Source organism: Cyrtonyx montezumae, unplaced genomic scaffold (assembly GCF_038088225.1).
Source record: "Cyrtonyx montezumae isolate F1298 unplaced genomic scaffold, pur_monq_1.0 scaffold_16, whole genome shotgun sequence".
Taxonomy (NCBI): Eukaryota; Metazoa; Chordata; class Aves; order Galliformes; family Odontophoridae; genus Cyrtonyx; species Cyrtonyx montezumae.
In genome coordinates, this window is record NW_027071892.1 from 4,407,077 (window position 1) to 4,664,442 (window position 257,366).

The window sequence follows — 257,366 nt, forward strand, 5'->3', positions numbered from 1 at the left end:
AGTTAAGAATAAATCAATGAGCGTTTACTGTCTGCTATTTTCACCATATAACATGCCACACAGATAGGAAATAAAGGGGTTTTTAGGTGGTGCAAGAAAATGACCTAATTCCTACTGCCACTAGATCTCTCCAAACTGATTTAAGTACATCCAGACAGGAGTCAAGCAGACAGTTAAAGGCTTTCTCTCCTTCAGGATAGTACAGAAACAGAAAGTGTCATTATTAACAGATCTTCCTTCTTCTGAGGCACTGTTCTCTATTCAAAGTGGTTTCTCTTCTACCTTTGTCACAGATACCCTCTGCCAGGTAAAAGAACTGCAGAAATTCATCTCGTTGAAATTCACAAAAAAAAATACATTTTATGCTTACCAGAGAGACTAGCAGACTTGGAAAATGCAGCAGTGGCAGATTTATAATACAGTATTTAGTTTCACAACGCAAAACCAGAGGAAAATATAGAATGCAGTATTACCATTGTCAACCAGTGTCCTTCATTTAATTTATCATAAGCTAAATCTAACACCAAAAAGGTCCAGGAAAACAACTTCTATTGTCTAATGACGATGTTCAAACTTCTGCAAATTCTTTGAATCCTCAGTGAAAGAACACGTTCCTCTGATCTGAGAACTACTATTTCCTGCCAACTGTCACTAGATGGCATCTTGTCATCACACTTCGAACTGAGTTCATCATGACATTCCTTCACGACACAAAACAGTAAACAGAAACCATTCTGAAAATATTTCAATTTGCTGTAACTCTTTAAATACCACTTTTAATATTATACTCAATACTGTTTTACTGTAATACACTTAAAAACTGAAGAAAATCCATATTCACAGGTTGCTTATCAACTCATATATATATATATATATACACACAAAGTTAGCAAATTTATGAGTGTGAATTAAAAGGACTACTTTGTCCTTAACATGCCATCTTAGATTATGAATATGCTGAGCAATTCCCACCTGTATGTCCTCCAAATTCCAGTATGTAGAACTACCAATAATTGAATAACACTATTTAAAGCAAAAGGTATTTTATTTCCTCTGATGCATTTTCTTCAACTCCTATAGGGTGGCTTCCTTGATTTTGCAAGTAGAAGACATGATGTAAGACCACACTTCATTGAGAGCCTTCTCATATCAGCTTGCCTTATCTTCAGAGAGAAGAAACAAAAACTTTGAAGTTCACTTCATAGATGTCTTCATTCCTCGTGTCTTCCCTTTGCATTTTAAGCCTCAGTCCACCCCAGTGGACTTTCACACCAAAACCATACTCATAAACATGAAATGACCTTCTATCAAACTTCACTTGCCATCAGTTCTCTAGATTCACAAAGCTGCTGGGATTTGAATTTCCAGCTAGGTAGTAGTTGATTGCTTACCCATGACTAAAGCACAGAGATCTGGCAGCAAAAAGGTGGCTGCTAAGAAAACAATGCTTAGCTTAGTATCTCTACTACCAACCAAGAAAGAACCACTAATGTTTAAACTAATAAACTGAAAAATTAGAACATTAGCATCTGTCAACGTATCACAGAGAAATTCTTTTCTAAGAGAAAAGAGCTACAACTTGGTACTATTGACAAAATCAAATCATGACTCAGTAAGGTTTGCACCTAGTTTACTAATAATGCACCCAATGGAAAACACGAGGGCTGCTGTGAAATTCACACCTCCTCTCAGAAGCTCTATTGCAATGCTGACAAAGCTGGAGGCTCCAACTCCATATTCTGAATACCGTGTGAATTTACTGTAACTAAAATAATACTCTTACATGATAGAGCTGTAAAGAAAATCCTGCAGCAGTTCTATACATCATGATTTAAAAATAAAATATAAAATATATAAAATATAAATAAATCAATTCTACAATACCACAAGATACCTGCACCATGTGCTGTCTTCTTCTCTCCTGTGCAAAAGACTTTCCAAACAGTTTTGGTTTTCGTTCCATTTTATTTTTGTCTCTAATAGTGAGAAATGTTAATATTTTCTTAAGCTTCCATTTGTTCTTTCTTTCCCTTTTATTTCTGTCTCACTTTTGTTTTCCACATAAACAGCTCTAAGATACATTTAGTTTTCACAAAATCTAAACTTTTAATCAGTCTTTTCTTCCTTTTTGCACACCATTATCCTCAGCTAATAGATAACTTTCCCCACAGAAGAAACAAAGACAAGGTAACTCCAGGTAGCCAGCACATTTCTATTCTGATCACAGGCAGCAATTCTTGCAGCAATTTTATTTCTCAGCAAAAATCATTACTGTCCCTATTGAATTACCCTGAAGAGTCTTGTTTTATGCACAGTATCTTTTCTCAGCATTTTTTTTTTTTTTTTTAGAAACAGTACACAATCTTACCAAATATCAATATATAGGCACAATTTTTAAGAAATGGAGACCAGGGATAAAGCAAAGCCTTCTTAGTAAAAGGCAAACCTTTATATAAGCTGGAGATTTCACAATAGCTTAGAGTATGAAACCAAATATAGAAGAGTAGAGCAGTTAGAGGAAGTGCATAAGGGAGAAAAAGAAAAAAAAAAATCACAGAATCCAAGGCCAAGTACACACCTTTAGAGTCTGGCAGTTAGTAGCTTAATGCTCTCCAAAACCTTCCCAACACTCACATCTCCTCAGCTTCACAGTCGTAACTGATTGCTTGATGAGACTTAAAGGTTTTAAAAAGTACACTATGCTTCAACATACATTAGACTGTTTAACTGTTATCTATACCAATTGAGAAACCCCATATTGGATAGAACTAATTCACCACTGAGTTCCCACAGTAGGGAGTTCTATACCACTAACTCCATTCATTCCACTAAGTCACCATTACATATCACAGAAGTGAACTTATATGCTAAGTTTCAGCTGCATTAGATTCCCATACAGGTTCTGTCATCAAGAGCAGAAAAAGCAGTCAATAATTACAAGGAAAAAATTAAAAATAAAGGATTGGATCTGGAAATAAGCCTTTCAAGCTCTGGAAATGGGGAATTACTCAATAATTCATTCTCAGATCCATCTGAATTCTCATCTGACAACTCTCCTTTTATTACCAGATTGTTCTGTAAATAATCAACTTGCAACACACTTGAAAAATCTCTGTGTTCCCTCTCACACCCATCACAACAAACAATTTTCCAAGCAACGAGAGAGACAGTGAGATTTCAAGAGAAAGAAGCTTAACACTTATTTATTGTGCCATGATTGCGTGGCATCAGAAATATCAAGGAAAATGCAAAGCTCCTTTCTTTTCCCATCACACTCCTTTTCATCAAATCAGAGTGTGGTGCTGAAATCTACCTATAAATCAATAATTAACAGAAAAGCACAACAAAAGGTCTGCAAATCACTGAGGCTCAAGCAAGGCCACTGAAATTCTGTTTTTAAGATCCTTCAAAATCTGAGGATATTTTCTTACAAACAACAGCAAACAAAAATTAAATCATGAAGTAAAAAAAAGCAGATCTTCCAGGTTAAGTATAGCCAACAAAATCTATATAGCCACCCTCCTTTTCTTTCTCTCTTTTAAATGGTAAAAGATGAGAGATTTTCAATTTAAAGTGACAGATGTCTGAAGGGACTTGTTCTATACTGGTAATTAGATGATACTCTTTTAGAAAACACATTCAGATGAAAAACACACCACAAACTACTACTTGTAAAGGTTTGCTTTCAACACATATGAGCCTAATTTCAATGCTAAGATAATAAGCACAGGAGTTAAAAAAAATAAGCCTTAATTTCTCACAATATTTTAGAGCTTGTCAGAAATAAGCTTGTCAGAGAAAGGCTGTAACTTCTCAGTTGCTATTAAAGCTTTCTAAAGCAGTTGCAGTAAGAAGCATCAGATCAGAAAGTCTGAAGTGAGGTATTCTTCCAAACTTAGCATAGGGAGAAAAATAAAAAGATTTGATCAAATTACAATTCAGATAAATGAAAAGCTTTATCCTTACGTTTCAGTCTTTTAAGATAATCCTACATTTATGTTAATGTGAGCTAACATCAGTTTCAGAAGGTTGTCATTTCAAGATGAAAGACAGTGCTCATTTGGAGGAAGTCCAAATACCTCCTTCTTTCAAGATATCTTAAATCTATTTTTTCCCATGCTATTTCCAATACCACAATGTTTAAATTCATTTTTTAATTACATAAATCAAGCCCACACAGAGGAAAAAATAGGCCTGCCAAAAACAACTTTGCACATTTTCTTATTCTAACACAACGTCACATTCCTACAACCTCGAGTCTGAAGCCATAACACACAGACAATCAAGGGGGGAAAAACTGGAAAGCATACAAGTGAGGTCACATCAATAACTAGCGTCATCCAGCCTTTCCACTTCGAAAAGCCTACAACATTTTGTCTCTATAAATTGCTGATGTAATGAGAAAACACAGATTTTTATATTTAAGTGATGATTCTGACTACGTATCTATCAAGACTGGAGAAAGCAAAAGCTATCTAGATACAGTATATAGTGCACTCCTTACAGACTGAACTTGACTGCAATTCTTCATGAGGTCTTACTGATGTCGAGTGGAGTTGCATATCATGCCCCTTTGAGAATCATGCCTATAACTTCCTTACATAAACTTATTTTGTGGTAGAATTTGTAGGAAGTATCCTGCCAACTATTAATTGTCAGCTTTATTACCTTACATTTCATGACTCAAATCAGTGCTGTTCTATTTGGTATAACAGATCTTTGCTATAGCATTAAACAGCATTTAGTCAAATTCAACAGCAAATTCAATCCTCTGCATACCACGCTCTCACCTAAAAAGGATCTGTAAAAATCTACAAACTGTCTCAAATTAAACTCTCATCACCTGCAATAACCAAAGGCACACTGAGCCAAAAAAAAACAAAAGGAAAAATTAACAAGGGCAAAGGTGATTTTTAGGGGGACAGAGCTAAAACTAACCTGAGCCTTCTAGCCAGGGCTTGAGTCCCTTTCCCAGCAGAGTCAGCCACCTGGCCTGGACCCACTAGGGTCTGCCAAATGCCAATCTCCTCCTCTTATGTCAGGAAGGCTGAGATAATTGTTCATTCTCTACAGCTGCATTAATGGCATTCAGGTGCAGATTTCTGATGGCCAAAGAGATTAATTCTCCTCTCAGAACCCGAGGATGATCACAATGGTTTTCATGTACGTGATATTTTTCCTGTACACTACTCAAAACAAAGCAAAAAATCTGTGGATATGCATTCATGTTTTCTCTCATGCCATATGAGATAATACCAGCTCACATGTTCAAGTTATGCTAAGTATTAGGCCACCAACAAATCATTAAGCTATGCACCTGTCTAAGAGTTGACAGCAAATGGAAACACTTCGTATCAGCATTGCAGTAGCCATGACTGCACAATGAAAAAAAAAACCCTCTCCTTCTCATAGAATTACAGTTAATTATCCTTTCAGTGCCTCCTACAGGTACCATACTTCCATGAACATCTGTATATGGGATTATTTCTATTAGGTGCTCAAAGATGGAAATGCATCAGCCTTTCACAGGCTGATATTGAGGCCTGCTGTGTAACAGCAGGCAGCTACACTGCCTACACATCAGTCTTTCAAGAAGTTTTAGACGTCCTTTAGCACTTACAGGAATCATGAAATAACATTAAAACACATGTTCTTTCCCACTCTTCCAAATGAAACCTAAAAGCAAATGTCATCTCGTAGACATTACTATTCATTCTTCTATAAATTGTGGCAGTCTTTCCCCATGTTAAAAATCTTAGCACCTACACAGTGAATGAAAAGAGTCAATGCAGGTAAGATCTTTTTTCTTTTTTTCCCCCTCCTTAGAACACAACTACTTCCAGCAATTCATTTGACAGACTGTGCCTTCCATTACCATGTAAATTGTTTCAGGCTGAAGGAAAAAGAGTATTAATCACCCCTCAGTAAGTCATAAAATAAAGAAATCAATTTCAAGGTCAATTTAGTCTAAATAACACCTGCTGCCCTTTTTGTAACATGCAGACTCCTCTGAAACACTAAGTTACTGTCTAGAAAGGCATCAACATGAGATGTTTCACATAAATCAAGGTAATATACAGGATGGATTATTTGACTGTACATCTGAACCCTAAGAGAGAATCAGAACAGATCAATTGTCATCACAGAACTTCGATGTAAGCATGAAGCTCTCATGAGAATAAGGATCTGATTCCAAAAGATCTTCACACTGGTGGTATCCACGGGTTCACTTGCAAGAAGAGTACAGAAACTCATTTTCATAAAATACAAAAACAAAAAAACCCAAAAACATAAATAGAAATAACAAGAAATGTTCTTCCTTCTACAGGAAAGCTTACGACTTCTCCCAAAACGAACAATTTAAGAAAAGAAAATATTAGACATTTTTTCTTCTGCTTGCACGAAAGAAAACTATTAATTAGAGAAGAAGAGTAGATCTCCCTCAGAAGGAGTTCAATTTTCCCTATAACTCTTAAAATATTTCCACAAATTTACTGTACCTACACACAACCTTTGCTGAAAAAAATGGCCCTGAACTCCTCAAAAGGCCAGTGCATTAATAGAGAAGCTAAAATAAAAACAATAACACTGGTGAACTGGTTAATGTCCTACTCCCAACACGTGAGTTCTGACCCTTCGGCATAAAGACAAAGGGTCTCAACAGAAACAGCACAGCTCGTGAGCCTGAAGGAACCCAATGCAACACCTGCATCAGAGATGCATCAAAATGCTTGTCTCAACTGGAGGCTGTGTTTCCAAGAAGCTACACAACACTCAACAATGAAGACCAAATAGGAATACAGAGGGACACTTCTTGAAGGACAAGAACAAAAGTAACACAAGAAGAAACCCAGAATAATTGTGAACAGGTTTATTGAAGGCAATTTGTATATTCACCTTCACCTTTAAAACAGATACACATAGAGGATGGGAAAGAACCTTAGAGCTCATCCAGCTACAGCCAGTCACCAAAGTCACGGGCTGTGACATCACCGGGCAACGGACTGTGACCTTATGGCCCTCCACTGTATAAACTGGGGCGCGGCAGAGCCTGGCCCAGCCGAGCTTGTATCTGGTCTCTGGCTGAGCACGTTTGCGAGGTCAGAGACCCAGCAAGGCATTCTCAATTGTGCTGTGGGGCTCTGGGATCTGTTTGCAGTGCCCATCCCCACAGCCATGCCGGTGTTTCGGTGGCCACGGGAAGCGCTCTCGAGGCAGCGGAGGTGAGGGGTGGGGGGACACGTCCCAAGGGCTGGGATTCAGTGCTCCCTAACGGTGTACCCTCGTCTCCTAATGCTGGCAGAGTGCAAACCTCAGCACTGACCCTCTGCTCCCCTGGAGGAGCCGCAGTCGCCATGAGGCCGCCCCTCAGCCAGCTCTGAACAAACCCTGCTACAAAGCACTCCCGGGTAGGCCAAGAGCCACACAGGGAAAGAAACGTCGACGTCTCCCAACTGCTGAAGGGGTCCTGTGGCTGCACTGCACTCCGCCATGAAGCAGCCAAGGCCCTAGAAACGCTCTCCTCACAGTGGCCGGCCCTTACATGTGACCTGGAGTGCTTCAACCTGGGCCTGTCCCTTCAGGTCACCTGTCAGCACAGATGCAAAACCATCTTTATTGGTCTCAGTTTTCCAATAGAGACGTGAGTAGGGCACATGAAACTTCTTGCTGTCAGGTTCTTGTTTATTGATATGACAAAATATAGGAGCCCTACAGCAAAATTATCCTGACTTAAAATGATCTCACTCTGTTCTCTATTGATTTTTCTTATATAGCAGTAAATTTTGATTAACTTTAGTAATAGCAGTGACTGCTTCAGAATGTCTTGAATTGATCAGACATAAGGATTTCCTATTAAGCAGAAATTAAGGATATATTTCTTCCAGTATCACAATAAACAAGTGCCTTCTTCTTTGCAAATGTAGAAGTTAAAAAATGCAGTGCTCTACTACTCATTTTGTTGACTTGGAAGGTCATTATGACAAATATACATATTTTCTGGAACAAATAGAGAATGTTAACATCTTAAGTGAAATTCAAAAGGATTATGTACTTTATAGTAAAGAAGAACTACATGAGGTCAAAGATTAAGATGCTAATGAAAACGTGCAGAATCACCAACAAAAAACAAATTGCCTCAGTGAATATAAATCAAAATGTTAAGAATTCTCCTTATAGATAAAAATGTGTGTTTGAGTTCTTCTGATTGGTTTTGTTTTGTTTTTGTCGCTTTGTATCCAGTTAAGCATATTAATGACAGAACAAGAAGTGCCACTTTGAATGATTGTGTTAGCCAGAAATATTTCTGACTGGTCCACATTCCTGCTTTTCCAAACTGATGGCTGCTTATTAGAGCTAGCAACATTTTTTTCTAATTTTTTATTTAATTTTTTAATATATATTTAAAAAGGGCTTTTAGCCAAAGTCATATATCTCTCACTAAAGCCAGATGAGCCATGAGTAGAATACAACTCTTAAAGGAAACGTCTATTTAAAATGAAATTAAAACAGATACTTATTCTTTTAATTAGGCTTCATGGCTGCATTTGTTTCTTTCCGGCCTTTAAAATTTGCTGAAAAAATCTTACGTATTCATAGTGTTTGTGAAACCAGTACAAAGAGATACCAAACAGCTTGCAATATCGAACTTCTTAATGCTGATAATTAAGAGTCTGTTTGTTTAAGCATGGAAGAGATGACAACACAATTTTTTCCTCCCTGTCTCCTAGAATCCTCCTAATAACTTCCACTGTTTTTCTCTGAAGTCAAAGACCAGTGCATACAAAGAACAACTTCAGTACTAACATTGCCTTAGGTTCCAGTTAAAGGCCAGAGCAATAAGATCCCTCTTACACAAGCAATGGTTGTTTCCCATTTTAAGCCTGTATGACTGAAGAAAATGGAATTCATCCTGCCTTGCAACTTCCCAGAACAAGTAACAAAAAAACCCAAACAATTAAAAAAACAAACAAAAAAAAAACCCTTCCTCCTGTTTGTTGTTGTTGTTTTGTAGATTCTCACTGCTCTTATCTATATTCATTTTCAGATTTTTTCTCTATGATGGATAGCAAAATCAGTGGCAAAGGTAATCCTGGAGCAGAACACAACTCTCCTAAAATATATTTTAAAAAAAATTATGCACAACATATGTTGAGATGCATAGCATTACATCTAAGTTCGTTTATAGCACAGGAGATCCTGTAGCTTACAGTTTTTGCTTCACACAAGAAACTTGCTCTTGCTTTCCCCATATTTTACTATGGCAGATTTATCATCACTATTAAAGTTTAATTCCCCCAAAGCAATGCATTGTTTCATAAACTTTAACACCTTCAGCTTTGTGCCCATCTTCACAATATATTTAACACAACTGTTGCATCGCAGTTCCATACTTTTCTGTGGATTTTTTCATAATAAGGAGATTTCAGAAATATTTCAAAAGCACAGTCATTTTTATACACTATATTTTCCCTAATTTTAAATGTCTGTCATGCAGAAAATTGAGTTTTGTGGTTTTAAACATAAAAAGAAAGAATGTAGACTCCTTGCTCTCATAGTTCATTCTTTTCAAACCATTTTTTCGAATCATACTTGGAACTTTTAATATATTTATTATTTACTGCTTTCCCCCGAAGCCTGCTTTCAAGTTCACAAATAATTATTATTTGTTTTTATGCCTTTTCATGATATAAAAGTCATCTCAATGATGGGAGACATTTTCCATTAAAGATCATTCCACTATTGCAAACGCTGTAAATACTTCTAAGAGGCAAATACTTGCTATAAGAATCCCCTGTACTTCTTATTCATGCTAAGGAATTGGGAAGAGGAAATAAGATGTCATATCAAGAAGCTAATTAGCATGATGGCACATAATTAAGGAAAGAGACTTAAAAGAAAAAGGAAAAGGAAATTAATTTACTGAAGATTCTTGAAAGAAAAGAGATTAAGAAAAGAGTAAGACAGAAAGGGGGATAAGGAGCCTGCTTCCACTAGAAAATCAATTCAAGAGCTAATATTGCAGAAGAACTAAATGCAGACCTCATCTGTGACATGGACTCCCAATATATGCAGTATTTAAGTGCTGCACAGTGGGAACATTGATTAAACCTGAAGGCTTTTTCACATTACATCACCATAGGCAGGGAACTGCCCATTCCTTGTGTTTATGTGAATTAAATATCATTATCAACAAAGCAGAACAATGCAAAAGGACGCTTTTTTAGTTTAAAACTACTTAGGTGTCTGGTGGGATTTAGATATTTTGGAGTAAAATTAAAATTAAAACATATTGCCATTGTCAAAATCTGGAGAAGTGAGTCCAGGTCATCATCTCTTTGCAGATCAGTCAGCATATGGTGATGTAGAGAGGTGATGCAATCATCCTGAAGTGTCAGATAAACTTGGTCATAAACAAAAGGCCAATCCATCTAACCACACTTCTGAATGCAAAAGCAAAGCCCCATTGTTGCAAACGTTTAACAAAATGCACAGGGTAACTTAGCAGCAATTATGCACTCAAAAACAGATGTGTGAAATTCAAGCAAGTTCTATTTTTTAAAGAAGTGAGTGGACAGCTCAAAAGTTCAAGGCTCTAACACATGCAATAGCATGTATTGCACATGCCAGTCCTACTACTTATTTAGAAAAAAAAAAAAAAGGGGGGGAATGAATAGCACAACCATTTAGAATTGTGTTTTGCATTACAGGTTAGCTGTCATGAAAGCAAGCAGCAGCATTTATAATTAGGGAGGGGGCTGGAGGGGAGGAGGATGAAACAGATACTCACAAAAGAAAAATCAGCATTAAAAATCATTTGTCGGAGTTACTATTGGTCTTTCCTTGGCACCATGGCTCACACAGAAGCAGGCAGGGGGAAATCAGAGATTACCAGGAGAGCTACCAGATGCACTTTTATCATTTGACAAGGATACATATAGAGACCACAACAACAACAAATAAGAGGCTTTTATAAATAAAGCATTATTTCAGTGTATATTGTATTTAATTTGGCTTCTGTTGCCTAGAACTGTTTCAATCCTCAACAACATCTGGCTGACACCGTGAGAAAAAAACATGATCTGGGATAGCAGTGGAGAGGGGTTGAAGTAATTTTCAAAATCTCTACGTTTTATTTATCTTCTGCTGCCACCTACAGTAACCATCCCTAATCTGCACGATGGGCAGGTACAGCGCTGAGAGGAACAAGATAAACCTTCAGTCCAGTAACAAGCTGAGCTAGAAGGAACTGGAGTACTTCAGCTGATGGTCGCTGGAGGACCTAACGAGCCCCCTTTGTAGATAGCATCCCTCTCTCAGTTAGAGCCCCAAAATTAATTCACAGCTTCTTCTCTGCTCTGCAAATGAGTTAACTCATCTGCATAGCACACAGATAAAAGCACAGACTTCATCAGTCCGTGTCAATCAGCACAGCAGTGGAGCTGCCTATGAAGTGATGAAAGTTTAAATTTCTCTTGGTAAGACTGGAACATGGGTAACCACCAGCTTGATTCAGTTTCCAATGTTTCCATTTGGTCATTTTGTGAAAAGATGAGCACTGTACTGAAAAGATCAGCACTGAGGATTTATTTTGAATCTTCTCCTGAAGAGCCTTTTGTAATCTAAGTATTTTTACTAGCTATCTTAGCAGAAATATTTTACATTTCTGATAACACCATTTACGAAATATTTTCTCATCAGATTATGATATAACCAAGAGGTGAGTAGCATTCCCCTTATTTTTACACCGTATCAGCCTTGAAGACACAGGATCTCAGTGTGCTCTGGCTGAGAGGCCTTGCTTGGCTCAAGCTGAGATGGCGCAGGGTGGGCATTGCAAGACAGGAAAACCTTGGGTTCCCTGCTCCAAGTAACATCTTCCTCAGCACAACCCAATGCAGCTGACTTCAAAATACCACTGGAAGGCAAAGCAGAGAACAGATGTCCTTTCTGCCAACCCAAAGGTTGTGCAAGGCCTACAGCCATGCCTCACTGTGGGAAGCACTGGGAAACTTTTCAGGTGCTTGAAAACACCTGGATTTACCCAGCTTGGAGGCTGAGCATTTACAGCTGTATAAACTACAGAGAAATATCCAGTTAATCCCATCCCCTCCTTACAGTCAGATTTAATGCATGCAATCGCTTAGGTGAGACAGTGCTGTGCTGTCTAGGTGAGCAGTTGCCGGGACCTGTACAGAAATGCTGGCAGCCAATTACCTGCCCCTCCCTTAACTACACCCAAACCACACACGTGTCTTCAGCATGGGCTCGGCAGGCAGAGGAGCAGTGTCTGCGATGCTCCCCAGCGTCTGCAGTTCACCTGCACCATGTCCGGCTCAGGCACGGCTCTCCATCTGGGAAGGAAAAATTCTGAGCTACACACCTGGGTGTGAATGTGGGAAAAGGCAACAGGCATGAGCAAAACGCCACTAGAACTCATCTGCTTCATCCTCTGCACTCTGATTGCACCTCATCTCACAGGTAAACCGCTGAAACTGCTTCAGTCGACAGAAGCCAAATGACCAAGGTGTTGTGAGAACTAAAAATCTTTTGTCCTTCTGTTAAACCTGCCTCTGCCGTGCTGTCAGATGACCCTGAATTTTAATTACTAGAATGAGTAAATGAAAAAGACAGGCCATATATTTCACGTTCTACAAGGCAATTCTATAATCTAAGGGGAAGTTTCAGTCTGAAGGAAATTGACATACTAATAATGTACTTGCCTTTGCTTTTTGCTGTTCTGTGAGAAGCTGTACTTGCAAGTCCTCCTTAACTGCTATTATCTCTGAGCACAGGGGAATGCACTGCCTGTGGAGTGGATACAGGGTCAGGGGGTTAGAAAGTTTTAATTACTGGCTCAATTATGTTCACTGAGAGTCCTTTGCCCTGGAAGATGGTTGTGCATTTTCCAATCTGCTTCTCCAAGTAAATGCTTGACTCCAAGCATATCACCTAGATACTTTTGGTCCCCTAATTACACTTCAGTGCTCTCGCAATGGTCAGTCCTCCAGAAAGGAGACACAGTTTGCAGGTGTGCTCAGATTTTGCTCAGTGCTATCTTCCAAAATTTCCTTCTTTGCTCCTGAATTCAAGTTCTCTGGCAAAAAAAAAAAAAAAGTAATTTTACACCTTGCTTGGCCAGCAGAACACTTTGAATCATTATTTATAATTCTTAATTTCTTGATATGGAAAAAGAAAAAAAAACTACCTCAGCTCCAAGTCGCATGTCCTCTGCAATTTTATTCTGTGGAATAAGGAGGACTGTGACAAATATATATGTATATATATATCTTAAAAGATGACAAAGCTGGGTGAAGCTGGCAAGAAGTCTGTTTTTATTTTCACTGGGTTTTTTTTGCAGTGTCAGCCAGCTATGCCCAGGCTGATACTCATGTGCACATTGTGAGAGGCAGTGAAAGGGAAAGGTGGGATAACTTCACACTATCACAGAAGTGCAGGGGTTGGAAGGGACCTCTAGAGATCATCCAGTCCAACACCCAAATGTCTCCTGTTCCATTGGCTTCAGCATCAAACTTGAAGACTTATGTCTCCTAATGCCGTTTTTGAGCAAATAACACTTTTTCACTAAAAAACAAAACAAAAAACAGAGAAAGAGGAGTATCAAAATCTACAGTAGAGCAAAGGAAATTTGTCAAGACTTATTTAAGGCATTTTAAACTGAACACTGAGAAAGACAAATGTACTGGACTTCAGAGTGAAACTGCTTTTTTTAACTATCGATTCCCTAAGTTGAGCATAAAAGGAGAAAATGTTGAAAAAGAAGTTCAAGAAAATCACTGCCATTGTAAATGGAAATCGATTCTCCATGCAACAGATGGAATGTACTATTTAGGGTCATAGGCACAAATGGTATTTACAGAGTAGTATGGAAATGTCTTGTCCTTTTCATGGCATGACTGGAGATATCTGTCCCAAAGTATCATGGCTTGAAACACCATAGCCTGCTTTTTCCTGTAAGGCTAGTGTATTTGTTATTGCTGTTCTCATCTACTTGCTATTACAGAATCACTGAATGGTAGGGGTTGGAAGGGACCTCTAGAGATCATCAAGTCCAACCCCATTGCTATTGCTACTGTTGGGGATACAAAGTCAAACTGCAGCAGCAAGCAGCCCAAGGTTAACAGGTCCCTGGTAATGCTGGCTGTCTCTGCCCAGTTGTCTCCTGTGCATGGTATGGTTGTTTCTTTTCCCTAAATAATGAAAGATAATGGAATATGTTAGCACTGACACAACATGCTTCAGTGCTCATACTCCGTGCTTTCCCTTTCTGTACAGCCTGCATTCATCTTTCCTCCTACTGTTAGACATTTTTGTTTACAGGCTTCACTGTGCCAGGAGAAGAACAATCATAGCTTTTGTCAACAAAGTAGTAACGCAGTGAGGTAAGCTAAGTGCAGTCAGGCAATGAAGACTGGTCTCAATTAGACAAAAAATAGTTTGGGTGCCATTGAAAGGTAAACATCCCAATTCAGATCTATCCTCTCCTTTTAAAATTCTTTTCTAGACAGTATAGTAAGACACAGTTCCATATGTCTGAATGCAATAGATTGTATATCCCCAGTGCAAACCACCTCCGTTCAGACCTGGAACATCACTGTGTGTGTGAGTCATGTGGAAAAACCGGTGCCTGGTCATGTAATTAAAGTTTGTTATGTAATTCACAGACCTAGATATGCCAGCTCCTGAAATTCACATGGGAACCAAGAGTACAAGGAGAAGTAGTAGCAAACAACCTAAGTGTCAAGAAGCACAGAGAATTGAACAAGAGACCAAATGAGTGTCTCAGCTGTAAAGAAAAAGGCAATAAAGACATTAAAAAGTAACAAAAAAAAATCTGTTTTTGTTGTTGCTGATGATGTTGTTGTTGTAGATGAAAAGTATCTTGACAGTAATACAGAGCTCCAACCAAACAGAAATGACAGAACTGCTGATATAGCAGACAGCCAGTCTTCCACTATCTGAATGGCAAGGAAGAAATCATCTCATCCCAGAGATCTCTGTCATTTAGTTTAAAGAAAGGCCAAACATTATGTCAACAGATTGAAATAACATCTTGCAAAGTATCGCATCATAAGCTATGAACATGGGGAATACTATGAGGGGAAAAATGTATTTTTCCAGTGCTTTAAAAGAATAATCACCATGAAAACACTGCTCATGGACTTGTCAACTTGGTTTTGATCTTAGGTAAAACAACTGACATTAGCTGGTTAGCTTTATAATCACAGCTTTAAAAGGGTACCCTCTTTAGCAAGTTATATTACATTATAAAATGATAAATTAAAAGAAAAAAAGAGAAGGACTTACAAGGGAAACAATTTTCTTGGGACTGGAGAACAGCAGAACAGAGATGTGACTGTTCCTATCATGCTGTGAAGGGTGCACCCATGAGGAATCCTTTCTTTTGTGTTCTTGCCCAAACTCTGCTAAGGATTTCACATCAAGATAAAAGGACAAGTGAAAGGATAAAATATATAAACTGAGTTGCAGGCATCATCCCAATCTTAGGCTTTGCTGGTCTTCAGGAGAAACATTTTAACTTCATTAGTCCTTTCAATAAGTTTATCCAAGAAATTAATGAGGTAATTTGATTATAGCCTACAAGCACTTAACATTATTACAATCCTGAAACATGAAAAAATCTGTTCTAAAGCCAGAATCTTCACACATCCAATCCAGCCAAGCCTGGAAATAAATTGTACATTTCTATCCATGATGGGAATTGTTCATTGGAACAGACTGTGAAGCATAACAGAATATCTGTTATTTGGCTTCATTAAAATAAATTGGATAGCTTTCTAAAAGCTTGGCCTTTCCTCACTATTTTATTTATATATTTAAAATCTCTGAAATAACAAAAAGACATGCTTTGCCTTTCTGTAACCAATGGCAGCTAAGTGCCCTGTCACTGCCTTGGTTCTCATTCTTCTTTGTACAATACCTTCAAACACTTAAACGACAGTGACAATATGCAGAGTATTTCTGATGCAAAACAGTTTTGCACAATTCTGTTAGATTTTTTTCTAATACGTTCGTACATCTTTCTTTTCTTTGTTTCATTTTTGTCATTTTTTGTTTCATTATTGTCATTTTTAGGTGAAGATGCTCCACTGCCAGCTCCTCAGAATATCTCTATTCTTTCTACCAACATGAGACATTTCTTAATGTGGAGTCCTGTGACCGTCCAGGGAGAAACTGTGAGATATTCTGTTGAGTTTCAGGGGTAATTTCTGGTTTCTGTTTTGTTTTAGTTATGTTTCTTTTTCCTTCTTTGCTCTGTGAACACCAATTACAATCCCTCACTGCTTGGATTTCTTGAACATTATTCAGCTCACAAGCATAGGAGAAGTTTGATGCTCCAGCACTGTTGATAGTGAGTAGGAAGAATACTCACGTTTGGTCTGACATCGTTTACAGATGAGGCCTTACCAACTGGTGGTTGTTAGAGATATCTGCACAGTTCAAGGTGTACACTAACCCCACGTATGAAAACTGCTTCTGTAGAGAATTAGGAACATTAACAGAAGCTTATTTAGACAAGAAAAGAGAAAAGGTTTGAATTTTTACAGTGTTATTCCTTTAAACATATTACATACATTTATTTTTCTTCAGGACATATACGAGATTCTGATTGATCTTCAGCTGTGGCCTTTGTCATTGTTTGGCCTTTGAAATCTGATTTACCAGGGACAATCAAGTGGCTGGGCAGCATGTGAGACATCAACTCTGGGTTGCTATTCCCACTTCCCACAATATCACAATGCTTTTGGCAGATGAACAAGCTGACTCCAGGAGAATTTCTCTAGATAAAATCTAAATACTGGTTTTGTAAACTCCCAATGATCCAACCCACTGTATTTCAGTACTCATCCTACCTGGAAAGAACTAGCAATCAGCCTTAGCCCATAGGGGATGTGACAAGGGTATCTCCTATCAGAATTCTGCCTGTCTGCTTTCCTTTCCCCAGGGAGTATGAACGAGAGTATGCTAACGAGAGCTGGATCCCCATCTGTGAGTGCTCCCTCATCACAGTCACTGTATGTAACATCACAGAGGATATCTCAGCCACTGTGGCCTACAACCTCCGTGTGAGGGCAGAGAATGGTGCTCGAAGATCAGAGTGGGGCACTCTGAAAGGTTTCTTCATTCGCAACACAAGTAAGTCCTGACATTTGTGTTAAGCTGCACCAGTTAATCTCCTGAAGTTCGATAATAAGGGTTAGCTCTCATCAATGTCTGTGTACTGTGCATGGGACTTGGAGCCCATAAAAGCACCAAGCACAAGCCCTACTTCTCAACTCTTCTCATGATGAGCTGGAACGTTTCACTCTTAGACAGCCACGTTGTGGTCTTGGATATCAGTTCCTCCATGGGCAGAGCAATATTTACCAGGGCTCAAATTTCAAGGGCTTCAAAGAAAAGTAAGAAGACTCCAGGCATTTCTCTTAGCAGGCTGACCAGTCCTGCTGCTGATTTCAATGGGTACTGATCAATTGAGGCCGTTGTCAATGTTCTGTCTAATAAAGTTAGCCCAGTCATTTTTAGGGCCCAGAACCTAATCCTAGGGAAGGAGATACTCTGGAAAACACCCATGTCACTCTCTGTCTACTTTGTGCAGCCCTGGAAATCCAGCTCCCTTCCAGACATGATTATTTCCAACCCTGCCATCAAATAAAGAAAGAAAAGGAAAGAAAATATAAAGTGTGGCACTAATGCAGTCTAAACAATGTAGGGAATGTTCTCTGTATGCTTACAACTCTTGGAAAGCCCTACCCCACAGATCATATGGCAAACTAAAACTAACATATTATTTCCAGGGTTTCCCTGGAATCATTGCCTCTCATTGCCAACCAACAGCTTCCAGCAATAAAAACTGGGATGAAAAACCTCTCTTGGTGTCATTATTAGAGGACAACTCTCAGTCTGTGATGGGCAGCAGTCACTGGTTTTAGCCTGGCATGAAGCTGCCTATTTGAAACCAGAGTTGACCTTAAATCATGGATCACTGGAAGTTACTGCCTCACGAGGAAGCAGCTCTTGCACACAGAGAGCATTTAATCAAAGGAGCACCCTCACAAATACCACATGAAACAGTGGCTGTTGTCTATTGGTGTGGTAGTGATTTCTAGGTGGTGCTTTGGATGAAAAATCCCTTTTCCAGGAGCACAGAACTGAGTGCAGTCCGTGCTGCCAAGCAGAGACAGAGGAAAGATATTCCTTAGCTTAACCCTCTTTACAGACAAGGATAGCAACTTTCTCACTTTCCTACGTTATCCCTTTTCCGAAGCAGCTCTCAGAACGAGGCCATCTTTTTATCAGGGGATAAATTATGATTTTGACACAGCAGCTACAATTGGCATCAGATCTTTTCTAGTTATTATGAAATACAATACTAATGTGCCAGAGATTGCATTTATCCTGAGACCCGAACTGTTCATGCACTGGTAGTTATACAGCTTCCTTCTTCAGTTCAATCAAAACTCCCCATCAAACATATTTGAAAACTAGCTAATATAATTGGAAAATCTGTTCTTTTCTCATGCCCTGATGGATAGAGTGGATCATCTCACAAGTGTTCAGGAAGGATGATAATCAGGCTTCTGAGGGTTTCTACAGCTTTGAATAAAGATAGTCTGATGGCCTGTGTCAAGGTCAGTTTGCAAGCCCTCCAGAGTGACCACCTGGAATTCCATTCACAGCTTTCCCCAGAGATGAGGCATCACAGAGGCTTCCTGGTACTGTGAAGTAGTTGACAGCTTGGTCCTGTGTCTCAAAGACCTCAGTCCAATCCTCTTGCTAAGCTGCAAAAGTTCAGAGGATGCAGCTTGCAACAGGCAGCACTGTGAATATATGGACAAAGGAGAAAGAAAAGGCACTTTAAGTTCATGTCCCCACACACTTTATTACTCACTTTCTCTCGTCCCTGCTTTGTTGTCTCTTAGGATACCTGGTACTGAGTCTGAGAGGGACTAAGATTCCACGCACAGCCTGCAAGCTGTGTGTGTGATTTATGGACAGATAGGACACCAGCACAGCCCACAGTACTTCTTGACTAAAAAAGCTCCCGTCTCAAAGCCCTAGGTGTAAATACACACGAAGTATGTAGACAGTGCTTTTAACAGATCTTCCTCAAAACTAACAGCATAGTTGATTTTAGTTCGTTTGTCACAGTTCTGATAGTGAGGTGGTATCCAGTCCCCCACCACAAGAAATAAATGCTTAAATACTAATCAAACATGAGCATTATATCTTGCAATATTTGTCTGTTAAAACCCAATATTATTTTTAACCATTGAATCTTTTTGTGGTATTTTTTCTTGAGACAACATCATCTTCAGCACATTATCAGCTTGTAATTTAAAAGTACCAAGTAGTTTTCCAAGCCTCGCTTTTGCAGCACAGTCACCGTAAACATTCCTTGATTTCATATTTTCATATTGTTCAGTATCAACAGCAATTCACTTCGTGCAAGAGCAAATTCTATTAAGAACACCCCTTCCGTATGTTCTGTATGCTCTACTTCTTTTCTTGAAAGCAAGAGGGCTGAAACCAATTTCAGCTACAACAGAGTGGTAAGGAATGGCATAGGCAGGTAGTGCAAATAGGATCTCTGCATTCCCTTGATTCCTAATTCATGAATGTACAGTGTATAGTTTCATCCACGCTTGATTGATTCTGATTGTTCCTCACAGCAGAATCCCAGACCAAACCAAGCTTTGAATATGAAAGTAAGCATTAAGCAAATCACCAACAGATTTACTTGCATACAAGCTACAAAAACATGTCACAGCAGGCAGCAGGTCATCAGCTCACCCAAGTCCCTCTAAAAGCGTGTAGATACTGTAACATAATAAAGATTCACGCAAACAGACTGAATTATCCTAGGATGTGATGGTTGCTTTCTCTTCCACGTTTGAATAACTGCCAAAATTTGCATGAAGGAGCAGTGGTTTCACAGCTCTTGTTCTGTGTGCTAGCACCAAGCTAATACCCAAAATCAGAACTGCCCTGGTGTGGTGTCAACTTTGGTTGCCCAGCTTGTTCTGCTGCTGATCACATGGGACCCTCAGGCCAGATGCTTCATCTGCTGGAGAAAATTCAAAACCTTTCAAGTCTGTGCTAGTCAGCTATTGCCAAATTCCCATTCAGAACGCCGGTCACAGACCTCCTCCTGCTCAAAATCTGCTGCAAAATTCAGACAAGCTGGGAAGTAGGGCAGAGAGGTTTCTCTCCCATCAAAGCAGCCAGCAATTATTCCAGATAATCGTTAGCATGCTTATGATGGCAGCTGGAGGACAGTCACAGCAGGATCCTCTCCCACTGCTAGCTGGGCCCAGGAAGACTTTTTTGAAGATTTGCTTCTGATGTGATAACATTGCCCTCTTTCTTTTGGCAGCCTCCCTAACCCCACCTCTCATGAAGGTCATAGCAGATGGGTATCATTTACTAGTGGAGCTGGAAGACATGGGACCTGCCTTCCAGTTCTGTGTTCTCTACTGGGAAAAGGACCAGGAGAGCAAGGTGAGTTTACCCTTGGATTTTGGCATGAAAAGAGAGTCCACGTGTCTTAGAGCAAAAGCATAAAAACAGTTCCCAGGCACTGTTTTTTCAAGTTGTTTTTTCAAGTTCAAACTGCTGCTGCGAGGCTGGAGCACCTGCCTGATGTCAGTGTGTGCCACACTCCTCTGGTATGGCAGTTCAGGCTGGTGCTTTGTTATTCCACAGCTGTTAGCTTAATGGGTTACTGAAATGGATTGCCTTGCTTTTCAGAAATCCAAGTAGATGAGATAAACCTAGTCCATAGGTTAGAAAGAATCCTACGGGCTTATGTCCAATTTCCTCTTGCAAATGAAGTGCTAACTCTTCAGTATATATGATATTAATGACCTAAACATTAATTCCTAAGTTCATAATAGATTCTACCAACTGAACTGTCACAAACATCAGGTTTACTGTTCAGTACATGTCCTCCAGATCTCTACCAGGATTCTTTTCAGTGCTTGACTGTCACATTTGACATGTCTGACGTGAACCTTTTGCAAGATGTTACAAACCATAGGCAGCCAGTGACCCGATTGTTTCCCTGAAATCTTTTCAAACCAATGGCTCTCAGGGTCATGTTTTCATGGAAAAAAAGTATTCCCATACAGAGGACTGGTCCTGCCAAAAGTCCTGCTGCCTTTTTGGAGGTATCCATATATGCGTGACAGTTGGGGCTCATCAGGCCCACTGTGAGCACAGGCTTTGACTCTGCAGTACAGCAAGATTTATGAACAACTGATTGCTACCTGTCCTCTCATGACTTAACAGACTGGGAATAGGAACTTCATCTTGCTATCAACTCATAAAGTCCTATTTATTACAAAAACAAACAAGCAAAAAACAACAGCAGAAACAGATGTTGGTTCATCTGGTGTTTGACATGTGCTGGAGCATGTTACAGTTGCACACTCCAAGTTCATTTGCTACTGTCTAGTCCAGTCCATCGCTCTCTGTGCTCCGGAGTCATGGCACAGCTCCTGCCCTCCTATCAAAACACGGCTCTGGCACTCCATCATATCATGCTAAAACAGGCTGGACATCAGCATCCGAAAATAACCCTCAGATTCCAGATCAGTCGTCAAGCAGAGAGAGTAGGTCACTGTCTTGTGTTGAGGCTGAACACCATCAATAAGCTCACGGCTCTTCCTTTGTACCCCTCCTACTCTTCCAGGCATACAGGATTTACACTCCCCTGTGCTTTTCCTGTCTCTTCCTATTCACACAACCCTCCCTGACACCACCCGCTCCCGTTATTCTCCTCCCTTGTCTTCCAGCAGAATCTGGGCTAGCATCACATTGGGACTCCTGCTCTCGTTTAGGTCCTTATCCAACATTCTGATGTTCTCTTTAATGGGCCTATGGCAGATGCAACAGAAGATGGTGAAGGAGGTCAGCTCCACAGTTCACCTGGCCACCATGGAGACAGCAGCTGAATACTGTGTGAAAGCCCAGACATACGTTGAGACAATCAACAGAAGCAGCAGCTTCAGCCAAACACAGTGCGTGAGGGCACAAGGTAACAGCCAGCTTTCCTACACCTCCCACTCTATCCTACACCCCAGGAGGATACCCCAGCAGCACTTCTTTGGTTTCCAGCCACTACTACAAGGTCAGGCCAGACTAGGCTCTGAGCAACCTGATCGAGCTGCTGATGTCCCTGTTCAATGCAGGGAGTTGGACCAGATGAGCTTTAAGGGTCTTTTCCAACTCAGACAATTGTGCGATCCATGATTTCCTGTCTTGTTTATAAACATGCCGCCTTCTTGGTCCTCAGTGGAGCCAAACAAGGAAGACTTGGAGTGCAGCCCCCTACAGCAGGGCAGATATCCCTCTATGAAGTATGGTGACAAAAAAAAAACACCTCACCAGAGCTGGTGAAAAAAGCAGCTACAAAGGTCTGAGTCTGACTGCACTGAGTGGTTTGTTCTCACAAGCTGAGAAACTTTGTTCCTTCTCCTGTTTTTAGGTGGCAGATCCACGTGGCTCGTTACCGTCCTTATGTCCTCCACTGGTTTTGCTGTGGCTGCCTTGGCTCTGCCTTTCCTTGTCTGGAAAACAAGGAAAATCTTCCAGTACTCCTGCCGCCCCATTGCTGTCCTGCCAGACACACTGGTAACATTTCAGCTTTGTTTTTAGGGTGTTGGATATTCACAGAACCCTGAGGCAGGAAGAAAAAGCAGACATACACATACAAAGACTTGATTGTAATGGAAGAGCTGGCATTTAGGGGAAAGAACAAGCACATCTTTAAACATGCTTCATAAACAGGCAGCAAAGAGTTCATGCGAGCAGGGAGCTGAGCTGTAGGGTCAGGCAGCCCTCATGAGGTGGCTGCATGGCCTGCACTGCCTTCTGCCTAGAGCCCTGAACCAGGGACAGTGCTACTGCTTCTCATGGGGAAGCAGCTTGGGAAGAAAACAGCATTGGCAACAGAGCTCCATGTCCTCTGGCACCAGCACTGAGCTCTTGTACTTTTGAGGTAGAAGTAAAGAGACCAATTCAACAGTCTTGAGTGGGTTTGAATGAGTGCATTTGTTTTACAGAAAGTACCAGAGCCCCACACCCAGCTAATACTGTGTGGGAGGGAAGGAGCTGAGCAATGTGATCTGATGGTGCACGTGATACCCTCAGAAGAGGTTCTTCACCTGTGGATTCAAGAAACACTTTAGAGCATCCTATAAAAAAACTTGTACAGACCAGGCAGATTGAGCTTCAGTGTCTTCAGAGTGCCAGCAAGGAACTTTGTTCACTTTGTGGCCGCATCCTTTGCAAGGAAGCGTTCTGTATGAAGATGTGAACAACTCTCATCCTCTTCCTAACTTCATCCATCCACAGAAAAGCCAGTAGAGGACCCAGGTGACAGCTGACAGTTTCTGTACTCCTCCTTCATGTTCCCTTCAAAGTCACAAGTCCAAAAGCCCACACTTCAGCCACCAGGATTTCAGAGCAACATACACTGAGCCGAGTCCCAAACAACTTCACTGTCAGTGATCTTGCCTCAAATGTAAATTTTTCTTTTTTAAAAGAAGAAATTAACCTGCTACTAAGAGCTCCTTGCATGGCTAAAACAGCTGAAATGAACAGAGAGAAAATGCTGTCAGGGCTGCAGCATTTTGGACATGAGATGACAATGTGTTCTGTGTGACAAATACCAATATATGATGCTATAGAGGAGAAAGATAATTGAGTTGTCTAAGTGTGAGGTGATTGGAGAGGAAAAAGAGGGGGAAAACCAAACTCGAGAGGGGAAAATATTAAGAGGGATAGAAGGACAAGCAAGTCATAGTCAGGGCCATTTGGGGTGCACGCTGGCCAGCCCCACGGTTCATGACTGCACCATGCACAGCAAACCCACTTTGCAGCCAGGAGGGCTGGAGGATCAACTGGAATGCTTATTTAGAGAGGGAACATCACGAGGGATGTATCAAACATCCAGCATTACCATGTCACTGCCTATTTCAGACCCGATGACACCGTTCTGTTCTAAATAGCTTGTTATCATTTCCAACCTAAGGAAGGGAGTCTAAAAAGAAGAAGAAAACGTCCTGCTCAATAGAAATAGTTATTTTGCATATGCCGCAATGACGGCTGTCGCTGCGAGGATAAGGCATTTCACACCTGCTTATGCTGGGAGGGCATGGGGAGACTTTGATCTACAAGGCTTTTCTTGAAACTACCGGCGGAACTAATGAAACGTGGGAGAGCTTTTCCTAACAGAACGCACCATTTCCATTCCTGCAAGGTCTGCCGGGGCCACCAAGCGGCAGCAAAGCACCGCGGAAACAGCCGAGCTGAGCGCGGAGCCGAGGCAGCATCCCCCGAGCAGCGCGGCTGGCACCTCGCTCCCTTCCTTACTGTCAGCTCCTGTAAGGACAGCGCAACAACCTAGTCACGAGTTCAGCAACCGTGGGGTTGGCACTGATGGGTTTGGAGCAGAACGGAGAGCAAGAAAATCGGTACAAGCCTGAGCACCGGCTCAGGGTCGATGCTCGGGGGTTATCACTAATTGGGAAATGCTGAGTTGCAAGCACACACAGACCAGCAGCTGCAGACAGCCGTTCCAGTAAGTCCCTGCTGCCCGAGCCAGGCTGGAGCTGCATCTGGATGACCTGGGGAGCGATGGCCGAAGAGAGAAGTCAGCACATAGCTGGTATGGGCTCTTCATCAAACAGATCCCTCTTACAGTCAGTGACCTTGGTGGCAAAGCTGGCTTAGTGAGCTCCCCTGCTTCACATCTGTCCTGATTCTATCGGCATGGGTTTGGATGAGTTCAGCATCTTAGTTTCCTCGTGCCCCTACAGGGGTGTTCCCATAAGGGAAATCGCCCTGTTGCTTGTCCAGCCCACAGCTATTACCTGAAAAGCCCCAGCAGTTCTCCCATCTCTTCCCCGTCCAACACTATGCATTACAGCACAGGGAACAGAGAAAAGCAGGAAAAGGCTTTGTTAATTTGAACAGGAATGGCTTTTGAAAATTATTTCAATGTGTACTTTTTAGCAGCATATTAAGCACAGTACATATATTTCTTATCACAGATTTTATCACCTTCCTCACTGCCAGTAAAGTGGTTGAACAATTGCACAAAAACGCCCAAGCAGTTTTAAAAGACACATCTGGAAAAAACAAATCTGACAGCAGAGAGGCAGAAGGGGATTGTTTATGTGTTGCTGCCATCTTAGCAAGACTGTGCTCCATTTACATCAGGATATTCCTGTTTGTGTCTGCAGAGACGTGAAACCAGATCTGAGATGCTGACTGAAAGAGCCTGGAAAGTTTCCAGCTTTGAAGCACACGCAGCATTTTGCTAAGCCGGAAAATTAGGGGACAGAACAATAGCGATTGTTTCGCCTTCCCTGTATGCAGGAACACAGCGGCATCGGGTGAGGGAGCTGCGTCAGTCGCTCCTTCCGTTCATTTCCATGCACTGAAAGAGTTAACCGTGCCTTAGCAGTCATGGCAACGGCTGCCTTTGATAACTGATTTTGCTCCCACGACTGTAATGCCACATTTCAAAGACAGGATCAGACAAGTAACCGCAGCAAAAAGCCGTGATGAACTTTGCTCTGTTCATTTCCACCGGGGCGGTGGTAAGCGACTCCATTTCTTCCCTAAGTACAAATTTCTCTGTTACTTTCCTCACAAAGTGCCACAGGGAAATAAAGTACAAACTCACGTCGCCTTGTCAGTGCACGTGGTTCTCAAGCTGTGTGTAACCTGTGGGATGCAGTCCCTCAGTGCCACCCTGTCCTGCAGGCTTCATAAGAGCAGAAAAGAAATGGCAATCCGACCATTTCTCAGAGAAAAGCCATCCAGTCTGAGGAGCACAGATCAGCATCAAGTGTTGGTTACATGGACTTTTCAAAAGGGTTACGTGATATTACTCAACACGAAGGCAAGAAATTCAATTACCTGTTCCATAACACTGACTGGCTGGAATACAGTCTAATTTTTCCTCTAAGTGCATTTCCTTAGAAGCACATTACTGTTGGCTGTCTTTAAAGGCTGCTGATGTTAATAAACAATTCAGCATCTCACTCTCCAAGACATCTTTAAATTAATAAATTCTCACTTTTAATATCTTCTGCACAACTGCACTGATTTTGTCCGTTTTAAAGTTCTATTTTTTCTTTAAAAACATCAAAGAGAAACCAAGATCACTTTTTCAGAACTAAATTGAAAGAAATTGATTTCAATTTCTTGCAAAGGTGATATACTGCAAATGAAGTGCTACAAAGATCAAAACTACTTAAAACCCTGCACATAAAGATGTTTATTATTTAAAGACTTACATAGAAAAGCCTTTTGTTATCAGCACACAACTGCAGAAACAGAAAATAGCTCAGTTCAGACCTGCTGTGGGCTTCTCAATAAACTGAGCTATAAAAACATTCAGAAATCTCTAAATCAGAGTATAAATGGACTTCCAAGATGGCAAGGTTAAGTGAAATTGTCCAAACAAATACCACACACAGAGCTCTAACTTGGTTTCCTTCATTGTATGGGCATAAATCAGCTCTTTACTCAGAAACGGCCACTCTGGAGAGTTCATGCTCCTGATTCACTGACAATCACAGACCTACACATACAGCCAAGGACGTGCTCCCACACACAGACCAGCAGGCAGGCATCCTGCTCATCCCTACACATGCTAGTCCCAGAGCAAGGTCAGACAGGGAGCTTGCACTGGCTTGACACCTCCTGACCACTGGAATAACGTAGAGGAATTAGGAACCCACCAGCCTGAAGTTTGCAGCAGATCTGTGCTTAACAGTGCTAACGGCCAACTCTGCACCAAGCAGCGAGGTGCTGGGCTCACCCCAGAGCCCCCCCAGTGCCTCCCCCTGCTAACACAACTGTTTTGTGTTTCCTTAGTGTGGAGCCAGAAGGAGAGTGACAGCACTCAGCTCTGCAAAGTGGCTATGGGAAGGGGGGGGACACCTCCCAGCAAGGCACTGACCTCTCTAATCTCTGCAAAGAAAGAGAGGAGTGGGCCCCCATGGCTGGGGCCAGACACATGCAATAATTAATGGCAACAAACAAGACATGAGCTGAAACAATTCCCAGCAGGAGGGAGAACGGTAATAAGCCTCACAGTTCTCTCACAGCAGTCTGATCGCAGGATAGATCAGTGCACCACATCAGAACTGGCCTTGGACATGAGCCCGTGACCTACTGACTCCAGGGGTCCTCAGCCTCCTTTACAAGCAAGGTCAAGTCCTCATTTTCCCTTGGGACATAAACAGCATTTTACTTTTTCTTTCCCCCTAAGCCACACATCCCTACAATATCCTTTGATTTCATTAGAAAATGGAGTAGAGAGAACTGCCCTGACTGACCAGTTGGGGATTAACTCACAGATCGTTCACCAGGGGTTGGCCTCGGGTCTATGACATTGCAACCACCAGACTCTTCTAATGGGATGGCAAGGCATTCTGACCAGGCAAAACCAGTCTCAACATCCATGTTAGAAATAAGACAAAACAAAATATTGTTGACTTCAAGCAATGGTATTGCAGGAAATTTAGGCAGTTTATTTAAAAAAAAAAAGGGAAGGGAAAAACAAAAAGAAAATCTTCATTAAAAAGAGGCCTTTTTAAAGGCACGGAGAGTTGAAGAAAATGTATTCTACCTGTCAGAAAAGAAAACCTCAGTAAGAACAGGGGAAACTTGGTGTGGTGAAATAGGAAGGTGAGGGAAGATGATGCAAGCAACAAGGTGCCCTTCAAAAACCTTAAGTCATGTCCAAGTGAGAAAAAAAGGAGGGATCACAGTTTGTCTGATTAAAAAGTAAATACACAATGAATCAAGACAAAAAGAATTGGAGATTCAGCTTCTTAAAAACATCTGAACTAATAATAAATCCTTTTCCAATTACATTAGAAATGGGATGCTTGCCAAGTAGTCTACAGGGCCAACAGATGGTCGTCTTACCACACAGCTCTCAGAGGAGAGGGAGCAACAGAATCATACAGTATCCCAAGTTGGGAGGGACTTATCAGGATTGTCAAGTCCAACTCCTGGCTGCACACAGGACCATCCTAAAATCAGACAGTATGACTGAGAGCATTGTCTAGGCACTTTTGGATTCCAGCAAGCTCAGTGCCATGGCCAGCTCTCCGGGGAGCCTGTCCCATGCCCAGTCTCTCAGTGAAGACCCTTTCTCCAATAACAATAATTGAGAGAGATCTCACAACAACATCAGCCAGTTCTGGGTACCCTGAAACAAATCCCATCAGGCTCCATGGACTTACACGTACCCATGTGGAGCAGCAAATCCCACACAAGTATAGAGCTGACTGGGAGTTTAGAGTTACTGCAGTCACCATCCTCTAACTCAGAGCACCTAGGGTCCCAGAACCCATCACAGGTAACGAAGACAGAGGCAAAGAAGGAATTAAACATCTCTATTTTGTCTGTGTCTGTTGGTAAGGTGACTATTCTCACCAACAGAAAACATTCTCCTTTGGTCATTAACATATTTAATAGCAGACACTGAGCCTCTAACAACTTTGTGTGCTGTGAAGGATCTTATTAATGTTTCTATGCTGAATCTGTATGCCTGAAAAGACAGAGTTACGTTTCACAAGTGGGTGTGCTTGGATTGTTTGTTTATTAGGAAGAAAATTAATAAATTACACAACCTGGTTAGTATTCAGTCTGGAGTTACAGCATGTGGGTGGGAGATTTGAATATGAGCTGTGGTGCACAGCTCCTCATGTGATCCCAGGAGATTTGAGGCTGTGACAGAACTTAGAAGGTCTTTAATCCAACCTCCTGCTCATAGCAGGGCCAGCTGCCATCACTGCAAGCTGCTCAGGGCTTTATTCATTCTGGACCTGGAAATGTTCAAAAATACAAGCTGCAGAACCTCTCAGCAACACACTCACCTTCATGTCCTCTCAGTGGAAAAGAAAGTGACTCCTTAAATCTGGACAGAAGCTCCCTTGCATATTTTGGCTGTAATATTGAACTTATCAAAGCCCAGTAGTTTTGCTATGGGAAAGCTATATTTAGTAAACTCCACGTAAGCATGGAGCTTAGGGTTGGATTAAGTGACCTCTAGAGATCCATTCCAATTAAAAATATTCTGCAATTCACTTTTGGCAGAGCTAATTTAATTGAACGTTCTTACATCTATATCAAATCATGCAGTCTGTTTTGTTTTATGGGAGTTACATTAACAAATGTGGAATAATAGACTTCTGTGAAACCCAAACAACATGGAGCCTCCGAGTAGAGCACACTGTGGAGAAAGTGGGGATCTCCTCAAAGATGCACGTGGCCTTCGAGGCCAAGCAGACAGGCAGCCTGTACCTTACTTCAGACATCCCAGGAAACAGAATGGAAATGACTTCTCCTGATACAAAACTCAATGTAGGAAGAGGTTAGAAATAACTTATTCGGGATCAACTGTGAGCCTGCAGATACTACCACAGGATCCCAAGCTGTACAGACAGCCCTTCTGCTTCTGCTGAGCTTTTTCCCTCCTGCAAGCTTCATTCCCTTCAGGCTCCCAGAAGATCTATTACATTTTTCTTCTGAACGATTGCTCTTTTGTTTTGCACCCCTGCTGAGGTCAGAGTTCATATAGTCCTGGGAGAGTGGCCTTTGATACAAACCTCCTTAATCTGTATAGTTTTTCCTCATATTGTGGTCTTCAAACCTACCTCCTGCTTTTTAGACAGATAACCCTTATCTGCTGTGCTTTCATTCTTTTAAATAGCATCCTGTTTGTCCTCCAGGTTGCTCATATATCTCATCCCTCCTGCTGCTACCCAGGCAGACGGATGGCTAATGTCCTTCTCTCTCTTTGCCAAGTTCTGGTCCTGACTCTCTCCTGCCACCTGGTACAACTTCATTGTTAATTTCCACATTGTTCTCATCGTATCACTGAGTTTGATGCTATTTCCAATACGGTACCAAACTAAACTATTCCAGCATATGTCTCTCACCATCACTGCGTGTGCTGTTGGAATGGCCTCACCCAAGCCTTCTCAGCTTCTCATGTCTGGGCAATTTGGTATTTTCATAGCCACTACTGCACAGCCATTTGTTTTTCTTCCAAAGCACTGTGAAATATTGTTGTCTGCCAGGCACAAGCTTTCTGTGCATCAGTCTGTCATCCTCCCATTGACCTATTCCCTTCCACTTGGAACAGTTATGCAACTACACATCTCTTCCACAAAGACATACCTTTCTTCCCCTCTGTTCTGCATTTACTACCAATCTCTTGGTTTTTCCTTTCGTTGCTTTACCTTCCTGTGTCTTCCCAGAGGAAAAGGCTTCTGCTCAAATTGAGATTTGGCACTGAAACATTTAAAATCAGCTTGCTGTATGAGTAAATTTGTTATGTTCTACAGCCTCTGTCTCAGTGTAAACTGCATGCAGGATTTTGCAAAAATCAGCTTCAGCTTCTACATCCAGCCTGACTGTCCTGCCTTCCTGCGGCTGCCAAGCTTAGCACTTAGCTTCAGGATGACTACCCAGCTTCCACTTGTCCCTGTGCCAGCACCACTACCTGGGATCATGACCACAGCCTCAGGGCTCTCAATCCATTGGTTTGGAATAGCCCTTCATATTCTGTCTGAATTGTGAGCTGATGGTGACTTTGTGTTCTATCATATGGGCCACAACTAAATCACTTCCAAATCAAAACAAGCATTTGGCTTCAGTCAAAAACACTTTCTGTCATCCATTTTCTTTCACTACAAGAGCTGGTAGAACAAAGTTGGTTTGCACACCTCCATGGATTCATTACTAGTGCACATTCATAAAACCATTCCCCTCATCAGCAGAAGCACAGCAGTACAGTGGAGTAGCTAGGAAGATGCATGTGTTTCAGCATATTCCCTTCCTCACAGGGCACAGTAACCAGCAGCAGCTCACTACTGCTGATGTGTTTCAAACACCAATCTCATTCAAATAAATTGGCCTGATGACCCCTTTTTAAACTTCATTGCTAAATCACATTCTACTACAGCTCCTTACAAGCACTAAAACGGCTTCCAGAAAGTTCTTTGTGATACCAGGCAAAGCATCATCAGAAATATCTATAAACATATACAGAAGAAGTTGGTCCATCCTGGGACTGGTGCTCTTCAACAACTTTATCAATGACATAGAGAGTTTTTGAGTTTTTCTGAGTTTCCCTCAGTAAGTTTGCTGATAACACTAAGCTTAGTGATAGAGTTGCTGCAACAGAAGGAAGGGAAGCCAACCAGAGGGACCCGGAAATACTCAAAAAGTGGGCACAAGAGAATCTTATGAGGTTTAACAAGGCCAAATGCAAGATGCTGCGCTTGGGTCAAGGCCATCCCAGATATGAGTACACACTGGGCTTTACACTAAAAGAGGGGATATTTAGGTGAGATGGTAGGAAGAAATTTTTTACTCAAGACAGATAAGGTACTGGAACAGGTTACTCAGAGAGGTCGTGGATGCCCCATTTCCAGATGCATTCAAGGCCAGGATGGGTAAAATCCTGGGCAGCCTGATCTAGTGGCTGACAACCCTGCCCATGTGTTAGAACTTGATCTTTAAGGTCTTCTCCAATCTAAGCCATTCTATGATTCGATGATCATTGGTGTTTTAGGCACTTCCAAATACACAGAGATATATGAACATACAAACTTTTTACGAATGTAGAAATCAGATGTCTGGGTTTTGAAAGAGCATATTTGAATGAAGATTCTACCCAGTAAGTATGAGAACAAAATAAATATAAATTAATTTAACAAAAGGCACAACACAAGAAACAGAAGGATATAAAATTGCCCAGTTTGATATAGAGCGGGAGTGCATCTTTTCACTGTACTGGTTTGGAGGATTTCACCCTGGTCACAGCTCCAACCCAAACCCAGCCATGTCCAGTCCCTTTTTATGAGTCAACTGTTGGCATCGACTTTCAGTTCTACTCAGCGCCACAACAAAAGCACTTGGAACAGATCATCACTACAGCTGCACCGACACTGCTTTGTTGTAGCTCCTCTTGTGCCACCTGCAAAACCACAACCTGAGGCTGCCCAGCTTGTTTTCTGCCAAATTGCTCAGTAATGTGAAAGCCGCCTGCTCTGGGGAATACAGAAGCTGCAGCCCTCCTATTTTCCAGCATGCTCCTACGTGGTGTCTGGCTGCCCTGACTCTTGCACAGCTGCTGGTAGACCTGTCCTGTTCAACCAAATGCAGCATGGTTTGCATTACTGTGTCATTGTGTGCTGATGTCTCTGTACATAGTCTACCTCTTAAAAACCTGAATCGCAAGCAGAGGCACATTATGAAATGGCAGAGTGTGCTACCGTGTGAACATATCCGCCAATGAAAGAGGATTGGGAGTATCATCTACTCTCTGACCTCAAGGAAATCTCTGGAGAAAACATTGCCAAGACATCCCAAATGACTATGGTCCTCTTCTCACCATTTTTTCAGGAGAAAGAGTGCCTTCAGGTCTAGTCTTTTGGTGACCAAGAAAGGATGAGTTATGGTCAAAACTGGTTAAAATATCCAAAGCAGTCACTCTGAAACTGGTACTTAGGTATGTCTTACCTACTGACCAGTGATACTGGATCAAGGTAATTGTAGTGAGAAAAAAAAAAAACTGTTGATTATGCTGTTTGTTTTTTTTTTTATGAGACCTTTCTGTCAAGACTGCTGAAGGTTTTTGCTACAGTACTGTCAGAAAGGATTTTTTCAGTTGGTCAGGTCAAGAAAGAGTTCCTGAGCAGCCTTGTTGGGCTTGAGTCAATCCCCCAAAGTGCATGAGAGACACATCTTTAGTGAAAAGTCAAAAGTTGAACTAAAAACCGAGATAACACTTTTTACCACATTAAAAGAGCAAGAAAAAGATGAGTTATGCTGATATTGAGGCTGAAGAAAGAAAATCCTGACTAGAAAAGGAGAATTTGACCCTGAGAAAAAGAGAAGATCAGCTACTAGGAGGGCTCCATCCCAAGGTGGAAAGAACAGAAAAACACAGTCCAGTGGCTGCTGAAAAAGACATTTACAAACACATAAGAAAGCTCAGGAGGACGGATCTGTAAGAAATGAGAATTTGATGAAAATCTATAGCTTTTTTAAACTGTTAATTTTAAAATAGCATATAATCCCATGCAGTTGACAGTGCTGGTACAAAGAAATGACTAAAGTAAGCACATCAAGCCCCCGCTTCATTAGGGGCCCAAAAGTCCTCTCATTTTATTGAATGTTTCTTTCGTTTTCAGCTAGTGAAAAACAAACCCTCACTGAAAGATTTCCTGTGCAAACACTATAATTAATTTAAGTTATCCGGGAAATTCTTTCTGTGCTCAAGAAAATACTGAGCAATAACAATTTGCACTGATTCTGTAAGGAATAGTGAAGCAAAAAGAGGATACCTATAACTCACAAAGGTAGATCTTCTCACAACATCTGATAAGAGCTATTGCTGCAAAATGGATTTTTAAAGTTCTTGTTGCCACAGTACGAAAACTACTTCTCCATAGCATTCAAACCCTTCTGCTTTACTATGCAAGATAATACCACATAAATACAATTTAATCCAGGCATCTGAACTGCTTTCTGTAACATATGTATGACCTTTCCATTTTTATACACACCAGATCTGATAAACAGAGATTATATAAAGAGGAATCATTTGAGCTTTACAGCATGACTATAGCAGAGACTGTTTTCCCCTTTTTTAAGTGATGCTGACATCCATAGCCAGTGGAGCCTAACAATTAGCAGGGAACTGACTTCTGACTTCTGCTAGGAAACAGAAAAATCACATGAGAAGATTCCCTGACTTGGAGCATGCTTTACTCTGTGCTGAATACTTTAAGTTCTCAAGGCTTTAAAAGCTCTGTAGCAAAAATCACAAAAGAAACGAAACCTCTTCTTTCTGGAGCACAAGTCTTATGAGGAGCGGCTGAGGGAGCTGGGATTGTTTAGTCTGGAGAAGAGGAGGCTCAGAGGAGACCTTATTGCACTCTACCACTTCCTGAAGGGGGGTTGTGGTGAGGAGGGGGTAGGCCTCTTCTCCCTGACAAGTAATGACAGGACGAGAGGGAATGGCCACAAGTTGCGCCAGGGAAGATTTAGATTAGACCTGAGGAAGCATTTCTTTTCTGAAAGAGTGGTCAGGCACTGGAATGGCCTGCCTAGGGAGGTGGTTGAGGCACCATCCCTAGCGCTGTTCAAGAAGCGTTTAGATGAGGTGCTAAAGGACTTAATTTAGTAGTTGGGTAGAGATAGTGATAGGAGGATGGTTGGACTAGATGATCTTATAGGTCCTTTCCAACCTTATGAACTTATGAACTTATGAACTTTATTTTGCTTTCCTTTTTTTTTCACACTGTCCTTTATGCTTGTTCTCAACAGACCTGTCTGCCCAAAAACAAGAATAAAGAGAAGAACAGGAATAGCTGTTAGGATAAGGAGTAAAAACAAAACCTTGAAAGTATTTAGAACAAAGTTACCACAGTAAATCTAACTATTGGATGCCTAGCACCCTGAGAGAAGAAACAGCATCCGAAAGTTGATGCTGGGATCAGAAAAACACAAGGATAGAGCAGCAGACAGAGGAGATTGGTGAGAAAAGGTCTGTAAAGACCTGTGTTCACACTTGGAAAAGTGTGATGAGTCAGGTGCAGACAACGACTTGAAAAATAATCCTGCAGAGCACTAGCTATCCTATGAAGGCGTGCTGTCGAAGTTTAAAGTACAGTCTTTATTTCTCCAAGCAGCTGGTATGCCTTAGAACATGGGAACATCTAATTCCATTGCTAAATGACATGCCCTGCAATACAAAAATAACTGAAGTAATAATCCTGTGGTCATCTAAATAACCATCACCTGAAATTTCTGACGTGCAATTAAAACAAACAAAAAAAAAAACAACATTGATTATTTGTCTTTGTGATAACAAAGGCCTGGAGGGGCACAGTGCAGTTATCATACAATCATACGGTTGGAGAAGACCACCAAGATCAACCCCACCCCACCATGTCCCTCCGTGCCACGCTTACTCTCTTCTTGAACACCTCCAGGGATGATGACTCCACCACCTCACAGGGCAGCCAGTTCCAAAGCATTACCACTTTTTCTGAGAAGAAATTTTCCTGATATCCAACCTGAACCTCCCCTGGCACAACTTAAGGCCATCACCTCTCATCCTGTCGCAGTTACCCAGGAGCACAGGCTCACCACAGCCTCCTTTCAGGAGCTGGAGGGAGCTTAGGTCTCCCTGAGCCCCCTGCAGATGAAACCATCCCATTCCCTCAACTGTTCCCCATCACACTGTGCTCCAGGACTCTCACAGCTCCACTGCCTCTCTCTGGACTCACTCTAGGGCATCGATGTCTTCCTTGCAGTGGGGGGCCCAGAATTTCTGCTGCACGATAGGGCTGCACAAAAGCACTCCTCCAGCACAGGCCACTGGAAAAAATAATAATAATCTGGTGCTGAGAGGCAGTTGTAGATGAGAGGGTGGCAAGAGAGGGCAAAATGAAGCGCCCTAAGGCAGGGAATTATTTGCTCTACCAAGCACTACCTTTGCAAATTTGACGTCATAACAGTTTCGCAGAGCAGCATCTTTTATGGACTTCCTAAATTATTTTTAAAAGAACAGGGCTAAAGCCAAGGGATTCTGTATTAATGGTGGAAAATCTCACAGATATATGGAAGCCGGCGTGCAGGCCAGACACCAGCAAGGAGCATAACAGAGTCCCAGAGCTGGATGTGAGGGAGGCAGGGCTGGGGCCCTTTATCCTGCTGTGCTCAGGAGGAGCTCCAGCAGCTCTTCCCTTCTTGGAGGAGCTGGAGAAGTACCACCATATTGCACAGCTGTGGGCAGTGAGGCACGGGGTGAGCTTTCGTGTCGGTCAGTGTGCAGGTTTAGCAGAGCACAGGGTGTGAGGTGGCCCCTCTGTTTCTGTGACCCTGTGTGGCTGTTTCCGGGGCTCACTTTGTTCCCTCTGCTCAGACCGCTCTGAGGGGCTGCAGGAGGCCCCAGGGTCCTTGCAGGGTGGAAGGAAGGATCGGGCATTCAGTCCAAAGCCCAACAAGCAAATGCAGCCTCCTTACCACAGAAAATAGTGCTCATCTGATGACAAATGCTGCTGACCTCAGTGCTTGGGTACACGGTCTGTACCCTGTGCACACAGCAGCCTTGCATACAGACCGTGCTGCCAGCACCATCCCCTCACTGCACACAAACCAGCAGTGTCCTACAGACCCACTTCACACTGGTATTGTGACAGATGTCAGTTCTACTTCATACACACTTGCAAATTTGAATTCCTCCGTGGCTTTGCTGACCTCCAGCGCAAACCCTTGCAGACAGAGATTACACTGTGGCACCGATAGCAAAATCAGCCCTTCAGTTTGTTCTTCGTGAGCCCGGAATAGAAAAGCTGAAGCGTTACTCCATCCCTCCTTCTCTCGGTCACATCCCTACACGACCAACGCCTTTCGCAGCCACACTGAGCGATCCCTTAGGGGAGGAAGGTGTGACTCTGCCCCGGCCCGCTCAGCCGTCAGCATGATGCAGTCGTCTCCGAGGGCTGCTCAGGAGCGCGGTGGCACAGCAGCTGTCCCCACCGCCCGGCTCCTGCCGAGCATCCCCTGCCTCTCCGTGCTGGGAGAGATCAGCGAGTCCTGCAGCCTGCAGGTGTCTCCCAGCAGAGGAAGCTGCAGAGCCCCTGGGGATCATGTGTGGTACCCGAGCAGATGTTGACTTGCTCTTGGTGCTCTTGGTGAGACAGACCCTCTCTGATCCTCTCACCGCCTGCCAGAGGACGGCCGCACTCCTGCGCCTGCAGCTGCTCCTTTAACGTACGAAGGCAGGATTTCAAGTGAAGAGAAGAATGGGAGTCTGGCTGCAGCGTTTCCTTCGCTGCTACAACAGCAGATTGGAAGAAGCTGAGAGTTTTGGTGCCTGGAAAACTGGATTCTGAATCGTGAGAGGCTTTGAAACACCACCCCCGCCCCCCCAAATAAAACAAAAACCTTTGACTTCTTCTCTCAGCAGGAGGGGGAGGGAGGGCGGATTTACCATGAAGACAAATCGAAGATGCAGAGCCCTGCTAGCAGTGAGTCTGAATCTGATGGCTCTCCTCTTCTCTACAACAGCTTTTATCACGACCCACTGGTGTGAGGGCACGCAGAGGGTCCCCAAGCCGAGCTGTGGGAAAGAGAAGAAGACAAACTGCCTCAACTACAGTGGGAATGAGACTGCCAATGAGACAAACCAGAACGTGGTTCATTACAGCTGGGAGACGGGAGATGACCGCTTCCTTTTCAGGTATTTCCACACTGGGATCTGGTACTCCTGTGAGGAAAATATCAATGCTGCTGGTAAGTGTAAAACAACTTCCTTCCAGCTTGTGTTGTTTTGTGTTTGGCTCAGTGTAATGAACACACAGGCAAGCTGTTCTGCGCTGTAGCTAACGCAGATCTGCCCTGCAGAGAGAGGCAGAATTCTAACAGTTGTTTGTTGAAACACAACCTGTTCCCAGAAGCAGAAATTTGCTTGTTTACCTGCTGGCGGATGCAGGGTCTGTGCTGTACAGGCAGCGGTGAGCGGTGTGTGCTCCCCCTCAGCGGCACTGCAGCTGGGGACTGCTCAGCGCTTCTCCTCCCAGAGCTGCTCCATGCAGCGCACAAAAGGCAGCGGCTGTGAGTTGTTATGGAGATTCTGACATTGACCCTATCGGATTGCGATCGTCCCCTCCGTAACCCGAAGGGCAGCGGTCTGAATGGCAGGAGAAGCACAAGGCTCCCAGTTTTTATCAGGCTGTAGCCTAGAGTTCCTCTTTTCTAAGTAAATGAGCACTCAAATCGTTTCTGGCGGCTCGATTATACATGGTATATACTGGAGTGGAAAGGTAGTTAAAGGGCAGAACTGGGAACAGGGAAGCTCATTTCTGTTCCCTGTTCAGCCATTTACTTACTGAGAACCACTAGAGAAGACCGCTTCAGTTTAGAAGTGAATTCATTTTCCTTTCTGTACTGTGGAATTTACCAATAAAACACAGGAGGATGTATGGAAGGCAGTCCTGCTTCCAGAGTTGTCTGACAGAGCTCACATCCAAACTCAGATTTGAAAGAGCTGCCTTGCTATTGCCCAAGGAGTGACTCAGGGGCTGGCTCACTGCTGCTGGGAGAGGAGGACAGCTAATCCTCCCATGTGTTGTGTCTCTGAGGACACAACCTCCCTGGTAGTGGGAAGTTGACAGCATCTGGTGAGCTGCTCCATGAGCATGTACTATAAAGTGGGGCAGACTCAGTGAGCAGCTCATAGTCCACTTCATCCCAAGGTGTTGTGCGCACTCACTGGGAATTCTGGGGGATAGTGCTTCATGTTGGTCATTACAACTCAATTCGACGTAATAAAAGAGAAGCTGATGAACTCTAGCCTTGAGAGTGGCAACAAGTGGTCCCATGCTAAAATAAGTGCACCGAAGTAACACTCTTGACATTAGGGGGAAATAACGTAGAAAAAGAAACACTTTTCTTATTGATTTGGAAATAAACTCAGACCACAGCAGACTAAGAGACCCTCCAACATTATGAGCATCTTATTTAAGACTGGCACAAACAAACATGCCTGAATTCCTGGCAGATACTGCAAGGTTTCCAAGCCAAGCTTTATGTTTAGCATAACTTGTAACTGTGTGGCTCTTAATCTGAAACCTGAATTATCTGTGGGCAGAGAGAAATATGAGGATCAGTTCTGTGCTGAGTAAACAAAGCCATGCTGTAGTGAGAGATATTAGGAGGTGGCTGAAAGCCATCTTTAGAAAGTTACGGTGAAAGCAGGAGAGAAGGTTGTTTCTCCTCTCCAGCACACCACCATAGCAGCCTCATGACTGTTTTATCTTACTTGAAACGCTAACTTGGTGACAGGAACTTTTCAATCAGCAGATAAGGAGCAGCCAATTAGAATCCAGCCAGGTATAAGGTTATATTGGCTTAGGCAGACAGCTGCTTTGTTTGGGTTTTACAGTAGATTTTCTGGTAAGGACAGGAATGGTGTAATGGACACAGATCTAAATATGGCCCATGAGAGTGTCAACAGATGAAAGGTCTTCATCCAGACTTCATGGTTTGTGATACCAGACTATCAGGACATTGCCTTGGTCTGTGGTCATTGCTTATACATTCAGCCCCTCTGCTCAATACATCAAGTGAGCAGTTCCATGGGCTTATTGCACTGCTCACAGTACATCTACTGACCACAGTTCTCTAAGTATTGCAAGTATTATGGTCACCATGTCATTAGTGAACACCTTAGGATGCCAGGACAATGCCAAGAATATACCACTCAGCACACAGAAAGTATTACATCCGTCAAAATCAGTACCTAAAATGCACCACATACTTTTGATAACACTTTTCTTAAAGCTTTACAAAAACCATACTAAAAATGACTGTATAGGAAATGTATCAGCCCCTAATCTTCTTTGAGGTCCTCTGCTGGACTCTCTCTGGAAGTTCCCTATCTTTCTTGAACTGAAGAGCCTAAAACTGGACACAGTGCTCCAGATGTGGGCTCACCAGGGCCACAGTAGAGGAGGAGGACCACCTCCCCCGACCTGCTGGCCACACTCCTTTTAATGCATCCCTGGATATCATTGGCCTTCTTGGGCACAAGAGAACACTGTTGACGTATGGTCGACCTGCTGTCCATCATTAAACCCAAGTCCTTCTCTGCAGAACTCTTCTCCAGCACAACTCTCTCAGCCCCTAGCCTATATTAATGCATGTGGCTATTCCTCCGCTGGTGTAGAACTCTGTACTTGCCCGTGTTCATCTCCACCCAACTCTCCAACCTGCCCAGGTCTTTCTGAACAGGAGGATGTCTATGATTCTCACACAATCTGCATACTGAACGCAGAATTACCAGCACATTGCATTTAGCCTAAGTGCTAAGTCTCTTTATCACACTGCTAACTGTTATCCAGTGTCATGGAGACCCCTTGCCCTGGGTGTCTATACATAAGGCACTGTCCTGAGCAACCCATGCAGGACATTCTCACACTGCTTGCTTAACAATCTTCTTTTAGCCCACACCTGATGTCATCAACAGTCTTTATCCAGGCAGAGTCCTTTCAGTAACCGCTCCATAGCTTTATAGCAGTCAGCAGTACATATGGCCACAGACAACAGGAGCACCATTCCTACAGCTCCTGACCTTTCCCTGAATACTCACTGCAGATGTAGGAATGAATCCCTCCTGCAGGGCCAGCAATTGTCTATGTTGTTGCAATGCTGTCAAAACAAAAATGTTTTTAGTTTCTTTCCACTGCTTATCAGAAACATCTGCTTAAATTTCAGATGCAGGGGTGCAAAAACATGCCATACACTGTATGGAGAGTAGCGAAGTGGGCCCTCTTCTTGTTTCTAGGTTTCACTAACATGTTTAACAGATGCTGAACGTTGAGATTATTTCTGAATGTAAAGTTAATTTTTACCCAGCGTGCCTAGGACTGCTAAAGAATCTGGAAAACATTTTGCACCTGAGAAATACAATTTTGAATTCCCTCTGGAAAAAGAGGCACTTGAGCATAAATATTCCTTCTGTAGTTGAATCTTGTAACTATTTAGCACAGCTTCTGACTCAAAAGCATGCTGAATTCTAATCTGCTTGAATGAGGATGGAGGCTCTCCCTTTCCAGAGTGGTTTCAATGCTTTGGACCCCAAACAGGTGAAGGTACCATCCATAAGGGAAATGCATCTAATTTCCCAAAGGACATGAATCTCGAGCGTGCCTTATGAGCTGTGTAGTTCAAGCTGGTCACAAATCCAGTTCTGCACTTACAAACAACACAAAGTGTTTGGTGCCTCCTTCCAGACTGTGAATTCCTTCAGAGCTGAGCTGCCTATCATTTTATTTCTTTTTGAGTATGACCTTGCGTGCATATGCTATTTCACAGCTACTGTTGTAACCTGTGCTTGGGCCACTACTGATGTGTCACAAGAGTCTAAACTTAGTGATAGGATAACAGCAGCAGGGATAGAAAAGATCCAGTGGTAAGCTAATTGAAGAATTTTCTGGCTTGAGAATATATCATTAAAAAAAAATCAACATATGAAGTAGGCAAGGCAGCCTACCTTATTCTTTTGAGAACTGTAAAGCAATAACATCTCAGCCTTTTTTACTTGTTAAAGCATTTATTTGATTTTAATAGAAATAAACCATAACTCAGATCTTGTTTAAGTGGCTAATGAGTGGGCAATCTCAGTAATCACATCCAGCAGCATGAAATCACTTGTGTAGATGCACTGTAAGAGTACTGCCCTTTCCAATAAAAAACGAGCTTTTCAGTGTTGCCCACCACGCTCCACAAAAGCCAGAGAAATAAGTGAAGTGTACATATAGGCTTGCTTTGTATTATTGGAATTCTATTTTGAAAGCAAGATGTCTCTGTACTCTCTGTGCCACCACATACTCACTAGCACTCTTCAAGGAGTAAATTATAGAATGGTTTGGGTTGGAAAGGACCTCAAAGATCACATAGTTTTAATCCCCCACCAAGGGTAGTGTTGCCAACAGCTCTGTAAGATGCGAGGTCATGCTGCCCAGGGCCCTATCCAACCTAGCCTTGAACACCTTCAGGCTGGAGCATGGATGAGTAGAATTTACCTGACACGCAGAGATGCATCAGAGCGGACCACAAATACAGACAATAAAAGCACACTTGCACAAGGAGCCAGAGAACTAGAGAGGTGCATCCCGCGGCAGTGAATAAATCTGTAACATATGAAGACATAAGGCTCGTGTACATTTTCGCAGTATGAAGTACAGAAGCAGTACTGCTTCACCCTTCTCTTCCCAACAACATGATAATAAGCATGTGTGACTCACCATAGGCAGCTGTCCAGGGAGAGGGACAGGGCAGAAACACCTGTGAATATATAATTAAAAAGCAAGAGGAATTGGGAATTCTTATTGCGCTATGAAAAATGTAATATAATTGGCATAACTGAAACCTGGTGGGTTTATTCACAACTGGAATGTAAAAATTGCTAGTTACAAATTGCTTAGGAAGGAAAGAGTGGGTAAAAGAAATTGAGGAGGTTTAGCTTTGTATGAAAGAGATAATTTCCAGAGATAGAAGAACTGAACTCAGGGGACCTGGATAGTTTCCATCTGAGAACGGTGAAATAATTGGCACGTGAAAATGCAGTTTTGGTAGCAATAATCTTTCTTGAATCTGCACATTTCTTTATTCAAAGAGGAAGATGGGAAAGAATAATACGGACCACTTGACCCAGTGACATTAGGACAGGTTTTAGGCAGAGCAGTCAGTATAGGGCAGCAAATGGATTCTATCAAAGGTAGAGTTTTATCAGAGGAAGAACTTTCTACAAGAAGATTAGATTCTTAGACAAGGGTAACACATTAGACAGAGTCTCTGTGGACTTTCACAAAGCATCTGATGGAATGTCCCACTGAAAATTCTTTACAGAGCTACAGACAGCAGAGGGATTGGTAACAGCAGGTTGCTAGGTATCCACACATTTCCACAGTGGAAAACAGCCAGAGCCTCTTCGAACTGAAAGAAAGGCACAAAGCACAGAGAATTATGACACTGATGGGGAATGACAGAGTTCAAACAAGAAATATCATTGACTTCTACAATTTAAGAACAAGAGGCATAACAAATAAATATAAATATTTCCTCCTAAAGAGTTCCCTGCCGTAGAGTGCTCTGAAGGTGAAAACTGAGGACTGCATGCATTCAGGAAGGAAATATTCATCACTGACACAATGACTTGAGAGCAGCCTCTGACCAGGAAGACCCCAGACTAACGATGCAGCACTGATATCACAAGAGGAGTACATGAGCAGAATCACTCTGTACTGCATTCACATACCTTCTCTAAATATCAATTATTTATGATGATACAAAAATTGTGAAGCAGGTAGAAATTTTGCAGGAAAGCGTAGCGCAGATTTTACATTACATTATTTATTATTATGGGGATAAATAAAGAGGCTGTAAGCTGATTAAAGATCAGTCTTCCAATGAGGCTGAAGCAATTAATATAAGAAGAGTAAAGATCACAGTGGAGATCAGTTATATCTAGCAGTCCTTGGGTTTGGTCTTGAGACTGATTTGATTATTAGTGAGATTAACAATCTTCACAGAGAACCAGAGATGCAATTAACATTATCCAGTTTCTTCAAATAAAATTAAAATTAAAAGCAGTGGACATTTACAAAGATATGTATGTGCCTCAACTGATCATCATCATCATTACAGTCACTGGAGAGTAATGAATACTCCTAAGGGAGGTTACAGTCTTTCTGGAATGGGATGAACAAAGCCCTATGATAACCTGTTCTCCTCGTTGGCCAGAAAAGGCATCTGTCCAAGAAGTTGCCATTCTAACACAAGAATCTTAATTCAAAGAGAACAGTCTTACTTTAAATGTGCTGCTAATATATGCTGTGTCACAAAGTCTGGAAATATCGGTATTATAAAGACTTATCTCCATAACTAAAAGTGAGCTGGTCTGACAGAGCAGGAAGAATAGTGTGGAAGTAAACAAATTTAAAAGCATAAATTACACAATTCTGTGAGGTCACAGGTACTCAGTGGTAGGCAAAAGATAAGAAATAAGTTGTGGGACAGCATTTGTCTGTGAGTTGACTGCCAGCTGCCAGGGGGCTGCGATAGAAAGGGAAAGGGACTGCAAAATACATGCACTGTGGGATTTCTAAGGTAGATGAGGAGAAGAGAATCTCCAAGACAAGACAAAAGTGGTCCTCTTTAGTAGAACAAATCAATTATCAAGAGGAGCTATGATGGGACCATGCACACACATACACACACACATTCAAAGAACAATAAAAGAACATTGTTTAAGTTATTTATCATTGAGACAAATGAAGATGCAAGGAGGGGTTCTCAGGAAGCGTGTGTCTGGAACTCACCGCCACAGAGGGCAGTGTGAGCAAAGGAAATCACTGAAATACTGATACTTTTCAAATTCGCAGAAAGAAATGTAAGAGAAAAGAGCAACGTTTCTGGCACGAGGAAGCTTGGAGTGAAGCCTGCATAACTGATTTGTTGGTATCTTGAGGAGGTCTGAAAGAAGCCATCTTGGTTTGACTGCCTTTTGTCACACCATGTTTATACTGTATTAAATTACACTGAATCCATGCTTCAGGGTTTCCACTGGTCATTGATAGAAGCCAAGGAAAAATAGCTGCTGGCTTGATGCATGTCGTATTTTCTGGACAGTTTTATGCCTTCTCTAAAGCATCAGAAATTGGCTACAGATGGAGACTGTGCAAGGGTGCTTTGCTGCTCTCCACATTATTACAGCTTCTCAGAATCTAATTGGTATGTCTGTTCATGCACTGAACATTAAATTGATGATCTAATTTGCGATCAGAAGAGAAACCTCCCTCCAGGTTAGATAACAAGGATGATAATGGATTTTTGCCTTCTTTTAGAACAAGGGGAAAGGTCCATTTCAGGAAAGCACCTGTGATTCTTCTTAACAAATCCTGAGGTGTTGCTTGTAGGGTAGGATAGCCCTGGCCATAGGAATTCAGCCAGTGAAAGGAGTCCTCACATCGGTTCATCTTCCTCACAACAACTCTTGTTCTTTTCCTGGGGTACATGACAGCTGTAGTTCCTGTGGTCACTGCTTTATTACAGACCTTCAGGTTTTCACAGAATAATGGGGATGTTTTGTGTCGGTGATGCACTGTGAATTCTGCATTTGAGGTCCTCCCGGTCCTGCCAGACAGACTAGCTGTATGAACACCTATTGTAAACTGTCAGCATCAGGTCTTCGCATGCTGGAAACAGAGCAAAGGGATGAGGTCAGGCAAAGCACCACTTCTTGCTAAGTTTCTCTATCTCACAAACAAAAACTACATCACTTTCTCTTTGGATGAGTCTCAGCCAGTCTTGAATCCCAGCAGTCTCAAAGAAGCTGTCTGAGGGGCTTTCTTGGTTGCCTGTAGATGGAATAAACTTCAAAGAAGTGGAAGATAAACACATAGGTCCCATCTTTCAAAGAGAGACAAATGATCACCCAGATGGGTAACTGAGACTGCTACCTTAGTTACTGCAGGATACCATCAGATGCATTCAGGACTGCAGACGTAAATACGGGATGGAATATCAATCATCACAGTATCCTCCTGGATTTAAATTACACCAGACTAATTCTTGATTTAAAATTTTTCTTTATGTGGAATTAGCAGAGCTAAAATAGGTAAAATTAAAAATTGACTTACCTGACAGATCTCAAAGTAAGGAATTATCGGGGAGTAGGGTCACTTCTATCATGATCCTCTGTTAATCATGTTTTGCTGTAATGTTATTCAGTATTCTTGTTGGTAATCTAAATGGTAATATAAATCTTCCCTGACCTAACTTGCCACTGATTTAAAGACTACAGACAGCAGTAAATAATGAGAAGCAGATGTTATTTCTATGGAATGACATGGCCTGTACGAATAGTCACAGGCAAACAAAAATTCACTTTAAGCTGTTCCACCTTGCACTCAGCTGCCTCACGGGGCATGGTGGGAGGGAAGGACATAAGCCATGTGTACTGGGAATCCAGCTCACTCTACAATGTTCAGACTCCCTAGATTTGGAGAGACACAAATATCGTATCACACTGCCATTCCAACTGATTTAATTCTGCATTATCTGACCAGACAAAAAGTATTAAATGAGACTTTGTTGCAGAGTTCTTTAGGTAAAAGCTTAGGAATAAGGTTCACAAAAATAAATACATTTTTCCACCCGATTTCAAAAATTGGATATTCTTTTGCAGCATACTCTGTGTTCTACTGTCCTTCTCATACTCTTTGTTAAAACATCTGTGCCTGGAAGGTTAAGGTTGTCTGCTTCCATCCTCTGAGTCAGCTTAGAAACTCAGGATGCCTCAACCCAAAAAATAAGGGTAGGGAAGATAGGACAAGTTTCGGAAGTTCACTTTGAAGCAGGCAGCCTGAATCACAACAGCTTAGAGGATCAGAGCAGACAGATGAGCAAGCCACGGAAGATATACTGTTAAGAGTGTCAACTGTAAAGAAGAAATACAGGCTAAGGTGGTAAAATTCAAGGTTCCCACTCCTCTGGCAATCACTTTTTACCTCTTAACCTACAGGCACTTGCATGTGTTTCAAGCTACAATCTTACACGTGGAAGTATTTTGTTGTTCTTACTGATTATTTATATATCACTACAGCTAAGAATCTAGAGCTTGATTCTTACAGAAAACCATTGAATAAATGTTAGAACCATTGCTTTTGGTGAACCCTTACAGATTAAGTTAATGAATGAAGGTTTTCATGTTTTCATTTTGAAAAACTAAAAGGTCCTTTACTTCGCAGTACTTCAACCTTGAACATTTCTTCATCGATTACAACAGTTTCCACCATGATCCCACCAAATCATCTTAAATTGGTCACTTTCAACTTTTCTGTGAAAAGCTGAGGGCTGAGAAGATACTGGCTTTGCTCTCCTCAGAAGAAAGGTGAGGTAAACATTCGGTTTCCTCTTCGTCAGAAGAAGTTAGTGAATCCTTTTCTTCTTCTATCCATGCTGGAGCAGCATCACAAGCTGTTCCTTGATCTTGTTTTGGAGGATCAGGAGAAGGGGAGCCTGAGGAATCAAGCTGCTTCTCTAGATCAGAAACAGAAGAAAAAATAAAATTGAGCCACCTGGATCAGAAACATCTTCTGTTTCTGTAGATCCACCTAGAAAAGGACACTAAGTCCATTCTGCTGATGGCATAAACAGGAGATGCGTAACCCCTCTTTGGTTCCTATACTTTCATTTGATATTTTAGAAATTTAGAAAGCAAGCTAACCAAAAGAGTGATGTACTATAAGCCTTTTAGATCACACCCCTCTCTACAGGATCAAGTACTTAATCTGTCAAGGAAAGGCTTGATCTGGAGATGGTGTCTGGACGCAAGACTCGTGCACATGCTATGTCTGAGGAGCAGTTGATTCCCTCAGCAGTAGAGACGCCTTGCAGAGAGATCTTGACAAATGCGAGGGCTGGGCAATGACCAAGTGTGGGTCCCTTCCAAATGAGAATATTCTTTGGTTCTTTTTAGTGACTCATGTTCACAGCAACATGCCATGCCATTGTAGTAACACTCCGTTCTGAATTTGTCCTTTCCTCCATTTTTAGCACACATTAGCTTTTGATGTTTTCATTTTCTGGAATAATCCTAACCGTGAAACAGAGTTCCCTTCTTTGCTCTCAGAGACTTTCATCTCTGCTTGCTCTGCTTATGTATTTCTGCAGCTAGGGCACAGATCCAATATGAATACTCTGGTTGGGCGTTATCAGGAGAGAAGTGCTGGCATGGTTGAAAGAGAATCCATGCTGACCCACAGCTACTAATTGGAAAGAGTGGAAGATACTCCTTTGATCTTTGCTAATCACCAGCCTGAAGGGAACTGTTAATGCAGTCATATGAGAAACTGTAGAAGACATCACGCATATATATATATATAGTGAGGTACATATCAGCTGCATATTCTGTCATAAGCATTATTTCTGGTCTTCAACGCTTTCCTGGAAACCTGATAGTCCCACAGATAATGGACTCCCTAAGAACTAACATGTGTTTTGCATATTTGCATTAGCAAGATCATTCTCCTTTTTCGAGCACTTAGACACAAAGGATAGCAAATGGGAAGTGAACAAAATGGTGCCACGAGTTCCCTGTGGAGCCCCTGAGTAGGAAACAACTCTGCTTTTCCATTAGTTTTCTGGAATGGCACCTTGGCACCTGGAAAGAGATGAGTTTTGCAGAGTGAGGCTGCAAGCAAAGTGCAATGTTTTTGACCATAAAGCTGAACACAGAGTAAGCACAGTGGGTCAAAGTTATTACCTCTGCAATGGACAGGTACGGTTCTCATCCTTCCATTCTGTGGTTTGAATCTGAAGAGCTTAATCAAAACCTCGCACAATTTCATGCTTTCCAGATCATAAAGTCAGGTCTAATTTGACATCAGATTCATTGAAAACCTCTCTCAGCACCATTGTTCTCCTGATTCTGTTTTCCATCTCAAGTGTATGCCCATCTATATGTATGTACACAAAGGGCCAGTGAACCCATTGGGCTTCACGAAGATAATCAGAAGAGTCTTGTGACTTCCATGGGTTTCAATTAGACATGACTGTGAAGAAATTTGCTTTCAGCTACTGTGAAAGATTTTCCCATCAGTCAGGGTTTTGGTGCAGAGAACACAGTTGCCATGGCACAGAACCTGACTTAGCACAGCATGCTGCCTGTTCCCTGCTCCTCCTGCACCCAGTGCCCCTGCACAACTATCTGCTGCCCCGAGGAAAAGAAAAGGAAACTTTGCAGTGTACACGTTGCTTCTCTGATAAGATTATTAGCATTTCCTTTTGAATTTGTGAATTAAGAAAAAAATGCGTGACTGAAATGAAGAGTGGAAATAAGCAGTCTTCTGCTAGTAAAGGTAGAAAGGTTTAAGAGTTTGAGTTCGATGAAATAGAAATGAGAATTGGAGCAAATTCTCATGTTATGTGAAAGCAAGAGGAATGCTGACAGGCTATAAATGAAAGCTGTTGGAGTGATAGAGAACTGATGTTTGCATAGCTCAATGCATATTTGAGTGCAACTCTGTAAAAACAGGTTTGTTTTCCAGAAGAAAATATTGTTCCAGCAAAATCAACACTGTCAACAGTTGGTTTTGGAGACCAAAGCTTGATTTCCACCAGGGAAAAAAAAGAAAATCAATTAAGTGCTTTGTCTGGGATAAGTTTAATCAAAAGCGGAATGTTTCACTTGCTAATTAACCTGATAAACTTAGTTTGAGTGAGGTCATTAACCTATATTTTTACTAATGTCGTATTTTAATTCACTGGAGTGGTGATGCAATCCTCATCCTCTCCTTCGGGCCTCTGGAGGGCTGTATCATTTTTTAAGGCACACACAATGATTTTACTCTCTGTAGACGATGTGGAATCTCATTAGAATCACATGTCTCCAGATATAGTTGGAGAGACAAAGACCTGCTAGGGCCTACTGGGAAAAAAGGGACCTTGTCTTTCATAGGCTGGGTGCCAATGTGTTTCTAAAAGGGAATGCTGTTTAAATGAAATTTAATCATTTAACAGAACTGTACTTCTGAACTGAAATTTCATGCAGAGTAAGTGAACACAGACAGCTTTTTCTTTTTCTTTTTTTTTTTCAAGATGAAAAGCAGAGTTATAACAGAGCTCCTCCTTTCACTCAGAACTACCACATTTTTCTTAAAGTCAGATTGTTTAACTTGTTAATGACACATTGAGCACTGGCTTCTAAAGAGAGAAGGAACTCAGGAACACAGGACCAATAAATGTGATCCAGGATATTAACTTCTAGTCCTTGCTACTGCAACAGGTGTGTTACACCCTTAGCATATTGTCCTAAAGCCCGTGCTTTTTTGTGTGATTTCTGCCCTATTCCTTATTTCTAGCCTAAGCCACCAGTTTATATTCTGAGGTGTATTCTGGATCAGTTCAGTCACTGCTGTGCTGTCCTGAAGACAGTGATTGAAACTGTTCCAGGTGAAGGTAGAAATGTGAATCCTCCATCTGTGGAGCGAGAAAGGAATGAACAAGCCACACATTTTAGGAAACTGGTAGAAGAAAAAATATGTCTGTATGCTATAGTTTAGATGCAGTCTATGTGCACAGCTGCATTTCCAGCTGTTTTATATAGCTGTGCACTTGCTCTCTAATGTCTACCACTTCCCATAGAAAGATCTCAATCTGAGCTGTTGCAGTGTGCCAGTGACAAGTGCACAGCATAAAGGGAAAAGCAGCTCAGCCACAAAGCTGATATACTGTGCAGACCTGATGATTCTGTAGGGCCCTGCTTTTCTTAATTTTCCATCAGAATTGAAATTCTGGGATTCAGAATAGCCACTTCCCTTTTTTTTCTAAAATGATTTGATTTTTCATGCCTGAGAACACTTTCATGACAATTATTTGCTAGAAACTCAGGAATTCCCACTGCATTAGGAGAATTAGAAGAAGGCAAAGAAAGATCTTGGGCCTCACCCTGCAATTTAAAAAGAGATCACCTGATGCTGCCACAGCTCTCTCTCATTTACTGAGTCCAACACTTCTTACCATACACCACTTCCTCAGAACACACAGAAGCCCAAAGCCAAGCTTTCTTCAGCAGAAACCACTGAGGAGCTGGCAGTCATTTGACTTGTGTGCTACGGGTACTTGCACAGCTGGAGAGCCGTGAAATGGGAAAAGTTCCGATGAGCTTGTCTGAGAAAATGCTCTGTGTGCTCCTGGGAGGGGAAGTTGAGCCCAGGGGACTGTAAGACCCAGGGGATTTCTCTTCCCTTGCCTGTTGACTGCTTCCCAGTTCAGCCTGAGCAGGTACTCAGGATGCAGGTGCACATGCACGCTCGCACACGCACAGATGCCTGTGTGACACGTGCTGGCCACACAGACCAACGCAGAGAGCTGTGCCTGTAGCAGCACTCACAGAAACACCAGCAGCACTCCACCAGCTCCTCCTCCTCTCCATATGAGCAAGTTTCAAGGTCACCAGTGATAAACTGCTCACCTCTTCTCTCTGTAGATGTACAAGCACATCACACTAACAGTCTCAGATATTATCGTGAGCTCTGGGTCTGTTATCCATACCAAGATCTCAGGATGCTCAGGCAGCCACCAGCTCAGACCCATAGGTATTTCCAGATGTATCTTCTACTCTCTGACTGGTTCAGTCTGAAGATCCCCACTGAATTACAAACACATGCACATCTGCAGGACTAGAAGAAAAACACAACCTCCAGGGTTTCCAGTTGCTGGTACCTAGACCTGTAGGTCACCTTTTAAGGAAGTACAGTGACACAAGTGAGCCTGTGCACAGCCAGTATGCCTAGGACAGAATGCATTTGCCTGGGCTTGCACACAGATGGCATCACAGAGCTCTACCTCACCCTTGGGAAGCCCTAGAAGAAGTTGACATCATGTGGTTTCCTCCTGTTGATATTTAGGTAGCCAGTCCTCTCTCCTCAACCATCAGCAACTCCTCCACTGTGCCCCTCCAGAGAGCTCCACACACTGCAGCAGTGCTGAAGCTCAGTTACACCTCCTCTGTCTATGCGAGAGAGTTATGTACAGGAGAGATCACTCCTTGGCTTTCTCCTCTGTCGGAATCACTGAGATAAGTGGGTGAGGACTGTCAAAGGAAGGACTTTGCAGTTCTCGCAGCAGTGCTAAGTGACAGTCTTTTCTGTATTCTCTAAAGACTCTGCAGGACCTAGTTATTAGGTGACGATGCATCTGGAAAAGGGCGGCACAGCAGGATAAACTCTGCAAAGTCTAAAATTAAACTTAAGAGGGCTTAAGAGATCGGTTATACAAGATATCCAAAAATAACTTAGAATAAATCCTAAGAGGAGCAGCGAAAACATTGCTGACATCTTCAGTTCTCAGAGAGATGCATGTCTGCATGTCCAAGTACAAACACAGTCTATAAATGCTACCACTGGTTACCTCTAAAATGGAGGAGGGAACTCCTGTGTCCAGGGACAGCAACAACAGAGGGAAGAGTCCTTCATCAAGAACTTCTTGTGTAGTTCTCCACACAACCTTTAGCACTAAGAACATCACAATCTGGAAATCAGCAGCTGGAAGTAGAGCGTTCTCACCCTCCATGCTTTTTCTTTTTCTCTGTCCCCAGTCTGCAGTCAGTCTTTGTGTCATGGCTCCAAAAGGCCTTTTTTCTGGTCACTCCATCATTTTACGTCTGTGTTATTTAAGCTGGAGGCCTTAGTCACAGAGAGCTTTCCTGGGAGAGATGACACTGGGGAAGCTGATTTAAGGGAGGGTATGGATGCACATTCCTCCAGGCAGCATGTGATCACCGTCTCCTCTCTACGTTTCTCCTGTAGACAAGGCACTAGAGCCAAACACAATGGCATCACTAGTTTTGTCAGGACCCAGATGAACTGGAATGACTTTGTCAGTACTTTACAACGTATCTGAAAGGCACTATGCATCTCCAGCTCTCAGAATGGCAGATGTCATTTCTCTAGTAGCAAATGCCATTCATCATCGGCTTTCTTGGGATAACATGCGGGAGAGTCAGGTATTTGTTAAAGGTTTCCCGTAATATGGCTTCAGGTTCACTGCAGCTAGGGGGGAGACATGACTCAGAGAAGTCAGGTTAAAATAAAACTGAGATAAAATTAATAGATTATGTCTGAAAACAAACCAAAAAATGGAGATCCATATGGCTAGAATGAAAAATCCAGCTTAATCTGCTTATATCAAATTCAAATCTAAAGGTCATTCTCCCTATATTAACTTGATGTCAGTGCATTCCTGACAGACGTCATGGTTTATAATGCAGTCTCTGGCTGGGAATGATTCCCACTTACAGCTCAGTGTATTTTATAGCCCACCTACTTGTGCCTAAGAACACCAGGCATGAAAAAATGTTGAGGGAGCTGGACTTGCTCATGTCCCTACAAAAGAATGGCTACAAAGAGCAGCTAGAGAACCTCCATTAGGAAACACATCTCCTCCAAATCAGTGGTGCAGCCCCAGGAGACATTACAGAAGGTATATCACCATTCATTGAGTATCTCAGGATTTAGTAGGGTAAAGTCACAGGTGATCCAGTCAGGCCCCACCAGTAGTCCTACTCTGAGCACAAGGCTGAAAAGAGACCAGCAAGGTCCTGTCGACACAGAGTTTCTGAGATGCTGTGGTTTTTGCAATCCACCAAGTATCTTTCAGACTGTCTGTTTCATAACAAAACGGTTTCTTCACCTGACATTCCCTCTGCTCAGATACAGACCTCTTTGGAAATAGAGACGTTGCTTTGATAAGTCGTTTTCTTTTCTAGGCCGTCCTCTTAACGCCTGGATTCACAGAGGACAAGTCCTTCTCTCAGCCATCGGGTTACTGAAATGTTCATTTCAATATCAAGTGAAACTTCTACAGCAACTTATACATAGATGATATACACAGCCCTTGATAGCACATGTAGCAAAGTACAGAAAAAGAAATAATAGCAATTTGTTATTATAATGCTACTTCTTCACAGATACCACCAGATATCACAGATACCACTTTTCATTTCTTTTCTGAAAGAGTGGTCAGGCACTGGAATGGCCTGCCTAGGGAGGTGGTTGAGGCACCATCCCTAGCGCTGTTCAAGAAGCGTTTAGATGAGGTGCTAAAGGACTTAATTTAGTAGTTGGGTAGAGATAGTGGTAGGAGGATGGTTGGACTAGATGATCTTATAGGTCCTTTCCAACCTTATGAACTTATGAACTTATGAATGTTTTCTTTTATCTCAGTTCTGCCAACAAAGATGTCAGAAGGATTAACATTATATAGTGATCATGGAATCCTTAAAATTGAAAGGGACCTCTGAGGGCCATCTAGTCCAACTCCCCTGTAACGAACAGGGATTCATACACATAATTAATTGCTTTAAAAAAAAAAAAAAAAAGAATGCACAGATTTCAACATCTCTACTGCATTTCACCATGTGTTCTTTTGGCTCACATATTCTAGATCAGTCTTTTGACTGTGCAACAGTAACTGAAGAAAACTAATACAAACTTTAGCTGCCCTTCCGTAACTTAAAGTCATAATGGGCAAAACAGATTCTTCTCCATTACCTGTAGCAAGTGTCCCACGCTCTGATTACCCAGGGCAGAGCAGGCAAGCTTTTGGCCACTTATGTTATGTAACTTATTGAAAAAGTCACATGTATTCATCGGGCAGGTACACCTAAGCACGGGAATTATTTTACATTTTCTTCAATTGCTTGAAAAAGTGAAAAAGTCAAAGCATCCATCTTTTAGATACATTTGCTGCTTAGGTTACATTTGCTGAGGTAGAGTCCTAAACAGAGAAGCTTTAATTTGCAGTGATAAATGAAGCAGCCACAAGGCAGAGAGAGCGACACAGGGATGTGTGACGGTCACAGCAACACAGCAGCCTGCTTTCTAACAATAGGTTTTAGAAGACTTGAAGATACTATGCAAATTTTTTAGCTTGCTTTGTGCTACAGCTTTTGCCTTTCTTAGCCTCGTTTCATGTCTACATCAGGGCCTGACAATATCCCAGCTGGAAAGCAGGGGTGAGTGAGGCTTAGACGTCTGCACCCGAGTAGACAGAGACGGACAAATCCCATTGTTCAGTCCTTCCAGAAAGATGAAGTTCTCCATCTCTCCAGTGAATGGTTCTAAATGTCAGATACTTGTAGAAAATGACTGCTTCTTTGCTTTCTGCTGTAATATCAAATGCTCGACTGGAATTCCGAGTTGATTCTCAAAGTGTTTAATGACATTTGCTGACAATGTGAGTCTAGTAATGTCTACAAGTAGAATCAGTCTGTTCCCTGAGAACGTGCTTTCATGGTATGGTTTATAAAGTGAACTCAGCCATTCTCCTCACTCACATTTCTGCCTTCAGAGAATAATATTTTGCTTGGGGCACTGAGGAGGTGCAGCTACAGCTTGAATGTTGGGCCCCATACAAGTGAGTGCCCCATCAAGGGCCCTCAAGTTGGTCGGAATCAAATCTATTAACATCCTTCAAAGTGAAGTACAGAAAAGTTATTCAAATGAATTCTAATTTTGAATAACTTCCTTTATCCTTGAGTAATTATATGGGATTCTAGCTGTTTGGCTGGAGTCTTAGTTAAAATACTATGAATGGGACTCAAAACCTGCTGTTGATGGTTCTTTTTTTTATTTTTATTTTATTTTTTGATAGCTTTAGATAAGCATTACAAAACTGATTATTTTTACATAACAGATACCTATCATAAGCAGATTCTGTGGAGTTCTGCTCATCCATGCTTGTAAACGACAGTCCAGTGTTGGTGAGCTGTGAATGATGTGGCTCCTTCTCTGCTACCAGGTTGTTTTCTCCTGATAACTGGCATAGGAATGTCCTTTTTTCAGAACCAGAACATAGATGGGCTTTTTCATACTCTTGATTAAAGGTGACTCCTGCCTTGTGAGATAATTTGTCTAGGAAGAAGGCCCAGTAAACGTCTGCTCTGTGGCTGAGAATATGTGGTGGTCCCAGAGTCTCAGGTGGGTGCGATGGCAGGAGCACCAGTCAGAAAGAGGAGGCAGAGCACAACCAAACACCTTCTGTCTCCTAAAATAATCCTTTTCTTTTAAAGGTGAAAAATGTCGAAGTTTTATTGACCTTGCTCCGGCTTCAGAAAAAGGTAAGACAATACAGTTAAGGCTTCTTCCCTTTTCACAAATTGCACCAGTACTGTTTCTTGTCATACTTCAGTGCCAGGGGAAACATTACTTCCTAAGCACACAAGAACTTACATGTCATCCAGATTACTTTCAGCCGAGGGGTTAAGACAGCTGTTTACTTAGCTCCTGCAGACCTGTCATTTCTCTGATGCATTTTTCTCATTCATCTGTTTGTTTGGTGTTTTTGTTTTTTTTTCCCAAGTAAATTAAGATTTATATTGTAATACAGACATTTCCTTGCTTCCTCTAGTAAGGAAGGACACTCTACATAGTTTCCTCAGGCCATGGAGACATTTATAGTCAGAAAATTGCAGTGACACTTACTTTCAGGTCCCAAATGTCTCTTTGTGAGGAGGGATCACGTAGCTGCCTGTTTGACCAAACATCAAGAAAAGAAGAGGGGAAAAATAATCAGGTGCAGAGAAAGGGCAGGCTGTAAAGCTTTCCCTTACCCTTGTACTAGAGGTGCACAACCTCCACAGCAATTTGATCCATATTTCCTAGTAGTATTCATCATCAGAAATATAAAATAAAAAAAGTAGAATTCAATTAACTAACAAATTGGGCAGCTGAGCACATCCTGCTTCCAGCTCCAGACAGAGCACTCTGCCTGCAATCAATGACAAGAGCTTCTTCCATATATAGAATACAGAGGGGCATTTTTTTCCCTTCTAGTGCAGTTCACAGAATGGCAGAAAGAGTACGCAGAGTTCTAGAAGGTTCGGTACAAGAAAGACTAAGATTCTTTATCCCGAAGGAGAGAAATGTGAAAGGAGGTATAAAGGACATTGATAAAGATGTGAGAGGAGCTGAAAAGGCAACAAGTACAAGGCCTAGCAGACACTGCATGATACTGGCAGGAGATGGACTCAAGACAAGCACAGCCTGTCTGTTACAAAGGCAATAGGATGCTTTTGTGCTTTATCCATTTTCTGTGCAAGTTCATTACAGTTCATAATGCATCACCCACGCTCACTCCAAAACAGCTCTTAGTACTTTAAGGGTTTTTTTTTGTTGTTGTGTTTTGGTTTTTTTTTGGTGGTGCTAAACGTTGTCAGTAATTTTTTTCTACAGCACTTTTAGAGTTGCTGCATGGAGTCTATGTATGTTTCTAGACTATTGTATTTTTCATTTTTGAAGAAGTCAAACTCTTTGAGTGTAGTGTTAGTGAAGAAAATTTCTATTTCTGAAGCTTTTCCATGCAGTTGTATGACATTCACAGAAAGTGAGGGGAATGCTCAGCTGGAGACAGAAAACACTGACTACTTGACTTACAAAGAAAAACAGAAAAAATTCTGCAACTGTAGATCAACTGAAACTGGAATCACAGCCAACCTGATTTCTTCATCACCAGCCTCGAACTGTGCAGAGATACTTTCAACACATGTGAAAAGAAAGCTGGGTCAGAGATGCCCGACTTACTTTCACTGCAGAATTATCTAACTTACAGACCTATTCTGTTCTTTTGTATATAGAAAGAACTTCCAACTCCTTTAATTTCTTCATCCACTCACTCAGCATTGATTTTACTAAGCCACCCTCGTGCTGTAATACCATTCCAAAAGAAATCAGAGAAATCAGCAGTTGAACGTGTATTTCTCAAGCAGAGCAATGAAGGTATTCAGAGCAGATGATTCCAGAGGGTCAGCCAAATTCCAAAGTGAAAACCTATTTAGAAAAGTTATGTAGCTGGATAACTGGTAACTGGATAGCTGCTGGCAAGGGGCACAAGACAGATTTCCCCACTTCTGTAGCACTGAGAAACCTGCATGCACCTTCAGATTCTCATGCATGCACAGTGGTCAGAAGCTTACAGCTGTTCAGTAGCACCTGGTGGTGGGACAGATACTTGATTCCTCTTCCAAGTAAATGAGACATGATAACATAGCTTCTATGCAGCAAATGTATAAAAATGGAGGGTGTTTTTCTGAGCTCAGTCATACAGACATGTTTGGTTTTTCACAGATCATGTAACTGAGAAGTCAACTTATCTTTACAATGAGACTTCTGCTTATTCATTTTCTGTACCCATCCTTAGCATCAATTACCACTAAAAAGTGGTTGTTCAAAGTTTATTATCTCAAATGACTCTAGGTGTGCAACTCATTATTCCAGAGTTTTCTTTCAAGTTGGTTTTCCCTGCTCCAAATCAGGCATGCATCTCACCAACTTCTCTGCTAAACTCAGGTTGTTGGAGACTGTCAAAATACTTCCAAGCACATCATCTCTCACTTTGAAGGTATGCTAGAAGGAAGCCTAAGAGCAGACTTGGTGTGGTTGTGTAAGCAGTTTTTCTTCAGTCCATCACCAATTAGTGACAAGTCAGAGTAAAACTGCTTCAGAATATTTAAAGCCTTTTTAACTGAGAAAAGTTGATCATGGAAACATTTACAGTAAAATAACTTCAAGAATACATGGTGAGGCCTACCACAGATCATACATTCATAAAAGAAAACCTGTTTCTTATTTTTACTGTTAAAACATACAATTTTGAGCTCCCTATCTTTAGTTCACTTATGCTGATCTGGATATTGTATTTCTGTTCATCTGTTACAGCTTTTGTACACATTGCACCAATGCCACCTACTAAAAGGAGGCAGATCTGAGCAGCAAAATTTGGGGCAAACAGACCCACAGTGTGGTATAAATAAATGCTTCCAACCTACACTAGGAGAGCCCTTCCATGCTCATAAGTCAGCTGCCAACATTCTGTCAGAACCCTGTAAGCCTAACGTTGAATTTATTAGCTATTGCTGGTTGTTAGTGCTAAATCTGCTTAACAAAATCAGCTTTGTGATGGTAGATAATGAGGAAAAAAACCATTTTCTATGCCCATATTTATTAGGACATTTTTAATGAACAAATGGTGAAGAATAGTAGGGTACTAGGTTACTAAATAAGTTACTTTGGCCAGGACCCTGAGAGGACTCTCACTGAGCAGCTGGTTTTGGATCCCATGAAGCCTTCTATTTTCTAATTTTCATTACAGAAGTGAGTAATAAGGTAGCAAGCATTTCCAAAAGGAGCTGGAAGAAAACTGCCACCCGATCATTAAGTCCTGAATTGTTCCTGGGATTTTCTCAACAAAGCAAATGAAAGTTTTGTTCTTGCTGAGTAGTTCGACATCAAAAAAGGGCAGCTGGATTAGTATGGGGCTCTGATCTGTTTAGCTGAAAAAGCGCATCCAGTTTTTAACTACTTGAACCATCTTTATATGCACCTCTCAGACTTTTCCCTGCCTCTGGGATGTTCAAGACCTTGCCTGTTCATGCTCCATAATCCTCCATCTCTCGTCAGCCCTCCTGGGCTCACCTTCTAGCTCCCCTCTCCCATTCCAGCAGATCTGTGCCCGAGAGGACTTCCACAGGGCCATGGAGGATCCATTCACTTGGAAGAAACAAAGGCCAAATATTATGTGTGGAAACTGTGGCACCACAGTGTAAAGCAAAAGGTGGCAGTAAGTCCCTTCAAGTGACCTGATGAATGACACCACAATTACAGACAAATACAGGACTGTTCCTCTCCCTTCACAGAACGGTGTGGAGGTTTGAAATCCCTCATCCTCTACATTACATAAGTGTTAGCTGTAAAGCAATGACACAATGGCACAATGACAGTGAGGGCAGAAGGAGAACGAGGTGCTACAACCTGAGGAATCTTGTTAGGGATTTGCTTCAGGAGAAAGATAAAAGATCATTGGCTCAAAACTGAGATTGTTGCCCCAACATAGGGCAAGATTTGCATATAGGATTCACAGGACAATCTCTCTGCAAGGATGGTAGTGTTCTGTATGACCTCACTTGCTTCAACTGTCAAATCCATGGAACAATACCCACAAAAAATAACAAAACAGCAGGTCATCACCACCTGCCTGTACAGCACTGCTTTTTACTAATTCATGGGGAAATTCACATGCATAAAATAAACAAGACCTTGTACACACCATGAAATTTGAGGCAGCATAAAAAATCTTACAGAAGGAAAATGTTTATTGCTAGTGAGTATTTAATGCTCAAAAATGTTACAGGGGACTTTTTAAATTATAGACTGTACTGGCAGAGACAGAAAATGACTCCTATACGTCCTCTACACAGCACAGGATGATGCATCCTGTAGAGATGAAAAATAAAAATTCTGTGCTGTCTGAAAAGTAGCTGGCAAAACTAGAATGACAAACAACAAGTAAATAAAACCTCACCTAAACAAAGTGCAGAAAAAAGGGAAAGCTGAGCCAAATCTGAATGTGCTTTTAAGCCAGTGCTACAATAGCTAAGAGAAGGAAAACGAGATGCCAGATTTTAATGGGAACTGACATAACTGGTGTATCAGAGATTTGACAAAAGAAAGATAACCAGGAGGACAACAAAGTCACGGCACTGATTGCACTGAAAGTCAAAGCAGATGTCATGTACAAAAGTTGTTTTTATTCAACAAGGTAACATCATTAACAACCAGCACAATCTCTGTAGATGATTTGTACATGCTCAGACAAAAAGTGCAGAATTAAAGTGGTGATCACCCACTGGGTTGGCTACCAACAGCAAGAGTCAAACTTAGTAGCAGGGATGGTATGAAGACACGAAAGAATATTGTAGGAGAAAACTTCAAAACTGCACACAGGCTGAGAAAACTTCGTTCCAGATAGGATGCAGAGGGTAAAATCTGAAGAAACTTAATGAACATGGAGAAATTAGTTGAGAAACTTGTAACTCCGCTTTTTCCTGAGTGGACAGCTTGGTTCAAAGTGTTACCAGGAGATGCTTAACATCTGTGACTAACAAGCACACACACAGCATCCTTGCAAAAGCAGTAAGTAAAAAAAAAACTTGGGAAGGAGGGGATGTAACAAAAACAAGAGCTGATGAAAAGAAACCAATGGTTCAACTAAAACCTCTCCATGGGCAACAGCACAGGGGCCAGTGCTCTCCCACATAGTCAAAACTGCTTGAGAAAATGGACAAACAGTTTATTGCTGGATAGTGTGCTGCTCGTAGCACTGAAAAAATAAAAAGGAATTGCAGGAAAATGCAATTGCAATTAATGAGAGAGAAATCAGCAGATAATATTCAAGGCTGATAAATGCAAATAACCCTACCTTTACATATATACTGATGGGTTCTGAATTAGCTCTAACCACTCAGGATGGAGTCCTTGGGGTGATGACAGACATTTCTATGAGAACATTAATTCACTACTCTGCAGAGATCAAGGAAAAATGAAAAGAAATATTAGGATCATTGCAGGAAATGAAGAACAAAACCAAAAGTGTCACCATGATACCACATGTATTCATGATGCACCCACCCACAGCACCCTGTGCACACTTCTCATCCCTCCCTTGCCACCTCCAGCTCAAAAAGCATACAACGACATTTAAAGAGACAGAGAGGAGGAATGACAGTTACACCCAGAGACAGGGAAAGTTCTTTTGAATGGGAAGGACAACACAAAGCCAACTTCAGGCTGGAAAACAGATAAATGAAATATAAAATAGTCAAGATATAATTAATAAAAAAATGTTGGTTGTGTATTGTATAACTAAAAGGGCTTCATCTGCCTAGATATCTCCATCCAGTGAAAAGAAATGATTGGTTCCCCTTAAGGAATTGTACACTTTTCCAAACAGTTCCAAGAATCTTCTGATAAATGCAAACAAAATGTGAAATAATTTCTAATATAACTGTAACAGAGTGTATATATATATATTCATGCAAACAAGTACCTGTGCATTTGTATTGAGAGTTAAGTACACAGGAGAAAAAGCATATGTTACTTACCTTGTTACTTACCTTTTATCTGTGGGTTTTTTTAATTTTGGTTTGTTTTCTTGGTGTTTTTTTTTTTTTTTTATATTTTGTGTGTGTGTGTGTGTAGTTTTTATTATGAATCATAAGTTGTTTTAAAAGCCAAGCAAATGTACAAAGAAGAAACCATGCTTAAGAGCAGAATTCCAGCTAAATTTGCATTAGGAAGCAGTAAGCTTGCTTTGCATGCTGATAATGCAAAAGGTCTGGAGAATACTGCTTCTCTGCTGTGGGGAAAGCTAGCCACAAAGTCTGAGTATAATTCATCCCTCAGCCCAGTACTGAGGATGTACAAGACCAGGCCTGAACTGCAGCTCCACAGAAGGAACATTTAGCCAAAATATACTCATTAATGCTTATGGGATTGTCCCAACTTAGAGTGTTTTTCATGATCTTCCACATTATGCTACTCGACTAAATGCACAGTAGGAAAAAAAGAATATAGAACCAAGATATTCCTCTGTCTGTTCAGTGTCATGTACAGGATTAAATTCAGAACCAAGTACAAAGTCAAAACTGCAAAAAGACACAGAAAGCACATCACGCCAACTAGAATCTCTTTGTTTAGCTCAGGGCTCCACCTCGCCTTTCAAAATACAGAAAGCCATGAAGGACTACAGCTGAACAAAACAGCTGGCATTTCTTCTAACAGCTACACAGTTTCTGATGATTATATTAGTCAAATAGTCTTTCATGTTCTGACACTACAGTCTCTCTCCAGGTGCTTTTCTGAGTGCCTAAGTTGTTTTACAATAGCAGATACTTTTAGATATTTCCAATGGTTCTTAGGATTATGGAGCTTTCTTTGCTTTGGAGGGAAGTTTTACTTAGTTTTGTGGTCTGCTTCTCTCATTCCACTTTTTCTACACTGCAGCTCAAAAGGAGCAGGCAGATGGTCTGATATTATGAGACTGCATTAACCAACAGATGGACTGACTGCTCAGAGCTGAGTCCCTGTGCCAGCCACAACAGCATGCTCAAGGTTTATTTCTTTCACCGTTTTTTATTGATCATTCCAACATTTCTGGCTTTTAATTCCAGTCTTGAAGCTGCAGACATGAGCAAACAAGCAATCAGAAAGAACTGGAATAGGAAGTATGAGATTGACATGACCAATTTAAGATTACGTTAATGCTTTTCCCAAACAAGATGTACAACATTTCACAGTGTGTACCTGTTTGTATGTTTTTTCCTCTCTTCTCTCTTGCAATGAATGTGAAGTGGAGCAATTAATGTGAGATCCAGATGTCAGTTCAAACACAGAAGACAAGTCTGGAAAAGCAGAGCAACGACAGTGTTTAGATAGGGGGAGGAAAACTCAGAACAGAAGAAATAAAGGAGAGAAGACCAGAGAAAATGTCACTTTTCATCTTAAAAATCTGTACAGCAAGAAAAACATACATCCACTAAGTCTATGGAGCACTCGTCAGAAAAGCAGCATCTACTCTATGAATGTTGAAGGAGCTGTCAGTGCACTAGTAGCATCGTGCTACTAGTTCTGGAATTGAATAGTACAGGAAGAAATTGAAAGAAATAACTACACTTCCACTGATGTGGCAGACACATTGCTCCGTCCCCTGTTTCTACTGTACCAAGGCTTTTTGTTGTATGAAATATGATGTAGAAAAAATACTGCTTGTATCAGAAACTTCCAGACAGATCAAGTTTGAGTTGACAGAGGAGCGATCTGAGGTGATGCCTCATCACAGCTCAGAAGAATTCCTTCTGGCTGTCAGAGCAGATGTTTAGCACTGAATTGGGAGGAACCTGGCAAGTAAAAAGTTTGTCAAGATCTCTTCAGCTGTCCTCACATCAGCCCAGGATTATAACTTGCACAAGGACAGCATGGCACAGTGTCACATATCAGATGAGGCTGTTTTGGTCAGATCCTTGAAGCCATCAGCCAGGAGGGCACTTCTACCATTAGAAGATCTGGTGAGCAGTACCCACACGCACCCTTCAGCAGGAAGCACAGACAGAGTAGGAGCTGTTTCCAAGGAGGATAAAATCCCACTGCAATATTCTGAATATAAGATTACTATAATTAGGAACTGTGTTTCTGTTGGAAAGGGCCCACAGGAATCGATACAGATTCTGGGACACAGTTCCTCACGCATCGCTCGTGGAATACCTGGGCGTTGAGGCAGCGGTGGCACTGGCTTGGCAGGTAGCACATTTCCAAGCCACCAGCCAAAACACACGACTAACATCTCATCTCCACGCACACAATCCCTGCCTGCACGGCGTATAACACAGTTAACATGACTCAGCAGTCTCCTTCAGGAATAGCGGTGCGATTTTCCCAGAAGAGATTCTTTACCAGCAAACAGCTCATGTTTATGGATTAAAAATGCTTTGAACTCTTAACAGCAATTCCACTGTCAGCCGCCTCTTCAGGGTTGCCTTGAGAACAAGCACTAATATTGGATCTTTGACAGTCAATTTCATGATCTGACCACCTGGAGAAACAGGCCACAGAGGGATTCAAATATCGTTATTTCATCTGGAGACGGGACTTCTGGCATCAATGCTGGCATCCATGTTGGCACAAGGAGCTGGCATCACAAATCAACTTTCAGAATTTCCAACAAATATATAATAGTACACACTGGACATAGGACTTCATGGTTGTATGGCACTTGATAGGAGGCATAGAGGTGCTTTTATACTCTCTAGAACTGGTTTGTCAACTGTGTCATTCTCAAAAGCACAAGAGTAGATGAAGTTATGGAGTTTTGTGGTTCTGTAATTAGAGGCAAAGACTTCTTTATCAGCACAATCTCATTCCAACAGCACTGAATTCTGGATATTTCACCCCAGTTGTGAACGACTCAGGGATCGGCTTTATTAACACAAGACAGTCGGGAATCATCTTTGCATACTGTGGGGAAAAAGCACAGAAGTACATACCAGTAACATTCTTGAGGTCAATTTAACCAGACCTCACTCTCACATATGGGCTGCAGTCACAACTGCTGCTTATTTTTTAGGACAGGAAATTGCAGAGGATTTGAACAAAATCTTGAACAAAAAGTACTTGATGCTTTGATTTGTATTTCTGCACAGTGTACTCTAAACAACCCTTAGTTTTCCTTACTCCAAATGAAAAAGGCCAGATGCAAGCCACCAGAATACCCTATAAAGACAGCAGCAGTTACTGCCTTTTCATATTTATACTTCTCCCATTGGATACTACACAGTCTGCACCTGCTCAAAACTTCTCGAAGTCATTAAGCACGCTGCTCTTTGGACTGCTTAATGAGGAATTCATTGAAATGTGGTATGATGCCCGGAGTTGTTCTAAGTATGATTTCTGTGACATTTTTCAGGATTCTTTTTTCAAAGGAAACTCAGCATTGAAAACTTCTGATTCAGGATGCTCCTTGCTGAGAGATAATAGTGTGTTCATTTACAGCGCCTTACCTGATGCTCAAGGTTGACATACTTGAATAAATTCAAGTGTTGTGAAGAATTTTTCATCCTTGAGACTCATTACAGGCTGAGGTAAAACCTCTTTATCTCATTGTCAAAAATAAATTCTGCTTGCCTCATTTTTCTGTTCCAGAATTGCCTGCAGCCTTCTTTTGTTAACATGTTGTCACTGTGCAGCAGTCGCACTCAACATGATCACCACTTTTGAAGATATGCACTTAGTATCTGTGAATCTACTTGATGCTGCCCTCCGCTATCTGACAGAAGAACAAGGGACTGATCTTGTCAGATGGTTATGATGTACTTGAGCTCATCAAGTTTCAGCAATCTTGCGAATAACAATTATCTTTTCAGTCATAATGAACAGTATGTTCACTTTGTTAATGGTTGCAGGAAAACACATTTCCTTGGCATTCAGTACTGTGGATTCAGAGGCTGAGTCCTTTTCTGGGTGATCTCAAAGGTGGAATTCAGTTCTGTGAGGAGGCAGCACTGGTGATTTTCACCAGGAACTCCACAAAGAAGATGTATTGTTAAGGAAGCAATAGTAGTGCAATGCACAGGGATGCAAAGAAATTCACTAACGTCCTGGCTAACTTGTTTAGACATTCTTAGAAGATCAACAACAGAAGAGGACAAAAAATATGCTTTCAGTCTATTTCATCTTAGGCAGAGGTTATTATCAGAGGGCATTTTGCCTTGAAATCAGGTAATAAAAAGGGCCTTCTGAAGGAAGAATCCTACGATGTAAGTCAGCACACATGGACTTCTTCAGTGTGTGCCCCAGCTCCACTCTCTCAGGTTCCAGGAGAGCAACTCATCCCAGGTCACATACTTACAGTGCTTTAGCTTCCAAAGGGTTGTCCTGAAGACTGCGATTCCTTATGTCCAGGAGCAGCTCCATAATCTGGTGTTCAGCTTCAGAATAATCCTACTTGCAACATATCCCCACACAACAGTCACAGAACAGGAGCAAAGTGGCCCACAGTACTTGGATTTCTATCACTGTCTGCAAGACTGTCGAGGATGCGATAGGTTGGTTAGTGTAGAGAAACCTAGGGGAGAAATGGCAAGATAAGGCATATCAGAACAGCAGAGATTGATGGTAATGAGATTAGCAAGTCATCAAAATCCTCCTGCCTGTCTGCATGTGACTTCTCAGGACACCATGCTGGGAAACACAGGACAGCATGTAAATTGCAATGTGTAATAGAAACATGACACAACAGCTAGACAGACTGCTGTCAGCTCCTGTCTGAGGCAAGAACATAGCACATCAGTGATAACCTGCTAAAAGCCAAGGAGGTGTGAGGTGGACTTGACAGGCAGCACCCCTCTTCCCCAGCATCATTTCAGGAAATACTGGAAAGACTGAGTGAACATATTTTGTTTGTGAGAATGTGCATATGGGAGTGTAAAGTGAAATCAGTTTTGCTTTATTTTTTTTTTTAAAGTACAAGACCATCCTTTGTTAGGAGGCCTCACATTGCTGCCACAGCACTGCAAGGCAAGCAGGGATGACACACTGCCTGACTAATGCTGCACGTTGTGAGGAAGGTGCAGTCAGGAGCTGGAACCTTTCCACATTTACAAGGAATGTCCTTGTCTTAACACACACATCTTCCCTGAGCTCTGTATGTGAGCTCAAGGTAACACTCTGTTCTCACATAACAGTTTGGTGAAGAAGCAAGCCAAACGCATACTCAGGACAAAGACCAAACGGTGAGAGAGAGAATACATACCCCTAGTTGAAGGCCATCCAGGTAGGAGACTCCTAACAAACCAAATGCTGACTACTCTGAAGAAAATATTTTTACAAAGCCTGAGTTGAGCCAGACAAACCACAGTGGCAGAGGACAATGGGTACTGAGATACAAAAGGTGACAAGAGGTGACAGAGAAAAGAGAAAAATCCTCAGGAGACCTTCTTGCCTGTCACAAGAGGTCTCTAGAGATGGAGCTCTTTGCTTTGCAGGAAGGAGGCCTCCGAGGCTGGGACTGGGGGTCAGCCCTGGCATGAGAATGCCTGATGAATCCCAGGAGGGGAGCAGAGCATTGGAAGATCATTTCAGCATAAGCATAAAGTTACATTCTCTCAAGAATTAGGAACTGTTCTGCTTCTGATCATCTTCTACATGAAGATGTAAAATGCAGATACAGCTTGCATTTGCAGGATGCCACTCTTTCAGAGGAAATTCAAAATCAAAACAGACAGGAAAGGACATACAACTATGTAAATTCCATGCGTGTGACTTAGCTGCCCCTGTATTAAAGATATTTTTTAAAGGGCACAAAGCAGTCCCTAGCATGCAGCAAACCACCCAAGGCAGCAAGTCAGACTGACAGAAAAGCATCTCCATCCGCCCTGATAACCACCACTCTCATTTTTGCTCTGTCACAGTCACTGAAGTGCTCCATGGTCATCAACATGCAGTGCCAAGCAGTACCATGCTGTCCTGAGCAGAATTGCTGCTCCTCTTTGTGCCTCTGTGGATCCTAGTGCTGTGCCAAATGCCCTGCCCCTGTGTGCTGGGCCCTTCTATGGATAGTCTGTGAATCTCTGTAGTTTCCCAGCATTTCTCAAACTCACTTGTGTTTATGGCATTCAGCTTCAAGCACCTTTTCCTAGGTGGGCAATAGATAGTTTATATAACAAAATACAGGAATTCTGATACAGTTGGTGAAACCACACTGGCTCCCCTAACTTCTTGAAGCAATTGCCTGTGATGACTTCTTGATGACATTTATGTTGAAGCTTGCCTTTCTCTCTTACTCCTTGTAAAATGCATCATACCACTTATTAATACTGTGACATGGAAGATGGTGATGGCGTACAAATATTAAACGAATTGCCTGTGCTTCTGGTAGACATTCTGGAAGCTTAGAAAATCTCCAAGCTCTTGATCATTTTAGGCAGCATGAAATTCACAGGCTGGAAGGTGAATGAGTGACAACTACAATTCATCATTTGGGACAGAGTTTTGAGGTTGATAAGCTTTGCACTGGAAGCTGGGGAGAAAGGAATAGCAATCAGACTGCAGAGAGAGAGAGAGAGCAGAAAGAATCACCAGAACTTTGAAGGTGAACTTCGTATTTTTGGTTGCATATAACTGAACAAAACAGACAATGATTTATTTACCAAATAAATCTCTCAGGTGAAAATAACTTTTTCATCTGCTCAGAAAATGAATCATGATTACTTTATAAGCCTACATCAAACAACATTCAGCATCAGGACTTAGTACTGAGGCCTCTTCAATTCCCAGAACACCAAATCTCAAATCTACATTTAATTTGGGAGCAAGCCAGAGATTGTTATAGTGCATGCAAGGCAGATTGAAGCACTTTTCTTAGAAATGCCTATGCTACCAATACTAGTAAGCTCTAATATTACAGTGGTGCTGGGAGATGCTGTGCACTGCAGTGCTGTGCTCAGCACTGTTCTGCTGAGCCCAAGTGTATTTTACCATTAATGCCCTGGAAAGATGCTGGGGATGATCAGTGGAAATGCATGTGTATGATTATTCAAGAGATTTGAGTCTGTGCAGAGTGAGGGTAGGGGTCACGTGCCTAAGTTAGATAGACAAAAAAGAAATCTTGCAAGAAGAGGAGTTGGAACAAGGGGGGAGATTACATATCCAATGAAGCAGAGGACAGAGTCATACCACAGCCTTGAACTTCAGTCTCTGCTACAGCATTACCTTGATCTGTATGTACCAGCAGTGATTACCCTCAAGAGTTAAAATAGGGAATAAATAAACACTGGGGCAGATATGCTTGGTGTTATTCTGTCAAGGTTGGGTGGATGAATTTATGAATTTGAACTAGTTAGTGCTTTCTGCGGCCTCAGGTTACGATCAGGTTTACATAATCTGATTCATTTTGACTCAAAGCATTTCATCATTTTCTTGTTCTAGAAACTTATGGCTTTAAGAAAATGAGGTAAAATCCCTCCTTAATCCTGCTGTATCTCAGAACAATACCTTGGCTGTCTCTCTCTGCTCTTTCTTTTCAGAGAAGTGTTGCCTGTTGCCTTGATACCAAATTGACTAACAGACATGAGAAAAGCAGCTGTTTGCTGTTGATAGATTCAGTAACACACAAAGTCAGTGTAAGAAATCAAAAGGTTTGCTTACAGCTATCTCTGTAGCACTATTTAAGAACTCAAAAGGTCAGATATGGTGACAACAACTAATCACACATATTAGTCAGATGCAGTTTCTCAGACAAAATGTGAGCTGGGATCATCCTGGTCACTGATAAGACACTCAAATATTTGATAAAAGTGAGACTGAGTATCTGATTTACTAAGCTCAAGTACGTACATTATCATACATGTTCTCACAGTGAGGAGAGAACATATAAATCTAAGTGAAATCTGTATTAGTCTCTATGGTTACAACTAGCATTTTTCTAATACACACCATTGTCTTCAAATGCTTAATTTTCCATGTTTCAATTGCTTAGGCTGAAAATTTCCATCACTGCTCATTGCTTCCAGGTGAATTCCCTAGCAATTACACTAGCAAATGTACAGAAGAATTCTAGTAGGTCCGTAATGCTGAAACAGCGATTGGGAATCTGGCAGGGATTTACCATTACTCTCTGTTACCATACTTTCAAATTTACCCCATGGCTTGCTGACTTTGAAAGACTCAGCAGATTCTGTTTAGAAGCTTTGTGCTGAAATCTCAACATGTAACATCTATAAAAAATGCATCAGCTTCACAAGGCCACTACCAAAATGCAGCCAGAACCACCTACCTGTGGCCAACCCTAAAGAGCTACAAAACTGGAGGTTCATACGGGGTCCAGCAACTCCCCCCTTCACCTGAGGGATTGCACCAGGGGGCTGAGGACACAGAAGGCTGCACAATTATTATTATTTTACCTGCAACTCTTCAACTGAATATATTATAAATACTTGGCTCCACCCCACCAGTATTCTGACAGCTTTCACATTCATCCCAGCAGCAGATAGATGGGTGGATCTCCAAAAAACCCACAATCATTCTGCAACACACTGTGAAAGGGAATGTCTAAGAATAAAGCCCAAGACAAGTCTGCCACATGTATTTTGAAACCTGGACAGGATATGTTTTCTTTGAACTGCCTTGCCAAACAAAGGTACCCAAGACAGGACATCTCCCACCAAACACACTCTAAAACAATGTGTACTATTGCCAACATTCTGCTCATTTAAACCATGACACAGCAGGGGAAAAATAGACTCCGCATCCTATGCTTTGTGTCACAGGAATCAAGGTGCTCTAGGTATACACAAAGTGGTTCTCTAGCCAAGCTGGGACCCTAAGCAACAGCTTGCTCTTTCTCTGATATCTTTATCACCCTTCTACTCCTCAGATTTTCCTCACCTTTTCTATTTCTCAGAGTTTGGGTGGTTGTTTGCTAAATTTAAGCTTTTTGAATACTCAGTAACTGCTGTTCCTGATTGCCTAATCAATTTTTATTAACTTTAACCTCATGGAAGCATTTAGCAAATAAGTGACCAGTTGCTGCTCTTGTGCATTGCAGGTGTCCTGTGGTTGTCAGTAGTATCTGAGGTGTTATACATCATGCTGTTAGTCGTCGGATTCAGCCTTATGTGCCTCGAGCTCTTTCATTCAAGCAGTGTAATAGATGGGCTCAAGTTAAATGCCTTTGCTGCTGTCTTCACTGTGCTTTCAGGTATGAGTGTTCCTTTCCCTTTTTGCCATAGGAATGGGACAAATCAAAATGCAAAAACTTTGAAGGAATAAAAACTGGGGACTACAAGACTCTTTTATCCCCCACTGAACTATCACATGTTCACTGCAAGCTGGGAGCAGGAGCAACATAATGAAGTTGCCTCTTGCCAGGGAGAAGCAAAAAAGCACAGTCCTGATTTCACAATGGCAAAGCGGTACTTAGCCCCTCCCATACCCTGCACAGCCCCTACCAGAGTGAGTCTCAGCCTCCATTTTCAGCAACATCACTTTGATAACGCAATAGAGGAAATGAGAAATATATTGTGTTGAAAATTCTTTCTTCCACGTTAATCCCAAGAGCATGTGAGGGCTTGATACTCCTGACCAAAGAAAGATGTTTATCTTGTTCTTTAGCAAAACTGAGAACAAAAAGGTTTCTAGTAATCACACTTAGGAGAAATCCCAAGTTTGTATACCCTCTAGAAGAACTGGTTCGGGCCGTTTTCATGCTCTGACTGTACTTGGAGCCTTTCAATGCATGAACTTAAAGAATTCACTTGTCTAAAGAAGCTATCAAATCTGACCACGTAATGAAGGACCACTTCACCTCTACACTGGCTCAGAGCTCCCCTTCCCAGTATTTATGGAAGCAGCCAGCCACAGCTGGCTTCTGAGAGCATACCTGGATGGGCTTCTCCAACAGAAGGAACTTCTGTAACAACAGAGGATTTTGTTCTGCTGCATTTCAAGCTGAAGGGCATTATAACATGCAGTGCACATTTCTGTGAAGGAGCGTCAATCTTCAGGGACTGCTTCAAACTGAAACACAGTTAGTGGTATAAGACTTTGATCAGAAGTGGATCTGAGAGGACAAAAAAAAAAAAAAAGTCTGCTAAAAACTGCCAAAGTATAATTTTCTGATTTGGATGTCACTCCCAACCCTCTTCCCATTAGGCAGAAGAAGTAATAAGTGCCAGCTTCAATTTTGTCCCTGTTTTCCAGCAGCCCTTGTTCACGACCTCCTACTCACCTGAGTCAGTGGACTGTCATCTTGGCCTCCCACTCAGCAAACGGGCTGAACATTGCTGAAACATCCATCTTAGTTTTGTAGGAAAGAAAAGAACAGAACAGCCTTGCTGAAGTGAGTCCCAGCTGTGTCAAACCACCTGATGACTCTGAGTGACAATGACATGCCTCAGGGTAACCTGTAATATTTTATCAAGGCTGAAAAGTTACTGGCAGAAGGCATACAAACAGCAAAGAACAAGTTTTTACATCAATGCCATAACCATCAGCTGGAGAAAAATCCATTTACTTAAGTAGTATAGCAAGCTCCCAGTTAATTCTGGAAATCAAATGCTGCCAGAGACAAGAAAGGTGTGTAGCAGAGTGCTGTGCTCCTGCTAGGCCACCCACCTGAGATCTCAGTTCTGCCTGTGGGGAGCTGCTCTTTCCTCCTGACTGCCCAGTGTGTCACACTGACACAAAGCAGCTGAGCAATTCCCTGCAATACAATATCTTCGTTCAGACTGGGCAGCAGTTTGTAGTAAATATAAAGTTTGGCTTGCTGAAGGTCTTGCTTAACATACCTGCAACAGAAACACATCATTTCCCTGACTTCCTCCCCCAGAATTGCCCTGAATCATCCACATAGAAGATGTGAGACTAATTAAGTCCTCTAGATTCTGGAAGTAAGCAGGAGTCAAGAAGAGCCAAAATTTGGTTCTAGGGGAGAGAAAATTGGGATCTGCAACATAGAAGAAAGGCAGCAGTGAAAAAATGTGGATTGTCTGAGACAACAGGTGATTTCATTTATGGGGCAAAGCGTAACGCACCCTGCTGGGGCAGAACATTCGTATTTCAAAGGGCCTGGAGCTGTTGTTGCAGCACTGGGGGCTTTTAACACCTGTAGGAAAATGATTACCCTCAACTAACTGCCTGACCTCACACTTTTGGCGAGCTCAGCTGCACCACTCAGTACTAAAGCAGACATCTCTCTAGCTATTGCAGCTAGAAAGTTCTCCAAGCACCAGAGCTGCTTCTTGCCACCACTTCTTGAGGTTAGCTCTTCCTCAGCAGGATGTCTAGATGTAAAAACACTGGCAGATTTTTCTGCTGAAGCTGAAGAGTCATGCTGGTGGTAATGTACCCTGTGACCTAACTGCAGCTCAGCTCTTCAGCATCACAGGGAGTACAGTGACTAATGCACTGCCTGATCTTCCAGTTGCACTTCACTTAGTGAAATTCAGTTGTGTCACAAAGCAAGCATTATCGGAAGTATTCCCGTGATCATGTCTCATCACACATTACTAGGAATGCTTTTATTAACTTACCTTTCTCGTGTAACTTCCAAGTGCACAAATTTACATATCTTATCAATTATTCAGCTAAAATATTGGTCTGTTTAGAACTCACACATCACACCCCAGCACTGCCTACAAAAGCCACTCTTCTTGTTCTCTTACCTGAGGCCTGTCTGAGGCGGGCTGTGAGATGTCTTGTGGGTGGCATGCCCTTGTTTTGCAGCAGCAAGGTTGGTGGTGATGCTAATTGTGCCGTATTTGCTTCTTACTTTAATTTTTCTCTTAACTCAGGGCTCAGTACAACGTAAAATAGCAAGCTCTCAGTCATACCTTTCCTCTGCACATACTTCCTCAGTAGAGCAGGAGGTATGAAAGCACAGCAAAGCTTTCAGCAGAGCTTTCAGAGCACTTCCAGCAGTAGCTGTCTCAAGAACTGTAAAAATATTTCAGCTGTTCTGATCTCTCCTTCTCAGGTCTCTTGGGGATGGTGGCACACATGATGTATACACAAGTGTTCCAAGTGACAGTCAGCCTCGGGCCAGAGGACTGGAGGCCACATTCATGGGACTATGGATGGTCCTTCTGGTAAGCGTCACCACCGGTTAATCTCTTTTCATTTCTGAGTTGTTCCATCAGTCTGTTGGGAAATAGTACATATCATCTCAAATTGCCAGGAACATGCATGTGAATTTCCAGCTGCCTAAAGACTACGAGCAAAAATCCAGCATGGCCATCCTATCACTGTTAGAGGACAGTTATCAGTAACTGTGCAGCAGCAGCTGTGCATATCAGCAGGTACATAGCATTCCTAAATAAATAGCAGCCACAATTACCAACGCAGATTGAGCACTCTCATTAAAGTTCAATTTAGGTACATAATTACCATGGCATTTCAAAGAGTTTTAGGGGGGTTTTGTTGTTGTTGTTGTGGTTTATAATTAATGTCTCCATTGAACCTTACCAGTGCAGTTTTTAACACTGCTGCAGAGGAATGCATTGTGCTCCTTAGCACCACGGTCATTCCCCGTGAGTCATGGGGAGGTTTGGGACATTTTGGAGAATGTATTTATTTTAAACTTTCCCATTATCTTTGAAAGTTACATAGAAATAGTTGGTTCAAGATGCATCAACTGCATTACATCATTTCCAAGTTTATAAGAAGCTTAATGGGAGAACGCGGAGAATAAACCGACAAGCACTGCAAACGTTCACAGCCTCCTTGTATGGCTGATGGGGAAAACACTTCAGGTTTTTTATTATTATTATTTCTGAATATATTGCATTATTTTATTTCCATCTCAGACAACAATCTTTGCAAAGACCAATAAACAAATACAAATACATCTTACGCACAGCACTGCAGGGAGTTGTTAGTCTCTCCTTCTCTCCTCACTAGACTAGGTTTCATGAGAGAAGCTATTAACATTTTAGTAACATTAAATATAAACAACATTGTTTTAAAAATGCACCTTATTATCTGTGTTAATGGTAAATATTCATTACTGCGTACAACGATGAGCTTATAAATATAACGATATATTTTTATAAACGTTTATAACATGTAATAATAATAATTGTATATTTATTGATATAATTAAAGAGTAATGCTTGCTAGCTGTTTTTAGTAATCTATTCTATGATTTACTGCAAAACTAGGAATTCACAGTGTTGCTCATGCCTTGCACAACAAATCAGTCATCAGAGTATTCTCTTTCCTCTTGTGCAAGACAAGAGACACCATGCCATCACAGGCTTATGGGTTCTGTATGGCATCCTGCTAGACCACCTGCTAGAGCACAGAGAATTGCAGCAGTGCTGGAAGGAGTGCCAGGGATCAGCCCCATGGCCAAGAGCTGAAGGGCATGAACGGAGATCCGGGCTGTCATTCATTTTCCATGGAACCATGGGAAAACTATTTTTCCTGTAACTCTATTTCTGCTCTACCAAATAGGAATTATAATTATACTTTCTCCTCAAAATGAGGAAGTTGCTTGCGATCTGCTCAGGTGGCACGGGGTTTGCAGTGTTACCTTACCCCATTCCCAAGCCTTTGGCAAAGCCTGGCATAAGTGAGGAGTGGGGCAGGGGGTCCCCTCCAGGCAGTGAAGTTCAGCAGGCCAGAGGATTGTTGGGTGTCCAAGCTTGGCCCCTCCAGAAAGAAAACAAATGCACGAGTCAGAGCTGTTTGAGCCACAACCTGAGCACAGCCCTTAGCTGAGCCACCAGAGGCAGTGCAGATGCAGTCCCAACACAGCAGGTCCACAGCTGGGATGGAGGGCATTGCTGCTAGAAAGGTCTCCACTAAGGTAGGATGCAAATCAGCACTCTTTACACTCAAAAATTAAATCAAATTTAACCAGGGTCCATAAAAAATAAAACATATCAGTCATAATTGTCTTATGATGATGATTTGTTAAACGCCAGACCTGAGGTCACAACCAGAGTCTTCATTTCACATTTCCTTCTCTGAACCTTTCAGCATTTCTGAGTTAATAATCAGAAATTATCACAAGCCTTCAAGAAAAAAATGCCTCCATATATTATTCACCAGGCACTAAGCAGGCACAGTGAAGCATGTGGTTTCAGCTGGCTTCTTCCTTGGTATCAATTAGGAGACCAGCTGGAAGCGTTTGGGGATGTTGGAGCTTCTCCACACATTGTATGAAGCCACTTGCAAGACTCCCCTGTGCCCGGATGCATGCAGCACAAGTTTCCTTCCCACTTCTCAATCCAACCACAGGAAACCTAAGGGAGCTTTGTCTCCCCGGGGTTCCCTGTACTTCCTTCTCATTTGGTTGCATCTGGCAGACAGGTTCAAAAATGCTGAGGAAAGGGTTGCCTCTACACACTTCATTGCCACAGCAGTCCCTAAAGGACTGCTGTTACGCACTGAATTTTGAAGTCACTGAAATGAGCCATTTCTGTTTACTTGAACCACTTTTCCCTTGGATTTATCAGTTCATGAATATGTGTTCTTTGCTTAATTTTCAACGAAGAACTGTTTCCTTGTCTGCAGAACATTTGCAGAATGGGAAAACAGTTCATGCTGAGGGCTCTGTTTATAATGTTTATTTATGAGGTAATGCTATTGTGCTGTTTTTCTGTCCTGCATAATTTATAACAGTGTTCAAATCAGTTATAGAAAAGATGAAAGAAAGGAGCAGGTTAAGTATGTAGCTGACGGATGATTAAGTTAATCTAAGTTGGTTAAGAAATCAACTTGACTGACACATACCTGGAGCTGAAGGGCTGAATGCAATGTCCAAGGGAGCCTGAACATGGATAAGTTCTGCAAACAAAAGGAGTTCTTCATGCTGGGAGCCCCAGGCTAACACTGCTGCTCCACCCTGGCACTGCCACAGTCACTTTATTTCTGCTTCTTTCTCCTGGTTGTCACTTGCATGTGCACTGCCACAGGCTGCCCTAGGTTGGTTGGGCTCTTGGAGACTGGATGTAAGCCAGGGATGCTAGAAGTGACCTTGAACCAGAAAAAGTGTAAAAATATTAATCTGATGAAAGTAAAACGGAGTAGAAACCACCCATGAAGTTGTGTTGGCAGTCCCACGGATGCTTTGAGAAATTACAGTTTTCTGCACAGCTCCTTCCAGGAGCTCCATACTGCATTTAGCACTTGCCTGCTGGATCTGAAACACTGCACAGGGAAATCGAGACGTGCTGATCTTTTCTGTTGGAGTGCCCAGAGTGTTAAGATTAGCACTCTTCCATATGGTTCCCCATGGGATTGAAGCAGTGCCCAGCCCTTAGCTCGGCATCCTGCCTGCATGCCTGAGCATGTGCCAGAGGTCGCTGGAGGTAAGATGAGGAGAATGGGTTTGTCACTGCTGACTTACCTGCCCGGTCACATCCTGTGTATGTGTGTCTCTTGGCTTCAGAAATATAACATGAGCTACTGTCTTAACCCAGCTGTCTGCTGGTTTCTCTCTCCACAGTCTGGCGTGGGGTTCTTTCACCTGCTGCATGGCGGCCTCCGTTACTACCTTGAACTCTTACACTAAGACTGTCATTGAGTTCAGACACAAGCGCAAAATCTTTGAGCAGGGCTTTCGAGAAGAACAGAACTTCCTAGACCAGGAAGCCATCAAGTACTTCAGAGAAAGGTCAGTGCAGACAGTCTCTCGGTCAGTGGAGGTTCTCATGGACTCTGCTAGTCTCAGAAAATCCAGGCATGTGGGTGAAGTCCCTGAGATACGTGTGAAGATGTGTGGTAAAGAGACAAGAGATCCCACATGGTCTGTTTTTTCCTTAAATTTTGTGATGTCCCAGTGCCTGCTTGTTCTTGTCTACTCATTGAGACACAAGACTGACCAGTCCTCACAGTATGCTTCTGATTCATAGAAATTCATAAGCTATATCGCAAATGCAAGCAGATATTCCTTCCCAGAAAGAGGTAAAACTGTGGGGGCATAGCAAATATTACAGCCATCCTTTCTCAGAGTACATAATGGGCAATGCCTTAAAATCCCTAATAGCTGCTAAGGTATATTCCAGTTGCCACTGGAGTTACCATCTTCCATACTCACATGCTACAGCTCATCCTGAACTCCTCCTCACAAAATCATGCATCTGTCACATTGCGCTGCTAGCTCCTCTGCAGAAACACCCGCATTCCCACCCACACTGCTGCCAGGGTCCTGGATTCACTCCAAATCCTGGCTGGGCTCTGAAAGCCCACAGCTCTCCTTTGCTCTGCCTCTGAGCGCAGCCTGTCCCTGCGTACTACCCACCCCACACTGCTGTCCCTGCACGCTGAGCCCATCACCGTGCACAGCCCATGAGCGCACACCGCACACGGTTGCAGACCCTGGGTGGCACTTCAGAGCCAACTGCTCAGTAACCTACTACAGAGATCTAAGTTCCACATTCAGCTCTTTTCTAGACCAGCAGCACTACTAGCAACACCTCTCGCAGGCATTTTCCAGCTCTTAGAAATTATTTCCAGGCCTTCAGAGAAGAGCTGTCACTCTGCTCTGCATTTCCCCCCTGTGTATTCCTGCTGCACACCCCAGGAGTCCCCTGTACTGAGAGGAACAAACACTGTCTACTCTGTCTTAGCATATGCACTGCTCTTTCCCTTCACATACATGACTCGCCTCTCACACACTCTTTGACCTATGTAATTCCATGTTTGGTCTGTGACACTAATCATGCCTTCCCTACCACTTCCTCTGCACTTCTATGTATACAAAGACTTTCCCCATACACACCTATCAGCAACAACCTTCGCCTCACTGCTCGCTCATCGCAACCATCTGTGGCATACGTCATTCTCCTTTCCCAAGAACACTCTGGTCAGTTCACTGCCAGCCAAGCCCTGTGCCCTGACCATTGTTACCCAGCTTGCTTTTACCAATGCAGTCAGTCACACCTTGTGCTTGTCACTGGTGGGCTTGTCCCTGAGAACACAGCCCACGTGAGCCTCTGAAACAATTCCACTTACTGGAAGCAGACTGGCCACTCTGGAGTGTGCTGATATATCATATTACATAACTTAGCTTATTGTCTGTAGAATAATTATTCAATAAAATGCATAGAAAAAACCTCAGACTTTGTAGGATCCCTCTGAAGGGGAGTTGTGACTAGGACAAAGTATGCCATGTTAGAAAATAGGCTAATTTATTCTGAGTTCTGTAACTTCTATGTTAGCTCAAGTGGCTGCACTGAGGTACTTGCTGTCCTCCTCCTTCAGCAAGAAGCTTAAGGCTTTGCTTGAAACTACAGAATGTGAAGAACACAAAAACACTGACCTCAGACAACAGGAAAGGTGGGAGAGGCTCCTTAGAGGGTCTTCATGGAACAAGGAGCTGATAAATTCAGAGCATCCTCACCAAATGCCTGTTGCTGGAAGCAACATAACAATATTTTGGGTAAAGCATACCCAAGGAGCCTTTATTTTTTTCTTCTGACCGAAGCAGCAGGTTCTCAGAGGTGGAAGACCACGGCTGGGAAGGTTTGAGGAAACAGGAAAGCTGGCAGGATCAGACATCTCAGTAGCAAATGGAGGAGTTCTCCTGAGCAGGAAGAAAGAGAGACCTTATTGCTTATAATGTTGCTTTGGTTAGTTAACCTGTAATAATATTCTGTGCTGATACAATTTTTCCTGTGTCAGATTTCAAGTTTTCACTCTACCTTTCAAACCATCTTGGAAGGATCATAGAAATGACCCAACCAACCGTGACTTTCTTAATTTTGCATTTAGAGATGGCAATTAACTTTAAAAAACAGTTTGCGTGAAGTGAATACACACGGGGAAGGAGAAGTGGTCACCACGTGCCTCAGGAGAACATTAAGAGAGGGGAAAACATTCAGCAGAATTATTGAACTGATAATTACAGATGTGAGAGCAGCAGGATCATAAGCAACAGAGTGTGTTTTGTCATATTGAGAAACGCTAAGGAAACTTGATAAAACATTATTACTGCCATTTCTGGAACAGTAACAAAAGACATTAACTGCACAGAGGACTGTAACCCTCTTCATCCCACATCTGCCTTGTGTGGCTTGACTTTGATTCTTCCTGCATCCACACCAACACATCTTATGAACAGGTCTTAGTCCACAGTAGCAGCAAGCTACTGCAGCAGCACTGGTTTGTTTCAGTTCTCTCAGGAGCAAGGTTTCATTTTTACCTATGCAACTAGCAGGGTATTTAACACATGTCCAAGAAAAAAAAGAGAGGTGCTGCCTTGGCCAGTATAAATCCCCATGTTTGTTAACTCTCCTTTTATATGCGTCACTCCAAACAAGCTCTGTAGTAGGCAACACACATAGGAACAGTCTGTTCTTTGTGGTTCTCGGTACCGGTCAGGGATGCCCTGCATTTCATGTTTTTGTCTCTACCACTCGCTCTATGGCAGGACTGTATATTTTGTTCACTCCTTCCAGCTTCCTTGCTCATTTTGAATTTGTGAGAACAGTTCACTTGTTGGTCATCTCCACTCTCCTTCCCACACATGGCAAACACAGCCCAAGCACAGCGTGTTTCCAAAGTGAAGTCACACCACGTGCATGCGAAAGCTGCTGCAGACACCAACGGTCTCTTAATAGACCCCCAAATAAAGCTGCTCCTTTTCATAAAACTAGCTAAACACACATTTGCATGGCATCTATCCTCTTCCCATCCACGGCAGGGAGACATACAAACCCAGAGCACGCATGTAGCCCTTGGCCTAGCTGCCACATCTCCCCTGCAGAATGACCATCTCTGCCATGTCCCTGCTCACGCTGCACAAACCCATCTCAGCTACCACTGCCTTACATTTCTGAACTGGTAATTACAGCATTCTTGCAGTGTTTTTAATTAGCAAGCTGTTGCTACTTGAGCTCAGATTCCCTGTCAACTAATGCGATTATGATTTTTTCTTTTTGCGTTATTTTAACTGTTGTATCTGAATATGTAACAAGAAGTCCAGAGACAGCATTACCATGGAACCATCTCAGAGATCGAGGGCTGGGCAGCAATACAGGCATGTGTTTGTTTGCTTTTTTAAACGTTAGAGCACTGTTGGTTAGCAGCAGCACTGTGACCGGGGTGTACCATGAATGCAGCAGTGCTGCAGCACCAATTAGCAGCACAGTGTTTCTGGATTCTTTGTGTCACCAGGGAAGTGCCAGCGGCTCCAGCAAGGACGTGACTTCCTCTAGCTTTGATCTTCCTTTGCACAAACAGAAATTAACTTAGATTCTCCTTCCTTCCTGGGCATATATCCAGGCATATTTTTCTTTCCCCTCCTACTACTGCACCTCCATGTTCCTTTTCAAACCTTATAAATAAAGCCCTCCAGCCCTTCTCCCTTCCATTTGTGCACATCACTTCCCTCTCCCTCGCATGTTTCTCTGCCTCGGTTCACATTCAGCACCCACTGTATACATGCACTTCACCTCTGCGTTGAAAAGACTCAGTGTAATGGGCAGTTTTCTAAGAGGAAAATTTTTGTGTGTGAAAATTTAAGTCTTAACATTATTTTCCACAGCTGCAATTCATTATTTGGGAGACAGGGAAAAAGAAAGTTATTCTCATTTAGGCTGAAGTAAGTTAACATAAACATATGTTTATAGGCCCTCACTCCCAGATACAAAGAAGTTTGTATTACAGAAGATAACTGACAGTAAAACAGCACTGATCTTACAAGTGCTCTGTCAGTCACAGCATCACTGTATTGCATTTGATTTTTACCATAAGTAACTGCAATACCTTCTCAAGAGGACTCCATAAAACACCACCAGAAGAATTACAAGCGACACATTAGATGAAAGGGCTGCAGTGTTCCCTTGAGAGCCCCTAACTCCAGAAGTGTGCACGCATTCTCCCCATGCAGGGGATGTGACATCAGCTCATGGCCCTGACACTTGATCCACCTCAGCTGTGATGAACACAGTGCAACATGAGGAAGATTGGAGGCATGGGCACAATGGAGGCTTTGGGTGACAGAGTGGGAGGACTGGAGCCTAGAATCAGGGATAGGAGGAGCTGAACGGGTGGAAACCCAATTCAGGTGGACTCTTTGTGGAGCAGGACTAGCACTACCCAAGCAAGGAATAAGAAGTTATTGAAATGATATGAATAAATGTGAATGAGCCACTGACTTCTTCTACTGTTGACATGAGGAGCAGCTTTTGAAACACACCCAGGCCCAGTCAGGCTGCAGGAGGGGTTGTTAAGTCCCACTGGCACTGCAGCCACCATAGAGGGGTCAGTCAGCCATCCTGGCACCGTAGCAAAAAGGTCCCAGTCTGACCTCCAGCCTTTTGCTCCTGTGAAGCACTGTAAATCTCACTTACTAGTGACCTGAGCCAACATACCAATTTATCGATTAAATCTGGACAGTTCAGCCTTCCACAGTGAATTTATCCTTAGCACTGTATTTGCCAACTTGCAGCTGTCCATCAAAACCCTCTGTGGCACTGAGCTGGTCTCACAGCATTTTTCTTGCTATCTGAGCCCTCACTCTGATCTGCAAAACCAGTGAAACATTGGGCAGATGCTGCTGGTGACATTCTAACTTGAGCTGAGCACAAACAGACCCTGATACCAGTGCAGAAATCTCATTCTGCAGAGGTAGAAAATGTCGTTTTGAAATACCAGAAGTAGTTTGAAACAGACGTCAGGACCAAAACCACTACTGCTCAAGTAATAAATCAAAAAATAAATTCCTAACTCTGAGAATGAGAACTTGTCCAGTCATCACTCATAGGCACTATTTTTTTTCTTTTTGCTCATTTCTTTCACATACCTTAATCAGACCTTTCTTTCTCTAACCTCATCGTACTCACATAAAAATGCCGTGCAGATCACGTTGTCCAAAGATAGGCTCACCTCTTGCTCTGATTTCTAACTGGGTCACCCATGTATCTGAACAAGTTTTACTGACCTGTAGCACCTCCCCTTTATGGATTCAGTATCTTTTTTCCTATGGACATCAATAAGAATTTCAAATTTAACTACTCAACTTTGATTAGCACACAAGGATAAGTGTAACATTCTGCCTTAAATTTACATTGTACCTTATTCTGCAGCACAGAAGGGTTTATCTGCAGAGCTGTTCCCTCTGGAAAATTACCCAGACTGGCATTTAAATGGTGTAGCTCTAGCAGCCTATCCACTTCCAACACAAATGTTGTGTACGACATTGTTAGTCCCCAACACGTAGACGCATCCTAAAAAGTGAAAGAAAGAGAGAGATGCAGCCCTGAGCCCCTCATTTCTATTCCCCATGGCCTCTTTAATAAGCTTTCCCCAGAGAGGGGCAAAGCCGATGGAACTGAGCCCTTCCTGAGACCATTACAATCTCCATAGTGGGCCTGGCTGGCTATAGAAGGAGGAGCCCAGGTATGTTGCCCCCTTATTTATTTTGACCCTTCTTATTCCTTCCATTTCTGTACATTTGGGAGCAGCTTTTGTTTCTGTTAAAGGTGCTACTTCTATATTCTCTTTTCCAGGACTGAGGAGGAGAGGGCTGAGGCTGGGGACCTGAGGTTACAGTGCCTCCATAGCTGCTCCCCAAATAGTAAGTGATCATGGCTCTGGATACACCTGATGCACAATGGCTTGTACTGTCCCCACAACTGGTTTCTTGGGGTTGAGAACAAGGTTTGGAGTAGGAAGCTCTGTAAACAGAGGTTCGTAACTTTGCCAGACAGTGCTGCCCAAACGATAATCAACTACTATGTGAACAGTACAAAATTCTCAAGGATTCAATTTAAGATGTATCTACACCCTATAATTTTATGCTGTCTCAAGAAGCTGTGATTTCATAGTAGTTTAAAAATATGCTATAATTTACACCTGTATAGCTTTCATTATCACTACCCTTTTTCATCTATATTTATCACAAATTCATGATGATGCATGCTATTGAATATAAAAATGATTGAAAGCAGCTTTGATAGACAATAACACTAGTATAATAAATGCTTTTTTTTTCAATTCTACTAATCTTTATTCCAAAAACTGTTACACTTTTATCCAGCATTTGCAAAAGTAATCTTACTTAAAGCTACAGGAATCAGTGGTTCAATGCATGGGGTAATATTAGAGGATGCTTCCTGTCCTACTCTGAATATTATATTTTGCCTTTACTCTCCAGGAAAGTGCTGTGTCTCCATCAATTTCCTTGCAAAGAAAGCAAGTGATTCTTCAAGCAGAAGGAGGGAGAACTGGGAAAGTAACTTGCTTAGCAGAGTTCTAAGATTAACTCTGCACCAGTAAAAACTGGAAGCCTCGTGGCTTCTTGTTGCTCTTGACTTTCTGAGGTGCACATCTCAGCTGTATACTCACCGAAGCTAGGTGTTCACAACCCTAGTAAGGGATGGTGCTGCTTTGGATCAGGCCTGGTGGAACAGCTCTCCAGGTGGCCTCCACACAGGCACACTCTTGTTAGCACTGCCCTCAAGCTTGTTTTGCCATCAGCTCAGCTGGTAACTCTCGCTCTTTAAGATACTATGGCAGTTGTAAACCTTTCCATAGGCAGATCCACATCCTTCATTTTCACAGGCCTGAAAAATTCCATTGATACAGAATTGATGAGTCATTTTTCTTAAGAAAATTAACTGCCTACCAAGCTACCAACTAGCATGCTTATTTCATTATGAAGACTGTACAAAGATGGGTTGGTTTTGTTTTGTTTTATAATGAATAAATAACAACCCTTGACCTCATGAGGTGTTCCGAAGAATAGAACTAACTGGTCTAAGAAGTCAGGTACTCCAATCATCTGGAGCACTTCACTCAGTGTGATCATGCCAGTGTCCTGACTACAGCCAATTGCTACTGAAAGCAAACATGAAAAATTACATTTACTTCTACTACTGTTGCTTAATACCTCAGTGGTAGCAATATACAAAGTGTGCTCTCTTGGCTAACCAGACAATGCTGTGCTCTTATTTGTAGAGACTATTACAGTATTTCAGATAAAAGAGACACAGAGTAGAGCAAGATCTGGATAGAAAAGTTAATATATCTGAAATCCAGTCAAGTTCTCTCTGTTTTTTTTCTTTTTGCCTATCACAGTCTGCTAGTATAGGAGCAGTTGCAAATTATCATTTTGCAGAATGATCCAACATCACACCCACATCACTAAGAGTTCCCTTTCTTTCCTCCTGCCATCTTATCCTCAAGTACTTCCCCAGAATATCCCAGTTCCCTGTTTCTGAGTGATACCTCAGGACGAACTTCAGACTCATTCCTTCCTTTGAATGGCAGAAGTGCTTTTTTTTTTTCCCCTCTTCAAAGTGCATCTTTCTGGTTACTAATGAGTTGCAAATATCCAGTCAAGCTCATTATATTAGCTGCATAAGAAGTACCATGCAGCACTGCAGCAAAGGCATCAGGCTTGCAACCCCCTGAGATTGACAAGCATCATAATTACAGCCAATAGATAGGCAGCAATGAGAAATGGAATCTCCAGCATCACAAACAGGAGATACCCCAGCATTGTGCCTACATTTCTAGGTGCTTTTCTTTAGTCTTGGGAAGCGGACCATCATTGAGTTTAAGTTTCTGAACCACAGTCTGGGGACAGGTTCTGCACTTGGAGAAAATCAACCTTTGTATGTACTTTGTGAACAAGGAGGCACTAAATCCAAAGTTCAAGCCACAAAATACAGAGAGAAAACAGGAGAATGAGTTTTTGTTGCTAACATTACTTACTAATGTTAGTACTGATCCTAATGTATTTTGTCTTGTAGCAGTGGCAGGGGCTCCAGGCCTGTTGTTTTGAGCACAGCTCAAGAAGTGCCTTGCTAAAGTCACACTGGCCACAGAGGCCTGCCTATATTTAAGAAGAGGACATTTCACTTTGGCCAAGTCTTCTTGCACAGGGCAGCCTGCATCGCACCGGCAGAGGAAATGCCAGCAACGCCTGATATTCAGACTCTTCACACAGAGGTTGTCCTGTCCTAGCAGAACTAGGAGCTATCTCCTGCTGTTCCCATCAAGGGGCACTCCCTGGAGGACCTGCCAGCTGGCCTCACTTAGAAGTGCTCCAAGACCGTTCTAATTTGGACCAAACAGCATATTTGCACATCCTCAGATCCCATCCTTTTTCCCATCCTTCCATGATGACAAAATAGAACATCTAGTCCTTCTTCAGACAGAAGGGCTTTTACTAAGAGCCACTTTGGGCAAAATACTAAAGCATATACATGAAAAATTGAAAGGACAAGGCTGAGCAGTCACAGAAGACGAACACCCACCAGACAGGAGACTTCAGAAGAGGGTATTAAGGGCTGAGAGCAGCCCAGGAGCAGTGCAGTAGCACAGAGGGCTCTGGCAGGAGCTCAGGCTGCCCTGCTGGTAGGGCTGGAAGTTTGGGGAAGCTGTTTGCCTCTCAGAAGACTCAATCAGGGCACTGCAACAGTCAGTCTTGAAAAATCACACATTAAACCATGAGATGTCCAGCACCTACATGATAAATTTAAGGTTAATAAGAGGCTTAAGCTTTCTAGAGCTGGGCTAAGAACAGCACTGGGGAGTTCAGCTGTAAACTGGCATCCTCTGTTCTTCCCAGAGCTGCTTCCTCTGCAAACATTTGGTGCTGGCACTCACACATCTAAGCGTCTCCAGTCATATCTTATTCATAAGAAACTTACTCTTTCTACTGCAAATGTCTGTACTCTCTTAGTTTGCCCATTTGCTGTCTGTTTTGACCTTGCAAGTGTCAACTCTTTCTATCGGATGCACAGTCACTATACAAAAAGGACAGAAGTTCCACATCAGAATATTCTGTTGTTGTTCTGCAGTTGTTACCAAAAAATGCTCGCTATTATTACACTCCAGACAGTGTTTATACCTGATTTCCAACATCTCCACGCTCACTCCTTCACTCCACTTCCACTCTCTTCCTTGGCCTTCCCCCGCATCCCTGGGCATTAAAAAAACAAGCCTGCTGCTCAGAGTGTGCAAGGCAGGTGGAAGAAGTACATAGAGCAGAGGTAGGACAAGGAACAGGAAGAGAGGCAGGAGAAGTAGCAATAGGGACAAGAAGGGGATGGTGCACTGGCAGAGCTGGCGAGAAGTCAGCTAGCTCAGAAAGGCCACGAGCTCAGCAGGAGGGAGAGTCTTTTCCATTTTACTGTTCATTTTCTGCAATTGAAAGCTTTGGTTGTTATTTGAGGCTGATTGATCCAGTGTCCAGTACACCACCTTTTCTTGTAAAAAACTGAAAGCCTGTTCAGAATGAAATTGGCATTAAAAAATATATATGTTCTAGTCACTGTTTTGGCAGCGTAGATGTTTTAAGAGGGTCACCTGACTGTTAGAAGGCCTTGGAAAAAAAAAAAGCCATTTCTTCTCCTATCCTCACCCTGCAGTTTTGTCCCCAGGCTTCGTCCCACAGCTCTTCCCCCACCCTACCACCCCTGGCTGTCTATCCACACACAACCAGCTTCAACATACAGCAAACTGACATTTCTTTTCTACTCATATAAGACCACCAGAACTCTAAATTGAAAATATGGTGGAAACGATTCACAAAAATCTGTTGCTTTTTCCTGGTTGCAAGAGCCACAGTAGGAAGATAGTGCTGGGTCTGCAGGAATCTCCAGTACATCTCCAAATTCAGTGCTGCAAAAAGTACATCGCACAAGCTCAGCTGGAGAGGGCAAGGCACAGACGGCAGGCAAGGTCACTCTCACAACAGGGAACATGCTTGATATGCTGAGCAGCACAGGGCTGGGAGAAGGCAGACAACAAGGGCTTGATGCGTTTGAAATGTTGCTCAAAGTTGAGTCAAGGATTATCCTTGTGGAGGCACATGACAGCTGCAATCACCCTCCTATTTCATGTCAGCATTGATTTCAGCTCTGAGTCCTGCGATTGTTCCTGTAATTTATTCAGTTCATAGTGATTCACTACATGAAAAAAACAAAAAAAACCCTCTGATAAAGCGGTGTGCAGTTACAGATCTGTAATCAGGGCTTGCTATACTGAAAGCAAAGGGAATTTCATTCCTGTCTCTCCCATGAGAGACAAACCCACGTCCACTAGGAAGCTCCCAGGTTAAAGGTCCCAGTTCTGCCCTTACTCACCTCTGCTAAAATCCAGACTGACATTTTCCAACAGCAAGCTTCAGATTTCTTCCCAGGCCACAACTCTGTCTCCATGATAAGCACAATGGTAAATGCAAATTCAGTCTCATGTTCAACAATGGGGCCAGGGGAAATTGAAGGATGCCAAAGTAAAATTAAGTGATACTTCGTAATGCTTATTCTTTCCTGCAGTGCTGCAGTGAAAGGAGCTAGTTTCTTGTAGAAATTTCAATGAAATTAGTTACAAAACTTATTTTATGTCACTCTTTTAAGCATTCTTTCCATAAACGTGTCATCTCCTACAGATAATCCTGGACTTAAAAAAAAAACAAAGCAAGAAAGAAAGAAAAACCAATCATAAAATCATGGGATATCCCAAGTTGGAAGGTACTCATAAGGTCCAACCAGCCCTGTCCAGCACTGCTAAAGATGAAGCATTTCCAATCGTATATGTACCCAAACAGCATTTCAACTACACTGCGCATTGTATTTCTCATAACGTGTAGGCAAAGGTTATTGTTCATTTAATGTTCAGAAAGTTTTACACTACATTTGAGGACAAATATACCAATAACAACAGAACAGTTGCAGCATGTATCTGTTGGCTTAAAACAACTTCTGCTGTTTTCAGAATAAGTTTCTGTCACTTTTCCACAGCAAAACATATTTTCTGATCATGGGGTTTTGTAGTGAAAAAAGTAAAGTATCAGTGACCTGAATCAAAGCCATGAGTCGACACATTTGAAAAAGCTGCCCTGGAGTTTATTTCGCATGATGACTGGAATTATCCTTTGAACCCACAGCATCGTCAGAGTTGCTGTGTATCATATCACATTTCAGCTGCAGATATCTTTCCAGCTGAATAAAGCATTAAAGTATTAACCCCAAAGTGAGGAGATTTTAAGAGGTGTCTTTCTCAGCACCCTCAGAAAATGAGTAGTGGAGCAGCACAGAAAAATTCAGTCTTCTTTGAAAGCACCTGATAAGGTCTCACTTTCCTAAGACATTTCAGATCTTCAGGTAGTTGTGTAAGGACAGAGCTTTCTGTTTTTCAGAACTTGAAGGCCAAAATTAATATGTTCTCTGTAACACTGCCCTGTAGAGAATTTGTTCAAGCAAGTCCGACTACTAAAAGTGCTTCAACTTAGATTGCAAATAAATCCCAACTTCAGTGTTGGTAAAAGGCAGTGACTTGTAGGAATAATCTATTACAGCACTTGTAAAACGTTTTTGCAGACTAGTATGGAACCTAGAGTGACACGCTGAGCCATCTCAGAAAAGACACAGAAGTAGAAATGAGGAAATAAGAGTTGGAACCCTCCTGTGAAGCTGGAAAGTCTTCTTCTTCTCAAATACGATTTGGAGAAGACAGTTCTAAAGCTGTTGGAAGTTTCTGCCCATTTATGATAGCACATCAATCACAAGAACAGGAAAAGCTGGTTTCTCCATTTTACCTAAGTCATAATTTGTTCGAGAAAAGAAATGATGTTGTTAATGATGCCTAAGTAATGGCAAGACCCCAGGACTGATTTCAGACCTCAACCCCTGGGCTGAGCCACTTCTGATGAGGATTCCAGCCCTTTTATGCTATACATAGCTTGTGAGCAGGAACTAGCTCCAGAAAAATGCTGCATTAACCAACCAGAGAACATTTTGCACGAGGAAAGGGGTCAAGGGGTATACATAGAGGGGTAGGACAGTGGTGGGTGGGGAGCAGTAAGCCCACAGATGCATCCGTGTTCCCCCAAATTTGCCTTTCCTCCAGCTACGACAAGGCTTTGTTTTTTCTGACAACCTGTGGCTCATTCAGAGCTTTGCCAGTTCACCTCCAGCACTTTGTTCTGAACATGCCATTTCTCCACTGACATCTGCATGGGCACTGACATGCAGCAGGAGTTCCCACCACCCTCTCCACTCTGCTGCACTGGATGAGGGCTGGCCCCAGGCAGGAGGGAGCCTGCTGCACCACCCAGCTGCTGCCATTTTGGGTCTCCAGCATCTTTCATTACCCCATTGGGAACATCTTCCCAACCCTGCTCAGCCAGTTTTTGAAAGCAAAGACTTCTTGGGAAGGATGCTCCCCCTGATGTGAGCTGTCTAGTTTTCTCTCATACCTTTTATATAAGTCATATTATGCCACTTTTTTTTTCTTTTTGCCCTGTTTTTACTCAGTTATCCTGTTATCCTTTGCTGTCCCAATTATAAAAACTCTAAATTTCATTTAAAATTGTGATTATGCTGTGATCTATGAAATGTCCTAATTGTTTCTACTGAAGCCAATAGGCATGAAATATACTCTTTAGGGTCATAAAAACATTAGGGTTTAATTGCATCCAACTGCTGTAGGCAGAAGAAGTGAACACACAGTTCAGGCCACTGGTACTAACAGAAAAAGTCTTGATGCAGTGGATCCCCTGTAACACACCCAGACCAGGATTTTCACCATCTTTCACCATGATAAGAATGTCAGTGTACAGACTCACAAGGTCTGAGTTGGTCACTGGTATTATTACAAAGGTTTATGTCCTTTGGTTGTCAGAAATTAGGAATCATGATTTTCTCAGTGAGTATGCTCACGTTTCTCTTCAAGGTGAAGGCATTTGCAGCTGCATTTGCCATCCATGAGAACATTTCCAGTTACTGCAGTACATCCTCCTTGCTGGCCATCCGTCTTTTCAAGCCAAGCAACATTTAGTCATAGAACAAAAAACACTGGGATCTCTCCTCCTTAGCAGCAGCCAGTAGAGAAGTGCAGGATTCAGTGTTTGGGAGAGGAGGTCTGGCATCCAATGCCATTGGCATTTCCAGCACCTGAAGGAGCTGCTCAGCCCTGCACACAGCTTACAGTTCCCAGCACTCCAAGCTCTATAAAAGAAGTGACCTATAATGTCACTACAGGAACAATGATGTCACTGTGCAGTTCCTCTATTTTTATCCTCTGTTTATTCATCCTGTAATTCACTGGGCAACCATGCAGAGCTACCAGGAGGGCAAAGCACGTGCAACCAAGGTGAAAGCCTCTCTTCAGTCTTTGTAGGGATGATCAAGGGCAGATGCTGTGGCATCCTGCAAGCCACGCTTTATCCCCTTGCATTCTTACTGGAATTTGTCACAGTCAGAATGCTAGCAACATTCTGCATTCCTCGTCCTTTCCCAAAAAACAAATGCTTGCTTCTCACAGATGTACAGCTTTGGAAAGGAGATCACTGATGTGCCAGTGATTACTCTGATGATAGCTGACGGTAGCTTAGCTGGCACCCGGGAGGAACTGGTCCTGAATTTACACGCCTTATTCTCAGATATTCTCAAAACTCTTGGTTAGCAGAAACAAAGGGCTTTAGACTGAGATGAGAAGCAAATCAGGCTACGGGAAAATGTGGTTATGGGAAATAGACCTAAGATTGTCTCAAAATAGAACTAAAATTGCTCTATGAGCGATTAGACCAGTCCAGATGAAAAAGCGTGTTTTTGTCTTTCCTCAGGGCTTCACAACACCCAGCTATAAATGTCACTAGCACACAGAGGAACAGGAGTGACCATAATCCTCAGAAAATACCCCCATTTGCTACGTCAAGCTCTTCTAGCAACATATCAAGCAGCTCTTCACTTTCATCAGAACCAACCTGCCAGATCTCCATGGTTCAGGATCAAACCCAGCTGGACATTGTTTCCATCTCTAGGTTGGCCCCAGGAGAACCACCAAGCCTTCAACCATTTGAACAAAGAAATAAAAATTTAGCAATATCATGTTCCAGCCAACTTGGTACAAGGACTCCTCCCGCATCTTGCCCAGCCAGCCCCAGGCTCAGTCTAACACCCAGCTCAGCCAAGCCTCAGCAATACTCGGACTCCTCTCTAGCCAGTCCAGGGACCAATGCTGCTTCCTTCTATGCCTTCTGTCCTCAAACAGCACACAGCTTGGAAGCTTCAGCATCAGATTACACATTGACCCCAACCAGGAAAAGCACAAGGCCTCCAACAACAACTCCTGAAGACAGTTCCCAATCTCCTGGCTCTTCTAAAACGGGATTAAGAACTATAGGAAAGGGGTTTCAATCACATCTGGAAGATCCTGATCATGAAAGGTATGTATCCAGACAACACACGTTTAAGTCCTGAAATGATTATCAAACAATTTAAATATCTTTTATATTGACATGTTTCCAGTGTTTGTTTTCCTGTAATTACCCTGTACCTTCATTATATCCAGTAAAAAGACCGTATTTTCCATTCATTTATTTAGCTAACTGAATGTGGATGCAGATCATGCCCAGGCCAGGTTGTCACCCACAGCTATTTGCACAGAGCAGTTTAAATGTGGCCTCATTTCCTTTCAGATGAAATCGTCTCGCCCCACACTATCCACAGCCACCTGGGAAGCAAAACCATCATGTTACAGCTCAGTGCTGGTGGCCTCATTACAGTAGAGCCATAGAATCATTAAGGCAGGAAAAGACTTCTCAGCTCACCAAATCCAACCCAGCTCACCCCACCCCACCACGTCCACTGATCAACATCCCTCAGTGCCACATCCCCACATTTCTGGAACATCTCCAGGGATGGTGACTTCCCCACCTCCCCTGGCAGCAGTGCAACTGCATCACTACTGTTTCCTAGAAGAAACTGACCCTAATATCCAACCTGAACCTCCACTAGCACAACTTGAGGCCATTACCTCTCAATCTAAATTGCACGATTAGGCTCCCAATCCCTCTGCAGCATCAGAAAAAATATGCTATTCCTAGGAAGTCTGAGAAATAAAGGTTGGAGATGGCATTCAGTGACACAGCAGGTGCCTCCCTTCCCAAACCTCAGGTCCCATACTCTGACCCCATGCAAGACTGATTTCACCTCACTGAGCCACTGAGTCCCACAGTGTCCACCACTTCTCTTGGCAGGAGATTTGTAACCACAGAGGAATTCCAAGCCATGGAGAAAGAACTAGAAGATGTAAAAGATGAACTGAAATGCTTGAAGTGGAAAGTGAGACACATTGGTGAGACTGTGCAGCCCCTGGCAGAAGACAGCAAGCGCTACAACGGCTACACCCTGACAGAGCTCAAGGCAATGGTGCAGTCCGAGGAGGATCCTTACAAAGCTGCACACAAAATCCTGACTGCACTCTTCAGCGATGTGTATTTGCTGCAGCACTCGGTCACCGAACAGGCAAGCAACACCAGATCCCTGCCCAAGCCCAAAATAGACCCAGAGTTGTACACAGTGTATTGTGACATTCTGAAAAGCATATTCCCTGGAATTAGCAGCCAGACCTTGAGGGAACAGACACAACACATGCAGAAAAGCACCCAGAAAGAAGTGCAATAACATCAGAGTCCACCAAACCTTCAGTGAAGTGAGAAGTCCTTCGTGACTTTTGAGCACTGGACTGTGGTGTGCACCGCTGGTTGAGTCTTTCCCTTCTAGGAACGAATCATCTGGAACACCTTGGTGAGCTCTGAGCCCTCCACGTCACCTGATGAGACAGGGTGGGAAGACGTTCTGCATACTTACCACATTTTAGAGAAAAACGCCCCCTTGGTGTCTCTTTCTATACATGGATGTTTCCTTGTTTCCAGCAACTACAAATGCTGCCAAAAGAATTGAAACAAGGCATCATGTGCTCAAGCAAGGGCCTCCCCAACCCCAAACAGACCTACCAACCAACCAGCATCTGGGTAGTTTCTATTTTCTAGACTGTATCATTCATTAAATGACATTACTTGTTAGAAAACTGTGTTTGTCCTTTTTTTTTTGTCTAAAAATATTTCGTGCATCAACAATCACAATTTGAATACACACTGGGATGGAACACGAGCATGTAGCAAGCCACCTCCCATGTGCAGCAGCATCCTGGGTTACAAGGGAAGAAAACTGGGGCACACCACCCTGGTCCCCAGTGTACATAAGCTGTGAGCTAAGATATAAAAGTGTGCAGAAAGTCCCTATGCCAGCTAAGGCACGATGGAAGAAACAGTTCACCAGCTAAGCAGGTGAAGGTAGGTGTCTGAGACCTCCATTTTCTCACCCTCTGTGCTGACAGAATAGTTCACAATTCTGATTTACCTTCACATGGCAGTGATGCATCTCTGGTGTGTGTCTTCCCCACTCCATGCTGACCACCCGTGCCATTTGCCATACAGCAATCCAGCACCTGTGACACGAGCCCACGGCCTTATGTTTTATGGAGGATAGTACACATAGAATCATAGGGGTTGGAAGGGACCTCAAGAGATCGAGTCCAACCCCCCTGCCAAAGCAGGTTCCCTACACCAGGTCGCACAGGCTATGTGCCTGATGACCTCACATCTATGTGATATCAGGGGCAGTGACACTTGGGACAAGGGTTGCTTGACTGTAGTCAAGTTTTGTTTTCATACTTCGGAATATGCAGCATAACAACACTGCCTCTCACTGCCTTGTATGAACAACAAACTGCGTATTGAAAAAGCTGTTTCAAACCTGAGTTGCTCAGCTGTGATTGAACTAGATAGAGCACACGTACTGCACAAACCCTCGCTATAACAAACAAGGGAAACAAGGGTTGGGGCTTTACAATTCCTTCTAATATTTTTCTGTTCTTGCAAACCTTAAAGCTGTGGCTTCACAGGATGAGCCCCATCTCACAACTAAATATTGCACACAAAGGAAATTATGTGGCTCCGGGCTGGCTCACTGAGATGGACCCCTGACATCATACTGCTTTTCATTCCTTCTTCACAGCCCACACTCTTCAACACCTTCCATTCAGAATCTCACAAACACCACGAGCACACCGTGAGCCCGCTTCCAACGCTGCCCCAGCTGTTGAAGGTAGGCAAATGTAACTGGGCAGCATCTACCTACTACACAAGCTCTCCCTCTTCTGCCCTTCTTTACGTGTGGCTTCACTTTTCTGCTTTGCTGTATTTGGCTACAGGGTCTCCACACATCCCCCAGGACCATAAACTAAGTCTGGAGTTGTTGCTTACCTGTAAACAAATCCTATTTATCCTATTTCTACATGTTCTACTTCAACATGCCAAGTCACCTGTAGCAGATGTACCAGCAGCACTGCTTGGGCCACAGAGCACCACCTCTCACTCACATCCCACAGGGATGGGGGAAGAGAAATAGAAAGGGAAAAGTGCAAGAACCTGTGGGTTGGAATAAAGCAGACAACACCTGGAAGTCAGATTGGGTGAGCCACGGGAAAAGGCAGAGAACTGGCTTTAGGACAGCTACCAGCATTGACTCTTCGACTTCCCAGATGAAAGAACCCATCTGAAGGAGGAGAGCTGCCCCTGGCTGAGCTGTGGGGAGCGGGAACCTCCGGAGAGGGAATGCTGTTGTGAAGCTTCGGACAGGCCACACTCACAAGGCCCACATCTCATAGAACAGAGATGATCCAGGGCTCAGAAGGGGCGGTGGTTGTGTGCCAGGGGCATCGTTTTCTTTGGCCATCACAGAGTGCTGCCCAGACCCCACACTATGACAACATGCCTCAAGGCACAGCGGCCACTAATTACCAAGAGCACAGGGGATAACAGCCCTGAAACCCTCCTTCCCCACCTGGGAGCCAGCAAAGAGCAATGGATGAATAGCAGTTGGACCACTGAGTTCTGCTCCCAGAGCAGAGGTCTGCATGGCCGCAGGCTGCCTGCGCCGGCTGCTGCTGGGGCGGGAGCTGCAGCCATGTTGGTGAGGTGCTGCTGAGGGAGGAGGGCACCCTCGCTCCATTTCACTCAGCACTGATGGAGGGTGCTGCCTCCCTGCCCTAGTGGCCCAACACCTCTTTCTGAGAGTCATGGGCACTGTTTCTAAGTCATTTCTCTGATGAAAACGTGACAAACAGATCAAAAGGACAAACTCATCTTCCTGCACATTTCTGCTGGTGTCATGCACTTGGGGGGATGAGCAGAAGGTGACCTGTCAGCTCTACAGGTCTGTGCTGGGCCCCAGGAGAGAATCTTCCTCAACATTATTCCAGAAATGACAGGAAAATGGAGGATACACACACACACGTACATACTCAAGAAAAAGCTGCTCATTCTCAGTGGCACCACAGCTGCAGGCATCTTTGCAGGACATGCCTGGGCAGTACACCCTGGGGACACACACTGTACCATCAAGGCTGTTCTACATGAGGACTCCAGGGTTTCTTTGGCCCTGTGGACTGTCCCAGTACAGTCAATGAGCTTTTCTTGCAATGTGTGCATGCCTGTGCTTTGCTGGAGAGAGGCACATTTACTGGCTGTGCTTACCTGGCTTCTCTGGGGAGAGAAACACAGCTCTCCTCCCACACTTTTGGAGAAATTTTCAGCATCTCATTTATTTTCCCTCCAGCCACCCACTCCTAACACAACAGAAGGGTGAGGGCTGAGTGCCTACACCTGCAGAAAGAGCCCTGCTCCTTAGAGGGTAACAAAACTGAGTCAGCACCATAAAAATAAGATAGCAGTATCTTAAGCACACGGGCCTGAAAGCAGTTGGCTTTCACTCCTAGCATCCTACCCTGTCCAGAAAATTGTCCAGCCACAGGCATACTCTGCCTTAAGACTTCATGTCTTGCTGCCTTGTATTCAGAAAAGCAATTACACAGTCCTATTACTCTGACAGTTAAAAAAAAATCATCTATTGTTCTTGGACAACTAATCCTGATCTGCACTGTGCCTACCTTGGTCCTTAGTCTGAATAAGCCTTCTCTCCAAAACTTTGTTACCTCCACCTGCATAGAGATAAAGAAGGCAATCATACACACGGGGAGAAATCAGTCTATAAATCCATACCGTGCTTCATTCACTTCTCCATTAACTGTGTTACTTTTTTTTTCATTTAGTACATATTTTCTAGTCCGAAGAGCCAATACCAATCAGAAAATTTTTCTTTCCTAATTCTAGACATTACGTTTGCTGTTCTCCAGCTGTACCCAGACCCAGAGATTCATCAGTATTGCCCTTACCCAAGCAACACACTGTTATGAATTCATCCCTGTGTGCAACCTCAGGACCTGAGAGTGCTGCACGCACAGCTTAGACCAGAAGTCTGCCTTGCCCTGTGTCCTTCCTAGGAGCTTGGTCAGAACTGTGAGGATGTGAATACCGTTCTCAGCCTTAGGCAATCTTTTATTAGCACTGATTGATTGAGTTAATTAAGCTATCTATTAATATTCACCATGCTATGGCTCAGTAGGGTTCAGTTGGCAGAACAGATCCTACAGCACATAAGTTATGCTACACAGAAGCTCCAGATCCATGCTGCTCATAGAATCAGAGAATAAATTAGGCCTGTGGTCGACCGCAGGAGGTCAGCAGGTCCAACTGCTCTATCAGACAGTATTCCATAAACAAAACTAAGTTATAAAAGTTGTGCTGCAAAAAGTAAGCCCTTGCAATACAGTAAACATCATTTAAACAATTATACAACCAACCTATACTGGAGCCACTGGTATATCCCAAGGAGTTTCATTCTTCCAGAAGCACTGCACTGGGAGATCACCAAGGTGTAGAAAGCTAATTCACATCTGCATCAATGAATAAAAGAAGAATAATGGCGAAGTTCCTGCGACACTGTTTTGGAGGGCTGCTTACCATGGTTAGATCACACGTTGACAATTCAATTCTTAGACTTCCCATGAATATTTTTAATGCATAATTACAATCAAATTCAGTCATTAATTCATACTTTTTATGAGCTCATGCTTACCCCTTTGTTCTGTTAATATTAATATCTCTGCATAATGTGAACACTTTCTGCAAAGTCCAACAGCCCTTCTGGTTTATGGCTTAAAATACAGCAGAATAGTTCTAGGGGATGCCAGCTTCTTTAATATTCATTATCAGCATCATTTTTACTGAAATACGAGTCACAGTTCTTGGGCAGTACTATTCATTACCATTAATCCCTCCTCCACTCCACTGTCCTTACACGATCTCTAAGCATTTACACGCCTGCCTCCTTTTACACACTCCAGTTCAACCTGACTTCAGTAACTTAGGCATTAAGCCTACAACCTCTGCCTCCCAAGGTGAAACTGTCTCTGGAGATCTCTTACCATTTCTCGTACTCATACTTTTCTACAGGGGGTTATTTTTCACCATGAGATGCATCTCTCCCCCATTGGGGTCCAACAGACACATCCAACCAGTAACAGAGCCACAGGAAGGAAATGAGGTCTGGAAATCCTGAAGAACCTCAGACACAAGGACAGAATACTCAATGATGTACTCAAGTACCCCACTGAGAAACGCAGAAGATCTTGGTTTCCTGCAGATTAATCATGAAGAGTACATTTTTTTCAGTGTCCCAAAGAGAGTGATTAAAATACATATCAGTGTCTTGCTGGGTCAGTGGGTTTTGATCAGATTCCCATTTTTGTATTAATATTCAGATACATTACCATCCCAGAGAGATGAATAATAGAAGCTATTCCATTTCTCTGACAATATTAAACATAATGAATAGTCTTACAACTATCCCGCATCCTTCTCCATGAATTCTGACCACAGATAGATCTCCTGTTGGTAATGGAAATGTCACTTTGATTCATCTGTTCGCCAACCAATCCTTACCAAATAATTTCCAGCATATAGCAAGCGATCCAAAAATGCTCTTCTGGAAACAAGCCAGAAGTGACATTCATTGTAGATTAGATTTAACCATTGTTTAGGATTAAAACATTTCAGGGAGCTTTGCTGCTTACTTTCTTTTTAGCAGCGACTCCAGTAGAGCTAGAGAGAGATAGATCATAAGACTTCTGCTAATTTGCAAATCTAAAATTATCACTGGGAGACTGAATTTATTATTGTACAGCTAGATGATGACAGAAGAGATGACCTTTCTGCAGTGCCAGATGTCTGATCCATGCTGACCAAGGCCTTTAATCAGTGGGAGAAAGTATAAATTACCATGTGTCACAGGAAAAAAAAAAAGTGTACTATTCATAGTCAAGCATTAAAGCAGGCTGCCCAGAGAGGCTGCCCAGCCTCCATTCCTAGAAGCTTTGAGGGCTGAATGGGATGCAGCCCCGTGTGACCTGCCTGATCTCCCAGCTGTCCCTGCTCTGAGCAATACATTGGACTGGGGACATCTGAAGGTCCATTCCTGCCCCAATTACTCTGATTTTGGGACACTGTCACATCTGAATTCAGCTTTGGATTGCTTTTGCTAAAAGGCTGGGTTCTGCATCAACGTTCAAGACTGTCTGTAGATTTTTTAAGAATGTAAATGTTGAATTAATTCACATATTTGGAGTATTCTTTTTGAGCAAATTCTTTACATCCTCAAAAAAAAAAAAATCTCTGAAAGAATTTTGGTAACAAATACTCTGTCGCTACCGTGCAATGAAAGGACTTACATTCTACATTAACTGGATTAAAACTAAATACATAGCAAATTTAATGACGTATATGTATTTGTGACTCCCACAAAGATGAGATTCCACCTGTTCTATACAGACAGCTTTGCACCAATAAACAGAAAACATCAGTACGACTGCATGTAGGAAAATATTCTAATAGCCTAAGATGCAGGATGGAAACAGGGACCTATAGCCTGGAGCTAGAACGGTTCTGAGAAAGCTTGAATGATGGCAGCTGACTAAACACAAGTACCCTGCAGACTGTTGTCTTGTTTCAGCCTTCCATGCATAAATGGGAAATTCTGCTGGAACCTTCCACTACACAGCAGTAGTGCCCACAACAGATCCTGCTCAGTTTTAAAGTCAAGAAACCAAAAGAGAAGGACCAAGGAAGAGGCACGTAAGTCACTGAAGCATTGCAAGGGCACACTACAGCTCAGTCTATGCTCCGCGGTACAACCCGATCCCTGAATGCTGGTCAAATCTGGAGCAGTGTCACAAGATCAGCTTTTTTTAGGAATATTTTGGGGGAGAGAATCACACAATGTGTCTTCCCCTCATTAATAATAAATGCTACTAAAGCAAGACAATTAAAAATTACATCAGAGCTCCTGAACCCTCTCCCATACAATTACCAACTCTAAGAACAAAGCTCCCCTCCACCACTTTAAGTGTGCAAAGCACAGCTCTGTGCTCCTTCACCAACAGCTTTCCTCTGGGACACACACAGCAACTCCTAAACAGCACGCTGATGGTATCAACATGTTACACTTGGTCAGACAGATTCCACATTCCCCAATATCGTATCTCTGAGCCAGATGGTTAGAAGAAAACAACTGTTAAGAAGCACATAGGATATTTTTAACTAAGGATCTTCCTACATTCAAACATTTTTAAACACAGAAACTATTTAAGACAGCATCCTTGATGCATTTATGATTCCAACAGATTTCTGTTTGCTGGGTGTCCCCACGAAGCTGTTAACTTTCAGCAACATTGAGCATCTGCTGGTAAAGGCATCTTCAACCACCTGCTATATAAGGACCCAACTCTTCCATGTTCCAAACCTCATTCCTACTCCACACTGGAGAACAAATAACCCATCTCTCTGCCCATCCCCAGGCCAGCCATTTGCAGACTGCCACATTACCCTCCTCTTCCCACGGATGGTTGATAATCAACATCTTAAAAGCTATGTAAGGCCCAGCCTGGCAAAGATCTCAAAAGAGGGGAACTAATTGCCTTTCATAATATGTAAAATTGTGCCACTGTAGAAAGAGGCCAGAAAAAAAAAATTCTGTGATGAATAGGAGTACAGAGCCATGAATAACAGGCAGCAACAGTGTTCTCTGCTTGCTAATCCAAACTTGTGTGCAGGCAGGAATGGCAGTCATCAGTATCTGACCTCAGCTCAGCGTGCTGGCTGACTCCTGCCAACCCTCTGTAAAGCTGTCCTGATGCTGCCTCAGCCCTCGTCCTCTCTGAACCCTCTTCTTGCTCAAAGATGAAAGTTCTTTCCTCAGTTACAGACAGCAACATCTGTCCCAGCTGCCCCCGACGCAGCTATCAGGCAGAAGAGAAATCTTAGTGAAGAAGATGAAAGGGCTCAACTGCTCACATTTCATTACCTTTATGGCAGGGACCATCTCTTCTCCCAAATACAATGCTCCTCTTGGGTGAAAAGTCATGGAGAAACCTTCACAGCCAAGGCAGCAACTTCTGCTTTTTCCCCTGTTCTTATGCCTTACCACTTGTGCTTTCCATGCGAGCCTTCTCTACAACCTGGAGATCCACTCAGCCTCTAACACTCAGTAGGGTTCACGCTCTCAGGAGGCAGCAGCTGAGCCCCAGTGGCTTACAATGGCTCTGAAACAGTGACTAGATATAAAACCTGAAATAAAGCATTTCTATTTAGCATTGCAGATACTGCTCCTTCCAGGGCCAGAATTCTTACAGGTAGGAGCTGGTTTCTTTGATGAAAAGGCTGATGTTTGGCTATGCCTGAGTTCTCTGACACTCACCTCCTGAGCATGCCTAGTCCATCATGCAGAACTTTCAAAAAAAAATTAGAAAATGTTATTTTCCAGCTAGAACTGGGTGAGCTGAGGGATGCTCTGAAACAACAGTTCACGTATGAACAAAGAGGAAAAAGCAGAAAAAGGACTGTGTATCTCTATCTCTCCCTAGGATTAAGGTTCCCCAGAATCTCTGTTCTCTTGAGATAGCTACACAAAATTTACATGTGCTGATAATTACTTCATTGGGCTTGTAAAAGTAACAGACAAACTGATTTTAGTCACACCAAACAGACTTTGAGGGGGCAGAACCTAAAGGCAAGACTTGACTGTACAATTGGGACCTTCCAGGAAAAAATAACAAGCAGCATACCTGGAGAAAGCTGCTAGCAGATCATAAGATTTTTTTCTCCTAATCTGTCAAAGCAGTGAGCTCAAAGTGCAGAACCAATCACTTCTGGAAGCAGTAATCCTACCATGCTGCTGGTTATTGGGATGGTCAGTCCTTCCCTTCAGCTGGGAGCTATGAAAAGGATCACTACAGCACCATGAGGTACATGGCTTATAGCCTTCTTCCCCTCATTTCCAGTTATTTCTAGGTCAGTAAGAAGGAAGTTGCAGTTTGCAAATGTTTCCTTTTATGCCTGGGTCTGAACACTGCAGCGCTTTCTAGGGTCCTGAGCCAGGGTGAATGGAGCTGATGCTGTTAGACAGGGGTGGAAAATTGATCTCTTCTCAGCAAGATTTAGAGGCCAGTCAGACAGGAAATTACTCCAGATGGGCACTCTGTCCCCATCTCTCAGCTCTTCCTGCAGCTAGGAGATTCACTCTATAATTGCTTTTTTAGTCCACATTTTATCCTCAGCTGACAGAATTCCATTAGGGTGATACAAGCTGTGTGATAAAGGGATGTTTGTGTCTCACATGGGCTGTAAGTCTTTTCTCAGCAAACAAGCAAACAGTCACAGAAATGGGTAAAGAGACCACTGAGCCAGGAGTCCTTTTGCTTCGAATACGAAGACCACAGCATTCAAATGGAAGCAAATACACTCCCGTGGTATGTTCCATTCCCCACTGCTTCCCTCTCTTCAGAGGAGACACAGTGTCTGACCACACCAGTACTGGTTTAGAGACTCACTAGCACACCAGGACCCAGCAAAATCTTAGCAGGACCAGGAAATCTTGCAGAAAAAAGAACCAACTGAGCAGAATGCGGCAGCATAACTTCACGACCAACTTCTCATGGAGCTCCCTTGGTTTCATCCTTCAAGATGAGGATGACTCTCCTGACTCAGTAGTACCAGAGCTTCCATGTATCACACGTGGTCTCCTACATGGCCTCCATCACTGCTTACTTTCCTGCTCACAGATGGGTGCTTTTCACCAGCAGAAATTAATTTCTACTGTGGACTGCACCATAAAAAGAAAGGCAGAAATTGGAAAACTGAAGTTGCAAGCCTTCCAAGGCATCCTTTGTTTCAGATTTCATTTCAGACTGCTTAAAATTCTGCTTTGAAGACCAAATATTATGCAGCATGACATTCATTTCCTCACAGATTATTCCTTTATCTTCTTCCCCTATGGGACAAACTCATTATTTCGATCTAACCCCTGGAAAGCAAGTAGGTAAAAAGTCAGCAGCTGTGGCTCAAATGTTTTTGAGTGGCCCAGAAATTGATGTGGGCTTAAAGTTTCATAATTCCTATTAAAGAATTCAACCAAGGCTCATGTTAACTGTCCTGTTTCTTTTGTCATGCTTTTGAAAATGTCAGAAGATGTGTTAATGCTGCTTGACAATTACTTTTGCTGGAATTCTGACAAGCCTTGACACTGGCTAACGTGCTTTGTGAGGATTTTCTTAATTGCATGCTTACTCCTCTTCCCTCCTTAGATGCTTCTCTGACAAAAATGTGCCTGGAACAAGATAAAATAAGTGAAAAATTGTCATTTTTTCCCTATTCACTATGAAAATGATTCTAGTAGTTGGAATACATAGGGTTGATTAGGACACCAAATATATTTGTTACAAAAAGTGCCATCACATCCCAGCCCAAGGGGAAGGCAAACACTGACATCTCCTACACTTCAGGGATGAATGAAGTACTTCTTAAACATTACACTACTTTCTACATATGACTTCCCAGGACCAAGGACTTCATCAGGCCTTGCCTTAGTTCTGTACATCAGCCCAGAGCAAACCCTTCTTTCAGCCACGGGCATTGCAGAGAACATTCCATAGCTTTTTTTTTTTTTTAATATTTCAAAGCAATTACAGGGAAGGAAGCACCAGTATTAGAAGATATCCACAAGTTTAATAACTACTAAAAATGCCATTATGGCCAAAAGGCACTTACATGCAGCCAGCTATTTATTGAAAACAAAGCTCTTAAGCAAGCTTTGTGAAAATGTTTTTTTATTCGTTTTTTTTTTAGCATGAGCACTTGTCATGCTAATAACAATACCAATTACTAAATTCTATAACAAATTGTATTTATATTATAAAGAAATCAACACCTATTTTACATACAGAAGTGTTTTGCATTTAGTATAAAATAAATTTTGTTGCTCCATCAGTACAGAGAAATTTAGGAAATGCGTTGCTATCTGGGGTCTTTACAGCTTAGCCACCAACAGCTAAGTGTTTTGTAAACAAATACACAAACTACTGCAGCTCCTGAGTAACTACAGCAAGTAGAGCAGCACATTTTGAATCTGTGTCAGGAGTTGCACTAGTATGTATCTTTCCTTCATGCATAAAAGTGTTTCAGAATGCTATCTGAAAATAATGAGTAAGGTCTAAATGTGAAAGGAAGAACATTCTATGAGACTTTATAGGAGATTTACAGTGTGTCACCAGGTACTTTCCAATGAAAATTCATCAATTTGCATAGCTACAAAGCCTGATGCACAATTATTTGGTTAGGACTTCTGGTTAAATATCCAGATATCCAGGGTACTCCATGTTTTAAAAATGCCATTCACTCCTTACCATCTGCTTGTTAAAATGCCTTTGTCATTTCTCAAAAGGGAAGGTACGTTGCTGGCAGCAGATCTGCTTGATGCAGCCCATGGGGTGGCCTCCTTGTTTGCAGAACCAAAGTTTACTCACTAAACCTCAGTAAACCGACTTTCTGATCTGTCATTGCAGATAATGGCAATAAAGAAACAGAAAACCAAATAATTCACACTTTAAATTTCATTATTGTAGGAAGTTTTCCCATAGCAAAGACAACTTCTCATAAGACAGGAGGTGGTTCAGCAGCAAGCATGGAGTAAACTCCATTTGGATGATACACATCTTGGAGAGCTAGATGACAAGTATCCAGGGCTGGATGTATTCAGGACTTTGCAGCCACAATCCCTTGTTATCTTTTCCTCCTCTGCAGCCCTTTTTCACACAGACAGGTTTTTGGACGCAAAGCTGTTAAGGAAAATTGAATGCTGTTTTAAAAATGTTCCGACATTAACAACAAAGTCACACACTAAAGCAAGGAAGAAACATTCTCATTTCTATTTCCATCCCAGAAAGGTTACACTTCTCAGTACCTACACTGACAGCAAGCAAGCAATGCCAAGTACTTCCTTGTGGAAGAAAAGATCTCAGAGTGCCAGACTGTGGGACAGCAAACAACTGAATCAGTGCGAGGAACTCTATGATCTCTTACTCCATCTTTCAGCATACACAGAGGAGAATTTACATGACATACACAAGTTTCTGTCCACAGCACAAGGGTTCAGAAAGATGGCAGAAGCTGAACCAGGTCACACAGGAGCCACTGATTGCTGCTCCATTTCAGACTAGAGCACTAACAATAGCTGTTTCTTGTGGTCCATCTTCTCCCCAACGTTTTATTATTTTACATGAACAGTCTGGCTTCAGAGACTGGGTGTATCATCACGGGTTTGGGATTACATTTAGGGACGGTATGAATACATAAAAAATAATGGATAATGAAGGATGAGGCAACGAGGGGAGGTATTAAAGCAAAATCTGAAAGCAGTGATGGCATAATTAATAACACCTTTCAACAGAGAGGATGGACTGACTCCAAAGAGACACAAAAAGATTTTTCCCCATGAAGACAACTCTGTGGAATCACTTTGCTGTGAGATCTCATCTGAACTCAATGTTGACTCTCCTCCTGATAGGAGTTTGGGCTAGAGACCTCCTGAGATCCACCTTCCAATTCCCAATCATTCTATCAGCCTGAGCTATTAGCCACTGCAGCTGACAGCAGTAAGTATTTGTTTGGGAGGTAATACTGGGTGAATATTAAAAAAAAAAAAAAAAAAAACAATCCTCAGCTGCAAACCTCACATTAAGAAGGGAGAGCTGACCCATCTTTGAGTGCCAAATGAAAGCTTTCTTTCCTAGATACAGGGCATGTCTGCACTGCAACTCGAGATGTCATTACAACAGGCATGGAAATGTGTAGGATACTTTTGATACAGCTAGTGCTAATGTATTAATATTCAAGCTATATTTGCACAGGTAATGGCATTTGAAATCCTTCTCCTACAGAAGTGTTATTAAAAGCCATCAAATAATTTCTGTAGCACTTTCCAGAGAAATTGTCATGCTTGGGGAAGAAAAACAATCATGAATATACCAGCTTGGCTGAGAATATGTAATGCAGTTAGGGAGCTATCCTGAGAAATTTACAGTGAATGACTGGGACATTTCAGACTATAAATATAGTCTATTATTTCTCCTTGGGAAAAAAATAAATAAATAGGCTGTCTTGTTAATTATCACTTGTAAGAGAAAAGACCAACAAGGCAGACAATAGGAGGAATAAAGTCCACAATATTTCATCCTAGTTCCATAAATTGTGATTTTGGATTTGCTCGAGGAGCAAGAAGCAGGTAATTCTGAGACACACACACACCCTCTCTAAAGCTGCTTAAAAGGCCAGTGGGGATGCAACAAGCCTATTACTCCAAAAGCTATCTTTGGACCTGTACAATCACACTAGCTGTCAATTGGTCTGAAGTCAGTTTCTTTACTCAGGACCTCTCTGTATGTCATGGCATAAGCTACAATGATAGGCCACATAAATCTTTGGTTTATATGATTCAGATTTAGATTCAGAATAATAATTCATCAGAGTACGATATTCCATGTTTGGAAGAACTAAGTTAAAAGAGAGGTTCAAATCTCCCTTCTTTTCCCACCTAGGTCTATAACAACGTTTATTATTCACTCTGCTTTTGTGGAACATGAGCAGAAGAAAACTGTAAAAGACAGAACTAACCTGGATCAGCCACAACCTGCTTCTTTTTGCTGTTGGTGACAATCTGATTTTCGTTCATCATTCGTACATCCTGATCTCCCACGTGATTGCTGAAAAGATTAAAATCAGCACAATAACCAAAATAATCATTTAGAAAAGTTACAAGAGTTATGGAAAAGGTTACCAAATAAGCTAGTCAGGTCAGGAGGCTAAATACATACTTACACATACACACACACACCCCTATGAGGCATATATATATATATATATATATATATATAGTTATGTAATGCTCCTATATGTTCAGCATTGGAACATAATATGAGACTATCTAAAAAGGAAAGGCATTCTGCATCTACCTGAAGTATTTTTGCCTGTCTAATGAGTGGTGTAGGTTGCAGCAGGCACATGTTCAAATATCAACATCATATTCACACTACAATTTCCTTGCCTGCCTACACAGTTTGAACCACATTAACCAAAGTGAGATTTTACAGTAGCTCTGTGCAAAGAGTCTAAAAGCCCTACCTGGAACCTCAAACTATTCTGCAATGTCGATACAGCAATTATTCATGAAAAATTTATGAACTAAACAAAATCTATTCACTGTGATGAGTTTTGTTTGCAGGACACAATTTTAATCATTTCTTTCTCAAAGAAATAATAAACTCAAAGTTAGACCAATTACAGAAGAGACTGTGAGCTGCACTGAAAGTTAAAGAAAATACTAATCAGATAAAACAAAAAGTTGTCTTATTTTTGCTTTTCTTTACAAATACTGCATGCAATAGGCTTCTGTGCTTGTAGAAAAATGCAACACCTCTCCAACTGACAGAGTGCAACAGAACCAGTACTGAAGCAAATCAGTACTAACATCACTGATGATAATACAAGAAGGTTCATGAAACGTTGAACAGTGATCCATGATAGAGAATAGGTCCGAGATAGAGGTACCAACATGCAAAAGTTCAAGAATATATTTTAAAAGTAGGGGGTTATCCAGCAGGTAGTAAGAGACGTGAATTCTACTGCCACAAAAACCCTGTCCTTCAGTGGGTTACAATGACACAGAAAGGGAATAGAAGACAGACTAAGACAGAACATTCCTGCACAGGAATTCTAGAAGAGAAATTTTTACAGATGCTGCAACACGTATGAATAAAAAAAAGATAGCTCCCAAACTAAACAAACAGATACATGCTGTATATGAGTATGTGCAAAGGAAGTCACAATACACAGAACTACAATTACAGCTGAGTTTCTCTGCTTCCAATAAAATAACTTCTCTTACAAAGACGTTACACTGAATAAAGTAGATGTTCATTCCTCCTTCTCCTTTCCGTCCCCCTGAAAATTTTCTCAAAGCTTGCATTTTCATTGCCATGAACTTTTTCCTCCAAATTTCACCATGACAACTCTTGTAAGAAATGTAAGTCTAACACAGTACTTCCAAACAGTAATAATCTACTTCAACATCTGACAGAACCAGTGGCCAACAGCCAATGCTTTGGAAAAGCATAGAAAAACCCTGTAAGCAACTGTGAATTTCTATTCTGAGTCAGGATAGCTTACATCCCTTCCATTTCTTTCTAAACTTTCTACTATTCATCTGAAGTAATTGTTTTGCATTTTTGAATGCAAAACTGCCACCTTTCTATCAAGTGCAGAATATGCAAGACATTCTATTTGTAACTGTGCAACATACAAAAGCAAGTGCTTATTTCAAGACTTCCATTCTTCAGTTTTTCCATCTCATTTAAAATATATTTGTCTTTCAATCTTTATTTTCCATGCTATGGACTATTTCTTAGGACCTATCAATCCTGATCTTCGGAACATATCTTTTAGACCATTTCCATCGTATTTTCTGAGACTGCCAACTTGGTGGCTTCAGTGGGTTAGTCCTAAGAACCAGACTCATTTTTCATTTAAAGGACTTTCTTTTCTTTTACATTTGATGCTTTATCATTAATTTTGGGGTTTTCCCCTCCCCCATATAATACTGAAATTTGTCAATGCTTCTCTAAGGAAAACTATCTTTCCTTTGTGTTTATTATTACAGTTTGACAAGAAAATACCTGAATATAAATATATTTATATATAAATATGAATCAATAATCTTAACAGTGTTAAAAAAATAGTTACAAATAAAGCTAGTACTTTTGTCCTAGCATTTAAAAAGCTGTCTGCCATTAAGTGAGGTTGAGTATACTTTAGAGGGGAATGCTTCATAGCAACATGCACGTTCCTGACATTGGTCACATGAAAATATTTTCCAAAAACACTTCCAGTCAAGATCTACTCACATACCTAATTACAGTTCTCTTCTGATGGCAAATCTTATCATCATCCGTAAAGAGAATAGTATGATAAGGAACCACTGGATCACAGGTGGGCAGGATGCCTGATGCTACATGGTTCACTATATCCAGAATCCCATTGTAGACGAGCAAGTCATCCACCAGAAGCTACAGATATTAAAGAAACAAAAAATAATTTAAAAAATCTAGGAATCAGGCACTAACAGTCCTCTCAGTCAAATAACTACAAATCATTTTGGACCGTTTCTTTCACAAGTCCCATCCTCACTTTAGCTTTTGTCCCCTAAAATTTCCATTTCTCTCCTCCGAGTTTGTCTTCTCACTGATGTTGCTAATGAAGTTTTCAAGTAGGTAATTACAAATGTATTCCATGCTTTAAGTAATTACCCTTCTATCAACTGAAGTGAGTCACTCAAATTCAGGAATTAGTGAATCTCACCTTACTTCAGCTGTCTAAAACTTAGGTTTTTAGTTTAAACTGGTGTTACAGACCTGCTCCACAGCCAGTGGAGAAAGGAAAGCATTATTCTATTTTAAGTCTAATATCCAATTAAAAAAAAAAATCTGAAAAACTGTTCTTCTCTAGGGCAAGAAACAAAGGAGTATAAAGGACTATGATTACTATGATTAGCACAGGTTAAACACTTTAACATTAAATGCAGGGTTAATGAAATGAATAGTACCCATTCAGATTATATAAAATCACACTTCAGTAGAGTGTGGAAGAAGGAGAGAAATCAGTGAGTCAATTCACCAAAAGATACAAAATGCATACAAAAATTACTTACACCAAATTCCTTCACACCTCTCTGAGGTGTTTTGGCATAATTCCACAACTTGATCATTGACACAGTAGTAGGCACATCAAAAATAACATACACTCTATTCACCTGTAAAAGAGAATTCATTTATATCTTAGAGGGTAAATCCCCCCAAGAAAGAAAAGAATCTCATATACATCTCATCACATTGGTCTGTGTTTGAAGAGACAGAGCTACAGGGCAAGTAACTAATGGTAAGGATTTCAGTTCAGCTATCGTTTCTGCTGATAATTCACAGATGTTGCTCTTCTCCAGAGCTGCCCTCTCAAACATATGTAGAAGTCAGCAGAGGATGATATCTGCATCTAAGCTTGTCATCTTGGACTGCTAACCAGTTAGGGGAGTAGAACAACACTCTTAATGAGTATTACACCAACAAAACACTTCAGCATGAGACAAGCTGGCACATAAATGGAATCTACCTTTTTATTTGCAACACTAACACTCCTCCTATATCCCCTGACAAAGCTCTACCAGAAATCCTGCAACTTCTGTGTGAGGCACACAAGCAGGCATGCAAAGACACTTGCCAAACAACTATTGCTTGAGATATTGCTGCTTCTATTTTTTTGTACTGAAGAAAGAGTGGCAGATGTGATCAATGGAACTGCTTGTATCTCTTCCTTCCCAGAAGAAAATCTGGGCTACGATGTCCCCATGACAATTGTCATAAATAATGAAAAATGTGATGGAAAAATCTATTCAAGCAAATAAATAAAATGACAATCAGTGACAGGGTGACAAAGAATCCTAACCACACTTACATTAGTAATAAATCTGCAAAAGACAAAAATACTTCAATACTTCAAGGAAAAGAAAGTCCATTATATACAACTTTCTTAAAGCCTTCAAAATTTTCTAGTGCAGCAGAGTTCACACAGCTTTCTAAGCACCTGGGGCATCTCAAAGCAGCCTGGCTTTGCAATGACACCATGGAAGATGGCAGAACTATGCTGATCTTGAAAAGTTATCACTTGTTACAGCTTCAGGACAGAAAGGGCCATGGGTCACTCATCCCTCCTACATATCACATACATTTGCCCTTTTAATGCTAATATCTTATCTACACTATATTGATGTCAGACTTGTCATGAAACAGTGCAGCAATTATTTTCTTTTTATTAAAATAACCTCTCTGAGAATGTTCTCATATAGACATTTAACATGCACTGAACATGAGAACTCAGCTGTCAAATCACCCATTCCTGATGTTTCAATGGATATCTCTGCATCCAGCCAACGTGCAGGATTCAAGAGGCTGAATGCAGACCACGGGAACCTCAAGCATTACATAGACCTTCCATTTTCTTACAAAACACAAATGGTCAGTAATCAAGTACAACTGAAATTTTAATCTTCACTATATCCAATGCATTGCAACATGAATTATTTTCAAAATTTACTTCCTTGCTCTTAGTAGTCTAATTAAGAGCTGTAACGTACACAGCAAGGATTTTCCCAACACAGTAAGCTGTAGAATATCACACCTCAGCTTTACATTTTGTCACTTTCAGAAATCAGTCTTCTAGGAAATGAAGACATCTTAATGATACCCAAAACACATTCATGAAAAATGCCCTCTCCAAAAATGAAGTCGAAACTCAGATGAGAGTTTATCTATTCATCCTGTTCAGATATTTGGTACCCAATATTTTAAATATGCTGCTTCTAAAAGGGCTCAATTATTTGGAGCCTTAGCTTACAAAATAATAAGTAGTCTCATCTAATTTATGAATTCAAATTCAAGAAAGGATAAAAAAAACTAACTAATGTTAAAAAGCATATTACCTTTTGTAAAAATCAAATTAAGATCTCAGTTCATTCCCACTCGACAGGTCTTTATCGCTCAACACACATATTAAACTTCTTTGTCAATAACTTTTTCATAAAAGTTCTTCTCCTATTGCACCATGGAGATATAAGGTTACAAAGCTGGGAAATCCACACCTATACTGCTGTGAGCTGTGCAGTGCAGTATAGAAAAAGCAGAATAAAGAGAACATCTTCCGACAGACAGTTTAGCACAGCTTGCTAAACTGACCTCACAATTATGTATTCTTTCCCTTTCCTTTACACTTCTAGCCATATCTGTACACGTCAGTAGAATGGGATGATAAGGGACAACATACCAAACCAGGAAGAAGTGGTGCAAGCCACATATGTCTGCCATCAGTTGTGTTATTTACTCTGTCAATGAGTTTGTCTGGAGTTCGGATATCTCCAGATACATCTTCTAAAATGTTGACACTATCTGGAAAAGCAGCAATATCTGAAAAAAGCTCAGTTTAAATAACTAAAAAGGACATTTCCAAAATACCATATGTAGAAGTTCCCACTTCTCTCAGATTCCATAAGTGTTCTCCAGTACACCAGTAAAAATTCTCCAAGTACTTTACTTAAGATAGCTGCTGAACTTGAGGGCACACTTTTAACTATCAGCATTTCATTTATTTTAAAGTCCACATTTATAACTTCATCAGTAAAATTCCTTTATCAGAAAGGAGCACCATCCAGAGAATTTTTTTTGTGCACTTGTGGAACTCTTGTGAAACATGTCTTAAGAAAAGCATCCCTGTAGACAGCAGTCCCCCTGCCTGACTAGGCTTTCCTCAAGTTCCAAAATGCTTGTGATAAAAGTTAACAGTCTAATAAGGCCTTCTATCATTTCTTCAAAAGGGGAAGATTAAGCCTTCTATTGAAAAGGCTTTCTAGATAACTAGATTTTTTCCATAAGGGAGCATTCCTTTAAAAATATACGTATGTCAAAGGCACGCATATAAATATGGATGAATGATATTGCCTTCAGAATTTTAAGTCCCTAGCAACACAGTTTGAGGGACAATAACTATCCCTTGTTTTGCTTTCTTAAAGGCTAAAGTCTGTAAGTACTTACAAAGAATTTAAGGAATGGCACAGAGATGATTCAGCAGCTTAAGAAAAGCTTGCTTCAGACTTGGTAGCTGAATTATCATGTTTAGTACTGCACTTAGACAGATGCGTGCTTTCTGGGATCCTGATATATCCAAGAGACACTGCTGTACAAGCAGAAACAGATGTCTATTCCAAACTTAGTGAATTATCTTTACCTGGCATATAAGCTAAGTTAATGATCCCCTGCTCCTAAAAACAAGGATCCGTTTCCAAATGTTTCTTTTCTTCATTACGCTCTCATCATGCACCACAAAACATACAAATAAAAATGTAACTCAGAAAAAAAGTCTTCTCTTTTTTTCATTGCAATCTCTATTAATTACACGAGGATCCCTTGAGACATACAGTTCACACAGCATCCATGCTTTTTATACTTAGTTTAGCTGATACAGAGGACTGAACTGGAATTCAATAACTGACTACTGTGAATCTTTCAAATGTGTCCCTCATTCCCTCTATTGGTTACCCATGAACACAATCAAATTCGAAGGATACTGTTTTCAGTTAGTAAGATCTGGTCTCCATGTTCATCGAACAGCTCCAAACCAGTCAAACCAATGTAGTATGGATCACCCCAACTTGTCAGAAGCTGAAACTGGAAAACAACTGAAAAGGAAGGAGCTATTAAGGAAAATTTGATACTGATATTCTATGAACAAATTACATTAGACAATTCTGTCATTTCTGTTACTGAGAGTACAAATGCAAAAATGAAGCTCTGCAGTTAAAACTAGACAGAACTCTCTGCACGTTGTTCATGTGTATTATGGTAATATAGCATCTTCAGTTGCCAACCTACCTCCCCATTATGCTACTGATTGATACCACAGCTCCTATCCAGAGCCTTTATTGCCTTCCTACATTTTCTGAATATTCCTTTGCTTGGTTTTGAATTACAAGAACAATATCTGGACAGAAAACATGTCCCTTAACTGAATGGCAGAAAAAATAAGAAGTATGCTGTTCATTTTTCTAGTAGAGCACCTATTTTTATCTCTTTTCCCCTACCCAGACACTGATTTTCATGAAACTGTCAGGAACTTATTAATGCTGAGATCTCATTGACTCCAAACGCGGTTAGGACAGCCTAATGGATTTGAGAGGGCTGACAGGCAGATGGATGGCATGACTAAGTACTATCGCAGAAGGCTGTGCTTATTTGGGGAAACACAAGATTAAAGAGCCAGAAACATTAAGAAAAATGGCAAAAATACTACACGATTCTAGTCAATACAATCTTAATAAACATGCAAAACGAGACAAGTTTCAAAGAACAGCACTGAGAACGTTCAAAGACGTGCAAAAATACAGATTATTACTAGCTTTGACAGGCTGGCAAGATACTGCACTAATGGGCTTCTAGCTCCAGCTTTCATGGACTCTAAAAGGCAGGAAAAAGTGCTACCTGAGACACTGACTACAGGTCACACCTTCATATATTTTCTTTTATTAATTTATTCTTAAACCATACTTACAAATGCCTTTCTCATCATATTCTTCAAATCTCATTAAGTTCTTACAGCACCAGAAGTTGTTGGATTCAGAGCTATTGGGACTCATAACTACATTATACAGAATACCTCAGTTATAAACTAAGCAAAAAAATGACAGAGCAGGATACAACCACATGGCATGAGTGGTGCTTCATAGTCCATGCTTGCTTGTTCCATTCTCTTTGAACCAGTCCTGCCAAAATAACCAGGACAAAATAGTTTACTCACAAACACACACCTTTCCCCTCCAGATCATGCAGCAGATTGCCCTCTGATCTCAATAAAACATTCTGTTTCATCCAGGTGTCTCATACAGATTTGGTTCAAAAGAGAGTACACACATTGAACAAATAAGAGTGGTTCAGACTGTAAAAATATCTTACTTTACCTCCTTTGTATCCTGTTAATCAGCTGAGGCTGCAGATAGTCAAGGAAGAGAATTTCTTGGGCAAAGTCGAAGTGGCAGTTGCCTGGCCCCTTGCGGATAAGAAAGCCCTCTGGAGGGGAGATGCTGTGACCATCCAGCATTACGTGGACTACCTTTGCCTTGTGTAAAACAAACAAATAAAAAGAAACCAACAACATGAATCCAATGCGACTGCATTCACTTCAGAGGCTGAAATAATTGTTCCAGTAATTTTGCTGTATTCAATTTCTATATAGCATAACACCCTTTGGCAAAAGGAAGCCTAAACCAGCAGAACCCAGTCTGCAACTCAGTGCAATGCATCACAGCTGACACTAGCTAATGGGATCGAGTGGCAGAGATTAGGATTTTGGGGGAAAAGTAAAAAAAAAATACAAAAAACGAAACAAGATTGGAAGAGCTCCTTCAATTACTGTACCCCCAGAGCTCTCAGTGAACTGAAGATTTGTGAGCTGCAGGAAAACACGTATCAAGAGACTAGAGACTCAGCTTTTAAGTCAGTGCATGTTGCAAAGGTGGTGTGAGGAGATGGTTAGCCACTCATCATCCACCTGAATGCAATGCTAGATCAGGCCTGACTGCTCAACCCTGGCTGAGGAGAGCACATAGCCTGGTAACCTCTAAAACAGGCCCTTTTTGTCTCTACAGCACTCATAGAAAGCCACTGTATTTCACCATTCTACTCATGTGTGTGGCAGGTGGCATTTGGACTTTTCCAGGATCATGCTAACTCATCTATCAAGCAGTGCTATATATAACCTAGGGGCATATGAATAAAGGAAAGGTACATCTACCATGGAAAAAGGATCCGCAGCCATGTCACAGAGGTGTGCACATCTGACAGAAACTCTGAAGATTAAACCAAATAATTCAGGCGTATGGGAACAGAAGATGAGGGAGTTCAGGCCCCTTCACCCTCCCCCATTAACATCATCTGGGGCTGTATGCATGATCACAGTCACATAATTCAATCATGCAGCAACAATTATCACTGCATCTTGCCCTAAGGTATGTGAAATACCATCTCACGTTAATCACAAGTATTGCACTGAGTATGTCACTAATTACTGCTTAAGAAGGAATAATACCTGGAAAATAGAACAGGATAGCCTTATAACTGGCTCTATGATTGCAGCCTGCTGATTAATGGACTGAATGAGAATGGATTCATTTAGCTAGCAAAGACAACTTAATTTAGTCTAAAGATAATGTGAGCCAGTTCTGCCATCTTTGGATTCTATACTTACTGATACATATTTGAGATTAGTCTTATATGGAAATATGTAGTTCTCATGACGTGTTATTAGTATTTTTATTAAAACATAAGCAATATTAACTTTCAGATGTCAATCTGAAAAGAACACTTCAGGTTTCCTATAAAGCCTGGTATTCACAACAGCTTTCATATTTCTGCAATTGACTATTGATTTTTTAATCAATTATCATATCAGTGAGTTGCATATGCAATAACCCAGCAGAAAATCTTACTGAAAAAGTTTGGTTGCTTTGAGTTTTTTGGGGGTCTTTTCTTTTTTTGTTTGTTTAGAAAAGCATTTCTCAACTTGAAAACTTCAGGTACTGAACTGTACGAGGTGCTCGCTTCACTTCCAGAGAGCATGAAGATAGAGTAGGAGTGCAAGCAGAAGGAAATAACTATTGCAGGTTTCATCCTTGATAAGCTTGGGAGCAAATAAAGGAAATACACTTTCTGTATAAGAAATTCTTCTGTGTGGTACTTTCCAGCCAAATCAAGCTGCCAGACTTGGGAGAGCCAGTGAAAAATCCATTGAAATATAGTTTAGTTTAGAGAACACGTATTGAATGGGAAGTCTGGAGACTTAGAGATGAAATCTTACCTATTACACCACAGCTGCTTATATTTATGTGCCCTTTACAGCCCTCATCTCTAAGTAATTTTCATCATCTGAGAAGGCACTCAACCATCACACATAGCATTTTACAAATCACATAACAAAGCTTTCATAAGGTAATTTTTCACAGCACTGGAAATAGCATACAAGCCTTCATTTTGACAGTTTACTGCCATTACCCTTTCATACTAAAGCTGTGAATAGAATCCACCAGTCTACAGCTGCCTAGCAAATCATTATATCTCATGTCCAGAGACCGTTCCTCAGAAGAACAGCAATACTTCAAAAACCAGATGCCATGATACCCTAGGTCTATGGTCTTAAGCCTCTTAACTGTGGCAAGCAGATATCCTGCATCCTCACTTTTTCAAGCGCTGTAATTTTATTCATTCTCTCACAGGATTGGAGCCATGAACTCCTTGTTTAAACTGTACCTACTAACTGCTGGGGGTTTGCTATCCGCACTTACAATTTATCAGACTCACCTCCTTTGCTATCTAGCAAAATAAACTGTAAAAATACACCTTTCTTGTCTTGCTTTGGCTCCAAAGATCAGATTCCACATTAAATAGCAAAATCCTTGAAATCTCTTAGCTCATTTAATAGCTGAGACACAAACACAATCAGAAACTTGATTTGGTTTGTAAATCCACATACAAACATTTCTCCCCTGTTCTGCCTTGGAAAAATTTGTTCTGATACTGGGAGAGCAAAATATTCCCCACCACTATTTGGTAGTTCTTCGTATAGCATTATGCACACAAACACAGAAAGGTTTAAATCAGAAGGAACTTCTGCATATCTCCAGTCGCAACTCCTGCTCAGAGCAGAGAAACCTGCAAAGTTAAATCAGGTTTTTCTGGGTCTCTCAAATTGAATCATCCCATCACTGCATGCTGCCCCAGTGCCCTATCATTCTCAAGGGGAAGAGCCCTTCCTTTATGCCCAATCATACAAACTAATAAAGTGATTTTACTAACAAAAACAAAAAAAAGACAATTATCCAGAGGTATGTTTATGTAGTAAACAACATGCTCCTGAACCCTCCCATGGGTCAAACACATTGGGTTACTACACTGTATTACAGAAATCAGCTGGTGTTGAAATGTCTAGAGGAGCTGTGGCTAAAATGAAAGAAGTCACACTCTGAACTTCTGTGAGTCTTTGGCCACTCTTTAGCATCCTGCAACACCCCGTGCTTCTGCTAAAAGAGGTCAAAGCTGAACTTCAGAGGGAACATCCATTTGCAGAATGTTCATACAAAAGCAATTTGTGGAAGGTAAATTCACACAGAAAAGTAGTTCCCTAATATTTGCTACTATCTTAGAATCACAGAACCCTTAGGGTTGGAAGGGGACCCTGAAGGCCATCTAGTCCAACTCCCCTGCAATGTACAGGTTGCCCAGGACCTGAACCAGCCTTGCCTTGAAAGTCTCCAGGGATGGGGCAACTGCATCACTGGGCAATCTGCTGCAGTGGCTTACCAACAGCACTGTAATTTTTTTTCCTTATACCCAACATAAATCTTCCCCCTCCCTTTGTGCTTGAAACCATTTTCCCTTGCTCAATCACCAAGGACCCTGCTAAAGAATCTGTCCTTTCCTGTAGATGCTGAAAGGCCGCTGTCAGCTCACCTCAGAGCCTTCTCTTCTCCAGGCTGAACAGCCCCTTGCAAAGTCTTAAGAATGTTCACACATAGGAACAATTTTCTTATCTACTAACAAAATTGAAGGAAACAATTTGGAAAAAAAAAGAGCAAGGAGGTATACTATGCAATTTTAGCTAAACTACATCAGACAAACAGTTTGAAGATATCAGCTTTCCAAAACAAACGTTAAGAGCCCCAGAGACTCTTGCTTCTTGCTAATTGATTAATGAGTTTAATAAAATTCATCCATGACAGCCAGCTATAACACTGCCATCATCAAATGCTTTCCATTCAATTGCCTGAGAAGCACGTAGATTTAAGGTATCAAACTCTAAAACAGTACAAACTTGAAAACTGAAAGCAGATTTGAAAATTGCACTGCATGCCCGCAGAGATAGAGGCTGTAGGCTGCACAGTACTCATTTAAAGAAGTCTCATTTCATTCCTTGTTTTATAAAGACTTACCACATCTCTATTAATCATATTACCAAATGTTACTAGTTAAGTGAATAGCTTGGTAGCATTTATAGTCAGTGTATTAAATATTTCAAGTGGGAGCCTTGAGAAAAGCAAGATGCTCAAAAATGAAAGGATCCCCACAGTCAGAGAAAACACAAGTTTACACACAGGCACTGCTTCCTTCAACTTATCTACAACAGATTGCTGTTGAAGTGCCCCCTGGTATATCACTCCTTGTGCTGCAGGAAATAAAGAATCATATGGGAGGCTTAAATACTGGATAGTGAGAGGATACCACTTTGGAATCATATATCTTGAAAATAATATGTGCTACTATGTGTCTCTTAGAAAAATCATCTGTGAAGTTTTCTTTAAACTGTCTCTGGCTTTTTTTCAATATTTGCTGTTTGCAGAGACAGAAATGCATTATACCTGCCACAAAACTCAGACTCAGACAATCTAGAAAGATTTATGGTGTTCCATTAAGGCAGCTATATTCATTTATCACAGTACCAATTTTCCAATGCACCGCTGTATATTTCTGCTGGCAGTGCTCCTTTTCTTTTACTTACCCCTCTATAGGTATCCTCTGGAGATTTATTATAGTTCCAGAAACGAAGCCCTGCAATACTTTCAGTTTTATCAAAATGGATTGTGAGTAGATGATTTTCTCCAAAAGAGAAAGGAATGAGCCACATATGGTCATCCTCAGCTGTAATATTTGTCCCATCTATTAACCTACAAGGAGAAAAATCCATTAGCGACAGAAAGGAAAAGCCTGCTTTTCTCATAAAAAAAAAAACTGGTGTTTTACTGGGCGTCAATTTTCTTCTTATTTCCACTTACCAATTCCATTATTAGATCTATGCGCATGCAGCTAAAAAACATATTAAACAAAAAGTAATACAGAACTGTTGAATTAAAGATGGGGTGGCTGGGGGGAACAACATTTCCTTTAGTTGGCTCTGTTGGAAGAAAAACAGAAAAATCCTCAGGTTTTCCCTGAGCAAACGAGCACCAAAAAGCTCATTTGGTATCTCTGTACCAAAATTACTAAAGGCAAAATTCTCAGTCCCAGACATTTTTAACTTATTAATATAGACCCATGCCTAAACTAGTTTTATCTGCCAGCTTGCAGCATGTTACTGTATTAATGCAGCTACATGGAGTCTGACAGAGATGGTGGCCAGATAGCACAGAGATGGAGCAGAGTTTGTTCACATCCTTCATCATGCTCTCTGTCAGGAACAACCCTTTTTTCCACCATTCTACAATATGATAATGTCTTCTAATAACAGTGCAGACTGCAGACTGACTGCATAAACTAGATCATAGGATCACCAAGGTTGGAAAAGGACCACCCAGTCCAACCATCCACCCATCACCAATAGTTCTCACTAAACCATGTCCCTCAGCACAACGTTCCTTGAACATGTCCAGGGTCAGTGACTCCACCACCTCCCCAGGCAGCTCATTCCAGTGCCTGACCACTCTTTCAGAGAGGTAGCATTTCCTAACGTCCAGCCTGAAATTCAGATAAATTCAATTCTATTATTTCCCCATTTTGGAATTCTGACTTTTACTACAAACTATGGTATACAAAAAATGAAGGGGAAGATGATCAAATTGCCCCACTGAATTACTTTTCCTACACTGCCCTGTATGTTTATTGTTTATTTCAAAGTGTAATAGAAGAATGAGCAGCAGATTTGGCAGTTTCTTAAAGAAATAGATATGAACAATGAGTCACAGAGGAATTGATTAGGGAGCCCATAAGAAAAAGACAAAAAGCTTGACTTAGATCTAAATGGTCAATAGTACACAGGACCCCATCCAAATGCCACAATCAAAGAGCACTGATGAGCTCGGCATGCTTACAGAAATATCAAGAGCCAAAAAAGAAAATAAGCCACTATGTCTTAGCCTCAAAAAGGCTCTTAAGTAAAAATGAAGTCTGTCAAAAAAAAAAAAAAAAAAAGAAAGCAAGCAGCAAAATAAAATCATTACATATAGCAGATAGAACATCAAGGATGTCATACTGAAAACAAATCTATCTCACTAAGGAATACATAAGAAAGAGCAAGGACTTAAAAATAAATAAAAAATAAAAAAGGAAGCCAGCCTGGCTTAGTGGCAGGATAAAGAAAGTTATTACAAGTCGTCTTTCACCAAAAGTCATGATCAAACAAACTACATCAATAGGATCATAAACTCTGGAAGGCTAAATGTATATGCACATGCCAAGAAAGAATATGTAGGCTTGCAAGCAAAAGGATCCATAAATAAAATCCAATAAACATATCAGGACCAGAAAGTCTGCCAGAAATTCTGTAGGATCAACAGATGACTTGGCTGCCAAAGGAGCACCAGAGAAGACTCACAAAGAAAAGCTAAATGAATTCTCTGCATCTGGATCCATCAAAGCTTCTCCAGACTCCACCACCACAGCCTTTTCATCATGGGGATCTCAGGAGTAGAGTTCTTTGATCTTGATCCCTACAGAAGAGATTTCCTGTACATTTCATAATTTGAGGAAGCGTATTTGCCAATGCACAAGACTTCATTAAAGCTATAAAAACAAAAGCTGCAGAACTAGAGAGAGCAGCACCTATACTCGCAATTCCCTATTACATTCTCACCCTTTGCTAACTTGAAATCTTTCCTTGCAATTACCCAAAAATGTTGCATAAACATCACTGCATATGCATAGACAGATGCTACAGAACACACATACACAAAAAACCATCTGCAGAAATGACTTGTAATTCTACTTATTCTACCTCTTTCACTACTTACTTTTCTAGTGTTCTAGAATCTCCGGTATACTCTGGAAGATCATTTAAGTCTCGAGGTGAAGCAGAAATCTGTTCGCTACTTATTTTTAATGCTTGACCATCCTTTCCTATAACTTCCAGTCCAGTCAGTCCAAGGTAATGAGGATCTCCCCACGTCATGGTAAAATTCAGCTGCAGGCCTATGTAAAAGAATATACATTCAATATACATATATACATATGTGCATGCTAGCTTAAAGTATGGGGCCAAGCCTCCAACACTGAGTAATCAGCATCAACTAGAAGACACTTCCACTGGTACAGAGCAGACAAACAAAGAAACAAAAAGTAGAACAACAATGCGAGACTGCTACTTAACAAATCCATATCTCATCAAACACTTTAAAAGCTGCTCTTCATGCCATGGGTTAATACAGCATACCTCACGAGGACATGGATAAAAGCACAGTGAAATGCTGTAGTGTTTACCTATATTGTCAGGAGGCAGAATGCTTCTCTTATCACTCCTAAGTAGCCAGTAACCTAGCAATTTGCTCTGAGTGGGGTCTGTCACTGCCATTAGCAGTGCTATTGGATCTACTTACTCTTCACTCTGTGACCTAGTAACGAACTAAGTCCAACTGCTCATACTCTGGCACAAACAACATCTCATAGTCTGTATCTGAACTCACTTCATTCAAGGATCAGACTCTATTAGCATTGGCCAGCCACATGACCTCACTGCCCTAAATAAAGCAAACAGAGTGAGGTAGATAATGCATTCATTCAACAGTTTCCTAGTGATCAGCTATTACACATTCATGGCTGCCTACTTGCTAGTTTGAATCTAAGCCAAAACTCCTTCCATTCTGTACTATGCATTGCCCAATCAATTACTATTTTCTATTACACAACTTTTAAATGAGCTAAATATTTGTTCTATACACTCTATGTATTCTATATACGTGCAGTTTCCAAGAATGAGCACCACATATATTCTGTTTAAATAACTGTGTATGCTGCATTTGGATAGTTCCAGGTCTGCTTGCCCACCTCCACATAACAGTGCAGTACCTGTCATAAATCTGTGTTAGACTTCCAGCAGGCTACTGACATCTTGTTCACTTGTAACTACACTGCTCCCAGTCAACCATGTTATCAAGTGTCACATTACTCAGATCACAGAGTGACAGTAATTCAATAACACATTTAAGCAGTGACATAACAGATTTTGAGATTATGCAGAAACAGAGAAAGACCTGCAAGCCTGAAGGCTGTTATCTTTTGCCATCTAGGTGTCTGTGTGGACTTATCTAAATTCAGTCTCTCATAAATCCCATGAGTAGATTCCTTAGAGAACACCAATTCATAGCTAAACTGAAAAAAAGAGATGTGGTTTACTATTGTATTTAATGCACTAACTTTGTGTCCAAACTGTACACATAAAAGCATTGTAATGGCACAGCACCACTGAAAAACTGTATTGTTGATTTCCTTGCATTTCCAGAAATAGAAAAGAAATACTGCTCTAACACAAAATTTTATCTTCAGGTCCACCTGTTTCACACTTTCCAAAAAATATAAAGAGCATACACAGATATGACAAGCAATAATCCAGTCTGATCAGGTTCCATAAAAACTCGGCACTGTAAATTTAAAATGTTTCATTTAATACATTAAATGTAGCCCAGTAAGAATCAAGTTGGACAATGTCTAATGAAGCACTGATAGCCATGATGCACTGTAAAACAAACAGCATTAGAGCTGTTAAGCCATCCAGCCCAATTACCTATAAATAGCAGTAGCAATTTACATGAGACTAAGTACACATAAATTCACTTGGGTGTTGAGATCTCTCTATATTTGCAAGGACACTAAGAAATAAATAGTTCTATTAACTGACAAACTTGGAACTATGGCTACATTGATATTAGCTACCGTTTCCAGGGCCATTTCTTACAGAAATGCACAAGAGTTCTCAGGTAAATATATGTAGATACATTTATTTTTTTTCCCCTTCCCCTCAAACAGACAGGGAAAAGATAGGATCAAGCAGCTATCCATACAGGGATAGCATTCACATTCTGAATTGCACATAGGCAAATTCTACATAGGCCAGTGAAGAGTGGAAGGGACCTCTGTAGGTCTAACTCCTGTCCATTACATAGGTCTCTCAGGAGCTCATCCAGCTGAGGCGTGAACGTCTCCAGGCCAGCACACATCAAAAACTCCATCAATCCCTTTGTCAGACTGCCCTCAGGGTGAAAAGGAAGCCTCCATCAGCCACAGATAGGTTCTTTCTCAAGAACTCAGTGGGAATTTAGGACCTTTTTGGTAGAGACAAGTCAGCCCAATCAGCTAACAGTTAACAATATCTTGTTAGTATGAGAGCGTGCATCTGCTGAGCTCTGAATTGCATCCTCACTACCTTCTTCACCCACTCAGAGAAATGGGAGGAGGAAAAGGCATCTAAAGTTCACTAATATAAACTGATGATAGACACATCCACAACATTTATAGATGGATATACTTCATAGACTATAGGAATAGTCCATACGTAGCTTGAATAACAGTATTGTGCTTTATATGCTGTGCCCAAGAAGCCAATTCCTCCCCCGCTGGATCAAAAGACCAGGAACTGGTACTTCTGGGCCACTCAGAGGTCCTCTGGAAAATAATCTGAAGTCCCAGAATGTTGGTTTTTTTGCACAGTATAAACAAACCAGGTCCTTTCAGTACACATGCAACAGTCTGGTTTAGTTTTACTCTGGGGTTTCTATTGTCAATCTGATCTGATAAAATCAGTCCTTCTAAATAAATATGTAAAATTGGAAGAGCATTACTTGGTAACGGACACAATCACAAATCTCATTCAAGGACTAGGCAAATGGCTGGTGTTATCTTCTAGAGTCAACTCCATCTGTTACAATATAGTGTTCTACATTCCACAGTTGAAAAACCCTTCTGCCTTAAATACTCAATTACTCTTCTTTATTCCAGATCTGACATCTGCCACAAAGATCAGTGCAGCTGATAAATCAGATCCTCCCTGATAACATTAGTGGGGGTAGGGAGCAGCGTATGCAAAAAGTGGAAAAGAACAAACTTACACTTTCCAGTAAATATTCCTGGCTCCTTTGGTGTACAAGCAGAGTGAGAATCTAGCAGAACTTCCTGCTTTTGAACCTAAAAAAAAAAAGAGGTGCAATGAACATGCAGATCATATACATTTTATAGACATATTGTCTATAAAATATTTTTTTGTTTGTTCCAGTGAGATTTTTTGTTAGTGGAGATAGGAATGTTAAATAGGAGCCTCCTTAATGTGGGCTGATTTTTCTTGGAGAGACCGAACTTTTTAAGTCACTGATCCCTACCTGCAGACTGCCATTAGCAAATGATGACATGTGGTGTTTTTAATATGCTGCAATTATGTCACAGAGACAAGAACTGCAGATAGAAGTTAAGCCCTCACAGTGTCGTCACAATTTCATTCTCTCAAAGAAAAACACATACTGCAACACACAAGCCACAAAAGATGGAAAGACAAAACAACTCTAGTGCTGAGGGTACCTTCTCACAAAACATCAAGTCCATCTTTGATGTCTCATGCCTTTTTCTCAGAAAAACTTTCAAAAGACCTAACTGAGAATTAGAATTTCAAACTCCACTGAATATCAAAATCCATGGACTCAGAAAAGTTACTGGTTTCCTTGAGTCTTCTCTTGTGGTCCATAAAAGGTGGCTTACCACATATTTTCTCCCCATTCCTTGTTTCTTGGCCACTCAGCTCCTTCCATTCCGTTAGTATCAACTATCTTTTCTGTCAGGTTTGGTCTAATTTTCTACTGTTTCAACACTCCTTGTGAACACTGACTTACCTATGTACTTAGACCCTTACAGTGGGGGAGTTACTGGATAAGAAATAAAAAGTAGAAATCATTACCAAGCTCCTACACCTGACCATTCTGAAATCATTCCCTTGGATGAAATCACAGGTAAGAAGAAGAAAGACAGATGACCACGGATAATACCGACAACAACGTAAGATGCTTTACTAAGAGCTGAAGTCAGTATTGTAAAACACTTTCTCGCCCATTGGTGGGGAAGGCAAATCATCTAGTAGATTCATATCATTTTGATAGCATACATATCCAGCTACAAGATCTTGATGGTCCTAGCATATACTGAATGACAGAGAGATCAGTGGTTCATTTGCAATAGGTATTGCCACTGCACTGCTGACACAGCACGCTTCGGAGTTAGAAAAGGAGTAAGAAAAGCATCACAGATGGACAACAACAACAACAGAGGCAGAGGCTCTAAGTAAGGGTCAGGGAGTCCAGGCCTAAGCTTCTGTAGTGAAAGAGGTCCTGGGTAAATGCTAACGATGCAATCAATAAAAGAAAGGTGAACCTCAATTTGTGTTCATGAAATCCTGCATTAATTACACCGAGTGTCCAAACAGTTGTTGCAAGTGAAGATGGAAATGGATTTGTTGGTGCCACTGGAGGAGTCAAAGAGAGTCACTGACTGGTGACAGCAAGATCAAATTCTAGTGTCAGAGCATTCCCCTATGTCATGTAAGCCACCAGAATAGGTCAAGATAGAACACGCAGGCCTGAAAACATCACAAGGCTCATTAGGAACCATGTTAGCAGTACTTTAGCTGAGCCAACTACAACTGTGATTCAGTTTTCAATCTCCTCACCATTGTACAAGGGTGCCCCACTGATAAAGATGTCCTCATTGAAGAAAAAACAGTGCTTATCAGCATTCTAAGATGATAGAAAGCAGTTCAAAGACTATGCCATACCATTTAGGCAGAAAATCAAGCGATGAGCCTGTTGCTCAGTCACTGGGCCATTGAGCTGAAGCGAAGCCAGACCACAGCACATGAAAAATACAACCCACCTCCAGCAGTAAAATACCTACTCTATAGAATAGCAGGGAACACCTTTATGCTGCAAAAGGGATAGATTTGTGAAGATGCTAGTTAGAAAAGAACAGAGGAAAAAATAAAGAACAACTTGAGAAGACATTAAATGACATTATGCTAGATCCTATCCACCCCAGGTGTTTTATTTGAGAAGAAAGAAATAAGCAAGTACATACTCTATGTGGAAAGAGGGAAAAAAATATTTGGAATGATGGGGAACAGAGCTACTCATTACATGAATAAAGGTAAATCCCTGTACTCTCTGCTCAAGAAGAAAATAAATACAGTCCTGTAGAGCCTCCCCAGTAGTCTCATTAACCAGAGAGAGCAAACAGCAGAAGAACTTCTAGGCTTAAAAAAATCCCATGAATTACTGAGCTTATGAAAAAAAATCTTCAAAATACAGATTGCTTTATTAATTCTTCTACAGAGTTTTACAACATCACAAAAATCAGCTACTCCTATTTCCATGCCATATTTCAGAAAGATATATTTATAAGAGTCTGAATGTAGATATCCCTACCTGTTGATCCTCTGTTCTTAACCCTGCTTGTGTAAAAGGTCTTTCATCTCCGTCCCCATCCGCAGTTGCTGGCCTCTTTAGCTCTTCTTCATATCTCAGAGAGCCAGTACTATCCATTTCTCCATCATATGTCTCATCATAGTAGTATACAGCTTCAAGAATATCATCATCAGTACTGAACAGTATAGTATCCCCAAAGTGCTCTGGAGCTAAAGGCAACATATAGAATTAAGTTGAAAAGCCGTACAAAAGAATATTTAGAGTGTTAAAAATGTTATTCAGTCCTTTTTTAATCTACAGCACTGTTTAAAGATAACATATGGGAATAGGTACTGACTACTGATACAATTATGTTCAATTTCAATCTTAATTGCCTAGCAGACCCCGAAGACCCAAGTCACATTTCAAGTACGTATAAAAGATGAGATAAAAGCTTCCTTGTCACCTTTTCTAAAATAACATATTCGTGAAGATTAAAAACCTACAACTTATAAATATCTAGTGACTATCAGAGGCTACTGAAATAATGATGTCTTATAGACAAGACTGTAAGAATAAAAATTAGCTCTATACACTACTTAAATTCACAGTATCATTAGAAAATGCTTTAGGTGGTTTTGCACAACATTTTGAAATTAAAAGTATTTAGTACTATATACAAGTCCCAGTCTGGTTTGAAGAGGATAACAAAAAGATAAATGTATTTGTTTATATTGTACTGCTCTTTCCACAAAGTAAGGAAGAAATGATAGCATACCTCCAGACAAGGTTCCTGAAGCTTTTGCAATTTCTCCTTTAAAGATGCATTGTTCATCTAACATCATTATAATGTCTTTCACACCCCTAAAAGAGTGTATGCGAGATTTATTATAATTCCAAATCCTAATCATAGCTACTTGACAGGGATTCACAAAGTCAATAAAGATAAAGTGAGGTTTTCCAGGGGTAAATGGTGCTAGCCAGAGATGCATATCATCCTGCGTCAGATTTACCCCATCAATTAGATTGGTTATTACTCTGGGATCTTTGCCATAAGCTGGTAGAATATTTATATCAGGTGGTTCAGCTGTTATTTTTGAAATCTGAACAGGCTCTCCTTTAGAGCTGAAAACTTCAATTCCATTAAGACCAACATAATGCCTGTCTCCCCACGTTGTTTGAATGTCTATTACTAAGTGCTGCCCATAAGGCAAAACAGGTATTTTAAAATCGTTTCCATCATGTGGCTCCACAGAACTCTCTTCTTCTCGCCTTTTTGGTAGCGTTTGTGCTCCTCCTTTTCTCATGAGATGATATTCTGCAGGCCGGCTGATTTTCTGCTGATGAAGAAACTCATCAAAAATATCCCCTTGAAAATCCACGTTAGAGATTCGGCCACGATGGGAGTAATTAAACTTTACCAAGGAGTTCCAGGACTCCTGTAGAGTGTGTTCTTGTTCGTTGTGCCACTTTGCTCTGGAGGTGCCAACGTCCTTGGCAGATAAGTCCTCATCTGAAAATAACATTACATATGCATTTAACATATTGACGTGACTGGAAACAAACCACTGCAATAGACGTTCCAGAACTATGCAGATCACATTCATGTTTCCCTGACTATGAAATTCTGTTATATTAGCACTTTTATATTGCCTTCCTGTTACAAAAGCTATATGTCACAACTTCCCTTTCCATTTAGACGTAATGAAAATAATCAATTCAATATTAAAGAGCAGCAGAGAGCAATAAACAAAACTGCAATTAAGTTTTAGATGGGCAATTCTCGACTCAATGCTTAAAGAAATTTATTATTATGCAAATCTCAATTTAAGATCTAGGGCAAAATCCCTGGAAAAAAAATCCCAGTGATACTCAATGGGGAGGGGGGGGGGAGGCATCAAAACGTACCATGTCTGCATTTCTGCACGAGGTCTGTCAAGCAGTTGGACAGAACTCAACTGTTTACGTTTCTAAAGCATTACACAGAAATACCAGTGCTTGCATTTTCAGCAAAAGAGGAAGAAATAAGAAGGTCCATTCCATGGAGGGGATGGACCACCAGGAAAAGACTGAAGAAACACAATGAAAAACAGAAACAGAATTATTCCTACAACTACTGGAGAAAGACAACTTCTCCGCTGCAGATGCAAACTCATATGTGAATTGAAATCAGAAATCTTACATGTGTAACACTTCAATATAACTTGAACTCAATCCAGCACCTTAGATACGATGGGTTCCATAGCAGCCTTAATATTCAAAGCTAAAATCACATTTGAGAAACCCTCAGAACAATGGCTAGAGAGATACTAACCCAAAGCATGCCCCTCAGCAGGCCTGATGAAAGAAAACATAAACGCTGCTTGAACTTGACATGGTTACTTCTATTAATTTAGCATCAGATCTATACAGCTGCAGGTCTTCTCCTCTTCAGCTGTTGCCACCATCTTCTGTAGTCTACCTTTAACTGCAGTTCCTGCTGCCACCATGCTCCCGGACACGAGATGTCTTCCACGCAGGTTTCCTCCATATCTAAGCTGCCCAAGCCACTACACCTGTATTAGCAATCCTCATTGCTGAGCACTATTTAAATACAAGAGGATGATGAGGAAGGAAGGAGCTTGATGAAGGAAAGGTAAGGTCAGGAATTAGGAAGAGGAGAAATGAGAAATAACCATATAAGAGAAATGGATGAGAAATAGAGAAGAGACCACAGAACAACCGAACAGCATTTGCTCTACTTCTGCCACAAATGTAAAATACTCTAACTCTATTCTGAACACAGAAGAGACAATGAGATAGATGGGACAGTTCGGTCCAATTCTCCCATCTGATAAAAGGAAAACACAGTGCTAAGCCTTAGGTGGTGTAAAGACAACTGTTGAACTAACAGCACACAAAGCAACTACATGTAATTAATCAGCAAAAGGGAAAGAATCCTCAGCCACTTGCACAAGAAGAAAGGTGGTAAGAAGTAGCTTCAGCATTCAATGAAGATGAGGTGAGCATTGCAGTCCACACAAAGAAGACCCAAACGCTTTTCTCACTTCAACAACAGCAAGACACAGATGCGGGATAACCATGGATCTCATGGGAATGCAGTGGGGGCAGCACAGAGAAGCTAAGTAGAAGCAGTGCTCTCCTTGTGACCCCCATGGGGAACAGCTTAATTTCCATCTCAGCACAATTAAGAACAGATAATAATGATTTTCAATAAAGTTGTCATTTTTCTATTTTTTCTTCAAATAAATGAAGGAAAGTAAGTGTAGTACTGAACAATTACAGGCCCATGGGATAAATTTTCATTCAGTACAATGTCCTTGAGTGTATAGTAAAACAAATGGTTTTCAAGAATAAATGCCAATTGCAATAAAACGCAAAATAATGTTTTCCCAGAAGTCTTTTTAAGACTAATTTTTAACTTTGTTTTTGGAATCACTGGGAAAGAGGCAATGTTCCTAATCTGTCTATAGCCAATGATTGTTTACACAGGGGACAACTGAGATAAAAATAAAAATTATAAAGCAGATGGGAAACTACCTGAAAGAGCATTGTGTTCCATATGCATAAGCATGAAAGCCTGGAGATCAACCTGGACACACTCCCCCATCCCACAAGTGAAATAGAAATAGGAAGCACATTTCAGAGAGCTATTTCAGAGAACAGTAGTCATCTGCAAATCACTGTTGTTGAAGTGTATGCCTGCACACATACTCATGGGGTGGGCAATCACAAACAGTACTTCCCAGATTCTCAGAAGATACCATATATTTCTTTACTACTTGAAAATACCAAAGCTTAAGAATTCTGGGATAGGGAAATACAGAAGTGTATTTGATACCCATTGGCTTTCCCTGCTTTTGATTTCTTCCCTTTTTTTCCCCATTAACATTAAGTACTCCAAGCAGTGCAGAGTTTACAGCATTGAAGTATTACTACAGGAGTTCAATAGAAGTGATTTTCAATGGGAAGTTATTAAGTTTGTTAGCTACAAAAGAGCAACGCCAGGAAAAGTGGAGCTCTGAAAAGAAAGCAGAGGCCAAAGGCTGAAGATTTCATAAAATTGCTCAGGTTGGAAAAGAACTTCACGATCATCGAGTCCAACTACAACCTAACCATGCTGTCCTAAGTCTAACAACCCATTGCTAAATCAAGTCCCCAAGCACAATGTCCAGATGGCTTTTAAACACATTCAGGGATGGCAACTCAAGCATGCCCCCTAGAGAGCTTATTTCAGTACTTAACAACCCCTTGTGTAAAGAAGTTTTTCCTTATAACCAACTCGAACCTCCCCTGGCGCAACTTGAGGCCATGTCCCCTCGTACTGTCACTGTCACCCGTGAGAAGAGACCAACCCTGCTTTCATTGCAATTACCTTTCAGATATTTGAAGAGAAGTTTCTCCTCAGCCTCCTCTTTATTTATAGAGTTTGGCATTCCTTTTAGCATCTAAAATACATTGCTCTCATTGGAGCCTCGTGAACAAGTCATGGTATTCCTTCATCAACTCTGATAAAGAATATCCAGTTGCAGATGTTACAGATATCCCTAATCTTCTGCATGCCTGATTGTGTGACGGATGTTATCCCAATGAGTCCAGAAATGATGATCCCTCCAACATGCATCTTCCCTGTGGGCTTAGGAAGAGTGTCCTTCAATCAATTAATCTCATGTCCTACTTCTGCCAGCAACACACACCATGCAATTCCTCTCAGAACTTGAGTAAACTTCATTTTGGGGGCAATACAAGCTTGAAAACAACATCTTTCCTCTTCTTTCCTCCGTTGTATTAATCTCAAGCCTATTCCCTGCAGCTAAAAATAGCAATCATATTTCCATGCTGCAATCACACGCTTCATTTCCCAAATCATTTTAAATGCTCTCTTCTGTTCCACTTTGCAATCAACTTCCCTGAAAACGGATGATCAGAACAGCAGTTTTCCAACTGAAGTCTCACAAGTGCCTGTATCGAGATATTAACATTTCCCTAACTAACAGAAAAGCCTCTGCTGATACATCCTTCGAGTGCCTTGCTATAATCATGCCTGCGTCACACCAGCACTTCACAGTCAATCTGTGATCAGCTACTCAGCCAGGATCCTTCTCTTCCTCAGTCATTTGCAATCGATGACTACTCAGCTTACAACTTAATTCTCTGTTATTAGTCCCCAAATGACCTTGCAAGCAGAACTACTGCAATGCATTCCACTCCTATTACTCCAGTCCTCAAGTTCATCTTTTTGAGCAGTTCTCCAGTCCTCTCATAACATCCCAAATTATGTTATTCACATATTTTATCAACATACTTTTATCATTTGCTTTGCACACTGAAGCAGTTACTGAAGATAAAAATGTACACTTTTATAGCAACAGTAACTCAAGCCAAGTATGCCTGCATGTGCTGTTGCTAATTTCCGTTTTTCTCATCATTCCTCATTTAATCACCAAAGATGAGCTGTGATGTTGCATATGAGCACGTGTAACATTCCCCTGGTCACATACTTCCATACTTAAGCCCTGTAAGAGTGCTGAATTTAAACTTTTAAGGAAACATGTACAGCCATTTCACTATTGTTAATGCCCTTTGAAAATGACTTAGTAGTATTGTGTGGAGAACAAAAGTCACAAGATGCAATTTTCACCAGGGACAACCACATATTGGAAGCTTTATTGTCATTTTTCCCCAGGTAGGAGTTTTAAGTACCAGATAACTAAAGCTGTTATGGGCAAAATTAGATGACACAGTAACAGCAATCATGATAGTTGACATTATAACTCCTAAATTGTTACCATTTTATAACTGAGCAGAAATTACTAGGGTGAGATTTATTTACAATTTCTGTAATGAAGGAAAGTATTTCAATTCAAACTCTCTCTAGTTAAAAGTCAAAATGATTTTCTTCTGGCAGAGATTTCAAGCTTACTGATACACTGTTTGTCTGTAAGCATTCAAAATGCAGGGCCACTTCCTCATCAGGGTTAAAAGAGAGCATGACACAGTGAGCTTTCTGTACTATTGTGTGATAGTGACAAATCTTGTTTCTTACGCAGAGAAATCCCTCATTCTACATCATTACAGATCCCCTTAAATTATATATTTTAAGTGCTTCCATTACAAGTGGGTTTTAACTCTAATTTAATGTGAGATATGGTTTAAACAATACACAAAAGATAGAAAATATTCTAGAATTAGATGAATAGCACAGTACTAAAGAAATGAGAGATTTAGGCCTATCAGGTCTACCAAATACAGAGCTGCATTGCAAGGTTCATGGGTTAGTCTGTATATAGTATACTTCCTCAGACCTGTCCATGCCATTTTTGGCACAGAGAGGAAACTGAAAATCCAGGAACGTAAGCTTGGTTAAAACAGCCAGACTGATAACAACAAAAGTCAGTGTTGTTTTTTTTTTTTATCCCCTTCTTTAAATATACACCAAAACAAAATTGCAAACACAGAAAGCTACAGCTCTTTCTTTTTAAAGCCATTTAAAATAAAAGCAACCTGTTTCATAACATTTTCCTAGCCAAGTTTTACTTCTTTTTCAATACGATTTGTCCAGACATTCTGCTTCTAGAGTCCCAAGAATAAGTATGATGTTGAGCATATGATACTCAACACCGATACATTTTTGTACTACTGGATCCAAACTTTCAGACAAAAGAATCTGTATGGATTCTTGGTTCTCTCTGTATCTTATTTCTGTACTGCATACACAAAAAGGAGAAAGATGTATGGAGAAATGAGGAGAAAGGATAGCAGTAGTAGGAATTACTGTAGACAGCATATATTCTCACTGAGAAAGACAGAAACCTGACTACACAAAACTCTAAGCTCACTCGTTACCTTGAGGTCACGCTCTTCATCACTGCAGATTTTCATTTATATCAGTGAATATTTGCAAGTCTGCAAGACTGCCAATTTTCAAACATGAAAGACAAAATGTACAGTCTTCCATGTTCTCCAAATAGCTTTTAAAACACTAACCCAAAGTGTGAATTTTTCAGAAAAAGCGTGTTTCCTGTTCAACATATAACATAGGTGAAGACTGAGAATTGCTGCAGTACCAATGAGAAAAACTGAATACTGCGAATAGCTCAGCTAAAATCCCACTGCTTATACACCCAGAAATTGCCAGTGGGTAAAAGAGGTGATTTTTCTTTTTCACACAGTACTCGTGATGCCAAAGTGGGAGTACTGCATGCAGTTTCAAGTAATCTGAATGGAACAAGTCCACACCAGGGCCACAAAGCTGATTAAGGGACCAAAGCACCTTTCTTACAAGGATAGGCAGAGAGAGCTAGGAATCTTCAGCCCAGAGAAGAAAAAGATCAGTGGCATTTATTGATGTGTATAAACACCTGGTGGGAGTGAATGAATATGATGGAGACAGGTTCTTTTCAGTGACAGAACACGAGGCAATGGACGCAAATTTACAACCACAAAATTCAGTGTCAACACAGGAAAGCGTTCTTTCAAACACTGGACCACCTTAACTAAACACAGTTCTGGATAACCTGTTTTAGCTGACTTCTTGAGCAAGGGGGTTGACAAGATGATGTCAAGAGGTCTCTTACAACCAAAGTGATTCTGTACTTCTGCAAAATGAAAATAAATATCAGCCCTTACACTAAGGTTGCTATTAGGAGCTCTTACCTTTGAGTGCTGAATCATCACCTCTAAGATTTACGGTGTTTAATCCCTGCTTTCTTACACTTCTCCTTCCACTTGTTGGGTACTCCAAACTACAGCCATGCTTGTTAGAAAGTTGCTCTGAGACATTTAAGCCAACATCTTTGTCCCTTCCAGTCAGAATTTGGGATCTTGCATCTCCATTTGCATTTCTGCTACTCAATCTTCCCAGTTCATTTCTGTGACTTTTGACATTTTCCTTAGTCAGATCAGGGAACTTCATGATTGCATCTGAGTCTGTTTGAAGTTTCAAGTCTAAACCACATCCCGTAGCAAGCCAGGGAGGTTTCTGCTTACCAGAACTATCTTGATGATTCTCTCTTCCCTGGGAAGAGGAGTGTAACCAAGAAGGAATCGCAGCTGTAGAATCAGACAATTTTCTTCCTGTTAGCTTTTCCATTTGCCCACTCAAAGGAAGTTCATCATCAGACAGATCATGATTGATAACTTCTACTGCTGCACCTTCCTTTGTATCTTTTATACAAACATGAGATGGTAACACTTTTAGATCATCCTCCAACTCAACAAAGTTTCCCTTAGTCAAGCTGGCTGAGTTCACATTATCCTCAAAATGATTTTCCTCTGGCAGAGATTTCAAGCTTACTGATGCACTGTTTGTCTGTAAGCATTCAAAATGCAGGTCCACTTCCCCATCTGTAACAGCAGTTGCATCTACTTCTTTATTTCCATTTGAAGAACAGGTTATACCCTGCCTGCACTCTGCAAGGTCAATGGTAGTGCTATGGTCAGCAGAGAGATCTCCACAGGCTCTTTCCAATTCACCATCAAATACCAGATTCTCATCAACATATAACTTCACCTTCTTTGCTCCAATATCAAGGTCCTGGAAAAATAAAGGTATGGAGACTTTAAGAATCACCACCAATTTCACATGTACACTACAGAGTGAACAGTTACACAAATCAAAGCCACTACAATTAAAGACATATAGAAATACAGGGCCAGTAAGGATATTAAAATTCTCATCCACCTATTACACTTGAGGAAGTGAAATAATCAAAATCTTAGCAGATAAATCTGTTTTTAATAGTTTCAAATAAGACAACTTTCTGCTTTGATAGCCTATTTAAACACTTAACTAGCCGTATAAATAAAAGGCTTTTGTCAGACACAGCTCTGCCACTCACTAAATCTCCCTGCAATTGTTTTCTGGAGCACCCACTAATAACCTGATTTTATTACTCTCTTGAAGTTGGAATTAATATTCTGTTACCCCTTTCTGAGCTTCCAGTTGCTTAGCGATCAGGTGGGATGGGAAAGGTCAACAGAATGCTTAGGTTTTCCCAGTACCAGTGCAAAAGTCTCTTCCAGCACAAGGAGATTACAGAAATCCATTTCTCATAAGATGTTTAATCAAAAAGCCACCCTTCAAACACTTAAGACTTCATCTGAGGAAGTTTTTTTTTTTCTTCCAGTGTTACTAGAATGACAACATCTAACCAGCAAGAAGATATCATCAGAGGAAAAAAAGATTTTGTCAAAATAGCTCTAAGATTCCTCTTAACATTCCTTCCCAGCTTACATCTTCAGCCCTCACAGGGTGCCCACTGGGGTAGTGCTTTCCAGTGGAAAGCAACAGGGAGGGTATTCCTGGACAAACCAGTAATATTTGTGCAGGAAGGAAAAAGCTTAAAACTTAAGGGACCTTCCTGTGAATGACACCCAGACAAAGAATGTTGCCTCTGCCCTCAAAGAAAAATGAAAAAGAAGGAGCAATAGGAAGAAAGTCCAAAACTATAAACTTAACTCTGCCAGAAAAAAGCTCCAGATTAGCCAAGAACTGTGAAATGGCACAGAAAGCACAACCCAGTCCAAGGACTTGGATGAAAAAGATCTCCAACACAGGAGAGTGGATATGAAATACAAACAAGGAGGAATAAACACTTGAAAGGTAGAATTATCCAGCTGAAGAGCAACTAAGATATTCATGCATTTAAGTATTAATTTCATGCATTTAAGTATTAATTTCACTGACAGATTATAAAGTCATACATACCACAGTCACTACAGCAGATCTTAGGAAAAGGGGTTTAAAAGCATAAGGTAAATTTAATTTCAAGGCCAGAGCAAGCATTTACATAACACCACAATATTCCAGATAAGCTTGGAAAAAAATGCCAGAAACAAACAATTGGAGTGCCCTTGCTTTTGTTCTGCTCTTGCAGACCAAAACTGACCTCATTTTCCACACACCTCAACAGAAGTAAATGAAGGAAGCAAGGTGAAGCATTGTCTGAGACTTTGGAACATCATCTGGCTTTTACAGCTTCCTTCAGACATTCTTTTAGATTTTGAATCAAAAAGTAGAAAACTCAAATATTTTCAATACCACACCAGAACTGGCCTGAATTACTCTTTCAGCTGTTGTTTGAAGAAGTACATGGGCATTCCTGGCTTATGTGGTTTTTCAGGGAAGGGTGATTTTAATGGTTACCTCCAAAAAAGTACAAATACAACTCTAGATTTACACCAGCAGGAAGAAAACATATCTAATTACATTGCAGCCTTTATTACTTCTCAGACAAAATTTCCTCATGGAAAATTATAGAGTTAGGCAGAACTGCTTTGTATTATTCTTTCACATAAGAATGAGATATATCTTTAGTCCATGTATATTGCAGGACTGCCTCTGGAGTCTGTGGGGTATGCTCCTAATAGATTTTACAGTTTGCTTTATAGAGGTTTATTAAAAAAATCATTGCCTTACAGCATGCAAATATGTTTATGTGTATTTCCCATATTACAATCAATAGGCTTAGTAATAAATTCATATCATTACCTCTAAAAACAGCAGTCCCTTTCACAGCCTCTAACTGTGATAGAACATTCTGTAGCCTACATTTTAATAGTAAAAAGCTGTTACAATTCCAGAAAATGAATGTACATCGTGTTATAGTAGACTTCTTCAAGCTGTTTAGTCCACAGTCATTTCCATATGGATAAGTTACCATATATGCTTATATAAGAACATAGATGAGAAGAAAACCAGAGAGAGAAAGCCTCTTATTGATAATCCAGAAGAGCAAATCCTCTTTGATCCAGTACCTGGGATTTTTTTCCTTCAACACTGCAGTGTACAAACAAGAATAATTTCCATGGGAACATTCAAACACACGAACAGGATACCATCTGCCATCAGATGTCTCTCTAGTAACATTAGAATACTAGTTATTTTATGTACGTGTAGTTAGTACACTTTTTAATTAAAAAAATAAAATCAGAATTGATCAACATTCAGCCTGCTTATACCTATATACATAAGAAATTAAGCAATTTTTTTTTTTATATAATGATAAAACAACTCTGAATGCTGAATACTAAAATATACTTACCCTTGTATCACTATTGCTCACCACAGCAAAGGACTACCTCACAGGAAATGCAGACCTTTTTGTTAAGCTTGTGTTAGCATTTATGTATGTATTATAAAAGCGACAGCATTTACACTTCTACCTCTTGCAATCAACAACAGAAACAAAAATATACAGTACCCATGGGCCACTCCTAGCTCTGTATTTTATCAGAGAGAACATCACCTACTTTTATTTCATACTTGAGAATGAAGATCAAAATAAGGCTTGTATAGAAAAAGGAGAGCACGCGCACAGAGGAGGTGAGAAAAGACTACTTACACTAGTTGTTGTGCTGTAATTCCAAATCTTGATCTTGGATACACCAAAGTCACGTGATCGGGTGGGATTGCGGATAACAAAGTAAAGTTGGACAGGAGGATGGAAAGGGCACATCCAAAGGACACTCTCCTTTGTCGTCTAGAAACACACACAAGCAGACTGTTACTAATACTCTCTTCTTCTGAAGCAGGATATTTTGATTAATTTACCACCCCACAGGAAAAAAAAAAATCAATTAGGAAAATAATCATATAATAAAATCTGCTATATTAAAAGCAAAACCTTAACCTCATTTCCAAACATAAATCCGACTCTCCTGCCTGTAACACAGCTGACAACCTGACAATTAGATAAAGGTCAGCTGCCTGCCATCCCAGAGAGACATCTGCATGCTCACAAATGACAGGCAGTCTGCCATGCTTTGTAACTGCAGGGTCAATGCAAGCCCAGTTTATTTTAATCAAATTAATCAGCTTTGCAGGCGCTAAAGGGGATCAGTGAGCAGAATGGACACCGTCTAATCATTTTACAATTTCTTAAGAGTGCTTATGCTTCTATCTTGCCATCTAACAAGGGAAATCTTATCAATTTTATTTCACCGCCTCTATCTTCAGAAGTCTTTACAGGCAACTAATTTCACTTGCAGATCTAGTCCTCAGAGCTGCGTTTAGAATTTAAGATAAAATAGAAGCTTTGAACACAGATTTTACAGACAATTGGTTATGGCTGTTGTAGACAGTTTTAAGTGCCAAGTAAGCAGAGTTCTGGACATTCCTAAAAAGTGCTGTCTATTCATGTTTAGAAGAGAAAAAAATAAAAGTACGTGGCAGCTCACTAAGAGACAAGAGCTTCAGAATCAAAATGTTGAATGTTAGTATACTTGACGTCAAACAGTACCCAACAACAGAAATAAACGAGGGCAAAACATAAATATGCATGCAAAACATTGTGTTCTCAGATTAGTAGATACAGGACTGCTTTTTGTATTTTTCAGGATCCATAGTACATACGTACACAGTATATACACAGTCACTATTTTTCCCACATCCTTTCACTTAGTGGGTCAGATTTTCCCAGTGACAGGAAATAAAAATAAACACTTCCCTACAAAGTAATTCAGATGTGTACCCTGATGATGGTAAAAAGATCTCTGCCAGTCTACTCCAAGCTATCATGAACAGAACCACTCCTCAGAGTGGATTTCTACCCATTCCAAGTTCTGATGGTTGATTATGTGTCTGCTCCAGTAGTCACTCAAAAAGTTTTAGGAGATTATTGCTTTGAATGTCAGTTCGGGGCATAATTTGCTGTAACAAGCACCAGGAAGATTTATTCCCTTTTACTTAAAAAAAAAAAAAAGAATTCTCTTAACATTGAAGAAGTTAAAGATATCCCTCAAATCAGTGTGAAACCAATTCCAGGACCTATTTCAAAGCTAGATCACGTTAGTCAAGGCATACTATGAACCTGGATAATTAAAAAAATCATAATAATTTCCAAGTGGCAGACAACACATGATGAGGGATTCATCTCCACACCTGATGCCCAAAACAAAACAAAAAAACAAATAAGAGTTCTCTGGGTTACTGATACAGTGCCAGAGGTGCCTTCACACCAAACTCAGAGCAAACGGACACTGAGTAGACCTGTTTGTGCTTCTGTCCAGAAGCTCTGTAAAGTCATCTTCCAACTAATAGGAGACATATCAGAGCCAGACTTGTCATTCAGACTTCAGCAAAAAGCAACTGTGGAAATCAGTGAAAGTGCTCAGGAGTGAACATACTCATGTCTAAGATCTGACACCAGAAGTTCAAAATACCTTGAGAAACCCATGCCAAAATTCATCAGTCTGGGGAGGACCCTCATGTGTTATCACATCATTATACATGAAGTATCCCTGCTCTGAAGTTGCCGTCATTGCAACTGAAAAATATCTGCCCCCGAAGTCCTATGACTCAACAGGGGGAATATGATATGCAGTAAGTACTCACTACATTTGCACTGGTTCTAATAATTAAAAAAAAAAAAAACCACAGCAGGAACCTTTGATTTCTGGTTTTCTGGGAGATTGCCCTCTGAGACACTGCTTTGTATCAGCACTGGAGGTATGCCCGATTCACAGGGAAGGAAGGGTTGAGCGTTGAAAAGAAATGACATGGGTTCACCAGTGTGAAGAAACATCATTAGTACATACAGATATTTCTATTGCAGTCATTTGTTCTCGAGATCCTGAGGTTTGAAAAACCTATACACACAAATCAGAAGCCATACTACCTTTTATTAGAATCCTACCTCTGAAGTCCTGGGGAGATTTTTGAACACTCTGTACTGAGCAGTCAAAGGACAAAGAATTTGCAGCACAATTGAAATTATGACCATATAAAAGGCTCTGCAAATTGTCTAATCTCTTCAGGGATTTCATTTGTTATTTGAAGTCTATTGTCTCCAGTATGTAAGACCACCTCATCTTACAGTCTGACACACTATGAAGTTTTCTTCCACCATACCACACATTTTTCCTTATGTCTTGTTGAAATCAACCTACCTACCCATTCTTCATGGTCCTTCCCTAGGTAAAAGCATAACAAGGGAACAGGAGAAAATAAGCACATTTCAGTTTTGAGTTTACTGAAACTCACATTAAGCATATAAAACAAGAAGCTAGAAGTGAAGCTCCTACACCTTCAGATCACAAGAACCAATTACATTAAACAGCAGACACATTGTAAAAATGTGAAATTCCCTACCCTTAAGCTTTAGTGATACTTTTTCCCCTATAGATACCATGATCACAATAGTTTAAAAAATGTGATCCTCCACCCAAGCCAATATCATAGTATTAATACAGAAGAAACACATTTAAGTGCAGCCTGCCTCCAGATGCTCAGTTAACTAAGTCAAACAAGTTAATCAAATTATGTTATAATGTTTTATAACTGAATAGCAACATCTTGGACATGAAAACTGGATTTGTTAGTTCAAAAATCATGCAACCAATCACGAAACTCTGTGATGGAACATTAAATATTAAAACGAGAAGTTGTCACATCCAGTACTGAGCTGTCTTACATTTAAGTTCTTATTGACCAAGCAGCACAAATCCCCTGAGTAGTCAGCATTTCGAATGTCCACATCGTGAGGAGACACGAATATCTTTTCATTGTATAAATCAAAGAATTCCACCTCTCTCAAGCCAATGTTTACTGGATTTCCCCAGTTAGAAAGAAGTTCCAGAGTCACATAAATGGCGTCGTGTACTTCCACATCTGTCATCATCTGGACTCAAAGGAAACACAGCATACATATAAGTGACAAAACAAAATCTGCAGCAATACAAAGACTTAAGACTAAAATGCTGTCAATTCAGAAACAAAAGGCCTGTAAGTTCAGAGCTGTCTGGATATTTAATTATTCTGCATTCCAGCAATTCCACCCCCCAACATCTAAAAAACCTAAAAGCAGGGTAAGAGAAGAGAACTCACCACCCCTTTAGATCTCATCCACTCCTTAGACTAAGGAGAAAACAGCTTTGCCTTATTCACTTGTAATTCTGATGATCAGAGGAAACAATTTGCTGCTCACAAAATAATGTGTAAACTGTGATTACAAACTGTATTATAAAACTTAGGAATAAGAATCAAAATATAGATGTGAGACAACACAATTCTACTGTTTTTACAGCTTCTACATTTTTTTTTTCCCCAAACATTGTTCATTAAGCACATCTGGGGCAATTCATGTATTTGGTAAAATTAAAAACATTATCATTTGCATTACAGAGACTGTAAATATCAAGATACACTCAAACTGTTTCCATCTTAAATTTAAAAAATTTAAACAACTGTGTAGGTTTTTGTAAACCAGCAGAAGTTTATATTTGATGTTTTGGCTGCCACAGCACATGAAAGCACAAAGGCCAGAAGCAGCCAAACAGCTTTTACATCTCTTTGCCAATAAGCAGTCCAAGAGAACCAAACCACTAAAAAACAATTGGGAAAGGGAATTTATTTACAAGATCTATCAGAGATCAACTTTCAATGAAACACGTGGTCTTTCTCACACATTACATCATTTCACATTGATCATTAACTAAGGATCTTTATCCTTACTAGCAAATAAGTATCTGTTTTAATAAAAAATTTTTAGATCTATTAAAAGCATGAATTAGCAAAGACCACTACACTAGAACAGGACTTCAACCAAGACTGCACCCAGTGCTGACAGATGTTGGGGAGAGGTGCATCAGATTGCTATGGTTACGTTCTCATGGAGAGTGAGACATTTCTGAGAGTACTAGCTGCTTTGATATTCTTGACTAAGAAAATAAATAGCTTGTGATAACTCCTATGCCAAATAAACTGCTTCCTTGACTGTCAAGAACAAAAGCTAGCAAGTGAATTAAGTGATTTAGATAAAAATCAAACAAACTGGTCACATTTTTTGCAACAGCTTTATAAAATGGATCCTCTTACAAATTCACATACCTAAACCTTCTGTATGGATCCGAATGTTTTATTAATTCCACCATTTACCAGAGAAACACAAAAATTACACTGCAAAATCATACCCCTCCAGTAACATGTCCAGCACTGACATGCAGTTCTCGAGCGGAAATGGCAGAGTAAGAGGTACATTCCTAACAATCTACTACTGCAGAGAAGGTAACAACTACTGATTGTGTAGAAAAGCATGTAATATAGAAACAGCCGTAGCAGTGATTGTGGACTAAAGAGGTCCCTTTATGTTCCCCTTCTTCTTCAAAGACCTCGAGAATTAAATAGTCCAAAGAACCTACCAATAAGATAGAGATCTGCTTTCTTACACTTTCAAGCAGGCTGTAATCTACGAAGGAGATAGATCTCTTACCCTGCCTCAGAGTAATAATGACTATTCAATACCTTTGTATTTCAGTAGTACTTGGAAACATCAATTATGGTGCACGTTATACAGACCTTCTCTGTTAAAACACAATATGCTTCAGATTTTTCATCAGATAGGAGCACGTCATCATCACAGGTAGGATTGCTCTCAGTCTCCTGAAGAACTTTCAGAAGTTTCTCTTGCTGTCTGAAACACATGTTCTTTTGTTTATTATTTCCTTCTAATTCTTGCATTTTTAAGAAATGTTTTGTTGGCGTGAAGGTAAACAGATGACAAAATGAATTTATACACCCTAAAGAACTTCGGTACCCCATGTTGAATGACACTTGTCACAGCATCCCACCCCCCAGATAAATGCAGTCTGGTTAAAAGACCATGCTCCAGTTCTCTGTTAAATATGAGGCAGACTGATAAAGTAAGACAAAAATAATATGAACAGAGATAATACATAACTAATATAAAACATCAGCTACTATTAGAGTCTTCTCCAATTTTTTGCTAATACTTGCACTTGGGCATCTAAAGGCCATCAGATGAAGTGGCACTCAGTATGGATAAATATCCTCTTAGAAAGGAAGCCTGTTTTAAAGGAAATACATCTACCTGTTTCCAAAAGGACACGTGCTCTCCACACCTTTTGTGACCATGGTCTTGGTCTGGTTTCCTTCTGAAGGTTCAGCCATTGCAGAGAGAACAGATGAAAGAGAAAACTTCTTCTATGTAAGAAAAAGGTAAACATGTTTCATTCATGCTGTTCTCTATGGTACCAGTGAATATCAGTGTGCAGCTCCAGAAGAGATAAACTCGGGCTAACTTCTAGTCTCTGCAACCTTAATTAATCCATAACTATACACAGAGTTGAAGCATGTTCAGCAGAACTGGTCTTAATAAAGAGCCGAGGGAAATAAAGGTATCAAGTCATTATAGAATGCTTTTGTTATGTACACAGAATATAACTTTATATTGTATTATATATATATAAATGTATATATATATATGCACACACAAACAAATGTGTGTGAGTACTTACATATGTCTATAATCTTATTACATATGTATTTGGTAGAACTCTGCTAAAGCTTTGGCACAGTTCTATCCAGACTTTCACATTCCTTTCCTTCAAATAAAAAGCACAAAGGCTTTTAACCCCCCCCAAAAAAATATCAGTTTTATTATAATAAAATGCAGATACTCTTCATTTTTCCAAAATACAGAATGTCATAGCAACTACCTGAAGAAAAAAAAAAATCAACCAGAGGAAAAAGTCCTGTAGTTTTTATGACAAAACAGGTTCTTTCTCTGCTCGTGTCCCACTTTAAGCATGTCCTCCTTCCTGCTTTTCCTAGAAATCTACTGGCAGCTTCTGCTCACAGTACTGAGTACTCTATTTCTAACAAGTAGGCAAATGAGGAATGACAGACCTTCCATACTTTGGTCACTTCAGTCTTCAAAAATCATCGAGATAAAGAGAACTTTAAAATGCTTATAAGTGCATTACTTCTCCAACATACAAAATTCTGAATTACTATACATTTAAACACCAAAGGCAAAAGCCCCTTAGTTAAGTACATAAAATTAAGTTACTTCTGGCAGATAATTTAAATCAGTTTCAAGACTGAGAACTCTCAGCAGGCTTCTGAAACTTCTCCAAAATCAAGGTAAAATTACATCTGTTTTAAATATTTTATTTATGTTTTTAAAGCAGCATGATATTAAAATTAGTCAACATCAGCATGAAGATGCATTACACAAGAATACCCAACCAAAAGCATTCTATCATCAAGCTGTATTTCAAAAAGAAAAAGGAGTAAGATTGAAGAGCTGACCTAGGAGTAAGATTGAAGAGCTGACCTAGATGGTGGAAACACTGTATAAATTTATCTACAGTACATAGCATTTTATTCTCGACTCCTGAGCAAAATTGCCCAAAAACTTAACATTGGCTCAGAGACAGCAGTGGCTACATATTCAAAACAGCAATTTCTCACAATCCCAGGGAGCATCATTTTAGATTAAAACCATCAGCTGTCTTGGAAACTCTCAGAATTCAAATATTAGCTCAAAGAATATATAGAATCACAGAATACCCCAAGATGGAATAGACCAATAAGGATCATCAAGCCTTAGTTAAAAAAAACTAAAAAAAAAAATACCCATTATGTATATGTACCTCTTTTTCTTTTCTATAGAAGTGATGATGAAGCATACTTTGAATCTATGAATACTGTCCCAGACAGACAGTTCTGCGAGCTTAAAAATTTATGACTAGATTTCTTTCTGCTTCTATATACTTATTAAGAGGACAGAACTGTTGCATTCAATGTTTAGCCACATCTGCCTGCACAAGTCTTCTGACTCTTTGGCTTAAGAGGCAGTAATGGCCTGACCTGTACCTGAAGGGGAATAGATTTTTGGTGTTGCCTTTTTTATTAAGTAAGTTTTTAATTGCTTTAAACATGGTTATTGGAGATGAGAGATATACATACACATTGCACGCTGCACAAGGTGACCATGTATTATTAACAGGAAGCTGTGCTCACATTAATGAGTTCAGTAAGACAGTAGGAAATACCAGCAAGGAAATCACATATTTTGTTTAGAAAGCTTCTAGACTGAAAACAACTCAAACAGGCCTGCAGCTGTGCACTTGACTCTGAAGGCATTCTCACACAAGTGAGCTATCAGTTGCTCAGTGATCCCCAAAATCAAGAAAAAGCTGTGGGATGACAGCCTGAGGAACCAGATTTAAAACACAAATGAACAGACACACACACACACCCCTGCTATGGAAGTAAAACAAATCCAAATCCAATAGAGATATCACTGTTTATTTTTGCACGATTGTAAAACTGTGTGAGAATCAACTATTTTAAGTTGTGTTTACGTCTTTTCTCCTTCTCAAACAGCTTTTTTTTTTTTTTTGGCCATACCTTTTGAGGGCTCATGGAAACTGACTGCTTTTGCAAATTTCTCTGTAAGGCCTCATTTTCAATTTGCATAGCTTTAACCACAGCTGAAACAGAGAGTTCAGAATCCTTTTCACACTCATTCTTTCGAGTTGCTGAAAGCGGTCTTTCTTGTCGACTTAATGGTCCTGCCATGAACAGAAGAAAGGAATATCCATTTGTACAAACTAGTACAGAATATTACAACAGTATACATTTGAAATATCCAATTCTGTTACTGGCACAAGGTTGCATTAAATCTGTAACCAAAGCAAGGCTGAATTGCTCCAATTTGTTTTTACATTAGGATTCCAGGTCACATCTACTCTAGACAACAGCTAAAACTTTATTGCAAGAGAAGAAACACTGAAAAATGAGAAATAGGCTTTTTATGGTTTAAAAAGGTTGTTGATTTGTTCAGATATTTAATGGAAATGCCTGGCAACAATTAATTGAAATAAAAGTAATATGATTTCAGCACACCAGAATTTTTCAATGCAACTTCAGTATTCACCTACTCTGGAAGAACCCCAAGATTCTTCTGGTAAAATCAAGAGTCAGAAATTGCTACTTTGCAACAAATGACTTTATAAACTTGTGCCCATCTTCCCAAACAGGACAAACATAGAAACATCACAGCCAGGAAGAAAATTTAAGAGAGGAAACTTAAAGCCTAGAAACATCAAGAGAGCTAATTGTTCTTTGCTGTGGCAAAATTCTGTTTTTTTCTTGCTATAAATGCATTCTGTTAGGAACTTTCAACAAAGCATGAATCCCCGATTTTAAGACCCCCTTCTGTTAATTCCATAGATAATAGATACCTATCAGAGAAGTGGAAAATAGAGCAAACACGAGGACCAAAAAGAGAGGACAACGTATTATGGTATAGAAGCAAAAAGAGAAGGAAGTTAACAGAAAAATGACAGATGACTCAAGTGTGCAAGTGCTGAATTCTTCTCACAATTCTACTCAAGTTAAAACTCTTGAAGTGCTTAAAAAAAATTAAAGAAAGGTCAGAAAGTCTCATAACAGATGAAGTTACACCTGAATCAGAGTGGGGGAAAAAAAAACAATGAACCCCTTCTTTATTGATCAAAGTTTGTATTTCTTACTACAGCAAACTCTTTCCTGCCCCTCTGGCTGCAAGGACTCAGCAGAGAACGGTCGACTGCTTTTATTTTTTACCACAACTGGTCGGACAGGAATGTACATTTCAGCATTTTCTTTCCTTTTGGCTGAGAGAACTCGCACTGGCTTCAATTCTGTAAGATAAGGAAACAGAAAATCAGCTTCAGAGATCTTCAGAAGTAGAGGCAGGAAGAATTACTGAACCTTAAATGCTAAAGTTCTGCCACTTTAATTATGCTGGCATAGGTAAAGCGATCACCTTCATCCTCCCTCCTTTTCAGTGATGCAGTTCTACATTCTGTTCATGCAGAAGTACACATGCGTAGTTTCAACCAACTTATTGATGAAATACATCACTATAAGGTAGGTCATTAGACCAATATATCTTGACTGGGGCAGGTATTTTCAAGCATTACTGACAAAAAGAGCAAAAATAAGCAAGAAACCCCGAGTCACTCATTAATACAGTTTTACCAGAATAATTGTTGTAGACTAAAAGAAAAGGGTCATTTAGTTCATAAGAGTACTTATTTTCTATTACTTCTGGGGGTGAGGGGATAATAAGCCATGTACTCATGTTCCCACAGCCACTGCACCTCTTGTTCTTCTGCCTCTCCCCATTCACACCTGCTTATTTCTACAATAATAGGAACACACCTTTACTCAATCGATTAAGATTGTTCAACTTAAAAGGAATAATCAAGTATGGATGAAGGGGAAAAGAAAAAGAACAAAATATACCTGAAATGAGTAGAGAGATAATTTTGTGAATTACTGAACATAGGTAAAGAGAAGATCATAATTTAGTACCTTAAAAAAAACTACACTTACCTGGAACAACAGAATCATCCAAAGACAGTGCAAGCACCTGATGACTGGTTACCACTAACAGGACAGACAGAGAGAAGCAGCTGTGGTAACCCTAACCTTGCTGTGATACAACTCCAGAAAAAAAAAATAGAAGCTTTGCCTGATGCTGTTTCTCTGAGATAACCCAAAGTAGTCTCAGAAGGAAAGCCAAACTGAGAAAAAAAATGTCAGATATGAAGCGATATTGCAAAGAAAATGAGTGAGGACAGGACTTAGTCACCAGTACAAGTTTTAGGTGGCATTGCGAAAGAGCAATTTTCTTGCTGCAGAAGAAAACAAATAGTTGTGCTAACAAAAATAAAGGCCTGTCAAGTGAAACAATGGGAGCTAATGCGGATGCAATAGAAGAAACGAATTTCTGAGTGGGAAATCATGATTTATAATCAGTGGAAAAGGTAGCTAAGAACTAAAATATCACTGGGTAAAGCTCATACCTACAGTGTCCTGCAAGTAGCACAAGGAAAAGCAAAACACAAACTTGTCATTACAGATATTACTAACCCAGAAACACAATCTTTGGAGTAGCAACCTGCATATAACCATACTGTTGTATGCACTATTAGCACTTGAAAACAGAAGCTTTCCCAAATAATACCCAAAATTCATTTGTAGAAGTGCTAGTTCTGGTGCTGTACAGGTTGAGACTGGGTGATTGAGTTATTCACTCTGGTTTATGTGATTACATCGAAGCTGGACCTAAAGCCTGGCTACCAGGCAGTCAGCACCGTTGTGTTCTTCCCTTCCGTATCAGAAGCAAAACCATTAAAACCAGTCTTCCTGTGTATTACTTTCAACACAATGTAACACAAATACTAGTGTGATGGTGGTTATTTTTCCCCCCATTTTGGACCTGAAACCTGCATTCCTGGGGCCTGTCTCAGAGAGGTTGAAACTTGTTACTAAAATCTTGAGGAAAAAGCTAGCCCAGGAAGCTGAAGGCTGACGTAGCTGTCAACATTGAGAGGCTGTATATGCCTACAACCTCAATTGCTTTTTCCTCTAGCAAACAGCATAGCAAACCCCAGTGTGTACAGCTCCCTTGGGTACAACAGCATCCCTACTGGATCAGAACAAATAACCAGCTATGGTGAGATCTTGTATCTGACAGCAATGAGCAGCAGAGGCACAAGGAAAAATATGAAATATACAGTGCATTCTTCACAAGCCTGAAGTTTGCATCTAAGTCGCATGAACTTGTTAGCTAGTAATTTGTTATATCTACTATTGAAGCCCCTAATGTATGTGACCTTCTAAATATCCCATGGCAATAATTTTCATACTTATTTATACACAGAAAAGACAAATTATATAATGCCTGTCCATACATACGAACTGAATGCTGTACCTGTGATTTTAATTAAATTCTGGCCTAACATAGACCCTGAAACTACAAAAAGCAGGTTGTTCCTTTTAACTTATTAATATATACCTCCAGAAGAATTATTTCAATCAGGGCATACAGTAAAAGGACTGCCCCAATCAGAAGCGTACCCAAAGACATAACATGAACTTGGTTTGTTCCTCACATTACCCAAGTAGGCAATGATTAGGATGCACAGTTATTAAAAAGAAGCAAGGACATTACCCTGGTATGACACCTTTCCAGCACACGATTACTGTCATCGGTATCACAAATTATAGCACAGATCTTTAGTGATTCTCTTAGAAGCAAAGCTCCCAAAGAAGTATTACAGTGCTTTAATAACGTATAACAGAGACTTACTACTTTGATCCTGCTTGTACTCCATTGCAGTAAGGGTAACAGAATCCAGGCTAGAACATCTTCCAGCATCGTGACATTCAGAAGCTTCTTCCTGCAATGATGTACTGCTCTGCAAATGAAGGCTTCCAAAGCTTGTAATTATTTCTTCAGTAGGAGATGGTTCTGAAAACACTTCCTCTTCAACAAAGTCACAATCCTCACTAGAAGAACCTTCTTCCTTCTTATCCTCTTCAACACTGAGTTGCAAGCTGCTTTTTGTATTCTGACAATTCAGACAAATGAATCTGTCAGGAAAACTCAAATATTTACTTTAAAATGAACCAGTGAGGCTGCCTTTTCCTCTAAGAGATCAGATGGAGCTAAAAATACTCAGATTCACATATCATGTCTTCACTTCCCTGGTGAGGACATTTAAAGCAAAAACATCCTACATCTCTCCTGTGTTCTTCTCCATTAGAGTCCTTGCAGGAAAATTCTATAGGCCAAGGAATTTAGGAGCAGGTTATAAACACAAGGTAAGTAATTGAGAGGGCAAGGGCATACATTTTCCCAGTTTTACTCTAAATAAAACTTCTGGCTTAATATTTGAAGACTAGCAGAAATCCAGATTTTTCAGATGTCTTCCTCAGATTGAGAAGCTAATGCAATGTTTCAGCAGCATGCCTCTGCCACTAAGGCTAATGGCATTCCTGGCTGCATCAGGCTAAATATCACCAGCAGGTCAAGAGAGGGGATCCTTCCCCTCTACTCACTGTTGGTGAAGCTACACCTGGAGTTCTGTGCCTACTTCTGGGCCTCCCAGTACAAGATAGTCCTGGACATACTCAAGAGAATCCAAGCATGGAGATGAAAGGACTAAGTATCTCACCCATGAAGAGAGGTTGAGAGTTGGGACCATTAAGAGAAGATAAGGTGCAAGGGTATTTTATCAGTATCTATAAATACCTAAGAGGAAGGTACAAAGAAGACAGCGCCAGGCAATAAAACAAAATGAAACATAGAAGGTTCATCTGTTAACATCAGAATACACCTCCTTATTGTGGAGGTGATGGAGCCCCAGCTATGGGGTCCCCTCCTTGGAGATCTTCCAGAGCTGCCTGATTTGCATTCCCTGCTGGGTCAGGGGTTGGAGCAGAGGGACCCTGAGATCCCATCCACCATCAACTGTTCTGTGATACTGCAACAGTAACTTCTTTGTAAGTAATTTAATATATGATAATACTCTTGTAGACATCTGTACTTGAAGAACAAAAAAAAAAAAAGGCAGAAAAGATTTATAGTCCAATGAACTAAGCTTCCAGTTTGCAAAGAAATTTAATTGGACCCACTGCAACAGGATTTTATGCAAAAATTCAACTATTCATTCACTACGGAAAAAACTGCCCAGCATCACTCTGCAAATGCCACGAAAAGCATAAAAGATGCTGGAGTGCCTTTCGTTCTTATGACTGTTAAAGGAGAAGATCTTGTCTAGCCTAAAAGCATTTATCCTGCCTTTGCTGACACCACTTTGAGAGAAGTGAGCAAACCGCATGAGTAAAACAAAAACTCAAAGCTATCTGAGATACAAATGAACAGTGACAGCATACATTTAGTTTGTAATCAGAGCTGCAAGCTACAGATTAGACTCGTTAGGAAAACCATGTTGATGGAAACATACTACAAAGAAAAGGCAAACTCAGGTTCAAGAAAGGGTCTATAAACAACCTGAAGCTTGATACTGAGCATGTCTTAATGACAGGCAAGATTAATATTTCTATTTGACAGGGAATTTTATGAGATTTCTTTCAAGTTTAAAACATCACAGCATCGGCATTGTAAGACAGTCATGAGAACAAACCTCAGCTTCAGGAAAACCAAACCACCCAACCTAGCTGGGATACAAAAAAAAGTGGGGTTTTGTCTCAAAATTAAATGTAAAAGCTTATTACTTACACATAAATGATTATAAAAGTCCATCACTGTAAGCAAGTTACCACTTTGCAGAGCGGACAATAAAATCATAAGCTCAAAAGCAATACAGGAAACATGGAAATGCAGAATAACAAAGGTAGTCTGCTTTTCTATCATTCCACTGGAACACAAAGACATGGAATGTATATATACTCTCCACTAACGCATTAAGACTAGATGTACAAGTCTAACTTAAAGATACAGATTGAAAAACACTGAGAAAAGCCTTTTATCTACTGAGAAACTCATAAGCTTTCACAGTGTGAACTGCTCTACTCGAATCTTCTGTTACCAGAGCTTTAAGTCACAGTTCATAATGTTAACTCTCACTGCTTAAACACTATATTACCTCCCATTCCAAATATAGCCAGTCTAGCAATTTCTGTACTGAAAACAGCTGCTCGTCTTTCCATAACAGCATGTGCTGGACAAGAGCACGAGGAGAAGAAAAGCAAAGGGGCAGTGAAAGGAGAAGTGGGCCACACGTGGAGAGAAGAGAGGCCTACACGTGGTAGAACAAAAATCAGTAGCCAAATAGAAGGCTGAACTGACAAACAAGGTAGTAAACACAGTAACAAACCTTGATGGAAAAAACGAATATTGATTATTCCAGAACTTTACTCTGACTTATGCAAGGTAAAGTCATGACGTGCAACAGTTTCACCTTGACTATTCAAAAACTAAGTTACAAAAAAGAAACAACAGATCATTTAAGCTTTCTCTACTCTGACAATCAAGAGTGAAGCCCATGCAAACACCGAGTAAAACTGTAAGACTTGACTGCATCAACATGCTTTGGTTTTGTTCAACAGAAACAATAATCTGCCTCTACAAATCAGATCTTAGCATGTTAATGTTGTCGACAGAGGAGATTTTCAAAGCAGTTTTACTTTCTTTTTCATTTTCTCCTTCATGTCATATCTCCAACATAGAAAAAAACGTAATGAAGTGTTATAAAAATGCTCCAATCAATACTGATACTTGGCTCCACTCACATTTTAATTGACATAAGCATGAACAATAGAGAGCAACTGCTAATCGTACCTGGGAGTAACGGAGAGGATCATCATTATTTCCCTCCATGCTCAAGCTTTCATAAGGTTCAAAATCTTCAGAGTATTCAAGAGGAGGTTTAATGCAGAGTTTGGTCCCCCTTTCTGTTTTAATCTCCACAGCTTTCTGTTAAAAGAAACACGCAAAGTAATATTTCTCTATCAGCAGTACAATAATCATCTTTACATCAGTACAACAATATCATTACATAATATCTAGATCAAGTACTCTTTTCCCCAGCTGTTCCGTAGGATGTTTCTGTCTTCTCACAGCTCACCTTCAGGCCCTTGTTGTGCCCCAGGCAAACTCCACGTCTGCTGAAGTCCGTGGAGGTCATACCTAGCACACATCATATGTTCAACACCAAACAGTGAAAAAAAATGATAGGAAGGACAAAGCAATCAACAAAGCAGCTACAGTGAAATCCCTTACAGCCCAGGAATATAAAGAAGAGTTTCCAGAAGAGCCTCAAGGACAAGGCTCTAAAGTTTGCTCTGGACACTGGTACACTTGGGTGCCTCTCTGAAATACCTCTAGACTAATGGAGAACAAACAAGAAGTTGCAAGTTTGTGTCACGAGAAATAGTTCAGAGATGCATTGCTTCAAACTGTCTCTTACCTGAAGCCATCCTTTGCGTTGCGTTTTGCTTGGTGTGGTCTGTGTACTGCACATGTGCAAGTCACTTGATTTTATCTGGGATGCTGTTCCAAAATAGAGGCAAGAATATGAAGACAGAGAAGAGAAATACAACATTTAAGTCCCACATTCACTGAAAAGAAAGTATAGAAGTAAGCTCTAGCATAGATATGCATATCCTTTTGACTCCTATCTGGGTAGATAACATGGTGTCTTGAGAAGCAGAAGGCAAACTTAGAAAGACAAGGTCCTGGTGAACCAATAGATGCTATACTGAGTTTAAGGAATTTTGAGTATTTACTCTCAAACTAAGGAAACATACTGCCACTGACAGATTAAGTAGAACATACCGCACATTTAACACATTGTGCAGAGAAGCATTCTTCATGTACGTGTCAGACATAGGGAAAATAATTTTCTGAAGGCAACAAAGAGTGTCATAACTTCAGAGAAAATTCTGTGCGTGGTCAAAAAGAATAAGAGGTCCTTACACTGGAAACAATCCCAATGAAGCAATGGATTTTTCAGAAGATGCTTTGTCTAAGACACAGAGACCTGCATCTTGCAGGTCACATCAACATCCTCAACAGAGCAAGGACATAATCAACACCCTCAATACCATCCTAAATAAAGGCATCTCATTTCCTATGTCCAAGACAGATTTACAGCTTCCATTTCTTTTCAGTGAAGAAAAATAGCTGATGCAAAACCTTTCTTCTTTAAGCCATAATTTAATGGTCATCTTAAGCCAGCAGGAACTTGTACAACCAATAAAAGAAGCAGTCTTCCTACCAAGGTCATAGAACCAAAGAAAGATTTACGTCAGAAGGGACCTCTGGAGGTCACTTAGTCCAACCCTCAATTCAAAGCAGGCCTTACTTCAAAATTACATCAGCTGGCTCATTCCAGTCCTCAATGGCACATTTTCTTTGAGATGCTGGACAACCCCTACATCCATCTATGAACTGTTCAAAAAACTTGCTAACAGCAAATTTTAACTGAGGAAAAATACAGACATAATTACTTTTAATTGCAGTCTTTTGTGCTTTCTGGTCCCACACAGAGAAAATCCCACACACTTGAGAAAGCAGCCAGTGGATAGGGCCATTCTCAGGGCAACAGTGCAGGCATCCATCAACTTAGGGCAATCATAAAACTAGAGTGAAAGAATGCACTTCTTCTACTGCCTCAGTACAAAGTACCTTTGTCATTCCCAGAGGCATGAAATAGGAAAAACAACATTGGGAAAGGCAATGGACCATTCTAGGGAGGAAACAAGACACCTGATACTTTGGCAAAATATCCGTTTCAACTACAGCTCCCCTTACTCCATTGGGCTACTCCTAAGTAACTCCAAGAATACCTTGCAGCCATCAGCATTGGTGATGATTGCTATGGGGCTCCTCAGGCATCAAGAGTGACTGGTCCTGGACGTACCATACTAAGAGCATGGTCTGATTCAGTCACTGCTTTGGGACAAAACTGGAAACATTTAACTTTCAGTTCCTAAGCAATTCATCTTTTCTCAGCAACTGCCCAGGAGGTCAATCATGTATGATACAAGTGTATGTAAGAAAAGGGGCGTGGTAAGACTCACACCATGTCAGAATTAGGTAATTTTAATATTTGGTGATGAATTCCTGTGACTACATTTCTTTCAGTCATTAAAAAACAGTAGTTCAAATCCCAAGCTGATCCCAAGATGATGCAACTGAGCTACCTGCCTCTGTGGCAAACATTCATTCTGCACAAAAACATTCTCCCCAAGAGATGGATGGCACGTGAACACCATTACCTATTTCAGCACACAAAACAGGTCCAATGTTGTCACTCTCTAACAGGAATATGTTTGGAAATAAAAGCCAACTGTGTGTTCTAGTAGCCAAGAACTGAATAACATGTCATTAAAACATTAGGAAAAGATCCCAGACTGCCTTTAAGCCACTTCATTTTTACTATACTGACATTCACAGGAAGCAAATACTTGGATGTGAAAGTATAACTGGGATATACGTCCAAATAAATGACAGTGTGTGAAGACCACCTTTGCTATCGTACACATTGCAAGTCCATTACCTATTTCAATTCACCTACTAAGCCTAAGCTTAAAAAGTGTCTCAGTAACTATTACCATTAATTATTTTGAAGGAACACAAAGATAAATAACAGTTTCAGGAAGCACAAAGCACCCATTCTGTACTATTAGGCATCACACATTCTTAATTTTAGAGAAGACTAATCGTTTAGATGGATGCTTTAGAAGTAATAAACGATGCAATAACTCTCACAGGAGATAGATAGGGTAGAAAATTCAGTGCTGTACCTCTGCCAAAAATCATTTTGGTGAATAAAATAATATTTAATCATTGAGAAGAAATGCTTAAAAATGAAACAGACTACAGAACTGCTAAGATACTACCCTCAAGCAAGGACTCTATGTAGATCACCACAGATACCTATTCTGAACTGTAGTGGTAAAACGAAATGGAAGAAGGAAAAATGACAGAATGATGATTTAGTTGGTGTCTTTCACAGGCACTACACACATATAAGGTAAGAACACCTGATGACTATTAAATAGCAAAACACAGTCATTTTAGAGAGATAAAGCCACTGTATCTAAGTTGGCAGAGTTGAGGAAGGGAACAGAGGGTGCTGTGATGCCTTTAAAAAAAATAAAAACCACAGTACCTCAGGTCTTAATCACTAGATCAGTATTCTACCTGAACTGAATTGAGGGGCAACAAGCCAACACCAAAAAAAAGCTTTAGTTTAGCTTAGAAAAGAGATACATTCCTCCTGACAGAGTTCTGTTACAATTGCTAGTACAATGTTTGGACCAAAAAGTCCAAGATATATATACTTTTGCTAAACACATATGTTGGCTTTCTAAAAGCATATCTTCCCTATTTTGAAGGAAAAAAGCAGTTTCCTTCTCCTGTATTCAGGAACATGGAATATTTGCACTGTTACACACAACTGAGGGAGGACACAGGTGAACAGCTCATTCCCCATCTCCATGCAGTATGACTTGCAGAAAATCATGTAACAGACAGCTAAGTCTGAACCCATTTAAGCCTGAAAACAAATAGCACCCAGTGTAAAAGGAAAAGCAGAAAAACAAACAAACAAGAGATTGGAACATGGTTACTGAATGTAAAGTTAACTTCCAGAATTGCTGAACTTAGTAAGCTTTCAATTGTAAATTATCACATTATTTTTAAGTCTGCCTTCATTGTTAAGCAAAAATAAAGCTTAATCAGACATTATCTACATAGCAACAAATCAGAAAGACATACTCCATAAGACAGGTTATATTAATGTGAGGATAAACTGCTTTACATTGGGATTTACTGAAATCATTTCTTTTCATTAAACTAAATGGATTAGAAGTCCAGTAAGCTCACTCTATAATTTTATACATGCAGAATTCTGCCTTCTGCTACATTGCTCTTTGACAGAAAGACTTTAACTAGAACTAAAATACACGTTTCAAGTAAAGCCAGCTAATCACTTGTAGAAGATGACAAATTTTCCTTACTTCAAGTATATTTAAATAAAGATTACCTGACTTTTTAAGAAGACTATGATAGTTTAAACAAAATTTAAGTCTGTAATTTGATTATAGTCTATTTAATCATGTCAATTGTCTGAAGGACAGTAGACAACATGGGAATTCATCAGCTCTTAAATTCTGAGAGAAGTGCTACATATCAAAAGCTTTACAATGGCAATTTCTAATTTTCTAGTTAAAAGCAGAAAGTTGAAGAAATCAAGCACTGGAATTGGACAGGAATCAACTGGACAATTGATAGGATGTTGCAGAGACTGTTTTGTAACACACAACCAGCTTAATAAGTATTCTGCCACGCAGCCTGAGATGTAATTTCAATGATCAAATTACAGCTCTGATGAGAAAATATTTTAACTATTTCTAGACTGCTGTCTCTGTGTAACTCACCATTGGTCGTGAGGGTCTGTGTCTCATTTTTGAAGCAGCCAAATGAATGGATTTTTTTGCGGTAGTTTCTCAGCTCTGAATTAGCTCCATTTGTATACAGAGAAAACCCTTTCTCTAACTGCTCCAATTTGATTTGTGTAGGATCCTTTCTTTTCAAACATCTCAGTAGCCTAAAGTAGAAAGAATAATAACTCATCCATCTCCAGCATAAACACAGATGAAATTAGCAATAAAGACAGTATCACAGAGCTAAAAGAAAAATATTTCATAGCTCAAGTAACAATTCAGAATAACTTCCAGGATCTGTTTGTGTTCTATAGTGTCTGTATAAGTTCTGACACTCTGTGACTAAAACTCAATCGTTTCCCTTCTAAAACTTTCACTATATTATTTATCATTTTACACATTTTTTCTCCCATCTGGTATTCCATATGTTTAAACTTCCTCCTTGAGAATTTTTGAGTTTTGGTTAGAAATTCAGAAGTCTTCAAATAGTTGAGCTCCTCTCAAAACATCAACAACAGAAAAAACCTAGGGCAGGAGTTTGAATCACAAGTTCTAGCTCTCACCTGCTTATGTACTGTTTGCAGCTCCATCCCAGTGCAAAACTGCCACCCCTGATACCACAACACAATATACTGACACCTGAACCAAGGCCCCTTCTGAGGTCTCAAGGTTACTTCAACTATTTCAAACAAGTCACACCAGGTCAGGTAATGCAACACAGCAATCCAAATTTCACATCACAGCCAAGTTTTTAAACTAATATTCACAACTGCTCATACTTGATACTACATAACATACTCCGTGGGAGTGGGAACAGTGCTTACCGGTTTCTCTGCTGAAGTGCTATTAAATATTCATCATGTTTTTCATCAAAGTTAGTCACCATGTCCTTAATACAAAGCTGAAATAAATATAGAATTGTCACAGTGAAGTATATAAACTATAGAATATTATTAGCTCAGCACCCTCCGTAGCCAAAGAAGCCCCTCTTTCAACAGAATATAAAGCAAATTGTGTAACAAGTTTCCTGATAACAGAGGATACGTTGGTTGCTTTTCTCAAAAATACCAGAACTGGGAGGCAGATGCTACAGTGAGTTTTTAATCCAGAAACTGACATTCAGCTGAAAGAGCCACGCCATTCATCCTGCTCACAGAGAAGCAAGTTTCCTTCTGATAGGTTCTCAGTAACACGAGGTAAAGTGCCCACAAGTAGGCCAAAAGCCATATGCAAAAAGAAGAGCTGAACTCACCCAGCTGGAGAAGAGCTCTCTGGTTACACAATACTCCTTCGCAGAAAGCAACCGGGGTCCAAGAGAAGCTCTCCTTTCAGTGGCTGAGCCTTATACGAGCCCAGGTGGGTCCAGCAGTTTTGGTCACAGGTGCAAACCATCTGCCTGTGCTCCCTGGGCCAGCCACACCCCTTCACCAGGTGCTCAATCACCAGTTCAAGCTGGGACCTCACAGTTCTCCTACGCCATTCCTGCACAGGGTCAGTTAAATCTTTTTCACTTTAGAACCCGTGTACATTTAAAAATGAATAAATTTAAGATTTTACCTTGCTTGCCTTTCAGGAAACGAAAACTTTTGCTACTGAGAATTCCAGAGTTGCTGCTACAAGCTGTGGCAGAGCACACTCATATACTCAGAAGTTTAAACGTGGAGCTAAGACGTTTGCTTCTTTTTAATGTATGTGTATTATATATATATATATATATATATATATATATATATGAAGCTTCATAATTTGTCCCTTACCAACAGCACCGTACCTCCGCCACAAAACCGCTCCCGCACCCTCAGCGAGACAGCACAACGTCGGAGCTACGCGGCGGAACAGAGCCCGTGCCCAGCCGCCCACGGGCTCAGTTCGGGCCCCGCAAAACCAGGGGGCAGAGCCCCCGGACCCGCGCCGCGCCGCCGCCGTCCTGTTTCCGCGTTGCCTTGGTTACCGTCGCAGCGAGTGACCTCATTTCCGGTGCGCCGCCGCCCGATGCCGGAAGTGAACGGCGCGGAGCATGGAGGCGTTGTGGGCGCTGCTGGACGAGGTGGCCCTGGAGGGTCTGGATGGTATCACCTTGGGAGCGCTGTGGCAGCGCCTGGCCGCCCGCACGCCGCCCTTCCCGCTGCCGCTGGAGCCCGCCACGAGACAGCTGCTGTGGGCCGCGCTCAGCTCCCAACCCGACCTCCGCTTCTACCTGCTGCCGCGGGCGCGGCCGCCGCTTCGCCTGCTCGACCGGTGAGGGGACCCTGCCCCGCCCCGCTTTCCGCAGCCCCCCAGAGCTGCCCGGTGACGTGGTGGCTGCTCTCGTTGTAGGTATGAAGAGATCGACCTCGAGACGGGGATAGTGGAAACCAAGAGGGATCCCCTGCCGTTGGATGACATCTATCCCGTCCACATGATTTTGGATGATAAAGATGGCCTGCAGGGTTCCTGCCAGTACTTTAAAGAGAGAGTGGACATCACCGATGAGATAAGGAGGAAGGACTTGCAGCCTTGTTGCACCTATGCAGAAGCTGTTGAAAAGTGAGTGAAATCTTGACACTTGGCATTCAAGGATATTAAACTTAATTTTTAAACTTTAGTCCTTTAACTCCATTTTTGAAACATTCTATGAAGAACGTGTTCTTAGGGGGAATGTGACTGATCTCTCTGTTTTTATGGATCTAAGTTCTGTATGAATATGAGGAAGAATGTTGTTACTGTGAGGGTGGCAGAGCACTAGAACAAGCTGCCCAGGAAGGTGGGGGAGTCTCTTTCTCTTTTTCCTGTGTGACCTACTGTAGGAAGCCTGCTTTAGCAGGTCCTTTCCAACCTCTATGATTTGGTGATAATGTAATAATCTTTTAATTCTTTCCCTTCTGCTAGATGGGGAGATAAGCTGGTCATCGTGGCTTCCCAGGACCAACGCTACAGAGCCCTGATAGGCTGGGAGGGGGATCCTGACTTAAAGCTTCCTGACTTCTCCTACTGTATCTTGGAGCGCCTAGGACGTGCCAGGTGGCAAGGAGAGCTTCAGAGAGACCTCCACAGTGGAGCTTTCAAGTAATTTTATATTTTTCTATATCAATTAAATGGAAATGAGTGAATTTCTACTGGCTGCTTAGAAAAAATCTGTATCCCTGTGTATTGATTAAGCCCATATCTATACTGGTAGCACCTCATCCTTACTAACAGGAGTGTTTGGTTCTTGGAACCTCTTTTGCAATCTTGATACCTTCGCTACAAGAAAGATGTTGGGGCTCTGAGGTGTGTCCAAAGAAGAGTAACAGAGCTGTGAGGTGTCTGGAGCATAAATCTTGTAGAGAGCAGCTAAGGGAATAGGGATTGTTCTGACTGGAGAAGAGGAAGCACAAGGAAGACCTTATCACTCTCTACTTCCCTGACAGGAAGATTTAGTGAGGTGGAAGTAAGCCTGTTCTCCCAGGTAACTGTGACAGGATGAGAGATGATGTCTTAAATTGTGCCAGGTGAGGTTCAGGTTGGATATTAAGAAAAATTTCTTCTCAGAAGGAGTGGTGGGGCATTGGCACAGGCCACACAAGCAGGTGGTGGCACTGAGGGACATGGTTAGTGAGCATGGCAGGGTGGTTGGGGTTGGACTTAGTCATTTTAGTGATCTTTTCCAACCAGAATGATTCTTCGATTCTAGGTACTGATCTCTTCCTTGAGTTTGTTATCCTTCCTGATACTTTCTCATGAAATCAGAGATTCTCTGATCAATAGACAGAATTTGAAGGATTCCAGTTCTCAGAGCACTGAAGACAACATAAAGAACAGGAAAAATTAAGCTAGTACTAAAGCCTGATGTTTCTGCAGCAGGAAAGTTTTAAGAAAAAACACCAAGATCATCAGGCAGTGACCCAGCTTTTTTGCTTTGGTGAAAAGATGATAGAATAGCTAGATGATATTATAAGTTCTCTGTAGGGAATATCAGAAATTCATTCCTTTCTGTGAGTTGAGTATCTACAAACAGGGGTCAAGTCATTGCTGAGCGTTCCATATGACACCAGGAATACATTGTTTTTCATGTATTGCAAAAAAATGAGCTTTGGAATATATGTAGCTCAGAGGAAGGTTACAAAAGTCATCTCCATGTAGTATTTTGCAAGGTACTACATTCTACTTGTGTTTTATTTGTAATTTTACAAATACTGTACATACAGGGGTCTTGCTTTGGCACAAATCTAGGTCATGATGCATTAATCTGTATACCTAGAATTCTCTTCTAGCTCCTCATTACGAGCTATTCTAAATAGCTTGGGTTTAGGTGGCTTGTTGATTGTGACACAGAATTTACAACAACATGTTCAGTTCTCTTTCCTGGGGCAAAGCATATCGTTCTCCTTTAATTCTCATTCATCAATCTGAAACAAAAAAGAAAAAAAGAGCCTGAATCCCCAAATGGTCTCCTATTATGTGGCCACTCATTTTTCCTGGTCACTGAACAAAAAGCTTTTAGAGCGGAAGTGATACAGATGCTTTGTTCAGTCCATCAATTTCACAGGTTAAGTTTTGGTACTTCTTAATTCTGTGATTGTCAGACTTAAAATTAGCACTACGGACATAACTAAGACCATGGGTAATCTAGTGAAGGGCACTGGCATACTGGATAATTATAATTCATTTGTAAAAGTTCCTTTGCTCCTAGATAACTTGCATTCTTTTCTTTAGAGTGGATGCTGGAAAAATTCATTATCACCGAAGAGTGTTGGACAAAAATGGTCTCATAACAATGCAGTCTCATGTGATAAAACTACCAAGTGGAGCACAGCAACACTCGATTCTTCTGCTTCTGACTCGCTTTCATGTTGATAGGTATGTGCTGCTGAGATGTTTAAAACATGTCCTGGGTAGACTGTCACCTTTTACTATAATGAATGTTTGTGCTGTGGTCACCAAACCACTGCAGTTTCCCAGTAATAAAGAAAATGAGAACACTTATTAACTGCTCTTCAAGATGCTGGACTTTGCTTTGAACTGCAAAAAACAGTATTCTTAATGCCTCTTGATTGCCCACTGTCTCTTTCTTCTTACTGCAGCTCTAACCCATCTGTTAATTTCAAATGTTCTCAAAAACTACAGGACACATCAGTGTACCTTTTCTCATCACTAATTATAACATTCTAAAATGTTAGTTCTTATAGTGTTATTTGTAATATGTGATGTGTCGATTCTCTTTTCTCGGTTAGGAGGAGTAAATATGATATTCTGATGGAGAAGCTCTCCAGTATCCTAAGTGCTCGTTCAAACCAGATGGAAACATTAGGAAACTTGAGGGAAGAGTTGGTGAGATTTCATTATTCTGTATGAGAGAGAATTAGAAAAATATAGTTGATTCTTATCAAAGGCAGTCTGCTTTTAAAGCTTCATAATATTTGGGGTAAGATATCAAAAGTAGGATCTTAAAGATAATTTAATTAAAATAAAATCTCTTCACTGCTGTATTGCTCTGGGTCAAGATACTGTCACTGCTTGCTGTGAGGAAAAATTTCTATTCAGTCCACAGCATCAGAAAAGTTTTGTTAAAGTAAAAAACTTTGCACAATTCTATGCATTGATTGTATACAGTTCTTTATAGTTGGTTTCTTCTGCTTGAGCATAGGGAAAGAGGGACTGAACAGACTGCAGAATCCTTTCAAGCTCTGCCTGGCATACATGCTAATAGACTTTTAAGACCTTTTCTTGCTAGCCTAACACAAAGCACTGTTTCAAAACAGGCAATATGTTGAATGTCTTTGATACCAATCACCAACATGATGGAGGCTTTTGATAGTAAAGGCTATAAAGTTAGAGAACTCCTTGGCCCTGTGATGTGCTTTTTTTTTTTTCATTGTGAAGATCAACAGGTATTTCTGTGAACTTTCTGAAATTCAGAGTTTTGTCCTGTACTGCTTGATGTCATTTCTCTTTGCATTAGGGTCTCTGTGAGAGAACTTTCAAACGTCTCTATCAATATATGATGAATGCTGGCCTAGCCAAAGTAATATCCATCCCACTGCAAGAAATACACCCCAATGGAGGGCCCTACAAGACAAAGAAAGGTAACTACCATATTTTGCTTTCTTGCTGTGTAATTATATTGATGCCAGTATCTATAGGGTTCTAACCTTTAAGTACATTTAAGTACTTAATTGCAAAGGAATATTTCAGATGAATGTGTTAATAAAGCACTCTACAACCCACTTTAATTAAATATTTGTTACAACCTTGTAAAAAATGGGTACATCTTGAATGAAGGCAGGTTTGTTTTATATGAGAGTAAGTAATTTCAGTGGATCACATCTCCTAGTAAGACTGTTCAAGCCAATAAGGAGTAAAGTTGCAGACAGCAGACTGCTTACCTTCAAGATGGAAGTTGAACAAGTCAATAAAATTGACAAATATTTTAAAAGGATATATAAAACAAATAAGGACATTACTAAATACCAAACTGCAGACACAGGTCAACTCAGTTATGGCTTTTCCTGAAGTTACAGTTTGATGAAAGCCATCAGAATGCAGCTTCGTTGGAAAGTTTGATTTCAAACTATGAAAGTAAGCTTTGGAAGCATTACCTAGGAATTCTTTAAGTAAGCAAGCTATGTTATGACTGCTATTTAAAACAAAGCAAAGCCATTTAACTCAAGAGTGTAATGTATAAACTGCTTTGAATTCAGAGTTCATAGGTTTGAAAGAACTTGATAGTTTTCAAACATTTAACAGAAAGACAAAAAGAAGTGCTGCATGAGAAAGGGAACAAATGAGAGCAGATCCTCTCAGGAAAAGATGCAGATAAAGCTTGTTAACTGTAAGAAGCAATAGTACAATATGAAGAAAAGTATTACATAATATGAAGAAGTATGGTATCACCAATAGAATTAACATAATTGCTGAAGGAAATAAACAAATCTTCTTTAATCACAGAAAATCCTAAGAGGCAGATTTGCCAGGGTAAAAGAAAATAGTTCTAAAAGATTAACAGTTTTTTCTCCAGAGACACAATGAACTGTTTTGAGTGCAGGGGAATAGGATAGTTAGAATATGAAACTAAACAACACAAATGAAATGATCCTTGTGAATAGGAGGTGATCATAAAGGAAGAGGGAGAAAAAACAATTTAAAAAAATGTGAACACAGAGGACAAATGGGAGTGTCAGTTACATGGTGGTGGATTAAGGCTCTTGATAACATAAATTCCTGCAAATCTTCTAAGTCTAGGGAAAGGAATGCTCTGTGTAGGGAAACTGAGTTATAAACAAAGAGAAGCAATAGCCAGAAGTAGATGCAGCATCCAGCAAAGGTCAGAGAGAAATCTCCCATACCGGGCTGAATAAATAAGAAAACATTTGAAGGAGTTCTGGTAGGGTCATTTTTGGTCTGAGAAGATCATTTGTCATGAAATACATAGGTCCGTCTTCATGGTGTAAGAATATCACAGATCTTCACCAGAATACCAGAATTCACTGAAGTTCTGGGTTTCAGAAACACAATGGAGATCCTCAAAGATGCTCAATAAAATACATGGAAAAATTGTCATCATAATTTGTCCAATTAGTTAATGTATTTCTGGCTTAAACAAGCATCTCAGCACAGGTGGTTTGTATGACATGATACTTTTGGTTACACAGTTTAATATTAGCACTGTCAAAAAAATAGATTCTCTCTTACACTATCTTGGAGTGTATTATACCATGTTGTGTTTGTGTATATGCTCTCGTATTAAATTGTGTCAGAGGTGCTCTACTGAGCTCAATACATCTGCAAAGAAAACTTGGGAGACCTGAGTCACTCTAAAGAGAGTGACTTCATAACTGGTAATTAAACATCTAACGTCCAAAGTATTTACTTAAAAGGAAAGAAGATACATATCCATTTATAAATGTGGCAGCACGCAAAGCAGCTGACATTTTGTGTTGTCACAGATTGGCACAACAGCAGCTGCGTTTACTTCTTAACATTTCACCATTAAAAATGCCACCTGGTGAATCTTTAACTTGAACGATTATTCCATCTTATAGATATAAAAGCTGAAAATCCTCCAAAAATGCCTTCAAAAACACTAGGTATTAAACTCGGATTAATTAATAATACCTGATCTTCGTAAGAGTTCAAGATATTTTAATCTCTGGAGTTATACAGGAAAGCAGATAGAAATGAAGCCACAGCATCTGCTGTGGGAAGCACATTATGGAGCAGCAGGAGCTAAAGTAAAAGAAAAAAAAATTGGGAGTTTTTTTAAAGTTGTTTTTGTTTTCAAATACTGCTTCATGTGGAAATTAATGGACTGTAGAAACAGAGGATGAGATAACAGTGCCTATGGCCCAACCAAAATGTCAGAGCTTTATTTCTGTCCTAAGCAGTTTCTGGCAGGGAAAGAATTCAGATGAGGAAAAATAACAGGATCAATGGGATCATCTGGCCTGGAGTTCTGTCACATGTTTAAGTTACTGTGGATTAACTTGATGTCAGCTAGGCTTCAGTAAGTCGTCATATATAAACATAAGATAAAATTCATTAACTGTAACCTCAACAATTTCAGCTACAGCTTTTCACCTTACATTTATAACAGCAGGACTCTGCCAGAGGAGTCAAGATGGTTGTAGGTAATTCCCACCCACTGCTGCAGGATGAACTGGCTACTTCTGCCATAGTTGCTGAAGCACTGCACCTAATAAGCTGGCATTGTACAGTGACATAATTCTAGTTTACCTTAGACACTATAAACAGCAACAGGACCAATGCAATGAGAAGATGCTACAAAAAAAAAGAAGAAAAATTGAATGCTCATCTGGTCTGCAAGGATTGAGGTTTGCAGGGAAAACTCCACAAAGGAGGAATCTCTAACAAGAGATCTTTTCTCAGTGGCAGTCAGCCCTTAAATGAGGTCTTCACCTGTGCTCCCAGTGCTGACCAGGTCTTTTCTCCAGGTGCTTCAGTGGTTCAGGCTGTGACTCAGCAGTTGCCATACAAACACTGTTCTCTTGAATGCTTCAGCAGCAGCTAAATGACTCTGGTGATAGTGGATCATCTTTGTATCAGGGAACAGCACTGCTAACGCTGTGCTGAAGTCACGTTCCCACTCTTGTGATATCTCAGAAGGGTAAAGCAGATGGAGAGTTACCTGAACATGTTAAGGGTAAAGCAGATGAAGAGGGATACCTAAACATCTTAATTGAATCATGTATGAGCAACTTCTGGCTCATGGCTAGTAGTGTGTCCTGTCCTTGAGTACCACAGCCTTAGATTTTGTGTCTCTGTTTTCACTGTGTGTACCTGCAGTACACCATGAGTGTTTATTCTTCTCATAGTGATGTTGGAACTGTACAAAATAGCTGTACATTTCAGTTATGCTCTAAGATCCTACTGAGGAGGTAGGACTGTTCTATTTGGTCCTTTTCTTTAGCGTGCTTGGTAAATTCTTCCTTCTATAATGCATGCATGCATATTTGTCATTATGTAGTTTGCATCTATAGAAGGTATAAGGTGCTTTGAATCTCTTGGGAAGGAGGAAAGGAGAGGACTTCCAGTGAGGGATCTCACAGTCAGATTTGTGTTCTGAAGATGTTATTCTGTGGCTCAGCACATCCAGAAACACATTTCACTTGTTTTTACTGTTCTATCTTTTCCCATTATTGAAGTGTTTTCCATTGCACCCACAAGTCACTGCACCAGGGAGTCCTAATGTTAACATAGCTATGAATTATGGAGCACATCAGGAATGCTGCTAGTCAGTGTTTTGATGGATTCATATACAGGGAAAAGCTGCTGCAAACATTTCCTAGAAATAAGCAGTTGTCTTTGATCTTTTCTTCCCCATTACACTATGTTTTCATGCTGCCTGAGGAAATGACATGGCTCAAACATGTGCACGTGCAACCTGCATTTTGTTCAGAATTGTTACTTGTGTTCATGTTCACAGGTACTGTTGTCATGGTCCGCTGCCTTAAATTACTGAAAGAATTTCGGAAGAAAATGGAAGATTATCATGATGATGATGAAGAAGAGATCACAAAAGCTGTTCTGCCTGTGGATATTGTTTGTGAAAGGGATATGCTTACCCAGGCTTATGAGCTAAGTAGGTGATGTAGTAGAATATTTGTGTGTACAGAATGGTTTATCTGTTACTTTTACAGAGGCTAACAGAACTGTTTCCTTGATTTGCTTAATTTTGGAGTACAAAAGGCTTCTTCATATTTAGCTAAACTACAGTACTGTGTGCTAAGGGTCTTAGGGTATCACTGGTACAGTGTGCTGAAGATTTTTCCCATTGCCTTTATACTCCTTATAATTATAAAAGAAAGCCATAGTGGACTTAATTTTAATTTGAATGTCTATTTTTTATGGAAAAGAACATTATGTTCTGATCAGACAGGAGCTGCAGCTCCCTGTAGGTGGTGGGAAAGTCTCTTTTTGTATCTCAGTTGTCTACGTATCAGAGTACGTATCACATAACTTTCCTCCTACATTTTGTGTTGGCCACATGGTTTGTCAGTCTTTGAAGTAAAGCATGTCAGGATTGGTCAGAGCTGGGGTTTCCTTGTCACTGTCCTTTGTGACAGTCCCTACCTGCTGGAGGAAACAATCTTTAGCAGGGGGGTTGGACTCGATGGTCTCTAGCAGTCCCTTCCAACCCCTGCAACTCTATGAGACTGCCTGATATAAATTAGGAGCATTGAGTCTTGATTGTTAGCCTTCATCTCTGACAAGAACATAATGCTGAATATTTAATGAGTCCCTTGATCTTGAAATCTCAAGTTAATGATTAAGAAAACCTGAAAATGTTGAAGAACTTTTAGTTTGATGTATTTTCCTACTAGTTCTCCTTTTCTTGACTTGCTGTATTTTAAATACTTTGCAAGGATGTTTGCCTTTAAGGAGAATAGAATACGGTTTATGGTTGTTGTTTTGTACATGTGGTGTTTTTTTTTTTAAGTGAACCTTACGTGCTTTTCATAACTAAAACAGCTATTCAGAATTTGTTCCCCTGTAATTGTATTTCAGGAAGTCCTGTTGGTGTTTTTTCCTCCTTTATAACAGCAGTAATTACTGCCACCAGTTACCCAATTCCTGTAAGCATATCAGCTATTCAGTGCCACCAAGATAAAACAGCATGCTAGAAACAGAAGGGTGGTGTGGTAGGATGAGGAAAGGTGGTAAGGAAAACAATGTTCATACCCTTTTTCCTTTCATTACGGAGCATAATGGAGAAAGAAGTATCATCAGGAGCAAAATTATCTTGTTTTTAGTATGAAACTTCAGTTCTGAACCTCATTCTGCTGGGATGCTGCGCTGTATTTTATGACAGTATTTGACTGTATTTTGTGTATGCCTTTGAAAATTACATAGTTGCTAGCAGTGGCTGTACAGGTTTATGTTCTGATATATGTTTCAAAATCAGGTAGCTCTTAAGACAAATTTGACTTGGTTGTTGAGAACAAATATGAGCATATATACAGATGTATGTGTATGCAATTGGGCCAGAATATTTCTGTGAAATATTTTTGTTGTTTTTTCTTTTGTTTGAAACAGTTGAAAGTAGAGGAACTAAAGGTATTTCTCAGGCAGAACTTCGGTTGGCTATGAACGTGGGGAAGCTGGAGTCAAGGATGCTCTGTCGTCTTCTGGAGAGGTACAAAGTTGTCAAAGTAAGGTTAAAATAAAATAATTTCAATACTTATCGAAACTGAACATTTAATTGTGGTCACTGTGGTGATACATTACAATATATTACATCTCAAACAGATGTAATAGGAGCAGCTGGGATGTAAGAGCTGGCAGGGAAATAATTCTGATAAGATTGAGAAGATCACGAGTTCAGCTGAGGAAAAGATATATAACAGAAGTGTTCAGAAAGCTTTCAGTTGAAATTTGAACTTGAAAAACAGGAAAGAAATGTGTAGTGCATCCTGTTTGCTCCCTATACTGAGGGCACATCCTGATGATCTACACTAACGGATGGGACTGTACCAGATGCAGTACTCCAGAGTGATGCTGTTTCCAGCACCATGAGAGAGGTATACCCTGCAGAAAGAGGGTGAGCAGACAAATGGACCAAAACCACTAAAGCATGCTTACTATTACTGGTAACCTGGCATTTGGGTTGCTTTTTGGAGATGAACATTCTTGTCTCAATTCTAAATAGCCATTTTGGTTCATCTTTGACGATAAGATATCTTCTGTTTTGCAAGATTGGCTGCTCTCCTTGCCTTTACTGTAGGATTCTTTTAGAGATACTCTGTACATTTAAAATAATCTACTTATGTATTAAAACAGCATTAATTCTGAAGAAAAAAAGAATGGAAAAAAACATTCCTCTATCGAGATTGTGGTAATTAAACTCCTTATTTCCAAATATTTCAATATTTTCTCATTTCATCAGGCTTGTGACTTACAGATGAACAAATTCCTGCATGCAACCACCCACTCCTTTCCACAAAGACAGGATAATTGCCATCTTCCTTCAGCAGAAAATTGTTTGCTAGGATCTTAGCACTTACTGAAAATGTAGAATTAAAGACAAATGAGCAGTGTAAATCCTAAGAATGTGTGAGCACCTTTCTAAACAAACTGCAAATAAATCTTCCCTTATTGATGGCTCATTCAGGTTTCCAGATGCTTTAAAGCACCTTGTGTGGTAGAGCAGCAGCAGTTCTATCTAAAAATGATTCATTCTTAACTTCTACATTGCAGAAAGGCTTTCTGGAAAGAAAAAAAAAAAAGATTTCTGTGCTAACTACATGAAGTATATTCTTCCCAACAATTTTATACATCCCACGTGTTTTAGAGACTTCATTCTAATTCACAGATAATGGAAATGTATTTTTTGAACAGAGCATTTCTTTTGGTTTCTATATGCTCAGGTTAGTCAACAACAGAATTAAAAAAAAATAGGCCAATAATATGATATTTTTTATATGATGGGAGAACAGTTAGAAAAGTTCTCCATTGCTGATACTGGAGAAGAGACTGCAAGAATGGGAAAGGTAGTAAGGTAATGTTTCAACTCTTTCCATAGGGTTTTATGGAGGATGAAGGTCGGCAAAGGACTACAAAGTATATTTCATACATTTTTGCAGAGGAGAGTGATTTAAACCGTCAGTTTGAGAGAGAGAAGGCTAGGAGTGAGCAGTTAGCTACTGTCACTTTAGCTCTAGTGCCAGAAGATTCCCCACCCCTGGAAGATACATTCCCTGGAGAAGAGGACACTTTGGTCTCAGAGTCTGACAATGAGGAAGAAGGGAAATATGGCAAGAAGAGAGGAAAAGGTCAGAAAGCCAATTCAAGTTCTCAGTTGAAAATAAGTTCCCAAGATGCTTCTCATCAGTCAACACCAGATAAAGGTAGGTTGTGATTTTGAAATCTGCAAAGAACCCTGCATTTTTCTTAAGGATCCTTCTATTACAGAAGGAAAAACAACCATGCTATTAGCTTCCATTAAGGTTTGTGGCCATATATTTATTCTTATTTGAGTTTTTCTGTGCTTTTTTGTGAGCTTTGTTTCCCCTCTGTATGGGAACTGTTGAATCACGGCCTGAACCACTGATTGGTCACCTGGGGTGAGCACCGAGTCAGCCATGGGGGCACAGGTGAAGGTGATATACCTGTGTGAGTGGAAGGGGTGGAGCCTGGTTCCACCTCTCCCAAACCCCATTTAAGGGCTGACCGCCACCAGGGAAGGGTCTCTTCTTGGAGATCCCTCCCATGTGGAGTCCCCTGTGAGCCTTGTCATCCTGAAGGTGAGCCATCTTCTCTTTTATATCATTTGTATACTGTTTATATAGATCTAAAAATATACCATCCCCTATACTATCTCTTTGCAGAGTACCATCCTTGGGAGTTATTTACCTCACACCCTCAAACTGATAATGTTTTGTGATACCTGTTGATGTGGTGATCTCTGGAGATTCTCAGAGTTTAAGTGTCCTCTGGTGTCTGTGTGTCAGACATTTCTGGTTATCACCAATGACTGGGAAATCAAATCTCCTTATCCTTTTGATATTTCTCCCTGCAAATGAAACGAGCTCACAGCCCTCACTCCTTGGATACTCAGTTATTTTTCAGGTGGTGTAAGAGCTGAAATAATTCTGAAGAAGATCAGACAGTTTCCCAAACAATTGCAAGAAAGGATACATAACTGTGTAGCTAAGAACAAGCATACTGGAGAGACCATGCTTACTAGCAGTCAGGTTGGCTTAGGCTGCTCACAGAAACATCATCCATGGGTGAATTTTAGATTTGCCTTGGATGTTCTGTGATGAATTGACAGGGTACCTGTCAGGGACTCTGTTTTTCAGAGTACCTTACACTAGCACAACCTTTACCCATCAGAGGACTGTCTTGTTGTAGCTTTAGCTTTTGAAATCTCTGAAGACTTTAGAAGGGATTTAAACAGATCTTGTATTTCTTGAAATGCTTCATTTCCTCCTCAGAAATAATTGTTTCTCATTAAAATGTATCATTTCTTTCCATTGGATATGCAGCTGTCATAGGCCCAGGAAATAGAACAGGAGCTGGCAGACCAGCAAATTCACTTCTTTAGTCAAACATTAAAAAAAAAACCTCCTTCCCCTTTAGCAGGGTTTTGTTTGTTTTTCAGTTAGAAATATATGGAATAGAGTTCTAGAGTCTGCATCACTATGTGGACTAATGCATTTGACAGAAGCCTTCAAGTGAAATGACTTTACATGGGCTAATACTGACCTCTTTATCTGAGGTCTTATCTTGGGATGACTTGACCCACAACCTTCCTCACCTAAGTTTATTCTAAAAAGAAGATGTCTTCCTAACCTAATTGCTTCATCTTTTTCTTGAGTTATTTGAAACGTCATAATGAGAAACTGCCAGATCTTTGGGGTCATATTTTAAAGTGGATGTGGTGGTTTCTTTTAACTATTTGCATGTTCCTACCTCTTCTCTGGTGAATTTCATGGAAAGAGAGGAGAACAGATCTCCATATATTAAGTAAGTTGTCATGGGAGCAATACTAAATCTGCTTTGGGTCAGCAGAGTTCCCCTCAGGTTTCTGGCAGAGCTTGAGAATCTCTGTGGCTCTTTCTTCAGACAGTGCTTTCTGGGTAAGCTCATTTGGCCGCTTGTTGGTCTCTGCTGCTTGGAGATAATTATTTGAAGACCACACTTTTAGAGTTCACATTTAAAAACTTTGCTTTCAGACGCTGCGTGCAGTCATTCACAATGAAACCACTGCTTTCAGCAGAATATAATAGCATATGAAAAACGTAGCAGAATGTTTTAAAGTATAGTTACCTGTTCGAGTGGGAGAAGGCCTTCTATAGATAGCTGAACATTTAGAGAAAACCGAGAGCGTAACAAGATTGCTTGCTTTTAAACCAGGCTCAAAGCCAACAGCTGTGAAGTCCCTGAGGAAGAAGCTGCCTTCCCCTCCAATTCTAGAAGAACCTGATGAGCTCCCAGACAGCTTTTCAGGGGAGAATTCTACTTTGGAAACTGTAAAGCAGGAGTCCAGTCTTTCCACCTGTCCTGTCACTGATGAGGATGGAGATGTGGCTGTGGTTGAGGAGGTCAGACTTAAAGATCCTAAGGTAAGATCATAGGTCTTAGTGTTCTCCTTTTAGCGTGGCTGTTTGAGCAAGTCCTGCACATCTACAAGACTACCAGCTACTGAGGTTTTTTTAATTGTTAATTTATAGGATTTGTTATTATTTTTTCAACATCTCATTTCAAAGCATATTTGTATCTTCCCCGTGTTGCAGTTAATTACAAGAGAAAATTACTTCGACAGGAAGGGAGATATCCAAAATGCATTCTGAGTTAGTTCCCTGGAGTTCAAATTCCCCAGTTGTCTTAATGCGTCTTACTGCATCTGGTGGTGCATACAAGCAGTACATATTATCTGGTTTGTCTCCTCTAAAGGAAGAACACATGAGTTTCAGCATAAAAGTTGTGTAGCCTTGCTGTTGCAGGACTGAGCATAAAGACAAGAAACCTTTCTGAGAGACAGGATACACTGGCTTGGACTCAGCACTATGTCAGTGCATTTACCAGCTCTATAGGCCAAAACATTCAAATTAACTTGGCTCAGAATACCGAACGGGCAGACGCAGTGCATCTAACTACATGGAAGTCTTAGTTTCTGCTTTAGTTCCATAGCTGTGAAGGGGAGATAAAAGATAATCCCCAGCTGACTAGTTCTGTGTTTCCTTCTGAATAAATCCATCGAAACTCTGGCTGAGATGCTACTATATGATGAAGCAGCACAAGGCTAAAGACATTTAATGGCTTATGTAAAATATCCTTGTGTCCATACTGTGCACTAGAAGATGGGTACCCAAAAGAAGGAAAAGCGTTCCAGAGCTGCAGCAGTTGAGCGATCTCGTGAAACATACAGACTGCTGAAGCGCCGAAATCTCATCGTGGAAGCTGTCCGAAACCTCCGGCTGATTGAAAGCTTGTTCACGTGAGTCTGCTGGAAAGCACTGTGGTTGGGGCCTGATGCACTGTGCTTGCATAAGCAGTCCTGTGTGCCTTTTCTCATCCCCCGTAGCAGTCTGCACAGTAAGGACGCAGACATGGCGAGAGGGAAGGGGGCAGATCAGAACTAAACTGAATCCTAAAAATGAGTAAGCTGTTTAGAAGCAATAATAGTGCTTTGCAGATCATTGAACGAGCACAATTTTAAACGGTGTATGCCACATAAATAGATAAGGAATCTCTGCTGATATTGATTAGAGGTACTTAGAGATCAACATTTTTTCCACTGCCTGGGGTCACATAAGAATAGCATTGTTCATCTAAAAGGATAAGCTTGATAACAGAGAAAATACAGGTGACATCTAAGACTGAGTTCTAGCAAACCACCTAGACAGTCTGTAGTACTTCTGAGCTTAAAATGCCACGATTTTTGCATCTTGTAGGCTTCAGAAAATGGTCATGGATCAAGAGAAGCAAGAAGGCGTCTCCACTAAATGCTGCAAAAAATCCATCATCCGATTGGTACAGAAGCTTTCACAAGAAGGACTCCTCCGAATCTATCGCACGACGGTCATTCAGGATGGCATTAGTAAAAAGGTGACTGCTCAAATGCTGGTGACAGAAGCAGCTTTTCTCACAGCCTTTTAATTTACCAAAGTATTTTGGGCCTTTTTACTGAAATATGAGGAGAGCTTTATGTAGAAGTACCCACAAGTGAGCTGCCCAAAAGCTAAGTTTCCCAAACAAAGCTACTGTGAAAAACAGACGACTGCTTACTTTTGGTTACTGTACTGCAGTTAATCATGATAAGGGAACAGTCTCAAGGTCAGTGTCTCTGCCTCTCTCTTCTGAGAGGTTCTGTTGCTTGTCTCTCCCTACGCTGTCAGGCTACAGCACAGTTCTATTTAATCTCATTTTGATAGCAAAGAGTATATGAGAAACTGTAAGTCACCTTCAGAATTGAAATATAGAAGAGCTAATATCTTCATAAACATCTTTTACTGGTTTTCTTCTGCTTTGAACAGGTTGAGTTTGTTGTTCATCCTTCAGTGAGTCCCAGTGATCCACTTGTAAAAAGTGCCATTGAGCAGGTGCGTTTCCGGATCTCCAATTCAAGCACAGCAAGCAGGCAAGTTCCATTGATGGTTTGTATGGTTTCTGGGGAAACTGGCTTAATATGGCTAGTGTTTCTAAAAACAGGAAGAGGAAATAAATACAAATCAAGCAGAACTATCAGCCTTCTCTTTAACAGTAGAAGAAATCAGAGCGCAAACATGAAGCAAGGTGCCCAAAGACAGGAAAGAAGAGGCACTGAACATAAACCCCTTGTCTTAGCTTCAAGTTCTTGGCTTCCCCATTCTCCTTTTGTTTCACATTTCAGAGAGACTTGTCCTGCATGGTATCATGCACTCAGAGTTTTGCCCTTCACAGAGAATGAAGCTTTCCTACAGGCAGCAGTAAGATTCTTAATATTACACCTTGAGGTTAGCAGTGGATTTGGGGCCTAAGTTAGGCCTGTAATCTTGGTGAGTATTTAGAGAGCATAAGATTCATGACACAAAGCAAACAGGAAAAAAATAACAGGAATATGACTGTTGCAGTGCTATAACGTGATGAAAAGCACAGCAATAATGGTAGAGTGGCAAAGCCCCAGGCTGCAACAAGTAAGAACTAAGCCCCAGTACAGCAGCTGCAGACACAGAAACAAAAGAAGAAATACTGCTTGCCTTTAGAAGGCCTCAGGTATGTAGGAATCCCCAGTATAAAGCCCTCAATTCCACTGCCAACCCTGAAATGAGGGCTGAGAAAGGGTGGATCCTGGCTCCAGCCCTTCTGGTCACTCAGGTTCATTGCATGCACCTGAGCTCCCCTGGGCTGGCCCTGCCTTCCCACCAGGTGCTCCATCACTGCTTCAGGCCACGACGTAGCATTTCCACTACAACTGTGTAGCTGCATAAGGAGTCTGATCCTCTAGGATGATATTCCAGTCTGTTATTTAGGAACTGTTGATGCGTTCTCAAATGAAAATCACCTGTACCTTACGTCTGAAAAGATTAATATAAATAAATTTTATATCAAGATAGAATAGTGTTGTTCAAGTTAAATTACACCACCCAGCTTATCTTTTCAGATAAGCCCATAAAAGGACCTCTTTTTCTATCACAGTAATCTTACTGAGTATTGTGTAGTGGGAGCAAGTGTTCAATACAGTCTTCCTTTTGCAAAGAAACTTGCATTTCTCTTAATTACCAGCTGCAGTGATGCCACCTCTTTTCAACTGAAGCAGAAAATCATATCTGATCTTATGTTTTAACCAAGCACTGTACAATTTTGAAACAGGGTTAAAGTTCCCCAGACACCATCATCCCAGGACTGTGGTGAGGAAGAAAACCTGGAGCAGGAGGCATTTCCTGAGTCAGGAGATACACAAGAAAGCTCATGTAAAGATGAAAATAACAGTCGAGCAGAGAAAACTGATGAAAAAATGGGCATAACACAACTGAAAAACTATCACCCTGTTACAGGTACTTTTTTTTTTTGTTTGCTCCCATCTTTCACTTTTTATTATTAATGATCCAATTCAGACATTGGGCTCTCCTAAGATAGAAGTGGTTGGGTGTTTTTCTTCTTTTATAGAGATGCCTTCTGTTTCCCACCTTGCCTTCCAGTTTTCATCACATCAGTTTTGCAGGGATAGCTATTTCTCCTGTTTTAATTCGCTTTTTAATTCTCTTTGGTACTTTCCTCTCAGTTCCAGGACTCGGGCGTTCTCTTGGCTTTCTTCCCAAAATGCCCCGTTTAAGAATAGTCCACATGTTCCTCTGGTACTTAATCTATGGACACCCTTTAAATGGAACAGACCAAAAAAGAAGTGATGCTAAGAAAAAAGGCAGCAAACAAAGGCTGAGTGTAAGTGAAGCTCAGACAGATGGAACTGTACAAATCACAGAAACTGTGACAAATCCTGAAGCTGCTGCACAGGACTCAGAAGTAGAACTGTCTAATCAAACAGGTAAGAAGTGGCCTTCCTTGACTTTACTACAGGCTTTGTCAAGGTTCAGTGTAGTAATTCCATAACCATTTGGCAATATGATTTCAATGAAAACACATTAAGGTAGGAACAGAATTGCTTAGGGAAAGTACTGAGAGATTATTAATGACTTTTTTTCTCAAGTTGAAAATGATATCATATAGGAGCTTTACTTTATTTCTTAATGACTTAGATAACAAAATAAAATAGGCTTAAATTATGGATGATAACAGCTGGAAGGTTTCTAATCCAAACTTGCAGGCTTTGAATTCCAAATTATCTTAAGTAAATTTGGAGAAATGGTTTAGATTAAATCCTATTAGGTCTACATTGAGGCCATAGTTGCATAATTAGTGCTTAAACTAATGTACAAAATGTTGCCACCTTCTGTTTCTTGTACAAAAAGAAATTGTCTTATGTAGACAGGCTACGTGTCTTCCAAAATGAAGACAGGTATTGGAGATGGTTGATAAACTGTTCTCCATCCTACTGAGTGTAGAAAAAGAATTGGGTTGGATAACTAGGTTTTGAATATGCTCAAAGGATAGTTAAGTGCTGGAACAGATTATCTTGGTGAAAAATGAGGTCTTATGGGGGTAATGCTTCAGAACCTGAGAATTCATTGTATTAACATCTTTCAGGCATCCTGTAAAGTGTCTGTATAAGCAGAGAAAAAAGAGCAGACTTAATAGGGTTAAATATGATTTTTAGGAGTCCTTACCAACACTGAAAAATATAAAAATCCACTTCAAAAAAGGATTGCAAATCCATGAGATAGGTAATGTTCAGGTAACCAAACAATGAACTACCAGAATTTTTCTACTTGAACACTCACAATAAGATTACTGATGTGAGAATTGTGTTCATACTATCTGAATCTAAGCCAGCTGTCTCGTTCCTAGTGTACGTGGATGACACGTCATGGATGCGCTATGTCCCTCCTCTGCCAGTTCACAGAGAGTTTGGTTTTGGATGGGCTCTTGTTAGCGACATTCTTCTCTGCTTGCCTCTCTCACTCTTTATTCAGATAGTGCAAGTGAGCTACAAGGTACAGTGCTTCATTTTTTTTGTTATTTCAGAATTGGTTTAAATTAAAGTCTGATAAGTGAGCTGTACCTAAGAGCAGTAACAAGGATCATCTTAGGCTATTTTAACACAACTATCCATTAGAAAGTAGAAATCTTAATTCCTGATAGTTTCTTTTCCAAAAAAGCTAGTTGTTTGAATAGCCATGTGAGAAGTGTGATTCTGTGATTCTATGAAATATGTGTAGTTGTATAATACTGCACATTCTGAAACTTGTATTTTGTGAAGAGCTTTCTGTAGTCCAACTGATTAGAATGGATAATGTTAAACCATTTTACAAAAGCAGTAACCTTTGCTTAAAAATATTTGAATAGACAGCTCTGATATCAAAGCTTGATACATTGTCTTGAACAAGACAGTTGTATTTGATATTTTGATTAACTAATGAATAATTCTAGGTGGATGGTCTGGAAGATTTTTTAAATGATCCAGTAAAAAAGCACACGCTGATCAGATTTCTCCCAAGGTCAATCCGTCAGCAGCTTCTCTACAAAAGGTAAGAGGAGGAGTCAAAGAAAATTGGCTCTAGAGAGGATACTAGGGGTTGGCTGTTTTCTTGGGTATTTCCTGTTTGTGTCAAAGAGAACTTTGTTACTCAAGACAAGGATCATCAATCTTCTAAGGGTAGTGTGCCAAACTATTTTTCTCTCCCAAATAGAAGGTAATAAGAAACTAATAAATGGCATTCATGCATGCTGTCAGGCAGTGTTTGAGAACTGGGAGGCACTGTCCTTCATAACTCATCAGCAGGATGTTATTTCTGTTCAAAACACACTCCTCACTGCTGTGAAATTCAAAATTTAATAGAGTCTAAATGATGCTGTCCTTCATAAATCTTTTAAAAGGTGCCACATTACTCAGCTCATGCCTCTCATACATAGCACTCAGTTTCTGCTTATGTTCTTTCACTGGCATGTCTGCCATTGTTTGCCATTCCTCATCTAGGTGGTTTAGAAATAGAGGTTGGATTGCAGATGTAAAGGGGAAGCAGCATGAAAGGAAACTGATTTGAGTACGTGGAATTAATAGCACTGTTAGTTTCTATGCATATTTGCTAATACAGACTCTGAATCATTAAGGCTGGAAACATCCGTTTCCCAAGGAAATTGTGGCCAAAGGCATGGATTTGGATGGTTGGAGGCTTGTACATTTCCTGAATCTGCAAGCATGTCATCTATGAGTGACTAGTGCTGGACATTATCAATTGTCAAGACTTGTCTCCAGCTGAGACCTGTAACAGCTAACCTTTCTACTTTCCAAGTTTCCTGTGAACTGACAATTCAGAGAAAGTACAATTTCAGAAACTCAAAAACCTGGAATTCCAGAAAAGCAGCTGGTTTCCTGAAACTTCAGGTTGCTGTATGAAAACTGAATGTTTTCTGGTATTGTTTCTGTTTTCATGAATGCTAATGGTAATGCTTCTAACATTGCTGCAGGAGGTACATCTTTTCAGTGGTAGAGAACCTTCAAAAATTGTGTTATATGGGACTGATACAGTTTGGCCCAACAGAGAAGTTTCAAGAGAAAGATCAGGTAATCTGCAAATCTAACCATTATTCTTCATGATATCGGCTCTGCGAAACATATGAAAGATTGGGGGGATTGCAAATGCCCACTGACATTTCAGACATATATGCAAACCTTCAGTTTCATGTGACCTACTGTGAGTTGCTTTTTCTCTGCAAATCTTTCTTTGGAATTTTGCCTTTGGAAAGATACTGTTCAGATGCTTAATGCTGAAAGTTGCATAAAATAGAACTTGGGAGTTTGCAGATGGGCAGCACTTCATTAGAAATGAGTGTGCCACATTCTTGTTCATTACGGTGTTGGGTGTCTAACTGACAGAATAAAGTCACATAATAAAATAAAAACATTCATAAGCATTTTTTTTGTAAATATATATAAAGAGCACATGCGAAGGAGGAGGCAGTCCTATGTACGTTTTATAATAGGCCCAAATGAGAGGTTGTAGGAAGTAGTCACTCTCTGTGGAAACTTGGAATAGTCTCATGCACAGGAGGGAAAAGGAATCATTCTAAATCTATAGGAGAAATCCCTGGATTGCTGGTAAAGGGAGTTTGGAAATGCAGTGAAACGTGGTGGATGTTGGTGTCTTTAAACAGCATTGGAGTATTGGCTCGAAACAGCAAAGACTGAGAAAATTCTGATCACTCCTAAACTATATTAAATTTCGTGTTCTGTAAGTTATGTGATTACCTTCATCTCTTTCTGTCAGCCTGAAGCACACTGTATTTGACAGGTGTTTGTGTATATGAAGAGAAACACTGTGATAGTTGACACCACCATCTGTGATCCCCACTATAACTTGGCTCAAAGCAGCCGCCCGTTTGAGAGGCGCACGTACGTCCTGAGCACCATGCAGGACGTGGAGAACTTCTGGTTTGACCTGCAGTGTGTCTGCCTTAACACACCACTGGGTATGGTAGAACCGTACGTCTTATCACCTTTACTGTTTACTCTGTTCATACCACAATTCCTCTGTTTTTCCTTAATGCAAACTGTGTTTTGCAGTTTCCAGTGTTTTTTCTCTTGGCTGCTCCCCTGCTGCACCAAAAAAAAAAAAAAGCCCTAGAGCTTGGACTTTTGTCCTTTTAATTATGAAACTTTACACTTAAAATTCTGAGAGCAGCATTAGAGGAAAAATTATTGCTGTTACATTACAAGTATCAAATTTGATAACAGCCCCATTAGATTTCAGTCCAGCTATGAAGAAACCTCGTTGAAAATAGTTAGTAGTCATAATCCCCCACAAGTTTAAACAGAGCTTTCTCTTGCTTGTTAACAGGTTGCTAAACCTTTAGCAAACAGCACGAGTTAGCTGAGAAGTGAAGGGAGTTTTGCACCTCCCTTTTTCAGAGTTGATTTTCACGTTTTTCAGTAGGATATACAGCTGCAGCAGATGTACCTTGAACATAATGGAGGGAAGAGGTTCTGTTCCTGATGACACCAGTTTAGTCTTTGCACTCAGAGTTAGCTGAGTCTCTGCAGGAAGGTGTACTTAGAAGCAGAACAAATATGAGTGCTGTTAGGTCCATCACTCAGAGCAGTGCTTTACCATGGCAGAGTGGATTAAAGATGGATTGAAGTCTTAACTCCTCATCCTGATAGTCAAACCCATTTGTGTGTCTAGGAGTCATCCGCTGCCCACGTTCAAAGAGAAGTAACCCTCAGGAGGAGGAGGCTGTGCTCGCCATGGAGCAGCAGTCAGCAGTGGATAAGCACAACCTGGAACGGAAGTGTGCAATGTTGGAATATACCACGTACGTCTGCTTCATGCTTCTTACAGTGCATGAATAGAGCAACAAGACCTGCTCTGGTTTTGGGACTGCTAATAGCAAACGCAGTTACTGTGAGCATTTGGGGACGTTTTTGTTTGTTTGGGGTTTTTCTTTGTTGTTTTTGTGTGGATTTCTTTCACAACTCAGAGCCCCTGTGATTAAATGGAGGAGTAGCTGTGTGTCATTTTTAACAAGGAACTCGTCCATCAAGTGGGTTTTTGTTACCAGCCTACTTTTCAGCTTTTGCATTACTATACGGTAACAATCTCCTGCAGTGAGATCTCTTGGTTTTGACTGGAAATGACTGCAACACTAGATCTTGGATTCAAGTAATGGTGTAATGTTTTCAGAAAAGTATTGTTTTAACTTCAAACTTGACTGAAACCATATTTTCATTGTAGCCTTTTGTGCCCTGAGAAAGTTTCTCATCTGAAGAGATATTTTCAGTAGTTCTGTGGTAAGAATGATAATGATTACAATGTCTAACACAACCACTGCAACTTAGTTAACAATAACAAAAGCGATTTAGGTATAACTTTTAAACTGGAAGCTCACTCATTAAATACCAGGCACAAGTTCTTAACAAAAGCCTTGCTGTTACTCTCCTGGAAGACAATTAAAGGAGGAAGTTTCTTGATCTCTTTCCTATCCTGAGGGAGGGCAAGAGGAGAGCTCTGCACATTGCACACACGTGACTTAAGGAATACTTTCTCAGCTGCTTTTACTGTTGTGGAGTCTCTGGAAACATTCAAGACCCACCTGGATGCCTACCTGTGCAACCTGGACTAGGGAGCTGCTTTGGCAGGGGGCTGGACTAGTTGATCTCTAGAGGTCCCTTCCAACCCCTACAGTTCTGTGAAATGATCAGTATATGTTTTACTACTCTTTCTCTTAGAGGCAGCCGAGAAGTGGTTGATGATGGAAGTATCCCTGGGGATGGGCTAGGAGCTGCAGGACTGGATTCCAGCTTTTATGGGCATTTAAAACGAAATTGGATCTGGACAAGCTACATCATCAATAAGACTAGAAAGGTGAATAATTATATACTTCAATGTCTGTTCGAGATTTTTGTTAAGAACTGAGACACCGATTGCAAAATGTTGTTTTGTGGGCCACAAGCACACATTATCAGTTCATGTTGTGTTTTCATCCACCAGCACTCACAAGTCCCCCACAGGATTGTTCTCAGTCCATAATAAAATAGTACTGGAAAGCTCAGCACAGGCAAATTAAAACAGCCATCCCAACTCTGTCCTTTCTCTGGTGGTTGCCAATAAAAGAATGGTTGGGAAGGTCATAAAAGAAAGGGAGATCTATAGTGTGATCTCCCTAAATTAATCTTCTGACTAGACAGTGCTGGCCTACTGTGAGTGTGGCTGTTCTCATCGTGTAAAATGGAATCACATGGTGTATTCAGGCTGTGGCCATCCTTGTACTTTTATAGCTACACTGTATTGCTCTCCTTTGCTAAGGATTCCTAATGTTTTATTTGCTTTTTGTCCATTACCAAGCATTGAACAGATACTCTCACAGCACTGTCTGTAATTTACCATACCCTAAACAGCGGTTGAATTAGAGCCTATCACTGTATGTATAAGATAGAAGTGGCTTGTTTCTACCCTCAGGCAGGATAAATTCACTATGAATTTCATTTACTGTCCTCACCTAGTTTTGTAGCATTAATAGGACCTCCTGGGAGTCTTTAGTTTTGCTCTACTGTAGCAAACTTCTATCACTGTTGAAATCCACACAAGATAAATTTTTCTAAGAATGAAAAAACTCACGATATGTAACAGTAAGTTGGGGTTCAGATTTAAGACAGATAGAAAATAGCATAGGAGGCATTTACTCACATCTGTATTTGTGTTTTGGTTTTGTGCTTTTAGAAATTCCCTTGGAATGTAATATATTTCCACACAGCCTGCTAGCAAAGGAAGAAGCAAGCATTTCTTTTCCTACAATGATTTCTTTTAAACTTGAAGCGATTTGCTGAAATTCAACTCTTTGTAATCAAGCGTTCATTTTAGAATGATTTAAGAAAGACTCTAAAGCTGATCAGACGTGGTAGTAAGACAAATGAATTCTTCATTGTAGCCATGGATCTCCGTGGTTTATACTGAAAACTTATTATTTACACTGCTCAAAGGACTTATTTATTGTGATAACACTGCTGCACTCCTTTTGCATATCACCTTTTTAAAAGATGTCTTGTTCTAGGAAAATACAGTTTCTGAGAACAGTCTGACAGTGAGACTCCAAACGTTCCTGACAAAACACCCTCTTCCACTCAGCACTGGAGGTAAGGTGGTGATACTGGTGGGGCTGTAACTGGACTGTAGCTGGTACTGACTTTGTCACACCCCTGTATCAATTACATGAGTTGTTTTAATCTCTTTACAATAACCTAGGATGCTCCTGGGGCATTATAATCGATAAGGAAATAATTTCTGCTCAGGAGAAATATTTTTATCCTTTGTAATTTCTGATGTGCAGTTTGCAGATCGCCCAGAGGGACTAAAAAAAATGTGCTGTTAAAATTGCATAGCCTTACATCTAAGTTAAGTCGGAGGAAATGCTTCAGGTTGAATATAAAAGCTCAGTTCAGTACCCTTGTGCTTTCACACTGTACTCCAGACTTAATTATTACTTGATAATTCCATATTTATCTGGGATTTTGTTCTGTGTAAGCTGCTGAGTAGCATGAAATACCATGCTGACTGAAAAGGGCAAGTAGGAGAGAGCTTCTGTCTTTAGCAAGTACTGTCTTTAGCAAGTAGCAGCTTTTGTGTATTTACATTCTCCAGTACTAAGGTATAAATAACTGCTATGAAAATCCATTATCTTAATCATACATCATCTTAGGTAATAAAGTTAACATTCTGGAAGAAGCAAAGGTAGTACCCGAGTCTGTTGCCCAGAAGGAGGAATGTATTGAACTAAGTCAAGAAGCCACCCAGGATCGAAACAAACGAGTGAGAGGTGGAAAGAACCAAAAGAGGAAGAGACTGAAGAAAGACACTGGAAAGACAGTGAAGAAGAAGAAGAAAGGTAAGTAACCAGCACATACCATGAAAAGGAAGCATTCCTTTCAATGCCTCTGCCTAACGTGGTTTCCTTCAGTAAAGCTGATGTGACAGTGCAGGAAATGGAAGCTGTCTGGGCAGCCCTTTAGTTTGCCACTTCTGTTAAAGAGGTTCAGTTGTGCAGCAGCTTGTTGTAACTGTTCCCTGTGTGAATCCTGACTGTACTACTGTTAATTTTAAAGAAATACTAATTGTGCCTCAGACAGATGAACATACTGCAATTCAACAGTACCCTCAGACAGCTGGCTTAGAGCATCATACCATTAATCATCTTTAGGTGATCAGATTGCTACCTATAGTGTTTGTTTTCTCATTTCTGGGCAAAGTATTCATGCACTTACTTCCTCAACTGCTACTCTGTAGTTCTTACTTGTTTTGTGTTTTCATTCCTACAAGTTCAACTTTGGAATCGTTCCTAGCCCTATAATCCTCATCGTCCTCTTAGGAATTCACATCCAGACAGATAAACTTTATTTAATCCACTGCATGTCTGTGCATATCTAGACTGTTCCTTTTTGTGTCTGAGGTTGTATCTAACAATAAGCTTCCCTGATACAATCGGTCTGTGACTACTGAATGACAGAACCAAGGCTGACAAAGCAGCATAAAAGGAAAGAAACAAAACAAAGACTGCAGTTAGAATTTCTTCCTATCAGACATTATCTTACTTTAATCTTAATGAGGTTGAGATTAAAAAAAAAATTAGCAACAGTAGAGAAAGGTCTGTTATCATCTGAGTTGGCTGGGAAGCTGTTGGTGAGAACTAAAAGCCTAGCTGTTGCTTTTCCATTCTCACCCTCATCATGGTGAGTGCCCTTTCCTTCTGTAACTTGAACATTTGTGCTGTATTGTGCTTATAGCGACAGGAACCATTGTTCCTGACCTTCAGTATATAAAGCACAGTCGTAATGTTTCAGGTTACTCCTCAAGTATCTTTTGAAGGCAAGTTATTCTGTGTCCTACTCTCAAACATCACCTAGTCCTAAGAAAAATTCAGTGTAAATTAAAATGAGATCTGGGGAAAGAAGACAGTCATTGTTCTGCTGAAAGCAGCTGCTTGTTGTACAAGCTGCACATTATGGCCACTCACCACGCACACACAGTCAGGTTCTGTGCAATTCTTTAACTCCTTTTTTCCATAATTTAAGCTGATTTTCAAAGCAGTCAGGGTGTATTTAGCCCAGTAATTCTCTAGCTTTGGCTTTTGCTCTTGGAGTTGCGCATAAGCCCTTATGTTGCCTATGACAAAAGTTTGAATTCATTGGAATATGTAGTGGTGCTGAGCTAATTATCTTTATCTGGATTTGTCAGAAGAAAAATCTGTAGAGAAAAGCAAGAGGCTGCGCTACCACGATGAGACTGACCAGAGTGCCCTGCAGAGAATGACACGTCTGCGTGTCACCTGGACAGTGCAAGAGGACGTCCTGCTCATGCTGTGCCGGATCGCCAGCCACGTGCTAAATGCAAAGGTGTTCACCAGGGTCTGCTTAACGTGTCCCAAGCACGTTTCTGTGGTGCTTGGAGATCTTCTGGTTCTAACCATCACTTGTGTACACAAAAGCTGAAGTTTAACTCGGACTGTTTTTGCTTTTCATAGGTTAAAGGGCCCTTTGTTCCGTGGCAAGTCGTCCGGGATATCATGCATGCCAGTTTTGAGGAGTCCCTTGATAAAACTTCCCATTCTGTTGGACGAAGAGCTCGTTACATCGTCAGGAATCCCCAGACCTACCTGAACTACAAGTAAGGAGGTTTCTGTGCTCTACATATAACCTAAATTCTCCTGAAATTAAGGGCTGCATTCCTCCCACGTTATGTCTTGTTTCACAGGAATATAAATGCCTAGTTTTCTGCATGCAGACTGCTCAGATCCATCTTCTCATTGAGAAAGGTTTATCAAAGCCTTAAAAAGTAGCACAAGGAATATCACATGGCTATATAAATCTATACTGCACTTGCATCTTCAGAGTTCAGCACAATCTCTGTCTTAGCTGGTGTTCTGTCTACTTACTCTTCCTGTCTAATAACTTACAAAAACATGCAGTAAAATTGAACAATTAGAAGTGAAAGGCACAATTGGATAGAAATGGATTATTTAAAAAGATTGGCTGAATAGACTTATGTGTGTGGCTGGAAAAGAGAACTGAGGGAAGATACTGAAAAAAATAAATAGCATGAGTGTTATTAAGGAGGAACAATTACTTAACCACATCAGAACTGTGTACATTGCACAAAGGTCATGGCCAGCAGTCTCCAAGCAGTGGTGGTTCTTAATGCAACACAGCTGAGGTTAGAACCTCTTGACACAGGCATCAAGGTATTACTCTGCACAGCCTCCTCTTTCATCTTTTCAGTCTGCGTCCTCTTGTAACAGACACCAACAGGACACTGATTGAAATGAAGATTTGGCTTGATCCATTAAGATCAAGTACCTTTGTACTTAAGGTAGAAATTCTGCAAAGCCATGAAAGGAAATCCCAGATTAAGTGTGTCTTGATAGATCCTTAGAAATGTTTATAATTGCTTTTTGTTTTTTCAAGCTAGGAAAAAAGTGCTAACACATCAAACAGCAACTAGTTCTACTACCTGCTGATCTTCAGCTAGACAGATGTGTGCAGAACAAGCTGAGTCTGATTTGGGTTATTTGACTGTCAGGTAGTTCTTGCTAGAGGCATAGGGGTATGGAGGACCAGTGACAAGTGGCTCTCTCACACTTATGTGTAAGTAATGAAGTAGCAAAATGATGAGCAGTTGGCTTGATTGCACTGATGCTGATGGGATCTTGACAAGTTAGGCAGAATATTTCCATTCATTCTGTTTTTCAACTGAAGTTATTTTCTCTGAGCAGCATCAAATTGAGAAAGCTTCAGCCAGTGACACCTTCAATTTTATCTTCTGCAGAGTTTGCCTTGCTGAGGTTTACCAAGATAAAGCCCTCATTGATGAATTCATGAATAGAGAAAATAACTATGAGGAACCACAGGTAGGAGGGAAATAACCTGAAAGGTCACAGAGTGCTGATGTAGCTTGTGTTCCTGTGTACTTGCAGTACTTCAATTACTGTGATTTGCTTTCTTATCTCTCTCCCTTGTACTCTTTACTATGCTTTAAAATAGCATCACTGTAGAAGTGCAGCATCACTGCTGCTTTTGCAGTGAGATGGACACGGGCAGCCTTCCAAAAGCACATAAACAGGGCAACAAAAATCCCTTTTTTTTTCCAGTTTCTTCCTAAATACCCATGACTGAGCATCCATGTGCACAGATTATTTTTTTAATCCTCTCTGCCTCCTTATTACCTCAGCAAGAGAATACTTCTGCTAGTAACTTAATATTTTTAATACAATTGCATGTTGAAATATTGTCTCTGCACATGTGCAATGCAGGATTGTAGGTACATTTTATGAGATTTGATTGGTCAAAAGTCTGGGGCTTCTTATGGCTTAATTCAACCACAGCTTCAAATTGAAAAGCTGTTACATTCCCAGTTCCTTTTGGAATTTCAAAACCTATCCAGAACTGTGACAATGTCACAGCAAAATCTTCTTTGTTTTTATCCAGAAATGGCAACTCACCTTATTGTGAGGTCCCAGTGAGTTCTCTCATTGTTAGATTCATGTTTGTTTCAATAAATAGATGCTCACTGGTGAGACTTTACTGACATATCCACATGTCCCTACGGTGCCTTGCAGCCTTACTACTCCATTTCTCAATGCTAATTATTGTAAAGCCTTGCATCATTAGTGATTAGCAGTTGAAGTTTTTACTCTCTGACCACTATAAACTGTGTGAAAATGCAGCAGGAATCCCAAGGAGACTGAGTGAGGTGGCAGTTATTGCTCCAGTGATTTGTCATGCTTAATTTTAAGGTACTGAGCATGTATGGAGTGCAGGCAGTATTGTCCTTGGTGTTGTTCATGTCTCTTTGGAAGCAAGGTACAGTAGATACAATTTCCAAAGGTCTAATAAGAAAGCTTATGCTCTTATTTTTTAAATACCCTGCTGGTGGATCACTTATAGCTGCGTGCCTGATACAAACAAAACTTGCAACTGCTGAGAACAGCAGCAAATACAGCTTTCACTGCACTTTTTTGAGGCACTGTTGGACTGTTTCTCTGATCTGATAATTCAGTACTTGTTGTTTCTACTCCATTTTTCCATGAGCACTTCATACTTTCCCCACGCTAAGAAATGGGCATCAGTAACATTCTTCTCTTGCATTTAAAGGTTTGTGCAGCAGAGTTCAAGCAGTTTGTGGAAAGGCTGAAAGCAAAATTCAGTTCAACTCTGAGGAACCCCAAACTGGAGATTCCTGATACTTTGCAGGAACTCTTTGCCAGGTATTTTAGGGATGGTGGCTTTGACTCTGTGCATGGGCAGGCACTGTGGGCAGTTCAGAGCAGATCTGTGCACGATTTATACTCTCTCATGCTCTCATACAGTACAGAAGTACTGTATATTGTAACTGGAAGTCCAGAATTTCAGTAAAACACGCCAAGTTTGTATGCATTGTTTTGCACTGTCTCCTGGACATGTTTTTTCTCTGACACTTAGAGCTGCAGGAGCAGCATTGTTTCAGTACTTCCCTTACTGGCAGTTGCAGTGATCAACCTCTGCATTTCACAGAGAATATAAAACAAAGATATTGATCTGTGTTATACAGAGATAAGGCACATTGCTCCACGTTACTTGTGTTAAAGTGTTTTCTTTTCCCTTCCCCTGATTAGATTTAGAGTTTTGGCAATTGGAGAAGACACAACCCAAACCACAAAAGAGGACAGTCTCAGTAGGTAAGGAACAGTAACACCATTTTTTCCATTACTGCTCCGAGGTCATGTCAGCCCTCAGATCTGTGAAACACTGCAGTGCTATAACGTGACGGAAAGCACAGCAATAACGGTAGAGTGGCAAAGCCCCAGGCTGCAACAAGTGAGAAGCCCCAGTACAGCAGCTGTAGACATAGAAACAAAAGAAGAAATACTGCTTACCTTTAGAAGGCCTTAGGTATGCAGGAATCCCCAGAAAGAAACCTTTACCTCCCGTGCCAACCCTTAAATGAGGGCTGGGAAGGGGTGGATCCTGGCTCCAGCCCTTCTGGTCACTCAGGTACGTTTTGCATGCACCTGAGCTCCCCTGGCCTGGCCCTGCCTTCCCACCACATGCTCCTTCACTGCTTCAGGCCATGTCTTAGCATTTCTACTACAAAGACATAGGTACAGTCCTCTAGTTCAGTTTCCCTTTAATCTATCTGGGGTTGGTTTGCTTTTTCCAGTGCTAAACTTTTGAGTCAAAAAGTACACTTGAAAGCTGTAGGGATCTCTGGATCAAGGATTTGATGAATTAATTCACAGCAGGAATGACCTCCTCAGAATTTTCCCATTAGGAAAATAAGGTTTTCAGCATTTATGTGATTTTTATCTCCAATTTTTAAAATCTTCCTTGCCACTCCAAAGAAACGTATTTCACTTCCTGTCCTCACCAGAACTTAGGAACGCAGTACGAACACTGCAGAGAGCTTCAGGAATTATCTGCAATGCTCAGAACTCTCTCTGTGAAGAGGTGCAGAAGAGATGTCTGCAAACTGCAGAACATGAGGGAAGCACTTTTCAGTAGAGATAAATATTTCTGTTTTCTCTCTCAAAGCCAAATGGAGATTGTCTGTTAAAAAACAGCATCTGATCCTGAATTAGAGGTATTCGGCGTGGAGGAAGGAAGAATAAGGGTGGAACATTTAAATATTTAGACCTGCCCACAACAATTGGAATTTTATATCCAAAAGACTCTCTGTACCTGAGCAGTCTGGTTGTCTGACCTCTCAGGTGATGTTTGCTACTTGGGTTGGCAAGAAAGAGTTTTATCAGTCAGAGAATTGCATAATTTCTTGGAAGCTTAATACATGACATAAGTGCTGGTATCTGTAATAAGAGCTTTCCCATTTGAATATTCTCAACTAAAACTAGACAATCTATAATTCTGGTGGGTTGTTACCATTTTTGACAGCAGATTTCTATACCTTAAGAGATGTTATCAAAGATAACTTTGTTTGCTGTCAGATTATCTGCATTGATGCAGAAATTCATGGTGGAGGGTCAAGGAAAATATAACAGGCTCCTTTACATTCATGGTTCTCAGTTGAAGGGATCTCAGACCTTTAAGACATCTATTCCAAAGAAGCAAGTGATTGAATCACAGAATTGTAGGGGTTGGAAGGGATCTCCAGAGATCATCAAGTCCAACCCCCCTGCCAGAGCAGCTCCCTGGAGCAGGCTGCACAGGCAGGCATCCAGGAGGGTGTTGAGTTTACCTCTTTCTGTGCTAATCTCATAGTCATGTGCTTCACACACAAAAATCATCATGATATTCATGATGCCTTGATCTTTTTCTTGCTTTTTTCTTTCAGTGTCTATGATATTCACTTCCTGGTGCTACAGAATCTTATACAAAGCACTTTGGCACTCTCAGATAACCAGATGAAATCTTGCCAGTCATTTCAGGTACAAAATCCAGACCAGTCTTTACTGGTCATACAATCCTAAGGAGCTTCTCCTTACCTTGACATATACCTTTTTCAAATAGGAGGCAAGAAACCCAGAAACTTAGATTTGTATCCTTTTTGTGAGGATTATCCTCTTCTGCTTTTAAGAAATAGTATAGTCTGTGCAGCTTTTCAGTATGTTGCTTTCTGTCAGAGGATAAGATTGCAAGATGTGAGGTTGGAAATGGTATGAAATGAACTCCATATGCATTCAGTGCCCACCTGAGCAGCTGGAGGAGGTAGCACAAAGACAGTCCCAGTGTCCAGCTGACAGCTGTTGGTCAGCCCCTCTGTCAGCACCGAGGACCACCAGAATGTGCCATCTATCTCTGAAGCACTTCAAAAAATAAAGTTGGAAGTTCAGAAGGAGTTTGGTATCTTATCAGCAGACAAGAGGGGAGCCTGAGAAGTCAAGTTCATGGAAGCATGTGAGCCTGGTAAAATGGTGGGAAGAATCTATCCAGACATGGTGCCAATGAGTAATTTTCCTCTCTCCAGTGGGAGACTGATCCCATTTTGAATTGCAGGTGTTTGTGAGCATTTAGTTATTTTAATTGGCATCAGCTGCAGAAAGCCTGGGAGCCAATAGAAGTAATAAATAATGAGTTAAAGAATTTGTATGTTTCATTTACCTTCTGGCTCGTAGCTCCATGTTCATTTAGTTGAAATAAACCTCAAGTAAGGGGACCCGACAGTGGATTCAGAGCTAACACTGCCTTTTACGTTGGTGTTTTCACAGACGTTTCGTTTGTACCGCGAGTACCGTGACGACATTCTTGTGAAGGCTTTCCTGGAGTGCCAGAAGAGAAGCTTGGTCAATCGTCGTCGTGTGAACCACACCCTGGGCCCAAAGAAAAGCCGGGCTCTGCCTTTCGTAGCCATGTCCTATCAGCTGTCCCAGAGTTACTACAGGTGGGGGTCAGAAAGGTCACTTTGCGTGAGCAAATAGTAGAACTGGCATGGGAGTGTGTAGAGCAGAGAACCTGACCGACACCACTGAAGCTGAAGAGCTGACACATTGGTGCTCTGGTTTTTATTGGTTTGGTTGTGTGTTTTTCCCCCCCCAGAGTTTTTACCTGGCGGTTTCCCAGCACAATTTGTACAGAGTCCTTTCAGTTCCTCGAGAAGCTCAAGGAAATAGAAAAATCAGACCAGCCAGATAACTTCTCGTTTAAAGATCAAGAAAGCAAAGCATCAGAAGGCATGATTGCATTTCCCATGGATGGACCTGGTGGTCACTGCGTGGCAATGCTTTCCCTGTTCTCCCTGGGACTTGTGTCTGTGAACGTGAGAATCCCAGAGCAGATAGTTGTGGTGGACAGCACTATGGTGGAAAACGAAGTGATCAAAAGGTAAATGCTGTTGTTTTTATGAGCAGTTAAGGTTTGGGGACAGCTTGAAAGAAATTTGATGAGCGTTAACACTTTTTGCATTGTGTCGTGGCATATTTTACTGTTGAGATTTCTATTTCTGAGGAACCTTTCTGAAGACTTCATGGTGCTGTAGTTGGTGCCCGCCATTACAGCCCTGGATGCCATCTGCTTTCACCTGTGTGACATTTAAATTGCCAGGCACTTCCCTGCCATCAGAGCAGCAGTGTGTGCTATTTTAGTTCTTTTGTCAACACCGGAGCTTCCCATTTCAAGGACTGGCAGAGCCTTAGCAGCCCCAAGGTTTTGCCTTTATCACTGAAACCTGGCTCCACCAGATTTGTTCTGTATGGTGTTCCTTCTTTGATTTACTTATTGATATATTTTTTAAAGCCTGCATTAATTGAATACCACTGAAAACAAACTTTCCTATAGGAGTTCTAGTCCTGTGAAAAGTTATCCTGACAACCAGGTTTTGTCAGAGTGCAACTAAAATCTTTGTGTTGAATCTGTTGCTTCCTTTAATACTGCCAGTATACACAGGAGATATTTGTTCCCTTTCTCTTCAGAGCAGCTTTTCACCTATTTGAAATGGTTATGGTAGTCCTCCTCCCATAAACCATGGTCTTTAAAATGAGCAGCCTCAGTTCCATTAGCAGGACTGTGGTTTTCTTATTCTCTTCTGCACTGAACTATGGCATCAAGAAACCAATGCCATGCTCTGGCTGCCAGCTCTGTCCCATTAGGTCGTGGTGTGCAGGTGATGTGCCTGCTCATGCATCCCAAGATGATCAGTGCTTATATTCTTGCCCCAGAATGTGTTTCAAGAGAAGATACTGCAGTTCTAATTCATCTCAGTAAAGGTTGGAAGGACCCTTTTGCTGTCTCTGGCACAACCTGCTGAAACCAGTGACAACCTCAGAGTTACATCAGGTTGTTCAGAGCCTTACCTGCTTCACCTGCATCCAGAGCAGCTCCTGTCCTGTCCTGGAAGGTGGTAGTGCTGATGTGACTAAATCCATTGGGAAATCTATCATGGCTGCTGTTATTACTATTCCTTATGTACTTTGAGGTTATCTACAGTTAATCTGGGGAGTTTTTAAGTACCTGAAGTGTTTTGTCTGCAGTGTTTTGTCTGCAGTGCTTTCTCCTTTTCTCCCTTAACAATAAATCCTGCCGTGTGTGACAGACACACCTCAGCTCTGTCCTGTGTGAGACCTTTGTGCTCTGACAGGGGTTCCCTCGTGGTGAGGCCTCTGCTGGAGCAGAGATTCAGCACTGTAAGTTATTCTGGGTCCCTCTGAAGATGTTTAAGAGAGCATTTCCTTTCCTGCACTGTGCTGTCTGTGGCTGCTTGCTCTCAGTGCTGTCAGTCAGCCCGCTGCGGGCACACTGCAGCTGCTGGGGACTAACTGCTGGGCTGCAGGACAGCACATTCTGCCTCTGCTCAGTGCAATGAGTCACTTTCTTATTTTGAGGGGGGAGAAAAAAAAAAGCACCAAACAAAATGCCTCTGTTTGCCATAGTTTGGGAAAAGACGGACTTGAGGAGGAGGAAGAGGAGGAGGATGACTTAGATGACAGCTCTGGAGGCAAACGGAGAATAGAAGTAAAAGCTCGTCAAGCATCTCATACCAATTACTTACTGATGAGAGGCTACTGTGCCCCTGGAATTGTCAGCACACGCAATCTGAGTCCCAGTGACAACATCGTGGTCAATTCCTGCCAGGTGAAGGTTAAGCTGCGCTGTACACCACTGCCAGGAAGACTCAGCTCTCCAGGTTGGTTTCTGTTTGGCCTGACGTGCACAGCTGTGTGTTGGAGCAGGACAGATGGTTCCTCAGCTCACGAGTTTTCTGATCTGAAGAATACCCCTTTTGTCCTCTGCTCCATTCTTCTTCCTCCAGGATGCTTTCCAGTCCCTACCATAACTTAAAATACTATCCCATGTTACACCCAGGCTTTCACCTGTGTGAAGAGAAAAAAAAAAAAAACCTTCCAGAGCTCCTTGAACAGAAATTCACATTCGTTTATCTCTCAGAAGTGCCTGAAGTAGTGGTGTTCAATCTCTGGCCTATTACCATAGTAATTAAACACTTTGATAATATTTAAAGCTTGAACGTTTGCAATGTATCAGCACTCTTCCTTCTTGAAGATCATCTTCCTTTGTGCTGTAATGCAAATACATCCAGGAAAGCCTTTAGTTGTTGAGCCTCTGTAATGGGATAGTGCTGTCCCTGCCCATTTCTCATCTCTCTGCTCCCATGCATGGCTCCCAGGTCTGCTGAGCTAACAGCTCATTACTGTTGTTCTCATTTTCCCTTGGCTGTCAGAGAAGTGCAGCTGTCATGTAAATGTCTGCCAGTGCATGATGTAAGGGCAGCCTGCAGATAAAAGGGCAGAGAGCAGATAAGAGCACTGCCAAAACTGACCTCTAATTACCCAGGACAGGAAAAAAAAAAAAACAATCTTAGGCTGTTTCAGCTTCTGAGTACTCTGTATAGGACTGAGTATGGGGTGAGTTTTGATGCAGTGCTGAACTCCTGTGCCCAGAGTCTCCTAAGGCACTGTGAATTTGTAGTCTGTCCCACGTTTGGCCAACAGCTTTGCCACAGATCAACTGCCTCAGATGTTTCAATGAATAGGGTCCTCCACAGCCTTTCCTTTCCCTAGGCCGTTCACACAACCTTCATCAAGAAAAAAAAGAGATGATTCCCTCATCAATTTAAAGCTCAGCTGGCTTGCTGTTAGGGAATACCAGCAAGTTACAGTGCCCTTCAGTGATACTTCACTCTGATAAGAGAGTGAGCCCCTATAAACCAGGAGCTCCTGCAGGCCTTGTCAGACACAGATACGTGAGGAGGAAGGAAGCTGCAGTAATGAACACGGAAAGCTGAGCTCTGTTTTTAATCAGAATGGTCCAGAGCAGCAGTGTGTGCTATTTATCTAACCTGTCTGTCTGTCTCCGAATATTTATCTTTCCATAGATGCACAGTAACAGTGCATCACCATTTAACCACTTGTTTTTTTTTTTTAATTTGATTTTCAGTTTCTTCTCCGCTTGATAACATGGCTGTGGGAATCTCCTCCCTCCCCCAAACTTTTACCAGACTGATAAAAATCCAAGAAGAAAATTACAACGTTGATCAGTTTGTTCACGAGTGTACAGAACGCTGTGGATATAACCCCAGGGACGTGGCTGCTGTTCTGGAGATCCGAAATGCCATAGAGGCCACTTCCCACTTTGGGGTTTGCAAAGCTGAGCTGGGCAAACAGTTCTGCAGCTATGAAGAGCTGGAACCCGCACGCACCAGGAACCTGCAGCAGTACATTCAGGTGGTTTAACACAGCAACTTGACACGTGTTAATGTCTGCATGTCTGGGGTTCCCCGTGGACACAGCAGTCTCGTAGGCTGTGTGAAGCAGATGTAAATTGAGCGAAGCTATTCCTGTCAGGCAAGAGTTAACACAGCAGTAGTCTGATAGCTGTCTTACCTCACAGCCAGGAAGGCCAAAAATTAAAGCAGAGATAGGGATGAACTTGTTCAGAAACCCAGAGGAACCAGCATCCACCTGTGCAGGGGAAGTGTGCTTTCCCAGTTTCATTTTAAATTAATTTAAGCTGAACAAAAATGTTTTGGGCTGTAACTTCAGAAAAGTTTAAGGGACACAACGGGGCAGGAAACCAAATATCCCACTAAGCTCCTCCTCTAAACTCTTCCTCTTTCTTTCTGCTAGTTAAGGATGGCAGTTCCGTGGTGCTTGGTTATACTGACATTCTTCCAGTGTAACTTCCTGTGATAATTCTTGTTTTGTTTTCCACAGGACCTGATTGAAATGCAGCAGGTTTTAGAAGTAGGAGGCAATAGTGTAAGACTGGTTGCAATTGTGTTTGCTAAGCCATGGCTATTGCATTCAGTGTGTCCTGTGAATAAACCAGATGATTGTGGTCAGCAGCGTGCAGACGCAGCCCTCTCAGAGGTACAACAGGACTGCCTGCTGTCAGCACCAAAGAAGGGAGAGGGGCGTTCAGGAGAGGAGGAACAGCTGGGAGAGGACACAAACTGTCCCAGTGATGGAGAACCCCCAAGGAAGAGATGCAGGACTCAAAGTGATGGCCTTCAGGATGCTGACCAACTCTGCCGGGGTCTGCAGAGCGGTTCGCAAAGTGCAAATGGAAGTAACTTGGATACAGATGTTACTGACCCTGCTACAATGAAGGAACCTTTAATCCCAGAAGGGGAAACAGGCTCTGTGGGAGGGCAGACAGAACATACAGCTGAAGCTTCAGACACTGTCAATGTGGACATGCCCAAGGATCAAGATAAGCCTTGTTCTGAGGACAACCAGCTTCAAGTAGGGAATGATGACCTCAGCACTGAGCACAGCAAGCACATCCCTAGCCCTGAACGCTCTGCCTCACAGCAGGATGATGATGTTTCCAATTTACAGGAGAACCCAGAGGTCTCTAAAGGTATGTAGGAATGCTCTACATCCAAGGAATAGCACCTAGCTCATCATCATCATCACCCGACAAGTTCTCTATTTGATAAGCACGTACTAGATCCCTCATGAAGCTGTGCCACTGAGAGAGGTTTTCATTTCTCACAGACAACACAGTATTACACTAATTGGTTTGGAAGGTATTGAAGTTCCAGATACATCAAAGATTCCTTCCCGTGCACATCCCTGGAATGTTTATGACTAGTCCAGAAATGTGCTTTCCTTAAAAACTCATTTCTGTGTCTTTTGATTTTCTCCAGAGACATATTTGGATACGAATTTTCTCATCTCTGGCCTCAGTCCAAAGGCTTGACTTCTTTAAATCAAAACACAGCGCTGCTTGTGCTTTAACTAGAATGCCCATGACTAAAAGCTGTAAAGTCATTAAACCATCCACCAGAATGCAGCACATGCCAGCGAGATTAATATCCTCTTTAGTGACCCAATCTGACTTCATTTTCCCATCCTTTTTGCTGCCAGTTTTCATTTTTAACCACTAACATTCATTGCCATGATTCACATGGGGTAGATTGCTGGGGATTTTCTTCTAGTTTCACACCTTGAATCACAAGGTGTGACGTTTGGCCACAGACTGCTTCATCTACAGTTGCAGACTGAGCCGTGTGGTCCTGGAGTTGGGTGCTGGGAAGAGCCTTCCTGCACAACACAGTCCCAGGGCTGTCTAAATGGCATAGACTTGAACAGTTTCACGTTAAGAACTCCTAAAGTACTCCTATGGATTCAACTTCTACCTGTTTGTAACATAGGAGGGATAAAACTGTAGCCATTACCAAGCACAGAGCTCTTTCCAGCCAGGTGGTTTTACATGTGCTTAAGCCAAAGCTGTTTGCCTCTGGGTGCAGCAGAGGAACCTACATTAACTAATCGTGTACTTACAACCCATCGTGGGTTTTAATCATGGACGTTGCAAGGGCAGCCTTCATTTTGAAACCAAACCCCACTGAAATCTCAAGTTTGCATTCTCAAGGCCTAAATGTGCAGTCACTCAGACATCCCCTCAGCTTCGCTGTGACTGCTGCTGGGTTCAGTGAGCGACCCCTGTGAGAGCAGCAGGCACAGCCCCTGCATTGTGCCCGGGGTGACACCAGCACACACAGCTGGTTCAGCCACATCACGAGACCTCCAGGAATAAAACTCCTTGCTTTGATTGGGGAACAGAACCACCAGAAGTGGCTGGAGCAGACAGATGTGGCTCTGGGAACAGTGTGGGAAGAAAAGCTGTGCGGGATGTGGGTAAAGGCGGAGCGAATCTTGGAGCTCCCCATGCAACCCAGAACAACGTAGCTTGAATCTGTTATTTTCTAGCACAAGCTGTTGCCTTTTACAGTTCAGCCACCTCTTGCTTTCCTTCCACTAATGAATTTGGGCTAATTAACTTCAAAACTGCATATTCTTTTTTTTTTCCAGGCAGTTCTGTGCCAGGTCTGGCCCAGGCAGCTAAGGACAGGTGAGTAACAGCCATGCCTGCAGTGACTGAGCAGCTACAGTTACAGAGCACTGCCACAGTAACTTCTGAAGCAAACGCTTTGGAGACCTCAGTGTTAGGTTCCCATGGGCACAGCAGAGTGCACAGAGGGTGAACCCCATTTGTCCTCCAGTGCTCTCGTTATCATTGCTCATGTGTTCTCATGCACTCTCCCATACCGTGCTCCACTATGAGAGGAACAACACTGACTGTACTTCACGAGTGCAGTGTCAGTAGATGCCATCTTCCACCTGCCCAGGAAAGGCCTACAGAAACTCTGCAGTACGAGAAGTGTGAACTGCCACGCAGGGTCTGTCCTTTCCCTCCAGAATAAGGAATTCAGTTTCTTGTCAGAGCACCATTGCTGCATATTGCAGTAAGTCTAAGGATATTGGAGCTACCAAAGCCCGGGGCAGTGGTGGTGCCTCCAGACCTGGTGGTATTTAAGAGACAGGGGGAACTAAAGGACACGGGGCACACGGTACATCAGCTTGGACTTGGGGGCTGGTCCAATCCAGCAGCTGGCAGAGCTGAATTTAAACTGGCTTTTGCAGGGCGTGCGAGAATGTCTGCTTCATTGGGAGACCGTGGAGGATTGTGGACGGGACCCTGAACAAACCCGTGTGTAAGGGGATGATGGAAGCTGTGCTGTACCACATCATGACGAAGCCAGGCATTACAGAGGGCAGGCTGCTGCAGCACTACGCGGGGACGCTGCAGCCCGTCGCTGTCCTGGAGATCCTGCAGGTACGTGAGTAACCAGCACTGTCACCTCAGCCTGCTTTTCAATCCCCAAGTTTAAGATCTCTTTCAAAAACCCCCATGAAGGCATACGTTCTTAGCGCAACACACGGTGAGAAGTTTGGGGGTTCTGGTTTGTTTTTTTTCCTACATCTGGAAGCTCACCCCCGCTGCTACTTTGCACTGAAACCCCTGGTGGGTAGAATTCAAGATCACCAAGTGTAGGTCTGCGTTTCCTGAGAACACGAAGAGGATTACGTGCAGGGGGTTGGTCTGTTTGCCAGATGCTTAAGCTGAAATGCAGTTTCCCTGCAGGGGCTGGAGGCTCTGGGTTGCATCAGAAGGTTCCCCATGGAGGAGGCGCCCGCGGCGTCGCTCTTCTCTCGGCCACTCATCGAACAGCGTCCGCACGGTCCCAGAGTGAGCCAAGCCTCAGCAGCGTACTACGAGCCCACCATAGACTGCACCCTGAGGCTGGGGAGGGTGTTCCCCAGTGAAGTGAACTGGAACAAATGGGTGCAGATCATCCACGTGTAGAAGAGGTGAACGTGAGCCTTGTTACGTTGCTTTACCCCGTAAAGGGGAACGTGGATTAAACGCTGTCATCCGTCGCTCTGTGGTGCTGTGTTTTTGTGTTGGGTTTTTTTTTTTTTTTTGGGGGGGGGGGGGGTTAACTTCTGAATCCGTTTAAGGGGACAGCAAAGATCCACCACAGAGAGAGAACCGCCGCTGCAGCACTGCCTTTATTATTGACACCGGGGAGGACACGGGGGGGTCCCGGGGGCCCTCACCGCGGGGTTTGGTGGTTGGGGGGGGGGGGGGGTTCAGTCGCGCCAGCGGTGGCCGCACTGCGCGTTGCAGCACTTGTAGAAGGTGGTCATGGGTTCGTCGGCCGAACGCGTCTGGATCTGCATGAAGTAGGCGCGGGGATGCTCGCACTTGGGGCACGGCTCTGCGGGGAGATGCGCTGAGCTGAGGGCCGTCCCCCCCCACCCCCCCCCCCCCTCCCGCAGCCGCCCCATCCCGTCCCTACCCGCGGTGGAGTCCACGTTCTCCCACGCCGCCGCCCCGCCCAGCACATCGTCCACCTCCTTCAGCCGCGGGTATTTCCTGCTGCTCACCTGCGGGCACAGCGCTCAGCCCCGCTCCCCGCCGGCATCCTTCCCCACCCCCTCCCCCCCCGCGCACCTTCCTCGTGACGTTCCGCACGTACGGACACGTCGTGCAGGCGAAGCGGTGGCAGCGCGGCCCCTCCTCGGCCACCAGCACGTTCCCGCACGCCGGGCAGAACAGCAGCATCGCCGCATCCGCGCGGAGCGGCCGCCCCTTCCGGCGGCGATGGCGGACGCGGAGGAGCAGCTGGCGCACGCCGACGTGCTCGAGCTGTTCCAGGCGGCGCTGGCGCGGCTCGTGCAGGACCCGCTGCTGTGCGACCTGCCGCCGCAGGTGGGGGAGGGGACGGCGCTGAGGGACGGCGGGCGCTGCCGGGCGCGGCTCAGCCCCGCGGTGCCGCCCGCAGGTGACGGCGGAGGAGATCGGCTCTCAGGTGGCGCTGGAGTACGGGCAGGCCGTGACGGTGCGCGTGTGCAGGGCGGACGGCGAGAGCATGCGTGAGCGCGGCGGGGAGCGGGGGAGCGGGGCCGCGCGGGGGTGCGGGCGCTGAGAAGCGGGGCCGTGCCCGCAGCTGTGGTGGTGGTGCAGAACGCGACGGTGCTGGACCTGAAGAAGGCGCTGCGGCGGCACGTGCAGCTCCGGCAGGCGCGGCGCGGCGGTGCGCAGCACCTCAGCTGGTGAGCGTGGCTATCCCCGGCCGCCGCCATCCGCAGCCCCGCGCCCCGCGCCGCCACCGCTGTTCTCCCGCAGGAGGTACATCTGGAGGACGTACCACCTCACGTACGGCGGGGAGAAGCTGGCGGACGACAGAAAGAAGCTGAGAGAGTGAGCGGGATCTCCCGGCTGTGCGGGAGCGGAGGGATGGGGTGCGGGAGGAGCGTCGCGTGTGTGCCGGGCAGCCGCGGCCGCGCATCCCCGCGGCCGTTCTCGGTGCCGGCGGCGCTGGGCCGGTGGAGCTCGTCTGAAGCGTTACGGCTCGGGACGCGGTGCCGGCGGAGGCACGGCGGCACACCGCGCCGTTAGGAGCACATCCGCCCCCGGGAGCGGGAGCTGCGGGATTTCAGCTTGTGGTTACAGGAGAACTGGGACGCGACAGCGCAACTCTCTGTGCAGGTACGGCATCAGAAACAGGGACGAGGTCAGCTTCGTCAAGAAACTCCGAAAGTGACCTGTCACGTGAGTCCCGAGTGCCCGTCCTTCAGGCTTAGAGCGTTGCTGTGTGCCCATGCCTGCTCGGGGCTCACAGCCTGGCTCTGGCCCCCCATCCTGGCTGCGTTGCTTGTGCAGGGAAGGGGTGGGTCAAAGCACATCAGGAGCAGCAGCAGCAATACCTCAGAGCTAGCAGTGGTGCGTCTCTAACTCTGCTGTGCATTCCTGACTCTGAACTTGCTCCCACAGTGCCCTGAGATTCATTAAATGCAGTGCCCCTGTTTGCCCTCGTGATTGCTTCTAGGCTTTGTGAAACTGGAAATCTGATGGGCCAGGAAGACGAGCTCTCTGTGCTGCTGCTGATGGATTGCCACCACGCAGCTCCCTGCATCCTCCTCTATGTGTGTTCATTACACCCAACTGTCATGAGCACACAGAGCTCTCCCTCTGTGCTCTTAACGCTCCGGTCCCACTCAGAGCACCTGCAGCATCCCGTCACTGCACACAAGCAAATGCAGTCAGCAAAGGCTCCTCATTAAGTGCATTCTGAGCCATCTTCCTCAGTTACTGCAAGCTGTAAGGAGCTACCAAAGGCACCTCTGCCTCTGTACCCTGCCGTTTTTGTTTACAGATTTTTTTCTGGCTTACACTGCTCTCGTAAGGGATAACAGAAGTAGGCAGCTTTTGGTCATGGTGCCTTTGTGCAGCATGTTAGAAACCGTCCCCCTGTGACCACAGAGGCTTTCATCTTTCAGTGCTGCCCATATTTGCAGAGCTCTGCTTTACCCCACGGGCCCGGCCCAGCCGTCAGCTCTGGCCCTGCAGGGATGAGAGAGCCCAGCGTGCAGTTAGCAATGCTATTCCCATTTACTTCTGTTCTTTAACAGAGTCTCCATCCCTGCCAGGACCAGACAACGGGTTCAGCACTCTCCAAGAGGAAGGGGTTGGAGGATTGCACAGAGAAGCAGACTCCAGCTGAATGGATGTTCTCCCATGTTTCTGCAGTTGCTGCCTGCCTCTCTGAGCTGTATGCTTTTTGTAATTAAAGAGTCTCCATTTTCTGAGGCTTCTAAAGCTCTTACTTCCAGCTGCAGATGTGTGCCAGGTTACTTTGGGTGCTTGGAACAGCATCGGTGGGGTAAAGTAACAAACGTAGCCACAGACTGTGCAAAACAATTAGCAGTAGCTAAAACGCTACCTTTCCATTTAATCACCACCTTAGCAGTAGTAAATAACTCTGGTTAAAAATGTAGTATTGAAACTAGTGTAATAAAAATAATGGCAGCAGAAGAGGTTCAATACAATTGAACAAGGCACAAACATTCTGTTCAGAGTCTTCTGAGAAGGCAAACCATGCCTGCTGAGTGCTAGAGACTGTTTAAATTAACCACGGCCCTGGTTAGAAGTGTCACTGGATTAGAAGCTTTGTCCACGTGGAACTAGCACAGCAAATGCAAAGACAGTCCATCTCCAGTGCCTGCTCGAGAAGCCAGTCTTTGCCTTTCAGTGGAGCTGTGCATCCAGGTCGTATTTCTCACAGAATTTGTCTGTGAATGGTATACAAGTGAGGAACTCACACCACTCACACTTGATGGGGTAGAAATAGAATAGAATCACAAGTCCTGAGAAGAGTGCAATGAAGATGAGCTGGAAGACAATAATTTGGCATCGCTTCCTATACAAATCAAACTTCCCGAAGCTAATGTAGGGCAGGAAGGCAAAGGAGAGGAAGAAACCACTGATGAATCCTGAAATGTGAGCAAAATTATCAATCCAAGGCAGGAGGCCAAAGGCAAAAAGAAAGAGCACCACGGCCAGCAGCTTGAAGAAAGCCCTCCACGGCCGTGCCAGGATTTGCCAACTCTGGAAGAGCTCCACAAAGAGACAGGCCAGAATCCCAAACTGGGATCCTGCAGGGCCAACCTGCAGAAGAAGAACATTACAGGTAACATCACGCACGTCCCACCTGCCTGGCTTCTGCAACCAGCTCCAGGCATGAGGGTTATTTCAACTCCCCGTTGGGTGTTAGTTCAGAAAGAGATGCTGCAGTCTGAGACTTTATCCTGATAATGAGGTTCAGGGCAGCCCTCGTGCTGCAGTTGGAATGGGTCAGTCACCTGGGAAGCCTAGCGTGCTCTGGGGTATGTCACTGCTGAGCAGCTAGAGGACAGTGTGGTGTTGGCTTCTAACTACAAATCTGCACAGTATGCGTGCTGCAAAGATAAGTGCAGCTCTGACTTCCAGGGAGGCACAGCACGTAGGGGCTTGTATTGAAGCTGCCGGAACCCCAGTGTGTAGGACACCCACCTCTGCTCTGTAGGGTAGAAATATTGCACTGGCAAGGTTCCCAGTGATGCCACTGAGCAGGTAGATGATAGAGATGCGATGCCATCCTGCCAGCTTCTCCAGGTCCCGCAGGATTGTCATTTGGAAACAGACTGAAACCAGACAGTGCAGGATCCTGCCAAGTTCAGAGCAGAGGAGCTGAAGCAGCAGCCACCAAATTCCCCACAGCGTGCTTGTCTGTCTTCTTTGCTGTGGTTTTTGAGCCCTGTTGAAGCACCTGGCACAGCCTGTGCCTCTGATATCCCTCCCAGCAAGTCCAGCCTGGTAAGCCTCAGCAGGGACAACAGCTCAACCCCACAGTGGTGTCCCTGAGGGCAGAAACTGCTAGAACAACCCTCACGCAACCCCCAGACACTGGAAGTTTGCACCTACACTTACCCAGCATGGAGGAAAAGTGAGAGCCAGAGACGGTAGAACTGGTCAGGGACTTCTGGATTTAGAAAAGGGAGGAGCCCACAAACATCATCCATGCAGTGAACCTAGGGCAGCAAAAGGGGACTGTGAGGTGTGCCAGCCAACACCACTGGGCATGGCCAGTTATGGCCAGAGCAGAGGCTGCAGCTAGCTCTGAAAATGGGGTTCTCCACTCATTTCTCTGCTATCCCAAGTCCCAGCCTTCGCCTCCAGCACCATTTCATGTGTCCCCACCCAACTTGTGGCAGCATTATGCCCTTATTCATCACCCCAACACACGTACAACATGTGTTCACCCATGCAGCAGGAAGGTTGCAGTCACCTGCTGCTTCTACAGTGGAGCCGTGCTGGGCTTCTGTGGTTGTCAGCCCCAATTTCTAAACTGCTCTCCCAAGGACAGGTGCAGTTTCATCACTACATCCTGGCTCAGCAGCTTCCCTTGGGCTCAGGGTAGGACTCAGCCTAGAGGCAGGACACAGCTTTGCCACTCACACTGCTGCAGATGCTCCCAGATGTTGCCAAGCAGATAGGGGGGAACAGAAGAAGCAAGGGCGGCCATACAAACCCCTGCTCTGCACTTACCTGAGAGCAAAGTGTTGCCTCCTCATGGAAATAGCCCCGCATAAATTCACAATACTCCCGGGAAGTTATTTCACACCTGGAAGAGGCACAGTAATCAAAAGAAGGAACAAGTCACACATGGAAGGGTTATCCTGTGCTCTCCATGGCCACTAACTCCTCCTCATCCCAAATCTGTCTACAAGGACTGATTCCTTCAGCAGTCCTTATGCTATGCAGCACCTCTGCAACCAAGGTTCCAAAACAAGTGCTAAAACTGAGCTAGTTACAGCTGAGAGCATGCACAGAGAAGTCAGACTGGGGTCGGTGTAGTCTGTTAGGAACAAGCTGGCCATCCCAGGGAAAAGCACCGCATTCCTCAAGAGATACATTAATCCCCAGGGCTCCAAGTCCCTTTAAACTGTAGAATCAGTTGAGTGAGATACCCAGCCACACCAAACTCAGAAAGGCTGTTACCCCATACTTGTTCCAGAGCCCTGCTCTGCCTGGAAAACCCATCAAGGCTCCCAGCCAAATTCCTTTCCCCAGCATGGCTCTGAGCTGCAAGCAGGAAGGACAAGGAAGACAAATGGGTGTGCCTACAACCTTAAAACAGCCCTCTGTTTCTCAACCCAATGCCCAGCCCCTCTCCACACAGATAAAACTCATTACCTTCCTTTGGTCCCAATGCAGCAGGGCCTGCCTGTAATCACACAGTCCATGTGAAGGTGGTTCGTATAATTCCCAGCACTGTTTTTTGTGCAGATCTGGAAAACGACAACAGGCTGCAGTCAGAGATGCATGATTTGGCTTGCTGCCTGGGTAAGGTCAGAAGAGCCTCTTGAGAGGAAGCCAGTCCCACAGACACCAGCCTCCGAGGGCTCTGACGGTAAGAGGGTACCTCACACCCCACCTGCCTGGGCTGTTGGAGCCCAAACCAATGCCTCCTCCCTGCCGAGCAACTGAACAGCCCCTAGATGGAGTGAGTATCCATCATCCTATTACCCTGGCAGGGCTTGGAGCTTTAGCAGATGCAGTGGGAACTTTTGTTGTTGGAGGGTTTCAAGCCTTGGCTAGGCAAAGCAATTGCCACCCTCATCTGGTGTTTGTGATGAGCAGGAGGCTGCACCAAGGACCCCTCCCACTAACAGTGCTGCAGCTCTGCACAGAGGGTTGGAAATGCCATTTTCCAGCACAGGCCCTGTGCCACCAGCAATGCTCACCGGCCATTTGGTGATGTCGTCTGGCCACTCATGTGGCTCCATCGAGGCTGGCTGCTCACACACCCTGCAGCAACAGGAAGTAAAGATCACCCTGAGAAATGACTTTCCCTAACACATCGTGCTGTCCCTGCCCCCAGGCTACACTCCCATAGGTCCCCTGTGTCCCTGGCACACTGGTGACACACTACTTCAGGTCAGCCAAGGCCGTGCTGATCAAAGATGCAGCTTGCTTCCCATGACCAGAGAGCACAGCCTCAGTAAGAAGGCAGCTGGCAGAGCACACAGCTGTCCAACAACATAACGAAACCCCAAACGTGGACCTTCAGCTGGTTTCAGCCCTCCATCAGCCCGTGGTGACCAAGGGCAAAAGTGGCTGCCAGGGCTTGGCAGGAGAGCCGAGCTGGGAACACAGCTGCTATCCCCTGGGGTGGCAGCCCATGCGGGCAGAAAAGGGAGCAGGTGAGGAGAGGGACAGGCAAAGAACCCACAGCTGAGAACAAACCACTGCGTGCGTGAGCAGCTAACAGCAGAGACTGCAAGGAGCACAAATATGTGCACACTCTGGGAAGCTTCCAGAAGGAGTTGCTATGCACTCTGCAATGAACTGGCCTGGACCCCATGCCTCTGACTTGGCTGTCACAGCATCCCTGGTGTCCCCGGGATGATGGCAGGTGGGACAGGCAGGACCCACCTGGGGTCCTGATGACAAACAGAGCCAAACTGCCTCTTGCTTCCCGCCAACAATGGTGTGCTGGAGTGGTGGGGCCACTTCACCCACACAGCCAGGGTGGACTGCAAGAGAATGGAGAGGAGAGGTGTCACTGTGAATCCTGGGGTGGGAGAAAGCATCAACAGAAGTGGCCCCGTGCCTGCAGTAACAGCAGGAAAGCGGCCACCACACTCACTGAGCACTCCTCCTCCGAAGTCTGCACGCAGCCGGACTTGTCATTTCGTACACAGCATGCTGAGTGCTTCTCCTTCTCACGCTTGGCCTTAATGAAGCTGTGCACTTGCTGGTCCTGCCTCATGCATGGCGAGAACTTGGCCCCCAGGTGGATCAGGGCCTCCTGGGAGAGAGATGGAAAAGCTCATTTCAGTCAAGGTGTAGACAAGGACTGCCCAGGGCAGAGCAGGTTGGGGAGAACAGCAAGGGCTACCCCCCACAGGGCCGGAGAAGTCCTGCACGATGATGTTCAAAACACATCAGGTGTATTCTCAGTATTTGCCTCAAATAAATGAGCACAAAATGAGAATCCAGAATTTGCTTGCCTGTGGCCCCAGAAAGGCCTGTTCTGTGGCCAGGAAGGAAGCTTTGGGACATTACAACCACAGCCCCCTGCCAGCCCCAGATAACACTCACTGAACTGGGGCCGATCCAGAAGTTTTCCTGCTGAACATATTTGACATTTTCATAAACCCCTCTGTTTCGCAAAACCTGCAAGGAGAAGAAGTGAGAGTGCCATGAGCAAGTGGCAGGACTGGTGAAAACAGATCCCAGAAGGAGCAGAAATCCCCATGTTAGATGACTGGGTACATAGCTCTCTCAAACCAGCCTTTTGCAGGAGGGCAGGTCTAGGCACCTTCACTTAAAGATTTCACTGAAAATGCTTATCTGGCTACTTCACATTCTCCCACAGTAGCTGAGATCCTGTACAAAGCTTCACACAGCTCAGCAACACAAGCAGCAGCTGTCAGCAACGCAGGTCCAGAAGCTGGTGACAGTGCTGTGAAAGCTGTCTGACCTGTAGGTGAGAAGTAACCCTGAGCATCCTCTGCTTGGAGCAGGAATGTGGTGCTATACAGATGTACACCTCAGAGAGAACCTCTGTCGACGCATGGGAAGGCTACAAGTAGTGAGCTGATCCTGGAGCTAAGTCAGACAGGTCTGTTCTGCTCCTAGCAGAAGCAAAACCTTGTGGCTATTACAGAAACTTAACTGGGGTTTGAAATATTTCCCTACCATGAGCAACCTCCAGGTCCCCACCAGGAGGGGCACAAGTTGTTCAGAAGGGCTCCCAGCACAGATTCAACCAGAACCTGCCACGAGCCCACCATGCTCTGTGCCAAAAGCCCACTTGACACAGCTCGATGTCAAGAGCAGCGTGACTGCAGGAGGGAAAGCAGGCAGCACGTAGGTTCACAGATGCTTTGCTCTCCTGTGTCCAGCCAAAAAAGCCCTCAGGCAGGTGGCCACTGTGCTGGGGGCTGTGACACAATGACACTCCAAGTCAGGGTGATTTACTTACTGAATCAACAGTTTCATGTTGTGAGAACCCCACAGGGGCAATGCCATAGATGCACACAGCAAGGATGGTGATGAGCGAATGCACAAAGGTGACCCAGTATGTGAAGAAGGGCCTGGATGGAGGGAAAGGGAAAAGATCAGAGGCAGAAATCCAGGCACGTTACATCTGCTCACAGAGCAAGGAAGAAAGCTGTTTTCTTTCCAAGGAACCCTGGCAGACTATGGGGACTGAACCCAGATCACCTAGGGTATACAAGACTGGGAGCAATCATCTTGCTAGCAGGCAGCCTCTGTGTACTGACTCCCCCAGACACTGGGCAAGCCACTTTTTGCCACGAATACAAAAGCCTAATGCCAAACTGCGTCACGCATCTGAACACCAACTTTCTGGAAAGCACCAGAGGCAGGGATCCCTGAGCCTTCGCATTCACCACAGCAGCAGTGGGGAAGAGATGCAGACACCCAAAGCCACAGGAGGAGCAGGGTGCGTTCCTGTTGCCCGGCTGGACCTCCTACGGCTGCAGCTCTCACCTGTGATCATCCATGTCCTCGATCTGCCGCTTCACGTAGCTGTCGATGCGCTTGCGGTACGTACGGTTTGTCAGCTTCCCCACCATCCCCAGCCCGTACGGCCGCTTCTCCTTGGCGAAGAGCTTCCTGACCGGGACGGCGATGCGCTGGCCGCGCTTCTGTGGGCTCACGCTCACCACCTCCTGCCGCAAGCGCACTCTGGGCTGTGCCAGGCCCCCGTCCTTCTGCTTCCTCCAGCCTCGTTCCAGCGGGCTGGAATAGAAAGTGCGACAGCGATGGTTTCCTTCTCCGTGGCACGGCAATAGGGAGCAGCCTTGTGCCTGTCCCACCACAGCCGAGCGGAGCAGCAGCCCGTGGCACACAAGGTGCTCTGATGCACAAGTTGCCTTTCCAAGAGCTACAAAGCCCCGGCAAACAAAAGCACTGGACTATGTGCAGAAGGTGGCACAAGGCACCAAACTCAGCTGCCAAACTGAATCCCACTGTTGAGAAGGTCTCGCAGCTTTAGAGTTTTTTCTCAGCAATGGGAGACTGTAGCTAGGTGTCACTGAGCTTCCAGCCTCCCAGCACTGACACTGCAGCAGGGAGCAAGAACAGCATCCTGTGATTGTGACCATCTCTTACAACTTCACCTGAGAAGTCTTTTCTCTGATTCAAAACAGATGGAGAGAAATGGAAGCCATGTGCTACAGCCTCAGCATCTCCAGGGCCAGCTGCCCGAACACGCTGCTTTAACACTTGTACATCTACTTCTTCCTCTACTTCAATCCTCTCCCTCTGTTCTTTCCTATGAAATGGAAGTGCAGTGGAAATCCCAACCCTTGAAGCACTTCACTCTGATTAGATTGGCAAGGCAAATCCTCATGCCCATTAAACCACAAAGAAAAGAAGAGCAGGAACCAAAACCAAGCCAGTTACCTCTCACAACTTGTCTTCCACTCATCCCTTTATTTGCACTGATGCACACATTTCTCAGGGGAAAAACAAAACCAAGCTTCAACAACGCAATAAAAATCCCAGTCTAGTAGAATGCTTTCTTACCAAAATAGAGTATGAAATCAATGAACACTGCATAAGCTACTGATGAATACTACCTGCTCTGGGAGTCTTCTGATGCTTTTTGTATTTCATTGCTCTTAATGAACAGTCTGGAGGTGAGGTACACAGCACTGAGAACTGCATGCTATTTCCCCCTTTCCCACTGCCCAGCACTGTGTCCCTGCCAGGTGCTCCAGTCTCTAGATAACAGATAGCTCCTGTGGCTTCCTAAGTGACCACCTCTGCACAAAGACAGTGGTTGTCAACAGTGGTCACAGAAACCGTATCTTTTTCTGAAAGATAAGCAGAGTGTCTTGGAGAAGTTAAGAGAGCTCTGCAGTATGGACAAGCAATAGGATGAGGTTTCTGTGAAACAGACATGCTATTTCCCGGTACTTTCATGCTGGACTATCTGCCTATGCCAAAACAAACACTAGAAGGACAATTGACTGCAATTCTGATAGCAGCTCTCTAAGTGGGAAAGGAATGTAGACTCAAGAAAATCCAAGTGGAGCCAAAAAGAGTGAGACCATCTCAGAGGAGAGACAACAAGCACCCATCATTTGCTGCTTCTACTTCTGCTAAAGACTGCGTCAAGTTCTTGGAAACACTTGAAGGGAAAACTCCTGCACAGCAAGATGGGCTGCGAGCAGCAGAACCACAACAAGGACCTCCCTGTCTGCTACATGTTCACACCCAGCACTGCTCTCTGCTGGGGTGAGCTGCCAGCTAAGTCAGAGCTAACTCGGAAACGACAGGGAGCAATTACTCAGGTGGAAAAAATCTAGGCATACAGTATAGTACCACCCACATATTTGTAGGGCTCTCAGCATCAGTGCCACACCTTTCTCTGGTTTCAGGTGAGGAATGTAGCTCAGCTTGACACTCAGCAATGCTTCACTCCTCTCTACAGTTCCTGGTGACTGTGGCAATGGCAACAGCCTTCTTACCTTCGCTGCATTCTTCATAGCTGAAGGCTGGGCCTTCAGCATCTTCACTGCTGATTTAAAGCATCTTTTGTTTCCCCAAGCCATGGTACAGCCTCAAATACACATCACATCAGGAAGCTGCTGGAGAGGTGACCTCAGAGTCACCTCACAGAGGCTGCTGGGGCAGGAGGACTCTCATCCAGAACATCAAGAGAAGCATGCAGGGCTTAAAGAAACCCCATCACTGCTCTGCCCTTTGACCTCTGCTCCAAATACCCTCGGCACTTCCCTCATGAAGGAGCAATGGTCTTGCCCCAGCAGCTGCCCCGCACCAAAGATTCCACTCTTGAATGGGCAGATCACCATCCCATTTTAGGCTTTGGCACCTTGCAGGAAAATACTTACAGTAGCAAGTGGCTTCTTTCGAGCTCATTTTTGTCCAAGGCACCTCCCGTGAGATCTGTCTGATCTAAAGGTTTCACTTCAGTATCTTTGACTGCAGCTTCTGATGGCGACTCAAACACCTCATCCGGGTAAGTAGAGAGCTCCTCATGAAGGACTCCTTCCTGGGCAAAGACACGGAAGTCCCATCAGAAGGAAGAGGCATCACATTTGAGACACCAGCATCACACTGCAGCACACAGCCCTGCCAGAGCAAGTCTTGAGAAGTCTCCGGCGTCAGTACCATACCACTGCCATGCCCCTCACCCGAGCAAAGAAAGAAGTGTCAAGCTCATCTGGAAAATCCACTGTATCCTCCTCCATGAAACTTGCTGGGGTGAAGCTGCGTCGCTGAGCCCTCCTCAGAGTACTGTCCTTCACAGAGCGACCCTGCAGAGAGACAGAGCAGCATCAAGTCACTGCCAGACACCCCAACCCCAGGCCCACGCGGGGTCACCCTGGCCTGCATGCAAGGAGCCCAAGCACTGACCATGTCACACTGATCCATCAAGCACAACAGTCCTGCCAATGTGCAGCACCTTCCAGGCGACACCTCCCAGTGCTACCCCACTTCTTGATCCACATCTCCCATAAAGGCCTGCAACGTGCTCCCCTACCACATAACGTACAATGACATCTGACTGAACAGCAGCCACAGGGGTCACCCATACAACGATCCTTAGGAGACTCAGAAAAGAGCCTTGCATGCCAAGAGGCTCAGGCACTTCTGCTCTGCAACAAGCAGGTGCAGACAGACCACCCAGAGGTCCCAGCAGGCCGGAACACTCTAAGGCCACTGACTGTGAGAATCAACAGCCAGCAAGACCTATACCACAAACCAGCCAGCATCCTAGCCTCTAGTACATCCTGCCTGCTAGACTGCTGAAATAAGAGAGGACATGCCCTGGTTCCTTCTCCTCCACCACTGCTCTCCTCCATCCTCTCTACTCACAGAAAGCACCTTTTCCTACTGAAAAAATAGCTCCTTCCCCCTCCCTGCTCTTCCAGGGCAGGGCCGCATCCTGCTGCCAGCCTGGCCCCTGCCCTCGCACAGACAGTACCTTCACCAGAGCTGCAGCTGCTCGGAAGCTCATTTTGGCCACAGATTCCCGTTTCCTCCGGCGCGGGAGGCGATTGAAGCCCGAGCGCGAGCTGGTGAAGGAGCAGAGCGACGTGGCACCGGGCGTGATGGGCGTGTGGGGGATGCTGTAGCCATCGTTGTCATCAGCCATCCGGAAAGCTCGGCCGCGGGCCAAAGGGTCTATGATCTGCCAGAGAAGAAGCCCATCAGTACGTACAGCCACCCCCAACATTCGCCTACCAAGCCCCTTCCAAGCCTCCATCATCTCCCTCTTAAGACCAGGACAGTGGCCAACCAAGAACCAGGCCGGAAGAAACACCAACCAATTCCACATTATGGAGATAGGGAATAACTTGTAAGCTAAGATTCCAAGTCCTCGAACCCCTCATTTATTTTGTTTGTCATTGGGTTGTGTTTTTGTTGTTGTTGATATTGATTACTTTCATCCAGAACGTTTCTGATGTTCACAGACAGCTTCAAACCTCCTTCAGCCCTTTCTAAGCCCTTGGATTCATTCATCTTCTGTGCCACAGAACTCTGCAGTCAGAGAATGTGATGTCTGATCAGGGCTTTGAGAAATCCCCAAATAGAGCCATGCCCTTTCAAGAGCTAGTTTCCTTTCTGTTGGTGTACAGCTCTGGATTTAAACAGTATCCTGGTGAGGCTTAACTGTATATTTACATCTGTTTCCGTTAATCCTAACAGCTGGATAAAGCAGGCAAGCTTCCAGGAGCTCCAAGCCCTTCTCTGGGACTCTTCAGACCAAAGCTGCCAAACACAAATCAACCTAATGAAAACACTGCCTTCAGCTACAAACCTTCCCCCTGTCCTTACATCATCACAGCTGTGGTTTCTTTATGACTTCTGTGCTTTATCCTAATGTTTTATGAGCCTTTTTTAATCCACAGTTGCACACTCAATAGGAAGCTTTATGGAGTTACACCTACAGAAACCAAGTTCTGTCTGAATGTAGTCCACATAGAGCCCAACAATATTTCTCAGTATCCTGTGACCAAAGCATTCAGCAAGGTGACCCTGGGTTGAAAGACACGATATTCTCCTGTTTCAGCAATGCAGCCAGGATTTGGATCACAGGTCAACCTGCTTTGGAAGGAATTCATTTCACACTTGCCCACACTGCAGTGGTGTTCACTGATGCCAAAATACCATATAGATTAAGGTGCTGAGTGGAGCAAGGAGTCTTCCCTTTGCTAGAATATTATGGGTTACTTCTCAAGAGCTGGTAACTGAATTCAAATGACAGGATCCTGGTCCCCTAGGACCACACTTGAAGGGCTACCAGATGCCCTTTTTGCAGGCACCCAAACCAATTTCTGAGGACTCATGAGCAGAGCTGTAGTACAGCTGATGCAAGATATGGTTTTCCCAAGTCCTACAACATAATCAAGTTTTCAGTTTGTAACCACTGCTCCTTGTTCTGTCAGTACAAATCCTGCGTCACTACAGACTCCAGTAATGTCTTTCTCTGTCTTTCCTATAAGCCCCCCCTAAGTGTTGAAAAGCACCAATAAGATCTACCTGGAGCCTTTTCTTCTCCAGGCCAAACAACTCCAACTCTCTCAGCCTGTTTTGTGTGAGAGCTGTTTTTGTGGCCTCCTCTGGATCCCCTCTATCAAGTCCCCATCTGTCTTGTGAACTGGTTGCAGTACTCCAGGTGAGTATCAGAAGACTGGAGCGGAGGAAGAAAATCGCCTCTCTTGCTCTGCAGGCTACATTTGTTTTGATGCCCAAGATACAGCTGGCCTTCTGGGCTGCAAGCTGCTGGCTTACATGAGTTTTTCATTCACCAGTACCACCAAGTCCTTCTCTGTAGGGCTGCTCTCATCCCACTCATCACCCATCTGCACTGACATTGGGGAGTGCCCCAACTCATGTACAGCACCTCGTATTTGGCCTTGTTGAACCTCACGAGGTCATGGGACCTCAGTCATGGGACTACTCCTCAGGACTGTCCAGGTCCCTCTGGATGGCCTCTAACATATCAACTTCACTGCTCTGCTTGGTGTCATCTGCAAACTTGCTGATGTTGCACTCTAACTAACCCCATTATCTATGTCATTGATTAAGATATTAAGTAGTAACACTCCCATTACAGACACAACAGGCACCACACTGAGCCACAGACTGCAACTCTTTGGACAAGACATGTTCAGACAGAACTAAGCCCACAGATGGGTTAAAGATGATGAAGACACTGTGCAGGAAGCTCACAATGGCCTTGACTGTCCCAAGCTACTCACCTTCTGCATGCCCAGCTGGCAGGGCCCAACATATAGTGGAGGGGGGGTTTCTGTGCTTGTTAGAGAAATATTGTCCTGACTGGGCAAGTCCATTTCCCGGATGACCTGAGGTTTCAGCTTCCCATACCGCAGGCTGCAGTGGCGAAGGCTCTTTCTCTGCCATTTCTGTGTAGCATCACTGTCTTTGCTTACTCCAAACCAGTCAGCTGTGCCTCTGAAAAATGCCAGCATACAAGTAAACAGGAGCATCATGTTTGCTCGGATTATGCAATTGAAAAGATAAAACCCACAGTGGTCACTTCCAGCCAACCCCAATCCAAACACAGGCAGAACTGTCCCCCCCATGAGCATCTCAGAGCCTGTCCTCAGCCAGTGTTAGCAACCTGACAGGTCCTGGGCAGAAATGTTTAACCATCAATAGCACACTTTTCCCTTTAAGACAACAATGACAACAAGAAATTAAATGTGTGTAAAGAACAGTCAGCTCTGACATTTTCTAAAAAGAAAGAAGAGGAGATGGAACAGAAATTCAGAGAAGAACTTGGTGAAATGTTGTTTTTTCTCTAGAAGGCACTCTCAAAAAACACTTACCATCTTCAGGCCAGCTCTAGGTCCCCATCGTGGGGCTGTAGCTTTTCCTCTGTAGCTTCTCCCAGCGGCCATCAGAATTAATTGTTCTCTCCCAGCCTCCCACCACACTCATAGAATATCCCCAACTTCTCCATCTCATGCTGCAGGATTCCCATCCTGCTCAGAAGTAACATTAATGGCAAATGCTTGCTGTGGTCCTGCCCTCTCCTGAAGCAGGCACACGCAGCTCAGAGTTGCTGGTGGCCGAAGCAGGAGCACAAGGCTGCAGCCACAAAGCAGGTTTGCTGCTGTTGTGGAAGAGCATTGAGTCAGAAGCACTAAGACAGGCAGAGAGACAGGTGCATGTTAGGATAACAGATTTCAAATACTGCAGGAGAAGCTACAAAGATCATCACAGCCCTGCCAGCCCTTTCCCACAGTGGCTAATTCTGTGTCAGAAGATGGCAAGTTGCATCAGCCTACAGCTGGCCCAGGTGTTGAAACCTGAAAACCCTTCTGAGCCAAACCCAAAAACCTCACCTCAGGCCACTGCTCACGGGTAGGATTTCCAGCTGCTAAGAAGGAAGACCTCACAAATCACAAAAGGAGCATGAAAGCACACACAAAAGTAAGAAGTGGGTTACATCTAGAAGTGGGTCATACTGGTGAAGAGAGTGAAAGCACCAGAGACAATGGTTTTGCTTATTGCATTCTGCAGAACAAAGATACGTATCATCAACCAGCAACTAAGATGTCCTGCCACTACATAAAAAGATGTGAATTCAAAACGCAAATTCAAAACTCACACCTGCAGATGCAAACCACCAACCATTGCCAAAAGCACTGTTTATTCTCCCAGCATCCCAGAACAGTGGGCACAAAGTCTCACTGGGACTTTAAGGCTAGCCTTACCTGCCCTCACAGCAAAGCTTGTCCAAAAGCTTGTTCAGCTCCTCCCTAGGTGCCAGCCCTCAGAGAAGGGGCTACGCAGGTCTCAGAGCACTGCTCTGTTATCACTGAACCACAGCAATCTTTGCCTCAGCTCAGAGTGGATGGGCCTGGGGTCAGAGCCTGACCTGCAACACCTGAACCAAGCCCACAGACAGGGGCAGTGTGCCAGCTGTGCAGATATGCAGGCACAATACACACCACAAAACATTCTTATAACACAACTCCCAACTTTCACAACCAATAGTTAGACATCAAGGTGACCGTGGGTGCCTATTAGCCTACTGAGGAACACTCTGCAAAGGGCTGTGCCTCAGAGCTCTCTGGAACTACATTCCTGGAAGTACAAGCACTACCAAAGCTGCTCTGCACAGCAAGTATCACTCCCAAGCTGCCAAGGACCACTGCTGGCCCAGGACTGGGATAGGGATCTGCCCCACTCACTGATCATACTCAAGACAGTCCAGGAGAACCTCATAAACTGTTTTGAGCATCTGGAGCACTCTGCAGAAACAATGAGAGCTCTGTCCAGCCAGGGAGCCCCATCATCTGATACAGATCCTGCAGCATTAATCAGCAATGAACCAATATCAAGGACTGGCTCTTCTATCAACTTAAGGGCCCTGAAAGCTTGAGCCCAAACACCAACAATTGTAAATGCTAACAGCATCAAAGTGGCACCTGGCAGCGGCACAGCGAAGAAGGCAGGATGGGAAGGGACACGTGGGCACTGGGTCCAGACCTTGACATGCACAAAGTCACCATGTCTGACTCATTCAGAAGTTCATTGAGCTCTAGTCTGGGGATGGTGGCTGATGGGCTGCTGAGCTACTCCAGGAGCCCAGGGCACATCTCTTTGGTGCTACATAAAGATCTCCACTTCAAAGCCAGTCACATTGGGATTAGAGACAAGAAAAGGATGGATGCTCTACTGAATTCACCAGCTTTCAGCTTCATCCAAACCACATCTGTCTGGTGCAACTTTCTCTCTTTCCACTTGTGCTCTGAGAAGGCTTTGGGACCAAGATACACATATTCCACACGCTGCATTAAAGCTGGCAAGGACAGGCTGCATGGTGGCTGTCCCAGAGTGATACTGCAGTTATGGTGAACACCAGGAGGTTGTCAGCTTGTTAAGAAAAACAGAAGGAAGTGAGGCTGGAGAGTGGGCAGTTAGTTAGTCCCATGCTACTTACTGACAGCTGCCTACATATTTAGTAGGAGTGACCACTGTTTTCTGTTAGATGCACACAGGAACTCACTCCCATCCATTTGCAGGGCTCCTTGTCAGGCCTTGGAAGGCAACGTGATCTCAGCAACAGCCAGAATTGGTGCAGTTCACAATGTGCACACACATGCAGGGGTGGGTTGCACACTCAGTTCTACCAGTACCTGAAAAACGATCGGGGCAGGGACTGCCGCTTTCTCAGGGAACTCCTGCCCACCCGGTTCCCCTGAACAGGCAGGGTCTGACTTCTTTGAAACCGTACCTGTCTGCTGCAAAGAAAAGAAAGCTGAACGGAAAGAGCCCTCTGGGCCGTGGGGGCAGGCAGCAACCTATGTCTAACATCTCCCCATTTCTTCATTTAACCCCATCAGCAGTGACTGTGCCACACTGCACGTGACAGCAGGATCCAGGAGGTTGCTGAATCCCATTGGTGCATCTGTATCTCTGATGATCCCTTTGGTCTTGATGACATCACGGATGCTTCAATCCCCTTCCATCCCCAGACCTCTTTGATCTGCCTTCTTTAGCCCAGACATTCAACTTCAGATCACACAAGATGGCTTTGGACAACACCGAGTGAAACATAAGAGGTGTCAGCAAGCTAAGATATAATCTCCTTGGATACAGGATACAAGTGTCTGATGCCACTGGAAGTACCCTGGAGTCATTCCGGTTGACCCTGGTGGGGTCTCACCTCAGGCACAAGGCTATCTGTGCCACGTACACTGCCTTGTGTGGACATCTTGGATGCTGTAGGAGACTGGAAACAGTGTTAGATGCCAACACCCAGGCACCTACGGCATGTTCTGGACCACATACAGTTGACCTTAGGCTCATATTTGATCTGTGTCCTCCAAGCCATGTGAACAGGAACACATGGAGTCCTGCTGCCAGAGCAGTTTCATATTCTGTGTTTAACTGGGGCTGCATTAAACAACAAACCTGGAAGTCAGTCTCCCTAGACTCACAAAACAAATCCCAAAGACCCTTTACGGATATATGGTCTACAATTCTTTACTGCATACCTACCTCTGTTGTTCACAGCACTGTTTTTTAGGCTATTTTCAGTACTTTCCGATTCCCTGCCTCTGTTTCTGATCCTTTTATTTCATGCTTTTATTGCTAGTTTCACATCTCGCACATTTCCTGCAGTTCTGCCTCTTGCAAAGTCCTTTCCACTGCTTCACCTGCCTTCCTACCCTCATTCCACAGTGCTCTGCAAAAAACCACCTACAAGCTGTGATTCCTCCTGGACAGAGCCTTGGACAGCTTTCATATTGTACAACAACCTGCATGAGATAATTCTGCACTGCAGAATGGCATCAACTCCCTGCACTCAGGTTTACAAAACCACTACCCAGACCATTATAGGCACAGACTTGGATGCTGCCACTATGCAGTCCCCAACATTGCCATTACAGTCTGTGCAAGCATGGGAGGACACGAGAGGTCTGTCAGTGCACCAGCCACATGTGCCTACCCATGGCCTTGATGCTAAGTAGGACATTGGCATCTTCCTCGGTATGCAGAAGCTTCACCATCACTGTCCAGCACTCCTTTGCTCACTGTAGCTCCACGTGCCCTGTCTGTAAGGACTTACAGGGGACGAGGCTGCCCTGCCCCTTCCACACAATACTTCCTATCGGGGTTCCTGCAGCACTCTCCCAGGATATCTCCTCAACCTTGACATGCTCTTGTCTAAATGCCCAGGCACAAAGAGTTGCAGAGGCCTGATTTCAGGCCATGTTGAAGACTGGTCAGGCAATGAGGTGGATAAGTAAATGCTTGAATAGTTGGGCACAGACTGTGGTGAGCAATGGCACTAAGTCTGACTGGAGGCCAGTGTCAAGCAGTGTATCCCAAGGGTTAGTCCTGGACCCAGTCCTATTTAATATCTTCATTAATGATCTGGACAATAGGACAGTGTACCCTCAGCACGTCTGCAGATGACACTAAACTGTGAAGTGTGGATACTCCCCAGGGTTGTGCTCCTGCCTGGAGAGACTCTGACAAGAAGAAATGGGCTGGGAGGAAACTCATGAAGGACAACAATGAGAAGTGCAAAGCCCTGCGCCTGGGGAAGAACATCCCCAGACACAGGTACATGCTGGAGGCACCCAGCTGGAAAGGAGCTTGGGAGAAAAGCCCTGGGGGTCCCAGAGGACACAGCATCATATGTGGCTAGCTACAGCAGGGCCTGAAACAGCCAGCTTCTTCTGGCACAAGGGCAATCAAAACTTCTCTCTAATTGACAAGGACCATTCACTGACTGTGATCAGCACCTATTTTCCTCTCAGGACCTTGCTCCTCGCTTATTAAGGCAAGCTATACAGCACCAACAGGCTCATATATTGGGCACCCAACCTCTGCTTCGACCTCATGATAGGTAACAAGAGAGACAACTCAATCCTACTTTGACAGCATGCCATTAAGTGCCGGGCAATGGGAGAATGAGAAGAACAGAAAAAAGGATGGCAACGGATGGCAGAATCCACTAAACCAGGCTCCAGGAACTCAGCAGCTCACCTCTTGATGGTCTGGGTGATTGAGGTCTGTCGTTGTAGCACCGGTCTCCTCACCTCATTAGGCAAAGAGGGCACACGGCTGTTGTCAGCAGGCATGCTCACGCTTCGTAGAAAGGCCTGGCGTCTTGTTGGCTGCAAAGGAAAGCAGAGGGGGAGTCAGCATTCTCAGAACTATGATCTACAGGGCCAGACAGGATGTGAACAACTTAGTCAGCAGCACAACAATCCCCTTCTGCCCTCAGCCCAAGCCACAAGCTGGGTACATGCAGCTGAGTGGCAAAACCATCTTAACAAGGACTGAGTTCATGACTGGCTACCGTGAAGAAACAGGACTGAATCTGTAGAACCAAGCAGTCAGCACTTGGACTTGGCATCCGCAGAGGTGTTTTTTTCTTAGTTTCAGTGCAGACTGGCTCTAGCTTAGCCCACAGACCGATGTCCATCTGTAGATGGGTGTGTTACAGAAGCTCCTGCATCCTGGCTTTTTTTCTAGCCAGAAGGAAAAGATCACAAGCTTCTAGGCCACTGCACAAAGTAAAGTGAAGCACACCAAGCAGGGCCAAGTGAAATTAGCTTTATAAATAGCTCTGCATCTGCACTAAAAGGCTATGAGAGCCGTGGGTGGGCCTGAGCTGCAGCTGCTGCCTGGCACAGGATAAGCAAGCTGGGAAAGCCACATCAGCTTTGTTCATAATGTAATTGTCTGGATGCACTCAGGTCTGAAAGCTTCTAGCACCTCCTGGCTGAATGTCACCTGCCAAACCTGACACAAATCACCAGACTGCTCCCAGCCCATTTTGCTAACCGCCCAGGGCTGTTCTGCATTAATTTTTCATTACCTTAGCAGATACCATCCCATTTCTAAAACACAGACTGAGCAGACTGCCTCTCTGCTTCACTCGAACCGACTGCTTCTCTGGTCAGACACTATCTCAAATTGCTTGAAACTCTAGTCCTTCTAGACAGAGAGTTAATAACTTTCAGTAATCTTAATTTTTAGTCTAGTTTTATGTCAAAACAATGCCTAGACACTCAGGATATAAGCCACGGGAGCCTGTATGCACTTGTATGCACCAGACTTTCAAAGAACATCACCTATGCCAACTTCCACTGTAAGTACAGAGAGGCTTCTTCTGGAGAGGCAATCTGGATTTAGAGATTTCAGGTAAGAGAACATCCATCTATACCTTAAGCAATTCAGAAGGCTTCAACCTACAGTTAAACCCCACGTTGTCTTCTAATCTTTACAGAAAGATCCCCAATCTCTTTCTTTCCATGAGAGGACTAAGACCAAGGTGTATCTGCCAGAAGCTGTCACACAGCTGAAGTCCATTTCTGTCCTTGGATTAAGGAACAGCAGAGGCCAGTCCATGCTCTTCCAAGAACAATATGAATGCCATCTGAAGACAAACATGTTCTTGACACCCCTGTTATGGTTTTATGATTTTTGATCAGCACTCAGCTAAATAACCCCTCCAGGGAAGATGCAAAACCTTTGCTTTCTCTGAACCTGGACACCACACTCCACTCGTGAACCTGCTCTGGAGCAGGCAGTCTCTCATCCTGCAGCGAGGTCATGAGCAGCCAGCAATCACCTCACCCACGTGTCAGAGTTTTTGCCACTCTGAAGCAGAGACTATATGTTATTTCTCCTATTCGCAGCAGAAACATGGGTGCTTTACTCACTCTTTGCAGAGTCCCAAATAAACTGTCACTTCATCTCTACTCTGCCTCTCTTCAATAATGCTTATTTCTCTTCACATACAAATTTCTTGTGCTCATGCTATTAACAACTTTGTGTTGCCAGTAACTGTTCTTTCTGTGCTGTTACTGATGACAGCCTGTCATTATCTTGGCTACTCATAAGTAGGATTAATTCCCTGATCATTTCAGCAGGAACTCCATCACTTTCAGGTTGGTGTTTCTCTAGGACCCCTTCACTTCTCCAGTTCCTTTAAGGAATTCTTGCTTGGATCCCTCATTCCTACATCCACCCCCTACACAGGGCCACTTTCACAATCCTGGCACCCAAACGGTCACATCCACTGAGCTAGAGAGAAACACCCATCCTCACTTCAGACCCTCCTTCCATATTCCCTTCGAGGGGGAGCCTGTTACTGATCCCAACCACCCTCACACACTGCCTTTCCCTTGGCCAGGACTGCCTGAACCACAGCAGAGGCATGCTGCCAGCACAGCAGGGCTCTGCACACCCCCCATGTGACCTGTCCCCATACCTGCACCGGCTCTTCGGGCACCGGCACGGGCACGGGCACCGGGATGTCCAATTTTAACCATGGTGGCTTCTTCCGCTGTAAACTGCTCGTGCTGTCATGTCGTGCCTCCGACATTGTCCCACGCCTGTCTTCAGGCCTAGGAGAAGGGAGAGATCACATCAGGTGTCAGATCACAGTGACAAGTTTGAGAGTTACTCCCCATTAAGATTTTCTGAGACTACGGTGAAATCCAGATTCCTTAAGAAACAGTCGTCATTAAATCTTAATTAGATCTGGATCCAGTCCAACCAGCTAAATAATTGCAGTGCTAAAAGCCACTGACCTCCCTCTAAAAGCAGCCTGCGACTCATGCAAGCTCCCTCGCCCACCCAAAGCCAAGCAGCACCAATTCCCTACTAACTGCTACTTGGGAATTAGCAAGTGGCCACTTAGAACTGCTTCTTCTCATCTCCTTTAAATGTAATCGTTTTCCAGAAATACAGCATAGCTCACAGAGCAATGCAAGCGCAGCACGAACATTAGCTCAGCATTAATGCCAGTTCTCTGAGAGTGGTTTTCATACATAAATAATGATGATACAGTGTTTAAATAAAAACCGCTGAGTAACAGAAACACCAAAGCAACCAGAGGAACTCCTTGCCCACTCTGCAACCTCTCTGCCTTCTCCAGCTGTTCAGGCTGCATGCAGTGAGACAGAGACTGCACAACTTCTCCAGGCTGTGCAAGTAATGACTTTGCAGCATATGCTAAAAGACAAGGTTAGGAAAGCTGATATCACTGGAGGAATGAGATCACAGAGCTCCACAAGTGCCTAAGCTGCTCCACAAGCCTGTATTTCTTTCTTCCTTCCCTAGCTCGTGCACAATAGCAGGCTCACAGTGGGAAGCACATGTGCTGAGTGGGCCAACAGATCCAATTCCTTTCCAGTTCCCTTGTGTTGTCCCAGACCACAGATACCACAGGAGACAAAAACCAGTGGGGCGTCAGCCTTATCCTCTCCCCAAGGCGAACAGATGGAACAAGCATCCCGTTAACTTTGCAGGTATGCATGATTTGAAAAGGAGCAGAAGGAAGCTCTCATTGGATTAAAGCTCAGCACTGTTACAACATTCACACGATTTATTCTGAATGCAGGACAAATCTAAAACACAAGGTGGGAATTCTTCCTCAAGCATGAGCAGGACCAGAGAGGCAACGAGAGCTCTGTCTGTCCTCAGAGGCACCCAGCACTCAGCTAAACAAGGCCCTGGGCAGCACAGCACACAAAGCAGCCAGCATACGAGGGTCCTTCCAAGCTAAATTAGGCTCCAGTAATCTGGAACCTCCTGCCTTCCGTGGCACTTCCACCGACTGCTCTGGAAAGGGAGCCACACAAACAGCTTACCAGTGCAAAAGGTACGTGGTAGAGGGGGGGAGCAGGTCAACAAAAGAGAGAGGAGGGTGACCTGGACTGGGTTAGGAGAGGAGAATCTCATCTAAAAAGGGGTGAAGACCAGCTGCTAGCACAGAAACACAGGCTGGGCTGGCTGCCAGGAGCACAGGGCTCAGCTGAGCTGGAACCAGGGGAAGGGACGACTCAGCTGTAGGTGGATGAAGGTTGGGTTTCAGCAAATACCACAGGCCCCCAAAAGTCTGGGAATTCACAGCGTGGCCTGTACAGACATACCGTTTGTACACACACCACCATCCTGCGTGCACAGGTGCAGCACCACTCAACAAAAGGTCACAATTCCTCACTTTGCTCCGTTTATAGCTGCAGAGGTGCCTAAAAGCATCTGTTCTAACTTCCTATGAGATGCAGATAGCGAGGGTATTAGGAGGGCTCCTGCCTGCTCCTGTGCACTTCTGGAGGGGATTTGCTGGTGCCCACGCTTGCCCCTCGCCAGAGCATCACCCAAAAGAGTAACAAAGAAGGCAGTTAATACCTCTGTACCACCAGGCAACAAACCACCCAGTTTCACACTAACCCCTTCACTATTTTCAAGAGGTGTTTCCGGATACAGTCTCCATGCACTTCTTCAAATCAGTAGGCTTTGTTTCAAAGCTGATTGCGTTGACACAGACTTCATCTGAATGGTTACATACCCTCAAACAATCCCCATTTCTCAGTACTGCCCTAATCAGTATTTTCAAGAGATCACTGACAGCAGCAGGACAGGATCATACACAGTACAGCCATGCAAGGTCAGGCCAAGCGTCTGCCTCACTCCAGTATCTGGTTACCAGAGGATGCCTGGCAATCAGTACAGAGCACAGGATCACTTGACAGTCGTATCTCCCAGGACAGTCATTGCATGTGCTAAGAATAACTCAGGGACTTCTTGTGCCAGAGACGTCTGTGCATTTAACCATTCTCTGTTTTCATCTTTATGCCAATGCAATCTCTGATCGCAGACTTTTAGTACTCAGAACTGCCTGTGGCAAAGAGCAGAAACACATGCTGTGCGACAAGCTGTCCTCCTCCGTTTGTCTTTAAACCCGATACTTCCTGCGTTCACTTGATGCCTCAGAGTTCTTGGGCCAGATGAGTGAATGGCTTTTCCCTGTCCCACTTCTCCACTCCAATCCTGGCTGTACAGATCTGCTCCGTGCCCTTCTGACCATCCTCTCTGCACACACAGCAGGATACCCCACTGGGTAAGGAGAAAAGCACGGGGGCTGTGAGAAGTAGCTGGGGGGAGGCCATGTAAAGGTGATTAACAAGGCCAACCAAATCTCCATGGTGCACATACTCTGAGAAAGCAGACTTCAAAAGCTCCATGTGAAAGCAAGGCCACAGTGCCTGAGTTAAAGCACAACTCAACGTGTGAGGATGGGAAATCAGGGAAAACTGGGGAAAGAGGGAGAGCACACTAAACTCTGAAGTTGGTGTGTGATCAAGAAAAGCTGCTTAGTGAATTCCACTGTCCCAGAGGGTGGAGAGCCTCGTGCAGAGTCCAAGCATGCTCCTAGGGCTGACGGACATCTCGCACAGTCTGGGATCTGCGCGGCCGTTTCAAAGCCAGGCACTCCTTCCACTTCCCACAGACCACCGGAGCTGTTCCCAGAAACGCCTGCTGCTTCTCTTCTTCCAAAATTTCCATTTTTAACAGCATTTCCATTTAAAAATAAAGCTGCTGTTTTCCCTAAAACGTTCCAACTGACAAAAAAATAAGAACAAATAAATAAATAACGCCCTTCATCCAACCCTCCCACACAAACCCCCACTGGGAGCTTTCTCCAGCACAGCGCGCACGTGTTCTTGCAGACATTCCCAGCAGGTAACAGACACTGTCCCACTGCAGTCCCTTCGTTGTGTCCCACATTCAGCCCCCACCAAGCTTCTGGTGGGTCTCCGCTCTTTACACCCCCAGCACTGCAACAGCTGTGTGTGCAGTGCCGGATGTGCTGAGCCCCCAGAGAGCCTGCAGACCTGAAAGGTGTTTGCTGCGCAGCTCCTCTGGCTGAGGCTGGAAGCAGTCTTCTGAGCAGAAAGGCAGCAAAGCAGCCAGGGTCCTCATATGCTCTCCAGACAGCAGCCAGGAAGGCAGCAGGATTGCTGCTGGCCCAGCTAGCAGGGGGAAGGCAGGGAGTCCGAGAAGACGAGCAGCAGGGTTTCAGCCTCATTACTGCCAATAGCATCATCTAGCATGGATCAGACCCAACCAGTTACAAGGACTATCTCAAACACCAGGCGCAAGCCAGACCTTTAAAACAAGCCAGATAGAGGGGCTGAGGGCAGGCAGGGATGGGGAAGGCAGAGCAGGATCGTGACCCTGTTGCTGGAGGAAAGCTGTCAAGGGACCAGCACTACCCAGGCTTTGGCTGAGAGCTGCATTACATCCCACACTAAGAAACTCCATTGGAAATAAAGCAAGAGCATCAGCCCTGCCCTAGTGGGGATCTCTCCTGCTTTCCTCACCACTGAGCTCAGAGGAGAGGCCATGAGGCTTTGCAGAGCTGCTACCCAAGGGGCAGATTTACCCCAGTGAGCCACCTTGATGTGTTCCACCAGCACTAAACAAACCCTATCCAAACGTAAATTACTTCTTGTTGATCTGACATCCCCAGGAGGCTCAGAATTGCAGACAAGCTGAGCAACCTGAGACAGGAAGGGTAGGACCTGCCTATTCAGTGATGGCTCACCGTGGTATCAGCTTAGCTGAAACATCAAACCAGGTGTGAGCCTTTGTCACCTGCCTCCCAAAACACCTCTCCTCTAGATCAGCTTTCACACAGGCTCCAACAGAGCCGCACACCATCTCCTTCCCAGAAACATATGTTGTCACCATGCACTGACCCACTGGTAGCAATTATGAATGCCCTCAGGGGATCAGAAAACCAGGTGAATTCATCCTGAGACACCGTGGGGACAAGCAAACAACACAGTCTACAGAATGGGGACCAGGAAGCACTGTAATCATGGCACAAGTGCTACTACTGAGACACTGCAGCAAGACTCAGCAAGGCAGGCTGAATGCAGAAGCCACGGGGAAATTCTTTAACTTCTGTGGCTATACAAGCAACCAAGCCAGCACTGAGGGACCTCACTTTGAACCACTTAATGTAATTAGCTGAGAAATACCAGTGGAAACTTCCTGTCTTGGAAGGCATCAGGGAGACCCATAGACTGGAAGAATGAAGCTGCATTAGAAACAAAAAGAAGGAAAAAAAAAAAAGGTTTTGGATTTCATGTAAAGCCCTGTAGGCTGACAGCAGTATGCAAGAGGCACAAGGAATGCAAAGCCTCACCTGGGAACCAAGGATCCTGGACAAGGTCCAGCTACACAAAGCCAGAGGTTTTTAAACACAGGCCGTAAGAACATCTATCAGTGAGGTGCAAATGGATGTGAGTCAATCACACGACCACAAAAGCAGATCCGAGGTCCCCTGGAGCAACTCATTTCCTTGATTTTCAGAAGACATGGATCACAATGGAAACAAACTAAAAATGAGCTCCTATGGGCTTTCAAAGCAAGCTCTGCTAAGGAACTGAGGGGCATGCAGGCCTGGTGCCCTCATATGGAAGAGGTGAAAAACAGAGAGCTCCAAAAACTCTCCTGATTTCTGCTAGTGCCTGCTGGATCTGTAGCTGCACTTCTCCATAAACTGGTTAGAAGAAGACTCCAGCTGCAATCTGCAAACACTCCCACAGGCAGCAAGCTCTGATCTTCCAGGTCCTTCAGTTCTAGCAGACAAAAGGCAGAGGAGTCAGCACACAGAAGTAAACACTAAAATTCCAGCTCTGAAGACATCACAGCCACTTGCAGGAAAAGCAAGCCAACAGCAGCAGCAGTGTCCCCAGCCACTGGCACAGCCACCCCCACAGCTGCTGGGTGCAGGAAACAACACACATCACCCAGCAAAGAAATTGCTTTGCTCCAGCCCAGGTTCCCCTCCTCCTCCAAGTCGCCGCATGGCTCCATTTGTGGCAGCACAAGAAGGGAAGCAGCAGGAGCAGCTGGAGCCAGATGAGGGAATCGCTTCTCCAGGCAGCACGGTTTGAAGTGATCATGAAAACATGGCCCAAAACTCACACTTATAGCACTGTGGGAAGCTAGCAGTTATCACAAGGGGGAGGTGGTAGGTTCTGCATCTCCTGAGGCTTAAATTATTTTCTCAGTGCAGGTGCTGAGTGCGGCAGGAATGAAGTACTATTGTTTCACCAGAGGCAGAGTGAGTTTTTGCTGGAGTAGTTGGACAGGAAAACATCTCCACAGACTCCTCCAGAGCTGACAGCCAAGCCTCACACATGGAGAACTTCCACAGAAGGGCTTCCAAGCTTCCCCTGCTAACCTAAGGCCGGCAGCACCAGCAAAAGCAGCCAAGTACAGCAGACTGGGCAGAGGCACCGCCTTTCCCGTTCTCCTACACCATGTGTGTCCCAGGTGACAGAAGGACACTCACAGCACTGTGCAGTCAGTGCCCCAGAGCCCAGACACGGCCCACACAGTGAGTGACAGGCACCCAGCTCTACCCCTGACAACACAGAGCTATCCACAACCTACCCTGAAACCAGCAAGGGGAAGAGCGAGCACAAAACACAACCAACAAAGAGGAGAGAGCAGCAGGAAGCTTTCTGAAGCACTCTGGTGTCTTCATCCTGTTTGTGTTTCCCCATGAACACACCCTGCAGCTTTGCATAGGGAATCCTAGCCTGGCACAGCATGTGATAGCCATGTTCCTGCTGCCACATCCTCATGCCTTGCTCAGAGCATGCTGCTTATGGGTTGCACATGGGCATGGGCTGACAGCACAACCATCTAACAGCTCCAGCAACAGCACACCAGGCACCACAGCTGAGCAGCACCTCCCTCCCCTGGTGAATGACCACTGCCTGCTCCTCCAAACACAGCTGGCTTTTACTCAGATCCACCACCAGCCCTCACACAGCTGACACATCTCTGTATGCTTAGGCAGGATCTTGCTGCTGGTCCAGTGCCACACTGCGTGCAGCCAGACTGGATAACAGTGTAATCATATTAACAATCCAAGTATTAACAAATCCAATTATAAATAACCGACTGCCCACACTGGAAGTTTACGCACAGGAAAGACCATCTATACAAACCTTCCTCTTGCAGCCTTCCCAAAGGTGCCTAGCTGAGGCAGCAGAGCGCTGGGCTCCCCAGCAGCAGCACAGCAGGCTCCTGGGACTGTGTTCTTCAGCATCACTGGAGCTCACCGCTAACAAAGAAGCAAGAAAGAGTGAGCATAGAAACTGTTTTAGAACACAGCTCACTGCAAAAGCTCACTGGGGCTCCAGAAGGCACCGTACTGGCTTGCTTTAGTAGCACAAGGGATGTGCAGTGAGGGGCTGGCTCACCCACAGGTACCATGGGCACAGTCACTGCCTCAATTACACAGTCAGGTAAGGTTCAATAAAAGTTTTGTCAGAACAGCCATAATCCCAGATTAGAAAATAAAAGACAACAACAAAATCCTACCTACGGTATTTTAACAAAGGCATCCTTTTTTACTGAAATTCTGCATTTGTAACTTTGCTTTCCTAGCAGCTTGCACATTCATCACAAGTACTGCAGTTCGGGACACAAGGAAAGCTAAGAGCAAGGCACCAGGATGGGTTTCAAGGCAGAGAGACTGCTGGCTCTGGCTGCCTTTGGAATAGCTGCTGTCCATGCACTCAGTATTAAAAACAGCTAAGAATCTCTATTTCTTGCACTAAATAAAAGTATCTCACTGGCAAATGAGATCAAAACTGCCACAGATGACAACATTTCCTATGGAAAGTTACATAGATGCACTGTGAATGGCAATCTAAAAAAAAATTCTTAAGAGGAAATAACAAACCGTTGCTAGAAGACATTGTACATTCAGGAGGGATGGAAGCAGCAGCACCTGAGCCATTGGGCCGTTTCTTTACATGCTCCTTTGAAATGCAGTGCATCCTTACTCAGCATCATGCATTTGCTTTCTCCAACGTGACAGTTCTGTTCCCCTGAATGCAATTAAAAACTATGCCCACACGCAACAGCAACGCCCACAGCAACGAGGACTGCTCTTCTTACAAAAGGAGATGCTCCTGATGCCCCGATTTCTACTCTTGCTGGGGCTCGACAGCTGGCCATCCGTCTTCTCTTTCACTCTCTAATGGGAAAGCAGTTGTGGGAAGAGTTTTTCTTGCTCTGCAGGTGTGTGCTTGCGTAAATTCATGTGATGCTCCAATTCAGTGCAAAGAAAAACATCAACACTCTAACTTTGTTTCAGGAAGAAAAAAAAAAGTGAAATGTTTTTACAATCTAATGTCCTACCTGAGCCAACGGCACTTTGTGCCTCACTGCTCTCCCTGACCTTCCAGTCCCAAGGCAGCCAGTGAAAGGAAAGGCACACACACACCTTTTGGCAAAGCAATTCGGAGCCAGCTGCCTTCTGCAGCTCACTTTAAAGCACTGATCTTTCTGTTCAAGTGATGGAGAAACACATCTCCCATCTGCTGAATGCTGCGGGGCAATAACACCTGAAACACGGAAGCTGTATTCACCAATCCGAGCCCTTGAGATTTTACAAATCAAGCTGCTGTAAGCAGCAGACCTGCAGAACTGTAAAAGCAGCATCTTGTGCAGCTTTGGGATGATCTCATCCAGACTGTTCCTTCTGAAAGGAAAACCTTCCAAGCAGAGACTGCTGCTGCTGACCAGCAGAGCAAGGGGCTGCCTCGCAGCGAAGTGGAAACAGGAAGGGGAGGAGGCAGCTAGGTAGGCTACCCAGAAAAGGCATGATCAGGCATGCCTCCAGATCTCTTCTCCCCTGGGAAGACTTTTGCAACACACTTCTTAGAAGATCACTGAGAAGTTAAATTTCCTTTAAAAATCGCTGTTTTAGAGATGCTGATTACTAAGTCCCAGAACCTCTGGGAATGTGCCCTCAGGTTCTGCTCACATCTATACTGCAACAGGGGGGCAACATTTCTGCAGCAATTTCTGAAACAAGGGCTGCACCTACATAGTAGAAGAACAAGCCCAAAGGAAACCGTAGCACACGAAGCCTCATGTCAATTTGGCATTTACTGTCCCTACAGCAAACAGAGCACACAACCAATAAACTTGCACTACATAACATCTGGGGACTCAACAGCTAAGGTTGATATGAAGAATAAACTCTGCTTTCACCAAGCAGCAAGCTGCCACTATTTGTTATTCATAAGGATTTGGCCAGAGTTTGGGTGAAAAAAAAAAAACCCTCTTCTGCTGACTTGTTCTTTGTGGTATCACCTCAACACTTGTTCAAAAATAAAAAAAGGGAAAACCCACTTTCTCATTCCTACAGCAGCATGGATTGCTGCAAGTATCAGAGCATCATGGACATGATCTTAAGCAGGCTCCCACTAGCCCTGGTGAGCAGCCAAATGAGGAGGACCAAAAAGCCCCTGAAGTTCAGCTAGCAAGGACACAGCAATATGCAACCTCAACACAAACACGCTGTACTGAAAGCTACTGTCTTGCTTTCAGAGCTGCCCCAGCCCTTCCCAATGGCACTGCCTGCAACCAGAGGGAGAGCCCTGCCCTGCCCCCCCTGAGCTGAGTGAGGGGCTCTGTTTCTCCATGCAACTGGTGATCCACACACTGAATCTGTTCAGGGATCTTCAGGGACATGGGAACATGACCACAGGGAATGATACCTAATTGATCCACTCACTTACAAGGTGAAATCTTGCCTGTTGCCTCCCTCATCTCCAGGGTCTGACTGCTGTGGGAACACCTTTCCTAAATATTCTTCTGTCACTTGCATAGTGGGTGTTGACCTGAGAGAAGAGCTACTGGACACTAACAGACTGAGCAAACAAGTCCTAACATCCATTCTGTTCAATTGATTCAATCTGCTAGTTCCACTTTCCAGGAGCACTGAGACATTTTACCCATGAGCCAGACACAGTAATTGCCACTAAATCCAGGTTGCAGCTCCCACAACACAAGTTGTAGCTAGAGAGGATGCAACACAGCTCTGTGAGCTGGCAGGCAATGCACACATTCCATGGGTTACCTAAAACAACAAGTATATACCCAGCAGCAGGGAGGCAACCTTACGGTAACAGTGCCAGATCTGCACAGTTCCTGTCTGCTTCATTCCAACCAGATGATGACAAAGTTACACAAAGGGTCTGGCACCTCCTCAGCTGAAAAGAAACTAATCCTCATCTGAGCTCAGAGAAAAAAAAAGAAGAAATCCATCCTCAAGTTTTAAGTACTTCTACTGAAATGGGTCATACGACAGTGACAGGCAGGTGGTGCAGGCATTAAAAAGCATTGCGTTTGGGCACGAGGGTGGAACCTCTGCAAAGGGTGTACAGTTCCCACATGATGCCAAAGCGTCCATAGGTAACTGAGGAAGAAAGGTAAGAGATATGAGGATTATGGAAGACTGTTCTGCCAGGCAGAAGTTCTGGAGATGAAGACAGAGACGTGCTGTACCCCAGCCCGTCTCACACACAGGCAGCACGCTGGGTGCTCTGCCAGCCCTGTCACTGGGTGCACTGAATAGGAAAGGAAAACAGCCCAGGACTCTCGCTCATGTTGCCCATCTCAGACGTTCAGCACTAACTGGGCTATGTGCTCACACTGCAAAAAAGATCCAATACAGTGAATGGAATCAAATCTTTACTATTTATATCTAAGCATGTGGGCTCAGTGCCTGAAATAAACTGTCCTATCATGCTACACTCAGCAGACCCTGCCTGGCTCAGGGCAACATGCTGGGACTTGCTGGCTACTCTCCGGGGCTGGATTCCAGAGGAACAGGACTGATGATCCCAAAAGGAATTCCTATTCCTGCCTAGCGCTCACTCTCAGCTGCAGCACTTACAGTCCCCACTGCAGAAGTGAAATGTGCCACCGGCCAAACCCAGTGACAGAGGCTGTTCCCCTCCACAGGCTGTCACCCCAGGGACTGACCTGCCCCGGGAAGAGGTGCAGGCTGCACTCCGAGCCCTGCAGCCTGGCTGAGGCCCACCCTGCAAACAGCAAGGTGTTGCTCAGCCCTGGGCCACGGCTTTCCCCAGAACCTGAAAAGCCAGTTTGGAGGCAGATCTCCTCCGAGTGTATTGCTTAAAAAAAAATTAAAAAAAAAAAAAAGCTTCATGGGAAGTCCCAGAGCAGAACGAGTTTCGTGGGAGTTGCTTCTGCATGGGAACGCACTGAAGCGGGCACTGCTGACACACGGCCACGCGAGAGCCGCTCCTTCCAGGGGACTCGGGACCAGTGAGCTCAGGGACAGCAGCAGAGCTCATTCCCCTCTTCCCAGCCCAAACCAGGTCGCCCAAACCCGGCACAGGGATGGCAGAGCCCTCTTGGCCATGGAAGACCTCAGCAGCCATGAGGACCTGTGTGTAGAGCAGCAGGAGGGGGAGATTCTGTGAGAGGATAACTGTGACCTCACCAACAAGCAGACAAGCCTTCAGGCCCACGGGGCCTTTCCTGAAGTCCTTCCATCAGCACTCTAAGGAAGGAAGCACCAAAAAGCTCACCTCTTCTTTCCAACTACATCAACATACCTAACACAACTTATCAGCTCCTCTTGCAAACACTGCATCACAGAGATATGTTGCTTTCCAGCTCTTCTATTTCCACACACAGAGCCAAAACCCAATTCTCCTTCCCAGGGTCCGCTCCCTAGCTAGCCCCAGGTGGGCCCTTCTACCCCTGCATTTATTGTCTCTGTATCAGCATTACCACGGCAAAAACACGGTTTCCCTCCTCAGCCCATGCTTTGTTTCAATGCGTGTTCAGATCCCTTCCTCCAGCTTTTGCTGCCTCGTCCCTTCCCATTACGTGTTGCTTTTTTTCCTTTACTGCAGAATGCACAGCTTTCTTCCCAGAGGAAATCAGCAGCCAAGGGGACAAAAACAGGAAGAAAAGAACCAACTTCCTGCTTGTTGGAGACCCAGGCTGGAGACATCCCCAACCAACACTGCCACAAACCCAAGCTGCGACAGCAGGGGCAGCCAGCACCACAGGGAACGCTCCACTGGGCACTTCCTCTGTGCCGCTGCCACCACTCGAGCTACACGAAAGGAAAGCACAAGTCAGAAAGTGCTCGGGGGACCCTTTGGTGCACCATTACGAGGGCATGCTACAAGAGGGAAAGAGGGTGGGTGGCTTACTGAGAAGCCACCAAAGGGCTTGGCTCTGAGGGTGCAATCTTGCAAGAGCTTCAGCCAGCACCACGCTGTGATTCCCTCACCTCGCTGCAAAAAGTCAGCGTGGGACTGAATGCGGAGGAAAACCCTCACGTACAGAAGCCACGATCCCCGCTCAGCTCCCAAGGCAGCTGCCCAACGACCAGTGCCAGCGGGCAGGGCAGCAGCGGGTGGGAACACGGGGCTGGGAGGGATTTTCAGCATGGACACGGCTCAGCTGAAACGAGCTGTGAACAAGCTCTGCCGCCAGCAGCCAAACGCGCCGGGGTCACCAGGTCCCCCACACCACCGCCGCGGACCCTGTCACTCCCGATCCTAGAGGCTGAACGGGTCCCGCGCTGCTGCTCCTGCCCTCGGTCGGATGCCGAGAGCTGACGGGACCGGGCTTCCCCCGCCGCACCGGGACGAGCCGAGGCTCCGCAGCAGTCCGAGGCGGCCGCAGGGGCACAGCTGCACCCGAGGGCGCACCGGCGCCCGTCTGAGAGACCTCGGGCCGCGGGCTGAGGTCGAGGCGCCCGGCCCCAGCGCTCGGGACAACGATGGCAGCCGGCACCTGCGCGCGGCACCGCGGAGCCTTCTCCCGCCGGCGTTCCTCCGCGGGGCGGCCAACGCTCGGGGCGCGCGGAGCCCGGGGGCTGCCCGCGGGGCCAGGCCGGGCGGTGCCGCCAGCAGGGGGCTGCCGAGCCGCGGCGGAGGCGGCGGAGCCGCGGAGCGGGACGGAGCCCGCGACTCACGTGCGCGGCAGAGCCGGGGCAGCTCCCCTCGCCCGCCGCCCCCCTGCCCCCCTGCCCCCCTGCCCCGCACTCACCGGGAAGGCGGGGAAGCGTCTCGGCGAGCCGCCGGACTCGGGCCGCCCCAGTGCGGCTAAGGGGCCGCCGCCGCGGAGCACGGCCCGAGCAGGGCGCGGAGACTCCTCCCCCGTGCCAGGGGCCGGCCGGCCGGGCACGCCATTCACAGCCGCGGCATGCAAATGGCCGCTGGGCGCCGCGCCGGGCTCGGCTCCGCGCGCCCCGCCGAGGAGCTGCGAGCGCCCGGGGCCGCGGGGCGCATCCCGCCGCGCCGCCGCCTGACTCACGGCGCTGGAATGCGCCGCGCCGGGCGGAAGCGGCCCGTCCTCGGCCCCCGCCCGCGGCCCCCGGAGCGCGGAGGCCGTCCCCCTCCCGCTCCTCCGTCTCGCACCGCCGATCCCGGTCGCGGGTCGGGCCCGCGGGCTGCGGCTCGGAGCCCCTCCTGGAATCCGCCGGCGCAGAGCTCAGCCGCGCGGTGCCGTCAGAAAAGCTTGTCCCGTTACCTCCGAGCCTCCGGCCGCTCCGGAGCTGCTTTCCCGGAGCGTCCAGCTCCTGAGCAGCCGTGCCCGGGGGCTGTGCAGGTGACACCTGACGGGCGCTCGCAGAGCCCGACGCCAGGAGCTGGGCAGTTTGCGTTGCCGGCAGCGTGCTGGCCGAAGGGAGCGGCATTGCTCAGACCTCAGCCGGCCCTGGGGTCCCACCGCTACGCCTGGGAGCTCCGGAGGCTCTCCCAGCACAGGTGTATACTGCCGGCACCTGGCACCGGCTGTACTGCTCTCAGCCGCCTCGCTCTTTCTTGCCCCCTTCTGCCCCTCCGTTATTCCTGCTTTTCCCATTAAGTCCTTCACACCTTCTCCCGCAGCCATGTGATTAGTTTATCATCCCTTCCCTGAGCTGTTTCTTTCCACCCGGCCCAACCATTCTCCCTCCTGCATGGCAGGCTCCAGCTCATTGCTCAGCCTTTGTCCTGGGACTGCTGCTGACAATTCCACCATCTGGCGTCTGTGGAGCATTGCTCAGCACACATTGCTCACACCGAGGTTTGCTAGAGACAGACGCTCCCGTAAGGCCAGCAGCACGTCCATCTCCATCCAGTCCCAAAACAACAGCTCCATATGGTTTTTATATCAGAAATCACTGTTGGGAGCATACTTTGTTATACTGCCATCTCCATCACGCGAGGGTGATGGAGACGAGTGGGAGAGCTGCACGTGCTGGGAGCTCAGCAGTGCTATGCTCAGCAGCCCCCAGGGATACACGCTGACCGCTGATCAACCAGCACAGAGCAGCCCCGGCGAGCTTTTGACGAGGTGGAAACCAAACTGCATGCAGAACCCCAATTGTCCACAAAGCTTAACAGACCCAAATTATTTCCACATGTTTCTACGACATAAACAAGGAGAAGGAGCGCCCAGTAACATAAGAGAGATGAACTTGCAGGCCCCTCGGAAGGAACGCTTGGGAGGCAGAGCTGCTCTGACCCACCCCTGCTCTCAGCCTCCTGCCAACTGCGGCTGTGTTTTGCGAGGAAAACAAAGGTCTTGCAGTGAAACATGATTTCTCTCGCTCCCATACGACACCACTGCAGACAGCACTCCTCACACTACTCCAAGCTAAGGTGTTTCTCCTTCAGTACACTGTATCTTATAAGCCTAATAAGGAATGTAAGGAATGAGGTGACTTAAGGCCTGATTCTGCCAGCAACAGTCAGCCTGTGGTCATGACAGGAGGCATGTCTGTCAGATGTGTGGGCACAGAACAGGTCCCACAGGGTAGTGGTCACAGACAGTGCTCTCAAACATAAGGTTTGGGTGGTCCTGTGCCGGTCCAGGAGTTGATGAATGTACTTCCATCTCTGCTCACTGAGCATTGCTCCCCAGGGAGGCCTAAGAAGGTTCCCTTCCAAACCTGGTACAGGGTGGGGTGGGTTGGCCCCAAGATGCAGGGCTGCTCTCTATCCTTCTCCCGCAACTCTTAGAGTGGTTCCCTTTGCACTGAGATGGGATATGAGGTGTTTGCCTCCAGCAGTGTTTCACGCAGATGTCAATCAGAGACAATGCAAGCCCAAGGGTGATCATACCAACCCTGACCAGAAGAGCTTCCCAGATGCACTTCTCAGGACAAAAAACACCTCCTGTGTTTGCTGTTTGGGTCTTTGGTTTCCTTATCTCAAAGAAAAAGAGATCTCCTGAAAATAAAGAGGAGTATTTGGTCTTTTTCTGAAAAAGGAAATGCCCGACCTAGGTCTCAGCTAGCAAAGGGGAGATGATTAACTAACTCTGCGTCCAAAGGGCTGCCACGGGGAAGAATGTTTTCAGGAGGGATTGCAGGGAGTGCTTCTGTTTCAAATGGGGCTTCTGAGGACCAACTGAAGGACAGCCATCTTCTGGTGCTTGTTATGTCAACGTGAACATGTGATTACATGATTTCGCCTCATCCTTCTCTGCTGGAAACTAGCATTTCCTCCCTGCTGCTTAAAATCCATGAGAAACTGTGCTCCTGCCACAAGATGTGGTTGAGACCACTCAACAGCCACAGCTCTCTGTCTGGTAAATTGCAGAGCCACATAGCACTCGGAGCCAGCACAGCCCCTTCTCCATCACCCTTCCATATCCTGTGTGCACTGCCCAGCAGCTCCGCGAGGACAGCTGGGACACATCAGGAGCATGTAGGTCTATTTTTATCTGTATCACTTGCTATCTAGACAGATGGTTTGATTTTGACCTGCATTATTCAGTGTTTGGGCCAAAAAAAGTATCCCAGTATACGGCAAGCACAGCTGAGAGCACTGGGTTGCAGCCTTCAAGGGGAAAACAAGGCTCCCCTGGCCCTCTGGAAGCACACCAGCTTCACAGTGCCTCCTGTGCTGACACGAAGCAGCAGCACAGCCCTGGCAGCTGGCCTAGCACAGAGGGAAGAGGTCCAGAACAGCCTAGGTTTTCTCACGGGGAGGATTAATAACACAGAAACCCAAGCGAAGTCCCGTGGACTTTCAAGCACAGGTGGCCTGGTCAGGAGCCAGAGAGGGAACTACCAGGAGCTCGACGATGGGGATTCCCCTTGGGGAACGCTTTGCCATGGTGGCTCCAAGGTTACCTGCAGCCTCTTGTCAGGGAACAGAGGGGGTTCCTGGGCACACTCATCAGTTCGGGTTTTCAACTCGAGCCAGGAAGGGTTCTGTGCTCTTATACCCCATGCACTGGGAAAATCCCATGGCCTACAAAAGCAGGACTAGTACTGTGGGATCTGCTCACCAGAGCTGCTACAGAAATTGTCCCCTGCTCATCCTTGCTACAGGTGTATGCAGCTGGCACTGTTTTCTGCCACAGCCTCATGCTGGAAGCACACTCAGCCTTTCCTCCTTCACCATAACTAAGGGTTTAGCAGGTGGTTGGACTAGAGGTGAGAACATAATTTAGGCGCTGGTGATGTGATGGCCAGGGCAAGCTAGGCACTAAAAGGCTGAAGAGAAGATATTAATGGGTGATGGCCGACCCAAGTGCCTGCAGCACCCTCCTGCCCCAGTACAGGCAGATGTGCAACAGTGGGGGCTCTGACAAGAAAACAATAATACTGTCACTCTTCAGAATGCAAAATAATTTAATTTTTCCTTAAAAAAAAAATAAATAAAAGGCTACTAACACATAGCTGTGTCACAACTCAAATTTCTTACAATCCACTCAATTTACATTAAGTTCAAAAAACGAATGTCGGGCTGAAAGGCTTTTGGAGCCTCTGTCACCCTCAGGCACAAGCAAACATTGCCAACACCATTATCTTTGATCACGATGTGGCAAGGAGGGGCACGGAAGTGGATCCAGCTTGGCAATTTCATGCAGCTCACAGAGCAATGGGTGTGCTCGGGGCTGAGCTAGGGGCAGTCCTGCAGGGCTGCACATAGCAGGGACTGGAGCTGAGCCAGGCATTAAGGCCCAGAGAGCAGCCCGCAAAATAAAGCCAAGCCCCATTGTCCCAGACCAGGACAACTAATTCACATCTGAGGCACGTTCAGTGTGTCCGTGTGGGATGTGGGGACCAAAACCAGAGTTCTCCCTGAAGACAAAGTGAGTGAGGAGGCAAAACATTGAGAATGAGGGAAGCTGGTGGTCTCCCTGACCACATGCAGCCACAGAGGCTGCTGCCCGGCAGGAGCATGAGGAAATCACATCAAAACTCAACCCAGGCATTTCCTGCCCCAATTAATTGCAATTGATGATTCCTAGTTCTGGCTGAAGGAAATGTGTGTGTTTTCAGTGGTAGAAGGAGGTGGAGGAGTGGAAATAACAAACCTATGATTTCAGTGCCAGCCCTTACAGAAATATTTATTTTGAACTACATTTCACCCAGAAAAGCCATTCAGATCAAAAGGGCAATTTTCATTTTGGTCAGCCATTGGGGGAACTGGCACAAATAATATATTAAAAAAAAAAAAAACGTGTGAGGAAGGACATTATATCCAAAATATTTAGGAAATACCACTTAGCAAAATAACTCCCTTCTCCCCAGTTTACCTTACAACATCAGAGGAGTTTTTAACATATATATATATACAAATAAGAGAACATACATATGTAGATATGTTTCACAACAAGGGAAGAAAAATGTCATGGGGAAAGCAAGATGAAACCCCCCAAATATCTGCTACATAGCATGAAAGATTCTTATCATTTCCCAATCCACTGTTGGCAAGAGATTAAATCATACTGCTCCAGAATTTCCAAACTAGACCGATTTATTCCAGAGGCACACAAGGGCTCTTACAAAGCAGTCAAATACGGAGCATACTCACTGAGTATGTGACCAAACCTTGCAATGCAAGAGCGTAAGAAGCCAAATTCAAATTGCACAAATTACCCTTGAGTTAATGATTTGTAAATCTAGAGTGCCTCCATTTGAAATGGTGACCTTCATGTCCAGCTTCTGCTGAAGACTTGTGAAGAACCCATTCAGCAAAAGTAACAGAGCTTTGTACAAATCCAGTAAATCCTTCGAGAAATCTTGACAAATACTTCTGGCATAGGCAAGTAGGAGATAAAGTAAGAGGCTGAAATTTCAAAGTAAAATCCTTTTCCCCTATTTCTGTAACATAGCTTAGATCCACCCTTCAGCAACAAACCATGTAACCATATCAAGTTTTGCAAGATGTACTGTAGTGAGTTAGACTTAAAGAGCAGTATTTATCATCATATCACAGAATCATAGAATGGCCTGGGCTGAAAAGGACCTCAAAGATCATCTAGCTTCAGCCCCCTGCCATGGGCAGGGTCGCCAACCTCTAGAGCAGGCTGCCCAGAGCCTCATCCAGCCTTGCCTTGTAAATTCTACTTCAAACAATCCAAGTTCACGGATTCTGGCCTAAATTGATGGATCCTTGTGCTTCTCAAGCATTAGGAAGAGATACGACTGGAAAGGACCTTTGCCTGGTCCTTTATTAGTTTAGCCTTTCTGTACTAGTCCTCAGATTATCAAGTTGCAATGGCAACCAAAGAAAAAGGAGAGGGCTTGCTAACCAGGGAAGGCAAGCAAAGAAAGAGAATTCTTAAGCTGAAGAAGAAAACAACAGAAGTGAGTAGAAATCTTGACTCCTACCCAAGAGTTCTGCATATATTACATTTTATTATAAACATTTATTTCAAGAAGTTTTCACTCGGAGCAGATGAGCCCAGTGGAGCACTCCCAGTGGAGTGGTGTAGCACTAGCCAGCCTGCAATTATCCATGCTGCTTGTTTATCCTCCCCTAACATTCTGGCACACAAAGCATTTTGAAATCATACAGAGTTTCCTACTGCTCTAGGACTTGTCAAGTCCCAAAGCCAGTCACTCCTTAACGTCCCAAGTTGCTGTTTGGAATACTTTTGGGTTTATGTGTGACCAGGAAGTCCTCTCAGAGCCTTGGCTAATGCAGACCATCTGCTCCAGAGACTTCTTTAACTGGGCATGACAACTGTACCAGTAAATACGGTCAACAAGTCAGTTAGGCAGAAAAAAAATTAGGCCAATCTCCTGCAGGATTTGGAAAAAAAAAAAAGAGGATGTGTCTTGATTCCAGATTGCTACAAAGCCCCTGGATTTCAAGCTGTCCACAGAAAGTCTGTACAAAATGTCTGTGTCTTTCACAAAATAAACCCCAAAACACCAATGTGTTGACACAGCCCATTCTTAATGTAACCTACAGAAACATCTGAAAAACTGGGTGGGGAATTGTTTCAGAAAAGGGCAAAGCCTTCCAAGCTGCTCCCTTCCAAGATCTCCCAGTCCCGTGGACGAGATGGATAGATGTTTTACTGGCATCCGAGCACAGCCCCCACAGGGCACACTCGATTCTCTGGGGAAGGACAAGTTTGCAACTTTGCTGCCCCAGTCCATTCCTGCAGCAGATGGGTTGTGCCCTCTGTGCATCTTTCCAGTAGTGGGGCCTTTCCTGGGTTCTGATGCCTATTTGGATTGCAGCCTTTGGTGCTAGCAAGTGAAAGAAGCTGCTCACTGTCTCAATCCTATTCTCCCCTGAATACAGCCTTGCAGGAAAGGGAAGGGATCATTCCATTTCTTAAAGGGCAGCTGACTCCCCTCTAAATGGCCACATTCTTGTCCCACTTGCAGAGTGCAGCTAGTGCCAAACTTGGTCACAAAGACGTATTCACGGCTTTTTCCTTCCTACACATTCAGGAGTTGAAAGCCAGTTTGGTACAAACTCTCCAAAATGACTTATTCAGCAGCTGCTCGCCAGCTTCCTGTTTGCAGAGCAGTGGAGCTAGAGCCAGGGCACGAGCCCATACACTCTGCAGGCTGCCAGAGGGAGACCCTGCTCCTCGGGCAGTCCTCAGACCAGGGAGCCTGCCAACCATCACTGGTGGGGCTTGGTTTGGGCAAAGGCTGCATCACCACCCTGGATTTTTCACCTCTACTTTTGGTTTCATCACCAAATTTGCTCTTTCTTGAGGTTGCTGCTCCCTGGGACACGTTCCAGCTGTAATGAAGATCTTTTCGGCAGTAATTCCTGCTGTCTCCAAGGGAATGAAGCAAATACTCAGCCTCAAGCTACTGAGCACTGAGGGCAGCCAGCTCCTACCCTTGCCAACAGCCGTGGAAGCTATTATCCTCCCTGGGATCAAGAGACTGAATGTCTTGTCTGAAAACCTACAGGAAGACACTGGGGGAACAAGGACAAAGCTCAGCACTTAGGCTCATTTATAGCAAGGAGACTGGGCAAAATGGACAAGCTTTGCACAAAGCCTCTGCGTAACACAATGCCATCTTTGCTCTGGCAGCTCATCAGCTCCATCACACTTTGGGAAGTGCGGAGATGCCAGGCTCTCAGACTGTCCAGGTGCTTTTCAATGGTGGGCTGGCTGCTCCCAGGAGTGGCTTGGGATGGCAGGGTGTCCTTGTTTTGAGAACACCATTGGTTAACCAAGGAGAAAAACCCCTCAGTCTGTGTGAGGAAGGTGAACAGCTCACGGGAAAACCAAGTGTTTGTTGCAAGTGTTGGTGGCTCCTGTTTGCAGGGGATGGTGACCAGGAGGTTTTCTCAAGGGCAGACTTAGGTTATGTGGGTTCTTCACTGCCAGCAATATGGGTTCTCCTCTCAGCTTCCTACATGGCCTTCTGCCAGAAATGCCTGCATGGGTCTGAAACTCCCACAGCCACACTCACTGTTTAGGTTACAAGGGGGAGCTGAGAGCACCTGTAAGTGCACAGACAAGCACAAACACTGCTCCATTGCTCCCAAGAAATACAGACACCTTTGAAGATCAAGCACTTCCTTGATATTTTGGTGGAGAGAGCTGAGAGTTCAGCACATTTCTGAATTTAGGATAAAGATCTGGAAGGTTTTCCTCAGAACCGAGGTGTGCAGTTACCACAGTACCAAGAAAAGAGATGACACAGAGGAATGGCCATGGAAAGGTCCCAGAGATATTGGCCATGAAACAAGCAAGTCTGCAATGAACTTGAAGCTTTCATAAGTGTATTCATATGTGCACATGTATGCAATTACATATGGTCAGAGAGCCAGCAGCAGAGCAGTGAAAAGAAAACTCAGTCCTTGATCTAAAAGCCAGAGAAATCATGAGATCTTCATAGCATTAAGTCAGACTGAGGAGTCAAATGATCTCTTCTGGATTTGAAATATATGGTTGTATCACACACACTCTAGGCCAGCCCTTATTCATGCAAAATTAGCTGCTAAGAGTTATATTGGAAGGACAGTGTCTGGGGAAACAGTTCCAGGAAATGCAAGGCCCCACAATCTTTTTAGGGTATCTTTGCATACACATTAACAGCAGTGCTCCTCATCCCTGCACAGTCCCTGCTCACACCTTTCCTTAAAGAGCTCCTGTAAGGTGAATAACCCAAAAAAATAGCATCCACAGAAAATAATGAGGTAGCTGGTATATTTTGTATGGTACTGGTATATTTATCTGGGTGGTATATAGACAGCCAGTGAATAAAGAAAGGCTCACCTGTCACTGATAGTCAAGGCTCACCCAGGACTCCACAGGGTCCAGATCTCCAACAGGAGATCTTTCTCCAGTGGTGGTCAGCCCTTAAATGGGGCCTGGGAGAGGTGGAGCTAGACCACTCCTTCCAGTCACACAGATGAGTTCCCTTCACCTGTGCTCCTGTGGCTGACTCAGTGCTTGCCTCAGGTGATCAATCAGGCCATGATTCAACAGTTCCCATACAGCTCCCAACCTGGGAACTTGTTCCCAGGGCAGCTCCCTGCCCACAGACCTGTCTACACAGCCTCCATAGCAGTGATGGTGTTGGAGGATCCCAAAGCTGCTGTCACCTGCACTTGGCTGCATGCCCTGCCCATGGGAATACACAGCACCATGCCCTGCCATGGTGCACTCCTGAGATGAGGATCAAAAATACCTCTGGAAGGAGCAACAGTCACTGCCAAGGGTGGATTAGAGCAGGAACAAGGAGAGATTTGGCAGCCCAGACACCAGAAATGAACGATATGGGCATTGCAGACATGGAGCTGAGGCACATCTGTGCTCACGTCCCTTAGGCACAGTGCATAGATGGTACCAGTGGGACCTGAGCTCTCCTGGCCAGCCTTCATCCAGTATCTCCCCCTCTTCTTCCTGAGCTGTTCGTGCTCTCCCTTCTGCTCAGCTCTCTCTAGACCCTGTAGCTGTCTGGCTCTGAGCCACCCAAGCCTGGGCATCCTCTAGTTTGGACCTCCTAGCCTGGGATATGGGAGCTATTACATTCCTCTTAGGTTGCAAGGTGTGGATCTCTACTTTCTGGAAAAGGGCCCATCCACGTCAGCATCCTTTGCATGTGATTGCCATGGAGAACACAACAGAAATGTTTTTGTGCCATTACACACAGCTTAAGCCTGAATCTAGCTGCAGCTGGAGTTGTTGATTAGCAAAAGTAACTTGATGTCTTGTTCAGCTGACCCACAGGGTAAGGCTCTGGGTGCCAGGCTGAGCTATGTGCAGGGACTGCTGGTGCTGATTCTAAATGGATATTTCCAAGGAAAAACACCACTGTTTCCAAAAGGAACAATATAAAATCCCAGTGGTCCTTGGGTTTGAAACAAACATTTAAATTTCTCCATAAGTAATGTTTGAAGGACAGGAGGATGCAGCACAGCACTGAACCCAGGAGTCCCTCTGTACTGGGGAGCCAGTAAGGTGGACAGAACGAGACATCTGGTGCTGCAGAACCAGGCTCAACAATCACAAGTCACAATATCTCATATATTTTTGTTGCACATAATCACACCAAAGCAGTCAGCTCCTTTGGCACACTGTAGGTGAGTGCTGTTGTATGTGAGGCCAGTTTTCCATGGTATGTTATATATTCTTGCAGCCATTGATTCAGCTGAAAGGATGTTCCACCCTGGGGCTGGGCAATTACAAATTTAGCAGCTAGAATTGTATGTCCATAAATGTTTTTGTGGTAACCCTTCTCATTGCATCTGGGAAAAGCCCAAACAGGAAATCTCAGGTAGATATGGGAAATGAAACCTCATAACTTGAGTCATCAGCCATAAGGTAAAGTTAGGAAAGGAGCTAGCCTTAGCACAGAGCAGCTTGTCTCTGGCAGGACTTCTAGAAATAGAAGCAGTCATTTCTTCTAGTTTCCTGGAAATCTTGCATTTGAGCTTGTTTTTAATTATCCTGCTGGAAAGTGAATAAAATCTGACCTACTTTTGCACAAGAGAGCCACTGGAATCAGACTCCCGAAGTAGGCTTTAGCATAGATGCTTCCTTGGTGCCCACTGAAGATGGATGTTTGATGCAATGATAATAAAAATGCCTCTGTGGAAGAATTTCAACGAAGCAGTTCCTGTAAGCGGAGCTTGAAATAAAATTATCTGCCTTGTTCGGGGCTGAAGAGTCCATATTAATATTGAAAAGCAGTTGTGTTTTCTGTCTAGAGCTGGAGCTTGTCATAAACAATAAAAAAATCATAACCCTGGTAACCAAACTGATGAGAAGCCACTGTGAAGTCAGACCCTGAAGTCAGCCCTCACAAACAGTTGCTTTGCTGGCCTTTCAAAAACAGCTCCTTACAAATGTGTGATTGGGCATTTGCCAGGCTGCTCCAGATACTTCCCCAGAGGCCCAGATGGTATCAGCAGACATGGAAAACAAAATATGTCATTCTTAAGTAAGATAACTGACGTTCTGCCTTGCTGTAAAATACTGTCATTGTGTTAGTGTTGCTTGGGTGCATGACCCAAAGGATTTGCAAATAGAGGGTGTTGTGCTAAGCGGGAGGGATGTGTGCAGGGCTGCATGTGTCCGTGGTGTCAAACCACAGCGCAAAGCACCAGGGTACCCAAGCAGTCCAGTCCAGCTGGAGGAGGTGAGAAGCACTGTCCAAGCCATCACCATGACTTCCTTTAGCTTTAACAGCCAACCGAGCAGCCACATAGCAAAGGGTGAGCCCTGGGGAGCCCCTCAGAGCCCCTGCCCCAATCCCTCAGCAGGGTGATGCTGAGAGCTGTCCTCCATACACCAGTGTCTGAAATTTGCTGCTTGCTTTGGGCGAGGAATTCCAGAGAAGGGAGTTTGGGAAAAGTTGCCATTCAGTTTCACAATGAGGACCAGATTGTCAGTAATTCCTACTGAAAGGAAATTCCACCGCATTTGGAAACTAATTTTGGAAAACAGAAATATTTCCATCTGTTTGGGGGTGGGAGGCAGTGCATGCCCCGCACAGCCCACTATCCCCGGCACAGCTCTGAGCACCAGGAGTTCACCTGTAGGATGAGGGCTCCTGGCCAGCTGAGGACCTCTCCCAGGGCCCTGGGAAATATGTGGAACACACAACCCAACAGCCCCAGGACAAGCTGTCGGTTGATTTGGGTGCATCTGCTTCACATTTTTGTTTGTATATCTCCTTTCACAGGCCACTGCTGGTCGTCACCCTCGTGCCCTGCTGCAGGCCCCAGGAATGCTTCAGGGGACAATGACAGTGCCATGGGATCTTGCTGCCCACCGGACTGCTGCACACTGCTGCTTGCAGAATGCTATTTCTGGCACCATCGCCAGCCTAAAACCCAAACCAGAGAGCTACAGCTGGAGTCTGCCCAGTTCCCAGAAATTCCAGTGACTGATGAGACAGGGGATTTTTCTCACACACCCACACAGGAACTCAGAACACAAAAAGCTAAATACACATGTAAAGCTATTGGTAGGGTTACTTAGGCCTGGATGCCTGGTGAAGCTGCTTCGACCTGAGATGAGAAATGCTCTCTGGGTTCTTCTCGGGAGTTTGCTCATGGCCTCACCCCAGCTGCTGGGGTATAGTTTGACCCACCTTGGGGAGAATGGTCCATCCCTGAGCTAAAACGTGTCTGCCATGTTGAGAGGAGAACAACTTGTGGGGAAGGTGAGAAATCTGAGTTTCTCCACGGATTATTCTAATAAGACATTAGCTATTTTTAGCCCATATCGTATGTTGGAAACACAACTAAAATCACTCACAGTAGCCAAGTTAAATACTGTAATAACCTTGAAAATAGGGTTAGTGAATTTAATGGCTAACAATAACATTACTAGCAATAACACTAAACCAGAGGCAATAACTGCCATGCTTCTTGGCACTAGCTGAAGACCAGGAGAGTCAGGAAATAATCTGCAGCACCTGATGGAAGCCCACACCTGTCTTGTTCTGTTCAGCAGAAGCACTGTCATTAGCCACTGTGAGTGATAGCTGTCCAAGGCGCTTGAATACACACTGTCAAATTGTAGAAACAAATTATATTTACAGCCGCTTCTATATTTATGAATATCACTGCAGTAAGTCTCATAAATTATCCAGCAAACCAGTGATTATGGCTAATGGGAAGGAGGCCAGTGGCTTAGTGCCCAGAGTAGCACAGGAACCCTGGGCGCCGTCTCAGCTTGCTCTGGGACCAGGAAGGAGCAGCAGCGAGTCCTCCGAGTCCTCCACAGTCCCTCTGTGCCTCAGCTGAGAGCTGTGGACCTGTAACCATAACATACTGGTGAGCTCGCTAGCAAATACTCTGGGGGGAAATAATCCCTTCTTGTAGCACACCTCTGCTATAGCAGCCTAATCTGGCAGTCCTTCAATTACTTGAGGGTAGGTTTGAAAAGATTTGAGTCAAACAGCTCCAAAGCTACAAGTTTGATCCTATTTTATAGCCACAGAACTCCTGCCTGCTTTAAAACCTTCACGCTGTACCCTGAGGAACAGCATCAAGTATTGTCCCCAAGTGCCCCCTGGCACTGGGGAGCCTTACTCCAGGCTCCCAGCACAGCCTGGGCAGGGAGCTCTGTCCCCAGGTTGGGTGCATGCAGAGGTTGCTGGAGTGGCTTCTCTCTGGTTCGCTATCTCCCACAGCCAGAGCCAGTTCAAGTCCCAGTTCCCTGCAGGTATCCCTGCAGATCTGTGCAGTACTTGTCATCCTCGGTTATTTTGTCTTTGCCCTCCCTTATCCACATGTATTTCACTCTGCAACTCTTCATCTGTCTTCTCAGAGGGTAACAACTGGACCTCGTTCAAGCCACCAGCTGGAGATTCAGCTCCCAAACCAGCTGTGGGAGCAGCTTTATGTTGATAAATTCTCTAATTCTGCCCGGACCAAAGCAACATAGTGCACTTCTTTTCTGCACCTGTCCTTCCCAAGGGCTCCGTTGTTGGGGATGCAGAAAGCCCCTTGGGATGCACAGTTGGAAATGTCCACAGCAGTCAGATTTCAGGTTCCCATGCATCTGACTGGGGGAAAGACTGTCAGTTTGCATCATCTTCAGCACAGCTGTCTGCAGAAAACTGAGATTTCAGTTTTGGAGGTTTTTTGGTTTGCTTTACTTTTTTTGTCCATGCAAGTCACCCTCACTTATGCAGGGTAGCAATCTCTTTCAGGGAGTACGAAAGTTTTGGTTTCAGGGCTGTATGAGAGATGCCTGCACAGCCAGCTGGCCTGCACTGCACGTTTTCCATACATCCTTAAAAATATCTGCTAGCTAATCCAAGCAGCACAGCTGGAACGTGCCCCTCCCCATCCACGGCCTTTGTGTGCAGAGCTCACAGGGGTCTCTGACATGAAGGGATTTTCCCCACACACATCACCACGAGGACCAAGCAATTATGACAGCACTGGGAGAGTTAAAGACAAAATGTGTTTTGCTCATTCGGATGTGGTCTGCCAGTGCAGTGTCATTTCAGCATCTGCCCTGAGCACTGGAAGCAGGGATCCTGGGGACACCACCTCTGCCCTACACACAACCAGGGACAATGTCACTCAGCAACCAATATCTTTAACCCCTTATGATTCTGGCTACTGTCGCCCATTACGCCAACGTCAATTTCTCTCTTGCTGTGGAACACCTCCACAGCCCAGGTCTGCGGCTGCAATCCCACATCTGCTGGTGTCCCCTCCTTCCCACACAGTTCTGAAATCATCCTGACTTTCCTTCCAGTGGTCCTAAAAATAGTTTGCATTCTTTGCACATCTAGAGACCACCCACTGCCAGTGCAGATTCAGAGACACAGGTGCCAAAGCTAAGGAGGGTGAAGCTGGACCGTGGGAGCCGTCAGAAATCACCCCCCTTGAATGAGACCATGGGAGTGTGCTGATGTGGAAGCTCAGCTTCTCCTGTTCCTCAATGCACCAAGCATCTACATTATCCCAAAATAGTAGCTCCAACCATGTGCATGGCCTTCTCCTGGGAAAGGGCAGGCATGCAGCACGCTGCGGGCTGACAGGGCAGGACAGAGGAGGCACTCGCTGCAGCATTTCCTTTCTCGTGATCACTCAGTTTATCTTTGATTACAAGAGACTTTTTTTTTTCTCCTTTACTTTAACCAGTCAGTGTGAGAAAAACAGTGTGGCAGCACTTCAAACTGTCCAGCTAACTGTTCTCCTGAAAGCAATTGCTCCAGAGAAACAGCGCTGACTCTGAAAACGGACTCCACAACATGCAAATTCCAGCCCTTTTAGCTGGAAAATGAATTTGATTCCAACAGAAACCGACTTGTAAGTGAAGTTAGTGATGCCCGTGTGAGCTGTGTAAATATCACGTGTAAATAACACCTTAGCTATTTGGATGTCGGTGACTGCAGCGAACACACTGAGCAATTCTGCCTCCCCTGTAAACACAAGCTGGCTGCTTTAAGGCACTTTTCAAAATCATTTTCTTGCTGTACACATGAAGAGAAATCCTACATCCACCTCAAAGCCCAATTTTATTGACACAAGGAGGAATTCTGGAAGTCTGAGCGAACTCTTTGGTTATCTTCGGTTACCCTGCATCGCTATACATTTGTTATGACTACAAGAGGCCGACCCACAGTCCCAGTGAAGACACAATGGAAAGTTTTATGTGAAGGTTTAACTAGCACAGCCCACAACGAGTAGCAAGGCACAGCTCCTGCTGCACTTGCAGAGAGAAAACAGATAAGTAGGAAAAAGCCATGAGCTAAGTAAATGTGATAAATTTTCAGGAAGTAGGAACAAATAAATTGGGAGCTTAGCTATTTTGAAAGTAATTCCTATTTTTTCAGTGCGTATTTATATTGGCTCCGTGTCCCTAACTTTCCAGTAAAAATTCTGTTTCTCACCATGTGACAACGTATTTTAACACACAGCCAAAAGCAATCCATATTCCAACTAAAGCAACATGGACGTGCACATTGTGAGTACAGAAAACCCCTGTGATGGCTGCCTGGAGAACGGGGAAACGTTTCAGATCACCACATCCAGGTGTGATTCGTACCTTAACCAGCTCTGGGACTAGGCCTGAAGGGAGCACCTATGCTCTACGACAAGGGCACAAAATGCTCCCGATAGCAGCTCTTGCATGTCTTTCTTTGGCCAACCACAATCACAGAAGGGTGAGCAGACGGGGAAGAATCAGACCCACCAAGGCCTCTAGTTAGGGAAGATGCTCTCTAGAGGATTGCTGACTTCAGTATAATCACCCCAGACTGTTGTATGGGAACTGCTGAATCACGGCCTGAACCACTGATTGATCACCTGGGGTGAGCACCAAGTCAGCCATGGGGGCACAGGTGAAGGTGATATACCTGTGTGAGTGGAAGGGGTGGAGCCTGGCTCCACCTCTCCCAAACCCCATTTAAGGGCTGACCACCACCAGGGAAGGGTCTCTTGGAGATCCCTCCTATGTGGAGTCCCCTGCAAGCCTTGATATCTTGAAGGTGAGCTATCTTCTCTTTTGTATTATTTGTATCCTATCTGTATAGAACTACCCAAAATATACCATCATCTATACTATTTTGTTGTGAAGTACCATCCTTGGGAGTTATTTACCTCACAACTGTACAGAGGTGATGGGAGGATGTGGCACTGGTTATTTGATCTTGGTTACCCACACAAGGCCATTTGAATGCTGGAAGTCCTGAAGAGCAGGAGCCCCTCCACCACCTTTGCCATGTTTCAGGAGTAAAGCTGATCCCTTCACTCTTTGATTAACCTTCAAAACCTGTTAAAAAGCCTTACAGTGGGCTTTTGTCTTATTCTGCCCAAAGGTTTTCCTTCTTAGTACAGAGGAATTACCACCTCAGACAGGGTAAGATCCCTTAGCAATAGGACTTTTTTTCATTAATAATTAAACTACACTGGGATTTTCCCAACAGAATCTGATTGGTCAGAGTATGAATTTGCTTTTCTTGGTCAGAGTATGATTTTTCTTCTCTTTTTTCTTTTCTTTTTTTCTTTTTACATTCCTTAAGTAAAAGCCACAGCGTAGCTGCAGCACAGACCTGTCCTGACTGAAGCAGATGTTAAAAATGAGAGAGCGCTGCAGAAAGCTTTAATGATTTACATTCAAAAGCAGACTTCACCTATCTTGCAGTTATGCCCCAGGACTGCTTTTTTTTTTTCCCTGGGAATATCCAAGTTCCCATCTCTTCAAAAAAAAAAGGCATTTGTTTTCAGTGACAGTACTTGGAACTGGAACACTATGTCCAATGCCAACTGAAAAATTGATATGCAGAGGGTGCACCCCACTGCTCTCCAGTTCCTTGAATTCTCACCCCAGAGCCTGCACACTTCTGCAGGAAATAATTGCATCAAACCTAGTGAATTTCTTTCAGATCTGACAGTGTAAGGGGGACCTCAGAGAGAAGCTGGAGATCTCTCCTATTTTAGTTGCTGTCTGAGCAGTGGAACAAAGCAAATTTAATATGCTTCCATGTCTGATTTCCCTGTTTTTCCACAAAAGCCTCCACCTGCTCCTGTCCTCCTGAGGACCTCACCATGCTACCAGCTCCACTGTCCACCCATCCCTACCTCTCCCTCCCCGTATGCTACCTACCCCAGTGCCCCATAAGCAGCATGGACAGGAGGGTGGCCAGTACCCCTGTACTGGCTGCCTGGAGCACTTTGAGCAGTGTAGGGAACTGCTGAGCACTTTCTTCTTTTTTAATGTGGCAGGGAGGGCAATGTCATTCTAGATCTGTATCCACTACCTACAAACTGGATTTCATAAGATCTATGGGAAATTGGTCTGTAGATTTCAAAAGGGAAGGACATGGATATTTAGGCAATGTGAGAGCATTAGGATTTCTTACCATGGAAAAGGTTTAAAGGGGAATGAAAGAACAATTTTAGTTACAATTACTAAATTTAAAATGAAAAAACCATGAGAGGGAGGGGATCTCTGGCTCTTGTTTGTCTTATGAGCCTGGAGATGAGCCTCTCTTATTGCAGCATTTAGGATGTTTTCTCTTTCTATCTATCAGGACACACCGCTGGAGTCACCAAGCACTAGGAATATCATTAACTCATATGTAAGTCGGAGCTGATCTTTTTGCTGCGAGCACTGTTACACAGGCAGTACACCCTTTCTCAGATCAAGGCCCACATACAAACAGCTCTGGTCAATGATTATCCCTTGCAAAAAGCCTGTGACATCGTCCCTCCGGTCACCTGTTTACATCCCAAATGTTCTCAAGTTCTGCTATTTCAAGCTTAACTCTTCTGACCTTAGTCAATGATATTCAATCCAAGCCCTCCTTCCTATATCCTGCAAGGCAAACAACTTCAGGTCAGTTTTAGCAACCCACACTATGTCATGCCTGTGGTCAATGACTAAATATGCCCACGCCCACATCTCCTAAATCTGGATGTCTGTGATAGCAAACAACAGGGTCTGGCTGGGCAGCTCTGTTTCACTGAAGATGATTTGAGGCATTTTTGCTCTTGAACATTTTCTTTCACCTTCAGACCATTGTCTAAATGAATTCTGACTGATTAGAAGGAATCTACAAAGCAGGATAAGCAAAACCATCGTGACTCCTACAGAATGCCTCTACAAGCAGACGAGTCTGATAACAACTCCACGAAACAGAAGGTATCTGTCTCCAACAGAGCAAAGTACAAAAGCTTACGGACAGTACAAAACCAGGTCAGATTGTCATATTTCTTTTAAGTACTGCACAGACTCAGCAGTTTCAGGCTCAGAGACCTCCTGGGCTGGAGATGCTGTGTCTGGGTTTAATATCCCTGAACGACCCTTCCTACCAAGTATTTACTCAAACAGTTCTTGAACCCCTACATATCCATAATGCCTTACAGAAATAAGCTCCTCAGCTTACATGTGAACTCTTTCTTTTTGATCCTGCTCTTTCCATTTCAGCCTTTGTTCACTCTCTCCATGACAAGTTTTGTGATGAGTCCCCAGGACAGCGAGTGACTGAGTGCCATTCAGGACGTGAGCACCTGGTCTTGTTCGGAAAACGCTCTTGAATCCCCAGGAGAGCCACTCAGTAGGTGACCAGTCTTTATTCCTGTACACTCATACAATACAAACATCACCTTTGCAAAGTTCCCTTTGGTGGATACCAATGTATGTAACAAAATGATTCCCTGCAGCTTTTCTGTATTTACAAGGGTAAATTTTACAGGATTGCTCCTGTAAAATGTTCAGAATGTTCAGATGTTCAGAAATGTTCAGAAGCAGCTCAGCTGCATCTTAATTCATCTACTTTTCATCTCTTCTGAGACAGTGGTACAAAGCTTATCTGAGCTACTCCTCGCCACTGCATGCTGACATTTGCACAGGTTGCAGAAAAAGGGTTATTCCTCAGCTTATTACCCTGCCCTCAGCTCAGGTGGTGCATCTCATCCGTGCCTGCTTCTCCTCTTGGTGCTCTGCCTATGCATGCCAAAGGTGATCTGCTGCTGCTCCAGGGATTAGACACACTTGTGTGCTTTGGGTATGTAGCTCTGCACCACCACACCACTCTCACTCTTCCCCTGCTTGGAAGAACCAGTCCAAGGAGCTGGTTTAAGCACAAGACTGCAAGTTATTGTACTGGCACAGAGGAAGGGAAACTGCCCCGAGGCAAAGAGCATTGCAAGAGGCATTTCCCTGCACCAGGAGCATTCTGAGCACTCTCAGCAGAGGGGCAGTGCTGGGGGTGGCTGGTAGCTCTCAGGCTTTCAAAGCTCTGATTTTATATACTTTCATACATACATAATGCATACATACGTTCACAGTTCCTTTCCACTATACACTTCTTCTGTTTCAACTGTTTTTAAGTCATGCTAGCAGTATGACTTCTCTTGATTTAAACAACACTGAATAAACCATCTTTAACGCCTTCAGAAAAGAAAATACAGTTTTTAGGAAAGCCTGGCTGCTGGCAGCTCCACCTCGTGCCTCCCAACATCCAACCAGTTCAGCTGACCCTTTGGTCTCTGTTTCTAACTTCCCACTGGCCCTGCCCCATGCAGCTGGGAGAGACCCCAGGCACAGCTGCTCTTAGGACACCACCACAACCCAGCAGAGTGCTCTGCTTGCTTGGTTTTTTTTTTCTATTTGTCACTCTGCATTGAGTGGTCCCATGAAGCAAAACATTTCTGTCATCTCAGAGAATCAAAATGTCCAGCGTCCAGAACAAAAATAGAGACCCAACAGAATCCATTAATATGTTACTAAATAAGACTTGCCTGCCCTCTCTGGCCTGGAGCTGAGGTTCCCAGGAGGTCTGGTAATATTCTGTTTTCCCATTACATGCAATGCACTTGCTAGGATTCTTTGCGCTCTGAGTACAAAGAGGGTAGAATGATATCCATCATGGATGTCACCAAATTTAGAATAAAACATACACATTTACTTACATAACAAGTTGAATGGGCTTGGTTCACAGATATATTTGATCCATGGCTCAGCTTGGGTGTGGGAGATACCAAAGTTGCTATGAGCCCTTCTCCCATCCAGTAGCTGGATAGCTCTGATACTAATCTGAGGGCCAAGTGTACATACCTCTAACAGACACTGGCTGGGAATAGCTCTGAACAAGACACACTGGCAATCGAAGAAGCAAAGGAGACAGCAGCAGCCAAGACTGGGTGTCACGGGAGGCCAGGAATGGATGCCACAAAATCCCTGTGCTGTTTGGAACTTTTTCATCCACAGGGATTCTTCAATAGTTGGCCCATTAAATTTTGCAGCTGTCTTGCAAATCCTGGTGAGAGTCCTGTGGCCATGGCAAGTGACCACTCAGCAGCCACGACTTCACGTGACCTTCTAACTGAACACAAAATCCATTCTTCCACAAATACCATGGAAGTTTTGGTATCTTATGCAGAGAAAACGTGGGCAACTGTCCCTGGTGCTTTCTTCTGCTTTCATGCTGATCTGCTGTCCTCGCTGTAAAAGGAAGGTAGGTCAGCAGTCTGCACATCCTGGAAGCTGTGGGGAACCACTTTGCAAGCACTGTGCACATGCAGTATGCCACAGAGCCCAGGACTCCACTAGACAGATTTTCTAACAATGGACTCCAAGTAATTTCTTTCAAGGAAAACGTAAACAATACTTTTGTCCAATGGAGGGGGAAACTTTAATCTTCCCAAACTGATCAGCTTTTACGGGAGGCTGTTTAAGGTGCTGATTCTGTAATAGCTAAGTTACTGGACAAACGAAGAACGTGGCATACACTGTAGCTTTGAGTGATTTGCATTCCTCAGGTGCTAAAAGCTTGAAATACTACCTCTGGGCATGAAATAGATCTGCCATCAAAGCCAGCATTCCTGACACTGCCTGTCCCACAGACTCCCACGGGAGTAAGTCTGCAGAGCTGAACCGGTCTGACCCCAGGAAGTCTTTTCCATATCTCTCATTCTTGCCTTGTTTTGTCTTGAATTTTCAGGATTTGAGGAAAGGCCAATTTGATGACTGGCTGTCTCTATTTCCATACACATCCTTGGCCTGCCTTCTTTCAAGTAACACCAGATTAAAGCTGGGATGTTAACCATGTGAGTGAGGGGGTGCAAGATGCTAACAAAGCTCTTCTGGAGACATTCACTCAGTCAACATTGCTTACACTTTTTTTTCTTAAGAGTTCCCGATTTCTTTGCTAATAACACAGGAAACTGACTTTAGATTGAAGCCAAGTGCAGACAGACAGTAGTATCCCTCCAAGGAATCCTAACTGTTGTAAACTAATCTGCATCTACTTTAGCAAAACAAAGTGCTGTAGAGATCTCCAATTAAAATCTTCATAACTTTGTGTGTCTGTTTTCTTCCTTTTCTTGGGCCACTGACAGGAAAAGCGTGAAGAAAATAAATCAAGCACAAAGAGCTGCATGGAGAGCTTTGGGTGTAGCAGTCTCAAGCATCAGAGGTGAACCAAGGAAGAACCAACCCAGCAACTCCATCCTTCCTTTACTGCGGGATAACTACATTCTCTCTCCCTGCATGTTGATGAATTGGATAACACGAAATGCTCCTTCTCCACACCGCTGCCTCCTGTACACCCCGCACGACTGCTACTGTCCTAGATGTGGTCAGGACATTTTATTGGAGGAATTATTTATGAATTGACAGCCCAAACTGCGTGTCAGCAGAATGTGGTGAGGAAGGCTGCATTCTGACTGCGCTCTGACCCTGTGTTCCACCTGGGTAAGAGCCGAAGCTGAGAGCCAGGCACTTGTGCAGGGAACTGAGGGATCAATTAATGCAGCCCTCCAGAGTGCTGGCTTGTGGCCATTCGCGTCCATCGGGATGTACATTCACTCCTTGCTTTTACGGTTCTGAGCGTTATTAATATGAAAGCGCAGCGTGCTGGAGAGGTGATGCTGAAAATCAGGAGTTCAAAGCCTACAAGACCCCGGGCGCCCAGAGGAAAAAGCGTGCAAATCAATTTGTGGCGGGCAACCAAGAAGAGCCATTTTTCACCCGGCGTACACGACTAGAAGCAGGCTTCCTCCGTCTGGACGTAGGTGACCGCGAGGCAACGCCAAAAACCCACACACACCGCCAAGAGCCAGGCCCGCTCCGAGGCTGCCGCGGCCTAGCCGGGCGCCGGGAGGCGGTACCCGCTGCTGCCCGCCCCGCCCCGCCCCGCCCGGCACAGCTGCGCCGAGAGGCGGCGGTGCGGAGCCGGTAGGTGCGTGCGCGGCCGGGCCGCCTGCAGGCCGCGGTGGGGCCCGGAGCGGGGCGGCACGGGGCGCCCCTGTCCGCAGCGGCCCCGGGTGGGGGTCAGCGGGTGTCGGTGGGTCGGGCGTCGGAGCATCGCCGGCGGTGTGCAGGCAGATGTGTACGTGCCACAGAAGTGGGAGGGTTGGGACCCGATCAGGAGGGGAAATACCCAATCTGCAGGAAAGCCCTCCGGTTGGAAAACGGTTGCTCTTCTGAACAATTGCCGTGTTACAGTCGAGGCTACTGTGCAGAGGGAAAGTGTTTGTGGTCTGCTGGTTCGTATCTATGTTTGACTCAGATTTTCATAGCCTTTACAGTAAGCAGTGATTTCATAGCTTCCAGGAAGCGTCTTGTTATAGGAGAGGCTTTAGCTTTTGTTCCTGCGTTATATCATCCAGAGTCTTTCATCTCTCTCGCCAGGAGCAGGCTCCTTTTGTCACACAGCGTATGATCCGAAGCTGTGTGGGAAATTGTCCCCACTCCCGAGATCCTTTGTTGATATAGAGCCTGAAGGCTTTGTTCTGGAGTCTTAAAAGTGCTCACTATCATGGTGGACATTACATCAGCTATTTATCTAAACCTGCTTTTACAGTTGTACCTCTGCAGATCGTCATCCATTAAGGCCTCAAATCAGTGTTTTGTTTTCTTTCTTTAATTATTTGACTGTGTCTGGTACTCCAATACAAAGCACAGACACATATTCTCCCCGAAACCGTACGGATTAATCCTGAATCCCTAAACGTAGGAAGTCTTTCCTCTGAAAATAGAAGAAAGGCACTTTCTCACTTGCAGAGCTTATAGCACGTGCGATTTGACATCCCAGTTGAATCTCCTAGAGAAGCATCATAGCTGTTACTGATGGCAAAGTGTGTTTCTCTGCATTTGGTTTTGCCGGAGAGTTCAGGTTGTTTGTGCAGAGCTGGAATACTAAGACCTCTCTTTGAGCACTAGCTGGCCTGAAACCTGGAGGAAGTTATCTGTCCCATCCCTCTGCCCACCTACCCATCAAAACCTCGTAGGACTTCAGATATCACTCCTCTGTAGGACTGAGTGATGGATCCTTTCTCTGGGTGTGAACTGAGGGAGGACTTCTTAGGAGGAGCCATGAGAACCCTCTGCTTCTGTGCTTGTGCAGGCAGCAGCTCCAGGATTCTTCTGTGGGTAAATCTTTGTGCCATTCCTCCTGCTCCTTAAGTTACTGTACTTCAATAGAAGCTCTGAAGTGGAACTCTCTGGAAATTATTTGGATGTTTGAGGGTTTTAGTCGCAGGTTTTCCTTTTTATCAGTGCATTAATGAAGGCTTTGGAGAGACATCTTTAGCCATTCAGTGAACTTTACAAATGATGGGTGTTCTCAGTGCCGTCATGTAAGTGGGAAGAAATTACTCATAGTTTTTGCATGATTAATCAAATACTCCCAAAGGACATAATGCTACACATAATGTCCATGAATATGAGAAAACTGAACTGCAGATCAGTGTTTGTGGCCTCACTAAATGCTGCTTGATAATGGCTTGGTTAACTCTGGGGACATCCATTGCCAGTATTATACTTCACTTGTGTGCTTCCATTTCATGCAGCTTTGTCACATGAAAATGAGAATCGAATATGGTAACTTAAGTGTGATTTTGCTGAGGGATTGTTTTTCTTTGTGATGTTTCATTGCTTTATCTTCTTTGCTCTTTCCAGAAGGATGTCTGTTTTACTCCAGGAAGCTCGAGGTGTCCAGCAGGCAGTAGGAGCATAGACTGGAGCTGAAGGACTCCGTGCAGGAATGATATTGCCAGTCCCACAGAGCACTCAGTGAGATGTGTACAACCATTGTTTATCTTGCCATCCTTTGGGGGTATTAGTAGGACTGCAAATACTGTCAGGTCTCTCTCTCAAGGGGGCTGATGTAGTACTTGTGATTATAGTTACCAACCCCTGGCTGTACTCCTCCTCCAGGAAGGTTTGTCTGCTTCTTCTCACAGTGCTGTCCAGAGTGATGGCTGCAGCCCTCTGGTTCAGTGTGAGCAGCTCCTGCCACAATAAGATGGTTCCCATCCTGAACACTGTGCAGAGATAGGAAAGAGTAAACGGGCAGCCCTGGTGGTGAGTGAAGGTCACCTCCGGAGCGCTGCAGGGATGTGCTGAGCAACGTTTTGCAGTGACCTGGAAAAGGGGCAGGGTGCTGACTGTCACAATGTTTCCAGCTGGTTTAACATTATTTTAGGTGGTGAGGAGGAAGGGTGGCTGGTGAACTGCAAATACAAACTGATTCACAGGGCCAGGGAAGCGGTCCTCATTTCACACATAAAATG

General features: G+C 43.2%; 8 protein-coding genes across 11 annotated transcripts; 5 read left to right on the forward strand and 3 right to left on the reverse strand.

The window, feature by feature from the left end:
• The first annotated feature begins 12,390 nt into the window (after positions 1–12,390).
• Positions 12,391–23,464, forward strand: IL20RB (interleukin 20 receptor subunit beta). The gene is made up of 7 exons (XM_065733016.1): positions 12,391–12,480; positions 16,117–16,243; positions 16,988–17,178; positions 20,417–20,541; positions 21,928–22,078; positions 22,529–22,674; positions 23,106–23,464. Exons 1-7 carry the CDS (start codon positions 12,393–12,395, stop codon positions 23,229–23,231), a joined length of 954 nt encoding a protein of 317 aa, XP_065589088.1. The 5' UTR covers positions 12,391–12,392; the 3' UTR covers positions 23,232–23,464.
• Positions 23,465–37,091: 13,627 nt separating this feature from the next.
• On the forward strand, positions 37,092–82,218 carry GSG1L (GSG1 like). Its single transcript, XM_065733007.1, has 6 exons — positions 37,092–37,392; positions 55,238–55,285; positions 70,096–70,248; positions 73,024–73,135; positions 76,501–76,775; positions 82,085–82,218. The coding sequence occupies exons 1-6, from the start codon at positions 37,092–37,094 to the stop codon at positions 82,216–82,218; spliced, it is 1,023 nt and encodes a 340-aa protein (XP_065589079.1).
• A 295-nt stretch (positions 82,219–82,513) lies between these two features.
• Positions 82,514–92,778, forward strand: LOC136046432 (uncharacterized). Its single transcript, XM_065733017.1, has 3 exons — positions 82,514–82,575; positions 90,577–91,179; positions 91,993–92,778. The coding sequence occupies exons 2-3, from the start codon at positions 90,731–90,733 to the stop codon at positions 92,417–92,419; spliced, it is 876 nt and encodes a 291-aa protein (XP_065589089.1). The 5' UTR covers positions 82,514–82,575; positions 90,577–90,730; the 3' UTR covers positions 92,420–92,778.
• A 9,975-nt stretch (positions 92,779–102,753) lies between these two features.
• KATNIP (katanin interacting protein) lies at positions 102,754–157,261 on the reverse strand. Its single transcript, XM_065732342.1, has 25 exons — positions 157,190–157,261; positions 156,360–156,529; positions 152,381–152,463; positions 151,753–151,887; positions 148,756–149,017; positions 146,147–146,296; positions 145,020–145,183; positions 142,693–142,805; positions 142,161–142,275; positions 140,278–140,484; positions 137,209–137,346; positions 133,520–134,399; positions 126,642–127,376; positions 125,885–126,093; positions 123,533–123,608; positions 120,446–120,623; positions 118,222–118,387; positions 113,633–113,790; positions 113,373–113,437; positions 112,247–112,357; positions 110,950–111,089; positions 108,788–108,889; positions 107,989–108,146; positions 105,700–105,788; positions 102,754–103,865 (listed from the first exon to the last, which is right to left on the reverse strand). The coding sequence occupies exons 1-25, from the start codon at positions 157,249–157,251 to the stop codon at positions 103,810–103,812; spliced, it is 4,722 nt and encodes a 1,573-aa protein (XP_065588414.1). The 5' UTR covers positions 157,252–157,261; the 3' UTR covers positions 102,754–103,809.
• A 1,121-nt stretch (positions 157,262–158,382) lies between these two features.
• Positions 158,383–198,523, forward strand: GTF3C1 (general transcription factor IIIC subunit 1). Of its 2 annotated transcripts, none has more exons than XM_065732388.1 (37): positions 158,383–158,603; positions 158,682–158,891; positions 159,234–159,410; positions 161,040–161,183; positions 161,558–161,654; positions 162,286–162,409; positions 166,267–166,422; positions 167,877–167,992; positions 169,363–169,687; positions 171,699–171,907; positions 172,643–172,782; positions 173,240–173,393; positions 173,822–173,925; positions 175,137–175,321; positions 175,549–175,809; positions 176,730–176,875; positions 177,312–177,409; positions 178,350–178,446; positions 179,174–179,351; positions 180,065–180,194; positions 181,108–181,243; positions 182,430–182,511; positions 183,075–183,260; positions 184,607–184,764; positions 184,893–185,035; positions 186,194–186,275; positions 187,519–187,631; positions 188,019–188,081; positions 189,692–189,785; positions 190,566–190,738; positions 190,894–191,178; positions 192,723–192,976; positions 194,245–194,531; positions 195,021–195,669; positions 197,127–197,166; positions 197,739–197,931; positions 198,241–198,523. In XM_065732388.1, the coding sequence occupies exons 1-37, from the start codon at positions 158,383–158,385 to the stop codon at positions 198,460–198,462; spliced, it is 6,432 nt and encodes a 2,143-aa protein (XP_065588460.1). In that variant the 3' UTR covers positions 198,463–198,523. The 2 variants fall into 2 exon arrangements, with proteins under 2 accessions (XP_065588460.1, XP_065588461.1); XM_065732389.1 differs by having other exon boundaries at positions 172,646–172,782.
• Positions 198,524–198,653: 130 nt separating this feature from the next.
• POLR3K (RNA polymerase III subunit K) lies at positions 198,654–199,344 on the reverse strand. Its single transcript, XM_065732387.1, has 3 exons — positions 199,114–199,344; positions 198,959–199,046; positions 198,654–198,877 (listed from the first exon to the last, which is right to left on the reverse strand). The coding sequence occupies exons 1-3, from the start codon at positions 199,222–199,224 to the stop codon at positions 198,750–198,752; spliced, it is 327 nt and encodes a 108-aa protein (XP_065588459.1). The 5' UTR covers positions 199,225–199,344; the 3' UTR covers positions 198,654–198,749.
• On the forward strand, positions 199,264–200,206 carry SNRNP25 (small nuclear ribonucleoprotein U11/U12 subunit 25). Its single transcript, XM_065732386.1, has 5 exons — positions 199,264–199,371; positions 199,445–199,535; positions 199,610–199,715; positions 199,789–199,863; positions 200,152–200,206. The coding sequence occupies exons 1-5, from the start codon at positions 199,264–199,266 to the stop codon at positions 200,204–200,206; spliced, it is 435 nt and encodes a 144-aa protein (XP_065588458.1).
• A 1,147-nt stretch (positions 200,207–201,353) lies between these two features.
• RHBDF1 (rhomboid 5 homolog 1) lies at positions 201,354–233,335 on the reverse strand. Of its 3 annotated transcripts, XM_065732343.1 has the most exons (19): positions 233,203–233,335; positions 220,763–220,898; positions 218,527–218,657; positions 216,165–216,266; positions 213,255–213,468; positions 210,974–211,180; positions 210,180–210,302; positions 209,877–210,037; positions 207,505–207,756; positions 206,975–207,086; positions 206,089–206,163; positions 205,634–205,795; positions 205,420–205,520; positions 204,729–204,792; positions 204,178–204,272; positions 203,530–203,605; positions 202,912–203,012; positions 202,495–202,648; positions 201,354–202,110 (listed from the first exon to the last, which is right to left on the reverse strand). In XM_065732343.1, the coding sequence occupies exons 2-19, from the start codon at positions 220,874–220,876 to the stop codon at positions 201,691–201,693; spliced, it is 2,664 nt and encodes an 887-aa protein (XP_065588415.1). In that variant the 5' UTR covers positions 220,877–220,898; positions 233,203–233,335; the 3' UTR covers positions 201,354–201,690. The 3 variants fall into 3 exon arrangements, with proteins under 3 accessions (XP_065588415.1, XP_065588417.1, XP_065588416.1); XM_065732345.1 differs by lacking the exon at positions 216,165–216,266; XM_065732344.1 differs by lacking the exon at positions 233,203–233,335 and having other exon boundaries at positions 220,763–220,913.
• Positions 233,336–257,366: the final 24,031 nt, after the last annotated feature.

Bases quoted from the DNA above. Each gene is read 5' to 3' on its own strand.
- KATNIP (XM_065732342.1), bottom strand. From the start codon at position 157,251: ATGGTGACTAACTTTGATGAAAAACATGATGAATATTTAATAGCACTT. The intron at 108,890-110,949 runs GTATGTTGTCCC...TCTCTTTTACAG, and splicing joins CACCACTTCTTCCTGGTTTG to GTGAATAGAGTGTATGTTAT. The intron at 108,147-108,787 runs GTAAGTAATTTT...TAATATCTGTAG, and splicing joins GAGGTGTGAAGGAATTTGGT to CTTCTGGTGGATGACTTGCT.
- POLR3K (XM_065732387.1), bottom strand. From the start codon at position 199,224: ATGCTGCTGTTCTGCCCGGCGTGCGGGAACGTGCTGGTGGCCGAGGAG. The intron at 199,047-199,113 runs GTGCGCGGGGGG...CTGTGCCCGCAG, and splicing joins TGCGGAACGTCACGAGGAAG to GTGAGCAGCAGGAAATACCC. The intron at 198,878-198,958 runs GTAGGGACGGGA...ATCTCCCCGCAG, and splicing joins GAACGTGGACTCCACCGCGG to AGCCGTGCCCCAAGTGCGAG.
- IL20RB (XM_065733016.1), top strand. From the start codon at position 12,393: ATGTGGGAAAAGGCAACAGGCATGAGCAAAACGCCACTAGAACTCATC. The intron at 17,179-20,416 runs GTAAGTCCTGAC...TTCTTTTGGCAG, and splicing joins TTTCTTCATTCGCAACACAA to CCTCCCTAACCCCACCTCTC. The intron at 20,542-21,927 runs GTGAGTTTACCC...GGCCTATGGCAG, and splicing joins AAAAGGACCAGGAGAGCAAG to ATGCAACAGAAGATGGTGAA.
- RHBDF1 (XM_065732343.1), bottom strand. From the start codon at position 220,876: ATGTCGGAGGCACGACATGACAGCACGAGCAGTTTACAGCGGAAGAAG. The intron at 210,038-210,179 runs GTGAGGGGCATG...GTCTTTGCCCAG, and splicing joins ACACTTCTTTCTTTGCTCGG to GAAGGAGTCCTTCATGAGGA. The intron at 204,793-205,419 runs GTGGGTCCTGCC...CTGTTGCTGCAG, and splicing joins GTTTGTCATCAGGACCCCAG to GGTGTGTGAGCAGCCAGCCT.
- SNRNP25 (XM_065732386.1), top strand. From the start codon at position 199,264: ATGGCGGACGCGGAGGAGCAGCTGGCGCACGCCGACGTGCTCGAGCTG. The intron at 199,536-199,609 runs GTGAGCGCGGCG...CCGTGCCCGCAG, and splicing joins GGCGGACGGCGAGAGCATGC to CTGTGGTGGTGGTGCAGAAC. The intron at 199,864-200,151 runs GTGAGCGGGATC...CTCTCTGTGCAG, and splicing joins GACAGAAAGAAGCTGAGAGA to GTACGGCATCAGAAACAGGG.
- LOC136046432 (XM_065733017.1), top strand. From the start codon at position 90,731: ATGGTTCAGGATCAAACCCAGCTGGACATTGTTTCCATCTCTAGGTTG. The intron at 91,180-91,992 runs GTATGTATCCAG...TTCTCTTGGCAG, and splicing joins GAAGATCCTGATCATGAAAG to GAGATTTGTAACCACAGAGG.
- GTF3C1 (XM_065732388.1), top strand. From the start codon at position 158,383: ATGGAGGCGTTGTGGGCGCTGCTGGACGAGGTGGCCCTGGAGGGTCTG. The intron at 173,926-175,136 runs GCAAGTTCCATT...ATTTTGAAACAG, and splicing joins AATTCAAGCACAGCAAGCAG to GGTTAAAGTTCCCCAGACAC. The intron at 187,632-188,018 runs GTATTTTAGGGA...TCCCCTGATTAG, and splicing joins TTGCAGGAACTCTTTGCCAG to ATTTAGAGTTTTGGCAATTG.
- GSG1L (XM_065733007.1), top strand. From the start codon at position 37,092: ATGAAGACAAATCGAAGATGCAGAGCCCTGCTAGCAGTGAGTCTGAAT. The intron at 37,393-55,237 runs GTAAGTGTAAAA...TTTCTTTTAAAG, and splicing joins GGAAAATATCAATGCTGCTG to GTGAAAAATGTCGAAGTTTT. The intron at 55,286-70,095 runs GTAAGACAATAC...TGTGCATTGCAG, and splicing joins TGCTCCGGCTTCAGAAAAAG to GTGTCCTGTGGTTGTCAGTA.